At 49.3% G+C, this 243793-nt stretch overlaps 2 protein-coding genes across 10 annotated transcripts; one reads left to right on the top strand and one right to left on the bottom strand.

The window, feature by feature from the left end:
- Positions 1-11266: 11266 nt before the first annotated feature.
- On the top strand, positions 11267-71499 carry ZRANB1 (zinc finger RANBP2-type containing 1). Of its 2 annotated transcripts, none has more exons than XM_026494356.4 (10): positions 11267-11651; positions 35307-36157; positions 54512-54699; positions 58495-58648; positions 61178-61249; positions 61783-61981; positions 65316-65436; positions 66650-66779; positions 66879-67108; positions 68300-71499. In XM_026494356.4, exons 2-10 carry the CDS (start codon positions 35344-35346, stop codon positions 68516-68518), a joined length of 2127 nt encoding a protein of 708 aa, XP_026350141.1. In that variant the 5' UTR covers positions 11267-11651; positions 35307-35343; the 3' UTR covers positions 68519-71499. The 2 variants fall into 2 exon arrangements, with proteins under 2 accessions (XP_026350141.1, XP_026350140.1); XM_026494355.4 differs by lacking the exon at positions 11267-11651 and adding an exon at positions 33873-34094.
- A 285-nt stretch (positions 71500-71784) lies between these two features.
- Positions 71785-229787, bottom strand: CTBP2 (C-terminal binding protein 2). Of its 8 annotated transcripts, none has more exons than XM_026494358.4 (11): positions 229030-229118; positions 180494-180595; positions 120459-120618; positions 84736-84890; positions 84283-84427; positions 79865-80071; positions 76700-76914; positions 76111-76241; positions 75432-75559; positions 74866-74983; positions 71785-73156 (listed from the first exon to the last, which is right to left on the bottom strand). In XM_026494358.4, exons 3-11 carry the CDS (start codon positions 120514-120516, stop codon positions 72976-72978), a joined length of 1338 nt encoding a protein of 445 aa, XP_026350143.1. In that variant the 5' UTR covers positions 120517-120618; positions 180494-180595; positions 229030-229118; the 3' UTR covers positions 71785-72975. The 8 variants fall into 8 exon arrangements, with proteins under 8 accessions (XP_026350143.1, XP_044238179.1, XP_044238180.1 ...); XM_044382244.3 differs by lacking the exon at positions 229030-229118 and adding an exon at positions 228554-228658; XM_044382245.3 differs by lacking the exon at positions 229030-229118 and adding an exon at positions 220450-221158.
- Positions 229788-243793: the final 14006 nt, after the last annotated feature.

Raw genomic sequence — 243793 nt, 5'->3', positions numbered from 1 at the left:
TCCAAATGGACATCTTACCTTTTCTTCTTTTTTTTCCTTCTCTTTTTCCTATTAAAACTAATCTTCAGCAAAGAAAGCTCGTTTCTCTTGTTGACCCAGGCCACAGTCCAGCGTCTGCTCCCGCGAGTTTATACAGTATGTGAGGCTTTCTGATGGACAGTGAATGTATTTTTTTTTAAGCGGTCTATGTCTCAGCTCTTTTTTTTTTTTTTTAAAGATCTTATCCATTTTTTTGAGAGAGAGAGAGAGAGAGCATAAGCAGGGGGAGCAGCAGAGGGAGAGGGAGAAGCAGGCTCATAGCGGAGGAGCCTGGGATCATGACAGGAGCTGAAGGCAGACGCTTAACCCTCTGAGCCACCCAGGCATCCCTCTTTTCTTTTTTTTTTTAAAGATTTATTTATTTGACAGAGAGAGACAGCCAGTGAGAGAGGGAACACAAGCAGGGGGAGTGGGAGAGGAAGAAGCAGGCTCCTAGCGGAGGAGCCTGATGTGGGGCTCGATCCCATAACGCCGGGATCACGCCTTGAGCCGAAGGCAGAGGCTTAACGACTGCGCCACCCAGGAGCCCCTCTTTTTTTTTTTAATCTTTTTTTTCTTTTTTAATTTTTTAAAGGCTTGATTTATTTATTTGAGAGAGAGGGAGCACAGAGGGAGAGTGAGAGGGAGAAGTAGATTCTCCGCTGAGCAGAGAGCCTGTTGTGGGACTTGATCCCAGGACCCTGAGATCATGAACTGAGCCCAAGGCAGACGCTTAACCGACTGAGCCCCCCAGGTGCCCGGTTTCTCAGGTCTTGGGCAAGAGTATGCCTTCCGCTGGAAGATTCATTTTCTTTCTTTCTCACTGTGACAGAGGTTGTCTCTCAACATAGCAACACAAGAAAAACGTCCCGCTTCAGTTAAAATAACCGTGGGCCAGGGGCGCCTGGGTGGCTCAGTCGGTTAAGAGTCTGCCTTCAGTTCAGGTCATGATCTCCAGGTCCTGGGATGGAGCCTCACATCAGGCTCCCTGCTCAGCGGGGAGTCTGTGTCTCCCTCTCTCTCTGTGGCTCCCCCTGCTTGTGCTTGCCCTCTCTCTCTGTCAAATAAATAAAATCTTAAAAAAAACCAAAAACAAAAACAATGACCATGGGCTATTCTGTTATTAGTTATCTGTCGTGCAGGCCAATCTGGTGATTAAAGTGCTAATATTTTCTTCCTGGGGGGGTTTTCCCTTCTGATTAGCGAAGCTTTCAGGAATATTATGTTAACACAAAGCTATATGTCATTTATGAATCTCTCTGCTCTTTTAAAATATAGGTATCTCTGAGTTAGAGCTGGCTTCTTCACATAATTCTTTCCTACGTAATAACATAAAAGATTCTTCATCTCTAATCCTGATTTCAGTGATGGAAATCCTGCAGACAGACTCAAAGCTATACCACAAGACAAAATCATAAAAGGAAAGTCTCGTATATCCACCAGCTGTGGAAATACAGTTTAATTGTTTAACATATGAGGATGACTGGGGGCGCCTGGGTGGCACGGTGGTTAAGCGTCTGCCTTCGGCTCAGGGCGTGATCCCGGCGTTACGGGATCGAGCCCCACATCGGGCTCCTCTGCTGTGAGCCTGCTTCTTCCCCTCCCACTCCCCCTGCTTGTGTTCCCTCTCTCGCTGGCTGTCTCTATCTCTGTCAAATAAATAAATAAAAATCTTAAATAAACAAACAAACAACATATGAGGATGACTGGCATTAAATTCAGCTGAGGCTCCAACAAATCTTACCTCTTGTGATAAATCATTTCAGTCCGAAGAGACGCTGTTAGAGAGAGAAACTTTAAGGACTTAAACTTTTTCCTATCGCTTTAGGAAGCCTTTTTCTGATGAGTCTCCATCATTTCACTGGAATGTGTCTGTACGACCTCTGACATTCATCTTTCCGGAGTTTCAGCTCTAGAATAATGGATTCATGTAATTCTTTTTTATGGCATAAAACCATGCCGAAGTAGCAAAGGGAAAATTCAGAGGGTCTCAAAATACATTGTCTTTGGGTGGAAAAAGTCTTTGCTTAGGCAAATGGATGCAAAATAGCGATAGTTGTAGCCTCCAAGTAAAGCTCAGGAAATAGGCGTTTTTTTTTTTTTTTTTAAGATATTATCTATTTATTTGGGGCGGGGGAAGGGAGCAAGCAGGAGAGAGGGAGAATCCGAAGCAGACTCCGCACTGACGCAGGGCTCAGTCCCACAATCGCTTGTGAGATCATGACCTGAGCTGAAACCAAGTGTCAGATGACTGAGCCACCCAGGCGCCCCAGGAAATACCCATTCTTTTGCATGTGTTCTGCTGTAGTGTCTGTTGGCTGGACAGGTTTTATTTGTCCCTCCAGACCCACTTGCTCTGTGCCGCTGGGCAGACTGGCCTGTGAGGGCTGTGGCCAGTGGGAGGCCTTATCCAGAGACTGGAGGGAAGAGAGAGGCACCAGGATGTTTACTCTGGCTGCTTCCTGCTGGGTCTCAGGTTGACGGAGGCTCTGTTACCCTAGGAAGGCTCCTGCCAGGTGGCCCTCCCTCCGAATGTTCCCTCCCCAGGATTTGGTAGTGGCTCCTGATGACTGTCTGCTCGGGGCTGTTTTGCAATCCTCGTTAGTTTTCTTCAACCTCACCCACACATTTGTAAAGAATTTCAATTTTCCCATTGGAGCGTGCTGTTTCTGCCTGGGACATTGATGTGCAAGTCTTCTAATGACAACCTCTAAGCATGGGGACAATGGTTATTTTGCCTGTGATTGTTTTGAGAAAACGTTTTCAACATGAATAAGATTTAAAGCAAGGCTCTGGACAATTTAAGTTTTTCCTGCTGTTGTTTCTTTTTTTTTTTTTTAATTTATTTATTTGAGAGAGCACAAGAAGGGGGAGTGGCAGGCAAAGGGAGAGGGAAAGCAGGCTCCCCACAGAGCAGGGGGAGTCCGATGCAGGACTCCATCCCAGAACCCCAGGATCATGACCTGAGCTGAGGGCGGTTGCTTAACTGAGCCACCCAGGCGCCCTGCTGTTTGTTTTTTTTTTTACCACTAGAGTTGTAAATTGTTTACATTTTCACACAAATGTAAAGAGGAAGGATGTAGTTCTGCAAGGTAGTTGTACAATTCAGTGAGGTCTCAAGGCGGGTTGCTGACATCCTGCTTGAGCTCCCAGACACTGGTACGTGGTGGTCGTACCACTGTGGTCCAGGGCAGACGCATGTAGTAGTGAGAGGGCCCTGAGAGTCTGCACCTTCTTTCCCAGACCCACCTACCCTGCAGGGCACGTGGACTCCAGCTAACTCCCTTATCTTCTTCTTACCCCATTACTCTCCTGCCTGCTCACCCTAACATTTCAAGGGGACTCGAGCAGGGCTCCTGAAACAAAGTGCTCTGAAGCTGATGCTAAGCACCCGTCCTAAAAGGCTGGGTGAGAAACTCACTCAGTTTGAGCACATTCTTTTTTCAAGTTTATCACTGAATGAGTTTGGTTTCAGGTTGGGTGCTTATGCTATTTCTCGTTTTTCCCACAACTTAGGGGAAGACTAAGGGGAAGAGGGAAGACTCTTATTTCACAAATACAGTGAGGCCAGTCATCTGTCATCTGTCTGGTAAATTCTATTTGCAAGGACTGCTTCTTGAAAGAAGTAATCTCAAAATTAGAGAAGGCACTGATATTTAGTTTTAATCCACACAGTTTATGAAATCTTTGGTAAGCTATGTGTTTTCTGGGGCCCACCTAGGTCGATGAAAAAGTTTGGGGCAGGGTTCCTGGGTTATAACTTCTGGGGCCTGTGTTCTAATTCCTAAAAAGGGAGTCTCATAACCTCTCTGTTCCTTGGCTTTCCCCTCAGTCACTGGAAATAACAGCTACCTGAGAACACTAGTAAAGATAGAATAAGATAATGGGGGGCGCCTGGGTAGCGCAGTCGTTAAGCATCTGCCTTTGGCTAAGGGCGTGATCCCGGCGTTCCGGGATCGAGTCCCACATCGGGCTCCTCCGCTGAGAGCCTGCTTCTTCCTCTCCCACTCCTCTGCTGTGTTCCCTCTCTCGCTGGCTGTCCCTCTGTCAAATAAATAAATAAAATCTTAAAAAAAAAAAAGAATAAGATAATGGATGGTAAAGTGCTTTGAAAATTTAAATATCCTAAGAGTGCCTGGGTGGCTCAGGTCGTTGAGCGTCCCACTCTTGATTTCAGCTCAGGTCATGATCTCAGGGTCCTGAGATTGAGTCCAGCGTCAGGCCCTTCCCTCAGCAGGGAGCCGGCTGGAGATTCTCTCTCTCCCTCTGCCCCTCCCCTCTCTTGTGTGTGCGCTCCCTCTCTCACACGTGTGCGCTCCCTCTCTCTCGCAAATTAATAAATCTTTTTAAAAAGAAAATTTAAATAACCTAAAGATGCAAGTCATTATCATTGCCTGAAAAATTATAAAACATAGCCTAAACCAGTGGTTTTTAACCTTTTTTGGATCATGAATGCCTTTGGAAAATTGCTGAAAGCTATAGGCCCTCCCTCTGGAACTGCATAAACCATTCAGAGGATTTTCTCATGCAATTTCAAGGCATCCATGGATCTTCTGAAGCCCACTACATTCTTGACAAATTTCATAAAAGCTTTTTATTAAAGATTACAAAATGTAAAAGTGAATGTGTTAGATATAATTTTCATCTGCATTCACTTATAAGGCTTGACATTTAAAATTTTGTACAAGATACTGCATAGATATATAAATTACAAACCAAAAAACAAACAAAAAAAAGAATCAAAAGGAAATACCAAACTATTTTGAGTTCTTGAACGAAACTTCAATGCATTAGGTTTTGGAACTAGAATGATGATGGTTGGAAATATCCTGAAGTATAAAAGCAAGAAAGCGAATTTAATTCATTCAATAAATATTTCTCAAGCACCTATATGTGCCAAGGATCATTGTCAGTATTTAGGATTTAACAGTGACTCAAGCAGTCAAAATATCTATATATACTTATTAAGTAAGCTCTAAGCCCAATGTGGGGCTCAAACTCATGACCCTGAGATCAAGAGTCATGTGCTCCAGCCAGGTGCCCCAAACACTCAAAATATCTCACATACAGAGATGATACTTTCTCTTCATTGTGGAAGCTGTTCAACCTCCAGGTAACTAACCTATGAATACCAGCCAGGGATTCCCTTAGTTAGAGATTCATGTTTTATTCCTCATGTGGAACAACTGAATAATTTTTGTATTGGTCCTAAAACTACATTTCTGTCTGATCAGCCCCTTTTTAACTTGTAGCTTGCGTATTGTAAATTTATAGCTACTATAAACACTCTACATTGAAGATAAGCAGATATTGTGAACTTTGTGTTTTCCTCCTAGCCATGAAGCTACGATACAGATTATTCTCTTTGGTCCACAGTTTGAATTTACATATTGTTTTTGAAGCCAATGACACCATTTGCTTGAATCATCCCTATTCATTTAAGAAATACTTGAATGATACCATGAATGCTTTCAAATATTTTGAAATATTTTTAGACTGTGGTCTCTGAAATGATTGGAAGGAGTGGAATGAAAAATGTGGCATTCCTAACTTTTTAGATAATTTATCACTTTAGTGTTTGGCAAAGTGGCAAAATATTTTCAATTCTATGAGCATTGTATAATAAGACATGTGAGAAAGTATTCGATTCTAGATCAGTATGTTAATTTCTGCTGTGTGTGTGTGTGTGTGTGTGTGTGTGTGTGTGTTAGGGGCGGTGGTGGAAGGGTTAACCTATCAGCATTGAATAGGAAGAGGTTTGCTTGTAAAAGCTATAAACTGGGTGAAAATACTTCAAAAGGGGTTAGAGTTAAAGCACATTTGAGGTTGACCAGATATCAGTCCTACTTGTCACTTTTTCAGAGTTTCCTCAGTGGGACCCATCTTGTCCCTCATCTTCCCCACTATGTCCTGCTTCCTCTTTTCTCCTTTCTGAGCTAATCATATCTACCTGCAAAACACAGCCTTTCCTTTGCATTTGTACTTTCCGAGGGAATGGCATGGCTTGCCTATTCTGTGTCATATATTGGAACATAAGTAATCTGATTATTTTATACGGAGTTAGCCTTTCTGTCCTGCGAAATGAAGAAAATTCAACCTTCCCTAACTAGATGCAGGTCTCAACCTTTTTTAAAAATGTCACGTCCATTTCAGAATAATTTCTTAAATGCATAAAATAAGCGAGATAACTCTATTACAATTTAATTAGTTTCCTTATTGTCAAATGTTAAAAAAAAAGCTGTAATATGAAGCTCTTTTAAAATAACACATTAAATAAGAAGCTAGCGGCAGGTCTAATGGCCACCATGGTTTCACAGTTGTGATGGGAATAAAGTGTATTTTGAGCTATCTGCAATTGTAATGTGTTCTAAGAAATCTGTGATTTCTGTTGGTGCCAAAGCCACAGGTTTGTTAATGTCACTGTGGTTTGTTGACTTACATTGATAATTAATGTAACTTCTTCATTTCAGTTAAACGTTAGTGGAAGTAAAGATGTCTTTTTTCCCTTCTGTAGTCACAGACCCCTACAGGGTATGGGGACCCCAGGTGAAGAACTGCTCCCTGCCGCCCCTGACTGTTAGCCCCTTGGTGCAGAGACCAGCACACAGCATGGTGCCTGACATGGCTTGATTCCTTAATACATGTTATCTGAATTAAGTGAAACACAAAACGGGGAAATCAACATTGTCCAATACTTATGATTGTTGCTAGGACTTTTGGCCTCTAATTTCATTGACTCTCTGATTAACTGCTGGAGCAACCCCGGATTTCTCAGATGAGGGCATGGGGACTCAGGGTAGCTACGCAGCAGAGCTGAATTTAAACTCTGGTCTGTTTGACTCCAAAGTTCACATTCTTTCCACCCTCACATTGTTGCCTCTTACAAAACTTTTCTAGGTCCAGAGAAAAATACAGGGGAAGTCTTTTCAGATATTTGATGTCTCCAGACTTCTTGAAAAGACCCAATAAATCTTCAATTCTCTCATAACTCAGTGAGTCTAACTACAAGGATACCTAGTTGAAGGGTTATGAAAATTTCTTTATCTAGATGTAGGGTGATCTTGTTTCTATGAGCCTAAATTCTTACCCATGGAGACGAGACTATCCCAGCCTGGCCAGGACTTGGTTAAATCAAATGGGCGGTATCCTGTTTGATACCTTACACACGTTTGGCCCTTTCATGAGAGATATTATCCCAGGTAGGTTTGTAGTTGGTGTCCAGGATGGTTACAGGATAATCCTATAATCCTTATTCCACAAAAGTGTCATTTATTGCATAAGAATGGATCAGGCAACACTATTATATTGCATTTTCTGCTGTAAAGAAATTTTTTTTTTTTTTTTACTGAGGAATCATGTTGATCACGTATAGTAAGTGGAAAATACTTTGCAGTTTATGCAACAGACATTTTCTGCAACATGGCTGAGAATTTGTTCTTGTAACAATCGAAATTTCTAGCATTTCTTTTGAGGAAGCTCACCAGTTTAATAAGACCAGCTTCATACTTCACAGAAGCACAGATGCCCAACAGACCCGAAGCAAGCCGGACCTGTTGTCCTTTCCTTCAGCACAGTCCCTTTCATTTTCCATGTTTGGAGATGTCATCCCCCCTAGGTGGCCTCTGAGGTCTGGGCTCCCTGTTCTGGGTCTGACTCTGGGCTTCTCAACCTTGTTGGAGAACGTGGTTCCTTGTTACTCTTCTTGCTCCACTCCTCTTGGTTTGCTTCCTCACCACCTTTGTCCCGACATCCTTCAGTTCTCCAGCTTCCCAGCCCAGCCCTGAGCAGGTGACCTGTGCCTGCTGCCCGCAGGAGAAAGGGTATGGAGTCTGCTCTATCACCTGTCTCCGATCAGAATCTCCTTGCACCACTATTTTTTCACGTCTTCCTTTCCTTTTGTTTCTGAGAAAGAAAGGGCCCTTCCGCTTGCCAAAACAAAGCACTGAGTTTTGGGTTACTTCCCTACTGGATTTGAATCACTTTCTTCCTTCTTCACCTTCTCTCCTCTGTTTACAAAAGTACACAGATACGCTCATTCTTTAAAAAAATATGTAAAAGAAAACAAAACCTGGGGCGCCTGGGTGGCTCAGTCGTTAAGTGTCTGCCTTCTGCTCAGGGCGTGATTCCGGCGTTCTGGGATCGAGCCCTGCATCAGGCTCCTCCGCTGGGAGCCTGCTTCTTCCTCTCCCACTCCCCCTGCTTGTGTCCCCTCTCTCGCTGACTGTCTCTGTCAAATAAATAAATAAATAAATAAATAAATAAATTAAATAAATCTTTTAAAAAAAAGAACAAAACCTTTCCCTTATTCTTGTTACTCCCTGTGTCTATTATTACATCTCCTGCCTTCTTTACATTGGCAAACGTCTCAGACCAGTAGCCTATAATCACTGCTTCAATACCCACACATGCCCTCAGCTTTTGAAATCTGGCTTCTTTCTCCACCATCCCACTGCGAATGGTTCTCTAGAACCAGTCGCTAAGCCTTTTGTTTGTCAAACCCGGTGACCCTTTCTCTGTTCTAATTCTGCAGTCTCTAGAATCAGACATTGTTTATTACCATGTTCTTGAGGCTTACTACCACTCTGGCTTTGAGAACACTTTTTTTTTTTTTTAATCTCTTGTCTTTCTGACCAGTCTTTGCTCCGCCTTCAGAATTCTTGTTTCCTATTCCTGTGACTTCAGTGGTCACTTCTACATAGATAAGTCCCTGATGTTTATCTCCAGCTCCAGCCTATCACATTTCACACCAGCATTTCCCCTGCTTGCTACACATTTCCTCCTGATCTGGACATACCTGATCTCCTTTTCTCTAGTTCCTCTCCCATGTTTCACACTGTTAAGCATCCCACTATCAGCGAGTGTTCTCAGACTTTTGTTTTGTTTTTGTTTTGTTTTTTTTTTTGCTCCAGATTCAGACACTGGCAAACCCTGACCCTTCTCCTACGCCTCATTTCATGTCTGTCCCTCTTTTCCATTCCAACAGCTACTTTGGTTTTGGGTTCTTGTCCCTTAATTAGTTTCTCTCTCCCTGTTTCTAGTTCTACCCTAGTTTGTCCCACAGACATTCCAGGTTATATAGCTCCAGTACCGGCACTTTTCCTGCTCAAAACTTTTCCACAGCTTTGAACTAGTAAAGGAATTAAGTACAGATGCATCATTTGGCATTCAAGAACTTCGCAATAAGTAAAATGGAAATTTTGTTTTCTACAGGTTATGCGGGAAACACCCAAAAGCCAAAACAAACTGTCAACCCAACTAGACTGTCCCTACACTTTAGTACAAGAGTTCTAAGAAAAAGAACTTTATTATTTTTTTAAGTAGTGCATGCTTTCTTCCAACTTTAACATAGAATCATTTTTGGATTTGCTCTTCCTCTCAATTACAAGGTAATTTTCATTTGAATTTACTTAGCATTCCACCTCATATTATAATTACGGTTATTTTTGTCTTGCTCTCTTTCCTATGCTGTAGTCCCTCAAACACAGAATGTGTCTTACTCATCTTTGTGTACTTCTTGTTCCCTGGCACCCAGTGCTTACTTTACGTTTGCGAACTTGAGTAGGAGAGTTCATGAGCTTTACCCCCACCAATATCCCCTTAACAAAATCAACTACAACTCAAACTAAACAAAAACACTGAATTCTGCTGTTCTTATTGACTCCTAGGTGAGCTGGTTTGCAGCTGAGGCTCAGGAAGGGGAAGCTGGAAGTACTCAGAAGCTCTTAAAATACTTTCAGAGTGAAATGTTGGTTGAACCATTTGTTCGTACATGGTAATACGGTGTATAATTTAATCGACAGTTGTGTTAATGGTATGTTTGAGAATATGTGTTGTTTTGTAGGCATGCAAATGACTGTTGCAGTCTAAACTCAACTCACTGACAAGTCTTTGACCAAATAATGGGAAGATGGGGATTATTGAAAAATCTGTCACAGGAATGGCTGTGAGGATAAAATGTACCAACATTATGAAAGGTCGTTGGTGAGGGGTAACTCTACAAGGTATTCTCTCTCTCTCTCTTTTTTTTTTTTTTTATAAGATATTATTCTTAAGTGGCCATAGTATGGCTGTACATATCTTTAACTTTTTTGAGAATAACACCATGAATAGTTTTACTAAATGAAGTCTCCCAGTTTCACAAATTAAACTCCATAATCCTTCCCGTTGAAGCTGAGGTGTCCAATACAACTGCTAATGCCCATGGCAGTGCTATAGTTCTTCAACAGATAAAGAGGTCTATACTTTTTAAAGAGTTGCTGCACTTTATGGTTCTCCAAATTCCTGAAATACAATTTTGAAGTATGAAAAACTCAAGGCGAAGTCCTACTAAGAAAAACAAAGCTCTCCAGCTGGAAAAATTTGACACACGGTCTTTTAGCAAAAGGCTAAATGACTTAACTATTTGGCTATATTTAAAGTAAAAGAAGAAATATACAAAATACATCACCATAGAACGTATTCTGTTAAGGCTTAGGCTCTGGGAATTCTCCTGGCAGTACTTTTTCCAGGGGTGTAATTTATCCTCTGCCTTAAATTTACAACTTACAGAAATGGTAATCATCTCCATGCTACAGAAAAGGCAACCGGAAGAGAGCTAGGAGATAGTAGAAGAGAGCGGAAAGCAAAGTCTCCATGGCTTAGATTTTTAAAAATTTTTGAGATAGAATGGGCATAGAACTCTACGGCTTCATCATGCATATTTGTACGTATGTAACATATATATTACAAACGTACACATACACACAAGAAATGGATAGCCTTCCTCGAAGGCAGGGTTTACGTAAAAAATAGACATTGTAAAAAATAGATCTATAAAACCCTAAACATTGATCTTCCCCGATGTCTTATTAACAGTTTGTATTAGAGCGAGGCAGAATCTGTCACTGAGTAACCTGGGGACCTGAGACCCAGGGGTGGGCTTGGAAGTCGGGCGAATCGTTGGCACAGGCAGGTGAATAGGAGCCGGCCGGCCGAAGGGCCGCCCCGGGCGCGCCGCCTGCGTCTCCCTGCCCCGCGTACGTCGCGCCGCCCCGTCGCCTCTTGGCGTACCCTACACGGCGCCCAGGGACCGCAGCTCAGCAGGCCGCAGCCTCACAATCGGGGCCGAGCGCCGGCATGACGTCACCTCTCCGCGGCCCGCCTCCTGCGCCCGGAAAGAGGCGGTGGCCCATTGGCTGCGCCGCTGGCGGCCTCCGGGCCAATGACAGGGCAGCGAGCGGCGGGGTCCGCCTTGACGTTGTGCTGCTCGCCGTGGGGTTTATTTGGCTCCGGGGCCCCTAGCCGACGCCATTAGGAGCCGCAGCGCCCGAGGCCGACCCCCCCACCACTTTCCCCCCTCGCTCCCTCAAGCGCCCCGCGCCTCCGCGCCTGCTCTCCGCCCCTCTGCCCCCTCCCCCCGCCCCCCGTAGCGAGGAGCCGCGCGCGGGCCCGCGGAGACCATGTCCTGACTGAGGGGAGAGGGCGGAGGCGGCAGCAGCGGGACGGGCGGCGGCACTGAGGGAGGCGGAGAGGGGCCGGGCTCGGCTCGTCGCCGCGGTCTGCTCGGGGAGTCGCCGCCGCCGCCGCCGCCGCCGGGCCTTGAGCATCGGACGGGGAGGAGGAGGAGCAGGAGCTGGAGGAGTCGCCGCCGCCAGGTAACCGGGCCTCGGGAGGGCGCTCCACTGCAGGCCTCTCGCGGCCCCCTCTGCGGCCTGCTTTGCCCCTCGCTCCCTGGCGGCGCCGAGGCCGCGGGTCTCCGGGGCCGCCCGCCCGCGCCTCCTGGGGCGGCGTCGCGGGCGAGGGGAGGCGACGCGAGGCGAGGGGGCCCGGTCGGCCGCCGCCGCCGCCGCGCTCCCATCTTGGGCTTTCTTCGTGCGGGGACAGGCCCGGGGCTGTGGGAGGGTGGGTCCGCCGCGCTTGTTTACAGACCGTCGATCAGCCGCGGCTGGACGCGCTGCCTGCCCTGCCACCTCTCTTCCGCCAGATTCCCCCCTCCCGGCCCCCAACTTCTTTTCCTGCTATCTACGGGCGGGTGCGTGGGGCTTCTCTCCTACTCTGCAATAGGCCGTAGTTCTTGGTTCCATCTCCACAAGTTGGTGCTGGTCTCCAAACTTGTATTTCGGCCCTTTGACCGCTTCCTCTCCGCCTCCCAAGGTGGCCTCCGGTTGGTGCCATTTCTACGAAAATAGAGGTGGGGGCGACTGGGCTGGGCTGGGGAGGAGGAGCTGGAACTAGGGGAAGGATTGTCTACCCTTCGCTCGCAGTAACGATTGTTCAGTGCAAGTATCTTGTTATTTTCTCCGCAGTGGTTTGGTATGGGTATTTCACAGACAAAAGGACTGTAATGAATACTTGCGTTAAGCACAAGGGACAGGCAGTTTGGGTTCACCCTGGAAGTTTGAACCGGCCCATTATCTTTGAGATACACTGGTGTTTTGAAACTCTCTAGCTCAGAATTTTGAGTTTCTTTCGATTGAGTCTCCTTTTCCATTAACTGCATAGATTATTAGGTTAAGCGCCATCCTCTCTACTCAGTATTTTCGTTTATTTGCTCACGGTATGATTTATGGTATTGTCAATAAGTTTAACGTAAGAGAATATTGTTTTAGGAATACAGTTGAGAAACCCTTAAGTCTTGGAAACCTTATGTGATGAGTGGTTCTCTCTGTGGTCTCTTTTTTAAGTTGATTTTATCACTTGTGTGACCTCAAGGGTACCCCTGTTTTGATCAAACATGGATGACTCAGTGTACAAATCACATGCCAGGGGAAACCATAAAGAATTTTGATCTTGGTTTGTGCCAAGGGTCTTGGAAAAGTCACATAAACTGTGTGAAAAATAAAGCTGTATCTCATCTCCTAGTTATTATTAATTAAATGAGGTAATTCTAAAGAAGTTTAGAACCTTGCTCCCTCTTGATTTTTGGATCTTAAGATATGCATTCACTTACTTATCCTAAAATTTCATGATATTGGTTTTATTGGGCTATTAGGGAAACTAAGAGGACAGTACTGACACATTTTTATCTTTGAGGAGGATAGTTGAATGTCATGAGGGATTTTTATTTTGATGTTTCAACACCTTTTATTAATGCTTCAGAGCATTTAGACACTCATTTACTCTTGAAATGTGCCTGGGTTAGTGTGATGAACTCATTCTTGGTTGTGTATTTTCAATTTACCGCCTCAGTCCGCTTCTGTACACTGATAAGGGTTAGGGCATATCACATTTAAGGGCTGAGGGTTAACACAGTTCTAGAACTCACGATCCAGTTGTACAGTATTTGAGGTGAATTGCCTCCTATGTGTAATTGATACAGCGAGGGCTGTTCAGTGTGCTTTATACTTATATTGCTTTTATAATAAGTGGAAACTTTAAATGGAAGTTGAAAAAGTAGAGCACTTAGATTTTTATTTAACTTGGTTAAGTTTTGTTATTTGAGCGTTGCTGCTGCCTCCCTTCTCCTCCAGTACTGGGCTTTGAACACATTTTCTCCCAGTGATATGCAGTCTCATTTGGAATATTTGTGCTTGCTTATGCTTTGGGTAAATAATATCTTGAACATTTTAACACTCTCATCCCCTCACATCACAACATAAAAACTTCCAGAACACTCATTACATGCAAAGTAAGGTTTAAGCTTCTTGGTGTGGTGTTCAAGTTTCTTTGTAACCTGGCCCTGATCCACTTCAGTCTTAAGTCTTTCTTATTCCTTCCCTTTGTGGATTCTTAGTTCTAGCCAAACTAACTTGTTTGTTGCTGCTGTGAAGTCTCTCCTCTTGGCCTTTCTCTGTGCCTTTTTTACTGTTTGAAACCCTCTTCCGCTGTATTCATGGATACTCTCTTTAGTTCGGGCCTGGTTGAGTCCTGTCTCTTGAGAAGCCTTTCTGACTACAACCTCAAGGGATCTATTCACTTCTCTTTTTGTGTGGGACTCTCCTTTTTTTTTTCTTAGCATATGGTAGGCTGGATTTCAGTATATCTTTTTTTGTTTTGTTTTGTTTTTTTTTTTTAGATTTTATTTATTTATTCGACAGAGATAGAGACAGCCAGCGAGAGAGGGAACACAGCAGGGGAGTGGGAGAGGAAGAAGCAGGCTCATAGCGGAGGAGCCTGATGTGGGACTCGATCCCATAACGCTGGGATCACGCCCTGAGCCGAAGGCAGACGCTTAACCGCTGTGCCACCCAGGCGCTCCTCTTTTTTTGTTTTTATTCTGCTTCCCAGTTAGGTTTTAAGACCTCTGAGAAATGGGTATGAATTCTTCTTTCTGTGAAGACCATATATTCAACACTGAAATATGGAAACATGGTCTGAAAGAGTACTTTTGGTTATCCACGTGTTCTAGGGTATGCTGTTTGTAGTCTTCTAAGTAGTGGGGTTTCTGGGATTTTGATGATTTATGAGATAAAATATTTGAAGTTATGTCTGTCTCTTAAATTTTTTTTGTCATTATGTTTATTTCTATTATTAGTGTGGTTTTCTTCCTGTAGAGAGTGCTCAGCGATTTGGTAATGATCATGTATTATTCAAATAAAAATAAGTACTGCAGTTCTGTAGTTTACTTCAGATTTGAGTCTTGTGCCATTACTTTGGTTTGAGTTTGGCACCAGTGACACTAAGGGAGGTCATTCCAAATTTGTATACAGGTAACATTTAGCATCATGAGAAGGAGAAAATAATCTGTAGTCTCAGTTTGCATTCTTAACCTCAGATTTTGGCAGCGTGTGTCATTGATCATGAGGCAGATGAGACACAGGAGAATGTGTGATTCACTGCTACCTGTCAACGCTGTTGGAAGAAAACACAAACAAGCCGGTCCATAGTATTTTTGTATACCAAGGATAACGTGTAATTATATAGTACATGGGTGGGTGCTGATGAAGTCGGAAAATAGGTGTATATGTTTCTGTTGTGTGAGTGAGTAGGAGGCTTGGTATTTTATAGATACACAGTCTCTTAGCAGTAAACAATCATGATTAATCCATTGTATGTATGTGGAAACTTGTCCTCTTCTTCCAGTTAATCAAAATAGTTTTTCCTTGTAATTGATTTTTTTTTAAGAAAGTAGTTTACATAAAAACTGTTCTTTAAGCTTCAGAAACCTTTTTAGCATAACCCAAGGTGAAATTAGTCTGTTAACGAACTTTCCAAACATATTAAGCATTTTTACTTAGGCTATTTGCATTTGTAAAAGGCACTTCCATGGAACTGATACCGGTAATTTTACCACTTGAGAAATCTAGATCAGTAAGCATTCGTTGCTTTCTGGGAGTGTGGTATTTTGTTTAAGATGAAATTTTTGACAAGAGTCATCAGTTTGAATTTTAAAATGGATGTTGGTCAGTAAATTGAATATAAAGTTGATAATTTTTCAGCTGCCTAGTTAATTTAACTTTTCAGTAATGAAAAAACTAATTTATTTTTATAGTTCTTATATTGAGGGCAGGCTGTCTCACTCTCTCCCTAACCAACACAACATAATTTTGGTTTTTCACCATTTGGTAAGTCAGAATTTTATGTGGTCTTGAATTCACATAAATAAACAAATACTTGAATGTATAAAGCTTGTGGGAATCAGTTGCATATCTTTCCATTTTTTTCTTAAAGTAACGGTTTCAATGAAGTTTATTTTATATACCATGAAATTCACTCTTTTTTTTTTTTAAGATTTTATTTATTTGAGAGAGAGAGTGTGTGTGGGGGGGGAGGGGGGAGGGACAGAAGGGGAGAGAGAAGCAGGCGCCCAGCTGAGCAGGGAACCCCACGTGGGGCTTGGTCCCAGGACCCTGGGATCATGACCTGAGCCAAAGGTAGGCACTTAACCAACTGAGTCACCCAGGTGCCCCGAAATTCACCCTTTTAAAGAAATATATAATTCATTGGTTTTTAGTGTATTCACAAAGTTGTGTAGCCATCACCACTATCCAGAACATTTCATCACCCCAAAAACTACCCATCAGCCAGTCATTCCCTCTTTTGCCCCATTTCCTGGGAACTAATCTTTCTGTCTCTATGGGTTTTGCCTATTCTGTACATTTCATTTAAGTGGAAGCATACAAGATGACATCTTTTGTGTCTGGCTTCATTCACTTACCATAATGTTTTCAAGGTTTATGTTGTAACTAATGTGTATTGGTACTTTTTATGGCTGAATAATTAATATTGTATGGATATACCACATTTTGTTTATGTTTATCCATTCATTGATGGACATTTAGGTTGTTTCTACTTTTTTGGCTGTTATGAAGTATGCTGCTATGAATAACTGTACAAGTGTTTGGGTGGACATAAGTTTTCATTTCTCTTGGGTATATACCTGGGAATAGAATTGCTGGGTCATATGATAACTCTGTTAAGTTGCTGCAATATACTTTAGTTGGAATTCTGAAGGGAGGTCATCATTTCTGTGATTTTTAACAAAAACACTTATAGATCCTTTGCTTTTTTTGGTCCAGGTGGGTAATATGTTATAAATTTTTGTTATAAAAACTCGTTTTTTGGTGTTTAGTGAAAAAAAGTTTGTTTTCACACGGGAACTACAGTAATTTGCAGAAAAATTTTTGGCTAATTTTTTTTGGAATGATATCCAAAAAATGCTATCAGTTCAGTAAATACCAGTAGAATATTTCATTGCTTTTTATTGCCTAAATGATGAGTAAGTGACTGTTGCAGAGCAGACACTGTTTATAGAGACACAAAGGTGAATTTTTCACAGGCAATCATTGGAAGCCATAATTCACAAAACTAAGTACTGTGAAGTGGTAAAAACGTGACTGAATTAGCACAGGTTAGGTTTGGGTCAGGAAGGGCTTTACAGAGATGGGAACATTTAAGCTGGTCCTCGCAGAAGTAATAGGTTTCTGAAACTGGATAAGATGGGGGGTGGGAAGGGGCAAGCATCCTGTGCAGAAGCAAACCTGTGTGTGAGGGCATGGAGATGTGAAAATTGCATGTCCTGTTTAAGGACGAGCGGAGGCTTCAGGGTAGCTAAAGCATGTGGATGAGGTTGGAAAGGCACTCCTATCCAGTCCTTGCCTCACTTTTCCCGGAGCTAGTCTTGTGGGTATGGAAGTTAGAAAGGTGGAGTGATCCTCTTCAGTATAGATCACCTTCACAGATAGGAAGAGAGAATTCTGTCTCTCCACTCCATCTGTCTGTCTCTTTTTGTGTGTATGGTAGGATATGTGGGGGATGTTTATTAAGCTGAAAATCCGAAGGCATTGTTTTTATAGAAATGCATCTAGCAGATTAATTTTTGGGCACCTACTGTGTGTTCTCTAGTTGCTTAGGATTTTCAAAAAGTAGATTATATAAAACACTGTTACAAAGGCTACTGAAATTAAAACATTTAGTAACGATCTATTCACTGTTCAAAAAAGCAACTGTACTGGATGTTGAGATACCCAGGTGAACAAGATTTGTATTTACATTCCTGTATGGAGAGGCAATCTAGGAGCAAACAAGGAAAAAAAACCCAGATAGTGATAAGTGCCATGCAGAGAATGCAAGCAGGGTGATGCGGTGGATGTGACTGAGTGGTCAGGGAAAATCTTTCTGTGGAGGTGGTGTTTAAACCTAGATCTCAGTGACGACAGCTGGCCATATGAAAATCTGGGAATAGAGCATTCTAGGCAGAAGAGATTTCAAATACAAAACTCTTAATGTGGGGCGCCTGGGTGGCACAGCGGTTAAGCGTCTGCCTTCGGCTCAGGGCGTGATCCCGGCGTTCTGGGATCGAGCCCCACATCAGGCTCCTCCCCTATGAGCCTGCTTCTTCCTCTCCCACTCCCCCTGCCTGTGTTCCCTCTCTCGCTGGCTGTCTCTATCTCTGTCAAATAAATAAATAAAATCTTAAAAAAAAACAACAAAAAAAACAAAACTCTTAATGTGAGATCGAGCTTGCTGGTAAAGGGGAACAGAATGAACTCCATTTTTATGTAGAGATTTTCAAGAAAGGCTGGTAAATTTTAATTTTATTCTGAGTGGATTGGGAAGCCATTAGAGGATTTTAAATCCTTGTGTTGTGATCTCGTTTACATTTCTAAAGAGTCCATCTGGCTTCTATGTCAGGATGGTGGGTAGAGCAGAAAGCAGCAAGAGTAGTGGGGAGGTTTTGCAGTAATCCACGGGAGAGTTGATGGTAGCTGGGACTAGGGGTGTGGCAGGGGGTTCTGGAGGAAAATCAAAATTTTGGGATTTGTTTTGGAGGTAGTGTCAGTGCTTTGTGATAGCTAGAGGCAGTGACTATAGTCAGCCTGTCTTGTCACCTAATATTCATATTTTATTCTAGGGAAATGTTTTTGTAATCCTGGAAGGCTGTGGTACACTAATGAGAAAAAAACGGAGTCAGAATTTGGGGTTTACTTACTAAAGCTTTGTGACCTTGGGCAAGTCATTTTACTTTTCCTGGAGACCTGGATTCCTTTTCATTAAAATGAATATACTTGTACCTCAGGGAGATTCTAGGGTACCTTAGGGGATAATACTTGAGGGTTCTTAAGATTAAGGGAAATAACGTAAGTGTTCTGTGGCCTAAAGCTCCATACATAATTTAAGGTGGTGTTATTTCAAGCTGGCAATTGTTGGTAATATTAATTATGGGTTATGGATCTTGAGGTACTGGTTTTATTTAGTACCTACTTAAAGACAGGTGTGGCGTTATCATCATAATTTTTTTCAATGAAGACCCTTGGGTTTTAATCATTTGGCCAATATCCGAGATTCAGTAAGAGGTGGAGAGGGACTTGAATTTGCCTCTAAGAAGTGCAGTACATTTTTCTGTATATGGGAGAAATGAGTGTAAATATCAAGATCTCCCCATAGTAGATAAAGCAGATTTCACCTTAACACTTTGGTGAAAGGCACTAGTAAATCACTAAAGGAAAATATTGTAGGATATTCTTGAAGTGCATGTGTGTTTGTATTTCTGTGACTGAGCAGATATGTAAAGACCTGTCCAAAAGGGCCTTTGATACCCTGTTCAGGATTTTTAACTTCAGTAGGACGCTCCCGAAAATTTCAGAGCTGCAGAATGGCAGCATCAGATTTTTTCCTTTTCCTTCCTTTTTTTTCTTTTTTTAAGATTTTATTCATTTATTTTAGAGAGAGAGCGAGTGAGCACGCGAGGGAGTGCACGATTGCACAAGCCGGAGGAGAGGCAGAGAGAGAGAGAGAGAGAGAAGCAGGCTCCCCACTGAGCAGGGAGCCCAATGCGGGGTTTCCATCCCAGGACCCCGGGGTCTTGACCTGAGCTGAAGGCAGACGGTTAACTGACTGAGCCACCCAAGCGCCCCTCTTTTCCTTCTTTTGTGACCATTCTGGTAGAGATGTGGAGTAAGAAGGTAGGAAAACCAGTTAGAAAAATAGTTGAGGAAAGAAATGATGAGCTAGGGCTTGGTGATAGGGATGGAAAGAAGGGCTAATTCTTGAGAAAGGCTTTAGGGTATAGGGGGCAGATTTATGCTCTGATAAAAGGACTCTACTATACCTGTTTCATGGTTTTTGGAAAGTATTTTGTAAATGGTAAGATTTATTGTGTGATGTAGATATATATAAATAACAAATATATATTCTCCCCAGAATTGTTTGAAAATCAGTTGCAGACATGATACCCCCTTTTCCTTAAATATTCAGTGTATATTTCTTAAAAGGCAAGGGCTTTCTGCTATATAACCACAAAATAGTGATCAAAATCAGGAAATTAACATCGTATGATATTATTATGTAATTCTTTATAAGAGTCTGTAAATCTTTTTTTTTTAAGATGCAGGTTTTACTATTTATGTATTTTTATTTTTATTTATTTATTTATTTTTAAGATTTTATTTATTTATTCGACAGAGATAGAGACAGCCAGCGAGAGAGGGAACACAAGCAGGGGGAGTGGGAGAGGAAGAAGCAGGCTCATAGTGGAGGAACCTGATGTGGGGCTCGATTCCATAACGCCGGGATCACGCCCTGAGCCGAAGGCAGACGCTTAACCGTTGTGCCACCCAGGCGCCCCTATTTATGTATTTTTAAGTAGTATCTACACCTAACACGGGGCTCTAATTTACAACCCCAAGGTCAAGAGTTGCATGCTCTACCAACTGAGCCAGCCAGGTGCCCCAAGATTCTACAAATCTTACTCAAATTTGGCACTTACTCCATTAATGTTCTTTTTAAAGGCTAAAGAAAATTTTCGTATTATGTGTTGCAGTCTTTTGCCATTTTAAAAAAATTTTATTTATTTGTCAGAGACAGAGGGAGAGCGTGTGCGCACGAGCAGGGGAACTGCAGGCAGAGGGAGAAGTGGGCTCCCTGCTGAGCAAGGGAGCCCAACATGGGGCTCCATCCCAGGACCCTGGGATCATGATCTGAGCTGAAGGCAGATGCTTAACTGACTGAGCCACCCAGGTGCCCTCAAATGGTGATTTTCTAATCCAGTTATTCTTTTTGCATTTATGAGTTGGATTTTTACTGTAAGAAGGAGCTTTCTCTTCTTATTTACTTATTTGTGTGTTTATCAGTGTCTGTTAGACTTACAGATTTTTATTTTAGTCAGTGTTTTAAAATCTTTATTGTCAGGGCTCCTGAGTGGCTCAGTCTGTTGAGCGCCTGACCCTTGGTTTCAGCTCAGGTCATGATCTCAGGGTCCTGGGATCAAGCCCCTCACGTGGTTGGCTCCATGCTCAGCATAGAGTGTGCTTGAGATTCATTCCCCCTCCTTGCCCCTCCTCCTCTGCTCCTCTTCCCCTGCTTTTTCTCTCTTTCTCGCCTCTAAAATAAATAAATAAGTAAAATCTTAAAAAATAAAAAAATCTTTATTGCCATTGTTTATGGTGATGCTCAAGTTGATCCAGATTTGGTCCATGGGAGCTCTTCATACTAATTTCTTGTCTTTTTTTTTTTTTAATTTAAGATTTTAGGTGTGACTGTATTTCAAATTTGATTTTATTTTTTAGAGCAGCTTTAGGTTCAAACCAAAAGTTACTGTGGCCTTTTTAAAACTCTCCATCATTCTTTGAGAGTTGATTTTTTTTTTTAAAGAAAATGTTTCCTGTGTATTGTGACTAAAAAAAAATTAAGATTTTTAAAAATAGACTTTATTTTTAGAGCAGTTTAGGTTAATAGCAAAATTGAGCAGAAAGTATAGCGAGTTCTCCTATATCCCTTGCCCCAGCACATGCATAGCCTCCCCCAATATCAATCACAACAGAGTGGTACATTTGTTACAATTGATGAATCTGCCGTGACAAATCATTATCAACCAGACTCCACAGTTTACATTAAGGTTCACTCTTAGTGTTGTCATTCTGTGTGTGTCAAAATCCATAGAATGTACAGGTATCGACCTTTATAGTGTCATATAGAGTATTTTCACAACCGTAAAAATCCTGTCTGCTCTGCCTGTACATTCTTCTTCCCCACAGTCCCCAACAACCACTGATCTTTTTACTGTCTCCTCAGTTTTGCTTTTTCTAGAATATCGTGTAGTTGGAATCACAGTATTATATAGCCATTTCATATTGGCTTCCTTCACTTAATAATAGGCATTTAAGGTTCCTCTCTTTTTTTTGGCTTGATCCCTCACTCGTTTTTAGTGCTGGATAGTATTTCATTGTACCACAGTTAATCCATTCACTTCAGATCATGTGTCATACCTACCGAAGGACATCTTGGTTGCTTGCAAGTTTTGGCAATTATGAGTAACATCTGTATGCAGACTTTTGTGTGGACATAAGTTTTCAACTGCTTTGGGTAAATACCAAGGTGCACAATTGCTGGATTGTATGGTAAGAGCATGTATAGTTTTGTAAGAAACTGTCAAACACTCTTCCTAAGTGGCTATACCGTTTTGCATTCCCATCAGTAATGAATGAGAGGTCTTGTTGCCCTCAGTCCTCGCTAGCATTCGGTGTTGTCAGTGTTCTGGATTTGGGCATTCTAATAGGTGTGTAGTGGTATCTAATTGTTATTTTAATTTGCAATTTCCTGTTGACATAGGATGTTGAGCATTTTTTTCATGTGCTTATTGGCCATCTGTAGATCTTCCTTAGTGAGGTTTGTCTGTTTAGGTCTTTTGTCCATGTTTTAATTGGATTGTTTGTTATTGTTGAGTTTCAAGAATTCTTTGTATATTTTGGATAACAGTCCTGTAGCAGATAGGGCTTTTGCAAATATTTTCTCCTATTTTCTGGCTTATCTTTTCATTCCCTTGACGGTGTGTTTTGCAGAGTGGAAGTTTTTAATTGTAATAAATACTTGAGAACGTATTTCTTCCATGGTATTTTATCTAAAAAGTCATTGCCATAGCTAAGGTCATCTAGATATCCTCTTATTTTGTCTTCTAGGAATTTTATAGTTCTTCATTTTACATTTAGGTCTGTTATCCATTTTGAGTGATTTTTTGTGAAGAATGTGAGGTCTGTGTCTAGAGTAAATTCTTTGCATGTGGATGTCTAGTTGTTCCAGTGCCATTTTTTTTGAAAAGACATCTTTTCTCCATTGCGTTGCCTTTATGCCTTTGTCAGAGATCAGTTGACTATATTTGTAGGGCTGTTTCTGGGCTCTGTTCTCTCCCATTGACTTATTTTTCTGTTCTTTTGTCAATAACATACTGTCTTGATTACTGTAGCTTTCTAATAAGTTTTGAAGTTGGGGAATCCGTTCTCAGACTTTGTTTTTTTTCTTTAGTACTTTGTTAGCTATTCTGGAAATCATGCTTCTCCATATAAACTTATAATTGCTTTGTTGATACCCACAGAATAACTTGCGGGCATTTGGATTGGGATTGCATTGAATCTCTTGATGAAGTTGGGAAGAAGTGAGATTTTGACAGTTTTGAGTTTGCCCTTCCATGATAATGGAATAATCATTTATTTAGTTCCTCTTTGATTTCTTTCATCAGAGTTTTATAGTTTTTCTCATATAGGTCTTGTATATGTTTTGTTAGATTTATACCCAAGTATTTAAATTTTGGGGGTGCTAATGTAAATGGTGATAATGTTTTTTAATTTCAAATTCTATTTGTTCATTGTGTTATATGGGAATGCAGTTGACTTTTGTATATTAATCTTGTATCCTGCAATCTTGTTGTAGTCATTTATAAGCTCTAGGCGTCATTTTGTTGATTTTTTTGGGTTTTCTACATAGACAGTCCTATCATCTGTCAATAAAGACAATTTTATTTTTCTTCTCGGTTTGTGTACTTTTAATTTTCTCTTACAACATTAGCTAGAATTTCTAGTTTGATGTTAAAAGAAGTGGTGAGAGGGAACATTTTGCCTTATTACTGATCTTAGGAAAGTTTCTAGTTTTTCACCATTAAATATGATGTTAGCTGAAGGTTTTTAGTATATGCTCTTTAACATGTTCAGGAAGTTCCCCTGTATTTCTAGTTTGCTGCGAGTTTAACGCCTGCTTCATGAATGGGTGTTGGATTTTCTTCCTGCCTTTTCTGCATGTATTTGTGTGATCTTGTGGTTTTTCTTTTTTAGTGTGTTGATAGGGAGGATTACATTAATTGATTTTTTGAACATTGAACTAGCCTTACATATCTGGGATAAACCCCACTTGCTTGTGGTGTATAATTCTTTTTTATACATTGTTGGATTTGATTTGCTAATGTTTTGTTGAGGATTTTTGCATCTTTGTTCATGAGAGACATTGAAAAGACAGGCTTTTATCACTTTTTAACTTTTAGTTTCCTGAAGTGTGATATTCACCTGTACAAGTTTAAGATGAAATAAACTTTGGTTCATGTTTTGATAGATTTTCTCTGTTTTACGAACTGTACCTGCAGGTTATAGAAAGAAGCTTTATTTGTTAGTGTTCCAGATGTTTTAACATTGCTTCTCAGACACAAATGTTTTGTTTATTATTAGACTCAACAACCATAAAATTATTCTGTAAAATTGCTAAAGAAATTTGAAAATGCTTACTCTCAACAATTTTTCTACAGACAAGTAAACCGTTTGTAGACTATCACAGGCTCCTGGACCACCTTTTGAGTAGCAGTCTGAATATTATACAGCGTACTGCTTCTTGCTCCTTTCCTTTCCTTTCCTTTCCTTTCTTTTCTTTTCTTTTTTTTTTTAAAGATTTTATTTACTTATTGCAGAGAGAGAGCATGAGCATGAGGGGGGGAGGGACAGAGAGGGACTATTAAGCAGACTCCATGCTGAGCGCAGAGACAGATGGAAGGCAGACCCTGAGATCACAGCCTGAGCTGAAACCCAGAGTCCACTGCTTAACTGACTGTGCCACCCAGGTGCCCCTCCTGCTCTTTTTCTAGTAGTCTGAGCCTTAATTCTTAGTCTTGAACAGCATTTGTTACTTTCCTAATAGATATTAAAGTTTTTCATTATGAAAAGCTTCAAACACATACACACATACATATAGAGAGACTGGGAGAATGAATTCTCGTGTATCTGTCACCCAGATACTAATACATGGCCAGTCTTGTTTCATTTATGTTCCTCTTGCTTTCTTCCAGTGGAGTATTTTAAAGCAAATTCCAGATATTTTACAGCACTGTAAATATTTTCAGTAAGAGAAAAGGACTCTTTTATTAAAGAAAGGGATGAGGGAGGTGAGAAGCAGATGGAGAGACAGAGAACCTTAAGCAGGCTCCATGCCCAGTGCTGAGCCTGATTCAGGGCTCGATCTCACAAACCTGAGATTTTGACCTGATCCAAATTCAAGAGTTGGACAGTTAAACTAACTGAGCCACTCAGGTGCCCTGGAAAGGACTTTTTTTTTTTTTTTAAAGATTTTATTTATTTATTTGTGAGAGAGTTAGAGAAAGCACGAGAAGGAGGAGGGTCAGAGGGGGAAGCAGAGTGGGGAGCCCAATGTGGGACTCAATCCTGGGACTCCAGGATCGTGACCTGAGCTGAAGGCAGATGGTTAACCAACTGAGCCACCCAGGCATCCTGAAAAGGACTTTTTAAGAGCATAAGTACCATACTATTAATCACACTTTAAAATTTAAATAATTTCTTAATATCAGTTCAGTGTTCAAGTTAATTTTTAACATGTATTTAAGTTTTAATACACACCCCACACACAGGAATTTGCTGATTGCATCTCCATGGAATCAGTTCTGTCTATCCCCTATAATCTGTAAACTGGTAATTAGATCTGAAAGCTTGATCTTATTCATTATTCAGGTTTGATAACTATTATTTGGCGTAAGTAATTCATAGGTGGTATGGTATATGAATGTTTGATAGCTTTATTTTAAAAATAAGTTTTTGATATTGGTTACATCTATTAAGTGATCATTAACTTAACTTAATATTAGTATGTATTTTAAGAATTGGGCTTGCCTATCAGAACTTAGAACAAATGGAGCAGGGAGAAGTTAAGAAAATGTTTCATTATCTCTGGAGATAGAGTATTTGCAAAATAAATTCAATAAACAAGACTTTAAAGTGAGTCTGTATATAGAATATTGAGTCTCTTTGATAGTTACAGTTTAGTATATGGGGTGGAGATTCTTGAGATTATCTTTTTTTTTTTTTTTAAATTCAGATGAGAGAGTTGAGGCACTAAGATAAAATTGATTTACTTGCTATCTCACAGTCTTTGCTTTCCTTTAAAACAGGGCCATATATAGGTGCTGCAGTTCATACACATCTGTCATTTGGAGAGATTCTCCCTTTTTTGGTTGTCTAATTGAAAATGGAAGCCTTTTCTATAGTTTTAATTGACATACTGTGGTTTCTTTAGTAATCTGGATTAGTGTAGTAGTTTAAGGGAAGTCAGGCTGGTTTTTGTTAAGATTTATTTACTTGAGAGAGAGAGAGAACACTAGTGGGAGGGACAGGGAGAGAGAATCTCAAGCAGACTGTGGGACTTGATCTCATGGCCCTGAGATCATGACCTGAGCCGAAACCAAGAGTCAGACCCTTAACAGACTGTGCCACCAAGATGCCCCCAGGCTGGCTTTAATAATATTTTCTTTTATATTTTCTAATATATTTTATATTTTCTAATAACTTTCTCAGGGATTGCCTCCAAAAAAAAAAAAAAAAAAACCCTTAAGGTATTTTATAGTTGAGAATCATGGTGAGTATTCCCAAGTTATTTTTTTTTTCACTCAATTTTAGATGCTAAATTTAGTATATCTTGTTTTATAAATCTTTTTTTTCCCCCCAGGAGAGGGTGGTGGGAGAGGGGCAGAGGGAGAGAGAGAGAATCCCAAGCGGGGCTCAATCTCACAACCCTGAGATCGTGACCTGAGCTGAAATCAAGAGTCGGACACTTAACTGACTGAGCCACCCACGTGCCCCTTATAAATAATTTTTTAAGGTCTTGCTTATTGCTCAGCTTTTTCAAGATTTTGTAGCAGTTCTCAATCAAGATATGCTGTGGGAATATTCTGTGTAATTTTATTTATTTATTTAAAGATTTTATTTGAGAGAGAGTGAGCGAGAAAGAGCACACAAGCAGGGGCAGAGGGAGAGGGAGAAGCAGACTCCCTGCTGAGCGGGGATCCCAATGTGGGACTGGATCCCAGCACCCTGGGATCATGACCTGAGCCGAAGGCAGTTGCTTAACCGACTGAGCCACCCAGGCGCCCAATTCTGTGTGTTTTTAAAAAGCAAAAATATGAGCAAAATGTGTGTTAAGTTTTTCCAAGCTTTCTCATTTAAATATTATCTGTCATAGTCATCTAGGAAGGGACTGCTTAGTGAGAAACTCATTGCAGTTTATTAATAGCCCAGATTCTGGATAATGGGAATAAGTGACTATGGGCTGCAGTATAAATGTATATTTATTATATAATGTGTATAGTACCAACTTTGGAACCAGAATCCCTGGCTTTGCCACTTAGTAGCTTTGTAACTTTGGGCAAGTTTCTCAACTTCTCTGTTCCTGTTTCCAGTCTTTTAAAATTGGAGACAGTGGTACCTGTTTCATAGGGTTCTGAGGATTAAAGTAGTTAATGTGTATGCACAGTGTTTAGAATGTGTGTGGCATGCAGTAAATGCTGAAGTTTTAGCTGTTTCTTAGTTGGACAAGGCTGATCCCGACAAAATCGTGAGGTAGACAGAGTTGGCCTTAGGCAATCATCCATCTCTGACGATTGGGTAAGCAGTACCGTCAACCTGCTGCTGTCTTTGACATTCTTTTCCAGGTTGCCCTTTGCTAAACCTTTGCCTACTTGTTCTCCTTGTCCCTGCAATGTAAACCCTGATTACAAAATCCCCATCCTGTTTTCCTATTAGTCATTACACTAGGAATTATGAGAAAAATGATTGAATTGAATGACTTTACACTGTTAAATAACATTTGTGAATAACTTGGGTTTATAAAATAAGTTTTTTTCTTTTTAATTTGTTATTTTTAAGTAATCTCTACACCTACCGTGGGGCTTGAACTCACAACCCTGAGATCAAGAGTTACATGCTCTACTGACTGAGTCAGCCAGGCACCCCATATAAAATAAGTGTTGTAATTAAAATAACTTTAGTGGACTGGAAGTTAGCAAAATAACAAATTCGAGCAAAGTTGAAGTATTGGGAAAATGATATTTTTGGACAAGATGGTAGCTCTGAGTTGGTTTTGCTTTGGAATATTTCATCCATTTGGTTCCCTCTGCTTTTTACATCCCTCCCTCCCACTCTTTCTCTGTCTCTCTCAAAGATTTTATTTATCTGAGAGAGAGAGCACAAGCAGGAGGGAGGGGCAGAGGGAGAGAGAGCAGCATAGGCCCTGCTGAGTAGGGAGCCCCACAGGGGCTTGATCTGGAATCATGACCTGAGCATGACCTGAGCTGAAGGAAGACGCTTAACTGACTGAGCCACCCAGGTGCCCCTGTCTTTTTCTTTCTTTTACATAAGAACTCATTAATTATCTAAAAGTTCCAAGTTTGTACCCCTCTTTTCTCTAACACACAAATAACATCCATAGTGTTTGGTAAAAAGATGGCCTTTAGTTGGGCTTAGGTATAGTAATGACTCTTCGTTACTATGGATACTTTGTTAATTGGGATTGATCTGTTTAGTATGAACAGAGAATAGATAGAATAGTGAAAGAAATCAAATTCTGAATGAGGTAGCATCTTTGTAGTCCTTGCAAATGTTATTTTTTAAATGCTGGGTTTGATAATGCACTCTTGGAGCTAACCCACTTCCATACATGCTTATGAAAACTGTAGTCATGTTTCATCTTATTAGATGCCCTGAGCATTGTAGACCTTTGGTATCTTCCGTAGGTTGTTAAGTTATGTTTGTTTTGTTTGGGATTATAATAGGGGGTGCACGATTGACTTGTGAAGTCTCTGAAACTGTCCAAATGAACCATGCTGAAATGGGTAGTACGGTAGTTCAAGATATATGTATGTATATATATAGTATATATATGTATATGTATGTATATATGTATGTGTATAGGTGTGTGTGTGTATATATATATGTATATTACTCTTTTCTTGTTACGTCTAGGAACTGAAGACTGTAGAGGAACTAGGCAAGATTACAGATAAAGCCCTAGTATATACTTAAAGAGGTAGAATTCCTCTTGAACAGAATAGAGATTATGGGGTGCTTGGGTGGCTTAGTTAAGTGACTGCCTTTGGCTCAGGTTGTGATCTCTGGGTCCTGGGATCAAGCCCTACACTGGGCTCCCTGCTCAGTGGAGAGTCTGCTTCTCCCGTTGCCCCTCCCCCCTGCTCATGCTCGCGTGTGCACACGCGTGCTTGCTCACTCTCTCTCTCAAGTAAATAAATCTTAAAAAATAGGGAGTAAATGAGAAGAAAAATCATTACTATTGTTTTGTGCAAGATTTTTGACAGTGTAAATTTTTGTGTCTATAGATCTGTTCTATTTTTTTTTTTTTTAAAGATTTTATTTATTTGACAGAGAGAGACAGCCAGCAAGAGAGGGAACACAGCAGGGGGAGTGGGAGAGGAAGAAACAGGCTCCCAGCAGAGCAGGGAGGCCGATGCTGGGCTTGATCCCAGGACCCGGGATCATGACCTGAGCCGAAGGCAGACACTTAACGACTGAGCCACACAGGTGCTCCTATAGATCTGTCTTTTTTTTTTTTTTTTTTAAAGATTTTACTTATTTATGTGACAGAGACAGCCAGCGAGAGAGGGAACACAAGCAGGGGGAGTGGGAGAGGGAGAAGCAGGCTCCCAGCGGAGGAGCCCGATGTGGGACTCGATCCCGGAACACCGGGATCATGCCCTGAGCTGAAGGCAGACGCTTAACAACTGCGCTACCTAGGCGTCCCCCTATAGATCTGTTCTAATCAATGGATTGCTAAGTAGTTTGAAAGAAAAACTATTAGAATTGTAGCTTTTATTACAGTTCTTCCTGATTCTGCAGTGTTCACATATTAAGATGTAAACTTTATATTCTTTGTTATATTTCAGGGACTTAGGTTTGGTTGGAATGAAGTTAGATATACTAGCTGTATGGGTAATTGGCTCAGTTAATCAGGCACGCTGCTAGTAAGACCGTGGTCACCATGGCAGGTGTTATTTAATTTTGTTATTTTAACTGAATTTACTTTGCCCAGCTTGTCCACAAATTATTGGGAAGGCATCTTAGCAAGTATGTTTAATTTAAATCTATTTCTTAGATACAGATGACATAGGTAACTGTGATTTCTGTATAGGAGGAAGGGCAGCACATTTTTGAGATCTAATTTTTTTTTTAAGAGATTTTATTTATTTGACAGAGCAGAAGCAGGGGGAGCAGCAGAGGGAGAGGGGGAAGGAGGCTACCTACTGACCAGGACCCTGGGACCTGAGCCACACAGGCACCCCTTGAGTTCTGATTCTTGATTACTTTTTAAAAATTTTCATATAGATTTAGTACTTTCAGAGGGTATTTAATGATCTCAAACGTTTTTGTGACCTTTACAGGACACAAAGGACTTGAGTCCTTTACATTGCAGTACTTGAATGGTTAACCAGCTCATGAGTGCTTGAAATTGCTCTAAGCTCCACTCCTGTCTTTTTTTTGGTACACTCGATGTGGTCTGTGGGTTTTACTAAACATAGGGCTGGTCCACATTCCATGCCACTTGATGCCCTGAGCCACAGTTTTGTTTGGTTTGGTTTTTAATTATTTGAGAGAGAGCATGTGCATGCATGCTGAGCAAGCACGGGGATGGGGAGGGGCAGAGGGAGAGAGAGAGACAGTGAGAAAAATTTAAGCAGACTCCATGCTGCTCGTGGAGCCCGATGTGGGGCTTGATCCCACGACCCTTAGATCATGACCTGAGCCAAAACCAAGAGTCTGCCCCTTAATGGACTGTGCTACCTGGGAGCCCCTGAGCCACAGTTTTTGGAAGCTTGATTACCTCATTGAAAACTGAGGGGAGGGAATAATATAGGAAACACACACACACACACACACACACACACAAATCAATATTCTGGAAACTAGCCCCAACAGGAAATACAGTTAGTGCCAAGTGCCAGTAGAAGTGTGGTTGTTTGGAGTGTACTTGAAGTGAAAAAACTCATGAGAGATGAGACTTGAACTGAGCTTTAAAGAAGGAATGGGATTTGCTACAAGTTGAGCATGTGTATCTGTTTCGCTCTGTTTGTAAAGGTAATGCCTTCATGTATCATTTGGGCAGGGTGGGGGTGGTATGTGCATGAGGCTGGGGTATGTGAGGGAGTGAGTCTGTGAGATGGGTTGTATGTGCAACTACCGGAAGGAGTTGGGAGTTCATACTGTTGCGGAATTGTTTTGGAAAGAGTGCCTTGCTATTAGGATTTTTCTGGTAACAGCTGGGTGGATTTAGAAAGGGAAGGCGCTTAGAAGGCTATTAGAGTAGTTCTGACCTGAACTGAGAAGGCTTTTAGGCTTGATGGCAGTGGGAAGTGGGAAGAAAGGAACTGATTGGACAGAAACCACCAGAGAGACTCTGGTGGGTGGAAAGGTGGAATTCAGGAGGATTCTGTGTCTCTGTGCTTGGTGCAGAAGTCCTCATGGTGTCCTTAATGGATACAGGAGAAATCAGGGTTAAGAGTTTGCTGTGAGAGGAAGGGAAGAGGTTTAATGTAGGATGTGATAAGGTATTGGAGCCCTGAAATGAGGTCAGATTTATGGATAGAGGGTTCACTGTATCATCAATCTTCAGGATCTTGCTCAAGGCCAATAGTTTTTTCTGTTGACTGTTGTGAGGAAGGACAGTGATGTAGAATGATTTGGAGGAGAGAAGAGGGGAATGACTGTGGGATTTTTGGCTTAAGAGTTAAGTAGTACTTTTTTTTTTTTTTTTTTAGATTTTTTATTTATTTATTTGACAGAGATAGAGACAGCCAGCGAGAGAGGGAACACAAGCAGGGGGAGTGGGAGAGGAAGAAGCAGGCTCATAGCGGAGGAGCCTGATGTGCGGCTCGATCCCATAACGCCAGGATCACGCCCTGAGCCAAAGGCAGACGCTCAACCGCTGTGCCACCCAGGCGCCCCAGTAGTACTTTTTATATATCAATATTACAGTTCAGAATTACCATGTGATATTGTAACAGAACCTGAAAATTCAGCATGCTTGGAATAACCTAGTTTTAACTTTCATCTATATTCCCCTAAGATGCTTTCTGAGCATTTATACATTTCCATAGATTTGTTAATTACTATTTATATCAACAATTTATATTAATGAGTTAATATTTATATTACTGAATACAGCCTCATATTTAATAAAGCTAATACAAAACCATAAAGACTACTATTAGTCCTTTGTTTAGATGACTTACCATTTGAAACTAATTGGCCTTCGTTTAGATGACTTACCATTTGAAACTAACTTCCTAACTCCCTCCCTCCCTCCCTCCCTCCCTTCCTGAGAGCGTGCACAGCAGGGGGAGGGGGAGAGGGAGAAGCAAACTCCCCATTGAGCAGGGAAGCCTGACCTGGGGCTCTATCCCAGGACCCTGAGATCACAACCTGAGCCACAGGTAGACATTTAACCAACTGAGCCACCCAGGCGCCCTGCTTCTCTCTCTCTTAAGGAGTTTATACATGATGAGGATTATTTCACTTCTCCAGTTTTTTTCATAGGGTTTTAGTAGGTGGTTGGGAGAAGTTGTGGGGTAGCTGCAATTTTGAGGAATTGCCTTTAATAAAGATATGTTTCTTCTACAGTGTTTAGTAATGCTTCACAAATATGGTCTAATTAATTCATTATTAAGCATGACAATATAAAAAATGTTCAGTTACTAGCCTCTCTTTTCCCCTGATCATTAAACCATATACTCATAATACTTAGGCTTTTATTATTATTTTAAGTGGGAAGTATATAATCAAAAGCAGTTATCAGTTTAGGACTGATTGTTACACTTGGAGACATTATTTAGTCTGTCTGCAGGTAGAGCTTGATGCACAGATGGATTCATGGATTCTTTGGTCCACAGGATGGGAATTGTTGGTATTGCATTCGAACCAAGGAATATTTGAAGAGTAGAAGTTGTGTCTGGTTCTCCTTAAAGAGGATCCAGAATGCGTGGATTTTATTTTTGCTTTTTATTGTACTAATTAATTGAAGTATGATTCATTGGATAGAATTTGGAAGTCTTACATGTAAAAGACTTGTAAATTAAATTTACTTGGGTATATGACTATATGGTAACTTAAAAGATAGTAACAGTTTTATATCACTGTATAATATTCTCAGAGCTGGTTGCTATTAAAAATAATTTTATGTTTTTGGGGGGATTTTTGACATCTGGAAGAAGAAGTGTACTTAGTATTAATTTCATCTCGATAATGCAAAATCATATAGTTGAGCCAAAGTTATCTTTACTCTTCCATTCCATTTACTGATTACAGCAGGTACAAATGGCTCTCTCAGATAATCCTCTCCAGTGAGTTTTAGTTTTCATTTACTAAAAAACGGTATTTCTACAAAGTCTCACTTTCCCATAGAGTTGATACTGTATACATCATTATTTAATATAATGCACTTGCCTTAAAACTTTGGAGCATGGTTTTGGTATTGCTTAGTTACCTGGATTTTTGAAGAGGGAGGCTATTTATCAGGCATATATGACAATGACTCTATTTTTTATGGCAGTTTTTTGTTTGTTTTTGTCAGATGTGGACATTCAAACATGTTCTGCTGGCACATTAGTTCCATGAAGATTAGCTAAGATAATTTAAGGTCACAAGCTGTTTAGTTGAGCCTGTAAACGTATCGAAGTAAGACTGACAGAAGCAAGCATGAAATTTTGAATGTGAATATTTTAAATGAAATACTGAAATTACTTATAGTAGCCCTGGATATATATTCATTATGTCATTTGTTCTTGTCATGTAAGTTTCTCCTTGACCATGTTTTTTTCCAGTAGCACAAGCAACTTATTTATATTTCATTCCTGAGAAACTAAAGGAAGAAACTACCTAATGAATATGAAAATTGCCATTAAATTAGATTGTCCGTTTTATGGATGCTTATATGTATGATTATGGTTCTTTGCTCTTCAGCACACTTTTGGACTGGTGTTAGAGTGTGTGTAACCCGTGTGTACAAACTAAATTTCAAAATCTAAGTAATATAAATATAAATAACCTGGGTTAGGGAAAAAATACAGTTGCTGAAGGAGAAAAAGAGTTCAGGCTAAATATTTTGCTTTTTCTACTTACTTGGTTTATACCACCTTTCTCTCTTCGTAATAACAAGTAATATGGATAGGAACTGACTTAGCACTACTAAGTTAATATTAACGATACCATTATTGTACAGACACGCACGTTTAAGGCTTTAGAGAAAAATGTCTTTCCCATATCTGTTTGATCGACCAGCCCAATCAGTTAGCTAATTTTATTGCTAAATAGATTTAATTAAAGAATGAGTAGAATTAAAATAAGGGCTGGATTAAAATAAGGGCTTTTTTTTTTTTTTAAATAAATACTTCTGGATATAAAGTAGGTTTCAAGTGAAATTCAGTTTTGGTTTCCTTTACAGGACTAGCTATTCACAGTCAGACAGAACCACTTAGCACGCTTTGCCAGTGTCTCCTGAGGAAGTCAGAATCTGAGCCAGCATGAAGACTGAATCTTGTCTTTGGTCTGATTCATAAACCATACTTTTATTCTAACCATGTGCAAGGTGGAGGTTATAGCATGGAAACTAAAACCTTAGTAAGTGTGATTTTTATTTTAGCTAATAAATTATAGCCTTTCTTATAGTGGATTTATCCTCTTAACAGAGTTCACACTATAAATGGGGTGAGGACTTGGCAGACAGAGACACAATAATGCACATACAAAGTGAAAGAGTCAGCTTTTCAGGTCAGGAAAAATCCCTGAGAAAGGGAGGCAAAAGCTTCTGTTACTCTGCCAAGGATTTTTTACTCTTCTGGTTAAAAACAGGTGGCAGGATGATATTTAGTTGAGATGGACTATAAGAAAATGAAGAGTCTGGCTTTAGTGGTAGCCATTAAAAAAAGTAATTATTAAATTTGCTATGAAAGTTACTTCATAAATTAGTTGGCATTAAATCATGAAGTCTTCATTTTAGTGTAGTGTTAGTAATAAGCCCAGTGTAGAATCCTAGGAACCTTTTTAAATATTGAATATTTTGAGTATGAATATTCAAAATTCTATTGGCATGAGTATGTTAGTAGTTATCTTAGGGACATTCCATCGACTTTATTGTCTCAGTAGGTGATGTACAGTTTTTATTTTTTTTGTGCTCCAGACAGAACTAGATTTTGAGGGTGTAGGCTATCAAGGAACTTGATCTATATTTCACAGTGTTACTTTTCTGATTGTAAGGATTACTCTTCAACATTTTTCTTTTCTGCCTGTGCTTATTAAGAGCAGTGGATAAGTAGCACTTTTAAGCTGCTTTTTCTTCCTTAGCAAAAATGATAGAATTGACTTTGTTTGATCTTCTGAATTCTTCAGTGAATCAAACATAACGATACTGTGAATTTATGTTTTTCATAATTTGAGAATGGTTAATTTGGTTTGTGTTCTTTCCCTTCTCTTTGAATCTTAACTGCTGGTTACTTTTCTAAATTGATGTGATGACCTGGCTTAAATTAAACATTTCTTTTAGCAGCTTCTCTGTTTTAACTTGCTTCCCTCTTAGAACAAACCTCCCTTTACCTTCTCCTTATCTCTTTTGCATTCTAAAGTACAATTTCATTAAATCCCCGAGGTCTAAGATTTTTCTTTGGGAACTTATCTCTGGTGTCTCTAATGGAAATTGGAAAAAATAAGGATAGTTCATTGCTAAATCTTACAGGCTTCTTTTGAGAGATTTATATAAGTTGAAGGGTACTTTTGGGGCACAGAGGTGGAATTATGTAGTTATTGTTTTAATAACCATGTCTTAATTATTTATAGCGTCCTGCCTGACATAACTCACTTCAAGAAGAGCACAATGTCAGAACGTGGAATTAAGTGGGCTTGTGAATATTGTACCTATGAAAACTGGCCATCTGCGATCAAGTGTACTATGTGTCGCGCCCAGAGACCAAGTGGAACAATTATCACAGAAGATCCATTTAAAAGTGGTTCAAGTGATGTTGGTAGAGATTGGGATCCTTCCAGCACCGAAGGAGGAAGTAGTCCTTTGATATGTCCAGACTCTAGTGCAAGACCCAGGGTTAAGTCTTCGTATAGCATGGAAAATGCAAATAAATGGTCATGCCACATGTGCACCTATTTGAACTGGCCAAGAGCAATCAGATGTACCCAGTGCTTATCCCAACGTAGGACCAGGAGTCCCACAGAATCTCCTCAATCCTCAGGATCTGGTTCAAGACCAGTTGCTTTTTCTGTTGATCCTTGCGAGGAATACAATGATAGAAATAAACCCAACACAAGGACCCAGCATTGGACTTGTTCTGTTTGCACATATGAAAACTGGGCCAAGGCTAAAAAATGTGTTGTTTGCGATCATCCCAGACCTAATAATATTGAAGCAATAGAGTTGGCAGAGACTGAAGAGGCTTCCTCAATAATAAATGAGCAAGACCGAGCTCGGTGGAGGGGAAGCTGCAGCAGTGGGAATAGCCAAAGAAGATCGCCTCCCACTACGAAACGGGACTCTGAAATGAAAATGGATTTTCAGAGGATTGAATTGGCTGGTGCTGTTGGCAGTAAGGAGGAACTTGAAGTGGACTTTAAAAAACTAAAACAAATTAAAAACAGGATGAAAAAGACCGATTGGCTGTTCCTCAATGCTTGTGTGGGTAAGTTTCTGCATTTTTTGAATGGGATGGAAAAAGATATTAAAAATGACATGAAAGATAAAAGCAGGGTCAATATTATTTAGCATTTAGGTCATTCAGCACGGTAGCTGTGCTCCCACTATGCATGCATAAGAATCTCTGTATTTGTGATCTTGTTATAACTTTGTCCTAAATTGCCTCCATTTCATTGTGTGTCTTTCCATCACTAGGGAGAAAAACTTTTTAAGTTAAAGCAAAGTATTTTACAAATCAGTAGAAGAAAAATATACCTGGAGTTTAAAACTGCTACTCTATTTCTTGTAACAAGATGTGACCGAGGAGCACCAGCTGCTGCTTCAGAGTGTTTGTAAACAGTGTGAGCATCTTGTGATGATAGACGCTTTAGTCAGTTGTTAAAAATATCACAAAAATGTGACTCCAAGAAGTTGAACAAACATAATATTGACCTTGAAAATACTGATGTTAGTTTAACATGAATGTCATGTAGTTAATATTTGCAAATTTTATGAAACTGATTTGACGTAGCCAGCTGAATTCCACAGTTCAAATTATGATTTGTGTGTTTTGTGGTTTTAGTGCTTCCTAAAGAAATTCTGGATATTGGTCCCAGTTACTGGTTCAGACTGTCGAAGGGCCAAGACATGTTGTGAGAGCAAGGTTTTCTCTAGTTACCGACCTTGTGAATTAAATATTTGTGATGTGATTCACAAAAGCAGTTATTGGACTCCCTGTGCTTTTTTATTTCTTTTTGAGTAGGTTAGCTTTTTTAAGTTATTTGGATGGGGTGCTTACTTTGACATTGTTTTGTAAAGAAAATTTTTGTAAAGGATTATTTGGAATGACTACTCAAGTTAAATATTGTGTGGAACAATAGTTAAACCTTAAATATAGCTTAGCTGTATGTGTATGTTTTTTTCCCCCAGTATGAATTTCTTTTGTTTATCCTCCTGAATATAGCTCCAAGAACAGAAGACATAACTATATGAACTCATAAGTCCTAAGCGTAGATTTCAAGAAATCTGAGTTTTTTATTTTAGTTTTGTTCTGGCAAAAAGAATGTCCCAGAAGGTGAGTCCTTCTGAAGACCAAAACACAGTAGGCACTTAGTAACTCAGCTCCAGTTTTCTTCTGTCCTGAGGACTAGGGAGGGATGAGAGCACACGGAACCATTTTAGGCTATCTGTATTTTTCCATTTCATCCCATTGATTTTTTTTTCCCCCTCCAAATTGGGGTACCCTATATGGTATAATTCCCCCCCCCTTTTTTTAGGTGGTACAAAGGGTTTTATTTCTTTTACTGAGGCCAAAGTCGTCCTGTAACATAAAATTCACCATTTTGAAAGTGAACAAATCAGTGGCATTTAGTGCATTCACAGTGTTGTGCAACCACATCTGTCTGCTGCTAAAGCATTTTCATCACCCCAGAAGGAAACCCTGTACCATTAAGCAGTTATTCCACTCCTCTCATCTCCCAAGTCCCTGGCAATAACATCTGCTTTCTGTCTCTGGACTTACCTATTCTGGATATTCCATATAAATGGAATCTTATGTGACCTTTTGTATCTAGGTGTGATTGTCTTTAAATTACCTGGATGCCCTTTGGAAGCTCTTAAAATCATTTTTGCAGGTGGTAATGCACTATGCATACATTTAGTACAAGGTCATGTTCTGTAGTACACATAGTTTACAGATGGAAATGAAGTATGTTGCGACAATTATTAACCTCTGTTGGGGTCATAGAATCCTTTAGAAATCAGAGTTTGATAGTTTCTTCAAGTTAGTGGATCTTAGGATAAGAACTTCTACTTTGAAATATTTTCTCTTCTTGAAACACAAATTAGAGCAGTCAATATAACTCTATGTGGCTATTATTTCTTGCCTTTATGACTATTCTCATTTTGTTGCTGCCTTTTATTTCGTTCCACATATCCTTATTTCTTTTGGGTTAACCATCCTCATACCTCTTCGCATTTTGATGGCTGTGAGTTCATTATAAAGTTGGAACAAAAACTCATGCCATCAGGACCAATATTGTATTTGATCTTGTTTCATTTACCAGTTTCTTTGTCATTAAGTCCCTATTCCCATCCACTCCAGAGTTTCTAGGTTTTAAGGCTAAGTATTAATTGTATTTCGTTCTTAGTAATGCGCATTCTGTTTTCCCTATCAACAAATATTTTTGACTTCACCATACAATATGGTTCTGAACTATTGTACCAAAAATTATGATCATGTCTTTATTGGGTAGTCCTGTCCTGATTTGTAAACATCACTGAAATATGTGTAAAACTTTTTTTTTTGTTTACCTTGTGTTGGGTTAATTAACAGAAGCCCACATGTACTGAACGTTAATCTTTACTTCCCTTTTTCTATGTGCTTTATGTTTTTCAGATTTCATTAGATATGGTATATTATGGCTTGTCCATGTTAGGCATTTAAGATAATACTCTCTGTAGTCCCTTTGGTAGCACATATACTAAAAAAAATTATCTCCGAAGTATATACACTAAGTATAAAATATTTACTGCGTATAAAATTTATACTAAGTATAAAATGTGAGACTTAACCCCTTTGAAATTGGAAAAAGTCAACCTCTGGCCAGCTTTGTGGCTGATCAAAATAGGATCGAGGAGGATTCAGTTGTTCAGAAGGCAGAAGTAAACTGAAGTGCCAACAGTATTGAGTAAGTTTCTTTTTTACATGACTGTTGGGAATAAGTTTCACCTCAGTCATTATTATTATCTTATGTGGTGAGCGGACGTTGGGGACAGCGATGCCAAAACCTGACATCAGTGAAAGTGGAATCTGGGGGTAGGAACGGGGATGGTAAAGGCAGAGGTGTGAATTTAAATGTGCAGTTGTCTCTGGAATGTCTGTAGTTTGGTGCCAAGTGTTTTCTGAGAGGTCATGTTGGTACTAATCATAGACTGCCTTTCCTGCTGGGTAGGTAATGTCCCTAGAGAATGGGGCAGTACTACCTCACACACCATCTTAGTTCTGCTATTGTATTGAATTGGCTGACCTTTAGAAGAACATTATAGTTTGTGACCCAGGTTGATCCCTTGAAAAAGATACAGGGTCACATAAGAATCCCAAATTAAATCCATGGTATAACTTTGTGTATTCCTGTACCTTGAACTTGTGTATCCAGTTGTGTACACCACATTTTCCCTTGAATAGCTGATATTTCCAACTTCTTTCCAACTCAGCAAAGCTGAAACTGAACTGGTCTCTCCCTTAAAACCTATTCTTTCTTAGTCCCCTTCACCGTTGATGGCGAGTTTATCATTCCACCGGCTGTGCCCAGAGCCGCAGTCATACTTGATTCTCCTTTTTCTCTTTCTCCTTTTCTACTTCTCAGAAAATCTTACTGGCTCTACCTTTAAAATACATGCAGAATCTGACAACTTCTCACTACCCTGGTCCAAAACATGATCTCCTCCATTGTTCTCCACGTAGGGGCTACTCTTCTAAAACTGCTCAGAACTCTTCAGTGATTGCCTGTGTTACTCGGGATAAAAGCCGGAGTCCCTCAAAGACATTCTAGGCCCCCTCAGCTGTGTCCTGCACCTTCCCCCCCTGCCCCCCCCACATTCCCCCTCCCACCTGTCTATTGCTCTCAACTTCACTCATTCACTTTAGCCACTCTGGCCACCTTTCTTCTCTACAAATAAGCCTCAAGCCTTTGTACTCACTGTTCCCTCTGCCTGGATTGCTCATTTTCTGGATTGCGGGATTAGCTCATTTAGTTGCTGCTTTTCTCAATTGTTGCCTTCTCAGTGAGGCTTCCCTGACTATTATATCTACAATTTCAGCCCTGTCCTCATCCCCTTCCCCCGGTTTTAATTTTCTTTACAACACTTGTCACTTTCCACTTTATTATTTGTCTCTTTCTTCCTTAGAATTTAAGCTTCTTGAGGGCCAGGAATTTTGTTTCCTTCACAGCTATGCCCTAGTACTTAAAACAGTGTCTGATATATAGCAGGCATTTGTTAAATCATTCAGTGAATAAGCCCTTGTAGAAACTGGGATCTGGGCAAATAGACTTTTATGCCTCTTTTCTGAATTTCTAGATTTTTTACTTTCTTCCTGGCTTTCTGTATTTTTTACCTTACAAACTACCCCTGGGGTTTGACCCAGTGGGAGCCAACTTGAGTTCTCCCTATCAGGAAAAGATAGGATGTTGATACAGCAGAGTCTTCTTAGAAGAGGCAGGCCTCAGTTTATCACTAGGCAGTCTATGGATATGAACAATCTTAAGTCAGATTTCTTTCTTTCTTTTTTTTTTTTTTTTTAAAGATTTTATTTATGTATTTGACAGAGAGAGATAGCCAGCGAGAGAGGGAACACAGGCAGGGGGAGTGGGAGAGGAAGAAGCAGGCTCCCAGCAGAGGAGCCCGATGTGGGGCTCGATCCCAGGACTCTGGGATCACGCCCTGAGCCGAAGGCAGACGCTTAACGACTGCGCCACCCAGGCGCCCGTTAAGTCAGATTTACCTTAAATTTCTCTATCTTCCTGCCTTCACTGATGAATATTTGATAGTTTGATGAATATTGATATATAGATATAAAGAAAAAAATGATACATGATATAAAGAAAAAAATCATGTGTTTGCTATACCTGAAGTCTTAAAGCAAATAAAATTTTTATTTGAATACTTTATATTTGATTGTCATTGGATCTTTTGTTGCAGTTTGGCATTTTGTCTCATGTCTTTAACAACAGCTGCATCTTTCTTATGTTTAGTTTGTCCAGTGACCCTGCTAATGAAGATGGGAAGGATTTGAGATCCGGGGTCAGGGTGGTGTTGAAGGTGTAGGGGGGAAAGAATCCTATATAACAAGTACATGTTGAAACTGGATTTTTATGCTGAAAATATTCAGTTGCCCCATGGCAGTGGCAGTTATAGAAAATGTGTGCATCAGTAATATCTCCTCTTGCTCCTAGGCTTTGGGGTGACCTGAAGCACACACTTGTGTACCTTGTTGAGAATCACTGACTTATGGGCTAAATCTGAATCTCCTTATCATGAGGATTGTAGTCTGGGGTATTTCTGAGCAAAATTTTGATGTGTCTAAAAACTTACATGATTCTTTATTTTTTTTTCTTAAGATTTTATTTATTTATTTGAGAGAGAGAAACATAGATAGCAACAGAAAGCATGAACAGGGAGAAGCAGGCTCCCCGCTCAGCAGGGAGCCCGGTGTGGGCCTTGCAGGACCCCAGGATCATGACCTGAGCTAAAGGCAGATGCTTAACTGACTGAGCCACCCAGGCGTACTGTAACTTACATGATTCTTAAAATATAGAAAATGTTAGAATTGACTTTTTCTTTGAAGTTGTCTGCAAAGATCTGTTTGATTGACTATTTCCCCTTTTCTTGTAACTGTGTTGAAAATCAGTATTTGTGGCTGTTATTTTCTGCCCTGACACTGATTGTATTTTGGCCCCTTTCCTGTGTACCGTGTCCTACATAGCCACTCCAGAGTGTCAGATGCAACTGCAGAAAAACCTATGACATATGGTGCTAAACATGTCATAATGTGTTAGTTTGCTTTCACTAATATTCTTTTTTCATTGTATTTTTTAATTTTTAAACATTTTTTTACTTTTGTCATTTTAACAAAAAGCAAGGTATAGGCTTATTACCTTTAAAAATATTCAGTTTATTTTGGTATCATTATTAAGAATTATGGATATGGACGGTTTTTCTCAAAGAAGTAAACTGATAAGGTTGTGTTAGTGTTTTTCTGGAAAAATGTGTTGCAAAATGTAATGTTCTGTAGTAATTTTTTTTATGGTGACTTTATTATTTAGTTTAGAGATACGGTGTATCTGGTCACCGTATGAGTGTTGTATAATAATCCAAACAAAATTGTATTAACTTAACGGAAGAAAAAGTCCTGTACGATTAGTTTTTGAGAGATGGTAGTACTGTGAACTGGAATAATAAGGTGATGTATGCAAAGAAAAGTACCACATCAGAACAAAAGGAAATCCTTGCCATAAGATACAATGGTGATTTTATCTATTTATTAAGATGTCTTTGTGGCTGACTTTTTTTTTTTTTAAGATTTTATTTATTCGACAGAGATAGAGACAGCCAGCGAGAGAGGGAACACAAGCAGGGGGAGTGGGAGAGGAAGAAGCAGGCTCATAGCAGAAGAGCCTGATGTGGGGCTCGATCCCATAACGCCGGGATCACGCCCTGAGCCGAAGGCAGACGCTTAACCGCTGTGCCACCCAGGCGCCCCTGTGGCTGACTTTTTAACCTTAGAAGAAACTCAGGGCATATAAATTATTGTAAGGAAAGAAATGGAAGAGGCTTCTGTTTTCTAGCTTGGTGTTCTTCAGCTTTAAAAATTAATTTGCTGCACAGAGAGATACCTTACTGATGACTTACCTGAAGGCATAAAAACGTGAAGTATCTTGCAAAATATGCTATTAGGGAGAGGAGGTAGTGTCTAAAGTTGTATTTTTTAGTTGCCCACTACTGCTTCCTTTCACCCCCCAAGCCTTTTCTGATTTTACATGACTGACTGAAATAGTGTAACAGGCAGAATAATGCCTTCTGACCCCCCAAGACTAAGTTTAAATTCTAATCCCCAGAGTATATGAATATGCTACTTTAAATGGTAAAAAGGATCTTTTAGATGTCGTTGAATTAAGGACCCTCCAATGGAGAGATGACCTCCCGTTATCTGGTTGTGCCCAGCATAATCATAAGGGTCCTTATAAACGAGGGAGACAGGAGAACGTGTGTCACAGAAGGAACTATGACAGTGGAGCAGCAGAGGTCTTAGTGGTGCGGGGCTGTGAGCTGAGGAATGCTGGCAGCCTCTAAGCTGGAGAAGGCAAGGCTCCCTTAGACGCTCCCCAAGGAGCATACTTTGGTTTTGGTCCAGTGAGAGCCATGTGGAACTTCTGGTCTTGCCCAGATTTTAAGATAAAAAATTTGAATGGGTTTAAGCCACTAACTTTGTAGTAATTTGTTAGAGCAACGATAGGAAATTAATACAAACAGCATTTAAAAGAAAAATTACAGGGTCGCCTGGGTAGCACAGCCATTAAGCGTCTGCCTTCGGCTCAGGGCGTGATCCCGGCGTTCCGGGATCCAGTCCCACATCGGGCTCCTCTGCTGTGAGCCTGCTTCTTCCTCTCCCACTCCCCTGCTGTGTTCCCTCTCTCGCTGGCTGTCTGTCACATAAATAAATAAAATCTTTAAAAAAAAAATTACAAATAGCAAATCCAGGGTGTCATGTGTGCTTTTGATCTACTGGTTATAAATCACAGGTTTCCATAATCCTAGCTTGGGTTTAGTTAATTTGGTAGAATTGCTCACAGAACTCAGGAAAACCTTTTATTTACTAGATGACTAGTTGATTATAAAAGGCTAGAACTCAGGAACTAGATGGAAGTGATGCGGAGGGCAAGGGAAGGGGCTTTTTATGTCCTGTTGGCTGTTACTCTCCCAGCACCTCCACATGTTCGGCAGCCTGGAAGCTCTCCAGCTCCCATAGTTCAGGGATTTTTACGGAGAGTTAATTACACAGGTAGGAGAGTTAATTACACAGGTAAGATCGGATCAAATCATTGGCCACAGGCGATTAATTCACCTTCCAGCTCCTCTCCTCTCAAAGGAGGTGGGGGAGTGGGATGGGGCTGAAAGTTCCAACGCTCTAATACCAAGGTCTGTTCCATGGCAACCAGCCCCCATCCTTAGGGGTTTTCCGGAAATCACCTCATTGACATAAACTCAGAAGTGGAGAAAGGGACTTGTTTTATGAATAACAAAAGACATTCGGTTTTTCCTTTATCTCTCTGGAGCTATTTCAGGAACTGGGAACAAAACTAAATACAACAAAAGATGCCCGTAGGGATCTTACTTAGGAAATTACAGGGGTTTCAGCAATTATGTGCCAGGAACAGTAGATGAAGATCAAATATGTATTTTTTTTAAAGATTTTATTTATTTATTCGACAGAGATAGAGACAGCCAGCGAGAGAGGGAACACTCTTCTGCTTTAGAGCCCTTTTTCCCTTAATACTTTTGCTTTTATTCCCTTAATACAGGTAGAACCCGAAAAAAGATCTTGTGTCTTAATAGTCTTTGACACTTAAAACCATCACATTAAAAAAAAAAAGGCATAAAAAAATAAAAATGGTTTGTTAAAATATCCTATTGAAAGCTTTTAATAGAATCCAAAACACACGCGCAGATCTGTGGCGCTGCATCCATAAAAGGAAAGTAGCTGCTCTCGTGCCGGCAATGCCTTGTGCGTCCTTGGTTAACTCTCTGTGATACTCTTCTGGGGGCGTGTGTGTAGTTACCAAAATTGAGGTGTGTTTTCACTCCATACACATTCTGGCTTGTGGATCTCCTTCCTATCCAAGGTAGTTAATATTATAGGTAATGGAATTATTTTTAGCACTGTGAATGGAGTATCTCTTCTGATAGCTTTTGTCTTGTTTTTCTTCAAGTTTCTAAGATTTTCCACAAGACTTTTCCACAGGTTTCCACAAGATTTTCTCTTGTGATTGGAACTCTGGATATAAAATAAAATTTTATGTTATGATTTTTAAGAAAATTGCGATAATTCTCAGCCATGTCAAGGATTCTGATCAGTAGGGAACATGCACATGCTTTCTTTACCCTGGCCGGTTCATTCTGGCTTTGAAAGTGCTTCCTGACACCTGGGATGAGAAGTTTCCAGGAATTAATGTGTCTTTTAAGTCAAATGGATGGAAATGGCAGAAATAGAACCCCTGTGGCATACTTCTGGTTGCCTTTGGTCTGAGACGCAATTGCTGTCTTTTAGAAATGATTGAGTACATTGGCCTGCCAACTAATAATGTGCCGCCTTATGCTGAGAAAGGGAGTCCGTCAGGTGATTTTTGCGTCTGTGGTATTGACATTTGAATATGCATCATTGATTTAGGTAAAGGCTTTCATTTTTTAAAAGCATTATTTTAAATGAACACATTGAATTATGAAATCCGAAGGTGTTGCTTAAATATTAAATACAAAAAGATGTGTTTAGACTCCAGCGAACTTTACTACTTACCATAAAATAACTTAATTTAAAACATTTACTAAAGGAAACTATGCACATTAAAAAAATCAAGCAATAGAGAGGGAAGAGTTTATAAAGAAAAGCAATGGTTTTTCTTTTTTTCACCCCCAGTCCTGCTGTGCAGAGACAACTTTTTCCCGCATCAACCTTTTTTATTCTGAGAAATTTCAAAACCTGCAGAAAAGTTGCAAGTATATGCCTTTGACCTAGATTTTCCGGTTGTTAATACTTTGCCACATTTACTCTTGTCTGTTTTTCTTGACCATTTGAGAGAGGTAGTTGCAGATGTCGTGACATTTTGCCCCTAAATAGTTCAGCATGTATGTCTCAAAAACAAAGACATTTCCCTGCATAACTACATAATATGATTATCTAGAAAATTTAATATTCAAAGTCCATATTCATTTTCACTAATTGCTATTGCTCCAATCCCATTCAATCAAGGATTGTACATTTTATCTATTAGTGTTCTCTTGTTAGCCTCCTTGTATCTGAATAGTGCCTCAGGTTTTTGGTTTTCTTTTTTTATTTACTCTTCCATGAGATAAACATTTTCAAAAGAGCCCAGGCAATTTTTTCACAGAATGACATTCAGTTTGGAAATTATTAGATTAAATTAAAATACTTTATCTCTTTTGCGGGGGGGGGGGAATCCTACATAGGTGATATTGTTTGAAGCAGCACTTCTGATATGTCTGAATTGTGTCCTTGTATCATTTTTTCTCTTTTTAAAAAATTTAAGTGTAGTAAAATACATGTAACAAAATTTGCCATCTGAACCATTTTTAAAGAAAGATTTATTTATTTTAGAGAAAGCACAAGCAGGAGGGGCAGGGAGAGGGAGAGAGAATCTCAAGCAGACTCTCCACTAAGCATGGAGCCCAACATGGGGCTCAGTCTCAGGACCGTGAGATCACCACCTGAGCCAAAACCAAGAGTTGACACTTAACTGACTGTGCCACCCAGGTGCCCCGCCATCATAACCATTTTTAAGTGTACAGTTCAGTGGCATTAAGTACATTCATATTGTGCAGCCATCACCACCATCCGTCTCTGGAACTTTTTTCATTTTGCAAAACTAGCTCTGTATCCATGACCAAGCGATTCCATTTCCCCCTCCCCCAGCCCCTGGCAACCACCACTCTAGTTTCTGTCTCTGTGCATTTGGCTGCTTGTGGTCCCTCACATAAGTGGAATCATACGGTGTTTGTCCTTTTGTGACTGGCTTGTGTAATTTAGTGTAATGTCTTTAGAGTTCATTCATGTTGCAGCACATGTCAGAATTTGCTTCCTTTTTAAGGCTGAATAATATTGTATGTATATACCACACTTTGTTCATCTGTGGATGGGCACACCAGTCTTGTTTCATCAAGTGTAGACATTAGGTACCAAGAAGTCATTCTTGGAACAGTATATGAGAGTTTGTTTCATTTTTAAATAACCAAAGCAGAGCATGCTCATTGTAGAATATTTTAGATAAGAAAAGCTACGAAAAAATAATAATGCAAAGCATCCATGTCTAGAGAAAATCTGCCATGTTATTGTGTATTTTCAGTTTTTTTACATTTACTTATGTAATTGAAATTGTACTTTTTTTGTTGAACTTTATATTTTGAAGTAATTGAAATGTTTTCGTCTTTTTTTAAAGAGTGAATGTGTAATAGGACATTAAGTTGCTATACTTTAACTTGCCCCTTACTTAGCCTTTTGGGTCATTTGAACATTTTTTATTCTGGTAATGTTTTGCTGAGCAAAATTGTCAGCATTTCTATTTTCTTAGGTTCCCTGAGGTGGGATTACTTGATCAAATGATATGAACATATGCACGTTGGTAAAGGGCTGCCTGGAAGAACTGTGCGGATTGTATCCCATCAGCGGGGTCAGAATGACGTTGTGGCTGGATCTTTGCTGGGGTTTATTAGTAAGGGAGGTGTACTGTCTTGTTTAGTCATTTGTATTTTTCCCTGTGAATTGTTGGTTTATGTCTTCTGTCCATTTTCCTTTTATTTTTAGCAAGTTATATGAAATCTGAATGTAAATACTTACACTAAAAACTTGTACCAGTCACATTTGCTGCAGATTTTCTTCTCTCCCCCCCCCCCTTTTTTAAAGTGTGGTAAGAATTGTATTAATGACACTTTATCTTTGTTGTCTCACACAGTCTTTCAGATTGAACTAAGAATTAAAATATTTTTCTAAATTCCATTAGTATGATTTATTAAATAAATTATTTCCCCTTGGATTTGGGTGGTTCTATTATACATAAAATGATTCTACAGCATTTGTTTTGACGCTCTTTATTTTGATGTTTTTTACATCAGTATCATACTTTTGCTTAAATAATTATGGCTTTATTCTGTATTTGAAAATCTGATAAGGCAAATGTTCATCCTGTTCCACCCTCCGGTTGCTTTCCAAAATTGACTTAGTTTTTGCCTTTTCTTTGTTGGTCCATTTATTTTCACACTTAGATATTCATGGAGTGTTTTCCCAAGCATTGTGAAAGAAGTCATGACCCTCAGTGAGCTTGTGCTCTGGTAGAGGAAGATAAAATTCAGTAAGTCAGTATAACGTGATAAGTTTAGTAGAGGAAGGATAAGGCGCTAGAGGAGTGTGTACCCTGATCTCATTTGAAGATCTGGAGAGGGCTTTTGGGAGGTAGTGACATCTAAGCCAAAACCTTAAAGAGAGGAGGGAAGAATGTTTTGATCTGAGGGAATTGCATGTGTTAAGACCTCAGAGTTAAGAGAACAAACTGATGGAGTTAGCCTGGTTGATGTGTAGTGTGGGAGCTGCGGGGTAATGCTGTGGGGTGATGTTGTGGGGTAATGCTGGACCTTTCAAGGCCTGTGGACCTGGTTAAGGAGTTTAGCTCTTAACATACGGTAGTCGTAAACATTCGGAAGGAGACTGCCTTAATCAGATTTGTGGTTTAGAAAGATCACTCCAGTCATAGTATGGAGACTGGATTGGAAAGGAACAGCACTAGAGGCAAGCTGACCACTAAAAAGAGAACATTACAGTAATCTTAGTGAGGGAGAGTGCAGGCTTGACCTAGGATAGAGGCAGTGGAGATGGGGTGGGGGATGTATTTGAGAGAGACTTAAAAGTCAGGATTGACAAAACTTGGCAAAATTGATATGGGGGCTGAGGGGAGAGGAGTTAAGAAAGATGCCCAGGGTTTTGGTTTGGACACTTGGGTTGGATCACTTTTCCTAAACATACGAGATGTGAAGTTCAGTTTTAGACAGGACGTAGTGAGGCTGTCTAATGGGTTGTTGGATATATGGGCCTGAAACATTTTTGGAAAATCTGCCACTCTGCTTATATGGACACTTGTGTGGCCATGAGTGTGTACTGAAGCTGTGGAACTTTCTCTTGCAGTGGCAAATCACAGGAACTTTCTTGTTTTGTGCTTCTACCTGGGAACCTTATCAAGATGGACTAAGTAACTTTTTAACATCTCTTCCATTTTGATGATCTGTCTTAATTCTGTCAGTATCTTTGGCTAGAAGAAGAGTTACATGGACATACTATCAACGGTGTAATGTTATATGTCATAAGAGTTTTTCCCTTTAAAAACTCTTCCATGACTTGTAAAAGAGAGTGGGCTCGACTGTTCAGTAGTCCCTCCAGGCCTGCCTAAAATAGTATAATTCTAACAGTCTAAAATTTGGTTTCAGATTCAGCCAGGATAACTTGGTGTTATTGCAGGCGAAATTTTTACTTGCAGTCAGAAAACTTTTGGGACTTGATTTCAGTGGCGAATGTGGTTTTGACATATACTGTTTTATATAACTGGAACTCTAGGTTTTTAAGAACCTAATATCCCCTCACTTGACTCTTTGGGCAATATTTTCAGTGACCTTTGTAATTCAAACTCACGTTCATCTTCTTTAACTGTTAACACTGGCCCTCATCTCTGATCCCCTTCCCAAAGATAACTTTGAGACCTGTTCCTTTAAATCCTTCCGTGGTGCTTTCAGCAGTACTTCTTCCTGCATGGTGAGATCTTTTTTCTGAAGGTATCTATCGATTCAGGTATTTTTTCATGACTTTGGGAATTTATATTTCTACAGCAGTTGGGTTGTTAATAGTCTAATCAGAGATGTAAAGATGTAAGAGCTCCAAAGTATAGATTATATTTGGCATAGTTTGTCATGATTGATAATAGAATAGTTGAAGGCCTTAGTTAGAGATTATTTTGACTTTTCTATCACTGAATCTTTAAAGAGGATGTTTTCATAATGGAGTGAGTTTATTGACTGAATTTGAATAGAAGCTCATCTTGATACAGTATAAAGAATTTATTTCCAGTTTGTGATTTTCATCTCAGTTTTTGAAAAGGCTATTGTTCTATGGCACTATTCTAGGAATAGAAGTGGTACATTTTCACTTGCTGCCATTGGCTATTATGTGAATGATGCCTCTAGGAGGTGGTCTGGGCTGCTCACACTGTTCCTGGGATTGCCGCTGAGCTTTTGCCTACTTGAAGATCTACTTAAAAAATATTGAGGTCATTTTATTTAAAAAGCAGCTCATGTTTGAGTATTGAAGGAGTTAGCTCTGAATATGAATATCTAAGGCAAGTTCATGATCGAACTATAGCTAAATGGTTAGGAATATAAAGAAAAAGTATTACTGGGTGGTATAGGTTTTTTGTTTTTGTTTGTTTGTTTTTTTTAATAATGCAAAACCACTTACATGAATTAATCTCTGGGTAGAGGACAGCTATCCAGGCATTGTAGCCAGCGCATCTGCATCTTTCTACTGACCATGGTAAAGCACGTTGTGAACATTACCACTTAAAACTAACTTTTCTCTTTAAGGGCTCCTGAAATTGTGCCAGCTGACTCCAAGTCCACCCTGACCCCACAGCATAAACCATGCTGTGATGTCACAGCTACCATAGAACTCCAGGGTAGTGTTGAGCTGGCCCATGTGGGCTCAGGTAAGTCCTGGCTTTTTTTTTACCATTTGGCATTCTTTTCAAAGTTAGTTACCATTATGATTTTATGTCATAAAAGAAAATAAGGCAAAACTTTGAAAACTGTGCCATATATGGGGGAAAAAAATAAGTCTGTTTTCTAAACATCTATGAGCCAGCTCCATATTCTAACCAACGGAGTTCCATAGTAGCTGTGAAGTCCCCAGTGAGTTGTGACCTGTGGCTTCAAAATATGTTAAATTCCACTCCTGGCCCAGCTTCTAGAACAGTATGAACTTTAAAAAAAAAAACCTTATAGTTTTTAAGATGTAGTAACTTTCATTTACTCTTAGGTCTTAATGTTTTTAAAAGTATATTAACATTGTGCATTATCTGTAATTATGCACCCCTGCTTAGTTGGTTGTGTCTTTATTTCATTCAGTCAGTTTTGAATGTATGATGATACTGTAGGTTAGTTTCATAAAGTTAATCTTCTTAGAGTACCTTCAGCTGTCCTTTTAATTTGCCTCCATAGCACAGAAGAAGAAGGGACAGAACGTGTAATAGACGTTTGTTAAATTTTCAGAAAACAAATTAAAGATGCTTCAGTTACTCTCTTGGAGGCAGTGTGAGAGGTCAGTAACTAGGAAGCATGTATGTATCACATCTCTTCCATTGGAGCTGTTCTGATTTTTCCTGGTCATTGTTACATGAAGTGAGATTTTACCCCTTGTGTTTATTTTGCTGTCTTTTCCTACTTACCAGCTCTTTTCCCCTCTTCCTACTTTCCTTTATCCCCTGATATTAGAGGTGGTAAAAATGTTATGTGAAGAACTCAAAAGACATTTTGTAAGTTGTTTTGTGTATAATCTTATACTTTGTCCCCCTAAGTAGAAAACATTTGGTAGCTAAACCTTTACCTTATCTAAGTGTGGGCCAAATCCTTTTAAGTACCCTGCTTACAGTGAAAACCCATCTGTCATGAAACTGTGCAAACTTTAATCAATAGCTGTCTTTGAACATTGTGTCATAAAGATAGACTGAATATTCGGACAGGTTCAGTAACAGTCTCATGAAATTTGTAATAAATGTACTTGTCTTTGTAGCTGAAAAACTCTCTGCTAACTGAAACTAAGTTCTTAATTATTGTTAATGAAAAGAATGGAATCCTATAGTCCCAAAACATTAGATGATAAAATATTTTTCTTTAAAATATCACTTTGTGCCTATTCTTATGTTTGTGTTTTTCATGTTCTAGAAGATTTGGAGGATTTTATGCCATGAAGAATAGAGCACAAACTCTCTATTCTCTTCATCCTCATTTTCTGCCCTCCTGGCTTTACTCCATGCTGGGGAGTGGCAGCATACCCTGTCTGCAGTTCAATGCAGTTTGGGGTTGAGGGAAGTAATTGTTATGGTATTTTGGATTTAGACAAATAAAAATCCTGTTTTTGTGTATGTGTATCTTCTTTATTGAGATAGAATTCATATATTTTGCAGTTCACCATTTGAAGTTCTATTTATATTAAAAAAAAAGAAGAGGCTTAATTTGAAGGCAGACTGGGTGACATTGTAAGTCATAATTCCAAAGCACAGTCTGTCAACTTCCTTGTGCTATTTGGTCTGTACCCCCTCCTCCCCTTTGATTATGTTAGTTAGTTTTTAATTACAGAAATCCCTCACGAACGTGACAGAGGAAATGAATTCTTAAGCAAGAATTTCTAAGATGAGATTCTTCTAGATCAGCTGTATGGTGAGTTAGCTAAAATAGTGAAGACAGTGATTTAGAAGTTGGTTGGGAGTCATCTTTGTCTTTGGGAAACAAAAGAAGGTGTGTGCCTGCACGCATATGTGCGTGCCTAAATAGGTATACGGATATATATATGTTCTGTGCGGTTCTTCCTCTGTATCTTCTCAGGTTAATTGACCAGTCTTTTTGGTCTTTGGGTGGCTTTTCTTCTGTCATATAAAGAAATTTTATAAATACAGATTTTATAAATATATATTTTACAGCTTAAAAACTGTAAAAGGTGCAGTGATACTGAAGGCACCCAGAAATAGTGACAGCTTTGATAAGACTAACATGAAAAGTACTTGCCTTCTTACGAAAATACATATACACAGGGGCGCCTGGGTGGCACAGCGGTTAAGCGCCTGCCTTTGGCTCAGGGCGTGATCCCGGCATTCTGGGATCGAGCCCCATATCAGGCTCCTCTGCTGTGAGCCTGCTTCTTCCTCTCCCACTCCCCCTGCTTGTGTTCCCTCTCTCGCTGGCTGTCTCTATCTCTGTCAAATAAATAAATAAAATCTTAAAAAAAAAAAAAAGAAACATATACACAGAAGGAAACAGAGCAGGGCATATTTAGTTCTAGAGAGATGAACACATGAATTATTCATAAGTTACGAGCTTTCTTTGATTATTCTCATCTGTTCATTAAAACAAATTAAGCAGAAATTTGAGAGTTCTTTGTGTACTTGACTCTAACCATAGATTTGTTTTTATTTGTCTATTCTTAAGTCTTACCCTTTTGAGAATATTCCTGCCAACAGTATCACGTTTTAGCCCTGATGATTCTCCAGGGCACTCGGCCTCCTAAGGGTGTTTTAAAGCCCTTTCTGTATTGCGGGTGGGGGTGACAGCTGTACTTAGGCGTTTATATTGAAGAATGTATTTTTTTTTTTAAAGATTTTATTTATTTATTTGACAGAGATAGAGACAGCCAGTGAGAGAGGGAACACAAGCAGGGGGAGTGGGAGAGGAAGAAGCAGGCTCCTAGCGGAGGAGCCTGATGTGGGACTCGATCCCAGAGCAATGGGATCATGCCCTGAGCCGAAGGCAGACGCTTAACCGCTGTGCCACCCAGGCGCCCCTTTATTGAAGAATGTATTAATTATCCTATGTGGCCATGAAAATAAAAGTTCCTGTAAGAAGGTGTTCTCATTTGATATCATGGATTTCTTCACCTGAAAAATGTCTGTGTCAGTGACAGGATGTCTTTTTTGGGGGAGTGGGTCTAGATTTGCAGAAAGGATCTTTGACCACAGTCTGAAAACTTTTGAGGCTGGTCTTTTGTGGCCCACAGATGTGATGAGAAAGGACTGTCTTGAGTATAGGAATCATGTTTTTACTATCTGTGTTACTCACATTGCCTAGCACAGTGCTTTGCATGTCATGGGCATTCAGTGAACATGGGAATTAAATTATTTTAAAGTTTTGCTATTTTTAATAACTGGAAGAAAGTGTTGCATTGTACCAATCTGTTATACTCCAAGGACTAGACTTATTTCTCTAATTCCTAATTCAAGATGGCAATAAAAAAATGATTTTTTAAAAAATACACTAAGAATATTTTTAGCTAGTATTAGCGTTTTACCCAACAGATTTTTTTCCTGATGTAACTTAGGACACACTTAAAATTATTTGGTCCTACAGTCTTGGCGTGTGTGTGTGTGTGTGTGTGTGTGTGCGCGCGCGGCGCGTTTGTAACACTATTTACACTATTTGTGGTTAAATTTGAAGCTTACCTACACCTTTATATTTTGCCAAGGCTGTTTATTCATAGATGTGTGCTGTACTGCCTAGTAAATAGGATTACTGTCTTCACCTAATTTTAATTTGTATTAAGCTTAGTGACGTGGTTTAGTGGGAACAGAAAGTTCTTTATGAATTTGGAAGAAGTGATACTTGTTTTATCTCTCTACCCCCAACTGGTTTGTAATGTTTTCTTTTAGCATATTTTTTGTTCTAACTCATCTGGTTCAAGTTTTACTGTATTAATACTTAATGAGTGCAAGGAAGACTTGGCTTTGGAGGCTCTGAAATAAAAATGTTGCTAACTTTAACTTACATTGAAAATCATTTTACTTGCTCTGAATTGTTTCATAGCTAAACAGCAATATGGAAGGCTCAGCATTTGTTTTGATTCAGCTTAAAACATGCAGTTGTAAAGGGCAAGAGAGCCCAAAGCCAACAGGAAGCACATCCCCGTCTCCTTGGTTTCTGCAAAGTCAGGACCAGAACAGGAGTTTAGTGTCTTTTGTAAAGTCTAGTTTCTCAAACTAGGATTACTGATCTTTGATCCAATTAATATATTTTAATGATTCCTCTAAGCCTCAAGTATGGAGCCAGTGCTGATGTGAAGGTAAGTATCTAAAGGTAGTTCTAGTTCTGGAGAGAAATTAAAGGAAGAGGAATATATCAGTTTTCTTTAATATTCTTTAGGACATTTAAATGTTGTCCCAGGGTCCAGAAATCCTAGAGAAACACTTAAAAGGGTTTAGAGTGAATGCAACAGGTTTATGCTTTTTGAAGAATAGAAATAATCTCTTGTCTGTCCTGCTGCTTGTTCTAGGGGTTGTAGAAGGTGACTTAGCTGCCGTAGAGGCGTACAAGTCCTCAGGAGGGGACATCGCACGCCAGCTCTCTGCAGACGAAGTGCGCTTGCTGAACCGCCCTTCTGCCTTTGATGTTGGCTACACTCTCGTACATCTGGCTATACGTTTTCAGAGGCAGGATATGCTAGCAATACTGCTTACAGAGGTGAGTAGGGCATTTTGGTTAAATGTTTTATATGAAGGAAATGGGTTCATTAGTTTTCGTATTTGATGTAATGTTTTTCTGAACCGTTATTATATGTTTTAGATTTCTTTTACTTCCTTTATAGATTCACACTAAACTTGAGGCTTCAACAGTATATAATTCCTAAGGGTATACTGCTTTTAAAATAGGACATTTTGCCAAATATTTGAATAATCTGTTTGATTAAAAAAAACACTAGGATGTATCTTTCATTCATTCGTTCAACTAATATTTATTGAGTACCTACTGTGTGCTAGGTATGGTGCTAAAAAGGGATGTAATTGTGAAGACACTGGCTCTTCCTTCAGTGAGTATCCAGAAAAGTAGAGAAATAGGTAATTCTGTACAGTGTGTGTTCTCATAGATGTGAATGCCAGGTGCTGTGGGAGTACTTTGAAAAGTGTTTTGGCATACCTTACCTTATTATGCAGAGCAGGTAACATTGTAGTGGAGATCTGAAGAAGTAGGAGTTAGCCTCATAAGTGGGTGGAGGAGAGAAGGGAGTTGAGGAAACCATTTATTCAGAGGCCCTGGTGGTAGTGTTTGTGGTGAGTTCAGGAGCTTGCAGCTACTCAGCGTGACTGTGATGGTGATTGGGAACTGGTAAGGGAAGCGTTGTGAAGGATCTTCTAGGGCAGGGAACTGGAAGATTGTTCCTAGGGCAGTGAACAGCTGTGCAGAGTGTTAAGGAGAGGGGCAGGGGAGTGACCAGATCAGAGGTTCTTTGGGCTTCTGTGGATAGGAGAGGGGGAAGCTTCGGTATGATAGCACCGCGTGATGCTGGCAAGCGCTCTGCCCTGCCAGTACAGGGTGGCAATGGCAATGGAAGGAAGTGGGCCGGTTTGAGAGAGCTGGTGGGGATGGAGTCAAGATTAAGTGAATCGGCTGGCTATGGGGAGTCATGGAGAGAGAGGGATCAAGTTGGTTCTGAGCTCTCCAGCTTAGATAACTACACAGATGTCACAAAGGATGGCAGGTGAACGATTCAGGATGTGACCATATTATCCAGGTAATTCTTTTAATGATAAGAGAAATAGAGTAAAAGTGCAGGGAGTCAGATCAGTTGTAGATTCAAATTTTGTCAGTATACGTCTTCTGTGGTATGCATATTCAAATTTGCCAATATTGGGAACTATTATGTACAAAGCACTGGGAGGGATTAAGGAATATGAAGGTTACCTGAAAACATGATTGAAATGGCTAGGCATTGTTCGGTTTGGTAAGAGTCCAGTGATGCCAGAGCACCAAAAAAAGGAAGGGAAGGGCTTGAGTGATAGTCATGGTGAAAACAAAGGTGGGCTTACTGTGGGAAAAAGGGACTGTTTGAAAAGCAGCAGTGTGACTAGAAGAACCAGAGTTCTAGAACAGGGGATGGAACCAGTTAGAGGTAGTTTCTGTAGTATTTGAGGTCTGGCTCTATTTGCGTTGTGTATTGGTAGGGCCAGCGTGTGGAGCTGTAGTTGCTGGTGGTGGCGGGAGACAGGATAGAGATGGCAGCTGTGAATCAAGGTTCAAGTCCTTTGAGGGGTTCTTGAACTGCCCTCAGTCTGGTAGAGGGCTGTGAGAAAGTCGGAGGGACTGTCATAAGTCATTGACCTCCTAAGAACATCTGGGGACTAACAGTGGGAAGGCAGTAGAACCCCAGGGTACTTACTATTTACTGCCTAACAGATCACCTCCACTTAGCTTTAGACAACAAACAGTTGTTACCTTCATGCGGTTTCTGAGTGTAGGGAATGTAGGAGCTGGTCTGCTGAATGATTTTGGCCCAAGGCCTCAGGAGCTTACAGTCACATTTTCAGAGCTGCAGTGGTCAAAAGGCTTGACTGGGGTGAGAGGATCTGGTTCCAAGCACACTTGAATGACTGGTGGCAGGAGGCTTCAAATCCTGGTCACGTGGGTCCCTCCAGAGGGCAGGTTTCACCAGACCGAGTGATCCGAGAGACAAAGGGCACAAGAGACTGACTCAAATGGAAGCTTCAGGGTCTTCTAGATGGAACCTAATTTAATTTAGGAAGCGACATCACATCATTTTTCCGTATCCTCTGGAACACATAGACCAACCATGGTATATTGTGGGACAGGTGGGAGCAGGGTGGATTTCCAGGGAAAGAACAAAATTGGTTGTGGAATGTCATCTCAGTGGAGTGGACACTCCAGAGGACAGAATTGAAGGGGCCAGTAGGGAGATTGGACTAAGGGATGTGCCTGCAGAGAGAGCACAGAGCCAAGTACTTTGGGATGAGACCAGGAGAACGTTATATTTTGGGGGATGTGTATATCTGGGGCAGGGTTTTTAACTGGATTTTAGGTCATGGACTCTGTTGGTAGTCTGGTGGAACCTTATGGACTCCTTTTCATAATACTGTTTTTTACATGCCTAAAATAAAAGTAAGATTGCAGTGGAAATCAGTTATATTGAAATGATGATTTTTTCAGAATATTAGATTTGTGATATATAAGAGAATGCATTTTAAATACAGACAGGAGGTTAGTGAAAATGAAGTATTTAAATTTCTTTTTAAAAGATTTTATTTATTCATTTGAGACAGATACAGAGAGAGAGAGAGAGCATGGGCAGGGGGAGAGGGAGAAGCAGACTCCCTCCTGAGCTGGGAGCCCAACTTGGGGCTCCATCCCAGAGACTCGGAGATCATGACCTGAGCTGAAGGCAGACGTTTAACTATATGAGCCACCCAAGCGCCCCTGAAGGATTTAAATTTAATGAAAATTCCCATTCAGGTTCACAGGTCCTTCCCAAGTTCATGTGCCCTAAGTTAAGAATTACTAGGCTAAGGAGATGGTTGGGAGACATAAGGTTGAAGAGGCTAGAGACGAAGGGTAGGAAAGGCTGTTCAGGTTCGCGGCTGCGGTCTGTCATGACAGCAGAGAACAGAGCTGACTGCTTCACTCCAGCTTCACACCAGACTCATTTCCTCTCCTGCAGATACTCACCTTTCATTTCAGAATTCTTCCTATGCAGATATTTTGGGCTCCACAAAGGGAATATAACTTAAATGTAAAATAATAATTTTGCATCATTTGATGCTATCCAACATTAAAGAGAAAAGAAAAGTTTTAGCCATGCCCTTGCTTAGAAGTTCTCTGTCATAGCGCTCACGAGCTCCGTCACTGCTCACATTTCATTCCTGACAGGCTGGCTGTACTTCGAAGGTTCGTTGTCTGTTCTACACTTGGAGAAGCCAATGCTTTTTTTAAATATTCAGAGTTATAACAAATGGGGAGGGATTTGAAGTCAGTGGAAACTAACCCTTTAAAAATATCATGCTTTCTTTATTCCATGTCAGGGTACTCGAAGTATTCTTCACCCAGCAGGAGAAGAGTGTGTGTACTTTCCTCTTTCTCCCGGGAGCTGGAATTCCCTGTTTTTTAAGAATGCTTTTATTGCGGACATGATGCTTAGTCTTACTTAGGTGGTTTTCGTTCCTCCCTCCCTGTCCTAGGATGAACCTTGTGAACAGCACCATTTTACATAAGTTTTTATCTAAATCTTTATATATTTCCTTGGGATAAATTCCTAAGAAGTGAATTTCCTGAGTCAGAAGGTAAAGCATTTTTATGGCTATTTTCCTGGAAAGTTGTACTGAAACATACTTCCACTAGTGAGGAAATAATCCCTAATCTGTTTTAAAACTGAGTTACTGGGAAGGTTTGGTAATTTCTCTTAAATACTGTTGTTTTCTGCTTTTGTTAATGATAAATGAGATGCAGAGGAAAGTTTCTTTTGTATTTAAGGTGTCTCAACAAGCAGCAAAGTGTATTCCAGCAATGGTGTGTCCTGAACTGACAGAGCAGATCCGGCGAGAGATAGCTGCCTCTCTTCATCAGAGAAAGGGGGATTTTGCTTGCTATTTTCTAACTGACCTTGTAACATTTACGTTGCCAGCAGGTAACTCCAAATTTCAATGTGAAAAGAAATTTTCACTTTATTATATATATATTTTTAAATGTGTGAGTGAAATTGTTTCTGTTAGAAAGCAGATAACTTAGCTACAGTATGTGCATTTTAAATTATTTGACTACCCTATTTATTCTGGAAGTGACCAGTACAAGGGCTCCTCTTAAACCTATGCTTTGGCTCTGGTAAGATAACAGCTGATAATAACTGACTTCCGTGTGGGCCTTAGATGTTTTTAAAAAAATGTTTTACCCATTTATTTTTCTCTTCAGGTTTAGTTTATGATATTATCAGTGTACTTTTTTTTTTTTCTTTTTCATACCTATTTTAAAATCACGTAGGTATTGTTTATTGGTATTAGGAGATAGGATTAGAACTCTGGCTTTTGATGGGTGGAGTCAGATTATTTGAATCAAAGATACTGGCATTCTTTTGCAAGTGTCATTATGTTCTTCACTCATTTATATTAATTTCTATTATGTTTGTGAAGCAGCTTTTCATTTTTCAATTCAGTGACGATTAGAAATGTCTTCCAGGATGCTTTTTGTCACTTGGCACTGAGTAAACGCACCAAACACCAGAAGTTTCTAAAATAAAGCTTCCATCTTGGTTCTAAGTGTCTTGAGCTTTTATATTGACATGAACAGGGACATTTACAAATGGTAGGGAGATAATAAGTAAGCCTTTTTTTTTTTTTTTTTTAAGATTTAATTCTATTTTAGAGAGAGTGAGCGAGCACGAGCGGGGTGGGGTGGGGGAGCAGAGGGAGAGGGCCAAGCAGACCCCTGGCTGAGCTCTGAGCCCAACATGGGGCTTGATTTCATGGCCCTGAGCCACAATTAAGAGTTGGATGCTTAACCGAATGAGCTATCAGGTACCCCAATAACTAAGCCTTTTAAAATCAGACAAAATTCACTTGAAATGCACTCTCTGTACACTTAGCTTACTCTGGTGATGTTTAGATTTTTATTTTGACTTCAAAATAGCCTTTTTTTTTTTTTTTAATTTTAAGGGTAATGCTTTTTCCTGTAGACTGCTCCTTTAGTAAACTGAACAAAGCATGGAGAATTTGAGGAAGATGACAAAAACAGGGATCTGTGTACAATAATTAATGGTTCATTAACTTTTATAAGAAGATTCTAAAGTCTGAAAACAATAGGCCTGAGCGGAGGTTGAGAGTGTGGGGAGATAAGGGCAGATATATATTTGTATGTTGTTACTGTTTCATCAACTTGAGTATCAGATAGCGCTGTTTGGGTTTTCCTTTTATTTCTGTTTTACTGAGGGATAATTGTCCTGTAAAATTGTCAAATATTTCAAGTATCCATTTTGATTTCATATATGCATATATTATGAAAGGGTTTTCCTCATCTAGTTAATTAACATACCCATCGTCTCACATGTTTGGTTTATTTATCTGTTTTGGTGAGAACATGTAAGTTCTACCCTCCTAGCAAATTTCGGTTATATAATACAGTGTTATAAAATACAGTTACCATGGTTTTGACATTAGGTATTCAGCCTTTTTCATTTTATAGCTTGGAAGTTTTTGTACCCTTTTACCAATCTCTCTTTTCCTCACTTCCCCCAGCGCTTGGCAACCTCTTTCCTACCCTGTTTTTATGAGTCTGACTTTTTTTTCTCTAAGAGTCCACATGGAAGTGGTACCATGCAGTATTTGATTTGTCTTTGTCTGGCTAATTCCGTTTAGCCTAATGCCCTTGAGGTTTACCCATGTTGTTGCAAATGGCAGGATTTCTTTATTTCACCTGGCCGAATAACATTCCATTTTACATCCCCCCAATCTTTATTCATTCATCCATTGTTTATATCTTGGCTATTGTGGGAGTTCAGTACCTCTTCATTGTCCTATTTTCATCTCCTTTGGAGATATATGCAGATGTCGGATTGCTGGATCATGATGATACTTCTAACTTTTTGAGGAAACTCCATACTGTTCTCCATGGTGGCTCTACCAGTTTACATTCTACTGACTGTGCGCATCCTTGCCAACATTATTATCTCTTATCTTTTTGATAATAGTTGTATGTAATTATTGGTCCAAATATTCTTTTTATTACTTTTAGATAACAGTTTTGCTAATGAAGTATAGAAAGGGAATTATGTTACATTTACACACATCATGCATGTTTTGTTTTTGTTTTTTTACAAGAAGCCACTTGACAGCCTTCAGTGTCAAGGGAGTTTTTGGTTGCTTTTTTTTTTTTAAGATTTTTTTTTTATTAGAGAAGTGCAAGTGAGTGAGCACAAGTAGGAGAAGGTGGAAGAGGGGAGAATCTCAAGCAGACTCTGTGCTGAGCGCCCAGTGAGGAGCTTGATCTCACAGCCCTGGGGTCATGACCTGAGCCAAAGCCAAGAGTTGGACACTTAACCGACTGAGCCACCCAGGTGCCCTGGCAAGGGCATTATTTTAGAGGAAATCACTATTCGATGCTCGTATCAAATTTATTAAGTTATGAGACCTAAGAAAATCTCTTAAGTCTGTTTTTTGCTTTGTAGATATTGAAGACTTGCCTCCAACAGTCCAAGAAAAATTGTTTGATGAGGTGCTTGATAGAGATGTTCAGAAAGGTAAGTGGAATTAATGAATGTGATTTAATTCAATTTCCGTAAATTCTGCTTTGTAAGGCTTGGAGCAGTTCAGTGTATGGTTGACTTGTTTGATTTTTACTTTAATTGGAAATGTAAAGTCCTTAAGAGCAGTGTCACATTGTGCTGTTAAAAATGTTCATTCTGTTAATTATATCTCGATAAAACTGGAAAAAAAATTTAAGAATGCTTATTCACAGGTATTAACTGTGATGGAATAAAGGTATAAAAGTTTTTAAGCCTTGTGGTTTTCTGCTTCCTGTTCTAGAATGAGTATATTTCCATGTTAAACATTCATTGCAAATAGTAAAGAATTTAAAAGTTGAGAAAATTATTCTAGAGCCACAGATGTTTCAACTACCCAGAAAGTTTGTATTTCAATTGATCAGATTTATTTAGGTGTTTAGTAGTAAATGACACATAAACTTACCAACATCTAGAGAATGGATTCTTTCCTCCAATGAATAGTCTTAAATTGCATGAAAATGAACATGTTACTTAAATTCCTTACGTAGAGTTAGAAGAAGAATCTCCAATTATAAACTGGTCTTTGGAATTGGCTACGCGTTTGGACAGTCGACTGTATGCGCTTTGGAACCGGACTGCGGGAGACTGCTTACTTGATTCAGTGCTACAAGCTACCTGGGGCATTTATGACAAGGACTCGGTGCTTCGGAAAGCCCTGCATGACAGCCTGCATGACTGTTCACATTGGTGAGCTGGCATCCTTCCCTGTGTAAAGCCTGTGTGCTCTTGCTGAATCATTTCCTTAGAGTGTTGGGATACTTTTCGCCTGTTACTTTTTCTGTGGAAGTTAGGGGGGAAGCTTTGGTTTTGCACATTGAGACACTTTGAACATTTTGATGGGTTTTATACCTTTTTGCTTTTAAATAGAAACATTTGAAGTTAAATATTGATAAGGTCTTTGCTCATATTTTTAAGTGTTCTGATTTCGTATTTTTGTTGAAATTTGAAAGATTATTACGAGATTTTTTTTCTTCCTGAGACACATAGTCTTCAGACCACATTTTATTTTGCAAATTTTGAAATCCACAGTAAAGTCAAAAAAATATATATATCAATGCCCCAGACCCCAGTGTTTCCTTCCTTGGATTGCTGCCCAGCTGTTAACCTTTACCAACACACACTTCGTCTACATATGTAAGCACCTCCCTTTGCCAGTTGGTTTAAGTCACCAGGATGCCTCCCCCCCCCCCCCCCCCGGCCGGTCAATATCTCATCGTGCATCTTTGAAGAACGAGGATATCCTCTTACCTGAGTCCTCATTACCACATCTAAGAAAATCAGCAAGGACTCTGTTATTCAGTATACAGTCCATATCACATCTTCCAGCTCAGAAATGTCCTTTCTGTAGACAGGTTTCCCTGTTATCTGAAAGTAGAGCATTCCTGGGAAACCTTTTGTCAGCTGAAATGGCATAAAGCAAAGATGTAGTTACCATCTCGTAGAAGTGAAAATCCTCTTCAGATTTCTTTTTGGCTAGCAAAAACAGGTGCTAGTATAGGTCTTTCCTAAAGGTGAAGGGGTACGAAGCAAACTTTCAGATAGCAGGGAATATGGTATTTTTTTGGTTTTGTATATACATTATCTCAGTTATCATAAATGAGAAAAATTGAGGCTGAAAGAAGCTAAATTAATTAAAACGTGTTTTTTTCCTCTTACACCTAATTGAATGCTCACACAATAATGATAATGGCCTTACTCTAAAAAACTTTACTCCCCTAGTGCCTCTTTGTAATTTTTGAGCACTTGTGAATTTTGTTGTTAGTATTTAGATGTGAATTCCATTAGAATGTAAACTCCGTGAGAACAGAGGGTTTGTGTGGAAGATCTAGCGCCTCCCGTAGTCTGACACATGGCACAGAGTAAACGTTATTAAATGAAAGTACTCTCTAGAATTTGAAGGTGAAAGCAATTTAATCACTTTTTTGAGAGCTAAATTGTAGATCAAAGCATAATGCAAGAGAGGAAGAATTTGGAGGTCACTGAAAAAAATGAAAAAGCTCTCTAGAGGGCTGGCAAGCCTTGATGGTAACTTGACTGGATGTATGATACAGGCACACCGCGGAGATATTGTGGGTTCGGTTCCAGACCACTGGAATAAAGTAAATACTGTACTGAAGTGAGTCAAAGGAAACTTTGGTTTCTCAGTGCATATAAAAGTTTAGTCCGTAGTCAAGTGTGCAATAGTATTAGGTCTTAAAAAAAACATATATACCTTAATGTTAAAAATACTTCATTGCTGAGAGACCCTAACCATCATGTGAACTTTCAGTGAGTCGTAGTCTTTTTGCTGGTGGAGGGTCTTGCCTCAGCGTCAGTGGCTGCTGGGTGAGCGGGGGATGGTGGTGGTTTTAAAATAAGAGGACAGCAAAGTGAGCTGCACCGATGGCTCCGCACAAGTGACTCCTCTGTAGCATGCGATGCTGTCTGATGGCGTCCTACCCACAGTTAGAATTCCTTTCAGCTTTGGAGTCTGTCCTCCCAAACCCTACTGCTGCTTGTCAGCTAAGTTTATGCGATAGGCTCAATCCTTTGTTGTCATTTCAGCAGTCTTCACAGCATCTTCACCAGGATTAGATACCATTCCAAAAAACCACTCTCTGCTTGTCCATCCCAGGCAAGCCCTCATCTGTTCAAGTTGTGTCATGAGATCGCAGCGCTTCAGTCCCATCCTCATGCTCTGCTTCTCATTCTGGCTCTTGTTACTCCCACCGCAGCTGCGGTGACTTCCTCCACTCAGGTCTTGAATCCCTCCGGGTTGTCCATGAGGGTTGGAAACAACTTCTTCCAAACGCCTGTAAATGTTCTTTTGACCTCTTTCCATGGATTAGGATTGTTCGTAGTTGCATCGAGAATGGTGAATCCTTTCCTTTGCCCACACTCATCTGAGGAATCAATGTGTTTGGCAGCTGTAGGCTTGCTTGTTGAAATTACTCCTTGGTCATGGACTGCAGCATGGATATTGTGTTAGCAGGCATGAAACACTGGTTGTCCATCTCCGTCAGAACTCTGGGTGATGATCAGGTGCATTGTCGGTGAGCAGTCATAATTTGAAAGGAGTTTTTTACCTGAGGGGTAGGCATCAACAGTGGGTTTAAAATATTTAGCAAATTATACTAAAAATGGATACGTGGTCATCCAGGCTTTGTTATTCTTTTATAGAGCAGAGTATATTTAGCATAATTTTTAAGGGTCCTAGGATTTTTGGAATGGTCAGTGAGCATTGGCTTCAACTTAAAGTCACCAGCTGCATGAGCCCCTTAGCAAGAGAGTCAGCCTGTCCTTTGAAGCCAGGCACTGACTTCTCCTCTCTGTGGACAGTCCCAGATGGCAGCATCTTCCAGTAGAAGACTGTTCCATCTACACTGAAGATTGGTTGTTTGGTGTGGCCACCTGCATTCATGATCTTAGCTAGATCTTCTGGAGAACTTGTTGTGGCTTTTGTGTCACTTGCCGATTCACCTTGCACTGTGATGTCTGGAGACAGCTTCTTTCCTTAAACCTCATAGGCCAACCTCTGCTAGCTTCACACTTCTTTTTGATAGTTTCCCATCTCTCTGAGCCTTCATAGAATTGAAGAGATTAGGGCCTTGCTCTGGAAGTGGTTCTGATACTCTTGTGAACACATGGGCTGTTTCTAGTCTGTTGTTTATACAGTGACCAAATAGTGAATACTATACAGTAATGTAGAAATGTAGTGTCTTTGATTGTACCCAGCATCTCAGATGATTTTGAGTGTTTTTTTGGTTTTTGAACTTGTAAACCAATAGTAGACAATTGAAATTGATTGTTCTCATCACTAGTGTTTAAAGTTTTGGTGAAAACTTGCTGGGTGGTAAATGAAATTTTGTGCGAGAATGTGTTAAATGGTGTCTGCTAGCAGAAGGTATATAAATATAATGGAAATATAATGGAAATTGGGTAAAATTAATAAAATTGATCTCACATGAATTGCTTAAAGACTACATGAAGTAGATGATTGGAACCCTTACAGAGGCTTATTTTTACTCTCTTGCCTTTTCAGGTTTTATACACGTTGGAAAGATTGGGAATCATGGTATTCTCAGAGCTTCGGTTTACATTTTTCCTTGAGAGAAGAACAGTGGCAAGAAGACTGGGCCTTTATACTCTCTCTTGCTAGTCAGGTAAGAGTGCTTCGAGGCATGGTGCTTCTGTGAGAAAAGTAGGCTACGTGCTCTAAGTCCCTGGATTTACATCCGTAAACTATGTTGGAGGCATTGTGGCGTACGTGAGAGAGTGCTTGATTCGGCATCGGGTGACAGGTTCTGGCCGGGACTGCTGTCTGTCAGCTACAGGACCAGAGGCAAGTCCGCACCGCAGGACAGAGGCAGTAACATGTCTCTTATAAGTGATTAGAAATCGTCCCGATGAAAGTCGTACTGCGATGGTCCCACACGCTCACGTACTTGTTTCGTATTGCTCCTCATTTACATTGTCCACCTGCTGGTCAGCTCCTGTGCTGGGTCTGAGGGGCCCTGAGCCAAGATCACTGAGCTGGTGGGGGGCACTCCTGTGCTGGTGTGCCGCCGTCAGGCCCGGAGGGTGAAGCGGTGATCTTCGCGCGAGGCTCTGTCCATGTGATGTATGCCGCGGGGAAGGGGCCGTGGCCGACAGGTGGAAGGATTCCTTTAAAATTAGGCTGGGAATGAACTTTTAGAAAAATGAATCATGTAGAGTTGTTCCTCTTAGACTCTACCTTTCATATTAGTTTTATTCCATGAAGCACGTTCAGTAGACTGAACTGTAACGTTCAGATATACACACAACAAACCATTCCTTTTCTTTGCAGAAAACACCATTGTTTGTTTGAACCCTGTGAATGAAGTACCTCCGTCACAGTGGCTGTTTACACCTGCGACGTGTACTTCCTGAAAATGGGTTGTTGGAATCCTTATAGAGGGGTGGTAGACCTGTTCAGTATTCTTGCCATTTACGTTTGTATGAAATAACAGCTCATCTTTTTACTTGGGGAGGACCTCGTTGTAGGGTCGTACTCACAGTGATCTGACAAGGAGGCCGTGGGATGACTCCAGCAGCGCTTGCTATCGGAAGCTCTTGTTCCTGGGGTCACTGTTTAACTAAAGCCGTTGGGGTCTTGAGATTGGGTAGTGAAGGATACTTGTTTACGTAGACTTTGCAGATTTCTTTTATTATTTCATTGGATTTTGCCGTTTGAAGAATTTTATGTTTCTTTAGCCTGACTGTATTATTAATAAAATTTTTTTAAAAAAGCGTCGGTCTAGTGTATTGAAGGGCAGCATTGTGTTTTGCACAGTTTTCCAGGGTGACAATAAATGTTTTAAAGAGAAATTGCTTTCTTCCTTTTATTCCGTACAGCCTGGAGCAAGTTTGGAACAGACACACATTTTTGTACTTGCACATATTCTTAGACGACCAATTATAGTTTATGGAGTAAAATATTATAAAAGTTTCCGGGGAGAAACTTTAGGATATACTCGGTTTCAAGGTAAGTCATTATTCAAGAGTATTTTAGAAGTCTCTTGTTACCATGCAGCTTGCAGCCATATCCTGATAACCTCATGGGGATTTTCTTTCCTCCCTCCAGGTGTTTATTTGCCTTTGTTGTGGGAACAGAGTTTTTGTTGGAAAAGTCCCATCGCTCTGGGCTATACAAGGGGCCACTTCTCTGCTTTGGTTGCCATGGAGAACGACGGCTACGGCAACCGAGGTGCTGGTGCTAACCTGAACACCGATGACGATGTCACCATCACGTTTCTGCCTCTGGTTGACAGCGAGAGGAAGTTACTCCACGTGCACTTTCTTTCTGCTCAGGAGGTAAGAGGCACGGTGCTCCCGTGAACCACCTGAAATGGTAATGCTGCCTGGAACCCGGCCCGGGACGCCTTGCTGACGCGGCGTTCTCTGCCTCGCCAGCCACGCTGCTGCGTCTGGCCCCGGCACTCGTCTCTTCCTGTAGATATGCGTCTGCCAGGCCATGACACGTCCCTTTCCTGAGCTGCTCCTTAGGTCGTGGGGTGCAGATGGAGCAGTAACGGTCAGATGACAGTCCCTGCCCTGAGGCAGGGAGGGGTGCTGAGGAGAAAACCAGAAAGATGGGGGGGAGGGGGGCCCGGGGCTCATGATTGCAATCAGGCTGTGAGGGAAGGCGTCTGAGGTGATGATGCCTGAAACAAGCCCTGCAAGAGGAGGGAGTCTTGCAGAATATGGGGGAAGAGAGCTATAGGCAGAGGGTACCGCAGGGCCCCGGTGTGGTTTGTGGGGAAGGGGGTTGAGGCTCAGGGATGGCAAGGGGCGCAGCCTTTTAAATAAAGCCTTGGCTTTGACTCCGGGCAAGCAAGGAAGCCCGCGGCCAGTTTGTCCAGTAGAGGAACCCTGGCTGCTCCATGCGGAGACCAGAGACTAGGTGCCTGGAGCAGTGGCGGGAGCAGAAGGGCCATCCGGAGACCGTCCAGATGTAGGGGCGAGGGAGGTGTAGCCCAGGCAGGGCTGGTGAGGCTGTGCAGAAAGAACACTCAGAAAACCCATGTTCTTACAAAACGATTGGTCTTTTATTTAATATACGAGTAATCATTATAAAACTTTTATAATCAGGGCATTAATTAGTAGAACATAATTTTTATAACTTCATTCTGTAAATACTTCACTGAATAAACTTACCTTGTCGCGTGTTTGAAGCTGAGACTTTGTTTTTCTAGCCTTTTCTTTGCTAAGATCAGTTTATTAGGTAACATTTGTTTTTTCCTGTTCTTTCAAACAAATAACTCATTGGTAGGTGGTCCCCCCCGCCATGAGATTTTTCTGTGAATTGTCCCCTTGATGTTTTTCTGTTTAACCATAGGAATCTGGGTTTTATGCTAAAATTGATGAGAGGCTGAAACCACGTGAAAAGTTTGTTGCTTTGACCTTTTCATTAGTAATCTTGCCAGCTGTGTTTTCATTAAATTTTTTCTAGCAGGTCTCTGATCTGTGGTATTATTTCCCCTTTTCTTCACATTCCTCTAAAAGCTAGGTAATGAGGAACAGCAAGAGAAACTGCTCAGGGAGTGGCTGGACTGCTGTGTGACCGAAGGGGGGGTGCTGGTGGCCATGCAGAAAAGTTCTCGGCGGCGGAACCACCCCCTGGTCACACAGATGGTAGAGAAATGGCTTGACCGCTACCGACAGATCCGGCCTTGCACGTCCCTGTCGGATGGAGAGGAAGACGATGATGATGAAGATGAATGAAAAAACTCAAAAAGCAGAAGACCAGGGTATCAGCTCTGTGGCGACCCCAAAGCTAGTGTGGTGCATGCTGCAAGCAGAGCGCAAGGCATGGAAGGAACCTGATCTGGCAGGATCTGCCCGGAAGGGCTTTTCTAATCCACACCCGACGGAGATGATGTATCTGCTGTGTGAGGAGACCGAGAACTTTGTTTGGACTACAGTTTGTAAAAAAAGAAAAAAAACCCCTAATTTTATTAAGACAGAACTTTTTTCCTTTCGAATTGTAAATCTGTCTATAAATGTAACGCATGTGGTTGTGTAAGAAGTTGTGTAATAGGACAAGTACCAGCATCTTCATATTATTGAGAAGTTTTTTCCAGCACGGGCACCTCCAAAAGCACATGGCAGATGACTTTGTTCCTTTGAGATACTCTTTTTGAAGTAGAACCTGGCATTCTACTTCTATCTTAAAAGATCCACTTTACGTTGAGTCTCAGTAGAGCTCATTAGAGATTTGGAAACTTTTTGTACAGATTATCCACAGCAAAACATAAAAATAAAAACAAGCTTTTATTTTATTAATAATTTAGTTCCTGTCGTGCCCAATAAAATGAAGTCAAATCTTTAAGGAACAAACTGCAAGGAAAGTAAGAGTGAATTGCTTGAGTGAACTTCATACAGACGTCATTCCCTTGTTTTGGAAAGGGTTTTGGTTTCTATTACTTCGTCTTTTTTAAGCTTCTGATATGCCCCTTTTCAGTATTTAGCTATTTATTTGTTTGGTAAGAGTGCCCTTAAAATGAGGGTTCTTCTACCAGAGTCTGGGTGGCAGTCTCTTTGTGAGTCGTCATTCCCTGCATATAAGTTAGGAAAGAGCCTGGGGAACAGGCCCACTTGTAACTAAATGAATTGTGTGAAATTTGCGCACTTGATTCAGTTGACAATGTTATACTCCCAGATTGCCGCGCAGAGGGACTTTGGATTCTTCCTTTTATCATCAACTCTGCTTTAAGCAAATCGTGGTAGAAAGGCATGCCTTTGCTTGGGCTAATTGGGAATCAGTTAAGTATAGAACAAAGATTTAAAAACGCAGTAAGGTGGAAATGCATTGTATAATGAATTTCTCAGAGTACTCGTCTGAGAACTTTTGCATGTTGGTTAATTGTGGCCATTCTTATTTAAAAGTTAAAACTATAATCTTAGATAGAAGTCTTTTTATAAAAAGTATTATTTGACCACTTCAGGTATATGTTCAATACTGGGTAAAAATTTCAGACCTATCTCAGGAACACATGAAAGACTTAGTGTCCTGATAAGCACTTTGTAGACTATCGACGTGGCAAGCAATTTGGAACGCACCCCCTTACATACACACACACACACGCATGCACGCACACTGTTCCTTTGATGAAAAGGCTGTGAAAAACCTTTAAATACTTGCTTCTTGTTTTCTTCTAAGTTCTGTTTAGATGGTGTTTGAAATGTGCACAACCTCTGATTTGATGCTGGAATACTAAAAATAGAAAAACACCCGTGAGATGTCAGTTCCTTCTCCACTCTCGGAACAGTGCAGAGATAGTCCCAGGATGAAAGGATCACTAACACTTGCAGGAATCGTTTGCAATCTGGTTCCATATAAATGAATTTTGGTGTAGTAATGGTAAATGTTCCTGTTCTAAGTGGCTAGGTTTCCCTACAAATTGACTCTTTGGCTGGCTTTCATTTTAGTCCCTGATTAAGTTTTTAGAAGGCTGTTGTTCGGAGGACTAAGCATAGCATCTCTATAAAAACTTTTCTCCATACATAGGAAGAATTCTTTAGTGGGCACAGATCCTATTCTAGTTGCTGTTCAGCAGAACTACCTACCCTCCCATTTGATGAAGCCAAAGAAACGTTTGAGAGAAGCATCTAGTCACTATGGTCACGCTGCAGTCAATGCTGTCCAGAAATCATAGGCTCAGTAGTTAGCCTGTGTGTGGTGGTCTGCTGAGTGTTGTTTCCCCGGAGGTGCCTCTTTATTTATTTATTTATGATCAGTGATCCTGACCACACCTAGTTTAACGGGTACAGCATTCTTCCCTGTGGGAAAGGTAGAGCATTGCATTTCCTAAGCTCCAGACAGGGATGGGGCTTTAAATTTAAATGGTTTTCATAGCAGATTGGCTGCTAATGGCCAAAATGTTGGTGAATCAATCAATGCTATGTTAAGCTCTTGAACTATTAAACAGCCATAATTGTTGTCCCAAGATGATGGAGTACGCAGTCCTTTCTCAAAGAGGAGGTCTTGGTTGACTCTGGACAGTAATACCTTATCTGTATGGACTTGGTTCTTTTTTTAGGGAGACTACAGTGTGGTATTTTCTGTTCTAATTAAACAAAACCACGGATTTGAACTGGCCTTTTTGTTTTTGACTCTAGGCTCACCGTGTCCCAGCCTTCATCTGTGTTATGGGAACACTGCTTTCATTAGGCAGTTGTCATGCCCTCATTGACTGACAACATCCTGGTTATGACAAGGATGTTCAGTTCCCATTCCGTTTCCTGGAGTGATGGGTCAGTCAGTAACCATGGGCTCCATCTCTATCCATAGGAGGTTGTTTTTAATGTAATTTTTCTGGGAGAGTTGGGATGGGACCACCACCTTCAAATGGGTGAGGAAGGTGATGTTCGAAGACCCCATCACAGCCCCTCTCCCCCTTTTCTTCATGGGAAGGGGAGGAGAAAGGAGTGACAGGGAGTTGGGTACCTGGAATTGGACCTGATGGATGGATTTTGATACTTGCGGATATCACTAGTACTAAGGGGTTTAATGCTATTCAAGAAAGGAAAATCCTTTAAATCAACTTAAAGTTCTTAACATATGGAAATGGCTGTTAATTATTTTGCAACATTTCTTTGTAAATATCATTTAAAAGAATTTTGAGATTCATTTCCCTTGCATTAATGCTTGAGCCAGGTTATTTTGCTTTTGGGTAAATTAAAATCAAAACTCTCTAACTTGACCAATTTTGTTTCTTGAATCGACTTAGTTCCAACCGTTTCATCTTGAGGATGTCATGATTTGATAACGATGGACTTAATGGGCGGCTTTCTGATTCTCAGTGAAGCTATTACAGGTAATCGCCTTTATTTCTGAATCTGGTTATAGAATGGGCAGATGGAAAAGTGTTCATCTTTGAACCTGGGAGGAACACGAGTTGAAAACTGAGAATGTAGTTGCCTTAAAACATCTCAAGTAGAGAACTTTTACCTGGGTGAGATGTATTTGAATTTCAGAACTTAACAAATTTTTATTACTTTTTATTGAAAACTGCACTGAACGCTAAATGTCCACCTTTACAATAAACAGACACAGTAGCGGTAACTCACACTAAAACAAAACACTTCCGATAGCCATTATTTTTCTGTTTGGGACAGTTTTAAAGGATTTTTTTTTTGTCACAAAAACAGGAATGTACCTATACAAAGGCTCCAAATAGGCCATCTTTTAAACAAAAAGGCGATGATTCACAAAAGACTATGAATATAACATGTAACTAGTTGATACAAATCTAATAGGATTTGTTAAAATCAGTCACATCTAGTAACACCTGAAGTGTTCTTGTATAAAATATCACGTGAAGAAAAGAAGATTTATCAATGTCTAAAAAAGTGGGTTTGTTCATAGACAATCTGACAAGTTACCATAAAAAGTGTTTCCTGAGACATAAGGAAATGCAACATTATTTTTCTTGAACTCTTTTAGCTCAAGACTTTCCACTCAATAAAATAGCTGAGGATCTGAAACTGAGAAAATATATTTGAGTACAAACAGCTTGTGAAACTTAATACTTTTTCTTTTTTTTTTTCTTTTTTCTTTTTTTCCTTTTTTTGCATCATCAAGAGGGTATTACTGAATTCACAACCAACTTGCCCGCTCAGTACGCAGTTCAGGTGGGAGACTTCCGCACAGGAGCCCGTACGCTGCGGTGGTCGGTCACACACGGGCACAGTTTTCTCCCCCTTCTCTGTAGTAGTTTAATCTTCCTATCAGCAAAAGAGGTCACCAGCCCCCATGGACCGAAGTGACTAGAGTCACAGGAGGGGGATTTTCCTCTTAGTATTTTTTATTTGACGTTTGGAACTCCTGATGCAACATTCTAGAGCAAGGTGTTCAGGACCTGCTGTGCCCGAGGGGCTGATAAAGGAAAAGGATCTATTTACTCTTTGTGATGGGGTGCACAGATGAAGAACGTAACACACACAACAGAAGTTGGTCGTTAACAAATCGCGTCCTAGTCTTTGAGCGCTTCCGCAACCAGACGACAGCTTCAGCCTTCCCACGCCTCGGCTTCTCGCTCTCTTAACACTGCAACGTCAATGATGCATATGTCCGGAATCGGTTAAAAAGACGGTCAAAGTCCTTTTCTTAGTTCATCTGTTTTTCACTGTCTCTTGGTCCCAGGTTTATCTGAATGATGACCGTTCGTCATTCTCTGCTATTGCTCATTGGGGTGCTCTCTATTGTCCCCATGTTTTGTAGGCTGGTTGGGAGAGGGAGCTTGGGAAGGGTGTGCCACTGTGGGGAGGTTGTGAGTCACCGGGATGCCTCCGGGGATGATCCCTTCCATGGCTGCAGGAAGTCCGCCCGGAGCCACCCCCACGATGCCTGGCGGGTATCTGAGGAGCAGAGAGAGAAAGGGCCAGTAAGTCGGGAGCAGGGAGAAGCCGAGCTCTTGGCTCCTACTTCAGGCTGTTGTTTTAATACGTTTGTCACTGTGCCTCCAAAGCAAGGAGAAATCTACATGAAAAACTATTTAGTCCAGTCAAAACACTGTGCCACACTGGAGCTTTCACACAATAGGAACAGCCTGCATTACATCCACGGACACTGTACCACATTTGAGAAACATTTTGTACAAAAGAAGACTCCCCAAGTTGTCCGGTTGCCTTAGAATTCATTAGTTTAATGAATTAATTTAGTTTAAAAGCACTGATGCTTTTAATGATTAACCAACAGTGATACTAACTGTGGCTTCCTAGGCGAGCTAGCTATGCACTCTCGTGGCCTGAGATGGGACGCAGCAGCAGGGGAAGAGGTGAGCCGGTGAAGACTCCCCTTCCATCACAGGCTCACAAGCTGCTGTGTGTGCAAGGACACGTGGCATTAAGCCCCCCACAGACCATGCGGTTCTTACGCAGATGCGAGTCGGTGTATTGGAACATCCCCAGGATGAAGCAGCTTTAGGAGGCAGGTGCTTTATGATGAAAATACTCATTCTCGACATTCTCAAACCCTTGACCCATAGCTCCCCAACCTGCAGCCTGTCGCAACTATTCACTGGTTGGTCAGAAATGAAGGACTCTGGGACTTGGGTGAGCTACAGCCCCTCAAGCATAAGCTGTATTCCAAGGGGCCAGGGAGTCTTGGTCTGTCAAAGGGAAGAATTAAGATGTGGCCTTTAAAGGACGGGCTGCCAACAATAAGGAATAGGAACCTGGGGCAGAGACCGTTTCGAGTAATGATACTGAAATACTATTAGGTAAAAACGGGGGGACATTAATAGAACACGGCAAACCGAAACGTAAATAAAGCCACAAGACCCAGGAAGAAAACCGCCTAACTTGGTCGAGTCTGAGCCTTCACCTGTGGGTCTTACTACACTAACCATAGTTAAACAACGCCTCCCCCCGGCGGTGGCTCACCGCGGTGGCTCATCACGGGACGGCCAGCTGCAGCTAGAACCATTTTCGGTTATTACAGTTGGGAGCGCTGCTGGAGGCCAGGCCACCGTGATGCTTCCCACAGCGCACAGGCTAGGGCCCAGGGGAGAATGATCTGGCCCCGGAAGTGCATACTGCCAGGGATTGTTACAGTAAGCAAGACAAAGGAATTAAAGGCTGCAGCTTTATAAAGCAGGACATTGATTTCCCTGTGAGCCCAGCCAGGGGAAGAGAACCCTGGGAAACTCACCAGTGAAACCCTGCTCCCTTCCAGGGCCTATGAAGGCTCTGGGCCAGAAGATTCCAATTAGAGAACAAATTCACCAACAAGCCCTTTACCCTGAAAATCTTCCCGGTACCTTCTCAGCCAGAAGCCCTCTGCTTTTGAAGCGGCTTGGAATGCAGGGTGATTCCTCAGTGTTCAGACCTTCGGGGAATGCACTCCCAGTTCCCACTCCTTTTATAAATAGGAACCCCAATTCTAGGCTGTATCGCGAGAGTTGTGTTTGCTCCACAAAAACGGCATCAGAAAAAGTGCGAGGACTGCACAGACTTGGCGCAGGGAGCGCTCTGGGGTGGTTTACGCCTCTCTCCTTCCCTCTCCCCCTCTCTGGGGGGGGGGCGGGCAGCGCTCCAGCCTAGGCCGGTGCCATTCCGCTCCTCACCTGTATGTGGCGCCGTTGAGCTCCGGATGGATTGCTTGCTGATCTATTACTGACCAGGGAGCTGTTGTGACAAAGAATTCCTTGTTCACACAGTTTCTTAAGCTTTCGGGGATGCGACCTGGAGTATGAGGATTAAAATTAATCAGATGTATTTTTAAGGTCACACTGAGTTAGCACCAGTAGCTGCTGCTGGGGGAACCCCCTAGTGCTCGAACTATGGAAATCTGAGTGTAAAGGCTCTTAGCTTAGAATGAGAGGGCTGGCCCTTTCATTTTCAGAAAAGGTGCAATTTTGCAGGGCCCGTGGTCTGAGCTCTTCACTCCGCCCCCCCAGACCCCAGCTCCCTCCGCAGTTTGAACGCTTAACGCTGGCTGATGAAAAGGATCCGTTTCTTCTGAAATTGAGTTCAAGGCTTGGATGAACTGGGTCCAGCTCCTTCCGGTTTTAATCAACTTGATCCCTAACAACTCTGCTCTCAGTACCAGTCCCAGGGGCAGCTGAGCCGCGGGTCTCCGGCCGCCCTTCCCGCCGGCGGTGGCGGGAAGCGCTGCAGAGGGAGGGCTCACCTGTGATGGCCCGGCGGATCTCGGTGGCAGCTGCCTCCCTCATCTCTAGTGAGGCTTGCTCACTATACCAAGCTGTGTGGGGCGTACAAATGAGATTCGGTGCATCTTTCAAAGGACCCTGAGCAAAGCTAGATAAATGCACAAAAACACAGCAAATGAGAAGAGCTGAGGATCGCTCCCTACCCTACTCACCAAGAGAGCTCGTGGCCAGTTTATGTGTGCAGAGGAACAGTGTCGGAGGTTTCCCAAAGGCTGGGGATTTAAGAACATACTGATCAAAACTTCTAATGTGAGCGTCAGGAGGGATCAGGGACTGGGAAGGAAGGAGGAAGGCTCTCCGGAGGACGGGCAGGGCTTTCGTCTAGGCAGAACCCGCAGTCCAGCGGACAGAGGAAGCCTGCTCCTCCCCAGACCAACACACCATTCTCCTTCCTTTCCGACGCTTTCGGACTTCCCTCGTGGGCCCCTGGCCCTTTTACGCTCCAAGTACAGCACAGCCCTTAGAACAGAGGCTGTAAGGTGGTCTCTCGTTTCCTCCCCAGAAGCCACTTTCCTGGGACAGCGCCCCACGGTCACAGTGTGGGGGCGGTCAGGTGGAGAAGCAGCCCCGGCCCCGCGAGTTCCAGGTGTGAGGCCGGGAGCCCGGGTACCAGCCATGTCAGCAGCCCCACAGACCCACCTGAAAGGCTCCGATTCGTGCACGTCGAGGGCTGCCCCTCGTATCCTGCCTTCCTTGAGGGCTTGGGCTAAGGCTTTCTCATCCACCAGCCCGCCGCGGGCCGCGTTCACTAGGAATGCCCCTTGCCTCATCTGCGGGAGGAAGAAGAGCCGTCAGATACTGCCACACTGGACGGCGCCAGCCACGGACCGAGGAGTTCGGCCGGTCCGGCTGTTGACGACATGCGTGTATGGCAGGTCGGGGGGGGGGGGTGGTGGTGGCAGCGACAGCTGGTGGCAGCTGGGTCGGTTTCTGCAGATCCTGAGAGAGGGCCATAAGGCGGGCAGGCCGGAGTTGGGACCTGTCACCTGCCTGTTGCTTCTCGGAGGCCAAACCTGATTAAGACAGGTCCCTGCTGGGTCCTGGGCCAGCCTGTCTGCCCCAGCTTGACGTGGCCCATCCCGTGCTGGGGCCTCACCTGGCCCCTCACTGATGTCCTGGGGGACGGTCTTCCCTTTCGTGTGCGTGTCCACGGACCACTTCCCGTCCCTCCCTTTTGTTTGGATGCAAGTTTCCAGGCAGGGGCTGAGAGTTATCTGTGTCCAGTTACCTGCTTTATAGTAAAGTCATTGATGAGGTGGTGGTTATGCTCGTTGAGATTACAGTGCAAGGAGACACAGTCGCTCTGATACAGTAAGTCCTGCAGGGTGTAGACCCTCTGCACGCCGAGGGACCGTTCGATCCCATCCTGCAAGTAGGGGTCATAAAATATGACGCTGAATCCAAAGGCCTTGGCTCGGACAGCAGCCGCCTGCCCCGTGCGACCTGTGCGGAGAGAGAGCGTCCAGGTGAGCGGGCTCGGCGCCCCAGACGCCACACCTTGTGTGGGCCCTCGCTGTCCCCGCCGGCAGTGGGACCAACAGGAGGCTGCCGGAGGCGCCGCGTGCCCAAGCTTGGTGATGCTCTTGGCCAGCACGTCTCCTTAGCTTCCTGGGGCTGAAGTGCGGCCAAGCTTCCTGGGGGAGGAGTGCGGGGCCTTGTCTGCATTGTGGGGTATGGGGTGTGGGTGTGTGTGTATGTGTCAAAGTTCTTACGATGGACATTTTGAAACAACATAGCTAGAAAGAATACCATGTGCTCCTCCCCCAGTTCCAGCCATCACCATAGCCTCCCATTCATATTTCTCTCTCCCCTAGGTTTCTGGGTACACAACAGGCTTCTTAACCCCAGCTTCCTCTCTTGAGACAGCGAGGGCAGTAAGAGAATGTTTTCTTGCCAATTAGCACGGGGTTTGCTCATGGAAGGGGCACAGGGATCAAAACGGACCCTGCCGAGCGGCCTGAGCACAGACTGGTACGGAGGACTCACTTTGATGGGGCGGTGGAGCCATGGATGGGTCAGGCTAATTCTCGGGTGTGCAGGCTGGTCCTGACCTGGGGGAGTCCCAGGCCCCTCTCTAGCGGCTTAGTCACCCATACCACCCAACAGGACACGAAGGCCTCCCTGACTCCCAAATGGTGGTCATTTGGACAAACCCACGGAACCCCATGGCCTGTGCCTCCTGCTTCCCAGAGCTGTTTTCGGCTTGAAAACAGTGGTGTGCGTGACGCTGGAATGGGCTCCCCTGGGAAGCATGCAGAATCCCTATCTGAAAACACTGCCCCGCGGTGCGGGGGAAGGAGCGGGAAACCGGGGAAGGTGTCTCTTCCCAAACAGGAAGCGCACAGGAGGGCAACTGGAGGTGGACTGCTCCCGCTGCTGCTGGGCTTCAGTCTATGGGCTTCAGTCTCGGGAGGCTAGCTGTCCCTCCTGGCCTCCCTCCCCAGTGTCATCACTTGGAGGCAGTGAACCAGGAACTGTAGCCACACCCCCCCCCAGCGGACAGGCAGGCATGACAAAGGTGACAAGGTGGAGGGAACAGTGCCAGCGGCCTGCAACACCCCTCTGCCATCCCTGCAGTATGGGACACGCCCCCATGCTCACAGCCCACACAGTAACGCCCCCTCTCGACTTCTGCTTCCTAACACACTTTGCCTCGAGACGGGGCTTCCCGGCCTGTGATTTTCCAGTGTCTGCTTTTCATATGTCCCCTAACCCTCGTCTCTGGCTTCTCCGTTAGCCGTGAGGTTTTCCTAAGTTTCTACAAGACCTAATGACTTAATTCTGTGACTGATTGGATCAAAAAAAAAACAAAAACAAAAAAACAAAAAAACAAAAAAACCACCCACTGCTGCCTTTGGCTGGCTTTCCCTTCCAATGTTCATACATGGTCCCAACTTGGTGGCTGTCCCCGAGCACCATCCCACCAGCAACCCGGGCTGGGGCCACGCTCAGGGCCGGGCCGCCCCGCACTCCAGGTGCTGCAGCTGCTTGTAGCGGAGCCTCAGGCAAGTGAATGTTTTCCGGAGGCACTGGGCAGCCTCCGACTACGCCTCTGCCCGTCGGAGCCCTGTCTCCACTTCTGGAAGGCTACACACAGACCTGAAAGGCAGCAAGGCGACCTTGCAATCAGAGAGCACGGGGAGCGGGGGCTGAGACGGTGCTGGCTTAGTCTCGAGTAAACGGGGCTCAAACCACAGGACTGGCCTCGGTAAACTGAAAGCATCTTCAAAGGATGGCAAAGGGCTCAGCCACTGCGGGGTGGAGAACGCGAACGACGTTCTAAGAACCATCTCAAGGACGACGGACTGTGCGGAGCAAAAGGAGGCCCAGCGGGCGCCAGCAGAGGGCGCTGTGGTGCTCACATAGGCACCCCCGTCCCTGTTGGCATTTGCGGCGGACACTCAAGAAAAAAAAGAAGGGCTCCTTTGTAAACAGAAGAATGCTTTCATGAGTGTGATCACCCCTAAACGTGGGTTCTTAAACTCACCCTGGGGAGTTAGAAAGATGTGCACTCCTCAAAGAAACCCAGCTCCCTCTACCTTGTTCAAGCTGGCACCCAGAGGCCACCCCAGGGGTCCTGACCCTTGGTTTTCTGGAAACAGAGCTCTGAACTAAGGGCTGAATGACAGCTTGGAGAGCCCTCTGGAAGCCAGGCCCAGCACTTACTACCCACCCCACATGCTTCCCGTGCCTTCTTTGAATCCTAAGAGGCAGCCATGTGTAGCATGCCCTTCCCAATGTATAGACTGGGACACCGAGGCTGAGAGGTCAGGGAATTTCTTCCAGGTCATGGAATGGCCAAGTGGTGGGGCTGAGATTCAGCAGTAAAAGCCCCCTGTGTGCAGCGTGGGGCCCACCTGAGCCCCTGTGTTGTCAGCACTACGTCATCGGGCTGCATCCCGGCACAGCTCCCTGCCCTTGGTAACCCGCCCAAGACACTCACAGGGCCACCAGCCGACTCCAGGAGGACCTTTCCCTGCCTCCACCCCCAGTGAGCTTTCTAAGCTGATGACCTGACCGTGCTACCTTCCTGCCTGAAATCCTTCAGGGACTCCCTGCTGCCACCCTGGCCTGGCATTGGAGGGTTTCCAGGGGCTGGGCCTGGCCCACGGCCCAGGTCTCCGCTTAGCCACCAGCCCCCATTTGAGCCCCAAACCCGCTGGCGTCTCCGCAAGGCACCCCCAGCAGCCCCTGCCGGGGGCAGTTAGCAGGCACACAGCCCCCTTGCTGCCGTGTGCTCCCTACCCAGCCCTGCAGACCCACCTCCAAGGGGGAATTCCCTCATCGGCCTCGCCCCCCACCCTGCCCCCTGGCTCTTCCTGGGGGGGGGGGAAGGGAGGGGTCCCTGCGCCAGCACTGGCGGGTGGGGGACGGGCTGGGCAGCTGCACGTACCGAAGCCGATGAGGCCCAACGTCTCCCCGCGGATGCGGGCTGCTCCCGAGGCCACCTCCCGGATCTGCTCGACGCTCTGGACCCGCGTGCCTTCCCGCAGCGCCTGGTACAGCCACGTGTTCCGCCGGTACAGGTTGAGGATGTGGCAGATGGTGGAGTCGGCCGTCTCTTCCACGGCCGCGGACGGGATGTTGCACACGGCGATGCCTGGAGAGGACAGGGCAGGCCCCGGGTGAGGACCCCCGACTCTGCAGGGGGAGCTCCGGGGCTCCCTGGCAGAGCTGGCCCTTCAGCCACGGACAGGGCGTGTGGCCCCGGGTAGGTCAGGCTCTCTGAGGCCTGCGTGTCACCTGGGGGACACTCAGCCTCAGCCCCCACATCCATCCCAGGCTTGCCGCACCTCCCCCCCAGGCTCCCACGGACCCCACGTCCTGCCCACCCTTTGCTTCTAGACCCCGTGTTTCTGGGAAGCAAGCTGTGGGCAGCTGGACGGGGTGAGCAGCCAAGAGCTGGAAACCTGCCCGTGTCCACCGTGGAACAGCAGGAAACCAGTGTGCAGAGCCCCTCCTGACCGGGTCGACCGGACTCCTTACCGTGCACCCTCCGGAGCTTCCTCCTGGGGCGGAGCTGGGGTCAAGAGACTGGCCTTTTGTTAACTGTATTTTAAGTCTCTTGTGATGAGCATGTTACTACTTGTTTTGAAAAAGGGCAAGATGGAAGAATTAGGAACCCACCCCCTCAACACGGGCCCGGGCGGGGCCGGGACGGAGCTGAAGCCTGAATTCAGCCCCATGCCTGTTCGGTGGGCCTTGCCCACAATCCTGCTCGGGCAGAAAGAACACGGCAGACGGCGGGCCTGCCCTGCTCTCAGAAAGAGCGTTTAGGGCTGGGGGCAGCTGGTGAGGGCGGGTCCGCAGGCTCTGCGGCCGAGGGGCTGCTCGAAGAACCACCCCACGTCCCAGGCAGGCACAGCTAGGCACTGGCCTTCCCTGGTAGGAGGGTGTCTGGGGGAAGAATGAGAATGTCTGCCAGACATGGGAGGAGGGGCGCAGGAACAGAGGGCCAGGGTGGGATGTGGCAGGGAACACGGACGCCTCACCAGGCATGGGGCCTGCGGAGGGGGCTTGGGAGCCAGGCTGGGGTCTGTCAGGCAAGCAGCTTTCTGAGGGACACAGATATCCAAGCAGCTTGTCAGACCAGCTCAGAAAACCACTTTTTAATCCCAGGTTGGGACCCAAGGAACACGGGGGCAGGGTCACCAAGAAGGCAGCCCTGCCCTCCTCGACCTTCTCAAGCCCGGCAGTGGGGACAAGAGCACCAGAGCCGCTGTGGCTCCACTGGATGGAAAACAGGACCACAGGACCCTCCGTGCTGAGCACCCCCTTTCTAGTAGCTGCGTGACCACCCCACGAGGGCTGCCCTGAGGTCCAGGGTCTCAGGGACCCCCTCAGGAGGATAGATAGCTCAGAGAGTAAAAGCCCCCATGAGCACATCACCCCCCCTGGTCCTAGCCACCTGCCAGGGGACCAAGGGTCTGACTGAGATCGAGGCTGCCGAACTTTCCACGTGCTGGAGGTCAGTTCTGCAGAACAGCCATAATGACTCCATGTGAAACAAGCAGGCCTGGATTGTGGGCTGAGCGAGAAGCCAGGGCTTTTCACAGTCTGGACAGACGGAGGCAGAAGCCAGGGGTCAAGGAAATCGCTGGGCATTTGTGATGCTTTCGTTCCTCTGAGGAACCTGATGTGTGCTGGCCAGAGCCCAGCAAGAGGGGCCGGCAGGGGAAGAGCGGAGTGTGGACCCCCTGCCACCGCCCAGCCAACCGCCTGGGCCCCGGGGCCAGCTGTGCCCTGGGAGCTGAGACTGGAGGGGACACGGGAGGAGGGGGTCCCCACGCGGGTCCGTGTGACACACAGCACTGCATCCACCCAACCCGGGGGGGCGCAGGGGCACACGCTCAGCCTGCGGCCCTGAAAGGAGGGGCTGCTGGCAGCACCGGGGACCGTCCTGCCCCAAGGGCAACGGCACCTTCCCCATAAAACCCCACAGCCTTGACTACTCTCCTGAGGTGGGACTCTTTCTAAACCATTCTTCTGGTCATGCCTGCATCAGCGCGATCCTCCAGAGGCCAAGATGAGAAGCTTCTAGCACCCATCTCACCCCAAGGCCCGAGCCCAGTGGCTGAGCTGCTGCTTCTGTCAATGGCTTCACTCTTTGCTGTCAACCTTTCTGAACTGGAAACCGGACAGAGGAGCTTGCTAGAAAGGCCCACGGGTGAGAGGCCTCCAGCAACCTCCCACCTCCGCCAGCTTCCTCCTGGCTCCCTGGTTCCTGGGGCGACAGTGCAGAGGCCGAACCCCTCTAAGGGCTCCAGAAGGGTGTCAGCGGTTTCCTGAGCCTCGCCCTGCTCTCCACTCCCAGCATCGACTCCAGCCCTCTGTCTCAGGGTCCCCACCGGCATCGTGCAAAGGCTCCCGTGAGCACTGGGAAAGGAGCATCCTCCCAGGAAGGCCACACTTCAGGCCCGGACACGAGCGCTACCTACAGCCATGTCCTCGTTTGCACGAGGTCTGGGCACAGAATGATCTGCGGAGTGCAATTTGGAGACAGGACAGAGGCCCATTTTCCTTCTCCAAATCCCACACGCGCCAGGATCAATGCAAACGCCACGGTTGACATCCTTTTCCGTTCCTCAAATTGGCAGCTGCCTGGCAAGGGCAGCCGTGCGGCTGGGGAAACGAGGTCCCCCTCCTGGCCCGGGCCAGCTGTGTGGGGGCATCTGCAAATGGAGGGATGGCGAGTTTCGCGTGGGAGACCTTCCCATCTCTGCCTGAAAAGAAGTGGCTGGTTCCCGTCAAGGAAACTCAACAGGAACACCTCACCGGAGCCCGGGGCTCCTGGGCTGCAAGGGGCGGACACACAGCAGAGATGGGAAGGCGGGTGCAGGGAAGCACATTTGAGGACCCCCCGCCCCGCCCGTGGGCTAAACTATATTCTCCGTCGCTGTTTGAACTTGGGATTTCAGCTCTACCAAGAGCACAAAGAACATTTGTTTTCAAACAAAAATATTCTTGTTGGTGCCCGAGAAAGATGGAACATTTGAGGTAACGCTAGACATGCTTCTGAGGACTCCTATCCACCCAAGTTTCTTTGTGGCAACCGAGGCAGGCTCAGGGGGACCCCGAGGCCAGAAGCGAGTGCTTGGGGCAGACACAGGAAGCCATTGCTTCCTCCAGACCCCGTAACGAGTCTGGATTCTGATGCCACCCACGCCTTTTCCTCTTGTACAGGGTCGATCTTCCAAGCCACGTGCCACACAGTCCCCCACTTCCAGGATGGGGAAGGGGAAAAAGGCAGCTGTTGGGGAATGACCACCTCCTGCCTCCTCCTCTGGGGTTTACCTGTGGGGCGACCCACCTGCCATATCAGAGCACCCTGGCGCTACCCTGAATCACCAGACTCAGCACCAGCCCTGCCACAGCCAGGCTCCCTCTGGCCGGCGCCTGCCCCCAGTTCAAGTGAGGGAGCTAAGCACTCGAAGAAACCGTGGACCTTCACTCCACCCTCCAGGCTAGGACCTTGGAGGAGGAAGCGGAGGCCAGAAGTGCCCGATGCTGCGGCACGTGTGCTGTAGGGAGGACGCCAGCTCAGCTCACCGCGCGAGGCCGCGCACGCATGCAGCCCGCGGGGTCCTGGGGGGTGGGGAGGGAGATGGACCACTGGCCCACCAGGGCCTCAGCATGCCCGAAGGTTGGGGACTGCAGAGGCTGGGGTTCCTAGGTACCTGCGAGCAGCCCTGGGGCTTCGGGGCGCCCCGTACCCAGCAGGCGGAGCACAGGCCCGCGCGCCCAGGAGCAGGTCTGGCACATCGCAAACCTGGACCGAGGACAGGGGGGCTTATTTAGAAGGATCTCGGGCCCTCATGAAGCGAGCAGGCCAGCCGAGGGTCGCTTGCTCTCGGTGCTCTGCGAACACTCCTCACACGTGGAGTCTAAGACAGGGGCCGGGGTGGGGGTGGGGGTCACAGAGCCACGTTCCTGCCTTTGGGTGTCCGTCTGCTGCCCCCTCCGACAAGGGCCGCAGTCCACGGTGTCAGTGCTGACCCGGGCAGGTTTCTGGGTGGGCAGCAGCCCTCGGGGGGAGGCTCCATGCCAGGACTGGAGGCCACTCCCCGAGCCCTGAGCTGTGCACCCAGCACCTGTGTTTCCAGCTGACGGGTCCTGACTGGTCAACACTGACCTGTGGCCTCTCACGGGTCCCCTCTGCAGGGACGGGCCCCTGGCTTCAGGTCCTTCCCCAGGGAGACAGCCTGGCTGGGGCCTCGGGGTGCAGCAGGCACAGTCCTCTGTGTATCTGGGGGGGCGCCCGGCAGAGGCACAGTCCTCTGTGTATCTGGCGCTCCGAACGGCCGCACTCACCGAGCTCGCCGGCAGCCTTGATGTCCACGTTGTCGTAGCCGCTGCCTATCCGCACGATCACTCTCAGGGCCTTGAACTTCTCCAGGTCCTCCCTGGTGAGGGTGATGGTGTGGTACATCATGGCGCCCACGGCTTCGTTTAGAACCTGGGACGGGGTGAGCACAGCAAGGCTGGAGCCCTCGCCCCCGTCACCCTCGCACCCGCCACAGAGGACGCGGCGTGGGCGCGATCGCTCCCCAGGCGAGTGGCCTGTGCTTGTGCTTCGGGCTCTGCTGGTGACTCTGGGTGACAGCGCAGGGGAGGGCACACAGGAGGTGGCATCCGGAGGGGTGGGGCGGGGTGTGAGAGGGCCCAGCCCGGGGAGGCCTGAGGGTGGAGACAGGAAGGAGCCCTCGCTGAACGGCAGCTGCTGCCACCTGACCCGGGCGACCCCGGCCTGGGGGTGGGGCCCACCTTCTCGTGGATCTCCTGAGTGGACTGTGCGTCACAGAAGGCCACGGTGGCCAGGTCCTTCAGGATGGGCATCTCCACGGTGCAGTCTCTGCCGTCAAGCAGCGCCACCAGGGGGCGGGGGTGCAGGGGGCCGTTCATGATCTGGGGGCGGATACCTGCGAGGACGGGAGGAGGATGTGGTAGGTGGGCACGGTGGTCTGTCCCACCCTGGGGGACAGTGCCCCCCTTACCCACATCCATCAGGTCTGCGGGACCCCAGAGCTCCCTCCCTACTCCCTGGGTGGGCCGCGAACCCACAAAGCCACTGGGGCTCCCCTGGGCTCAAAGACCACAGGCTCCTTTGGAGTCGCTGGGGAAGATTCTGGGACAAGCCAAGGAGACCCAGGGGAACATCCGTCTGCTGGGTCTGTCTGGGTGGAAGGGTGAGGGAGACCTGGGTCTCGTGAGCAAACTCAAGCGTAGCAAACGCGAAGCACCGTGGGGCTAACTCCATTGCCATGTGGAACTCGGGCCCAGGAATCTGTTCAAGACACACCTTCCTCGGGCACCTGCTGCCGGTACTGGCCAGGCCCACAGGGGGGCCCCTCCCCCGCCCCCTCCTGTGCCTCCTGCCCGACCCTGGCACCACTGCCCTTCCAAACAAACGGGAAGGTACAAAATGAAACCAGGGGGACAGGTCATGGCTCCCACACCCCATGGGAGCGTCCTGGAGAAACAGGCATCCTGGGCTCAGCTCAGGACCCTCTTCACCTGGCGCGTGTGTGTGTGTGTGTGTCCGTCCGTCCATCCGTCCGTCCCAGCAGCTCGCTGGGGACTTGGGAGAGCAAATAATCTCTCACAGGACCGCACAGCGAGCTCACTCCTCAGGTCCCAGGACCAGTCAGAGCGGTCCTGGGTCCTGACGCTGCCCAACAGAGACAGGACACTTGCCCCTACAGTTTGGGAGGGGGTGAAGGGAGCACAGGGCAAGGGAGTCCTCCCTCCACGCTGCCCAAGTGTTCCATGCGGACCAGTGCAGCTGCTTACGGAGGCTCGAGCCTCCAACAAACCGTTCCCTTCAAACGCATATGCTGGCAAGTCTTGGTGGCTCCAGAGGGACTGTGGCACCAAGATGGCCAGGGTGGGACAACTCCCATTTTCTCGACCAATCTGATGCGTAGTGTCCCAGGCTGCGAGTAGAAGCGAGAGGGCTGTCTGTGCACCTTATGCTCAGAGGTCAAGACGAACTCCGACAGTGGTCACACCAAGGCCGGGCTCAGTCGGTTTTGCTTCCTTCTTCCCGCACAGAATCTACTTGTCTTTGCCTCTGGTGGCCGCCTGGCTCACTGAGCATGACTGGGCTCCTGGAGCCCCTGCCAGCAGCATGGGACATTCTGGCCCAGTTGACCTTTGTGTGACCACAAGGCATCGGGTACAGGCTCCAGCCGACAACAGCAGGACCCATCTGCCCAGGCTGCACTCAGCCACGTGGCCTCCCGAAGGGCCGCCGGGGTGCCGGTGGGAGGCTCCCCACACGTGAGGCCCCTACGTGATCACCAGGGCTGGTCACACAGGGACGCGCTCGTGGAAGACGCTGAAAGAGAAATCCCCACCTGGAGCGATGTCTGGGTTCCCACTAGCACTGGACGTGGAGGCAGGGAGGGTGTCCCCGTGGTGCCCGCACGGCCTCTGCCCCGGGATGGCCCTCCCACGCCACCGTTCCCCAGCTCGGGACAATCTTCTCTTTGAACGAGAAGCAGAGAAAAGGCTTTTTGTCCTGGTCTCAGAATGGGCCCGGGTGCAGGTCTCCTCTCGGCAGCTCTCCCTCCAGCCTGAGCTGGGGCTCACGAGGGATCCGTCCCTCCCAGCCTGTGAGTGACAACAAAACCACTACTGAACCCAGAGCCTCGATCCCCAAAGCAGGGCAGCTAAATGAAGCCGAGCCTGCAACGTCTTCTGTACCAGGTGGGAAACCAGGGGCTCCCCCACCCCACGGCTGTTTGTTGGGGGGCTGGTGAGCTCTCTGCCAGTGTTCTTCTTGGCCTATTGGCAGGCAGGCTCCACAGGAGGTCAAGGTGGGTGGGTGCGAATGGAGGGGTTTCCCCAAACACCAAGGGTGCCATCTTGAGTCAGGACCCCTGGAGACCACCTTTGCCCCCTGACTCTGCAGGGGGAAGTGAGGGACAGTAATTCACATGGTGGCCTACAGCCTCTCATTTCATCCGCATCCCCTTTCACGGCGGAGGACCCCGAGGCCCAGGGTGGGAAGAGACCCCCGGAGTAAGCAGCTGAAAGGGGGGCAGCCCGCAGCTCGTGCCAGCCTGATGTGCACACAGGAAAGTTCCCACCTCTGCCCTTCCTTTCGGCCAAGGAAACGGTGAGACTTTGACCAAATCCCGAAGGGCCCGTCTTCTTCCACCAGATTCTGGTGCTGCTGTCCACCCTGCTGCCCAGCCCACGTCGGACTCTCAGGGGACCGATGGTCTCGGATTGCGGGAGCAGACTGACCCACCTGCCCCAGGCTACCCCTCCGACAGGGCGCAGAACATCCTGACCTGAGTCCAACGGTGCTGGGGAGAGTGTTAATCAGACAGTGTTCGCAGAGTTCATGATCATGGTGGGAAATCCAAGTTGTTAATTAAAAAGCAACCACAGAGGAAAATGACGGGCAGGCACAAGGCAGGCATCTAGAGCCATCCAAGACATCGGGAGAGGCTGAGGGGCCGCATCACAAGATGTCCATCCACAGCATCAGTGCAGGGATCCCGTTACCTGGGCAACAAGCTCCAGGTTGCCTAGCGATCGCCCCCCTCCCTGGCTTGGGTCGCCTCCTCTTTGGCGAAACCCACCCTTTGCCCTCGCTGAGGCTGCGCCTGCAGACTGCAGCTGAGGCTCGTCTGCGAGAGCCGGGGACTCCCAGATGACGCCCCGGGCTCAGATACGGGCTGCAAGGCCTATACGGGAAAGCAGGAAAGGGAGAGGTACAGGGGTTGTGCTGAGCGGGGACAGCTGCGTGGGTGGTGGGAGCGGGTGAGGTTCCCGTGTGTCCTGCACAAAGTATGGGGGGCCGCACGCACCCCAGTACGGAGGATGACTGAAAGCTCAGCCAAGGCGTCGCCAAGGTTCGCTTCTATTGTCAAAGGGACCGTGCCATGCGTGCTCCCTCAGTCCCAGCAGGCTCTCATCTACCTGCACACCAGAGAATCCGGCGGAATTCAAGCCACACCCCACCCAGCACCTGCTGTCCCTACAGCCTTACAGAAGTTGGGGCAGAGGTTCCCACAAGACCCCAGGAAACGCCAGCGAGGTGAAGTTGTAAACAGACTTTCCATCTTGCCTCACCTCAACCGACGCACCTCTCAGTGCTTCCGACAATTTGAGTAATTTTTAGTAGATTAGGATGCAGCTGACGTGCTACTGTAAAGAGCCTTTTAAGGGACTCTGGGAAATGGGTTACCCTGGCCGGGGCCGGCCCCAAGGCCTGGAGGGAGTGCCCCATTTCCTCTGCAGCCAGGAGAACTGGGGGGAGAAAGCCAGGTACGATGAATCTGTAACGAGAATGGACTAAAAACTGAAGTCTGTGACCAAAAGCTAGGGCAGCAATCACTAGACGCTGCTCAAACCCCAAGACTGACATTCAGAAGCCCACTGTGTTACTCTTATTTCCAGTTTATAGCCAGGGAGACAGAGCCAAGGGTGACCACAGACCGTACCAAAGAACAACAGGGAACGATGACAGCCTCCTCGTACAGTCCCAGGGACCCAACAAAGCCCAAGGAAACACCTGCTGATGAGGAGGGGCCGAGGTCCTGGTGGCCCCCTAGTCAAAACGACTGCTCCCTTTCTGTAATCTTGCCTTCTATTTCAGAACAATTCCAGCTGCCGTTGGACACAGCACACACACACACACACACACACACACACACACACACTCACACAAATCAGCATATTCCTTTTTAACAACTTGTCCAGCATTAACTCTGCAGGGCAACGCTGGCTCCCCTGGTGTCAATTACTTGCTGGTTTCAGGCTCGCCTCAGCACAAGCAGGGACGTGCTCATGATCAGGGACGCAGTGCCTCAGCTCGAGGCCGGCTCCGATGGCCCTCCTTGGGCCCGGTATTACTTACGGCTGGAGCTGCACGTAAGAAATTGTGCAATGAGACATTCAGTGGAAAACGAAGAGGACACCAGGCCGCGTTGCTGGAGTTCTGCTATGAGTGGCCGATGGTCCAGGGGAAGACAAGTCCATAGGCCCCATGGACTCAGAGAGAGGAAAGGGAGGTCCCCAGGGAGGACACCGGCAGCTCTCTGGTCAACCGGCCTCAATGTCACCTTCTCCAAATAGCACCAGATTTCTCAGGAGTGGCTTCTTCCCCGGGCGACACAGGCTGACAGGGCTCCAGCTGGCCTAACGGGATAGGCTTCCCTAAGCAGAGTGACCGAGGGGGAAACGGGCTGATCCCGTCACACGACGCGGCCCCGTGGTGTTTGAGAGACCCATTTTCTGGCTTTCCCGGACACCGTGTGAGGTTCAGCTGACAGGCTTCTTACAGAACTCTGCCTCGTTTTTGCAGATCTGAGTTGGTTTCTATTGCTTGTTAAGAACCAAACTGCCGGAGGCTTTCTTGATTTGGCTGTTTCAAGATTTCAGAAACGAAGCAGTTCTACCCCAAAGTAAAGTGGCCACAATAAACATGTTCGACCAGCAGGAGAGGCCTGTCCTGACAACTGACCAGATTCTGCCAAAGCATCCCTACACCGCAGCCCTTAAACACCTGTGCTGGGCTGGCCAGGATCACGGATGACAGTCACCAGCGACCACTCCATCTGCTCAGGTCACCCCCTGCTCACCTAGCAGGGACTAGCCAAGTGTGCTGGGATGACCGAGGGGGGAAAGGGCCTGCCAAGCAGCACGGATTCGCACCAAGATCTTCACTGCTGCTCCAGGCCTCGCAGGTGGAACCCAGCTGGGAGCCTCTGGGGCCTGAAGGCCGTTGCTGGGATTCTCTGGGCCGGCACCAGCTGTCCCGGCAGCTGACGCTGGAATAAGCACCTGGAAAGAACCGGGAGATCCAACGTAGGCCTTAGAAATCCGAGACAAAATGCACTGCCCTGCACGCTTAGCCAGAGGCCCCAGAGCCCATCGAATGGGGTCATCAGCTCCCAGAACTTGCAAGGTGGTCTGGAAGGCAGAAGGTAGCACATGGGGCTCCCAGCCTCACGGGCAGGTGTTTGAGGTGGGAGAGGACACACAGCCACAAAGTCCCAGAGGTCCGGAATGGCTGGGAAAGGACACTCAGGTCTGTTCTTGGGGCAGGGGGTGGGCGACATGGTCAGACCCTCCTGAAGTGGTCGCGGCTGGAGAGGCTGTAAGTGCAGACCTGAGTCTGGCCTTCCAGACCTACCTTCTGAACAAGCTCCAGCCAACCGCATGACAGTTGTTGTGGTCGAAACCCCGTAGCTGACAGTGTAGGACGGTTTTCACTACGTGGATAAAACCGTGTTTACAAGCATGGGAGACCTGTCTCTTCGACACAAGCTCCCCCAGGTGCGGTTCTGGAAATCCGTGCACTGGGGTAGATGCTGGACCCCACCCGGCACAGCCGCGTCTGCAAACTGAATGCCGAGTCTCGGATACAGTTTCATTTATGACCCGAGGTCAGCATCCGGTCCCCAGTTTGGCCCCAGTCATGAGTTTCGGCTCTAGATTGTGGAAATGCAAGCCTATGATTAGTCCCCTTATCAGACCCTAGATCTGATTCTGTGTCTGGCCTTCTAGAAATCGGGACCGCTAAGCCCAGCCAATATGGGCTGGTTTGTGCAGGGTTGCAGGAAGTGACTTTTTAATTGGGGGGCACCTGCATTTAAGAGGTAGGTCTGGAAAGCCAGCAAAGGCATGGTGACTGTCCCTGTGTCCGGAGGCCCGGGGACAGCATCCACGCCCACGGCAGCTACCCTTGCCTTTCACGACAAGGAACATGGGAGAAGACGAGGGTGAGCGGCTTCAAGGCCGCAACCGCAATAAAATGTGTGTTGCTAAGTGTGGCGCTATTTCCAGGTTTAAAAAACATGGTTACTGTTAGAAACCTCATCTTTGTGTCCATGTCACTGCCTGCCTTTTTGTCAGGCAAACGTGTGTTTCTCAGTGTCCCCATCCTGCACAGGCCGTGGGATGATTTTGAGAACACGGCGATGTGCAGATACGTGGCCCCCACCGCAAACAGAACCCGATCTTTTTTTTTTCAGATTGTCTCTTTTCGAGTCTCATCTTATCCCCGGACAGTTCTGCCAGGGGAGGCCTGCTTGGCTGGAAGGACGGTGGTGGCGGAGGAACGAACACTCATGATCTGAGGGCCGAAGACCAAGAGCAGTGTCTGGCTTCACATCCGCACGCAGCACGCGTCCTAGCTGACGCCTAAGTCAAGTCGGTTCCAGGGAACCAACAGCAGCTCCCAGCTCCCAGCCCACGTGGCGGCTTTCGTGGGCGGAGGCGACTCTCCGACGTGGACCCCCCAGAGCAGGGTCTGGCCTCACTTCTTTCCAAGTGCATACCTTCGACAGGCTCTGGCATGCAGGCCTGGTGCCGTTCTCGGGGCCCGCAGAGGAACGAGACGCCGCCGCTCCCCCCGGGAGCTCCAAAGGCACAGGGAGTCTGCCTAATGGAAGAAACAGCTTTTCCTCGGGCTGCTTCACGATCAGAACACAAAGTGAGCTTTAATCAGGGCCAACTGTGGAAGACAACTTTTCTAGCATAGAAGTTAAATCAGCACATCTCACAGTTCAGCTCAGGCTAGAATGGAGTCGCCGTTACGCGCCTTGGCGAGTCAGCACCAGAAGGAGAAAGTACAGCTGCCCGGCCCCAGGGATTCGCACACACGCGCACTCTTCCCTTCCCACACTCACGGCAGACATCACTAATGGATCTCAGCACTTTCAGCTTCCGAGTCCCGGTTGATCACGAGCCCCCGGCAAGGCTGGTTGGTATCTGCCTGCCACACTTGAGCGAGCCCAATCCCCTCTAGAAGCCGGAAAGGAAGGCGAAGGTCAGAAGGGAGATGGGAGACATAGGGAGGCCCCAGGGGAGGGAAGAAAAGGCCCACAACCCAGAATTAGATCTCAGTGTGCAGCTGGACCTCCCATGCCACCCCCTCCAGGCCCGTGACCAGGGGTCCCACGACCTCCTCCGTCACTCTAGGGCTGCTCTGCGGGGCTCCGTGGCGGGTGCCTTGGTTTGCGCCCACCTCCTTCACTGTGGAGGGCCTCAGCTGCGCCCGGCACTGTTCCGTGACCGCCCAGGGCCCCCTCCTAACATGACCTTGGTGCCCCCACAAGGTGGAGGGCACTTCCCCAGCCCCGGAAATGGGCTGGCTTCGGACTTTGCTCAGAGCCACATCATGTGGCAGAACCGATGCAACGTCGCTCCCACGGTGAGGCCATTGGGCTGTCCACGCTTGCGCTGGAGCCTCTGTGCACTCCGGTGTGAGGCACCTGGGAGGAAGGACCCCTGAGCAAAGCCCCTGGCGGCCCAGCTGATGGGGGTGGGGTGGGGGCCGCTGCAGACTGTCCTGCCGCGGCCGAGCTCAGAACTGTGAGCCAGAGGCCCCGGAGTCATCTGCTGTGCGGTGCAAGCAGACTGTTGTGCTCAGGAGGGCAAGGCCGGGTGTGAGTGTGTGTGTATATGTGTGTAAGTGTGGGTGCCTGCGACCCGACAAAGACAGCAGCACGGACGTGACCCACGCGGATGGTGCAGAAACTTGGAAGCTTGGCCCTAGGCCTTCCCAGGATGGAACAAGTCTGTTTTTTTAAGACCCAGACGACTTGTGCGGGGTCAGCGCCCCAAGCAGGGCTGAGCTGTGGGCATGTCAGTCACAGGATTCATAATCACAGGCGCCCCTGTGTGAAGACCAAGACACCTTTCTCCTCCCCCAGGGAAGGGCCAGGCCACCGGGCGTGGAGACCCTGGTGTGGCCTCTTGAAACAGCATTCCTATCTTCTCACTTTCTGGTGAGCCCCCAGCTCTTGGACTTCTCCCTCGGCACACCCCAGAACCCCCACCTGATGCTAAGCCTTATGGTCGGGGCCCTAGGAGCCTTGCGTCAGGTCGCTGCCCCTGCCTGGAAGGAAGCTGTTCAACCTTTCACTCCACGGGCACCGGGACCCTGGAGGGCGACAGGGTCCAGGCAGCACCCGGCGGGCGAGCAGCGGCCTGCAGGCGGAGCATGGGCCCTGCTGCCCTGAGCGCCAGTGTCACGGCGCCAAGGCCATGGAGGACCCTGCCAGGCAGAAAATTATTTAACTCAACCCTGAGCAAGGGTGAGCCCCAGGCCAGGTGCTGGAAAAACAGGAGTCAAGAACAAAAGAGAAGAACCTGGCTTAAAAATGGTACCGGGGAATAAAAAGGAGTGAAGTACTTTCTAAGATAAGAATGTGGCAATGGCCGTGCCATCCCGTGCGGAACCCCAGCCACTCCAGGCACCGGCCCAAGTCTCTCTAGGGATGAGTAGCACGGCCGGGAAGGAGGGGAGCTCAGCGCAGACCCGGTGCCCTGGGAGCACCAGCACCTCGGAAGCAGTCGGGTCCCTCGAGGCCGTGGTCTGCCACCGAGCTGTGAACACACGTAACCACTGCATCGCACATGTTAGCGGGTTGACTGGCACGGGCCTGGGTTCTCTCTCAATAAAGTGAGTGTGGGAAGACCCGGCCTCACCAGGCCCTCTGAGCACACTGGTGACCGCCACTAAGGGGACTCCTCACAGGGCTGGCTGTGTCCCACGGAGGGGCCGGGGTTTAAGCCACTCCTCACCTCTGATTTTAGTGTCTCTGAGTGAGTTGGCGGTTCAGTTGAGAGATGGCCCCAGGATAAGGAAATTCGCTTCTTAAATAAAACATGGGTCTTAACGAGTCGTGGCGCTCGCAGTGGGGTGGCTTCAGGCCACCTCCTCTGTGGCTCAGGTAACAGCTGGACGGAAAGCCGGCCAAGCAGGAGGCTCCCAGGCTCCTGGGCCATTGCCCCCTCCCCCCGCCAGGCTTGCCGGGGGATCGCCGTCAGCCCAGGGCACATGCGTGAGCTGACTTCCGGAACACAAGCAGGTGTCTACAAAGAAAAGGAGAACTCTGTACCTCCAGAAAGACAAGCATTGTGGCTGGTTTAACTGGTTCCTTAGAGCAACCCGGGGAAACTGGCCCAGCAGCCTGAACTATATAGTGTCCACACCACACCGGGGACAGAAACATAGAAAAGGGACAGAAAACTCTCCTTTTTCCAGCAGAGCTTCAAAACACAACCAAGAACCGTTGATCACTTGCTTGAAATCATTCCCGTGGACACTCACGCGCAGCCCCGGGCGGGGGGAGGGAGCTGTTCGGTAGCACAGATACCGCACTCAACGCACCCTCTCCAGAGCGGCTCCTGGCTTTGACGGTTTGTGCCCGTCACCCTACCAGTCCCCAGGGAGCCTCGTGCTTCCGGCGAATCCCTTTGCCCTGAAGAAGCTCCCGAAACAGGTGCTTTCCACTGGGGGTGGGCTGAACACCATCCACTTAGCGCCTCCTGACCGACGGGGCCGAAAGAAGCAGGAAGGAGGAGGAAGCGCTTCCCCCCAGGTCTCGGGGGAGGGACGGGCTCAGGGGACCGAGGTTCAACCTGCTCAGGGGCACAGGGACAAAACAGAAGACCAAGCAGGCCACTGCGGGACACATTTCCACAGCGAAGCAGCCAAGGATGCCAGGTTCTACTTCTGTTTGTGGTAAGACCGGACTCCTGTTCCGGGTTTCTCCGAAGGCCAGTCTCACGTGGGTGGTCCTGGAGCGCGGAGGGAGGGAGGATGGGATGGAGGGATGTGGTCTGCGCAGACACTAGGCTTGGGAACAGCCGACCCCCAGGCTCAAGGACCCACTGGCTCCCCATCTGGATGAGGTCACAATTCACCCCCTAACCATCCCAGCATGCCTTGGGCACTGGACAGAGCCACAGACCCTGGCCCCGGCCGCATCTAGTCTGATGACAGACAGGTGATCCCAGCTTAGGAGATGGGCAGGCCTTTAAGATCCCCCCTCCACCGCAACACTGGCCATTTGTCAATTACACGTGGTCCCCAAATCAAGAATCCTCATCTGGGACACAGCAGGGATGGACCCTTCCCTTTGGGGTCACTCTGGATTTTGTGGCCCCAGAGAGGCATGTCAGGGTGGTAAGTGTCATCCAACATGATCTTGTGGCACCAAAGGAAGAATAACCCCCTCCCCCTCTTGGGTACCTTCCAAGCTGGGACCTCACCAGGGTCCGTTCAAGTCCCTCTTTCTGCTGGTTGCCCCTCGAGCCTGAGAACCACGGAGACTAAAAGCAAGCATCCAAACAAGTCAGAACACCAGAGAACGGTGAGCAAGCTGCGAGTGCCTGGTCCCCATTCCTCAAGCCACTCTTGGGGACACGAGGTCATTCCACAAAGTGCCCTAAGACCCAACATACACCTGTGGGCCTGGCTGATAAGAAACCTGGTCCAGCTTGGCTCTTGACCTCTGCCCCTAAAAGCATCACCCTCTGGACTCCCCCGACACAGGCTTTCCGAGACCATCGTGACAGGAAGCAACCTATGTGTGACCTCCGGTACAGGTCACAGCCGCTCTGCACCCTGAGCCCACAGGCCTCTGGTGTCACGGACGTGCAGGCCTGGAAGGAGGGAGGAGCCCAGAGTGTGCTTCGGCCAGCTCAGGGCCACAGGGACAAGACCAAGGGCCAGGCCTGGCCAACACGGCTGTTCAGTGTGGTGGATCTCTCACAGCTGGTCACCACCAGCTGTGGACAGATGGGGGGGCAGGGGGGACAGACATGACACCGTAGTGTCCCTTCTAAACAGTAACTGGAGAGATGGTCAGGACAACAGGCCTCATCGATAGAGGACGGAGGAGAGAACAGTGAGGATTCTCCGCCCAGAGCTCCCTACCAACTATTTTTCCTAGAAAATACTCTGAGTGTGTAGGGTGTTTACCAGTTACCATATGTCTGTTTCCTTGGGCTTTCAATTAGCCTGGGGGGGGAGTGTGTTCCACATCCTTTGGCAGAAGCTCTGGGCAACCTAGGCGAGCCTGGAATAGCTTTCCAGAGCGGCCCCTCCGAACACCTCCTTGCTCACCTCCTGTTCCTGCGCTGAGGTTCATTTATCATTCAGCTCATTCGTGGTGTGGACAACACGCCGGCAACGTGCGAAACCATCCTTGCAAGTGGCGTGACCGACACGGAACGGTGAACGACCCGTGCGGCACTCTCAAGGCCACTGCTGCTCTCTAGGACGTGGGCTTTGCCACCACGAGAGCCACGTCCCAGACGGGAGAGCAGCTGCTGGGGTTCGTGTGCGTGCAAACACCAGCAGTCGCCCCAAAGGCTACAAGCCAGACGCGCAGAGTCCGTTCTCCACAACACGGCCTTTTTCCGAGCGGTCGGACATTGGAAACTGTGCCCTCTCGGCCCGAAGGACCCGGCCACCGGGATGTGGGGCTTGTGACACGGGCCTGGCTCCTGGGCTTTCTCTGTGCGTCCTGGGCCAGCCCTGGGGAGGGGCGAGGAGGGCAGGGGCGGCGCAGACCCTCCAGGACTCCCGGAAAAGGCCCTACCTGCCCGTGGCGTGGGGGGGTTTCCATGTGAGTACTTCTCAAGTTCTAAAAATGTGCCCATGGCAACAACAGAAGGGGATGTTTGAGACAAATAAAATGAAATAAAGATGAGAAAAGAAGGGATGGTTGCCAGAAGAGTCTGGCGGAGGCAAGCTTTGCACGCCCACTTGCCGGCCTGTGTGCCGTCAGCGTGTGTTCCTGGCTCACGTAGGGCCGACAGGACTCTGCAGGAACCCCAGCAGGCTGCAGTCAAGCCACCAACAGCGGGGCTCTCCTACCCCAACCGCTTCCCCCGGGAGCACTTACGGGGCCTCGCGCCCAGCAGGGGGCTGTGGCGCTGTCTAGGGGACTGAGGGCAAGAACAGTCTGGGATGCGGCAGGTCAGGGACAGGGATACAACAGGGCCAGGGAAGCCCTTGGAGAGGCGGGTCCCTGACCAGGCTGAGGACACCCCGCACTCTTTTTTGGTGCCTGGAAGGGCCTTCCCACCCGAAGGACAGGAAGCAGCAAGGCAGATAGATGCCCAAGTGACCCGTGAACGCACGACAGCCGTGAACAACGCTGCCCTGCGCACCGCGCGCCCCGGTGTTTCCTGCTTATGGACCCGGGGGCTGACTCCTCCCCGGACTCCTTCGGCGCCCCCTGAGGGGCAGACACCATCCTTCCTCCTGAAAGGCCCCGGAAAGAGCCTGGCAGACCCAGGCTCCTTCTTCTGACCATGCTGCCTGGGCCCCGTGCCCATAAAAACAAAATAGTGCCCTGTTTCTTAGCTACGACAGCCACCAAAGCTGGGATGGGAGAGGGAAGCAGCCCAAGGCTTTCAGCTAACTCCGTTTCTCATGTGGCCCTAAAACCAAAAAGAAAAGTGATTCTAAAGACCCTTTAACAGGCTTGCTATCCGGCAGGCCAGCGGCCAAGCGTGCTGCCCTCGGGCCCCAGAGTGGCCGGGAAGTGATTTTCCCAAGCACGACAGCTGGTGGGATAGCCCCTCCCCGTTCTTCTCCTCTCTAACTTTTTTTCTTAAAACGTAATGACTTCTAAAGTGTTCCAGGCTCAAAGCCCAGTTCACAGGGAAACACTAGAACCCATCACAAAGTCATATTTATTCCATCAAATAAAAAGCATCTAATAGAAAAATCCCCAGTGGGGAAGTTGGTTAGGTTGAGAGGTCAGCTTTGAGCACCGTACGTGGAGGGAGAGCGGCCAGGCCCACGCTGTGCGGCTGGCGACAGTGTCCACCTCTCCAGGCACGGCCCCCTTCAACTGAGGAGAATCGCCACTTCCCCTTGGACTTGGCAATGCCTGCCGTGGGGCCGGCCCGGGGAAGAGGCAGACAGCCTGGAGAGGAAATCAGAGGTCAGCCTCAGGAACAGCAGCACCCCCACCCGCCGCTGGCCCCAAACCCGCACACGCGAGCTTAGCAACTGCAACCGGGTGAGGCCCACTGAAAATTTTAAACTAACGTTTTATAAAAATTAGAAGACGACGCAGAGGAAGCAGTCATGAGTCACGGAGCTCCTGAATGGAGAGGGGCAGGCTGGGCCCCAGGGAAGGTGACACAAGAGCGCACACCACACACGCAGAGCCAGGTGGGCAAGGACAGCAGCAACACCTCGCAGCCACACGGGCTCCTCGGCCCCGTCGTGGGCACAGTGTGAATTAAGTGATCTCATTTCCCTCTTTACTTGGGTTGCTAGGAAGCCTGGGGAGACATGCCCACCTCCTTGGGCACAAGACTGCAGGGAAAGCTCTGTGTTCTGGCCTCCCACCCAGCTTCCTCTTTCCTCATATGCTTGTTTCCCCCTCTACTCAACGCTGTCCTTGTGCGTTAGAGCCATTCCCCAGAGCGAGGCTTAATCCTCTTAGGACCAAAGAACATTTATACTCTATCTCAGCACGCAGAAAAACTCATTTCCTTGGCTCTCCTGAAAGGCAGCAGGGTAGGAGGCAAGGGGCTTGGCTCTGCAGCAGAGCACCGGGCAGGGCACCGAGGCTGGCCGGGAGCAAAACCTGGGCCAGTGCATGGTGTGACAGGATCCTCAGGCCTCTGGAGACGAGTGGAGCCCAACACCCCAATGCCACTCTTGGGAAAGTGAGCCTTAGAGCACCACTCCTCTGGGACTCCTCTGGAATCACCCACTTTACCCCTTTCTTGCTGACACAGACCTCAGCTTCCAACTTGGGCTGCTTTCCCCTTCCCAGCTGGACACCACTGCTGATTTTCCCATGTGACCCTGAAGCCCTGTGCTCGGTGGTTCATCATGGTTGGTGGTTCAGCACAGTGACCCATCACAGGCTTGGAGTCCTGACAGTCTGGCTTCAAGTCCCAGCCCTGCTGTGTGACCTGGGGAAGAGTACTAACCTCTCTGAGCCTCAAGAGTGTTCATCTTAATAGGGAATTACCCAGAGCCTTCTCAGGAATTCATATGCTCCAGAATGGTGACAATCACGTGACTATTTACTGGGCTGATTCGGTCCTGGATTCTCTCAACGCTGGTGAACACCGCCCACCCTCCCCCCTCGCCCCGCCATCCTGTGGAAGTGATGTTTTCATATCATCAGTCCTGGGAGCACTCGCTCCCCCGGGCCCCACCAGCCCTTCAGGTGCCTGCCTTTGGGACCCAGAAGTCAGAGTTCCCGTCCTGAGCCGTCATTTCTTCGCACAAACTCCGCATACCAGGATCCTTCCTCCCACACCAATCTTGTTTAAACAACAAGTTGTTCCATTCACATTTGGCAAACCCTTCCTGGGATCAATTCTCAACTGCTCTCAGGAGAACATGTCCCCAGAGCCGCCCACCTTCCCAGTGGGGACGGGCGTTTACAGGTTTGATTTTATGCTCTCCTAACAATTTGGCAAAAAAGTTGTTTTATTCATACACTGCGTACCGCTATTTGGCTAAATTTAACTGCAGTGTACCTTCCTGTTCCTTGAGCAGTGGAGGGAGCAAGAAAAAGTGAACAGACTGTTTTTTTCCTTTACATGAAAAACAACTAGAAAGTTCTTTGTGTGAGCCAGCCTCAGAATGGGGAGAACCCCCAAGAGCATGTTTGTTTACACTAAGGTGCTATACTGCTAACGTGGGCTCATCGATTATGGACTATAAGCATGATTTCTGTTCCATAAATCTAAGAAACAAAAAACCCCCAAACTCCTAGGTACCAGCAAGGCTCCTCCTGTGAAACAGCTTTAGAATTCTTGCTTCATATAACCTTGGGGATAAGAAATTAGCTCCAAATGCCTGAAAATCATCTTTTATATATATATATATATATATATCCGCCCCCCAAATGTCTACCTTCTTTGGATAATTAGCTGCCAGATGCACTACATATAATACGTGGCTCCCCCACAGCCCTAGCCTGGGCCCCTCACCTAGCTCACTCCCCTAAAAGCAAAAGCACACAGGTGCTGGAGCCACCGGATATCCACATGCAGGAGAATGTAGCTAGACCCCTACCTCACACCCACGCGCAAATTGGACTCAAAATGGTTCAAACACCTAAATGTAAGAGCAAACATGGTCAAACTCTTCAGAAAGAAAACACAGGCATACATCTTCATGACCTTGGATTATGATACCAAAGTGCAAAGCAAGCAAAGGAAACAAGTACGTAAACTGAACTTCATCAAAATTAAAACTTGTGTTTCAAGGGCAATATCAAGAACGTGAGAAGACAGCCACAAAATGAAGAAAATATTTGCAAAGCACATATCTGATACCAAAAGCCAATGAAGACTTCTTGTCTGCTTCCTGGGCTCCACGGGTCCATGGAAGACCCAGGTCAAGCACTGAGGTCAGGGAAGCCAAATGGGAAGCTGGAGAACCACAGTGTAGGGCAAAGATCATGGAGGAGAGCAAAATGGCTGAGAAACATGTGAGAAGATGTTCGACATCACTACTCATCAGGGAAATGCACACCAACATCACCACGAGACATCAGCTCACAGCTGCCAGAACAGCTGTCCTCAAGAAGACAGGAGACAGCAGGTGCTGGCGAGGATGTGGTAAAAAGAAAACCATGTTTACTGTTAATGGGAATGCCAATTGGTCCAATGACTGTGGAAAACAGTTCTGGACGTTCTTGAGAAAAACAAAATAGATCTATCACAGGTCCAGCCCTTCCACTTCCGGGGATATATTCGAAGGAAATGAAAACAGGATCTCAACAGATATGTGCGCTCTCGTGTTCATCAAAGCATTATTCCCAACAGCCAAGATATGGGAACAACCCAAATGCCCATCAACAGATGACTGGATAAAAAAGGAGAAGTACACACACAATACAATATTATTCAGCCACAAGGAAGGAAGATATTCTCCCATTTGCAACAACACGGGTGGGGCCCTGAACACATCACGCTATGCCAGAGAGGTCAGTCAGAGAAAGACAAGAACGCACGATATCACTTGTATGTGGAATGTAAAAAGGGTAAACCTGTAAAAACCAGAGTGAACTGGTTGTTACCAAGGAATGACCCGGGGTGGGGGGGGGGATGCACAAGTGTGACAGTCTCACGATGCAAAGTCGCAGCAATTGTAACGCAGAGACCCAACGTACAACGAATACAGACAAGGATGTTGTATGATTACGTGACACACTAAACGCCACTACGCCCGTGACCGTGCTGCCACACGCACATCTAGCAAAGTCACGTGCTGTACGCCTTAAACTTACACAACGTTACACGTCAAATATCACGCAGTTAAAGAGCAAAGGTCAGGTGGGAAAGGAGCGTGGTGAAGGGCTCAATCGGCTTCCCTTTTTCTTGGGCAGATAATCCTGCCCATACTCACCCACACTGTGGAGTCAGCTCGGCCCCCTGTGCCCCTAACTCTGTACATCTTCCAGAAAAATCTGGCCCACGCTGTGTGGTCAGGACTGCTGCCTCTTTCAAAGATTTTGGAGAGGCAGTCATCCCTGGAGGAGACTAAGGGTGGGAGGAGATACAAAATCACAAACTGTTCTTTGGAAGCCAAAGCTGAGCCTGCCAGGTCACTCCTTGAAGGCAGGGGCTGTGCGAGTGGGCGAGGCCCCGCTCTTTCTAAAGCAGGAAGACAGAATGCCCGTCTAGAGAGAGGGCACAACCAACCTGTTCCGGGAAACTTCGGGCCTGCTCAGGCCACACAAAAGAGGGTCTGGAGACAGGAGCTTGGGCAGAGGCGGCCGGTCCCAGAGTAGAATAGGCTCCACTCTCTCCCAGGAGAACATGAATCGATTGCTTTAAACTAACTCCGCAGGAAAGCACAGCCAGGACGAGCCTCCTTAGCCACCCTCTCTGTGTCCCGCGTGTTAGGCAGAAACCCCGTGTGACCCTGCAGCGGCCCCCCAAGAGGGCCGAGAGCCCACTTCAACCAAGGGGTGGGGGCTTCCTGGCCCGGGTAGCAGAGGGCTGGAGCTCAAACCCAAGTTCCCAGACCATGCTCCTTGGACGATCACAGACACATACACCCCTGCAGAGGGGGTCTGAGCCATCGATGCAGGGGTGGAGGGTGCACTGTATAAGAAGTTGACAGAAATTCCCAGATACCCAGTTTTGTGAAAGGCCCGTTAAGCTTTAATCGGACTCAGGCCTGGCAGAGCGGCCCTCACCCCCCAACACAGGCAGCAGCAGGCTCTTCCCCAGTCCGCCCGACCACAGCCCAGCCGGACGCTGTCCTCCACGGACAGAAGCACCAAGTGCACACCCAAAAGATCACAGGAGGCTACTCTGAGAGGCAGAGAGCTGGGGGACGGGCCTGGCCTCTGAGCTCTGCAGTGCCCCCCAACCCAGAGCACTGCATCCGGTCGCAGAAGTGACCAGGAGATGATGACGATGCGTAAAGCACCATTTCCGAAGCAGGCCCAGGCTCTGGCCAAGGCCACGCAGGTTTAATGACCTCAACACTCAAGTGACTTCTTCTTATGCTTGCTGCATCTGCACACGCCCACGAGGCAGGGTCAATTCCTACCTTCCTTTGACAGACATGGAAGTGGAAACAGAGAAGCCAACACGGTCCCCAAAAGATACACAGCGTCCATTCAACTACCTTATGCTGGCGGAAGTCCTACTCCCTGGTGTGCAGGAGTTTTCCAGAAGCCCAGTGAGAACGGAGAAATTCAGACTCTGCCCAGTAAAAACTGCTACAAGAGCAAAGGGTGATACCAAGTTCAGGCTCTGCACTCAGTCTGGTAAGGAGGAAATGACCAAGGTTCAAATTCTCCTGGGCACTGACAGGTAGAAGGGGATCGCTCCCACTCTGGGAAAATAGCAGTCACCAGCGAAGGCCAGGAACGACAGGTCAGTCCAGTGACCTCCAACAGAGGGTGGGAATCATGGGGGCCCTACGAGGGCGGGGAACGGCTCCACCTGGGGCCTTGAATGCAGAGGGCAGGAGCAGGTGACCGCTGAGGGGCCACCCTGAATTTGGAAAAAAATGAACCAGAGCCACATCTGACTCCAAACACGTGCACAGGGGCCAGCCTGAAAGACGGATCAAGTGCTTGCCAGTTTTATGGGCGCGGAACACATGGCAGGGGTTCTACTGGCTTGGAAAGGCTGAGCCGTCAGCACCTCTGAAGTGCACGGCTGCTCCCCAAGCTGGACGTGTCCGGGAGGCGACTGTGGGGAAGAGGGTCCTGGCCAGAGAGAAGAGTTTTGGCTGAGTGGCCTCAGACAAGTCCCCTTCCTGCTCCATGGGGCTGGAAATTTCTTAGCCATGGAGGTAAAAAAAAAAAAAAAAATCACTCTGCAGGGAAAAAAAAAAAAAAAAGCCTGGGAGATGCCCAGGGAGTCACAAAGTGGCAGCCAGGATGGTAAGAGCTCTTGTAGGCCGGGCCTCGCGCACACAGGTCTTTCCTCCCCCGTGCCACCTGGGGCCATGTCCTTGCTCTTGGCCTGTCCACGATGTCTGCAGTCTGATGGCTGCTCCAGAGTTGGTGCTCGGCCCTCAGCTCTTCCCTCCAGTGCACACCATGTCCTTAGACAGGCATTCCCAACAGCACCAGGCTCCCCAAAGGCCCCCGTGTGTGTCCCCTGTGAAACAGGGCACCACCCCCACCCCTGACACTACCCCAGGCTGCAGAGCACCCAAAGACCAGGCCTGGGTCTTACACACTTGTGAGCGTCAAACGTCTGACCTGGGGCCCGGCACACGGCTGAAGAATCAACGAGCCAGAGCCAAGCTCCCAGGCGGCCTTAATCGGTCCATGCTCTGTGTTCAGGAGCGTAGGGGATGCCCTACTTGCCCTCCACCTCTCTTCAGTCAAACAGCAAGATCTTGCCAAAGTAAGGCTCTCTAGCCGAAGGGCTGATGTCATCACCCTGCTGCCCTGCAGGGCCAGCTCAGGGTCACGGTCCCCAGATCCCCATCCCACCCCTCCCAGGCTGGCTCTACTTCCGGGTAGGGGATGGGTGTGATCGGCTGGCTCTGGGTGCCTCTGGGGCTTGGTGGTGGCCTCCCTCCCGCCTGACAGTTTGAGAGTCCTTACCCTCAAGCCCGTGCATCGCCCCTCCGTCTTCCTCCCAGCACTGGCCTCACATGCAGAGGGTCCCTCCAAGAAAGCCAAGGACAGGGAAGAAATCCCCAGGTGTGCACGCACCCAATCCTCCATTCTGATTCCGAGACTGGAGTTTTCTCCCGCGGGGCCTTCCTACCCAGGAGGCCAGGCACCCACACTGTGTGTTGGCACTGCATCAAACGCTGACACACGCATGACCAGCTCTGATGACCAGGAACACGGTGCCAACCACCCGTCTCCCCACAGCCCCAGCACCAACGGACCTTGGATGCGTCCTGAAAGGTCCTCAGGCAGCGGCCCAGCTACTGGATGGGGGTCACAACACTTAATAAATCCGAATGCATCCAGAAAAATGCCTGGAAGGAAACAGACCCCCGGACAGAGCAGACCAGACTGCAGCTCTCATTTGAAACTGTGAGCGCGGGTGCGCTCTCGGCGAGCCCTCTGCGGGCGGTGCGCTCTGCTGTCTTAGGGGAAGATGCAAACACGACCGTGGCTGCAGAGCCGCTGTTCACAGGATGCGCCCCGCTGCACGGTCACAGACAGGCTCCATTACACGTGATGTGCGGGAGGGGGCGACGCTGGGTTGCAGCCACGGCTGGAAGGTTCTGCAGCTTGTGCCACGGTCAACCAGGTCAGTGTGTAAGCGACAGCAGATCCACCAGATGCCAACTCTCACCCAGGTCTGATCAGGTCTGATGTGCAGCTAATCCCCCATCACGTGGGGCTGGCGGGCTGCACGCGTGGCCCTCCTCATCTGGCCACCCTGAACTGCCTGGTCCATGGACTGGCACACAGCCTACTTTTGCACCCACAAAGCCAACCAAGGGAAGCAGGTAGTTCATGGAGTAAGAAAAGCACACAGGTGTTAGAACAGCCAAAGAACGTCAAAGTAAAACCACGCACTTAACACCAAACACACAACCCACTGGAAACCTACAGACTGCCTCTCCAAAGAGAGAGAAGAGAGCTGCCTTCCCTGACCCTCCAGAGCAGAGGGAAACCTGAGTCAGGTGAAGACCAAAACGAAGATTTAGTCACCCTGGCTGTGCCACCAATGACCGCGGTGGCCAGAGCTGGGTTTGAAGACGGCCATCCCCTGGCTCAGCCCGGCAGCACAGGCTAGCTGCGGCTGCCCCGTGGGAGCTTTGGGTTTCCAGACTTCAGGGCTGGGGTGCTTCCCTTAAGCATAAATGCTACCCTCTCGGGGGCAAAGCGACTGCCCGGAGCTTGGTGCTAGGAGCCAATAGATCCAAATCTGGCTGTGGATGCTATGAAGGCTGCCCCCCAAAATGCCAGTCCTACAGGCTGGAAGCTCCGGGGGAAGCCAAATTCCTACCCCCAGGTCCCTGACACACCGCTTTCGGGGGAGGGTCATAATGACACACTGAATGTAGCAGAAGGATCGAGGAAGAGAACGACCACTACGGGACAGATCATCCGACAGAGAAATTTATTTGCTGGCAGACTTCCGACTGCAGGCTTCCTTGGCACTGGCTGGCTGCCATGCAAATGAAACAAAAATCAATATCCTTTGGTCTGCAAAACAGTGTGTTAACAATCATACTCCAAGCAACTTAAATAATATCCCTCAACCCCGTACCCAAATAACGGGGAATGTTTCTGCTAGAAGGCCGTGCAAGATAAACAGAGGAAAGCAGAAAATAACGCAATTTTACAGGTCCTCCTTCAGCAAAACCTTTCCAGGACTTCAATGAGGAGATAATCTTTCTGTGATTATGACCAAACCCTCCCGTTGCTTAGCAACACATAATTAAGGAATATGTTTTCAGATCCGCTTTGCAAGCCCGGCCATTATCAGATGAAATTACTGGAGCAACAAATGTCATCGCCATGCAAATTAGTTGGTTGCAAAGAAGGAATGTTTGCGAGGGAGAAGGTGCACACGCTCTCCGCGTGCCCATCTGAATTTCTCCCGCCGCACACTGATGAGCGGGAGAAGGAAAACAAAAGTCAAAGACATTGTATGATCAAACTTAAAAAAAGCCACACTAGCCATTTCAGCCTGCTGGTAGCCACGAGCTCACTAGCCCCACAAACGTGATAGAAGAACTAATACAGCCCCTCAGGGTTTTAAGCTCAGGCTCCCCCAGCTGACAAGGGGGTATTTTCAAAAAGGTACGTCTTATTTCTCACGCCAGTCCCTCCACCCGAGAATTCGATTGATTCAGAAAAAAATTTCATTTGAAAGGGATTCAGTTTTCTAAATTGGGGCGGCAAGAAGGAATAGAGGAAAAAAAACACTGACGAACAGCTTGAATTGTCAGTAAAGATTCTACAGTGAAAACACAAAGTAAGTTTTGTTCAGAGAACGTCCACCTGGAATTTCACCCACAATACCCAAGGAAACACACGTAATAAATTATACTTGTCTACTGTTCTGAAGCGAACCACCTAGGACGGTTCTCTCTTTCTCCAACTTGAAAATGGATCGTTCCCTACAAGGAAACAGAATTCCCACCTGTATTTCCCAAAATGAGACTACGTCTGCCTTTGAAACCAGGAGTTCTAAGGGATTTCGTCATCCTGCTTTGTTTAACACACAAGCCTGGAAGCACACCCGGATTTAGCCCTACGGTGGCCCCCTCCTCGGATACTGGGCACAGACCCTTCAGAAGTGCGTTTCCATGCTACGACACACTTCTAATGGCAAGCGAGTGATGCACAATTTGTGGGGGGGCACTGGAAAAATACCCCCACCTTCTCCAGAGCCACCAAAGGTGAACTGGAGAAAACAAGACCCTCAGTGAGCTGACGGTTTCATTCTGTTCTGAATGATTTCTGGGTTTCCCCCAGAAACACATTTGTGTTGCATAAAGGGAGAGTCACTTATCAGCTGGAGCCGAACCAGAGAAAGGGAAGGCCATGCTGCTGTCCCAGCAGGTCAGCCTGAACGGCGAATCTGTCTCCCCCAGGAGAACCCGTATCAGTTGGCTAGCTGGCCGCGTGGGAGCGCGTGCACGCATCAGGGCGTGGGTCTGGGCTCTCCAGGCACGGCAAGAGAGCAACGAAAGTGTGAAGACCCACTGTCCTGTGCTCAAAGCTCTGCCCGCACCGTCCCCTCAATGTCCCAAGCGAGGAAGGGCAGGGAAGGGTCATTACTTGTTTCTGGAGCAAGCATGGTGGACACGATGATGGGGGCCCCCGTCCGCCGGGCCACCTTCTGGTAGGGCAGTTGAGGCGTGTGGAGGCTCTGGCTGGCCGGCGGCAGTGTGGACGGCTCCGCGGGGACACTGGGCTTCCGCAAGAGCTGCGGGCTGCCGTGGGGACTGGGCAGGGGCGACGCGGCCACGCTGCGCTCCCGCTTCAGCAGCTCCATGGGCACTGTGTATGCTGTGGAGTAGGCCGTTCTGGGGCCCGGGTGAAGGGGGGTGGTGGGGCCCGGGTGAGTTAAGGCCACCCCGGCCTGTGGGGGGTACGTGGGGCCCAGCCGTGCTGTCAGGGCGCAGGGGGTGGGAGAGCTGTACCCAGAGTTGGAGGGGAAGTGGGGGGCTTGGGCGCCCACCCCAGGGGCAGAGTAGGTGGCCGCCGTCTCTAGGAGGTGCTGGGATGGTGCGCTGGAGGGGCGGCGAGCCAGGTCTCCCGCGTGGAGGGATGCCGCCTGCAGGGGCCCCACGGGCTGGGGCTGCAAGGCCGAGGCACCCAGTGAAGACAAGTCACCGTGGAGCTCGCTGCGATGGCTGAAGCTGCTGGAGCGCACCCGGGGCGAGGGGCCCCCCCGGCCCTGCCTGCGCAGCTGCATCTCAGTCCTGCAGGTGCCAGCCAGGCGGCTCAGCACGCGGGCCTGGCCCAGGTTGGGCGCGACGCACTTGATGTCTGCATCTTCCATGGTGGCCAGGACGGCTGGAGAGTCGAAGCCCTGCTGCAGTAGGGCCACCAGCGTGGCCTCCGCCACCCCCTCAGCCCGCAGGAGGGCCAGGAACTCAGGCAGCGTGCTCCTCCTGCCCCCGAGCCCCTGGAAAGAGGACAGGTCCGCCTCGTAATTCTCATCAGCCATCCTAGAGGAGACACTGCCCCGGGCAGGCCCGTAGCCGCGGTTCAAGGCTCCAGGGGCCACCCCCGTGCCGCCGTCAGAGACGCTGGCTGCGGTGGGGTCCACCACCAGGCAGGTGGGGGCTGCCGGCCTGGCAGGGGCAGAATCCACGGGCCTCTCACCCACGTCGTTGTAGAGCTGGCTGGCAGGGTAGGCGGGGGCCTCCGTGGCGTACCTGCCCTCGGCCAGCTCCCCTGCGCACCGCATGGGTGATGGGGCCCGGCTCTGCGTCCGCTGCCCCTGAGCCATCCCTTTAGCTGCGGGATCCCGGTACAGGTGCCCGGTCTCCTGCAGCGCAGGGACCCGGCCTGGCACCTGATCCCACGACATCCTGCTGCCCGGCACGCCGTAACCAGGCAGCGAGCGGCCGAGTCCCGGGTCGCGGGGGTGGCGGGCCTCCTTGGGCGCCCCAGCGGCTCCCGCCGCGTCCCCGTAGTAATCCCGCGGCAGCAGGCCACCTCGGCCAGACATCAGCGCCTGTCTGCTGTCGTAAAAGGTGAAGTCGGCGAGCGGGCTCTTCCTTCCAGCCACAGAGTTGAGGAAGGCCTCCCGGTAGAGGTAGGGCTCGGCGGCGCCCTGCGGCTCGTACCACAGTCCCGGGGCGCCACCGTCCGCCACGGAGCTGCTCCTCGCGGGAGCCTCGGCCACCTCCCAGGGGCCCTCGTACCAGCCGGCCGCATCCCAGCTCTGGGAACGGCCAATATGGACCGGGCGGCTGGGGACCGGCATCGGGCAGGAGGCACGGCGGCCGAGTCCAGGGAGGACGCCGGTCTCTATAAATCTTCAGTTACACACATCACAACAGACCCGCTGCGTTCTAGACGGCAGGAAAGACCAACAGGGGGTTTTCTATTTCAAAGGATGGCCTGAATTATTAATCCTCCGAAACATTAGTAGACAAAACACAACACTCACGGTCACTTCGCCTCACTCCCCAACGGCCGCACCAGTCCCAGAAAGGAGGCTGTGCCAGGCTTGCCGGCCCCCCTTCCTCCTGGGGGGTGAGCTCACATGGACCTCGGCTCTCTCAGCGTGGGGATTAGGAGCTAAATAAAACCCCTAAAGCTTTTGTTCCATGTGACATCTCGTTAGATGGAGGAACACGGCTGAGGGCTCCAGCCAGGCCTCCCGACCTGCAACTGGCAATTACTTTCACACTGACGCTCTGGCTTATCTCCTGGTCCTCACCAGGGTACTTTTGGGATGAGCACTGCCTCCCCCTCCTGTCGATGCCTCCCCCCACCCCTGCCCACAATCGCCTAAAAGTGACAGAAGGAAAATAGGAAAAGACCGCTTTAATGTCAATTCAATCTTAACCCACCCTGATGAAACGTTAATCCATTGCACACGGCTAAGAACAAATTAAATGTGAACAGGCAGGCGGGATACAAAGGAGTGGGGGGGAATCACGCACAATTCTAGAACACGAGGTACCCTGAGAAATGGGCCAGGTCTGCAGCCCCGTGCTCCGCCAATATTGAAATCTGGCTCCGACTCTGGTTACCCATCAAATGAGTTACATCGCTCAAGTCCAAATGGATTCTTTACTTTATTATCGTAAAACACAGATCCCTTCATGCTGCCAGGGATAAACAGACAAAAAAAAAAAACACCTCTGTGTGTAATCTAGAATTTGCCATTTTAAGACTGCCACGGAGGTCACTGACTAAACCCCGACATCACGGAGCAAAACCGGGAAGCGGCTGCAACCGAGGCGGCCTCGTTCCCGCAGGCTGGGGCTGGCCTACATTTTGCAGACGGTTTTCCAGTATTCCTATGGACTAAGATTTTTACATCCCTCACTAGGGGCTTTGGGTGCAGTAGCGCAAACAACAGCAATTATTGAATTTAGATAAAGGAACACCCCAACTAGGAGCACTGAAACATTTCCTAATAAACACCGAAGGGTCCGAGAGAAGCAACACTGCAAAGCTTCAGGTTCTGCTCCCCCAAGCCTGGGGGTCCCGAGGCGCAGAACTCACCACAAGAACAAAAGCGCGCGACTGTGGTGTCCAGTGAGAACATTTACAACTGGGATCACGCACCCATCTGCAGCCGTGAAACCGAAGAGTGGTGTCTTCACCCACAATCTCTCTCGGTGTCAGATTCAATTAGAACCTTTCACTTAAAAATCCCAGTTGTTAAAAAAAAATTTTTTTTTTTTGCATGAGTACTGAAAATTGACAGTGAGAGAGTAAAGTAGGTACAAATCCCTTTCCAGGAACTGCAGGGACATGGTAATGCAAGACGGTGTCGGGGGCAGCGCCCCCCCCCCCCGATGAACACACACACTGAACTCTGGGACAGGCTCTGTTTAAACACTCCCCCAAAGCTGGAGCCCTCTGGCCACCCACCGACTGTTGAGGAACTGGTGGGGATGCAGCCCAGGACCCCAGGCTGTGACCCCAACACCACGGCCCCCATTTCTGACCCCAAAATACCAACAAAGCTCGAATTATCTGGAAAAATTCCCTGGCAGGCGGAGAGGAGACCCAAATCCTCCTCCAATCCCCTCCATGTCCTGGGATGCATGGGAAGAAAAAAAAAAATTAACAAGCCACACTGCCAAACGTTGGGTTTCCACGTAGAAAAGAAGGCTGCTGGCGCCAATTTCTGGAATTCCTCTGTTGGCACAACTGCCACCACGGGCTGAAAGGCCTGGCTGGGCAGGGGACGGAGGAAACAGGCCTGGCCACACCGAGACAGCATTTACACGTCTCACCAGCAGCCGGAGGATGTGTTCACTTAGAAGATCCATCAGAACGGACAGGAGGACGTTACAGAACCCCAAACCAAATGGAAACAGCGCTATCTGGTTACAGCAGATCACTTCCCGGCGCGGCTGGGCTGGCGCACTTCGTGCACATTGTCCCCTCCTCCGGGCGCCGCTCAGCTCTTCCTCCCCTCTGCAAAGGAGAGGGCCGGGGAGGATGGGGCGTCTCCCTGGGGACCCTTCTCAGAAGGAGCACAGGAGACAGGCTGGCACGGACACAGCCTGTGGGTCAGGTGAGACACACCTCAGCCAGAGAAAAGACACTGACCAATGGATATTCTCCGGAAGCCTCCACCCGTATCTAACTCATCACCTCTTCCCCTTCCAGTCTTGGGTTTTTGGGCCAGAGGGGACCTTTTAGGCCTCTCTGTGGGGATTGCACCCCATTGTCACCTCCTCCTCCATCACTGGCTAGAGAACGTGGCTGGCTGGGCAGGACGGACAACCGCAGTCCTTATCCTCCAGAAGGGACCAGAAACCAGGCATCTTTGGTATCTTGTTTTTCTTACAGTTTCCTTATTAGAGGATGTCCGCATCTGTGTGAATGTCTATACCAGGCGGGCCCCGTTCTAGGTGCTCTGCCCATAAGCGACTCTATAAGCAGGTATGATTATGTCCCATCCCAGATGCTGGAGATGGAGCCTGGGTGCCCAGCCCAGGGCCATAGCGTGTGGGACGCAGGTCAAACTCCAAAGCTAATGCTCCACTTTCCAGAATCCCTGCACTGACCCTGGGTAGCTCTGCTCTGGTGCTGGGAAAGGAAACCTCTTTAACACAGTAATCCTATTATTTGCTTAAGATTTTCCCAAACTCCCAAGTTTTGACGAGGTCACCTATAAAATTAAGTACTTGAGTATTGGAAAGTAACTCCTGAACTTGGACTCTGCCAGCCCTCAAAGTGGGGTGCACGGTGCTGCTGCTGGAGCCGGGGACCCCCCGCTGATAGCTGATGATGGAAACTGCCTGAGGCCTCAGATTGGCCCATCCAGCCATTTCCCTTTCTTCCCATCTTGTAATAAAGAAAACATAACATCGCGTGGCTCTAGGGCTCAGGGGCCCCCCACTCACAATGCAGACACACCCCCTCAGAGGCGGGTGCGTGGGCTCCGAGAGCTGCCTTCGCGGAATCTCTCTGTAGTGGGGAAGCTCTGGGGACTCACCTGGCTTACGCACATCAAGTTCACGGTTCAAGTTCACCAATGGAAACAGTACGGTCTAGAAGAACGTGTACCCAATGGCTCCTAGGAAACCATGAATGGGTTTCTGAGAAGGAACGGAAGGTGTAATGCCAGAGGTGGGCAGCAGTCGGGGGAGAAGCTGCAGGGTGGGCGCTACCTGCTGCACCGGAAAGAGGTGGCCCGGGTCTCCCTTCCATCACCCAACCCATTCTGCTTGGAAGCCACCCAAACTCACGCAGCCCCGGCTCCCCAAGCCGCCAAATATTATGACAGATGTTTTCCTGTGTTAGGTAAAAACACCTGTAACTGGACTCACACTTTCCTAAACACTCTGGCAGATTTTTTTTTTCTTAAAGCACACTGCAGTCTTTTAGAGAGAGCCGCTTTTCTGAAAAATCTCATGTTGACTAAATAAAGCAAGATGGGACCAATTTCTGAAAGAGCAACGAGTCTCACAGACTTAACTCTTTACTCGTGTAAAGAGTTTCACTACAGGAAATTGCATCGAGTAAAAAAACCATCTTCTGAAAATTGAGAGACACACAAGCCAAATTCCCTTGCCAACAAAATGAACCCAAGTGAGAGCTGACCATATGGAATAACCTGGATAGCAACCCCCAGGGCCATAAGCAGCACCCTCCCCGAGCCAATTGTTCACTTCCCAGTGCAACATGATGCAGACCAGAAAATGCTGAGAGAGGATCTAGAAGGTTCCAGAAGAGCAGGGAAGAAAATCAAGGAGGGGACAGACAACCTGCCAGCCAGCCCTTCCACGGAGCAGTCTTTGGGCAAGCCACGCACAAGCATTTCATGTTCCAACCACGACGGTGACCTAGGATACTGCTTGAAAAGAACGGGAAACAGAAGGCTAGACTGTGCTCTGGGGTCTACGCCTCACGTTCGTTCGTAAATGAATTCCGTATACATCAAGCGCGGGGTGGAGTTGGCCAATCTAAAGTCTGGACTCACATGAAGGGCACTGGGTCTGACTGCCGGTCCCTTGACAGCTGTGCTGTTTCCGGCCTGCCCAGTGGCCAAAGCTCGCTCCTTCTCGGGAGGCGGCCAGGCCCAGCTCTGGAGCATTTCTGGCCGGACTTCAATGTCTCAGTCCTCCTCTATCTAGTCCTCGAGGCCACGAGGCCACTGCAGCTCCGCGAGCTAAGGTGGAAATGAGAGCCCCTGAGATGTTTCCTGTGCCCGCTGGACCCCGGGATGGAGCCCGGCAGCACCCGCACCTCGGCCTTCCACAGTCGGCATCTCCCGGGGGACACTGCGGAGGTTAGTGGGTTACGCGCTGTTTTCCGGCAGAAACAGTGCCAAAAATAGGCCTAGGACATCCTGCTTCCTACTTTTCAATGTGTACAAGCTGTGTTGGTTGGTTGTTTCTGTCAAGTGTTTCAGAATTTATGTTTAAAAACAGCTTCCTGCCTTTAAAGTTTTCTGTCCTTCTGTTCCCCCGGTGCCCCGATCAAAAGAACTTACTTGGCGCATCTAAATCGAGGGGGTGGGGGACCCACGTGCGCGGGTAAAACAGCAGACAGGACGCTGTAGCGGGGCTGTAAGGCAGCCTGCATCTACGTTTTCACGAATGCAAAGAGAACATCAGAATGTCCCGACGTCGTTTCAGTCATCAAAGGAACAACAGCACCGACTATCCCGGGATACACGATGCATGCCCCCCATTTCTTAGGAGAAAGACGGAGGCTTCAGATCATCAGCGCACCCCAGACCCGAAACGGAGCCTTGTAACCAAACCAACCCTTCCAAGATCAGCGGTCCTCAAAACAGTCCCAGGCAGCACATAACTCAAGATTTAGCGATTTTAGAAAGTGAAAACAAAGGCTTGCATGCTGCTCCTGACTTGGTTTCGTAACTAGATTATAAACACCATGACACCTGTGTTATGAAAATTAGCTTTGATTCCCACTCGCGATGGGGCAAAAAGTCCATTCCTCTTTTAGGGTGTGTTTTGGGGTGGGGGGAAGCGTGCGCTGGAACCCCAGGCTGCTATGCAGGCCTGGGCAAAAGCCACAGGACAAAAATCTACCAGGAAAAGCTGACAACTCCCCGCATAAGGTCTGTGCAGGCAGGTGCTAGACGAAAACCACCTCCTTCCCTCCTCTCTGTAAAAACCTCCAGTAACAGCAAAAATCCCGCAAAATCTCAGCATCTCGGGTAATCCCCAACCCACCCTGACATTGCCACCTCTCACTCCATTACACTGTGTGTTTTATGTCCCTTCCCCTGTAATGGGTTCAGAATATTTGCGATTTCCCTCCTCTCACCTTTGAGATGCCCTAATCATTTCCATTCATAAGGATCCAGCTCAAATAACCTTCCTCCAGGAAGCTACTTTCACTCACTCTTTGTTACTTTGTCCCTAAGTCCAAAGAAATCGACGCCCATTAAGGGGGAAACACCACCGAAATAATCCAGGGAATACAGCAATTGGCAGAGGCAGCCCATGGTTTCCTCACTTAAGGTGACAGAGCCCTGTCCCTCCCGACACGTCCTTTCCTCCATCACATGCTTATCTGTTCAGCACGTGGACTGTAAGGTGACCAGATGGGTGTGACGGCACAGGACTCAATGGGGACAGCCAGGCCCTGCCCTCAAGGCACGTACTTGGTGATGGGGAAAGGACAGGTGTACAGAGTCACCAGGAGGACCCTACCCATGACCACCCTGGCCTCTGAACCCACACCCACTCGGAAGCACGATGACCCGGGGCCCCACTATCCAACACTGCCTGGCAATAGTCCACACTGCCTCAGCCTGCCGTGCACCGTGTCAGCACGCGGGCCCCGGTGGCCGTCAGGAGACGGGCTGCCAAGACCTTCTGTGGGAGGTGAGAAGACTAACTCTCCACCCTGCTTCGAGAATCTGTTTCCCCTATTCCAGGGTCCAAATGGGAAGGACCCTCTTGGCACACACACCTCTCCAACCAGGGCATGGGAAAGGAGCCCAGTCGCTCCGATGACCAAGGGACATGGCAAGAGGGACAGGGAGGAGTGGAGATCACTCTGACCAGGTGCACGTGGATATGCAGAACGCGCCCCCTCCTCCCACGACCTCACGGCCTGGCTGGTGGAGCTGAACCCAACTCTTGCCTGGACCCAGCTGGGCCTCGGTTTGTTATAGCAAGAGCCCCATTAACGTTAGGACGTTCCTAAAACCATGGTTTGGTGCCCTGGGTATAAGTCAATCAGAAACAGGAGCCTCATTTCCGTGTAACCCTCATAGTTTCTGAAAAAGGAGTCACAGTGCGAAGAGCGGGCAGCCAAGTGTACCCTGGGGTTCTGGTTCCATAGTCACCCCAAGTACCTATAATTAGGTTGAGCTGTGTTGGGACCTACCCAAGCCCAGGAACATCCTCCACATTTGCGTGCAGGCCTCTGGCTCTGCGAAAGCCACGACTGCTCTACGCCCTCGGACCCACTCTGACGAAGGAGACTAGGCCTGGGTCCATTGGAACCCAGGCTTCTGTGAGGCGCTAACTGAGCCCGAAAGGAGACAGCCTTTCCTCAAAGGTGCTGTGACCAAATGAAATGCACATAAAGCCAAGTCAGGAGACACAAGTGGCCCTAGGGCACCCGGGAGGTTTGATCCCAAACACGGACAGAGACAGGGGGCTGCCAACCCGAGGCAGGGCAAGACCCACTGTGCTGGGGGAGAGGGCAGAAGCAGCAGCCACTGGCTAAACATGCCATACCCCCAAACCCCAGTGGGAAACGGGCGGCCCTGACACGCTGCTCGCAGAAACACGGGGAGTTAAAAGATCTGCCAACCGCAGCGAGAGCCCATTCAGTGAATCGGCAAGTGCAGAGAAAAGCTGACGTCTGCACGTTACAGGTGAGTAGCAATAGAGGAGAAAACACTTCACCTGATTCTCGCCTGCAGACACTGAGCCCCTGTGGGGCAAGTCTAGGAACCCAATCCCTAGCCGACAGACAGCGGGCACCCCAGGGGAGCAGCCATGACCAGACAAGGGAAAATGTGGATTCTTATCCCTTGCAAATAACTTCCATTAAGCTTCAACTTGGTCACACTCCCTCCCTGTACGGATCCTTTACATGGAGCACATTGTCGCAGAAGATTCGTTTATGCCTGGAGTTTAAAGTCATGTCTAGCTGACTATTGTATATTTACATAGCTAATGTAATTATCGCTAATCACATAATTACTGGAAATGTGCATAATTGCCTGAGCCAAACATATAATTATAATGTATAGCAACATTATGAATCCCCCTTTTAAAATCCACATTTTGGGGCTATTTAAGGATATTTATTAGAAACGACTGTGGACTACCTAGAGATGGCCAGCTTCAGCAGTTTCTGTGCAAAGTGCTGTGAAGTGCTTTCAAGACCAAAACAGGTAAAACAAAATAGCGTAAAAATAAAAGACAAATGACTCTGGCCTGGGTCTGTCGACTCCTCTCTACCTGTGGGGAAATACCGGCCAGTCATGCTCTATGGGCTCCTGGGGGTGTGAGCTGTGCAACGAAGGCTGCTGTGAAGAAAGATCCCCCAGTCATCCCCAGTGCCTCCATCACCTCAGCCATCTGGAAAACCTGGAGGCTCGGAGACATCTTTGCTTCTAGAACATTCCGGGACCACGAATAAACTTTCTCAGGGGAATGTTGTGCTGGGATGTACTCTCATGGTGACAGGCTCATCCCACTGAGAAGAGCAGACCACCACCAGAGCAAGGGCTTCTTTTACCTCATCCCTGCAACATTTTCTGACTCCTCTTGTCCTCCTTGGTGATGAAATTGACATAGAAAGATTCCCAGAATTTATAACTACTCATGTGTTCAACAGGTATCAGTTGGTCTCTATTTTCCCCACGTCCATTTAACCAGCCCATTCTCACCTCCTTTTACCTCCGTGCTCATGAAAACATCCTAGACGCAAGACACATCGCACAGGACTGTTTATTTAAAAGGAGGTTCACATCACTCATTTTTCTCCGGCAGAGGGAGAGTCCTCTCCTGAGTTATGTTCTAAAGGGGGCACTAATCACAGCTCAACTGACGCAGTCACCAAGACCATTTTTCCACATGTGTAAGCCGCTCCAACAAAATAAAGTAAAATGAAATACCTACTTTTTCCAAATTACATTCTCCATAGCCACAGGAAAGGATGGTGTTTAGTGATTTATTCTACCATAACCCACAATAAAATGTTCTAACAAAAAGTCATCAGCAAAGCCATTCTGGTATATTACCCTCCTACAAACCCAGAAAATGCTTTCCAGAAAATGCTTTTCTGGGCTACTTTTGCAATACTGAATGATAGTAAGCCCTCTTCTCTGACCAAAAGATATTTGGGGCAAATCACACCAGCTCTGCCACGATGTAGTTAACAGAGTGAAACTCTGACGGTGCAATTCGCGAATGCAATATATTATGCCAGCAAACTCAACAGAGTGGGAAACGAAGACCTAAATTACGCCCCAAAAAGAGGAGACGGCAGCCTGGCCCTGACCAGTGCCTGTTATCAGACCCTGCTCCATAATAATTCTTACACAATAGCACCCTAGGTCTGTTTGATATCAGGCATCAGAAAGAGCGGAGAACAAATTATAAATATCAAAATAGAGCGGTCGCTTTAAAAAGAAAAATTAAAATCTGGCTTTTAAGTCAGCTTGAAAGACCATTATTCCAACTGATTTGGATGAAGTCCCAAGGACTGGCTGGTGAGAAGCAAAGCTCTCCTCTGTCCTGTGCTTAAATCACGACAGACGCGTGGCAGGGGTGGGGGGAGGTGATGCGAAGGTGCAGCAGATTCTGCCCTCTACACCCTGCCTTCCCCTGACTGCAACTCAGAGCCACAAAGGGGAGAGTGGCTAGGAGTGGCCACAGCGGGCTGGGGTTCAGGAAGAGACCCTGATGTTTCTAGGAGGAAGAGGCTGGGCCTTGGAAGGCAGGTAGGAGTTCTGGAAGCAGCATCCATGCAGGGATGATATCGGATTGCGCCAGACTGGCTAGGCTGGAGCAAAAGTGTTCATTACACAGGGGAGGGGGAAGGAGTGGGACCCAGGAGGGCCTGTCTGGCATGAGATCCCACAGCCGGGGTTTGCGCACTGGGGTCTTCAGGTGGGTGGGAGGACAGAATTCTGCAGATTTGTTCCCAGAGCCAAGATGACAAAGCTCCTATGCGCCCAGAGCGTTACAATAGAGCAAGGCAGCTTTCATGCTTTTAATCATAAAAATCTAAAAATAATGAGCTACAGGAAGTCCGGGGCAGGGGGTGGGCATTGGCAGAGGGAAGGAGACAATAGTTTGCGGAGCTCCCTGGACTTTCTAGAAGGATGTTAAAGTTCAGCTTTACAGAACAGACACCGGGGGCAGTCCGAAGCCAGGGGTGCAGACGCACGAGACCTTCAGGAGGGAGAAAGAACCGAATCCACGGGACTGATCTGAGAGAAAGACCACATAAGGAAGAGCAGAGTGCCTGGGTTCCCGGGCACACAGACCAACTGCTCTGTGCCTCACTGGTGGCCACCTGTCCCAGCCCGAAAAAGATGCTCGGTCGGTGTCTGAACACGAGGGTCACCAACGAAGCTCCTTACAACAGCTGTTATACGGGACGGGACAGCAAGCCAATGTTTGGGATCGTGGATTACAAGTGACACCCGAGTGACTGAATTTCCCAAGTCTGTCCTGATGGCACCTACTGAGAAACTTTAAAAACTGTAGCTGCCACCAGCTCAGGAATGCCGTTCATGAAGCAGATACTGCAATTTTGGTGATGAGAAGTGGGTGGGAGGTTGGTGGGCCACGCTCAGGAGGGGGGGTCCGAAAGAGCAGTCAGTGGGTTTGCCCTTGCTGACAGCTCTAACAATACTGAGGGGAAGGCCACAGGCTCTCCAATCCCATTCTCGTCCCCGATGGGGTACGTCTAGATAAATCCTGGGATGGGGGTGGGGCGTGGAATCAGCACCCCAGGGATTCCACACGTGAGCCTTGGAGAGCTGATTCACTAAGTTTTCCCCGAACAGGGGCCCCAGTAGCCTAAAACGAAGCACCTTTCCATTGGAGATCAAAAATAAATTTAATAAATCCCCACACGATCGGATGAACCTAGAAGGGGGGACACGACCAACCAGTTGGCCTGGGCTCTTCAAAGAGCATCAGTGCTTCTGAAAGTCAAAAGGGCCAAGAAAAAACGTTTAGACGAAGGGGACCAAGGAGACATGACAACTAAATGTGTCCCTTGGTGAGTTTCCGCACAAACCAAGCAGCTGGAAACAGATGGGCGGGGACGATGAGAACAGGCGGTCTGTGTGAGAGAAGGGGTCTGTGTGAGAGAAGGCCGCAGTGAGGTTCAGACCCCTGGGCGGGGGCATCATGGTGCTGTGTTTACATCAGGAGAGGTGCTAAAAGGGGACACACACCACAGGTCCTTAAGAGTGAACTGCTGCATCTACAACTTTCTTTCCATCGTTCTGGAAAGTCCACACACACACACACACACACACACACACGCACGCACACCCCCCGCTATCTGTACATCTATAGGAAAGCACGGGACAGCACATGCTCTCAACTGGTGCATACAGTTGCAGGGAGTCTCAGCGTCCACTGTAGTCCATCGATCTTTCTGCAGGTTTCAAAATTTTGTCATGTTTATCAAGACCTTTAAATCCCAAACCCCCACACGGCAGCAGGAGCCCAGGGCTGTAGGGGGCCAGTGAGCACAGCTTTGCTCTGGGGTCTTGGGGCTCTTGCCGGGCACACAGTCACACACTACAACATGTCTTTGATGCCTCCACCGCGTGTGGCTGGAGCCACACCTGCTTCTTGGACAAACCGTTCCGTGTGGGCAGCTGTGGGCTGTGCAGTGTGCGAGCGCATGCGGGGCGGGGGTGGGGGAGCTGCGGAGCCCACCCTGCCTGGCGGGCTCCCCTCCGTGGCCCCTGTCACAGACCCTGCAGCCGAGTCACCGGTCACCAGGCCGGGCCGACCCAGTGGGCAGCGTGGCCGTGGCTGCCAGGATCGGTCAACCCGACGCCCGGGGCCGTGTGCTCTGGATTTCTTACTGCTCCCTAATTAGGAGGGGGTGGTGTTTAATCAACATCTCAGAGGTTTGTCCCCAGGTCTCCATTAGATTTTAATTATGTTTATTTTTCCTTTCATGAATAAAACACTTCCAGACATTTTCAAAGATACCAGGGATGTGAACACATAATGAGGGGTAGCACCGGGCTCTTCAGGAATATCTTGGAATTCATCACTGTAAATATCTTAATCGGAAACAGATAAAAGTCCGGAAACCTCAGAAAGTGAAAAAAGATGGCCCTGTTACAGTGTCCTCCCATCTGCAAGGGGACCTTAGGGTGTGCACAAGAAACAGACCGAGGGCCACTCCCTCCCCAGCTGTCCTCCTAGCCCCACCCCTCCCCCCGGAAGCCGGGCACCCCTGTACGCAGGTCAGGTCTGCTGACTACGCGGCCCAGGACCTGCGCAGGGGGGTGCTCAGGCCGGGGGTTTCTGGCTGCAGTGGGTTTCAGTCTGAACTGGGAGCCAGGCCCCCACGGGTCAGCAGTGAGTGGGGCGAGGGTTCCAGGGCGGGACTACGCACCTTTGGTTACAAACCGCCAATCACGCTGGCTCTTACCTTCACAAATTCTGTCCAATCGCTGTCGCTTGACTTTGTGCTTATCCACAAGGGCCATTCTTTATCGAACTTTGCAACTCTCTGATTCAAAAGGCAAAGCGGTCCTCTAAGAACTTAGGGGAACGCGCAGGAGTCTGTGGGCATTACGCCACTATGAACCCTGAAACAAGGAGAAAAGAATCCTTACTCTCTGGACACCCTGGGGGCAAGGACAACAGGTCATTCAGGACTTTACTGCCACTTCCTACAAGGGGACCTGTCGCCAGCGCTCGCTCTCCTCCCTCCAACACGGGAGACGGAGATTGTTCGAGTCCACTGTTCCCGTCTCCCGTCCTCGTCTCGGACAGGAAGGGAGCGGACGCACAAGACAATTGTTTGTTTCTGCAAGCAGTAAACGGCAGCATCTAAAGCTCTTGCTTTGAACTTCAGGGCTGTCCACACCAATTGCCGACAACCTGAACCGTTAATAATTTGTACTCCAACACTGGAGACCACGCTGCGGGGCCAGCGCTGAACACAGAGGGCCGGAGCCTCAAGCGGGGCAGACTCCGGACCAACCGGGACCATCAGGGGAGTAGGTCCCAGGCCCACTGGCACTGAGACAGGCACCCAGCCCAGGGCTTCGGAACAAGCTCTCTCAAGGCCTTCTACCAGGCAGTTTACAAAACTCCCCCCCCCCCAGAGCCGCTGCTCCGCGCACTTGTTCCTGACCCCACTGTGAGAGAACGGGGCAGGAAGCCACGCGCCACCTGACCACCTAGGCAAAGCGTGTCCAGGGCCATCTTCCCGGGCCTCCGCGGCATCTGGAGGGAGCCACAGATGGCATCGTGACGGCAGGGTCCAGGCTGCTGGCCTTGATACTGGGGAGCAGCGACCGGGTCCATGCCCGTCCAAGCGCACCCACAGCGTTTCAGGCAGAAACGAGGCAGAAGAGGGGTGGCTCCCAATCGGGTAGAGGGCTGCGGGACGCTCCAGAGGGAAAGCCACGTGCCACCTGAGGAACGGGGAGCTGCTGCCCAGCTCGTTTGTGGAGGCAGCTGTTGTGTTCTGGAAGGCTCTGACCCTCACTTTCTGCTCATTCTACGTACCACTCGAGGCCACAAGTCACTGTCTGCCCCCCACAATGTCCGGGCTTTTGACTCATTGCTGTGGTATTATTTTAACAACACGCACACGCACGAAAAAGTTGTCCTTAGTTACCCAGCAAATGAGGGGGGACAGGAGACAAAAGTGAGGCTCCAGGGTTAATAAGGAGGATTATGATGTATGGTCATCAATTATGTAAAACGCTGGGAGTTACTTTATCAAAGGTCAGAACACAGGTCTGACTAGGAGAAGCCAGACTTCCTGGTAGTTAATGGCTAATTTCCCAGCAATGAGGCACACCCCAAAGATTTATGGCAGTAATTACACGATTTTTTTTTTAAGAGCTAAGGAAAAAGCACGATTTCCAATCACATAAATAATTAATGCAACATTCCAGAGATACGAAGCCCTTTCCAAACCTGGGGAGTTCCCCAAACCTGAACTGGCCACAGCAGACTGGGGACATGAAGGTCATCCGAAAGCAAGCAGGTCAACACTTGGGAGGTCCCTGGTGCAGATGTGATGGACACATTACAGAAAAACTCTGGTTTTGCTTTTGCTGGGCTTTAGTAAAGACGACACCACAAAGGACCGAAGGGGTTCCTAACTTGAGCAAACTGGAGAAAAGAGTCCCAGACAGAGGGGCCGCAAGGCCTCTCCCTTGCACGCGAGCGCTGGCGCTCATGAGACGGCCACGGGGCGGCCCTGGGCCCCAGAGCTCGGCCCGGCAATTTCCATCTGCTTGGGTCCCGCGTTCTGATCATTGAGCGGCAGCGTGGCCCCTCTCCTCCACGCTGGCGTGAAGTCAGAACCTCGTGTTAGCCGAGGGGTGAGAGAATTAATTAGTTAATATTTGTGAAGTGCCTCAGAGATGAAAAATGACAGCATTATCATCCTCGGCAAGCTGGCTTTCACACCCTCCTCCTCCAATTCCCCAAGTGAGGCTTAATCATTCTTTTTGCTTTCCTTTGAATTTTAATTTGTATAATTAGATGGCATCCTGAAAAATTGATAAGCAGAATCTCGATTATGCAATCAGAGGAACGATCAGGCATCGGCTTACACCAATAGTCTGCGTCCTATTATTTAAAGAAAATGAAGTAAAAGGGCAATGGACTCCCATGTCTGGGTATTTCTGGGGGCTGGGGGTGTGTGTGTGTGTGTAGCGGGGTGGGGGTCTCTAGCTGGCCCCTCCGTGCCTGGCCCCTCCGTGGGGCCCCCCTGGCTGTGGCACCCGCCCACACGGACAGTGAATTCGGGCTCACCAGGCCACCAGGCGGAGTCCGGTCAGGACCTCGTGGCAGCGACCGCTCACTCTCGGAGCCTCGTCCCCTTCTCCTCAGTATCTCTTCTGAAGCAAGAATGTATGAAATGTGACATTTTCCTCCTTGGCTCTCCCAGGGAGCAAGCTATTTATGAGGACTTAATTAGCATACCCCTCTTCTTGATGACAGGGACAGGCCCTCCTCAGAGCGGAGCCGCGAGCTTCGTTCTCGCGGGGATGGCCAGCACCCCGCGTCCTCCACGCCGGCCCCGGGCTCCCCGGGCAGGGCCCGCTCCAAAAGCCACCCTCTGCCTTTACCTCGTATCAGTCTCCACTCACAAATCTGGCCCTTTTCTGCCCCCAAATTGATTCCCACTATCATCAGTTGACACCATCTCATCCGTGTTTAACAAATCGAGGTACACATAGCAAAGGGGAGGGTCCCACTGTCCCTCTTTGGCGCAAACTGTACGACTTGGAACCACGGTCGTGGTGGTGTCGCAGACGGGAGCAGAGTTCTAGGACCTACTTGCGTAATGACCGAGGGGAAGCAGGCTCTTTGTTTGTAGAAAAAAGAAAAAAGGTGGGGGGTATTTTTTATGTTCCCTGCCCGTGGGAGCCGGCCGTGGACACCGCTCCCTCCGGCTGAGGCTGGGGGGTGACCTCGGTGGAACTCAAGAAGCGTCAGGACAGTCAGGTCTTCTTAGGAGGATCACCGATGCCAAGCCTCACGGAAAAAAGCCCACTGTCTTCTCGGAAAGGGAGATCCTAAAATTGCAGGGCAAACCCCTGAAGGGCCTACCCAGCCTTTTATTTGCTTGAGATGAGGGGTGATCCAGGGCTGAAAGGCTTGGGATCAGGGACTCTGGGTCATTTCAGAAGGAGAAAGACGCCTGCCTGCGAAAGATACTGAGATTCTCGTCACCACCAAAAAGCAGCTGCAACGGTGGGAGATGCATTCGCGTGGGTTTCCAAGAGACACTGGAGGTTTAAAAGCAGCAGCAAACAGGGAGAACACTACATTTTAGGACCCCTTGCTTGTATATCAAACACAAAACAAACACCCGAAAGTGGGTACAAGAGCAATGGCTCGTTCCCCTCGTTCAACGAGGTCTAAAATCTGGGTGGGCGGATTTTACTAACTATGACCATTAACAGCCCCCTGCTGGGACCAAGCCTCCACAACACACAGAAACCCCGAGTCCTTGCTCATTTACATTCATAAACTCACAAGTTTTAAAGATGCCCTCAGTTTCTTTATTCTAACACCTAGTCTTCATAAACATCAGGCCGATGATAAGAAGTTACACCAAGTAACTGATGTCTCTCCAAATGAAAATTCTTCTAAAACCATGGCGATCGCTTCAGTTCTTTTTAAGGAAATCTACTTAACCATTATGTTAATAAGGAGAGACCAAGGTGTACGATCTGCTGACGAACTGGTATGTCACAATCAAGCAAGTGCTGCCAAATCCTGAGGGAACCCTTCCCGTCCTCAATATGTCGCACTGTTATGCCCGCAAGGGGGCTAGAGCCACCGTCTGAGAGGTTGAGATGATCCGATGCAAGGAGGAAAGGCCCCCACGGCCCCCAGCAGTGTGGGTACAACAGCTCCCACCTTTCCGAGCTGGGATCCCTAAGGGGGTGATGGCACCACTACAAGGCTCTAGTGATGTCCACAGGCTTGTTCACCAACCTGTGAGGGACCCAGCAGGGCAGCAGGCCAGGCACCTGCTGGCCTGCGCAAGGACCCTGCGGGTGGTGTGGCATCCAGCATATGGGAAAGGCCAGCATATTTAACAAGGGCCTTGACAATGCTGGCCCACCGAGGCCAACTGCCCAGAAAAACACTGCCTCTTCACTGAGACCCAGTAGAGTCACTGGTCTTCAGGCTACCACAAAAGGACCCATTCCAGCACTTTCAGAAGCCAAACAGGAACAAGAGATTCCTTTCTTGGGGAGACAGCTGGGTAGAATCCTTAGAACAGGGGATCTGGGTTTTGTCTGGTAAACTCTTATCTGAAGAAATATTCTACAGGGGTCAGGGATCAACAGGAAACACACTGGCTTAGCCTTCGGTAAATGGTTGACACACTACAATTAACAAAATTATTAAAGCTGCATTTTAAGGAAGAAAAGGGAAGTTTCGGGGGAAGATCAATTGTGGGAAGTAAGCTTACTGAAGTCAATTTTGCAAATGTCTCAAAGCTACTACTATGGCTCTTTATTTCTTCAGTAGTTTCGGGGTATATTTAGGGTCTTCTTCTGAAAGGGGAAACCCCCGGTTCAGACATCAGGTAGCATATCATAAGGTGTAGAGGTGACACCCCACCCCACAGCCCCCACCCCAGGCCCCAGACACAGGTAAGCGGCAGGACCCGTCCAGAAGAAATAAAGCTTCACTCTGGTTCCTGGAGCCAGACCTGTACACCATTTGGTAAGGCTGCTCACCTTTCCCCAGGGAACTCTGGGCAGTCCAACCCAAGGGTGACAAGGTCACACCCTGGTCACATGTCCTCCATCAAGTCCATGGGCCCCACCCTCTGATCAGACAGTGCAAGGCCAGCCTCAAGTGCCATTAGCACAGGCCCACCCCACTTTTCCAGTACCCAGGGGCCAGGCGAGCTTCAGAAAGATGCATTTGGATCTTTAAGAAGCAAGAGAGTGCTGGGGCGCCTGGGTGGCTCAGCCGTTAGCCGTTAAGTGTCTGCCTTCGGCTCAGGTCATGATCCCAGGGTCCTGGGTTCGAGCCCTGCATTGGGCTCCCTGCTCAGCGGGAAGCCTGCTTCTCCCTCTCACACTCCCCTTGCTTGTGTTCCCTCTCTCACTGTCTCTGTCAAATAAATAAATAAATAAACCTAAAAAAGAAAAAAAAAAAAAAAGCAGCAGCAAGAGAGCACTTACACCCTGTTATGGTGGGCCCCCAGATCAATCATTAACATTTCTGCACCAGGACACAGGAGGAACACGGTTGCCCAACTGGATGAACATACAGGATACAAAATTACCCTCAACGATTCAGGCCAAGTCAAAAATCTGCTGCCAAATGGGTCACCAAAGAATTAAAGGTTCCAGAACTTTCTACAGTTTGGATGTGAGGCTAAGGAATTGTGGGCCTGAAATTTAAGGTTTTCCGTCTGGGCCCCCCAGCAAAATATTCTCTGGGGCTCTGAGGGAAGGAGAGAGATGAAGAGTGAAGGGCCTGTAAGGTCACAAACTAAGAAAGCAAGTCTTCTAGCACGAGGAAGTCCAGGGCCCGGGCGTGAGTCTGGTGAGGCTGGGGGCTGCCACCAGGAAGGAGCAAACGTCGAAGCCACACTTGTGCTGAGACCAGCTCCTCGGCCAACAGTGCCGAGCGAGTCCTTCTGCTTGGTTTACAATTGCTAGCACATGAAAATACCCTTTCCGGGCGTTAAATGCAAAACTCAAGAATTCTCAATATTTTCTCTTGCTAACAACGATCACCAAGAACGGAGGACTTGAACAGCACCAATTCGTGATTTTCCTAATTGGTTGTTTTGTGTCATAATGAAAATTAAGTGTTGGTTTTCCCATGCTGAAGGAAATGAGGCTCTCCCATGTTCAGAATTTTCACACATTTTTAAAGCACTTCTAAGTACGCTTCAAAAATTAATATATTCATTTTTATAATAAAATGGTCTTTGGAAACAAAAGCAAACAGAACAGAAAAGGTAAAGGCAAATAAACAAATTTTCATGTAAATTAAGAAATGCAAAACACCAGCTTTTATTCCCATGGTGTTCAGACTGAGGAACCATGGGAACACAGATGGATTTCTCCTTCCCCAGTCTTCTGACCCTTCCCTCCTTTGGCATGACAATTTTGATCTGGAGCTGAGAAGTTTGCCTGGTCAGGGTGAAGGAAGGAGCAGCCTCACGTCCATCGTGACCGGATAACTCCCCTTCTGTCACATACTGAATATAAGAAATTACTGTAGAATGTTTGCATCTGAGCAAATAAAAGTGAACACCATACAGAGGAAGCACCCAGAACGTCAGAAAGTTCTCACGAAAGGGCTGCGGAGGGGCCATGGGATGGTGAGGCTTCTGGGGTAGCCACTCCAGTGCCCCAAAAGTCACGTGAAGGTGACGTGTGCAGCCTGTGATAAGATGGTACGCCCGTGTGCATTTGCTGTGGTCCAGTGCAGAGCACAAGCACCGGTAACTAACGGCCACTAAGGGCCTGGACTTGGAGGCCAACCAAGGCAGGAGCCACCAGGGGACAGCTATCTGAGAGTGTAAGCTAACACTGTGCAAAACTTTAAAACAGCCTATGGAGGGGTGCCAGGCGGGCTTAGTTGGAGAAGAATGTGACTCTTGATCGTGGGGTTGGGAGTTCGAACCCTAGACTGGGTGTAGAGATTACCTGAAAATAAATAAACTTTATCTTTTTATTTTTTTTTAAGATTTTATTTATTTATTTGAGAGAGAGTGCACACTAGAGAGAAAGCAAGCATGAGTAGGGGGAGACGAAGCAGCAGGCTCCCCGCTGAGCAGGGAGCCCAATGCAGGGCTCGATCCCAGGACCGTGGGATCAGGACCTGAGCCAAAGGCAGGTGCTCAACCAACCGAGCCACCCAGGCGCCCCAATAAACAAACTTTTAAAATCGTCTATGGACTGGAGAGTGGAGTGGGGGAGGATTAGGTGGGCAGTAAAGATTTAATACTTTCAAGGCAGTTTGGATTATTTGCTTGTTCTGACATATATGAACTGCATTTGTATTTAAATGTCTAATAAGGACACTTTTATAGGAATTAGTTGGAAAATAAATTGCAAGATCTTGAATTTCAAAAAAATCTTAATGTGAGATGTTGAAGACCTCTGCCTCCTAATTTCTTGCCACTGGGAGGCCATGAATCTTTGGCCGCGCTCTTGGAGCATCTGCCTTCCTCAGGGGACACAACTGTTTTGCTGTCCCTCTGAAGATTTCAGCCTGCTTGTCCCGACACCACGCAGTGCGGAATCCATGTGTGAGGGGACGCTCTCTGCAGTCTTGGCTCATTTGCAAACCTAATGGGAAACCACCAGCGTGGGGCGGAACTTCTGGTCTAACCCTTCCCAGGAGCAGGCCTGGCGCCCAGCGATGGGGCCCTTTGGCCGGCAGAGGGCACTGCACGCCCGGCATGGCCTTCCCAGGCCCCAGAGCCCCGCTAAACTGGGACTCACCTTGTTCATTTCAATCCCAACTTGGACTCTACCAAGAACCAAGAACCTGGAGAAAATGAAAGCAGATACCTCCAGAAGGAAAGGTCTGAGCTGATTTCAGGATTCCACACTGCACCTTCCCTCCATCTCCGGATGCAAAAAGAACTGATACCTCCAATCACCCTTAAAACCACAGATGTTTTTAGATTTAGGATCATGACCAGCTGGGGGAAAGGGAACCCAGGCAGCCCCCCCCCCCCCCAATAATCTATGGCCTGGACTGGCAGCTGAGGTTTGCCCCTTCAGAGCCGAGTGAGCCAGTGAGGTGGGTCACGGAGCAGAGGCTCCCTGATCCAGGAAGGGCACGGCCACCCTGAAGGATGATTTTCCATTATGCCCATGCTTCTTGTTTAAAGAAGTGAGGAATGAGCCATAGTGATGAGCCATAGTGATGAAAAATGAAAACAACTTGGCAGGGATGTAGTTTCTAAGGAGAGGAAAGAAGAGGTGGAAACTGAGCAAAGGTGAATCAGGGTTTCCACCATGAGGCTTGGCACCACGTACACCTGGGTAATTGGTAATTGTGCGATTCTCCTTGACCCCCAGCATCAGTGTGCTGCGAAACACAGATGACCTCAGAATATACAACCTTTCGGAAGACACTGAGAGAGGGAGGTGAAAAAAGTGAATTTTTCCAACCACATTTGAGAATGAATTCTGACCAGGAGGCAGTGGCCTGGGGGCAGAGCCTTCTCCCTGGACCCCTTAAATGACCACAGCAGAGGGAGAGCTGACCTCCCCAGTTCTTCTCTGACCACCATGTTCTAAGAAGCCAACACATGGATGCAGGAAATCAGCCCCCTTCTCCACACCCGTGAGCACCCAATGGTTCAGGTTGGAGAGAGGGGGGCTGGTTTCATCCAGCGACGCTGAAGTAGGGGTGACACACATGCCTCACCCTATCTCCACAGCTCCGTAAGACCGGCATCCTCTCCCAGCACCATTTCAAAGCCAGCATTGCCATAGCAACAGGATGCCGCAGCACAGCGGACTCTTGGCCTGACTTGGCAGGCCAGGTCTTTGAAGAACCCCACACTGAGACACTGGGGTGTCCCACCTGACCCCCAACTCAGCCTTCTTCAGGGAGCATCCTAGGAGTCTCTCTGCTCTTTGCTCTCTGCATCTGACACAAGCCCTTCCGCATCACGTTCCAAAACACGCTGATTGGGAGCAGGGTCCTGTATTGCCCACTTTGGGGCAGACGACCCAGCATGGTGGGTGGGCCCCCTGATGGCCCAGGAGAAACAGAGAGGCTGCCAGGCACGGCCCACCGGGTCTGAGGCTGGCAGGAGAGGGGATTCGAGTTGGTCTGTTGGAGATAAAGTTATCAACCTGAACGATGGCTGGCTGGGTCCCTTTGTCCGCTTTCAAAAAGCTGGTGTCTGGAAAGGCAATCTCTAAGAAACAGCTTGATGTCTAAGAAACAGCTAGAAGAATTCCCTCCGAACCTGCCCACATGCCTGGAAGAGCAAGGGGATCCAGCCTCCCAAGTTTAGGGCCAGATGGGTTACAGTAGCCAGTCGAGGACCAAACCAGATACCCTCCAGAGCAATCCTGCAGCTCGGCCCGGCCCGGCGAGAAAGTGCCCAGTGCCACGGAAGGCCCCGTCACACAACTCAGCTTATGGCTGCTCACGGCGGAGGGGCCCACACCTCAGGGCCCCAGAAGCAGGCACGTCCTGGGACAGGAGTGTTCCTAGTGCCTGGGGGTGGCCTACCCTTTATTTTATTTTATTTTATTTTTTTTAAAGATTTTATTTATTTATTTGACAGAGATAGAGACAGCTAGCGAGAGAGGGAACACAAGCAGGGGGAGTACCCACCCTTTATTTTAAATGAGGTGTCGCTTACACAAAGGCAGAAATCAGGAAAGTCAACTCAGACCTCAGGAACAGAGTAACGAGTTCGTTTTCTGACGAGGGCTTTTCCACATTTGGATCTTTACACACACCCAAAGCCCATCGTCCCGTTTCTCTCCAAGAGAAGCTACGGGGTGTATGTGGAGGCATCCGCAGACTCCCACGGCACCCCGTCTCAGGCACCGGGGTTAAGGAAACCGACATCCCCAACTCCAGAAGGTCTTGTGACTGAAAAGCTATTCTTCCCAGACCTTATCTTTTCAACCTGAGTCACGAGAAGGAAAATCTTCATCTTAGATGTCACGATTTAACAAAATGAAATAAAACCGTTGGCCGCTATTCATTTTGTTTGACACGGTTTTAATATGGAGGATGGGGGGGGGGGTGGGCACTGGAAACCCAGGGGGGAGGGGGTGGGCTTTGCATCCATGACTGCAACCAAAGAAGGGCGCTGGCAGGCAGTCAGATGGCGGGAGAAGCGGTGACACTTCTATGTCACAGATTCCTCTTTGCTGATCAAATTCGAGAAGAGAGCCACTAAAGAGCTCCTTTTGTTTTTCTGTAGTAGGGTGTTCCTGGAGTATCTCCCCGGTATTACAGGGGGCCTCCAGTTCTGTTCTGTTCTGTTCTCCAAGTCTTTGGTGGGTAAACAATACAATTTTTACATTTATTGTAGCTCAGAATGTTCTGAACTATGGCTAAAATATCCCTTGGTGTAGAGGTTGCTTGAATAGAGTGAGGAGGTGGCAACGTTCCCTGTGAGAATGTTCCGGAGGTGTGAATCCTTGTCCTAATGAACTGGGTTCTTCACCGACAGGGCCAACACGGGAGGGTTCACGTGAATACAATCACCTGTTTAGATAATTACAGCTCAAGTGTGCTGATGCCCAAAGATCCTAATTTTACATGAAATCCTATTAAAGAACTCTTGACAAGGTGATCACCATTAAAAAATCTGTTTTGAGCTGATTTATGGGGGTGCTGTATACTTTGGAGCTCCAGCCAAAGACCAGAGGAAGAGAGGCTCGGAGAAGGTGGGATACCTGGATGTCACGTTTAAGTCCCCAGACAGACAAAATGTGCAAATGGCACAAGATGTCATTCTAGGGGAAGAAGCTTCCTCCATGCCCGTCCTTGTGGCCCAAACTGCGTATTTATGGTCCTATTGTCTGTATTGGAACACCCCAAAGGTTAACATTTTCAGCTAACTGCCAACAGTCACATCAAGTGTAAGTGCCTTGTTCTATGGATTGAATTATGCCCCCCTCCAACGACAAAAATGACATTCAAGCCAGAAGTCCCAGGACTTCGGAACGTGGCCTTATTTGGGGTTACAGTCTTTACAGAGGTAATCAAGTTAAACTAAGGTCAGTATGGTGGGCCCTAGTCCAAGAGGACTGGAGTGCTTCTAAGAAAGGGAAATTTGGACACAGGGACCGCATGTGTGGACACAGGGAGATGACCATCTATAAGCCAAGATGAGAGGCCTGGAAGAGGTCCTTCCTTCCCAGCCCGCAGAAGAAACCAACCCTGCTGACTTCCTGCTCTCAGACTTCTGCTCTCCAGAGCTGGGTGACAACGCACTTGTGTTGTCTAAGCCATCTGGTCGGTGGTACTCGGTTATGGTGGCCCTAGCACACTAATCCACGCCTATGGAGGAGGGCTGGGTACGGCTGCCCTAAGAAAGCCTCTAGGATCTTGCACCAGTGATAGTCAGGACCACCTTGGCGGGGGTCCCGGCTATGCAATTTGTCAAGAATCCTGGTTCGTTCACAACACCAATGCCAACTCAACCTGAGTCCAGTCCTGTGCCCGAAAACTCAACAAATGCAGACATGCCCAGGTGCGAGGCCCCAGCGGCCGCTATGCCGGGGAATCAGAATGGGCCAGGCTGGTGAAGGAAGGGTCTGCCAGCCCACCCCCCCAACTCCCGCAGCACACGAGCAGTCGTCTCCTCTGAAAGAGACCCGTGTTTTCAGGGAGACACAAGGAGAAAAATGCCCTAACCTTCCCTTTAAACTCTGTTCTGCTCCCCAAACCTGAGAATGCACTGCTTCGAACACATTACTGTCACTGATACAGTTCAACAGAAGAGATAAAAAGAAAAAAAACAACGATACCCTTGTACTGCTTTGGCACCCGATTTGCGTTACCCACAGGACAGGGAATGCTCACAGAAAGCCACCAGAGCGCTCAGTCCTCAGCTGCCCAGGCTGACATGAAGTCTGTGATCTACTTGCTTCTGTGAACCCCGGGTACACGACACTCTCCTCGCATCCGCAGTGCCCACAGCCTGGAGAACAGAAAGCCGGCGGAGACGTTCCCTTACCCAGACGCTTAAAGTACGTTTCCCGACTCTGTTCGGCACGCACACAGAGTTAACGGGGGCACCCCAGGGTCTCCACTCGGACTCATGCTCACCCATAAATCTGGGGATATTAAAAAGATCTATCGGGGGCCGGGCCCCACATTAAGAATGCAGCCTTCCAGGCCACCCTCGGCATGGCAATTCACTGGATCAACAGGCCCTCTTGCTTTCCTATTCTCAGAAGTGGTTCTTGAACTGCAGCTCCTATTAAAGTTGAGCTCCCCTAATCAGAGGAAAAAGAATGCAGGTAACATGAAAGGCTGTCTGTAGAGTTTCAGAGCATACGCACAGCTCATTCCTGCAACGTGAACGACAGATGGGAGCTCTGAGATATCAGCAAGCCCCACCCAGAGCCCAAAGGGCAGAAAAGGCACGGAGTGGAGCCGTGGTGCATACACACACATACACACACACACGCTTGCGTGGGCCCTGACGTTTTCTTGGAACCATGGCATTTCTGGAACATTCTGAGGCTTGAGAAGTTACCAAATCCAAACTGCTGCCTGCACGGATGAAGAGCATGAGACTCAGTGACTCTGGGTCACTCCCAGCCCCTGTTTCTGCTCATCCCCTGGGGTCCCCATGACACTTCCCACCCAACAACTGTGCAGGTGCAAAAATCTGGAAGCCCAGGAGCCAGCTTGGGCCACACAAGCCAGGCTGAAAATGCATGTGACAGTTACATCTCATTTAACTATACCCACAGGCCCTAAACCACAACTAACAACCCCCCACCCACCCGGCCAAGGTGGAGTTCTCCAGACCCAAGAGGGAATGCCCACATAAGTAGGCCAAGAAGTGAGCAAAACAAAGACAGTCTGGTTTGTAAACTCATTAGGAAAACAAAGTCCTGGTACCAGCACACCCAGCCTTCGGAGCGCGGAGCTCCCACAGCACAGTCTTGAATGGCTGGGGGGTTTGTTACTTTAGTACCCGCGAACGCTCACAGAGCCCTTAATGTGTGACAGCCACTGTTCTAGGTGCTTTCGGGCGTAGAGTCGCCCAACGCACATGTAAGCAGCCCGCCAGCAAGTTCCACTCTGCTTGAATTCAAAAAGTAATTTTATAGCCCGTGCCACAAACACACCCAGTACCACCTCAGTTGCCTAACTTGCTCTGGGTGACTTTGGCCAAGTCCCCAACATCCCAGGTGATCACAGAACAGAGGTGTACCCCCAGCCCAGATGCTCTCAGAACAGTGAGACCACAGGAAGCCCAGACCAGGGCCCAAGGGTCAGGGACTATGGCTCAAGACTCACTCTCCAGTAACTTGCTAGTCTCTCTCCCTCTCTCTTTTTAAGATTTATTTATTTTAGAGAGCGCGCAAGCGAGGGGAGGGGAAGAGGGAGAGAGAATCTCAAGCAGGCTCTCCCACTGAGCATGAAGCCCAATGCAAGGCTTGATCTGAGGACCCCGCCATCACAACCTGAGCTAAAATCAAGAGTTGGACCCTTAACAGACTGAGCCACCCAGGTGCCCCAGGAACTTGCCAGCCTCCTAGTCATGCTTGCTGTGTGAGTTTCAGGTAAAGGCTGAAATACCAACACTGTCTTCCAGCCTCCAGAACAGATACCGTGTCTGCTCGAGTGGTGGTCTGCTCCCTTGGACTAGGGATGTCAGCCACAGACACTTTCATGGGTTTAGGACCTCTGACATGATCCCTCCCAACCCCTGCCATGGACAGTGACTTGTCCAGGTCACACAGGCTGCCATGATGTCACCTACTAGGGACCCACCTCCCGGTCACAACCGTGGCTCTCAGCATTTGATGAGCTCCAGTCATGGCACACATGCACGTGCAATACCTAGAGGTTCTGGAAGGTTCTCGCTCACAGGGACATGGTGGGTCGTTTGGTGCATTCCTGGATTGTGAGTCTCCATTGGACCGTTCTCCAAGCCACGGCTTCCTTCAGTTCCCGGGGCACCGGGTGCTTCCGGCTGCATATCTGCCCAGCACTGCGGGACCTGGGTGGGCTCAGCTCCCTGGGCCAGGTCCAAGAGGCAGAACAGAAAGTGGCAGAAAGAGCAGGCGGGGTGATCTTATTTTCAGAGCGGAACTCAGGATGGGGTGAGCAGAATTTGAGAAACAGAACTTGGGAAAATAGCTTCACTAAAATGCGATGAGGTCAGCGAGTAGAGAGCGCCCTAATGACACTTATAAGAAAAAACATCTGTCGGTGTCGAAAGGTCGGCAGGAAGTGAGTGGGATTTACGCGGGCCTGATTGGCCAGACCAGTGCTCCTAGAAAGAGAGACACACATGGCTCGACTTAGCCCAGAGAAACAACAAAAAACCCCTTTCAATTGTCCTCTGACCAGCCCCCACCGCCCTCTAAACAAGAGGCCAAACTCCGAGCTATGAAATCCGTCTAGGACCCGGGCTGGCAATTAGCTCTTTGTTCATTCACTGATCAGCCACCGAGGCTAAAATATTCCTGAATGAGCAGCCTTGGGCAGAATGATGTTCTTGTGTGTCCGTGTCGCCTCTCCCAACCACAAAATCTCCAGTTTTACTTTTTGGTTGAAAAACAACGCGGGTCCCTTGAATAGCTAACGTTTCAATAAATCCATCATTACAAAAACCAAAACAAGAGGTTTCTTTGGAAAAACAGGAAGTCCCGGTCCAGAACACGGCTTAAAATAGAGCCAAGTTCATTTGTTGACAAAACCTCCAGCCTCCTAAGCCTGCTGGCCTGATTTGTCCATGATCCAACTTACCTTTTAATCCCTCTTCGAGGAGCCCATCCTGTCCCTCAGGCGACAGGCTGGCCTGGTCTTTGTTATTGCCCTGACACAGGTCACAGAGCTGGAGCCCAGCCTGGCCGCCCGCTTCCTGTCCACAAGCCCCGAGGACAGGCTCAGGAGAAGCCAGCTCGGCCACCGCAGGAGTCAGGCCTGCTGCTTTTCATAAACTGGGGGCCCGTTTCAGGCTTCTCTTTGGAATCCCGTACAACGTGGAGGCCTTCTCGAATGCGTGTTGCTTGTTCCTTACGGACAGAGCTTTACAGACATCGTGCCTGTTGAGCCAAACGAAACTCTGGGCTATTACCTGAACTTAACCCCTGGGCAGCAGGAGGCAGGGTGGCTGGCTTCATCCTCACCGGAAAGAATGAGCCTCTTTCTCAACACCAGGAGGGAAGGAGGCCAGGAATTTACCGTTTCCATTCTTCCCAGAGGTATCCAACTTTCGAGAATTACAGGCGCAAAGAAACTCCCAAAGACATGATACAGAAAGTTCTTCCCTGGGCAGATAAGGCTACCCGCGCACTTGAAACTGCATTTGTACACACAACACGTGTCCACAAGGCGCCTCCGGTACACACCACCCCGTTCGCCCGTCCCTGCCCCCGAAGGCCAGCCCCACCCTCTCCCCACTAATTTCTGCTTTCCTTACAAACCACCGAGCACGAGGATGGACATGTTAGCACAGCGTGAGCGTGTAGCCTAATTACCCCCTTGTTAAAACGTGAAACCACACAATGTGTACAGGAAGATCGGACAATCTAGTCATACCACTGCTTACAGACACCGTGGTCACCAAACTCCACTTCCCCAGGTCTGGCGGTCTTCTAGGACCCTTACAATGTTTCTTCACCACCAGGGAGGACAGAAGGAGGTTCATGTGGTCTGGCTGCTCAGTCAGTGGTGTGTGCGACTCCTGATCGCAGGGTTGTGAGTTAGAGCCCCACACTGGGGTATAGAGAGAGATATCACACACACACAACTGTGTGCCACATTAAGTAACTTCTCTATGCAGTTGCTGACCCGAAGGGGAATTAAAAAATAAAAAGTCCAGGCCTAAGTAGAAATGCTAAAGTTGTTTCAGGATCCTGCTGGGTTTTGGTTTGTTAAGAAGAAAATCAGCCGTTGTTACGTGCAGAGTAAGGGGCGTGCATTCTCACTGAAGAAGTGAGAATTTAAACTTCAGTTTCAGCTTTGTGGACAACTGTAGTAAAAAATGAGAAGAAATATAATACGTAACTTCAAAAGATAATAGGATTTGGGGCGCCTGGGTGGCTCAGTTAAGCGTCCGACTGTTGATTTCAGCTCAGGTCATGACCTCAGGGTCGTGGGATCGGGCTCTGCACTGTCTGCTTGGGGTACTCTCTCCGTGCTCCCGCTGCCCCTCCCTCTGCTCATGCTCTCTCAAAATAAATAAAATCTTTAAAAAACAGACAAGCAAAAAAACCCAACAGGATTTAGATGAAATTTTGTTTGCACCGAATACTTGCCACCTCTGACCCACCCTGCTTATGCAGCCATTCTGGACTGCAAGCCTTCCAGGTGACTGTCCACGAGCGTATTTTCCATCATTTCTACCGCGGCCCTCAGGAGCAAGGTTCCGAGGGCACCAGCGCTGGAGTGAGCCCTGCCTACCATCCGCAGGGACTGCCAGGGGTCAGAGAAGGTGGTGTCGGCCTCTGTCTGGGCTCATCGGGAGCCCGTGTGGGTCTGGCTTTGCTGCAGGTGAAACGGGGTTTGGGACAGACAGGGGCTTACCCAGGCCCTCACGGGTGAACTCCCGGGCTGGCACCCCCGTGATTGTGCTCTGCTGCCCCAGCCCTGCGTGCCTGGTCAGGAGGCCAAAGGCACAGAGGTCTCGTCCACACAATCCTCGAGCCGTGGTGTGCTGGCCGCTGCAAACCACTTTTCCAAGTCATCCTTCTGCGGAGGGAGCGATCTGGAGGGTCTGAGCATATGTGGCAGCACGCGGCCACTTATTTTTAAGGCATCGTGTGCTATGTTTATACTCCCCCGAAACACTGCCAAGGGAGTCCACGAAGAAAAACAAGTCCGCGGCAGCCGCTCCCGCTACGCGGACCTCCCGCTTGTACGAAACGGACTGTCCCCGCACACTGTTTGCTACCTGGACTCCGAGGCAGAGGTTGTAAACTAAGTCACCGGAAATGATTCGAGTACTTGGTTTTAAAAAAAAGGTCGCGAGTGGCTTTTAACTGGAGATGCCATTTCCTTACTCCCCACCCAGCCGTGTGCGTGCGTGTGCCTGTGTGTGTATCACAGCTCACGGGCAACCCTGTTCTTAGCAAGCAACCACCTCGAAACTCTGCTGGGGAAGAACTGGCCATGCTTACGCCCTGGAAGGGAAAGATCTGGAGCTGATCCTGGCCTGTGATTATGTGCAGGGCAGTCATGCAGAAGGAGGATTGAGCGTATCCTGTGTGGGCAGAACCATGACTGAGGAGGGCAGGAAGCCAAAAGGAGATTGCGGATGGATAAAGAAGTTTCTCACAGTCAAGAAAAGCCTGACCCCCGGTGTGAACCAGGCCCCCTGGAGAGGAGCTCCCAACCCCAACCTAGGACTTGGGAGTGTCGTCCTGGCCTACGGCCCCGTCAGAAGACTCTCTCACAGGCAGGGGTGCCAAGGTGAAAGGGGTGGGGAAGGACGTGCAGTCGCCCATCTATAGATGCTTTTTCCCATTCTAGAATCTTCCAGCCTGTCCAGGGGGTGTGTCCGAGGGGATCCGCACTCAGCCCCTATTCGACCCAGGTTCCCCATGGCCCTTATAATCCTGAACTCTCACGGGATTCCTGCGGAGGCGAACAGCCATGGTATGTATCATTTTATTTTCACTCAAAACATCCTTCCTGGGACCATCCCAACAAGCTGAGCATACTATTTTCAACTAAGGCCCTGGCATTGTCTAGGAATGTTTTCAGGACTAAGCAAATTGCTAAAGCAAACATCTTATTTTTGTCTGCTAGGCCAGCCAAGCACTGCAACATTTCCCGACAGGACTTCCAGGGGAACGGCCCCCTCTGGTGGACCCGCGGCACCAGACACGCGGTCCAGGGAAAAGGCTCTCGCTCTGGACACCGGGGTGGGGGGCACCCACACACACGGTCCCTGGGGGTGGTTTCTGCTTCAGGAAGGAATGCAAGTGGGGTGGGGGGATTCCCTCTCCTCCCCGCTGCCAGCTCCAAGGCACAGCCACTGTTTGAAACCAACCACCAATTGTCTTCAGCTCTGCTGGAGAGGACACACCCAGTCCTTACTGGAGGGACCTAGGACTTGGCCACCAGGTGACAGTGCACAGGACAGCACAGAGCCTTGAAGAGCAAAGCAGGGGAGCCCCAAACCCCCAGGCGGGGGGAGCAGAGGCAGGCCCACCTGGGTTCCTGCACACATCACTGCCAGGTCTCCGGCCCAGGGGGGCCATGACAACAGACCAGTGGTCGCATCACGGTGGGGCGGGGGGCAGCAGCCGCAGTGGCGATGCTCAGGGAAGAGTCCCAGGCCCCATCCTCAGCCTCTGTGTGCAATCCCTCATTCCCCCCAAAAGTCCTAGAGAACAAGTATGGTATTACTATCATTTAAAATGACGAAGCTGAGGCCCAGAGCAAAGCAAAACCTGCTCGAGGTGACACAGCGGGCGGTATGTGTGGACCCTGGTCCCGGTCAGTCACTGGCATCTGGGACAGCAGCCCCACTGATGCACATTTTGGTGAGCAGTTTTCAAAGGGCCAGACCAGGGGCACAGAACCAAGGGAATTTGCAACAGTGTCTGCAAAGGAAAACAGGGGTCGGGGAGGGGAGCAGCTGAGGCCTGGAGTCTACACCCCTCACCTCTAGATAATGAGAAAGGCCACCCTGAACAAGAAGGGGGGGTGCACCGGAGTGGCTTATAAAGGTCACAAATTGTTGAATTTTCTTTTAGGGATGATAATGCCCTTATTGCTGGATTTCTAAATGGAGTCCTTATCTTTTAGGAATATAAACTGAAGTGTTTACCAACGCAGTGAAATGACGGCTAAGGATGTGCGTTAGGACAGCCTGGTGGGATGTGCGGGGGTGCACACGCAGCAAGAGTGGCCATCGGCTGCTGAGTGCCCGAGCTGGCTGACAGGGACGTGGGCGTTCAGTACGCAATTTTCTCTGCTTTTGTAGATTTTAAAATTTCTATGCTTTTTTTTTTTTAAGTTTCCCTTCTGTAAAATGGGGATGGTGTCCTCTACTTTGCTGAGCTGCCATGGGCATTACAGACAGCGGGCCGGCTCCCCACACATAGTGGGGCTGCAGATGCTGTTAGTGACGGGCAGCCCTGAGCACCCTGCAGCTTCCTGATGAGGCCTGGAGGGAGGCGGCATGAGCACAGCGCTGCTCAGCTGTTGGTCCCGGGGTCCTACTCAGAGGGCAGGGGCCCAAAGGTGGCCTCCCACGGCAGCATGGGGTCCACCACACTGGCATCGCACAAACCCACGGTGGCTGAAGCAAGAAAGAACAATGAGCAAATTATCACATCATCCTTCTCCTTACAAAGAGATCTGGAAAGCTAATTACGCGTTTCTCCAAGCACATCTTCATTTCCGATGTGGAACCAGTGTGCTGGAGAGCTCTAGTGGGAGCGACGGCATACTCAGAAAACTCAGATAATTGGTTAATCCGGAAGCCACAAGCCTGCGCAGCACATACACACATCGCGACGCCCTTCACGTGCCGATGGGGAGTGAGCGTCTGCTCCCAGCCTGGCTTTGGCCACAGGAGGAAGCAGCGAGACAGGACACGGGCCATGCCTGCCAGCACCACCCAAACCCGCCAATTCCCTCGCAGGCCTTCAGAGACTCCTCTCTCGTGGCGGCAAAACTACCACGCTCCCCCCAATGTCCACAAAACCAGGGTGAAATTCTAGGCCTCTGGCTCCCTGCCAAGAGTCACCAATTAATTGCCACATAAAATTGCTGATTCCTACCAAATGAAGTTCTACGATTTATCAACTCACGGATGGCGCAGACTCAACAGTGGTGGGAGTCCATCACCCGAGTTACTGCTGTGTTCAGTATCGGAGACGGCTTTACTGGGAATGGAAGTTTCGCAGATTCGCTCATGGAGCAGAAACTTCCAAAGTAAACCAAGGCCTCAAGCAAACACACAGCTCCCTCGCGGCTGTCACACCGGTTCTCAAGGCCACACACTGTCTGGAGGACAAAGTTTCCCTAAACCCCGCCTGGGGCGGGGCCCCTGGATGTGCACCTGCAGCAGAGTCACCCTCCGCCCAGGCCACTGCACCACTGCACTGCACACCCCAAACTTCAGCGCCCGTTGTAATTTAATCATCCAACTCCGCCTTCCTGTAGGAACCCAGTGATTAAAAAAATCACTGCCGATTGCTTTTTTATTTTCATCCAGGGCAATGAATTTATAAATAGCTTGTATGGCACAGCAATTAGATGGAGCCCAACTCTGTGAAAGCCACATGTTATCGACAAGGGGCAGGCACTGCCATGCTTTCAAGGACAGAAGACACCTGTGTGCTAACGGTAGCCTTTGCCTGCAAGGCTGGGGGTGCCCACCACTCTGTGGGCTGCTTTGGTCTTCCTCACCCTCATCCTGTGCTGTTGGGGACAGTGGTGAGCTGGTGATTTTCTACTTTGAATTGGGCAGGCACAAACAGGTGAGTTTCCTTCCAGTCTACCCATCAGGGAAACAGGCAAGCAGTTCTTCCAAGCTCCCCAAATTCAGGCTTCTGGGGAAAAACCAACTTTGGGGGCATGCTTGGGAGAGGAGTTCCCCCCATGCTCAAAGTAAGCACTGGAGAGTCACCGATTCTTCTTCAAAGGGTGGGAGCTCAGGGACACCTGGGTGGCTCCGTTGGTTGAGTGTCCGACTTTTGGTTTCGGCTCAGGTCATGATGAGGGTGGTGGGATCGAGCCCTGCAACGCACTCAGCAGGGAATCTGATTAAGATTCTCTCTCTCCCACTGCCTCTGTCCCACCCTCCACCACGCACGCTTATGCAAGCGCACGTGTGCACGTGCTCTCTCTCCCAAATAAAATCTTAAAAAAAAAAAAAAAAGGTGGGAGTTCTAACCCTCAAGAGAGGAGCACCCCAACTTAAATGGATAACTTGAAACAAAAATCAGAAGTCAGTGTCTTGAAAACCAGAGAGGGTATTAGTATATCCAGCTGGCTGATTTTCCTCATTTCCGGCCGCTCCAATTTGTCTTTTGTCACTGTGGACCCCTCCCCGCCCCAGGAGTGAGGAAGTGGGGGTGCAGCCTGAGGTCTATGGTCAAGGTCACAGGAAGACAGAAAAAGAATGAAACCTTTCTGGTTTGGTTACTCAGCTCAAAGCCAGTTTTGTTCCCTTCTTCTTTCCTAGCCAAGTTCTGCATATTTAGGGTTTGAGTTTCCCCGAGTGTCCCTACCTCACTGGTTTTTACTACTTAATGAGCAGAGCCTATTCTCCAGTGACTATCTGAAATACCGCCGCCAGGTAAGCACTATGGCTTCATGGACAACATGAAAGCAGCCTGATCTGGCAAGGAAATGTCCGGCACCAGCATACACAGCCTGCTGTCCCCGCTGCCAGGACGGGAACCCGCCCTCCACGTAAGCTGTGGGTCGCACAGAAGGCAGCTTCACAGAACACCCAGAGATCTCACCAACGCAGCTGCTGGGGGGTAAATTAGGCTCCTGTTAACACAAACAAAATTCACATGGAAAGCCACTCTCCCTGCCATGACCTATGATCTGGAATGTTCTTCGACTCAGGGATCTGACCCTTCCAGAAAGGCCAAGCCAGCATCAGAACCCAAATGGAAGTCCTGCGACTGTGGGACTCTGCCTGAGCTCAAAACCCAACAGGGGTTGCCAACCCCGTTGGCATGACAACTCACGGCACTGTACATCGAGTTTATACATTTCTCTGTGGTGATAAGAACACTTTTTTTTTTTTTTGAAGTTTTTTAACAACCCAGGGGAGGATCATCAGTTTAATTCAACTTATGTCTGGCTATTAAGTAACTCCAGCAAAAGACAGGAGAGGAACCACGGCCACGAGGCCACTGGTGTCACCAGCTGTTCTCCCTACCGCCCCTGGGGGCCGGGAGACTTGGGGCAGGGCAGCAGGAGTGGTGTGGATCCAGTTAAAAGACGCTAGACCAGGGAAACGGCCAATCCACATCCCTGAGCAGCCAGCCCCCCTCACCCCGGGATTTTCTTCTGTGGGTCTCTGAGCTGGGAACGAAGCGGGAGCCCCAGAGAGAGTGGGAAGTCCCGTCAGAGGAGGAGTCGACAGCACCCACACCCGCTGCATCTGGCCCGCCCCGGCGGAAACGGAATCCTACCAAGGCCTAAGACTAAATTAATATTCGTCAGCCTCCATTTGAAGACACTGATGTTTGTTTCCCTCTTCTAGGTATTTGGACCAGCCTGGCTTATTACAGAACTTTGTCCAAAAAAGGGGGGGGTGTTCCATCATCCACCTGGCTGAGCAGTTAGCTACCCCTCTAGTGTGCGACGGGCCAAAACCTGAACCCCGGCAGGGTGAGAAGTAATGCTCTGGAGGCGAGCAGAGCTACGGACAGAGGACGGACCCACAGCAGGACCCGCAGGGCGGTCTAAGGACCCTAGGGTCAGAATGTTCCGCCTTCTCCCTTGTTAGCTGCACTTCCGGTGCTGGGGGTGTCAGGAGATGAATGGGGTGGGGAGGCAGGACTCCCTGCCTTTGGGGTGCCGTTTTAACAGGGGAGGCGACGTGGAACGGCGCTCGAAAGTGGCCGAGAAATGCAGACAACCTTGGCAGCACCTCTTCCATCTGTCTGTCCATCCCGCGACGCAAGGTCTGAGTGCCGTGTGAGCACTGGGAGAACAGAGCACAAAGGCAGAGTTTAAAATCCTAGCTCTGCCACTTCACTGGAGAGCCGTGTGACCTGTCACCTCAGCTCTCCACACCTTGTTCCTTATCCAGAAAAGGAGCTAGTGGGATTTTTAAAATATAAGAGGAAGGGTCCCGCACGCGGTAGCCCTTGGTAATGGCTCACATACACACCTCAGGGGGACCCAGGAGACTGCACAACTCCCAGAGGAGGTGGTCGGTGTGTGCCTGGGGAGAGCATCTGGGGTGGAGAAGCAGACACCTGCCTCTACAGTCTTGTCAGCTCCCACGGAAAGGTCTGCAGTGAACTGAACACAAGCAAGGCTGCTGATTCCCGAAGTCCCCAGACCCAGGGCCATGGTGAGGCCACACCAAGGTCTGAGGGAGACAGCCTCACGCCCTAGGCTCGCCAACTCACTAGGGGGCTGGCAAGAGTCTTGCCATTCTTCGCTTACGAAGCCCACAAAAAATGGCTTCCACGTAACCCATAACCTGGTTTCATCAAGAGAAAACCATCCGACAAACCACAATAGAGGGACTGCTCCACAACATACGTGAATGTATGCCTTAGAACTGTCAAAGCCAAGAAAGGCTCAAGGAGACAGGAGGACTACATGTAATGTGGTATCTGGAGGGAATCCGGGGACAGGGGAAAAACAAAAAAAAAAAAAGACATCAGGTGATCTGGATAAGGTGGACCTCAGTTAACATATCAATATTGGTTCACTGATCGCAACAAATGTACCACGTTAATGTAAGATGTTAGTAATAGGGAACCTGGGTGTCGGATAAATGGGAACGCTAAGCTACTTTCTCAGCTTACCTGTATATCTAAAAGTGTTCTAAAAAATAACATTTAAAAAGAAGAACTGCTTCTGTAAGTGCCATTTCTCCAACTTCCTGCCACTTCCACACTCAGGCCATTGTAGCTACCAGACATGGCATACGTGTCCTAAAACACGGCTGCTTCAGGCAGGGGCGTCAGCTTGCGTTCCCTGGCCTGGGGCCCCGGGGCCCCAGGGTCCCAGCTCTGCAGCGACCAAGGGCAGGGTCAGCCCCAGGGAGCCACTGAGCTCCAGAGCCCACAAAGTCAGGCCCCCAAACTCCTTGGAGGGCGTCACTGCCCACTTCCTCAGGAGGCATCACTCCAGCAACACCGGCGGACACCTGCTACTGAGAATAACCAGGTGTATCTCACCTGGGCTGGTGTGTCCGACAGGAAACAGGAAAATGACAGTCTCAAGGTCAGTCCGGTCACTTGGCAGCAGCTCCCATCACCCCAACTGCAGGGGTCTGGGCTGCTTTACGGCAGAGGCAGGATTCTGCCCTAAGGACGTTCCCGGTGTGAGGAAGACCTATCTGTCCTGTCCACAAATGTCCGCTGAGCCCCTGCTGCACACAGACGAGCACCACAGAAGGACTGTCGCCAAACTCAGGAACCTGAAATTTCATCCGCCTTAAAAGGACACAAGTTATGTACAGAGGGAATAACAGAAGCCAAAGGAAAAGTTACTTTGTACTTTTATGAACCTGCTGCCTATGTACCTCAAAATAGTAAGCTGTAAAAATCTAAGATAGAAAGAAAATGTTATTTATGCTTTGGATAACTAAGGTTTAGTGACTGATGAAAAAGCAGAGTATTTCCTCCCTAAAAGACAGGCTACAAGTTTCGATGGCGCAGGAAGCACAGTAAGCAGCAAGCATGGGAAGGATCAGGAATTCATCTGCAGACAGCACTGAGGATGCCCGGTATGGGGGGGCGGGGGGGGGGGGGAGGACTGGCTCCAAGAGCTCCAATGCCCCGGTAGAGACAACTGTCCGGGTTCCCCAGATTGGCTGCTGGCACACAGAGGCTGAGCCGGACTGGCAGCAGCTGCCAGAGAGGGGTTTTTGAGCCCCTGCTCTTGGGCCCCGAGTGCCCAGGCCCTGCAGAAGAGGAAGTGGGGGACTAGGAGGGTTTAGAAGGTGCTTACTGCACTACCAACTCCCTCGCAACTCGGAGGCCAGGCTCACTTGGCCCAGCAAGGGAGGACCAGGGCCTGGGCTTCTCTAATGGGGCTGCTTGGCCATCTCTGTGATGCCCAGGCCCTCTTCAGCAAACACACCAGACCCGTCTCCCTCTGCACGAGGCTTATGTTCTCCTGTGGACTCCACGGCTTGACCTTAGAAGACTCCTTTCATCTCTCTGATCCCCCGGAGCTCCTGATCAGGGAGACAAGCCCCCAGAATGAAATGCAGGGATGGCCACGAAGGGCCCTGGGCAGAGCAGGTGCCTGCCATCCTCCCAACAAACAGCCCCAGGGCCGGGCGCTCCCAGCCTGACGGTGCCGTGACCACCCACCGGCTCCCCAGCCACCGAGGCCCTTCTGCCAACAACACCCACACTGTGTGGCAGCAACAGCGCGGTTCTGGGAGGTTTTAAACTCCCAAATCAGAATCGGGTCAGTCTAATCTATAAAACATCCTGAACAATGAGTTTCGCCCAGCACGCACTTGCTCAAAGTTTCCATTTAGACAATTCTATTTTCCAGCACGAAATTCCTAAGCCGGGACATGGTCACTTCTGTTTGTTTTGCTATTTAATCAGGAAATGGGAGACTCCGCAGACCAAACCCCCTTTTCGATGGAGGTTCTCAGAAGAGAATCTCTTGTCATTTGCCTGCTCCTGACACCCCGAAGTTGAATATAAACCAGAGGCGGAGTGTCTCCTTTATTACAGAGCGGGGACACCACAGCTGAAGGACTTGAATACAGAAAGATGAGAAGTTGGGGCGCCTGGGTGGCGCAGTCGTTGAGCGTCTGCCTTTGGCTCAGGGCGTGATCCTGGATCCCTGGGATCGAGCCCCACATCAGGCTCCTCTGCTGGGAGTCTGCTTCTTCCTCTCCCACTCCCCCTGCTTGTGTTCCCTCTCTTGCTGGCTGTCTCTCTCTCTGTCAAATAAATAAATAAAATCTTAAAAAAAAAAAAAAAAAAAAAGAAAGATGAAAAGTTATCCTAAATAAAACTATGTGGACTTCAGTTGATAATAATGTGTCAACATTGATTCGTTAATTATAACAAATATATCAATGGAGGATATAAATGATAGGGAAAACCAGGTGCAGGGCATATGGGAATCTTTGTATTATCTTTTCCATTTTTCTTTCAATCTCAACCTGTCCTAAAATGTAAATATTATATTGAAAAAAATTTAAATCCTAGGGGAAAAGTGACCCACTGTCCCCAATGCTGCATTCGTATAAAGAAGAGATCCCCTGTTGGCGGCAAGTACCTGCCCCCGCCCCTTGCCCTATGTGTTCGAGCAATCTTCCGTCAGCATCCAGATGCTTCTGTGGGCCTGTGACTGCAAAGCCCCTCCGGCCCCAGGCCAGCACCCACCTCCGCTGAGGGGTGGACAGGCAGGGCAGTGGCGGTCAGGCTCACAGAGCCCAGGGGAGGGGCCGGGGGTGGGGGTGGGGTTCCATAAACCCGCAGGCTTGCCGAAGGAGGCCAGTCCTTGGCACCAGACTAGAGGGCCAACCCAGGCTTCGGGGGATGAATGGAAAAACGAGGATATAAATGCAGAACGCCACCGACGGAGGAAGTGGTAAAGGCCGCTAACAAATCGCTCGTTTGTGCAGTGAGCCTGAGCTGATGTGGGACAGGAAATTAATCCAACATGCCGAGGCCTCGCAGTCCGATTCTTGGAACCAGGCAGGGGGGAAGCCACCCCAAAGTGAAGTAAGACCAGAAACACGGCAGTAAAAACTCACGAGACTCAAATTAAAACAGAGCTAATGGCCAGGACTGCCGGCCAGGGAGCCCGAGCACGGCCCCATCAGCCAGGTTTTAAAGAGCTCTTTAGAGAAGCAAGGCTCAGTAGAGCCATGAGGAAAATAACGGCAAAATAAAATCCGTGACAGATTAGACGATAAATCCCCGCAACCAGAGCAAACAGTCCAATATTTTCCCAATAACTTTTCCTTCAATAACAGAACGATCAGCAAAAATCTACTTCGCAGATACCCAGAAACGGAAGCCCCGCTGCCAAATGCTTCCAAAACAGACAGACACCACACCTTTGCAAAGATGTCTACCAAATGCTGTGTCTTCCGAACACAGACAGCGAGCGGCAAGCGGAGTCTGGCAATATTTACAGAGGAGGACCGGCCGGAACAGTGGGCTGCATGCGGATGCGGGAGTCAGCACATCTGGTGGAGACAAGGCGTCAGGACAGGCACCTCCCCTCCACACTCTGAGGGTGGCCGGCCGGGGGCCGGGACGTCCACAGGACGCACAGCCTCCCCAGGGCCTGGGTGCTGAGTGCTCGTGGCCAGATACCCAATCCCAGAACAGAACCCAGGGGCGGCCCTATCTGTCCTGCAAGAAAGGGCAACCAGCCGGTGGGGGGAGGGGGGTGGATGTCAGAAGCAAAGTAAGATGTCAATTTCTGGGTCCCCCGCACACCAGCCTTCTACTTCCACTGCTCGTGGTATGTCGGGAGAGCAGCCCCCCAATACCACCCCCCTCCAGCTGCCAAAGGGAGCTGCTGGTGTCCCAAGTGATGGTCTGGACGTCTCTGGAGGGGACACAACGGAGCAGACACGGGGTAGCAGGTGTCTCTCCCCACCTGGCCTTCCAGGGCCTGAAAACCCCCATCGATAAAAAAAAACAGTCTCAGAGATTCGGTAGATCCCCCTGGATATGCGCTTCGGGGTTAATTATCTCACAAGCAAGGCCCCAAATCATTAACAAAAACATTGATTACGGTTTCGCCAATCATTACTTAAGCCACTACTTAAACTGTCGGAGGCAATAAATAGAGATATGACAGAACGGTAAGCGGCTGAGATTCCACCTCCAGAGCCCAAGAACACAGCCCTGGCAGCTGCAGACGGGCTGGGCCAGCCTCACGCACAAACTCTGCCCCAGAAACCAGGCTGAGGACTCCGTTCTGGTTTTGCGATTCCAGCGGCCACCGTGTAATCTCCCGAGAAGATTTTCTTCCTAATCTCTATGTTGGCGGGGCCCACAAAGAAGCTCAAAGGCATTTGATGTCTTCAACGGCGCCCACATTTCTTTCAAATGGGCCCTTTACATAAAATGGACCTATGAATGGGACCAGGAACTGTATTTTATGCAGCAAACAATTTTCCGTGGCAAATCACCGGTCTCGATCCACACACTGGATCTGCGATATTATGGCTTAGACATGTTTTCCTAGAAGAAAAATAAAAATCAAGTTTCTTTTAGAATATAGGTTCATTAGGGTTTGTCCTACACAAGGGCGAAGCCTCTGGGCTTGAGGCTGTGGCACAGGGTCCACAGGTGGTGGTGACAAGTAGGGGAACCGAGACAACTCTGGGCAGCCAGGGCCAGGCGCTGGGCTGGAGGCTGTGCTCACACCCCCACAGTTTGTGGAAACAGCCTCCGAGAGCTTTCAGGGACCTGCCCAAGGGATCGGGATTGCAGCCAGAGGCTCCTGGACCTGAATCCTCAAACTTGTCCAACACCCCAGGATGCTGAGGACGCTGCGATACACTTGAGGCTTTCTCAGTGTTGGCACTGTGGACATTTGGAGGGGAATTCTTTACTGTCGGGGGCTGTTCATATGTTCGTATGTTTCATAACATCCCTGGCCTCCACCCACCAGATGCCAGCAGCATGCCTCACCCGAATATAACAACAAAAAATGTCTCTAGGCATTGCACAGCTGGGTCGGGGTTGGGGGGGTGCAAAACCCTGGGTGAAGAGCTGCCGGGTGACCTTGGCACCAGTCCTTCTCACCAGGGCACAGAACAGTGGTTAGCAAGCAACGCGGAGACCGATGCCTGAAGTACAGTTCATGTAGGACTTCTCTGTGTGGCCAGAAGGACACACTTCCCCACCAAGCAGAAGTCCAGTCTAGTCCTTCCAGTCAGGACCTCTCAGGACAAGGTGGGATGAGCCCCCTGGCTCTAAGACCCTCCCTTGGACCGTGGATGTGCAAGGCCCCACCAACCACAGACCCTTGGCACAGGATTGGTGGGGATGCAGGGCCAGCATGGCACCTGGCTAGAAATAAGGGAACTTGTCCTAATTATCACTGTTTTTAGGCTAAAGAAAATTTTGGCCCAGTGATTGTTTGTCCTTAAAAAGCATTACATAAAAATCCACACGTGTATTTTTAATGTCAATGGTCTAGGGACATCTACTCTTTGCCAAACTTTTTGGTGAGGCAATGATCTTTCTTTCCAACAGTTACTTGAAAACAACTTCAGCACTGTTCACACAGTCCATGAAACCCTGCCTTGCCCCAGACTGAGGAAAAGGACATCATGATTCTGGAGGCGGTAAGCATCAGCCTGTGTCACTCGCTACACAGGACGGTGGGCAAGGAGCTGGGGCTGGTGTCTGGGGTATGGTCTTGGGGCTGTGTCCACTATGTGGGCCAATGAGTCTCGATTCACAGTGGCCAGCTGGTCTCAACTCCTCCCTTCCGCTCTTCACCTCCCCCCAAAAGGGAGCTAGGAAGGTAACAGCTACCCCCAACATTTCCCTTCACGATGGCTCACTACAAATCTTAAGGAAAAGGGCCATTTGGCCAACAGTTTAAAACCATATACTTCACGATTCAGATGGTTTTCTATCTCTGGAAAAACGCATACCTGAGGCCTCAGTTGTCTCATCTAGAAAACAACCAGGGGCTTCCAGAAGCTTCCTTCCAACCTCGCGTGTTGTGACCTAAGCCTGAGTGCCACGTCATAATTCTGAATTTTAGAGAAATACATCAGCAGCTAGAGGGACAAGCTTAAGGCACCATTTTTACTTTCCGGACAATTTCTTGAGATAATACTCTGTATAACTCAGACCCTAGTCAAAAGTTGCTTTTCCTGGCTGGGGGTGGGGGTTGCGGTTTTAGGCTGTAACAGTCACAAGCCAAAGTACCCCACACCACAAACACACTACACACCAGCAGTGCCGGGTGGTTCCACCAGAAATACGGTGCTCACCATGAGGAATGCGATGGAACCACCTGAGGGGACAAGGGGTTCCATACAAACACTCAGCCACAGAGACGATCGGGGGTCTTGCTACCAATGACCCAGCAAGTGGCCCTCTGGACCCCCATGCGGCAGGACCGAGTGCACACTGTGAAACACACGGCAGGTGCTCCTTCCCGTCCTCCCCGGATTTTCCGTTCCTCGAAGCAGCCCTGCGCGGGACAGCCCACCGCCCCGGCCCTTCCTAAGTGTTAACCGGCTCATGCCTCCGTCAGCCGGGCAGTGCCCTAACTGGGAGGGAGGTCAGAGCCCCACAATCAGCGTTGCCCAAACTGGAGAGGCCTCTCAGCCGGGGACGGCCCAAGGGGACGAAGTCCCAAGTGCTCATCGACGGGGGAAGGGACAAATAAACTTTAGTATATTCAGACAACGGAATATTACACAGCAGTAGGAAACACTGAACTACCGTTCACACACGACACAGACGAATCCCACACGAGGTAAGACACAAAGGGTACCAACGGCAGGATTCCACTGTAAGTGAAAAACAGGCAAAGGTCATCTAAGGTAAGTCCAAATAGTACCTTTGAGGAGAGCGATGTAGGGCGGGAGGCTCCTCCAAGGAGACTTCGGAGCTTGCCCTAGTGGGGGTTCAAGAGTGTATTTGCTGTGTAAACTCTTCGAGCTACACTCTTAAGATCTGTGCACTGTTCTGTTTGTATATTCTATTTTCATTAAAATTTTAAAGGATGGATAAAGCAGCCCAAGCCTCACCACTCATTCCAGAGACTCCCTCCTTCCCCAAGATAACTTCCTTCCTGTTGTCCTTCCAAGCTCCAGATCCACCGTCATCTGGCCCACCTCTGGGCCACTTCCCACCTCCCCAGCCCAGACCAAAACGAACCCAAGCATGTGCGTCCTCGACTCCAACAGGACATGTCCGCTCATGAGGGCCCATAGTATTGCATGGCCTCTGGGGAACGGACTCTTGGATTCCAGCCAAGATCCCCTTGAAGTGAGTCCTTAGCAAAGCCTTCCCACCTGGGGCCAGCTCTGCACCACAAGTGGCTTAACCCAGCCGGAGAGTCAGCCTCTCTTCCCGGTCTGGAAGGTCTGGAAGGCTCAGTCCGAGCAAGACTGGCACCCCTCTGCTCCTTTTCCTGGGAACTCGCCACACAGCCCTTCCTTGCTCCCCCCCCCCACCCTCCTTCCAGCTCCCTCTCCCCTTCGGCAGAAGAAACACAGGGATCCGAGAGGCAGAGCCAGTCCGCAGGGCACAAGCTCACTTCTAGAAGCCCTCCCACCCACTGGACCGGACGTAAAAGACACATTTGGCACAAAGGAGCCTCACAAAACCGAAAGCCAGCCAGGTCGGCCCTGCCTCGAGCCAGCGAGAGAGAAAGAGCAACGGAGCTGTAGCAGGGGTTATGGTTCTGCACACACGCTGGCCAGAGGCAGCTCATTTCTCAGGAACGGCCTGCGGATTTCCAGATTTCTTCCCAGGAGAGTTAGAACGTCCAGAAAGGTTTCTTCCTTCCCAGACCCTCTCTTCATCCTTTCCCCTTTAAATTGCCACTTCGGCCAAGAATCATCGGTCTTGCTGCTTCCTGCTGCTCCATTAATTACAATAACAAGAAATAACCCTGCGGTGATGTCATCCAAACTTCTACTTCCTGTAGCGAGCCAACAGGTCAGCCCCACGGCCCAGGCCGGCTGCGTCACGCCTCCATTTTGGAAAGAAAAAAAAAAACAAAAACAAACCCCACCACCCAGGGCTGCTGCACTCCCTGAAAGCTTTTATGTTTACAGAGGCACTCACCCCAAAGGTTTTATAAGTTAAATAAAAATAAAGTGCGTGTCAGGCACTGCTACCACCAAAATGTGGCTATTGTAAGGGGAGAACAAGCCATCGATTGTGTAAAAGCTGTCAATGTAGGTTCATATGCATCAAGAAAAGCCACATTTTCAAGACGCCCGTAATGAGATGGAGGGCACAAAGCACACCCAGTGTTTCCAGCATGTGCAAAAGCCGTGTCGAGGTGGAATTTGTCGTTTCTGCCCTCTGCGGGGATACTGAGGCACGCGTGGGTGCCATGCAGACACGTGGGAAAGGAGAGCGACAGAAGTGGAGATGGGGCAGGAAGCTCCCCCTGCCGGGGGCTCTGAGCTCCAGGGGACTGCAGGACAGTTCCTTGTCTCCTTCACAAGACCTGGCCACCAACACTGATAGGCACTCTGAACTTTTAAAAGGGATCGAAGAACAAGGTTGTGCAAGTGACACGCTGTGGCAAGTCCTGTGCTTGGGATTTGCGACAAAGGGCTCTCTGGGGGACCAACGGGAGCCCCTTTGGAAGGAAGGGGACCCAGATTAGCTGCAGACATCCCAGTCTTCCACTCCTCTGCACTGCGTCCAGCCCCGGTCACCCCTACGGCACTTAGTCTCAGTGGGGCCACCATGCAGAGTCTCACCCCTGGGACCCAGCTTTTCTCGGGTGACTATTTAAAGGGCCAAGTCTGAATCTGGACACAGGGGCCAGCCTGGGGCGGACGTGTTGTTGCAAGAGGAACGGCCACCCTGACGTCATATGTTCCCCAGCCCACGGGGGATGTGACATGCTCAGACCTCAGCACAACTCCCGCAAGAAAAGAAACAGAAGCTTCCTCACAGGAGGCCACGTGTGGGCTTGGGTAGTAAGATCAGTCGAGGGAGCTCCTAGGAATTCTTTCTTACTGTAATGATGGCTGGGCCCAAACACTGCCCAAGACTGATTGATAAATAGATAGATAGATAGATAGATAGATACATAGATCAATCAATCTATTTATTTTTGGTCCCTGGTCCGCCAGAGGCCAGGTCTTATTATCAATTATCTATCTATCTATTTATCTATTTATTTATTTTTGGTCCCTGGTCCGCCAGAGGCCAGGTCTTATTATCAATTATCTATCTATCTATCTATCTATCTATCTATCTATCTATCTATTTTTGGTCCCTGGTCCGCCAGAGGCCGGGTCTTATTATCAATTATTGGCAGCTGAACCCTGTTGTGCTCCCCAGGACACCCCATCACCCAGAACTACATGTTCCGCAGCCACGTTAAGACTTTTCCACGTCTGCAGCTCTATTAACCCTGTCCTGGCCAGGTCCTGACAAGCTCTAGCAGGGTCAATTCCAAGTTCCCGGAAAGTGCTGCGGAGGCAGGAAGGCAGGGATGGGCAGAGGCAGCCCGTTTTTTACTGGGGGCACTCCCGGAGTCAGGCAGTGTTAGTTCATGCGGGAGGACCCACGAGCACTTCTTTAGATACCCTGGGGGACCAGGTGTCTCCCCCACAACTTAATTTGACCCCTCCCAACGAGAGCGCTCCTTCTTTCGCGAACTGTGTTTTCCTGCCATGGATCATAGCCAGAATATTCCTTCTAGGCCACTCAACAAACTGGGGGGAAAGCATCGCGCGCTCTAGCCCTTGGTGAGTCTGAGTCTCTCCGCCTTCCACAGCGGGGTTTCCTGGGTCACCTGGTCCCTGGCGGGTGGAGGATAGGACACGCCGCACCTCCCACAGTGGCCGCCGAGTCTGAGGTCAGCGGTCACTCTCCAGCAGTACATGGCACCCCTCCCACATACGGAAGGAGCCGTGCTGGAGAATATTCTTCACTGATTAACTCATCTGCCTGCCGGACCTCCTTCCAAATTTGGGGTGCAGCCATTCAGTCTCATGGACACGGTGCCCTTCAGACCGTCCTTCTACGCATGAGGACAAACAAACAGTGGGCTGGTTTCAGTAAGATCTGAAGAAACAATGGGGAAAGACCATTTTGAAACAGCCCATTATATTTAGAAAATTAAATCAAGTCCTGGCTCCAAATAGAAGGGCGGCCCTCATACTAGCATGCCATTAATTATTAATTCTCCTGTAATGTCCCAATAAGAACCAAATGGCCTATTCCCAGAGGAAAACTTGTTCTCATGACAAAAGAAGACCAAAATATTTATAATGGTTGTTAATTTGAATAGAATCAGTTCCAAAATTAGGACAACTATTTCAATGGTGAGTTTATTGACAAGGCATTTTCTCAGATGGAAAGCAGGGAGACGGATTTAGAAACCACAGGCCTTTCTCCCGTGATGGAAACCACTTCCAGTATGAAGCACTCCGTGGAGAAGTACTTACCTACATTCCTTCCCTTCGATTTAGAAAGTTTGGGGCAGAATTTTAAAATTCCTATAACCGCGTTAAATGCTTCTGATACTGCACCTGAGCGTTTGAGTGATTGTGTCAAATAAAATGTTCTTCCAAGTTAACTCTGCTGTATATTTATGCGTTTAATATCACAGCTTACTGCAAAGCGCACAAATCATTTTAACAGAGTGTAAATTTAACTACCATGAAGGCATTTTATACTCTGCTTAACTTCTCTAAGGGGCCCGTATTTTTTGGAGCAGATAAATCAAGCTTCTACACAGCTCTACTTAAGGGAACAGCAGTCAAACTTCTAGAGAAACCGCTCCCCCCGCCCCCGCCAGGCTCCTTGGCTTCCGAGAGACACACACCCATGTACAGTCTCAACCAAGAGGTCCACTTCTGCCGCCTGCCTCCCCCTCTCTAAGCGAGGACGGGCAAGCCAACAGCACATCTGGGCCGGGGCAGGAGTGGGTAAGTGATGGGCCCTCTCCCTGCCCCTGTCCTCTCTGCAAGGACAGGGACTGACCACTGTGGACTTGAGACTATTGCTAACACCACGGGGGCTGACATCTGCGCTATCTTGACTGTCCTCATTAGAAACACGATCTCCTATGGATGTTTCCTAAAATGAACTCCGTGCTCCAATGCCAAAAAGGTCTCCAGATGCACACAAGAAATAAAAAAGTGGGAAAAAGAAGAAACCCATGCCCACAGCAGCTGAAGTCATAAATTATTTACTGAATTGAGGGAACCCTAGCCATGGGCCATCTGGAAGGGCCAGACTTGGGTCTCACGCTGAGCCCCAAAGGTCGACACGGGTGGGGGAGGGAGCTCCCCTGGCCAGAGAGAAGCCAAAAGCAATGGCCTCCAGATTCGTGGACATGGGAACACCCTTTTATGTTCAGACTATGCAATCGCAAATGTATCCCACCCACAAATAAATACTCAACACTGCCCACGCCCAAGTCCATACCAGACGTGGTATATAAGGGAAAGATACACAAAATCACGTACAGGATGACTCAGGGAAAAGAAAAGGAGATTGGGCCAGGAAGGAAGCAAATGCTCATGAGAGAGCCACGTCCAAAAGGCACAAGACAGAGCAGCCAGCCCAAAGAGGGACCTGCTGGCCAAATATGAAGCAATCTGGGCATCGATGTGCGTAATGATAGTAACAAGATCTAACCCATGGAAAGAAATAAGGGCCCAGGAGTCTTCATCAAGACTCATATGTAATATGCAAAGGGGGAGGGGAAGCTTCTTGTTAACAGTGGGAAACACACGAGTAAATGTATGTGGCAGAAATGACGGAGTTGGGGAATTACCAACTGGCAACCATCATAATAACTGATTGAGGTGAGAGTTATCAGTGGATGTCAGGACCAGTGGCGGAGAAGTTTGAAGATCAACAGCACATTTACGTGGTTTCAAGCACCTCCCCGTGGTACTCTTGTTAATTACAGGGGGGCAAACAGAGACACTGGCAGAACCAAGCGAGTCAAGTTCACGTTACTGGCAACGAGAGAAACTGGCATCACCCCGGGCCTCCCAACAGGAAGCACAGAGGACACATGCCCACTTCTGAGTAACTCCTGCCAAGGGGACGTCACTTGAATCTCATCAGGAGAAAACCTGAAGCAAACCCAAACGGAGGGCTCTGTCTACAACCTGACTGGTCTGTTCTCCCGAGAACATCACCACCATGGAACAAGGGCAGGCGAGGAGTGGCTCCAGAGTAAAGGGGAGCAAGGAAGCGTGGCAATAAAACCTCCTTTTGCAATAAAAGAGGTTATTGGGACAACTGGAAAAATCTACAGGAGGTCTAACAATGAGAATATGGTCATCCATGTGAATTTCCCGATTCAGACACCTGTCCTGATGTTTAGGAAAAACTTCTTTATCTTTAACTACTTCTCTGTTACATATTTGCAAATCATTCTCAGAGGGTTTAGGAAAACAAAAACAAAAACAAAAACCACTACAGTGCCGCTGTGTCTGTGAGAGAACACAGATGTGGAAAAGTATCATTCGGGGTATCGGGGGAAGGGTAAGAAATTCTTGGACACCCATTCTTACCACTTTTCTGTAAGCCTCAAATGACATCAAATAAAAAGTTTAGATCTATGTTTCCCCCACGGGACCTAAATTACTGCGACGTGGTTTTATTGCTCTCAAACTAGTACAAAAACTCACAGCATGTCTGGGGCTTTAGGTGGAAAGACGGCAGGTCAGAGAGAGTAAGGACCCCCCCAGTTTTGGTGGTGAGCTAAGTCAAAGCCAGGAAAAGCCTCCCCTTCTGCCATCTGCAGACTGGGGTCCAGTGGCCCCAAATGAACTGTCGTGTCTGAGAAAGGCCTGAAGCGATCACCCAGAAAAGGCTGTCCATCTCCTTGGCCCATCCCTCACCCAGACTGAGGAACAGGTGAACCCCGGGCCACATCTCTGGCATGACGGTGGCTCGTGAGGCGCTGGAGTGCGGGCTGGACAGACAGCGTGCACGTGGAGGAGGTGCACGAATTCACCAACCCCCCGCTCAAACACCTCACCTGGGCGTTTCTACAGGGCCCCAGTGAATGCCGGAACCAGCCCAGGTCCCAAAGCTGAGGAGGTCCGCTCCCCTGTTGGCCCAGGGGCCAAACCTGGCCCCTGCATGGCCTAGAGGGCTGCCTCCCTCCCTCCCCGGGGCAGCAGCTCACAGGCCCCGGGGCAATCATACCTTTTAAAAATCCCAAGACCCTCAGAGGCAACTGACATCCCACTCCCTACCCCCACCACCATTTAAATGCAGCCCGACTGGTCTTTCTCTGGAGAAGACAGAAAACTGTCTGTAGGTTCCCCCCAAAAAACGTTTTCTGTAACTAGCCTCAACTTTCCATTATTCGATTGATCCTTATAACAATTTAATGTACCTCTTGCCTCAGGTAACATTTTTAGCTAATTCTGCCTCTCCCCTTGCGACCAGATTGCGGTGGCTAGGCAAGGCAATTCTGGGGCACTCTACCATAATTCACCAGTTTTCAAAAGGACAAGGCCAGCCGGTTTCAGCATTACCTTCTACTCTTCAGATTCTCGCTGCTAGAAAGTCTGGCTCAAAGCTACTTCTCCAAGGACAGGGCTTCCAGAAAGTCAGATCTAAGACAGGGTGCTGTCTGCCTGGGACACGGGGGAGGGAACGTCCCTCTGCTGGTGGCCACCCCACCAGCCTGTAAAGACGTACCAGAGGGCAGGCGCCCCTCTGTCATCTCTGCATCCCACCACTTGAAGCTGAACACGGTCAGATGGAGGTTGGCTGAAGGTAGCACTAAATATGGCTAGTCTATTACCTTACCCTGAAACTGAAGGTCTCCGTCCGACACCAAATCCGTAGATGTTAAGACCACGGAGTTAGCACACATTCCCAACATACTCCCCCAAACAGAAGACAGCAGAGCCGAATCGCTCAGAAAAAGCTCGCAACGTACTTCGGAATCAAACAAGTCTCCCCAACGTGCCAGCGGGAAGAACATTAAGCCGCACCACGAAGCCTCGGGCCCCGTACCAGGGAGGCCACCAGGGTGGACGCCAGGCCGGGCAGCTGGCCTCAAGCTCTGACCCTTGAGTGAGGGCCCAACTCTCCGAGGCTCAGTTTCCCCATGTGCGGAAGATGACATCACTTTACCAAGCCCACCCTGACCAAACCGCTTAGGTGGACAGAAGACGACAGGGCACTCAAGGTCCTCTGCCCCGTACCCTGCACTGACCAAGGAGCCCAGCCACACCAGCGGTGCCTTCTGAGCACATCCATTCTCTGCGGGTCCCCCAGCCCAGGGTGCTGGGGCCAGAGGCACAGGGCACCGCAGGGGAGGCCAGTCAGCCATCCTTCTATTTGGAGCCCACGGCCGCCACGAGGAAAGGGGACTCATGAGTAGGAGCCTGGCAGAGAGGGAGGCGTTCTGGAGGCCACTGCCCGCCCCAGGAGGGCCACCCCCTTGGTGGAGTTCCTCATGTCCTGTTGGCACTCCCCCCACAGCGCCTCCTCTTGGGGAAGGGAGGCTGCTGGGGGTGCTGCCTGCGGCCACTTCCCCAGCCCCAAGGCCCCCACAAGTTCAGTCTCCAGGTTCTTGACAGGGGCTCCAGCCCATGCAGAATTTCCCCAGCCACTGAGGTTCTCAGAAGTGCCTACAACTCTCTCCCTGCCATCCTTTGTCCTCCAGCAGAGGGTGGGCCTGGCGAACACAGGGCAGGTCCTGGTCCCACCCAAAAAGCAGCCCCATCATGCCCTCTCCCACTCGTCGCCCCCTCCCTTCCTTGCCTTGTTGAGAGACCAGGGCTCCTTCCCGCCAAGGTGCCTCGTGATCCCGAGAAACATTTCCCCACGGCTGCCCTCGGAGCACCCCACAGGTGCTGACTTCACCTGTTACTGCCCGTGCTTGACACACAAGCCTGGAGAGTTCTGCCTTGGCCACGTCAGCAAATCTTTGCCAAAGTGCACTTCCCTTGAACATTCCCCCGGCTCTATGCAAACAAAGCCCTCTCCTTAGCAACAGCTCACTGGGCAAAATGCAAAGATGACCCAGCCTGGAGCTGCTCCAGCATCCTGGGTCTCTGCTCAGGAACCCCCCCCCCACCCCGGACCACAGCAGCAATTACCTGCTCGCACCCCATCCCCACTGCCCAGACTGAGACACCAATTCATCAGGAGGAAACGAGGCGGACTGCAAACAGCTGCTGAGCTCCAAGATAAAGTTTTATTTTAGTGGCTAAGGGGGAAAGTGGAGAAAAGGCGCCAACATTTTTACTAACAGCATAATTATATCAGGGAAAGCTCCTTCCTCTAGATTCCCGTGCTGCCCCGACCGCAGTTTCAGCTGCTGGAAAGATGGTAGACAAAGTCATTACAGCCGGAGCTCGGCTCTTCCCATACACGCCTGCCTCTCTTTAATGACAATGACAGAGGCGATGGGGACATATGGCGAGGGGGGCTACCCCTGTGTGCACCAGCAGTGACAGGAAAGTGCTCGGTGGAGGATTTAGCCCTTTCCAAGATCCCATTAACCGGAGACCATTCCCATCTTGGCGTCCAGGCAGATCTGGTAGCTTTGCCTCTGAAACCCGGGGCCAAGAGCCTCCGGAGTATTCTGGGGGCGCACGACTGCTGAGCAGGAAGCCTCGTGCAAGTCCCCCCCTGGCGGCTTCAAAGCAGCCGCCTCCCAAACAGCACAGATCTGCTCGGCCAATGGCACAGTAGTAACATAGGAAGGTCTACAGCGTGGGTCCCCGCAACGGTCTCCTGGTTTCCCGTCTTGCCCCTTTCTGAGCCGTTTTCCAGACACACCTAGGGCTGGGCTGGGCTGTTTCCCTAAAACTTAAATCGGATCATGTCACATGGCCCTTGAATCTCTCCAAACGGCTCCTATTGCCTTGATGGTTAAAATCAGGATGCGGTATGATGGCCGAGGGCTAACAGCCCACTGTTCTCCCCCCTCCTGAAGCCACAGCCTCGGTAGTTGTTGGCTCTGGGGGCTGTGCAGTAGCTCCCCAGCTGGCCGGCTCTGCTCCGTGCCAGAGACCCGCTCTCAAAAACCCCCACCCCAGTCAACACACTCCCAACCTGACACACATCTCCCAAGAAAACAATCCATCAGGGGTGTCTCATCCTATGGAATGGAAGCCCAGTGACAACTTGTCCACTGTAACCACAGAGCCCAGAACAGTCCCTGGCATGCACGTGTGTACGTGGTGCGTGCGTGCACATATGTACACACACACACACACACACACACACACCTGAATAAAAATGATGGAGTCTGATGAGAGCGAGGGTGGGCTCAGCCCTAACACCTCAACCCTGAGAAGGTGGCCCGGGCAGTCCCTTGTTGAGGACAGAAGCATCTGTGAGGACCAGTGGGCCCTTCCAACACGGGTAAAAAGAAAGAAGAAACCCCTAGCTACGGAACGTCCACTCATGACAGGGGCTGTCCTGCAGGCCCATAAAGCCTCATTTTGTCTGCTAACGGATCCCAAGCCAACTAGTATTGTAATTCTATCAGTCCATCACCGGACACCTCTCATCCCCTCTTTTTCTTTTCTTCTGGAGTCTTTCTGTTTGATTAACCAGGGAGAGCCTGCGTCTAGGCGTGTGCCAGACAACTCAGAGGTGTTTGAGTACAGGGGATCTTAGAATGCTTCGGTGCGGACTCTCGCATCTTGCAGCAACCCTTTAGGCTAGATCAGGCGGCCCGTGGGGTCGTTCTCTAGGACACAGGTGGTCTGACTCACGGTTGGGCAAGTCATGTTATTTTTTTTTATATTCTTTAAGGTTTAAAAAGAACCAAATGCTTCCTGTCTCCCCACTCAGTTCTGCCCTCTAGAACCCGCCTCCCTTCTTTGATAAGACAGTGCTCTGACGGCCATGTTTTTCCTCTCCACTCAACAGCCCCAGGTCCCCCAAAGGCCTTCCCCAACCCCTCTATCTCAACTTGGCTTTTGGGAGCTCTTCAGAGGTGAGGGTGCAGCTGACCTCTGGCTCTGGAATCAGACCCCGGCACTCCAGGCCACAGAGCCTGCTGAGAACGTACCTCCTATTCACCTTCCGCCCTTCTGCCTAAGGGGACTAAAGCCACCGGAAGTCCTGTCCAAACATGTGTGTCAAAGATGCGGCCAAGTCTGTCAAGAAGCTCACAGGACGGTACAGCAGTCACTTAGTGGGAGTAACAAAAGAACCAAGAGAAATGGAATAGGAAAAAAATGGTGAGAGGCAGGGTTGCTGTTGTTGGTTACCAAAAAAGGGGGGGGATAAGGAAAGGGGGAGGGAGGGCTTGCACACGTGAGCAGTGGCAGATTAAAAACCAGGACCCACAAGGAAGAGTTAAAATACGCCCACCATGTATCTGTCCCACTCATCAAAGGACCGGCAGCACTGGTGCAGGCGTGTCTGGTAACCTGCAGGCCGGTTCGGGCCCTGCTTTGCTAGTGAGCGCTCGCCACTCAATCACGGCTACATAAGCCAACCGATCAACACGGTAAGGAGCCCAAATCACCGGGATAACCTCAGGACTCTGCTGCCCATTCCCTTCTCAACTGCACAGGATGAGGCAAAAGCATCTTTTGAAAAAGGTCTCTCAGGGCGCCTGGGCGGCGCAGTCGTTAAGCGTCTGCCTTCGGCTCAGGGCGTGATCCCGGCGTTATGGGATCGAGCCCCACGTCAGGCTCCTCCACTGGGAGCCTGCTTCTTCCTCTCCCACTCCCCCTGCTTGTGTTCCCTCTCCCGCTGGCTGTCTCTCTGTCAAATAAATAAAATCTTTAAAAAAAAAAAAAAGTCTCTTTCCAAGAAATTACGGTTTCTGAATGCTAGAAATCAGAGAGTCCTTTGTCAGGCCCAACTATGGTGAGTTTCTTGACAATACACACAAAATTAGGAAGCTGGTAGCACCCTTCATAATTCCCACTTCTCACTGCTTACGTGTAAGCCCATCTACCTTCAAGAGAGGCCCCAAACAAGGAGCCCCGGTTGGAAGGGAGGTATATACCAGACTGCGCTCCCAACCTACCCTAGAGGTCAGTGGTCAGCTCCACCAGGCAAAATGATCAAGATGGGATAAAATATCAAAGAAGCCATTTTAATTTCATAGCCTAATAAATATGCCTTTGACTCTAGGCTGGAATTAGACGGTCTGGTTGCTGGTATGTAAAGGTGGTAGTGGGGCCAAGAAAGTGGTGTTCTAATACCTTCCCCGAACATTCAATGGAATGCAAATAAGAGCTCCCACGAAGCATGTTTATCCTGGAAGCCTCAAAGAAGCAGAGACCCACACAGAATATTTCTGAGCCTGATAATATGACACACAACTTTTTTTTAAAACTTTAACAATATTTGCTCGACAACAAACTTAAGAACCAGAATAAAAATTGCCTTTTTTTTTTTTTTTTTAAACCAGAGCATTGAAAAGGAAAACAGTACAAATGGGATTTTTGTTTTTAAGCACTGGGAGTTTCTGACAAATCAGAGGTTGAATCAAAAAATTTTAACTCAGGATACCAAAAATGCCAATAGAATGGGTGAAATTATTCCGTCAAGGCTGACCACTGTTGAGGAGGGTGAACTGGAGGCACAGTGACCTGACCCAGGGAGGGCCCAGGTCTAGCAGGGAGTTAGTCAACGACAGTTTTGTCCATCCGGAGCCTGTCATCCACCAACAGACTTCCTGACACCATTCTGGCTGCTGCTTGTGGGCTTCCCTCTTCCGAATCTATGCAAAGTGTGCACACCAGGCCCAGAGGGAGCAGATGGAAACTGTATCCCCAAGAACCTCAGGAGAGAGGAACATGGAAGCACACGGCTCAAAGCAGCTTGGAGCCTGGCATGGCAGCCTCCCAGACTGACCTGCACAGAGTCCTAGGTCCCCCTGACATACAGCAGGTACTTCATAAATGCCTTGACAAGAGAAGAAACCACGACCTGCAGGCTGGCTGCTCAGGGGAACCCCATACCAGGTGAGATCAAATCAAGGGAGAATTATCCTGGCCTGTCGGTCCACTTTTCACGAGCCCCCCCCCCCCAATCAGCTCCCCGTGAACACTTCCGGCTGAGTTCCACTTCTGCACTTGCTCTGCTGGGGGACACCTGGGGGCACGGCAGGCTCGTTAATGAACTCGTCCTGGGGGGCAGCTCCCATGCAACAGGCCTTGCTACAGACAACATCTGCTGGTGTAGGCAGGGGGAGGGGAGAGGGGCAGGAACACACAGAACACAATCTTCCCTTAAAAACAGAAACTTATCAAAGGCACGTATTGGAGGGATAGGATATGGATGAATGATATATTAGGGGCAGCTAAATGCAGAGAATATGTACCATGAACTGAATGACAGGCTTAAAGCATTACAATCCACGCATGTGATTACAAACACGGAGCAGATGAGGACAGATACTGGCGGTGACAAAAGCCAGGAAGATGTGAATAACAACAGATGCAACCAACATACGTAGGAGGTTGGGTCTCCAGGTGCTGGTTTACCCAATTTGCAAGCACTAACTCACTGCATCCTTAAGGAGCCTACGAAATAGGAGCGCTGTCCCTGTTTTTAAGGAGAAAACAGGCACAGAGAGGATCAGCCATTTCCCCAAGGCCACACAGCTACCGAATGGCCCCCGGATGCTAGCATACACTGTCCCGCCACGAAAGATAATTTAAAAAGGGGTGGAGATGGGGCCAACCTACAAAAACCTAAAACCTAGCAGGTACGCAGACCCCACCAGCAAAATCTTACATCTGCACACATGACCTAAGACAAAAGGCAATACTGAATTAGAGATCTGTCGTATCAAATGGGGCTACAAGCACGGCAGGATTCTTTTTTGGTCAGCCATCACAAATCCTCTGTATGTTCACACGTGCTTGCATATTCTAAGAAATACAAGGAGAAAGAACACGAACAGCATCTCGAGAGTCAGGGAGGTAGGACAGTCGGTTCTGCCTTTATAAATCTTGCATTGGACTTCCCCCTCTTCCCCAGGCATATGATCCTTCTGGAAACAGAAGACCAGCACTTTTTTCCCTATTTAAAAACAAACAAAAAACCCAAACCATACATTCATTACAGAACACTGGGATGGGGCATGGGGAAAAGAAAAAAAAAAGTCACCCAAATTACCAATTAAAGATAACCACTATGAAATATTCATCAGATTTCCCATGAGTATTTTCTATGGTTTTAATTTGTAAATGTACATTCAATATTAAATCTTTCCACTCTGAGACAAGCCTTCTATTTATGTTATTTCAAACTGTGAAGGCATCGTTTTTAAAGGAATGAGCTATTTTCCCACTGTTGGATGCTCGAGGTATCTTTTATGCCATTAAATAACACCACGATAAAGTATCTTGAGGGAGTAAAGCTTTTTTTGGCACCAGGTGGGGAAGGGAGATTACTAGGTCAAAGGGCACGTGTGCTATTTTGGAAGGGCCGACGCTGGCTTCCATGTCTGAAGATTCTGACAACCTCTGACACTATCTTATTAACCTTCCTCCCATGGAGACACGCACACACGCGTGCGCGCGCGGCAGTCTCCGTCTACTGGGATCGGTTCTAAAGCAGAGTCAGGCCCCTGGACAGCCCGGACTGGAGCAGAGGTGGTGCTCTCGCCAGTGGCAGGTGCCAGCCTCTGGATGATCACAGTGGAACAGACTGCCGCTTTTCCTACCAGTACTGGATGCAAGCGGTGGCCTGCGTTTGAGCCAGGCCACGTAAAAAACCCCCACCTTTACACGAGAGTGCCCTCGGTGAGATGCTCACGCCAGGGGCATTGGTGGCAGCCCCGGGATCACAGTCCACCTTCCGGAGAGACAGGTAGCCGTTTAAAGGCAGCACACAGCCCAGCCCGGCCGGCCTGACCACGGGGCCGTGCAGGAATGGCAGCCAGGGTAGGTGACCCCGGCACTCCCGGGCCTGAGTATCTCAGTGGCTCTGCGCCTGGCTTTCCCTCAGCCCCACCTGCAGGTGGATGGCCTGCTGGGACCAGAGCCACCCCCTTGCCTGCCTTCTCAGAAAGCGCCTGTGTACTTCTAATTGGGTTCAAAGCACCCTAGGGTTTTGGAAAGACAGGTCTTCGCTGCACTGCACCTGTCCTGTGATCTGGGGCGTGGGGACAGCGCACCCACAGGAAGCCTGGGGCCCACAAGGCAAACACAAGGCAGGCTCAGAATCACCGTGCTCCCCAGACAGGCGCGAGTCCGACCCGCCCCTCCTCACCCCGCCTGCCACACCCCCTCCGAGGGCCCGTCAGCCACCCTCCCGTATATGGGCCAACCACTTTAGGAGGTCCTATTTTAGGCAGATTTTCCACATTAGAAAGCAAATTGCTTAAAATCATTGTGAGATACACCTCCCACTCTTGACACTTTGTTTAATTCGAAGTCAAATAGCAAAGCAGGAGAGTGGGCTGTTCAGCACATTTATAGATTTATAAATGGCCTTCCTGACCGGCACCCAGGCTGCCCTGCCCCCTCCCTTCCTCCAGCCACAACTGGGTAGGAATTCACTGACCTAATAGCACCAGACAGATAATTCCTTGCCTGGGGGGAAAGACTGGCAAAGCCCATGGCATCTGCCATTTCCAATCTATGTTTTGAGATGGTGAACAGGGGCTTGTGCCAGGAAGCTGGGGTGGGGGGCGGGGAACACGACGAGACGAGGCACGGGAGGCACCCCTCCCTCTCCATGAAAACTTTACAATACGCCTACGGCCGGCATGGAGGCACGGCTTTGCATCGCAAAGTCCGGGCCTCTGATTCAACTAAATCATCTCGAAGGCTGCACTGGAGAAAATAATTGAATTAAAGAGTTGCCGTAACTCATTCAAGTGAGAGAACAGCCATCCAGTGGGAAGCCGAGACAGTGCTGTTAAACCGCCGTCTTCTTGAGATAGCGAGAGACAGAGAGAGAGAAAAGGCAATATAATGTGGTTCAAAGGACAGATGGGACTTTCCTAATTGTCCCCAGATTCCTAGCAGCAGGGGTGGTAACTAAATGGTTTCAATTAAAAGTTAAAGAAACAGGGAAAAGCAGGCGGTAAGTTATGCCTCGTGCCGATAAGACTCGGTTGGCGGAGACGGAGAAGGCTGCTTTGTCCCGATTTCAGACGGCCCAGCCTCAACGGCACATGAGCAGTGACGCCATCCCAACATGCCACCCTGACAAGGTGACAAATAAATCTGTCAGATGCACAGTCCTGCACACCCGTGTGAGTCCAACGGAGCCGAGCGTGAGGCAGGAGCCCACCTCTCCGCGCCAGGCCCCTTTGGTCTGCCGAAGCCGCCGCCTGCACGCCGGGCCCCACCTCTCCGGATGGGTGTGAACAGCGAGCGTGTGCAGGCACAGGTGCGAGGCGCGGGGCATGCGTTTGCGAGAAGGCGGCACACTCGCTGCGGGCAGGACGGCGAGGGCAGTTCAGTGCCGCTCCAGGCTGAGTCCACGAGGCTCGAGCACAACACGACGGAGTAAACATCCACCCAGGGGACACCGTCCACCCCAGGCACATTCCGTGACGTCGGGACACACTGTTGGTGGTCACACGGGGGCAGGGAGGGCGGGCGGACAGAGGCCAGGGGTGCTGCAAAGACCCTACAATGCACAGGACAGTCTCACAGAGAGGAACGGTCTGGTCTAAAGCACCAACGGGGCCAGGCTGAGACACTCCCTTAAGGGAATCCTGAATTGAAGCACCTGAAATTCAAAGGAATAAGAAAGCTAAGAAATAACCTGGGGTCAAGTACACACAAGTTAATCTGTCACCTACCAGGGGACAGAAGAGACTTCACAGCTGTGAAAGGGACAGTTGGAGTCAAAACAATGGAGTCAACTAAGTGCATCAAGTGAGCAGAGCAGATGAACATGAGTGAGCACACCCCCCCCACCGCCGCCCCCGAGGAGGACCTCGGTAAGCACAGTGTTCGTGGCCAGGAGACAATCTGACCCAGTCCGGCCCACAGCCCAGTGCAGCTGACACAGGCGCTGAGGCTCCGGGAGATCGTCTGGCGACCTGAGGAGGGGAGCAGCCTGGGTGGGCATTTTGGGGGGGGGGGTGTCTGCACACACTCGGTCCGCATTACATTTCCCAGCCGTGCCCCCCACGGCTCTGTACCAGCTGCACACCTACCAACGGATTTCAGAGTAAGTACCAAACTGCTTCGTGTAAGAAGGGCCCTAACTGACAAAGGCAAAGGGAGGGATGGAGGGTCCCAGAAAGCCAAGTTCAATGGGTAAGACCCTAAAACCAGCAACCAGCATCCACCAGTCCCGTGTCGCAACTCTCAGGACGCAGTCTTGTCCGGGCCCAATGGTCACTAACCAGGTGGGGGGGAGCAGGAATCCTTGCACCCCCCTGGAAATTACAAGTCAGTCTTGTCAGGTCCTCACGGTGTCTCTTCCTGGAAGCCCTTTGAACAGCATGCCCAGAGGTGAACGGAACAGAGAAAGGAGGTGGGAGTCACTTCTTTCCTCCCCCTTGTAAATACTTGTGACTTTGTTCTTTGTCCCCATTGTAAAAACAAAAACCCCACACCATGGTTATCACAACAAATCCGGAAATAAGTAAGAACATTTGAATATTCCTTAATTACACAGCACACTATTAATTAACTTTTCATCACTACAGTTAATATTTCCTGCTCATTTTTTTTTTTCTGAGAGTAGGTTAAAGAAGAAAAGACAGTGAACCCAGACCTGAATCTGCTCTATTGGGGGGGGGGTGCGGGGAGCCCAGAGTTATGAAGAGCAGAAAAGCAAATGCAAAATGCAAAATAAAACAATACAGTAATGATGATAAAATTTCCTGTGTGATTGGAGACCGAAGCCTCAGGAATCCAATAGTGACTGATCAATACTGTTTACTTCCCAACTCAGAAGCAGGGACAACAGATCCCACGCCCAAGCCCATAAGCCAAATAAAGAGCAAAGAAAAAAAAATTATTAGCCAATAGATTGAGGCATGTGGTTGTTTACAGAGCTCGATGTGGAGAGACCCTTCTACTCGGTCAAGTTATCAGGCAGAGTTCTGCCTGACAAATCCTCTCATCTGAGACAGTCATATACATTAAGGTTTAAAAAAAGAAAGGAAGCTAACCCAGGTAAGAAATACAAAAGTCTATGTAGCAGGAAATATCTCCAAGAGACTTGTTTGGTGAAATTAACTAGTGGTTTAATAGGGGGGAAAGCCTGATATACAAGAGTGCCCCAATTTCTTCAGAGAAATTAACATTTCAATCCTGTTTTTATCTAGAAGTCATTAAACTGTGCAACATGAATTATAGGAACTACAGCAGCGAATTAACTCTATTCATCAACTAAGTCCAAACACTTTAGAGTGCATCTGTAATGAAAAAATAGCTCTACATTTCTGCCTCTTCTCATTAAAGTAAACCGGTTTTCTCTCTCTCAGTATATAAAACTGTCTTCTCTTCATATAATTTATATTACCATAAGCCAGCTCACATTCTAAACTATTACACGCCTCCAATTAATTTTTGCAGCTTTTGCCTGAAAATTTAATGAGATAGTAGTGTGTGAACCTGCTGACTCCAGATTATGTGTGCTCCCAATATTAATGTTGGCATAATAAAATAATCTGCTCCATACTTGATGAGAGCGCCCCTCCTTGCCCCCGTGGTAAAGGTAACGTGTAAACCAGGGCTAGTCGTTTTCCTCTTTTAAATCCAATTACAAAATTTACTAGTCTCGAATTAAAATGTCCCCACTCATCAACCTGGGGGAAAGGAGAAGCCAGCAGCGCCGTGTAATTATCCCCCAGCTCCATTTCTATAAACATTTCAGCCAACGGTGAAGACGGATGGCTGTTTGTCTAAGACCTTGGCTCTCTACCATGGAGGCTAAAAAGAGGCTGCACTTGTCAAAGCTGATCCCGAGAGGCAGTGAGGGCAAGCACCCAGATGAGGACGGGGGTCCAAGGAATCCCTCACCCAGTCCAGCTGCAGGCGCCCCTGGGGCAGGCATGCCATAAGTGGGGTCCAAACCCCCGCGTGTGCCTGTGCGCCGATATACGTGCACCTGAGTGTTCAAGTTCAGCCAGAGACGGATTAAGTCGGACACGCGGACAACTCAAGGACGGACTCCACGGCAGGTCCTTTGTAGGGATTAAGGGTCTAGGTGCAAACAACAAGGAAAAGAGGCCAAAAACGATAGCGCAGTGGCAGCAGTCAATAACCACCATCCAAAGGGGTCTTAAATTGCACCGAGACGGTCTCAGCCATTGTCACTGAACGGAAGGGAAGACACATTCCGCTCTGGGAACCGGCCACAGAAGCTTGGGCATATTGCTCCAAAAGCAAAGCCTGATCCTTACCTACACTAGTAAGGACGCTTCCACACACCATCACTGGTGGCTGAGAATTAGCAGTGACAGGAGAATACACAGCACTGAGCAGAGCGCCTGGATAGGGCTGGCCCTTAACACATCATTCAGTTGGAATCTTTGTGTTTAACAGCCCGTAGGAAAGCCGGGAAGTGAGTAGGGCAGGAGAAGGGGCTAGAAGAGCCTCCCGTTCAGCCTCTCCCCTGACTTGGCCCCCACCCCAGCTGTGCCTTCCCAGTGCTGGTGAGACAGCTGGGGGGGTCTGCCCCTGCTGAACGGAGACACAGACAGACTCTGAGGTTTGAGCCGTCCCGCTGGCGCCGGTCCAGCCTGGGGGCCTCGCTACTGATGCGTCCAAGGGGCTTGTCCTTGTCTGGGGCCAACCCCGCAGGTGGGCTTAGTCAGTGGGGGAATGGAACACCGAACCCCCACCCCCACCCCACAAAACTCAACCAGTTCACCTGACTGTGAGCATTTAGCCGAGTGGGACACACCGTCTTAGAGATGGTTGGTTTGTACACAAACTTGGGGACATACAGAGATTACGGAACGGCTATCAAATCAACAGCTTATCAGGAACATCCAGTATCAAGCCTTTTCATACCCAGTGTCTGCGGTGTCTGGGGAGGCCGTGATGGTGCAGAACGTGCTAGGTGTGCAGATCAACCCTGGACCCAGGTTCAAATCCCACATCTGCTCCTCCAAGTCCCAAGAGAAGTCAACTAAACCTCCATTATCCGTTAAAATCCTAAGAATAAATAAGGATAGACCCCCTGCAACCCTGGCAGAACCAGCCGCACACACGGGACCAGATGCGGCCATGTGCTTGGGAGGGATGGGCACGGGCAGGAGAGGAAGCTCCTCGGGCGTCCTCTTCAGTTGTCATTACTCTCCAAATAGTCACTTTCAACTCTGCTTTCCATAGCAAGGGAAAGCCGTGACGTAAGCCATAAGCCCCGACACTTGGGCTCACTGAAGAAAAAACCTGCCTCCCCCAACTCAACCTCCTCCAGGCAGCACAGGAAGGTACAGCTTCTCACTCTCCAACACGGAAAGCTGGGACTTTCTGGCTCCACAAACAACCAACAGGTTTGTATAAAAAAAAATGGGCCCTCGAGTTACCAAAACCACTGCCCGAGGGGAGGCAAAACCAGAGAAGGCAGCATCACCTAGGAGGGCAGAGGGCTCTGAGGACTGCCCGGGCTCAAGGTCACTTGCTCTGAACTGATCACTCCAGCCAGTCTGGTCTAGGCTGGATGTGGGTTATGGGGGCCCGAGACTGGGGCCCACCATCCTGGATTCTTCCCAGAACCAGTGCCAGGGCACTCTGGCCAGAGACACCCTCAAAACAGGATTCTACAGGGGCTCAGGCCTAGTTCCAAGGCACCAAGAACCACCCCCCCCACCACCACCAAATTCCACACCGCCAAGGCCCTGGGGAAGACACAGAATGTCTCAGCAAGGTCACATACACACCGTGAAAACCTTCTCCCATGTTGAGGAACGGAAGCTATTAACTGTATTACTGGCAAGCACAGATGTTGTCTATATCTAAAAATTCCCAAATAGATCAATTAGCATATTATAAAGAATTTACTTTCATTCTCCCTTGGCAGATCGTAAAAGCCCAAACACAAGACTCAGTTTCAAACTGACAAGTGCATATAGCAGAAGATGCTGTTAAATGCAGACACCAGGAAAAGTAAATGGTATTTATAATGATTAGCCACCTAATTAATTCTAAGAGTAGAATGTCAAAAGCTATAAATCCATTTCTCTGATAACCGAAGCTCGACATCAAACAAGTCACTTCTGTGCTGAGAAGGGCAGCCCTAACATCTTCCCGACATTTGCATCCAGCAACAGGCTGTCTCGTGGGTGTCCCAGGGAAGGTACTCAGAATCTACGTGGAAAAGCAACAGAAATACACTCGCACGCACGCACGCACGCACACAGAAGTAGCAGCAATAGATGCTGAAATGAAAACAGCTTCAATGCTACAAGTATTAACAGACTCCTAGGCATGTGTTCATCCCCTCCTGTGGCAAGTAGCTCAGTTTAGAGGGAGAAATTCTCAGGCTCCTGCCCCTGTGAAGAAATCTGGGGGCCTTTGTGTTTCTTCAACGTGGCCAGGGAGGGTGTAGGTGGTAGAGAACTCTCAGACACACCGAAGTGTAACAACGCGATCATCCTCTGAAACTCTGTACCTTTTCCTGACTTGTGCCTTTAGAAACTGCCTTCTGGGGGGAAAAGAGGGGGAGGGAGAAATGTACAGAGTAAGAGCAAGAATAATATGGAACCAAAATTGATAATAGATGCAGAGTTGTCCTTCTTCCCATACTTCCTGAATTTTCTTCCTAGATTGCAAATCAAAATCTGCATTTAAATAGAATATTTTTAATGTAGAAAAGAGGAAGCCCTAGGGTACCGAGGTACTGCGTTCAATATCTACGGGCCTAACATTGCATTTCAAATGAGATGCGGCATTTTGAAATTTACTGAATATATTACATATTCCAAATTGTCTTGTTATTACCACTATTTTTACTCAGTTCTCCTATCCTAATAGGTGTGTTTCTTTTATGACCAGGACTGTTAATAAAAGTAATGCGATATTACATCATGCTATCAATGGAATCTTGAGAAAAGGTTATAACGATCCAAGGATCGCATAAGCCCCTGGCTCTGATAATTCCAGCCATTATTCAGTGTGAAATTCAAACAGTCTGAATTCATTAACATTGGTTGCTACAAATCTGCATTTTCAGACTTTGCCATAAAACGCAGGAGTCCAAACCCGGTGACCTGAATCGAAGAGCCTTTCGCGGGAAGTGGCCCTGCTCACCGGCCTCGTCCCACACAGCTCGGGGTGCTGGCCCTCTCCCCGGCTGACCCACCACTGGCCTCACACTTCATGTTCTGTTACACTTAACCTTCAGGCAAATCGCAGAGACCTCGGGCCACTGACAGGACAGTCCTGCTCCCAGTGAAAGACCACACTGCCAAACGGGTCTCCGAGTTGCCGGGCACATCAGGGCACAGAACATTGACTCCAACACCTCCCCTCCCTGTGGCTCAGACCGGCTCACCCTTACAAAAATAAGTGCTCAAATCTAATGTGCATGTGTGAGAAAGACTCCGGGGAACCCCACACCCTTCATCCCTTGATGAAGAAATGTCACTGCGAGGTTGACAGGAGGGGGATATTCCTCACTTCCAAAGCCCCAAGAGGAAACCACAACAGAGCTGTCGGGAGCAAGAAGTCTAGCATTCTAGCCACCTTTCATCTCAATGTTCATGTAACCTTGACCGCAGGTGTGTGTTCTCCCGCTGTGGGCAGGTCACCAGGGCCATCCCCCAAGCCGACAGCATGGCTAGCTCACTTACAGAAGCTGCTAATAGTAAGGATAACAGCAGTCATCCCTAGGAAGCCCTCACCATGGAACCGTACCTGGCTAAGCCCTCCTCAATGAGAGTTTCACTGAACACCCCAACTCTGAGATTAAGCACAACTATTCGCCCTAGGCTCCAATCTGCCCAAGGTCAACGCCATCAGGGGTGGCCCAGGTGGCGTGCACTGCAGGCATTTCCTGGCCCCGCCCTCAGGACCCTTCCCCCCACCCATCACCAGGGCCTCAGCCAGGTCTTTGCCTCTGCAACTGGACTCTTTACCTTTCCCGTGCAAACATGCAGAAGATGTGCCAAAGCCATCGGGCTGCTGGAGGGAGCAGCTGCTGGGATGCAATTCCACGCTGAAGAGCTGGGTTGCTTCCTCGCCAAGTCGAACGCTGCATCAATCTGCTCTGTTTAAACACACAGGCAGAAGGCTTTCCGGCCTTAACCAGGCCTCTGCGGTGCTGCCACTTAAGCCCGTGGGAGATCAGAGTACAAATCAATATGAGTCCTCCTTCCTAGAGGAAGTTGCAACCCTACCTCGCGGTTTAGAGGTCATCTTCTGCTGTAATTAGGAAGTAGCAGGGAGTTTCGACTGAATTATGAAAAGCCGGGGCTCTCAAAGTTAAGGTTTTCAACAAATGTGGGGCTGGGGCTTGTCAGCTCCACATGCAGGAAATGCCAGCTTCCAAGTCTCCTAAGGCAGGCGGAGCAGGCGGCCACCACGCTGGGTCCATGAAGGAATTTGATACACAGGCCATCTGTCCTCCAGTCCCGAGGGCCCTGGGGCCACGAGGCTCTGGGAGCCGGTCAGGCCTTCTTGCTGTCCTCACAGTCCCGGCTCAGATGTGGTCACGGCAGCTGGATCCGTGAGGCCTCTTGCCCACGAGGCTACCGCAAGACACCATGAATTCAAACTCGCCACCCTACCGGCATGGAGGGGAGGCGAAGTGCGCCTTTGCCTTCCCGACTCCCGAAAGCTCAGGAACACACAGACCTCCCCGTAGGCAGGTAGTGTACCATGCTGGTTTGCCTTCTGTCTGCAGAAAACACTCCCAAGCTAATGCAGAGAATCAACCCTGCCTTCCAGACAGATGCTTCCAGGACAGGCTCTCCCGCATGGGCCCAGCCATTCCACTCCTCCCTGGCCCCACCACAGCCTGGGATCCACTCATTCAAGAAACAGTCCTGTGGAATCTAGCATATGTGGACTATGTACAGAAAAATGAAGGAGATGATGATAGGAGCAGTGGGCATGGCTTCTACCTCAGGAAGCTTGCGGTGATCACTCTAGAAGGTTCCATGTAATTAAAGCACTGCTCCTTAATCTTTATTATCCAATTTCACCTGATAGAGTCTGAAGGCATGGCATCAGAGACTAAAATCCCAGGGAGAATCTGCACTAACAAGGACTAAAAGGGCTCACAGCAGATCACAGGCCACCTCCTGCATTCAGGGAACCCATGCGAGGACCCAGCAAAGCCAGTCCCAGTAGATATTTAGAGATGCAGAGGAGGCCAAAAGGCCAAGGGCAGCTTGATGGAGTCTAGACCTCCCAGTTCCTAGGTCCCGAAACGTGGTAGCAGCCGTGTGCTTTCAGTCCGCCAAGGTGGCTCCGACTGGAGGGACCCACCCTGAAATGCCACGCCCTTGTCCCAAGCTGCCCCAGGAAAAGGGAGCAAAAGCACCAGCCATCTGAACGGCCTCACCCCGTGCCCGATGGAAACCGATAGCCCGTGCTGCCCTGCTCCAGCTGAATTTTTCAAGGAGTTGCAGGTTACACCCTGTCCAGGCCAACAAAGGTTTCCTTTGAGTTAAACAATGTATAGCTGAACCGGAAGAGGGAAGGCGGCCACAGAAAAGGTGTTGGGTTACAAGGCACAGGAACCAGATCGCTTTACCACCCAGACTCGTTTTCTGCAAATCTCCCCTATGAAAAGGCAGCACAACACAGTCCAGTAAATCAAGGCCCACTCCAAACGGATCCGATTAGGAGCCGGCATGGGGATACCAGATCCTGTCCGCCTGGAGAAAGATCGGGGTTGGGGGACTGGGGTCCTTTGTGGGAGCCACTGTTAGTGTGCATTTATGAAGAAATGGAAATCAAACACCGGGCTCAGGTGCTTGGGAACTGCTCCTCACGCATGGCTCGTGTTTTTATCCCTACACGTTAACTTTTCTCCCTCAACGGGGGAAAAAGTTCTAGGTTTTTGCCATATATAATTAATTTTAACAGCCATCTCCAACGTACCCCACTGGCTGGTGCCGGTTCTTTTAAACAGTACGCTGCTGAGAAATTGATTTGTTGGCTCCCCGTGCCTAAAGAACCCACATAATGAAATATGTATAAATGTCACTGGTCGGGCTGCTTCTGAGGGTAAGTCCAGGAAGGTGCTCATTTCACCCCCCTGCACAGGAGTCCACTCATGGCGCAGATCGTCATGTCCTTCTCATGTGCCCCACACAAAAACCAATGAATTACACTGCATTTTCTTCTAAAACCTCCTCTTTATCCTTAACTGGTACAAGTCTAGGGGAATTATCTTAATTGCTACGTGGAAAGAATGAATTGCAAATGCACTCGGTTAACCAGGACGACTTTATTTTTAACAGCATGGGGCCAGGTGGGAGTGGCCGAGTTTGCCAAAAATAAAGGAATTGATCTATGGATCAATCAATCTATGGAGCAAATGTGTTCTGCTGGGAACTAGCTGGGAGCCCCAGGCAAACAGGACTGGGGAAACCCTTCCACCTGGGGACAACTGGATTCTCGACCATTTCCCAAAGCCTCACTTCAGAAAATGCTTAAATCAGGATCCAGAAACTGGATGATGAAAGACTCGGAAAATACCAGGGCTCTCTCCGTGTCACACGGGCTGTACGGGGAGCGTTTCTTTAGTGTTTGCAGCAGAGGGAGCGGAGGCTAAATTTAAAGTAATGCCAGATTACACTTGAACCTGGGGAAGTGGCGTGTGTCCCTCCATAAAAACCTCGATGGGGGCACAACAGGAATTACAACCCAGACCAGGTTCAAAAGTTACTGGTCTAATGCATTCTAGAAGTCATAGCAACAGTGGCAACACACAAGCCCTATGCAAAAATACTCACATGAAAAAAAAACACCTTTTCCTCTCCTGTTAAACCGCCCTCGGCACGCCTGATTAGAGGTCCCAACGTTTTCATATGAGAAAGTTCACTTCCTCACCCACTCACACATCAACATACATAATCCTTATTATGAAATTTACTGTAAACAAAGTATCATTTCCTTCCACCAGCAGGGCCCTAACCATCACCTTCCTCCGCTCCTCCCTATTCCCAGAACACCCACGCCTCAAGCCCTGGGGAAAGGACAAGGATCTGTGCACTGCTAATCTCTGGTTGTCCCAGAATGTGGGCTGCTGTTCCCCAGTCCACTGGGGGGACCAGGGGTAGGACAGCCTCTGTCTGGGGCTTGTCTGGACATCCGTCATGGCCGGCCTTGCAGCTTTCTCCGCGCACACATGGCCACACCCTCGGGGGCAAGCAGCCGTCCCCGGTCAGCCCCCACTTCACACGGACCAAGTGTGAGGGGAGGGACAGACTCATTGCACACCTGAGAACAGGAACGTACCAGAGAGCCGTGGACCCCAGGAGTCATCACCAGCTACAAAGGGGTCCTGGAATGATGCCGCTGTAGTGTTTCAGCACAAGGGGAAGCCTGAGCGTGGGCTACGCGGTGTCCCCAGCTCTGTTCTCGCACAGGACCCGCGTGCTGGCGAAGAGATCTGACCATCAGGTTCCTCACTTTAATAAAATGGGGATCTCGGAAAGGGAGGTGGGCCACACACCCACGTTTCCCAGCAGGACACATGGATGGTGTGCCCCACAATGTCACAGTGGAGAGGCCCTGCAGGGAGCCATCGGTCCCCAGCCAGGCCCTCCAGCCGCAGCACAGTTTGGCAGGGACCCACCCTGGCCGGGAACCCCAGGGAGTCCAGACGGGCTTGCTTGTGCTGGACCCACAGATGACAGAGTGAAAATTAAGACCCTCTGTTTCATTCTGCGCCTGCGCCTCCCTGGCTGGTTGACGGGCTGTGATTAGAACCAGCAGTCTTGAGGAGTGGGAGGTGGGCGACAGTATCGACAGCAGAAAACACACCCACCTCGGCAAGTTGGGAGGCTGGACCCCTGTGGCATGGACAAGTAGAAGCGCTTGTTCAAGGGGGCTTGGCTGGATGATCTCTGCACTTCTGCGCAGAAGCCGTGGTAGGATTTTGAGATTCTTGGGAGGAAGGAACCCGGGTGAATCAACACCTCCCATGTGAGCTTGGATCCGAGGCTCAGGAAATAAATCCAAACAAGACCCAAGCACCCAGAGCCCAGCTGGGGGGCCTCCTCTCCTCTCCGCAGAGCTGGCTGAAGCCCCACCGGCATCTTCTACCCCGCATCTAGCCTCCTGGCTGTTTCTCCTCTAGAGAGGTCCCCTACAGATAGAAGGCCCTGCGAATCTTTCTCTGGTTTGCGGTTTCCGATGGTGGCAGTCTTGCCTCTGGCCGAAAAACCGAGCAGCACCACACGTCCACCCTGCAGGCCAAGAGCTCAGGAGGACGCTGGAGGCCGCGGTGCCAGGACCCACACACCCACCCCACGGTGCAGCTACTGGTTTCTAGAGTACGGCACTACTTCCCTTCTGTTTTTCGGGAAAGAAATCAGTCTCGGCAGAAATAGGGCAGAGGCCCCAACAACCAGGCAGAGGGCCTCACGGAATCCTGCTGGCCCACTGCAGCCACATCGCAGATGGCCAGCACAGCCTGCTGCCCACGGCAGGCCCGGGGGAGGCTCTCCCCACCCACCAGGCACAGCCGTCACCGGTGCCCTGGGGACCCCCGCTTGCCACCATTCCTGGGGGGCTTGTGAGGCCGACTGAGCTTGCAGATCATTACTACGATCTGCCAGAATAACACTGTGCACAAGCTTCTCTGCGCGCAAGCCCCTGGATAGGCTGCCACGTCCTTGCCAAACCACAGCCACCGCTACCCCGCCATCATTTTACAGAATAGAGGCAGAGAGCTCGGATTTGCATTTTCATGTATTTGTAGACATTTAACAAAAATCACTTCTTCCCTACCACTTCGGTTGTGATCACAAGGTAATGGGTGGGGGGGGGGGGGTGTCATGCTGCTGCAAGTGTTAACGCTTAGTAACAAAACAGTTCCAGAACAACAGTGACCCGTCTGAACTGACGGGGAACGAATCCTGGTTCCAGGAGACATCAGCGAACCGGAGGGTATCTGGGGTTTTCATTTTAACAGTTAACAACACACGGAACGAAGGGCAAAACTACAAAAAAAAAAAAAAAAAAAAAAAAAAAAAAGGCAAGATGTAAACTTCGTATGTCATGATTCATTCATGATGACAAAATGAGTCTCTTTGCAGGAAGAAAACTGAAACGTTTCACTTGAAATTTATTTTTAAAAGGCTGTAAACCAACATAATGAAGTCTAGAATAACAGGCACACAGCGCTCTTGAATGAGGACGTCTTCAAAAATACGAAGGTCAGAAAGGCGTACCAACGGTTGCGGAGCCTCAGAGTTGGCCATTCTGAGGCTGTGGCTTTTCATGAGTTTTGTGCAAAACATCTACTTCCTTCTCCTCTGCCCACATTAAACAAGATTTGTCTAGACCAGAGACCTCAGCAGGTGAGTTACTGGGTTCAAACCAACACGCGGTCCTTCCTCGGGCTGCGGTGCCAGCTGTCCCTCTTATGCCACGGTGTATCGACCACAGGTTGGGCTGCCTGGGCGGCTGCCAAAAACGGGCACAGTGCCGAGCCACAGACACGAGCTCCAAGAGCGAACACATGCCTCTAGGGACGTGTGGGAACTCCATCCACATTGTACTTGCGACGGTGGTCGGGGCAAAGGTAAACTCCCCAGCAGGATGCCGGGCACGGGGGGCACCAGGCCAACAGGGTTTGGTTGTGGAGAGAGCATCCTCCCGGCACGATGGCCGTGCTCCAACGATGGTTGACTCCAGCGTGGTCCCGAACACCTTGAGCTCCTCTAAGGTGCTATCGAAAACTGCTTCCCCAAATTACGCCCCAAACACAGAAGTGGAAACGAGCATCCCAGGCCAGTGTCTGAGCATGCTCGGTTCTCAGGGAAAATTGTCATCAGGAGCCATGTTGCAACCGCATTCTGATACAGATGCATTTTTGCAACATGAACGTTCTTCTCTCTGAGATCAAAACCATCGATAACAGGAACCTGCCGTGGTTCAATAATCAGGTTGAGTCAAATGAAAACGCTGTTACTCAACCATTTTTGATATATATTCTTTTAAAAAAAAAAAGCCCATTTCATCTTTTACTATGAATTTCCACATTCCTATCTTTAGAGGAAATAGTTTTCCAACCCTGTGGTATCTATAAAACGTATCAAGAGTTACTCTCCAGTTTTGGCTATCCAACAGAGATGTTCCCCCAGCCAGCAGGGGAGCCTCATGCACCTTTCAGTGAAGGACCTGACACAAGGCACCAGCAGCGTTTGGACAAGGCACTGGATGCCTGTGGGAGGGAGTCCACCGGATTTCCATCACCAACCCAGTACTGAAACCAACACCCCACCAACCCCAGGCCCACAAAGATTCTGTAACAACACCTCTGCCTGAGGATCCTGGATTAGACTCTAGCACACAGAGTCTTAAAGAAAAGTTTCTTTTAGAAGAAGAATGGGTGAAAGAAAAGAGTTAACGTTGGCCTTGGAAGGCAAAACTGAAGGTCTATGGCTGAGAGAGGTCATCATGACTTACTAATAAAATACACCCATCTCCCCCAAAGAATGTTCAATATTTCAGTCTCTCGCCTTCCCCAATGCTAAGATTCTTCGAATTGTTCCAAGAACATGGAGTCTCCTCTGATAAGAAATCCTCTGAACTACACACTCTGCTGTGGCCTTTGGTCGGGCAAGCCCTCCGGGCTCACTCCCTGGAGAAGCTTCCATACTACGACACCCAATTTAATCTTAAAAAAGGCAGGCAATCTTGGGGACCATCGCAGCCCAACTACTGAATTCACACATAAGACGACCTCCAAATGCCGGGAAGAGGCCCAGGTCCAGGTAAGTTTTCCATCAGGATCTCCCACTGACTCTACCCCATGGGGAGAGAGGGGGACACACAGCGAGACCCCTCCCTGGGCCACAACCCTCTGCTGGCTAGGTTCAGGCTGTGCTTGCGCTCGGCCTCCCACCCACAGGAGCTCCCAGAGGAACACTGCAGTGCAGATCTCCAGCGGAGCCCAGCTCCGAGGAGGCCGGATCCCAGCCCACAGGGGCGCACCTGCCCAATCTCCGAACCCGAGGCTAGATGCTATCCAACACGCTGGGCAACACGCCAGGGGTTTGACAGAAAGGACACTGAGAAAATTCGCTCTCACACTCTTTGTCTTGCTTTTAAATGATGCTGTTAGCTCAAGGAGAAAACATTTTTTTTCCAGCAGGGTAAACATCAATCACTTCTGAGAAGTTGCCATTTTGAGACTTTGAGTTAAGATGCAGGTTTCGTGAAAAATGGCAAGGAGCGTGTTGTGACTAGACTCCGGACCTCCAAACCCCGCTCTGGGTAAAGGATGGAACTACATCGATCGAGGTTTTCTCTGCCACACTCCGAGGGAGTGCAGGCAAAATTGAACGCTCTCCTCCGCGCACACCCACATCCCAGTCAACTCCACCAGAAAAAATCATTTCGTGCTCAAGACATCCTAGAGGTTGGTAGCTCTAAAAATGTAAGCTCATCAGAGATGTGCCTTCATCAGCAAGCTGTTTCCTTTCTAAAGACGTCCGTCTACCCTTTCACTCGAGCGTCTTTGGGGTGGCATGAGACTATTCCCCTAATTCATTTTTATTCTTTGTAATGAATACGTCGAGAAGTCCTACACGGCTTCCATTCTGCCTTGAGTTTCCTAGTAGTATAATTTCCGTTGACTTATCTCTGTAGCAGCAGCGACAGCAGAAACAATCACTTTACACTGAACTATATTGCTTCAGAGTTAATTACATGTATTTTGCTTTTGATAAATGAAAATACCAGATGCAATTAATTGAAAGACAATCAATAGGATCCTGCTATTAGACATCCCAATGAAACATCCAGAGCCTGCTGGCAATCCATAGTCATCAACTAATTGAAAACGCATTCCAGAGGGGTTTAAAAAAACCTGAGCTTTTACCTGGAGATATTTTACAGTAACTCACCAATATAAATCTGTCCACAAACTATAGTTCACACGATGGGCTGCCCGTCTTTTTAAGGGACTCCAGCTTCATTGGTTCGAAACCATTTAAGGCGATGAAAGTCTGAAAGTACAATGAATTGGGTCAGTGGAGCTGAAGCGGTGATTTTTTTTTCTCTGTTGTTTACATCTAGCCATTCCTTAATTGCATTTTTCCAATGCCTTCGATTCTAAGCTACCAGAGGATATTAAATGGTTTCATTAAAAATACTATTTGTCTTGCTTTAGTCGCACACCAGATCAAACAGTAGAGCACCAGAACAAATGAACCCTTTCCATCTATTTTGACACGAAGCCAAGTGTGCAAGACCAGAAGGTGATATTGTGTCATCACCGTGAAAATGTCATTTACATCTCTTTACATCTCCAAGTAGCGAGCAAAGGGACAACAAAATCAATACCTTCAAGCAAAAAGTATTACCAACTGTTTGAGAAATATGGAAGTATAAAGTGCAATTCATAAACCCATGGTTTATAAGTGCTATTAGCATAAATGCTGACAACTGTTAGTCCACTGTAACTCTGATTAACGGTTGCAGTTGTCCATTAATAGAAGGCATTTTAACTTACTACTGAAATTGATTACTCAGTTAAGAATTCAATCCTAATGTTCAATAAAATTGCACTTTCTTGGCAAATGCAATATGAAATGAGGTGATGCATTAAACAGCACTCACATTTATTTTACTATACAAGGGACGAAGAGGAAATCTGCTGCGGTGGTATCACTTATCTGAACCACTTCCTATGCACACAGAGTCGTCAGAGGGGCAGGTGGGGAAGGTACCCCCGGGGCGGACAGAGCAGGCAAGCAAGCATCCGGGCAAGCGTGTCCAAGCGCCTTTTCGGTGACTTTCCCATGAAGAACAGACAGGATTGCAACACCGCAATTGTCATGCAACCAGGCTGTCCATGTTTCAAGGTAGTATTTCTCAAGGCCCGTGAGAAAGGAGAGGTATGCGTCCCGGAAATAACTGTTGCAGCCAACCCTGACCATTCCCAGGCCCATCTTACAATCAATCAGGATTCAGATGGTTGATTAATATTTCAAAAGGGGGATGAAATTACGGAAACCAGCTTCCCAGCTACACTCTACTTTCCAAACCATTCCAATCTTAGGAAGCTAAAGTTTCCTAATACACTTTTCCCTCCTTTTAATTTTTTTTTTTAAAGTAGGCTCCACACCCAGTGTGGAGTCCAATGAGGGGCCTCAATTCACGACCCTTAGATCAAGACCTGAGCCTGAGATCAAGAGTCGGACACTCAACTGACTGAAACACCCGGGTGCCTCACATTCTCCTCCTTTAAAACAACGGGGTCATTTCTTGGGATCCAATCCTGTGGCATAACCTGCCCAATTACACAGCAAGTCGGAGAAAGGAACCACTGGGCCTCCCAGGTCCATGCAGTCCCCCGTTCAAAAGAAGACCGTACTTGTGTTTTCTATTCAGTGTACTGAAACACAGCATCGGGGCACTGATGTCGGCCAGCTCCCACACCACGACTAGAACCGAGTCAAGGGCAGGCACGGCTCTGAAGAACTACTTAGATACAGGTGACCTCTACGGTCAGGGTTATCATATCCAAGGTCAAAAAGTAATTCCACTCCCACACCACCTTATGCCCCCACTTTCCAACTCAAGGAGGGGTGGGGAGGAGGGGACAGACACGCCAGCCTTAATTTATTAAGTGCTGGGAAGGGGAGAAGTGCCGAGCATCTCACGACACAATTACGTTTCATGTTTAATAACTAAGCATTTACTCTATCTAGGAACCATCCTGGAATTTTCAGGAGGCAAGAGCTTGCCTAACAAACTCTTGTTCACCCTTCAAAACCCATCTCATAGCAATCACCTTCCTGCCCCAGCTGCCAGGCTGTTACATACCCTGACCACTTCCAAGTCTCTTCGGTTTAAATGTCTTGATCGCAACTGATTCATTTCTAGATTTCTCCAGGTGTGGAACAGAGTCGAAAATCAAATATTTAACTGCACAATGGAATCAATCTCCTTGGTCTAGCACTGCTCGTCCTAGTAGGTCACAGGCTTCCTTTTTCTTTGTTTCCAGGGCTTTGCACAACAGACACTCGAATGTTGATGGATACATATATATGTAAACGATGCATTTCCAAAAACACAAGGAAATTACATGTACATCTGACCCTCAGGCGACACGAGTGTGAAGTGTGCAGGTCCACTTATATGTGGATTTTTTTTGATGGAGTACAGTCCTGTAAACGTATTTTCTCTGATGATTTTCTTAACGATTTTTTTCCTAGCTTGCTTTATTTTAAGAATACAGCCTATAATGCAAATAACATACAAAATGTGTCAATCGACTGTTTAGGTTGTGATTAAGACTTCTAGTCAACCACTGGTTACTGGGAATTAAGTTTTGGGCGAGTCCAAAGTTCTATGTGGATTTCTGACTGCATGGGGGGGGGTCGGCACCCCTAAACCTCATGTTGTTCAAGGGTCGACTGTATAATAGGAAGAGGTCCCTTTTGGAAAGGAGGGAGGGAAGGAAAAGTTACTGGGGAAGGAAAATTGAGCAGAGTGTGTAAAGTTACTTCTCATATTTAAACAGAGGTTAAAGAGAAAATATACCAACACGTTCACATTTACCTAATCTTGGTGGGCACAGAGTCTTCCTTTGAGATAATGCTTCACAGTGAAACTAATTCGACAGGGAACAGACAACTCGGCTGTTTAGAAGGCTTCATGGAGGAGGTGACAAATTCAGGAGAGCCTGTAGACCGCCCAAGCCAACGGATTACGTAGCAGATTAAGAACGCAAAAAGGCTTGGAAGACTGCCAGGATCTTGGAAGCCAGTGCCCACTGTTACTTGAAGGTGGTAAGAAGTACTTTTAAAAACTAGAGCCGCAGAAAGGCTACAAATCCACAAGCCCTCGTTGCCGCAGATACCCGAGGGCAGCCCACGTGCAGGAGGGCTGCGCAGACCCGCCAGGATCTAAGAACTTCCAGGAGCACGCAACAAGGCACGGAAATGACTTCGCTGATTACAATCGCCACCGCGCCTACACAAGCCACCTCAGGAGCCAGAGCGGGCTGTCCCCCCAAGTGACTCAGGCACAGCGGGCGAATGCCAGGCAGCTCCTGTGTCTGGCCAGGGAGAAAGGCTCCTCTTTTGGGCCTGCACCATCAACCTGGGTGAAGCTATTAAACAGCACTTGGCAAACGTGTTCCGCCCATATTTTGGGGTAATGAGGGGTGTGGACATGGGCATTCAGCCCACACCAGGGGAAACAGCAGCACCCAGACCCTGGCGGAATCTGGGCCAGGCCAGGTCCTGGGGCTTTCTACGTACAGGAAACAGACAATTCAGGACAGCTGCCTAGAAGGATCGTCTCCTCTGGATTTCTAGTTCCTTCTCACATGAAGTCGGGCAGATGAAAGCTACTGTTCGGTATACAGTTAGTAAGACTACTTTTCTGAAATGGAAGGAGAGAAGCGCCTGGGAAATCTGTGAAGGGCCAGGGCAAGGTCAGGCGGGGGCCGAGAGGCGCGGGTCCTGGCTCATTCCAGGAGGACCCATCCTGCCTGAACTTCGACCCTCTTTCCCAGTGGCTCCGGGGCCCTGCATGGCACTAAAGGCCCTCCAGCAGTGAGGAGAGGGTACATGGGCAGCCAGCTGGGGCTCTCCCACAGTCCCAGCTGTGGCAACGTCATTTAAGGAACAAAACGCCCACTGACCTGCACCTGCTCTGTGTGAGTTCTCCTCATGCTACTTCTTGCATCTCAGGCTTTGACGTGCCAGCTCCCGACACCACTTGGGGCCTGCCTGAACCCCGCCTGGATTCTCTGCTCTGGTTCACATTTGGCTCATCTAGGCTGTAGGCCCATCCTACTGTCCTGCGATGTCCTGCGGTGGGGGCTGCTTTACCTGCTGGTTCTAGGTGGCGCCCTTCCCCCCTCCCCCACCCTTATCGACATCATCTCCAGGCTGACCAGTACAGCTCGGCTTGGGCGAGTCTTAGGAGAAGGGAAAGGACCCTCGAGTGACAGATGTGGATGGAGCAGGCGGCCCAGGTTCCTGGAGAGCACCAGCCTTATCTGGAACTGGCTCACGGCATCTGCAGCCTCCTCTCGGATCCAGGGAACCCCATCGACATTTACCACTTAAACAGAAAACCTGAAAGCAGTCTGCAAAATCATCCCTTAGGTAATCGTGAATTTACTGCAATGAAGGACCCCTGGGAAGGGACAAGGGGAAGAGCACAAAGCACTAGCAGGGCAGGAGAACGCCAGGCTCCGTGGGTGAGGATGACCAACCCACTCCCTAGAACTCTGCCCTGTCTGAGACGAAGACTGCACCTGCTTCACAGGGGACAGGGCCCTTGCAAAGAGACAAGGAAGCCCGGCCCAGGGCCTGCAGACATCAAGTACTGCGAAAATGTGAGTCGTCATCCGATTCGGCACTCGGCTCCAGGACAAGGTCATCGTCATTAGCATCTTCTAAAAACCAAACCCACCTGCCCACATCACGAGATAATGGTTCCTATTTGGCACAAGAATATAATACTCTTAACTGGGTCATTGAGACCAACATGCCCCCATCCCACCTGCCCCTCACCTCACTGAGTCCTGTGGCAAAGCTGTGCTCGGCAAAGAAACAAGACACCGGGTGAGGAAGCACCCAGAACCCCAGCCTTCCCTCTTGTCAATGTTCCCTTGGCACAGACACCGCCAACTAGTGCTCTTAGGACGGCGCCCACCGTTAGGACATTGACAACAGAGCCGTGCTAACATGACAGGTCATGCTAACATGACTCCAGGAACTGCCCACCTCTCCACAGCTGCGAGGCCCCACCTCGTGGCACCCTGCTGTCCCTCTGTGCTTCCCGGCAGGGCAGCCCAGCCCGCCAAGGCTGACTTGCCCATGGGGCTGCTGAAAGAGGGGCCCACAGAAACAAAAGTCAAACCAAAGCTCCAGAGAAGGCTCACCCCACCTCTCAAGGGCCTCGGATGGGGTCCCCAGGGAGCCCACTGTGACCTGAAGGTCTGTGGGTCCACCCCCAGGCAAGACCTGTTGCACTCTATTCTCCCTTCCTGCTGTAAACCTAGGCCCCTGTCACTGTTGGGGGGGGGGGCATCAGTCTGAAAGGGCAGTGACCCTTAGTGATGGGACTACAAGAAGGACATGAGGGCACGGAAAGGGGGTGCCAGGGGCTTTCCCTGATATCCACAGCGGGTCCTCTTAACCGTCTCAAGTTCAAAGGCGACAGACAGGGAAAAGCCTCAGGCAGACGTGGAACCTGAAAGTTCATGGAAAAACCAAATGCCCGCCTCATGAAAAGGACCTGTCCATGTCACAAGTCCGTCCGGCCAGGTGGACGGGCACAGGCCCACGGAGGCCACTTGCAACAGCACCAGAAGAGCGTTTCACAGGATGCCCGAGCACCCTGGGCCCCTGTTTCAGAACGACAAGGGCAGGGCACTCGGTTCTCTGTGTCCATACCCTGTCCTCCTTACTAGCCCCCGCTTCACACCCTGGTCACCTCGGCTGGTCTCTCACTGGGAGGGGGAGACCGTCCACCGCCAGTTGTGACCCTCACTCTTCAGGGTCTCTCTGAGGATGTGTGGGGCAAAGCAAAGCACCCCGCAGGACTAGTGAGATGGCACCAGGGCTCCGCCAGCAGACTGGGCAGAGGAGCAAGGTGGGGGCAGGAAGGGCCAGCAGGGGGTGGCGGTGGTGGCAGTGCAGCCTTCTGCCTCGCAGCACGCTGGGCCAGGGTGGGATCTGCCCTGCACTCTGGATGCCAGGCCAACAGTGCCATACATAAGCCCCAGTGGCCCAGGATGGTGCCCCCACCCCTCTGCCTGCCCAGACTTAATTGTTAACTCACCCCAGAAAGGCCCAGCCCATCCGGCATGGCGCAGTACAGAATTCTGCTTTAGCTGCTACGTGGGGGAAAAAGCAAGCAAAGGACAATGTCCACCAGAGAGCAAAATGTTCCCTACACGTCAGACAGGACAGAGTGAACACGGTAGGATCTGAGGTGCCGTCACCCCAGAGCAGCCAGGTTATTCCTCCCCAGGACTCAATTCAACTTACTATTGCCTAATAATAAGTAAACCATATTAATTAGCTTTGAAACAATTAGCCTTTATTCAGGGGAAGAAAAAAACCAAACCCAACAACCCTGCAAGCTAATTCTTTCCAGGTCCCTATACAGCCCACGTTGCCATCGAGACACTTAAGGTCAAATCAACACTTCATTATAATCCCCCGATGTCCAAGAGCTTCAACTTCAATAAAAAACATGCCCTCCAGGCAGAAACTTTACATACACAGTCTTTGTGGCGAATGTTTATGGAAATTTTGTAATATTAAATATGTTCAGCTGGTTTTAAGTTTTAAGAACGTCAAGGCCCAACAGCCAAGACTTCAGAACTCTTGTCTTCAACTAGAAGGGCGGCCATGGAAAACTGTAAGGGGAGTCTTGGAACTCTGCCATTTTTTTAAGGAAAACAAAATAGGATATTTTCTCAGTGTTGTCTCAGATGTAGTCAATTAATTTGTCCCTTTCTCTGCTCTGTTTTCAGCTTTTATATTCTGTGCCCCACAGAGCCTGCAAATTTGAGACAGGCTAGGTGACCAGGAGAGCGTAGGTGCTGCAGAAATGCTCCGTCCCGAGCAGCTATTCCACTGGGGAAATAAACGAGGACACGAGGATGCCAGGCTGGGGGGCAGCGGCGGTTCGGAGACAACTGTAATGACCATGGAAAGCCAACTGATAAATGGGGGCTGCTGATCAGGCCGGGCACAGGCCAAGGTTTTCGGGGGGGAAAGGAGTAGATCCATAAGCATCAACCCCCCCACACACACACACAATGACGTCACTTTGTGAATTCAAGCTGTGTTCCCACACCCCAAACTGCCCAGCTGGCCAGGGAGGGAAGGCAGCTGGCCTAAGCCGTCGGACCCTCGGCTCATAGAAGCCTGTGCGAAAAGTCAGACAGGCCATGAAGCTGCCTTGTTAACTCTGAAAAGACTAGAGGAGTGGAAGGAATCCCTGCCAGGGGGCCAGGACCCCCTTCCAATCAGTCTGGCTCCCAAGGAAGCCCGGCCACGGAGGCCTCTGCTGAATGTACCAAGACCCAGTTTCCAGCAAGGGAGGAATGCGGATAATCCCACACTGCAAGTCAGAGACACCTATAGGTGGCTTCTCACGGTTCCAAGTAGTAACTGAAGAGGAAACCTAAAGGCTGAGGCACATACCCCTCTGTGTAGGGCGGCCTGGAACCCTCCCGGAGTGCAGAGACGGGCTCCCTGAGGACGGAGCCCAGCTGGTGGAACCACTAACCCATCAGGGCATCTGGAAAGCAGGCCCTGGCCTGGGTTTTCTCCCTGGTAGAGTGGCAGACTCCAAAGAGGAGGAGGCGGCATCTGAGCTCCTTTCCTCCAGGCACCCCATCTAAACCCCCAAGTGACAAAGGGCACAGGGTCTGATGGGAAGTGGAGGGCTCTCCTAGTGCTTGGTACCACGGCAACACCAAACCTACAGGCTGACGGCCTTTAAAATAAAATCCACTGATGAGAAAGCAGAATGTTGAAGCAACGACGAGACAGACAACCCCACACACTGGTGGGAATAGGAGGGCTCCTCTTCTGAGAAGTTAGATTTCATCCTTCACCCCATTCTACCCCTCGGCAGGGATCAGAGGAGGGAACGGCATTTACATAAAAATAAGAAACCATCTAAGATGCCCCCCAATAGCAAGATAACTATCTTTCCTGATAAACAGCTATATACCTGTATTTCCTGTACCTATGTATCGTGATGACACCTGTATCAACAGATTATATAGTTTAAAAATAATGAAAAAATACTTAACATAGGAAAAAATACTTATAGGTTAAGTGGAAAAAAATATGAAATACATAGAATAATCCAATTGTCATTTAAAAGTATTCTTTAAATGGTTTTCATTTTTTTTGGTATATACTTACACATAAGAGAAATTACATCCAAAGTGTTATTTCTCTACGCTAAGATTAAAGGTGATTTTTAAAACGTAAGTCTTTCAGATCATGAAAATCATTTAATTTTCTGCATACTCTCCTATATTCTCCATTTCCTACAATCGGAAAATGCACAGGGAAGATGCCGTGGGCTCTTCTGTCAGGAGGGAGGGAGCCGAAGCCGGGAATACAGAATGAGAGTCGCCTGCCCATGGCAGCAACTCCCTAGGTGGGTTTTAAAGCAGGTAAGGTATCTCCCACATCCTCATGCAAGTTCAGTCTCTAACAGGGTGTCCCTCCTGGGGATGCTGAGGCCTAAGTCCGAATTCCAGTGGCCAAGCAACCTGGGAGAATCCATGGGGGGGGGGGGGAGCACACAGTGGGAGTCCCTGGGCTCTGATGGGGAGCTTGCCACCCATGCATGCCCGGGCCACCGGAGAACGACGCATCACTAGGGGTGAGAACAGGGCTGGGTTCTCAGAGGCTCGGCCAAGTTCTTGGCCACAGCTCAGACCGCGGAAGAAGGAGCACAGAGAAGCACTTGAGGATTGAGAGCGGGGTCCTCAAGCCCTGAAGAATGACTTACACGAAGAGTGATCAGCTTTCAGTAGCAACACGACTGATCAACGGGCTCCACGTGGAAGACTGAGCCAGGCAGTGAAGCTGGGTAAAATTCGCGCAGACAGCTAACAGCCCCCTCAGACCCCTGCTCTCCCCCACACCGCGCCCTCACCCCCACCCCTTTATGCACCACAGAAGCCCATCGCCGCTGTGCCTGTTTTGTAACTGATTTAGCTGGTCAGCGCCATGCCAGCAGGGACACGACCCGATTTTTATGCTGGAGAACTCAGACACCAGCCCACAGTTAAGAGCCTTAGAAGGAGGCTGTGTGTGGTCCCGGACAAGCAGGTCACCCTCTCATCCTCAGAATGCCTCCCTCCGGAGGAGCCCAGGAGGTGACCAGCAGCACCTCGCGTGGGAGGATTCCGGCGATACTGCGGGTAACGTGCTCAGAGCCGGGCTCAGGGCACACGGGAAACCCTGTCATTTATCAAATACTTTCTTTACTGACACGACTGGGTAAATTCAAGAATCCTAGAAAGGAAAAAAAAAAAAAAAGGCCGTAGGAAATTGGGTTCTGATTTTATTTCAAAGCAAATTTATTCAAACCCAAACCTCGAGGTTCAGGGAGGATTTAAGCATAAAATGAAGTAACATCACTGCCATCAAATGGAGCAGCTGTGGTACCTGCCACAGAGGAAAGACTGAACTTTCTAAAATCCATTTACAAGGCCGGGTGTTGGACAGAGAACAGCATATAGGGAAACTCCGCAAATGCAAACATGAGCGAGGCCCCAAACGTCTAACTGAGGATTAATGCACGGGTCCAGAAGGTACTTCCTTCAGCGGCAACAAGTTTTATTTTCAAGAATAAATCAGAGTCAGAGGAGATCTTCTCGAAGGAAAACCGAGACCCAGATCACCTGGCCCACCAGAGACAAAGGCAGAATGGAGCCTGGCTTGGTCCTTTCCACTCCCCACCCCAACACGCCCTCGGAACACCTGGCAGTTGTGGAAAGCCCCGAAACAGACGGGACAGGCTCTTCACCTGTGACCCCGGCTCAGACCACCCAGTCGCACGATCCCTGATACAGATGCCAGTCCCTCTTAACCCAGAGGAATCCAGGACCAGGAAAGAAAATCCAAACACCAGCCCAGGCCGGGAACCCCTCCTCCAGTTGCGTGACCCCATCCCAAGCACCAGGTGGGGTTTTTTGTTTTGTTTTTTTTCAGTGCAGGTGCCTCCCAGGCACCGGATCAAGCAGCATCCAAGCAGCGTCACCTACAACCAGCAGCGAGGCTGGCCCAACAGTCTTATCCAGGAAAAGGAACAAAGGAGCCCCGAAGGAGCACGTAAATATTACCTGTCGATTCATATACAGCAGGTAAATAACCCTGGGAATCCTGAACTCCCTTCCACACACACCTAATTACTCAGTTGCGTTTCATTAATTTTGAAAGTACAGACAACCTTTTAGCACGGATGGTCACGGGGGCAGTAATCCCTCAGTGCTGTCCTCCCTTACAAGATGAACGTGTAAATACATACACATTCATACACACATACACACACACACACACACACACACACACACACACACCTATGTGTACCACGCAGCGCACCTGTGCTTCCTGAAGGGACGGCAGCTCAAACGTGTCCCTCTGAAATCAGGTTCCCAGGACATGCGCGTTTACAGTTGTCATGAAAGCACGCCAAAGTCACCCAGGGTCTCCACACAGACCCCTGAAGCCCCATGGACGCTGCCTTCCCCTCCTTCGTGCAGCAAGCCTGAGCCCCACGTGTCGCTACTATCACCACGTGACTGCTAGGAACACAAAACCTCAAAATTCCATGATCCCTTATCCCAAGTTCGGTGTCTTCACACCCTGCAGTCAACGAGCACGACGCGAAAGCACACATCACAGATGAACAAAACTCCCAAGGGGAAGGCAGCTCTTCCTGCTGGTTTCTCAAACCAGCCGAGCCAACATGGCAGAAGCCACTCGCGCGTCCCCGCATGGCCAGTCACGCAGACAGGGGGTGAGCAAAGGGGAGGCCCGTGATGCCCAGCTCTCCTGACATCGAGCAACTGGGCAGGGGCAGGGGGGAGCTTCAGAACTCAGGTCCCCACAGTGGGTTTCTTCTTACCCACTTCTGCCTAAGATTGGGTCAGAAATCTTTGGGACGGAATATTCCTCATCAGAAAAAGGGAACAAACCAGGGATACACGAAACAACTTAAATGAAATCTCAAAGGGAATCACGCTGTGAAAAAATTCAATCCCCTAAGGCCACGTAGCCACGTATTCTGACTCCACGTATGTTAACATCCTTACGTGACAAAATCAGATGAGAAAACAGATTCGTGGTTCTCAGGGGGAGGGACTAGGAAGAGGGCAGGACACTCCAAGCCTCGAACATTCCCTGAGCCAGCCAGGTCTTGGCCACCTGAAGGGGGTGTGGCTGTCAGTGGACAACAGGGGAGATCCTGGGGCCGTGGAACTGTTCTGCATCTTGACCACAGTGGGCCACGCGGGAACCGACCCTTTGTGGTGCCACTGCACAGAAGTAAACACCCCCCCCCCCAAACCAACACGTAAATGCTGGGGAAATCTGAAGGCTATCTGGGGACGCATCAATATCAATTTCCTGGTTGTGTTCACTGTTACTATTGTTTTGCAAGATGTTACCATTGGGGAAGACTAGATAGGGTATGATTACAACTACATGGGATTTGAGGATTACTTCAAAATAGTCTAATTACAAAAATAACCACCAGGTTTATTCTGTTTTGTTTTTTTTGGTTTAGTTGAGCTCATGTTGACCATAGATAGGGTAACTCCTTTCTTTTGTGGATTGCTGTGTTTACAAGAAGGAGCCACGAGGAGCCAAACCCTATGAATACGATTTACACACTACCGGGGGCCGTGAGCCCAGCCTCCTTTCTCAAGAGCCAGAGCTCCCAGCTCCTGAACCCTGACCTTCTCCAGGGCAGTCGGCAAAGATGCTTGCTATGTAAGTTCCTTCCTGGGACCAGGCACAACTGACCGGTTTCTCTCTCCCAGCTGCTGTGGACACCGGGGGCTCCCCAGGTCACATGTGACAGAGGGCGCCCTCCCTGGCTGAGCAGCCCTGGGAAGAACAGTAGAGAAAAATCAGCCCCTGGAGCTGGTCTGTGCCGGGTGAGTGGGTACCCTGGCGGGGAACTAAATCCAGGCCTCCCTGACCCAGCCTGGCTAAATCGAAACCACAGGCAACAGGCTGGAACAGGCCAAGACCGTCCCTGGCTGATATACACGGTTGTACACTGGGCTGGCCACTTTCCAACACCCAGCTCGCTCAAAGAAAGTTCTGGAGCTGAAGTGTCCCAGCAGGTCACCGGGGTCAGGGGAGCCACCTGCCTGCGTGGACCCACAGCGACATTCCTGCTTTTCCAAGCAGGCTTCTGGGACAAAACTTAATCACACTGTATCAACCTAAAGGTCTTTTGTGGCATTCTGTCTGTCCTCCCAGATCCCCCGCCGCCTCCCTTTTAAGGAGAGCTGGCATACTCACTCCTCATGCTCGCCGGTAACTCCCTGCTGATTCAAAGAACCCAAGGAAGAAAATTACAGGAGTGTCTCCGCTGTTTCTGCCTTTATTGTCTTCAGGGCTGCACTTTTTTCGATTCTTTCAATGGGAGTTTATCTTTAATGTCTCCCGGAGACAGTAACAAAAACATCTCCCTCTCCCCAAAATGTGCCATTAGATATAGTGTACGGCTGAGAAGGATTTCAATAATAGTGCTATTTTTTTCCTGCTTCTAGAAACCCTTAAATAGCCACTTACTCAAAAAGCTGAATGTTTTCAAATCTCCCAACACTGCCCAGCTTCAAAGGGGCTGAAGAAATAACCAGTAAGTCTTCCACAGAAATAAAAATTACATTCTACATAAATTAAATATATAATTTGATTAAACGTGTTTATGCCTTTGTGATGACATTTAAAATAGAAGCAATCATTTTCGTTCTTAAAAGAAAAACTCCTTCAAATATAATTCGAAGCTGTCAAACCTACCTTCTGCTACAGATCTTTTAAATGTCACATACCTTCAAAAGGGGATGGCAGTTTCCTTTTAAATATGCAATTCCAAGCAGCGCTTCGGAATCAAGCACGTATTAAAACACACCGCTGGCATTTATCCTGATTAAGTACAGCCTTCGTGCCCCCGTTCCTGATGGACTTGCTCAGGAGCGTGGCACCCGGCCTGTCCCTCCGTCCCTCCCCATACTACCCCAGCACGGTTAGTGCCCCCGTGGCTGGCTGCAAACCACAGGGCCCAGCACCAAGTCACGCCCCTAATGCCTTAAGGGGGCAAAGATATCTTCCTGTGATTCCTACAGTTTTCCTCCCGGATACCTTGCTGAACTCTGTGTAACCCAATTTTGACATGGCATCAACGGCCCAATTGTAAGACAGTGTTAAATCAGACGCAAAGAAAACTCCGCACTCATTCTCCTAAGTCAATGACCTACATATTCAATTGCTTATTCTCCAACTCAGTAGCAAACACCGTGCTATATTTAAACATAGAGCACAGATACAGCTTTCTTCTGAAACGTTAGTGATACAGACTGGCGTTCCACTCCAGCCCTCCCCTCCTCAGGTTAAAGAATGTAAACCTTGTCAACGTCAACCGGGGAACTCTGAAGGGAGCAAGTGTGGTCCGTGTCTCCGTTATTTTAGTAAGGTAGCAAGTGTCATTTCTGTAAAAAGCCAATGTGAGCAGCATCTTCTCCACGGGAACATAAGCAAAACGAAGCCTGGTTCGCCCCTGCCTCCCGAGTACCTGGCAAACAGCAAGTGCTCAGAAAGAAAACGGACAAGGACTTCAAGTCCGCTAAGCATGGGTAACAAGCATGTCGCATACCAAGTGTCCAAAGGGGATGCAAGCGCTCCCTGACTGCTGAACCCCGACACCCCAATAGTCTTGCAGCCACAGCAGGGATGACAGCAAAAGGAGCAGGGAGCTCTCAGAGTCTGTCCTAAGACTTTGGGAGATTTCACTGCCAATCTCTTGGTAACTCATCCAAATATGAGGAGGCGTGGGCAAGTCAGCCCCCCACGACCAACGCTGCAAGAGGGTCCTAAGAACATCTGAAGAAGCGTCAAGGCAGAGGGTCTGAAAGCCAAACAGAACACCGAACAGGAGAGAGCCCAGCCCAACACCTCAACAGGTGTCTCCTTCCTGGGAAAGGAAAGCTGATGGGGGCTGGGGTGCGGTAAGCAAGAGGCCAGGGGAGCCTTCCAAACAGACTGCAGTGCAGTGGGCAGTCTGGGAGAGGACCAGGGTGACTGCAACACTCCTGACAACCACAGCCCAAATCGGGGCTGTAGTTTGGAATCCCTCCTGTGGGTACCTTCTTGCCTTGTCCAACCGTGTGACCCTGGGCAAGTCACCTTGCCGCTCGGAAAGCATCTTCTCACAGGTACGGGAGAGGAGTGCCACCCAGACGCACCAAGACGCTCTGACTCAAGTTCTAATTCCATTTAAAACAGGCGATCGTGAATATTAAAGTGTTCTCGAGTCATTCTGAAGCGCCCAGCGCTTGACAGAAATCAAGAGTGTGGAAGGGGAAGTTACTGCAAAGGGGATTTCTCCTTCTCTTTGGACGCAGGTAAAGTTCTGTTCACTGGGCAGCAAACTCCGGCCCCACAGCACAGACAAGAAGGGTTAAGAAACACCACCCATGGGGCCAGACCCCACAACCTGACCCGTGGTGTCAACGGGGAAGCTAGAACACACGGGTGGACTGAAACACTCAGTGGGGCCGTCATTCAGTAAAATGATTTTGTTCCTTTTGGCCACACTGGCCCTTCTGCGCGGTTCCTGCACCCCAGCCTCCTCCTCAGACGAAGCCTTCCCAGTTAACACCACTCGCCCTCCTGTCTCCCCACGCCTCGCCCACAGAAATGATCAGCCCAGTTCCCCCCAGTCAACTCCCTGGGGCTCCACCATTGCTTTATATGAGACTTGCAGTCAAGCTTTCCTTCCTATCACCTCCCCCCACCACCAGTACATACACAGCTATGCAGACTTATTTCCATATATACAGTAACATATACATTCAAAAAAGCTGGTGTAGACTCCTGATGGTCAAAACCAACAGCCCTTTCTCAGCTGCCATCTAGCTTCCCATCTGGTAGACCCCACCCCCCCACCACATACACCCCCCCCATGCACTCGGATACTGCACCAATGGAGAAGCAGGTACTATTAAGAGAGGCGGACTTAGGGGCGCCTGGGTGGCACAGCGGTTAAGCGTCTGCCTTCGGCTCAGGGCGTGATCCCGGCGTTATGGGATTGAGCCCCACATCAGGCTCTTCCACTATGAGCCTGCTTCTTCCTCTCCCACTCCCCCTGCTTGTGTTCCCTCTCTCGCTGGCTGTCTCTATCTCTGTCGAATAAATAAATAAAATCTTTAAAAAAAAAAAAAAAAAAAAGAGAGGCGGACTTGAAGATAAATGAAACCCGACCTTGTCTTCAAGGAGTTCCAACGGGGAACAAGAACGGAATGCCGGTGCTGGAGAAGCAGGCATGGAAGGAGAGACTGCCCCTCTGCCTGAACTCCCTTTCAGATGCTCCCAAGTCAATCTCCTCCGGCCGATCTCCCCCGGGAGCTCCACGTGCACCTCACACCCACCCATCTGCATGTCCCACCTGCCCCGCAAACTCAGCTCGCCCCCCTCATCGTCGTCCTACCACTTGGGAGTTCCTTCTTCCGGCCAGGCTAGCCTCTACATTTGTCCACCTCTACGTCTGACAGATGGGCGAGTAACCCCAATGTTACCCTATACACCAGTTCCGGGGCAGAAAGTAAAACTCCTGACCGTCCTCTCTAAAACACCTACCCGATGCCCAGCAGATTCGGTATCTTTTTTTGGAAGCGAGAATGACCTAGTCCAGTTCAGCTGGTCGGTATCAACTGGCCTCGTCCTTGAAGTATTTTAAATTCCATTCCAAATCAAATGACCACTTTAGAACTAGGGCTCCTCACAGAACAGCCCCCTCTAAATTGTCCCTCAGCATGCTTCTGACTTTCTCCGGTGGACCCAGGTATAAGCAGCGGTTTGACACGTGCTACCAGACCGTGGTTAATGGTAACTTTTTATCCCCTGTACACCACTCCCTGTAACGGAGCATTTCTCTGTGATCAGCTCAAGGGCACACGGTGTCTCCCTAAACTCAGAGAGAGCTGTTCACGGCCAACTGTCCTGAAATTTATGGTTGCTGTATTTGCATTTTTTTTTTTTAATCAACTCTGGCCCTTCCCCAATCTCATCCCCTCTTACAGCAGCCTATTTCCTTGAATCCTCAAAGTAGTTTCTCGAAAGAGGTAGGATATAAATAAGCAAATGGAATCCACTCAAGGACACATCAGTAGCCCTATAAACCAGGTCTTCAAATGTACTGGCCCCAGGAAAAACTTGGAGAAGCTTCCCCGGGGCCAGTGAAGCCAGCACACCCAGATTGCTGGGTTTTTGCAGGGCTCAGCTCACAAGGTAGCAGATCTGCACGGAGGGGTCCCAAACACCCCCTTAACCAGTATCTTCACACTGAAAAAGACTAGAAATGCACGTGCTACTATGTGACTTATCAGTGGGCTCCAGAAATCAACTGCTGACAGTCAGAAATGCAAATAGGAAGGCACAGATGTGAAGAACCAGGAACTAGAAGACCTTGACCCTCACGCTTCATTGAAGAGCCCAGTATCTGGCAGGGAGGGGAGACCACAGAGCAAGGGAGAGCCGTGAGAGGGGCTATCAATGACTGTTCTGAGTATCCAGGGAAAGCCAAGACAAGCAGGCCCCCGCTAAATAAAGAGGGCATGCCCACTTGTTCAGAGCGAGTGAACTCCCCAGGCCGCTCCCAGCGGAGCAAACGGTACAGACTCTGCATCGTCTTGTTCGTGGAGGGGCCAAGGGAGAGGAGGATGCCCCCTACCCACCTCACCACCCCCAGCAGAATGCCAACCTTCTGTTAAATGGTTTAAAAAACAGCTCCGTTTCCCTACGTGATGGGTAGCACTATAAAATTTCCTAACTGCTTTAGAAAACTAAACAATATACCTATTCTATGACCAGTAATTCCATTTCTAGGAATTTACCCAAGAGAAATGAAAATGAAGGTCCATAAAAAGACAAGCGCAAGAATGATCCCTGGCAGCTTTACTCAGAACAGCCTAAAGCTGGAAAGAGCCCAAGCGGCCACCCACAGGCAAATGGGTAAACAGTGTGGCAGATTCCTACGATGGAACCCTACACAGCCACGAAGAAGGAACAGGGGACCGACCCAGGCTAAAACATTCAAGTAGCTCAAAAACATCATGTTGAATTAGCAAAGGCTTTTGCAGAAAGGCACGTAATGGACACGAATGCATTACTCATACGCATCTGGGTATGTCCTACAGTACTGGTTTCACGAACACGCAAAATTAATCATGCGGGGTTGGGGCTGCCTGAGGTGAGGAGACAGACAGGAGTGGGGACTGCCTGGAAAGGGCCAGGAGGGAAATTTCTGGGGCAATGCCGTGTTCTAGATCTTGAAATGCACAGGTGTGTGCATTTGCCAACGAAGTGACTGGTACCCTTCGCATCTATGCATTTCCTTGTACCGCACGCCCCCACCCCCCGAACACCTCCCCTAAGTTTCACCAAAAACAAAACAAAGAGGAACCACCAGCAAGTCCAGGTCAGGTGATGAGAGGCACGCTGAGGGACTCCGGGGTAAAGGTGAGCAGAATCCGGAAAGGTAGCCAAGAAGCGCCGCCAAGTGAAAGACGGGCTGATGGGCAGAGGGCAGGAGGGCGCGTTAGCACCCGGGTGGGAACGGGCACGTGTGTTCACTGCAGAACCGCGTCCACGTGGGGAGACTTTCACCCGTGTCAAGCCATGAAGTCCTGGGTCGTCTGGAATGAGGCCCGCAGGACCCTGAGAGACAGGGGCCATTTCCCCACCAAGAGCGGGAATCCAGGCAGCCCGGGTAGGACGTCCACCCTAAATCCAAGTGTGGGAACAGCCTGCAACCAAGGAACATCCACTCTGCCCACGCACAGACTTCTGAATCCAAGGAGGCGAGGCCGGGGCTTGCTTAGGACCGTGTGCTCATGCGGGCTGAGAAAACAGGAGGTCCCGGACCAGGAAAAGAGCCACTGTCCCAACACAGCGTCAAGGGGGCACGCCTGCACTGTGTGAGTGCTGGTGTCTCGAGGGAGGCAAGGGGAACCCCAAGAGCAGTCAGCAGGGTTTTGCCTCCCCCCCCCAAGCCTTTTCAGGGGCAGCACAGGGGGGCACGAATAGCCCCACAAAGCCATTTGGGGCCCATTTGGAAACACGTAAATGCCGCAAGGCGGTAACACAGCTATTGTTGAGAAGAGCCACGTCCTATCAAAGTTGAGATTCCTCATCTCAAGGTGTGTCCCCAGCACAGGTCACACGTGAGCTGGACGTAACCAGCCTCTTGTATCACTCAAGAGGCTTTTAAAGGATTAATTGTAGAAAATGCACACAAGTTGGGGGGGGCAGTTAGAGCACGGGGACCCTCTGAAAGCCCACCCGTTCCACTTTCATTCTGCACTCTTCACCCAGATGGCGGGCAAAGGACAATACAAGCCCACGTGAGAGGCATGAACAGTGAGGCAAGGGTAACAGAACCGAATCCTAGTGCTCAGACCTGGGCTGCGCCTGGAATCACCGAGCACAGGCATTTTAAGAGTCAGGCAAACTGCACCGGGAGAGGAAGAATGGCTTGCTGCCCAAACTAGAAGAAATTCCTGGGCAGGGACGCCTGGGTGGCACAGCGGTTAAGCGTCTGCCTTCAGCTCAGGGCGTGATCCCGGCGTTCTGGGATCGAGCCCCACATCAGGCTCCTCTGCTATGAGCCTGCTTCTTCCTCTCCCACTCCCCTTGCTTGTGTTCCCTCTCTCGCTGGCTGTCTCTGTCTCTGTCAAATAAATAAATAAAATCTTTAAAAAAAAAAAAAGAAAAGAAATTCCTGGGCACTGTCCCTTTTACCTTTTAAAGTTCGATGCGTGTTTTAAGAGTTTGGGTCCTCCAAAAACAAGGCCAGACAAGATGAGCTATGCAAGAGGCTTCTGGGGGAACATGAAAAGGGAGCCAGAGGGAGAATCAGGTCCAGACTCCTGCAGAGGAAGTCAGGGAAGGAAGGAGTCCAGGCGGGACAATCTCTACCTGTCGTGCAGTTCAAGGCCAGAGGGGAATGCTCAGGCACTCGGCCCAGTCTTACAGGAAAGGCCTGGGAAGCGGGGGTGGCTCAGTCGGTTGGGTGTCCAGCTGGTCATTTCAGCTCAAGTCATGATCTCAGGGTTGTGAGACCGAGGCCTGTGTTGGGCTTCACATTCAGCAGGGAGTCTGCTTGAGATTCTCTTGCTCTTCCTCTCCCTCTGCACTTCCCCTACCCCCACCCCACCATCTCAGATAAATAAATCTTAAAAAAAAAAAAAAAAAAAAAAAGGCAGAAAGGCAGGCAGGCAGGCCTGGCATCCCTGCCATGTTCAGGCCCCAGCTGGGGGCAGCCCGTGGGAGCCGAAGCTCCGTGAGTGCCGAGCTGGATACCAGATACAGAACACAGCAGTTGGGGCCACCAGTGGATTCCATTCCCAGAAGCAGAAGATATCAGAGAGGCACCTTTTCATGGCCACCACCCCATACCATGTCCCCGCTACAGTTTCATCACCTAGACTTCATTCTGGACTTCTCCCAGCACTGACAATCCACTCTCAGGGCCACCTGGCTGCACCCCAAAGCACTGGGGTGGACAGCATTTGGCAGGTGTGAGGCAGGGAGCCTTGCAAGGATGCCCACCCTCAGGGACTCACAGCCTAGAGGGTACACCCCCCATCCCAGCGGCAAACAAGATGGGGGTGGGAGACAAACTCTCCAGGACGAAGCACATAAATGGACATGAGGTGGCTGGTGATCGGGAGAAGGGACCACCTTCTCATCGAGGCAGAGTGTGACGCAGGGTTGGCCTGGATGAACATCAAGGTAATTTCCCCAACTAGGGTATTAGTTACATTCACGCTGCTTCCACAAACCCAGAACTGAGTATCCACTCAACACAGCACAAGCTTATTTCTGGAGCCCGGACAACACAAAGACCAGTGTTCCTGACCATGGGCAACTCTTCACAGGGAGATTCAGGGACCCAGGATGCCAGGTCATCTTCTGCTGGACAGTCAAGGGTGAAAAAAGAAAAAGTGGGTAAAGCACACTTGTTTCTGAACTACTTCTGCCGGGAAGGGACACCTATTCCAATCAGGACTCCACTGGCAGGAAGAGTCCTGGGGCTTCGGGGAGATGCCCCGGTGGGGGCCAGGCAGCCAGTCCAGCATTCAGTCCCCACCAGGGACTGCAGTGGACAGCTGGTCATCTCCACCACACGCACCTGCCACCTCGGCCTCAGGACAGGCTTATTTTGGAAGCAATACAGGCCTCTGGTTCTCTGCGCACAAGAATCCAAGGTTATAGGACCATGGGACCAAACCTGAAAAGGGGTGCCAACCCTAGAAACGCATCTCTTCGATTTTCCTGGGGCCACGCCACCAGGGCCTTGAAGAGGAAGTCTGGTCGCAGCTCGACTTCCACTGATCGACTTACAAAGTTTAAGTTTTACTGGAAAAGGCCCAACCCTAACACTTTCAAGTCTGCAAAATGCTTCCATGTCCATCAGGTCTAAGATACCATCAAACCTGATACCCAGCATTATTTCATAAGCCACTAGGAAAGAAGAAAGAACACTGTCCATTCAACTAAGGCATGCAATCAATTTCGTGAGTGCTCAATCCCGGAAGGGTGAAAACGGTGAACAGCAAGGAAGTAACGGTGTTTCTGTGTTTCTGCTGAAGTCTCTCAACAACCCAGGAAGAAGCACAGAGCTCACCATGTCACAGACTGGGGGCCCCAGCACCCACGTTGCGTTGGGTGACTTGCCAGAGCTTACCCAGCTTGGGGGAGGGGGGGCTGTTTCCAACCAGCCTGACTCAGCACCCGCACCTGTGTTGAGACCCAGCCGGTCTGCCAACTCTCACAGACCAAGCCTCCCTCCAGTATCCTGACATCCATACAGGCTCCGCTTCAAATGGCAAATCAAGCACCTTGGATAGAATATTCTTACAAACTCATTTGAATTAAAAAAAACACTCCACTAAAATATGGATTTTCATCTGCATAACACTTTACCAACAAATTCTGCAACATTTGAGTGAGAACAGATGATGTACTGAAACATCAAAAACACGAATCCGATTTGGTAAACAGTTGAGCACTATTTTCACATCATCCTAATGAATTTAGTTTCAATAAACGCAAATCAGCAAACACTCTGAAAATTCTAACGGTATGGCACTAAATGATGCTTTGAATGACAGCCCCAGAAAGTGAAGTCTTTCCAGCAGGTGACAGATACCACGAGAGAAAAATCAAAACGGAGGACTCCATTCAAAAGGTCCACTTACAGCTGGCGGGTCTGAACTTGGCCCTGGGCACGCTGCCCATGGATATACAGCTCCCCGGACTGTGAGTGAAGCCAGTGCAGGAGCTCTAGACCCCTGGATCCCGCTCAGACTGCTCAATCTGACAGCAGGTGTCTGGCACGTGCAAATATGTGTACAGCAGGTGGGTCAGCCATCACAGAAGACGCCGCACAGATTTCTGGTCAAATTCTTGCCCGGGGCAGGCTCCGGCCTCTCGATCCATCTCGGCAGGGCCCCCAGCATCAAGTGCAGGAAGTGTCTGAGGATACGGATGGGATATAGGCCCAGACGGGCCCAGACTCCCCCAGGGCCCCACTCAGCTGTCCACCCGCCCTCCACGCTATGTCTGAATCCTGTGGTCCCCCTGAAAGTGGTACCCAGGTGAAATCTCAGCAGTGACTTCTCTAGCACTACTCAAGAGAGCAGTGAGCAGGAGACAGGGAAGCGCACGGACACACACGGAGCTCTCTCTCCCGAGAGGCGTCTGCATACTCTTCCTCTGAGCCCCTCGTCTTCGCCATCTGAACACAGGGTTGGTAAGCTGTGCTTAGAACACATCTGAACACAACTGTCAACTATAAACCACTATAAAAAAGACTGGTCTCTTGGGGGCGCCTGGGGGGCTCTATCAGTTAAGCATCTGCCTTCGGCTCAGGTCATGATCCCAGGGCCCTGGGACTGAATCCCATGTAGGGCTCCCTGCTCAGCGGGAAGCCTGCTCCTCCCTCTGCCTGCCGCTCCCCTAGCTTGTGCTCTGTCAAATAAATAAAACCTTAAAAACAGGTCTTTTGAAATGACATTTTACCTTGGACAATTAAATTCAGAGTCATTTTTACAAAAAAAAGAACCCCAAAGTCTAATAGCTTCCTTAAAAAACAAGTGTAGCCGTCTCTCCAGACTGTGAGCTCTGCGTGGACAAGGAAGTGGCCCCTTCTGACTGTATTCCTCCTGGAGCCTCACGTGTGGGAATGAACGCAGGATTAACTGAATTCTGAGCGCCTGGCAGATACTTCCTGGCCGAGGCCCCAAGGCTACAGGAGTTTGCATTTTGTTTTTTTTCTTTTGCACAGACAATGAAGTTTGGTTCCAAAAAGAAAGGCACATAAAAAGCATTTAGGACTTCACTGGTAGGATTTTAAGCAGAAACAAGATCAGATTTTAAAAGCAGGTCAGCAGCAGGAACAAATACAAGTATTGGAAAGCCACAAGCACGTTATTTTCCACTCGCTGTGCGTCCAAGGATCAAGGCAGCCCCCAACGGCCAGACCCACGCAGCTGGAACTCTTAAATCCATCACCCATTCTAGTCCAGCAGCGCCTCCGTCAAGTCACTGTTAGGACCCCCATCCCGAGAACAAGGAGGTGCAGGCTCTGAGGCTCAGGCCACAGTCCACGGCAGCCAGAGCAGATATTCAAACCGAGTTCAACTCCGGTGCACCCAGTGGAAGGAAGACCACTCATGACCTGCCCCGCAAAGGCCGAGGGGACAGGAGGAATGCAGTGACATGGGATCAGGCTTCAAGACGGACCCCCACGGAGAGTTCAGGATCCTCGGCTTCCTGCCACCCCACCCCCTTCACCCAGGTGGCCAGAGCGGGTATCACAATGGTTCCAGCTCTGAGCTCAGGGTCCATCCAGGAACCCCAGGCAGGGACTGGGGAAGCTGCGAGATCCTGGGATTCTAATGGTCCAGCACCTACTGGAGATGTCTCAGTGAGGGGGTAGCCAGCCAAGTTCCCAAGGGAGAGGAAAGATCACAAAAGACTCAGCTAGGAAATCTGTGCTACCCGCCACAGCAGCCCCAGATACCCAGCTGGGGAAGGTGCAGCTCCCAGCGCGCTCAGATCCTGCCTCTGCACCCACAAGCACTCAGGGAAGGGAATCAGCCAACAGGGCCGGATGAGTGGGCTTCGTCCCATCCCAGCCTCCGGGCTTTCCCGCATTCCCCACCCCCCACAACCTGGAAGCCAAGTCAGGCATAACCCTTCCCCCACCCCAGCTGAAGCCTCTCAGCCCAGCCTGCTGGCCGTGGCCCCTGCCCCACCACGCTAACCCCCAACGGCTTCATCCCAACACCACCCAGTCGCCCAGGATATTGGGATTGTTAGAATCTCAAAATCCTTTCCCTTTCAAAGGGGGAGGCAGCTAGATCGCATCCCACAGGGGCCATGGGGCGCCACCACCCACTCAGCCCAGCTAGAAGAGCCTCTTCTTGGTCCAGGAAGCACACTGTTACTGTGTGTTCACTTCCTCCTCCATGGGGGCACCAGCACCCCCTCATTCACCCGACCCCAGGGCCTTCACCAAATCCCAATGACTTGCAAGCAAGACAATTCCTGGCAACTCCTCAGAGCTTCCCCTGTTCCCCCTCCAGCACCCACCCCACACCCTTCGCTGACTCTCCCTCCTGTCCGGGAGGGTCGACAGAACACATCTCCCTACCCCCACCCCCAACCCCGACGACAAGGAACCCCACACAGCTCTGAACAATATTAGGTCCTAGGCTCCTGCGAGAACTGTCGAAAGTTGGCTTCTTTTCCTATAAAAAATGCACACATAAACCCCATCCCCTTGACTAGAGCCATTTCTGGGGCTCACACTCACCCCCAGGCACAGAGCCCTGAGAGGTACACAGGCCGGAGCCCTGCCTCCAGCTTTGTTCCCTAGGCAACAGCCCACTTTCCTTCCCACTGACCACTGACCGAGGCAGGAAGATCTGGACACTCCCGAAGTTACTTCCCAAGAGGCAGGAGACACAGCTTTCCTTTCTTATAAGCAGGAGGGGCCCTGAGGCAGATGGGATCCCAGCAGCCAGGGCTCCCCCACGCCCCCTCACGTGCTCACAGGCACCTGTCCTGCAAGCCTGAGCCCACTTTCACTCCAGGAGAGCCTCACAGAGGCAATGGCACAGCCCAAAGACCCTCACCTGTTGACAGCAAACTGGCTGGTCACTCTGGCTTAGGACACTCAGTGGGAAGTGGCTCTGGGTCGGCCGGTGTCTGCAGGACTGGCGTACCTGTCACGTTGGGTACCCGTGTGAGGAGCTGTGCTCCCGGGAAGCCTCTCTCGGCCCGGCCCCCAGTCTCTGGGCCCATGCCTTCTGGCCCACGGGCAGAAAGCAGCAAGTGGCCCAAGCTGAGGGGCAGATAGGCTGGGCCGTGGCTCGCTCTCTGACTGCCCATTAGAATCATCTGGGAGCTTTTAAAATTACCCAAGGCAGGTCCCACCCCAAGACCATTGACTCAGAACCTCTGAGGGTGGGGCTGGGCTCAGACATTTGTTCAAAGCTTCCAGGTGATGTCAGGTCCAAACAGGGATGAGAAAGATGGGGCTGGAGGGGGCCAGGTAGAGGGCAGGGCAGCCTCCAGGGTAGACAGGCTGGAGGGAACTCAGGCAGCCCCTCCTCACCGCCACCCGCAACTCACAGCCCACAGCCCACTTCCTTCAAGACGCCTTCCCTGACCTCAGTGTATGAGGACGGGCGCCTGGGTCCCAGTGCCGGACCACCACGCCCCTCCCCTGCCTGGCTCCCCAGCCTGCTTACTGTCCTCCGGCTGTGAAGTCTGCTTCTTGAGCGCGGGACCATGTCAGGCTGCCACCCCCAGACCCGGCACAGCATCGGCCACACTTTGTGCCATCCCCACCCCCCAACAGCTCAGTAGCCCTGAAATGAGGAAAGGTCCACCACCCCTCCCCGCATGCCCAGAGAAGAGGCAACAAAGGAAGGCGAACCCCACTCCACGGAGCCCATGCTCAGGAATTACCCTTCTCAGCAACTTCCAAGCCTCCCTACTCAGGTGTGATTTATTCCTGAAACTACCCCCCGCAGAGATCTCCCTGTACTCACACCGCGCACCTGCCATATGCCCGGGGCTGTGGAACTCGGACCCCACGGTCTATTACCAGGCACTGTCCAAAACACAGACTAGGACTTCCTCCAAAATAGCTCCACTCGGCCACACACATCTAGGGACAGACAGACACAACACGTTCTCCCCAAAGGCTAACAGGATGTCTCCCCAGAGGTGCTGCCTGTGGCCTTGAAAGAGGCCAGAGCGATTTCCAATGGGCTCAGGGCAGGCAGAGGTTGGGGGCCGGGGCGGCGTCAGGAGGGGCCAGGTCACCAAACTCTCCCCACCCAAATCTTCAGCAGTGACCTCACCTCCAGGATATGAGATGTTTATTTTTTACAAGTCTCATGTTCCTGCTTACCTAAAAAATCTAAATTCCCCATCTAGGCCTTCACATACCAATGGTGCCCAAGTCGCAATTCACTAAAACAGTGGAAGCACCAACAATTTCAGGGAAGGAGTCCAAAAACAAAAAGGGACAGGGAAATCAAGGTGAGAGAAGAAGAAAGGTGTAGGAGGAAAAGCTCCAGCTTGATCAGAGCGGGTTCCGTGTTTTACAAAGGTCTAGGATGCGGGCCTACAGGGATGGCGGTCCCCCTTCTGGGCGCAGCCGCGGTGACCAAACCCAGAGCAGGGCCTCAGGAACCCCTGGCCCTCAACATCCAGCCCCCTGTCCCCACTGTCTCCGTCCCCCACCAGGCAGCCAGCAGCCGGTTCCCTTCAAGGATGGTGAACAGCACACACGATATCAAGGGTCAGACTTTATCTTTTAAATGCACAGTGTGCCTGAGCCAAAAACAAAACAAAAAGGCTTTCCAAGATGCTTTCCAAATTCCAGAAACACACTGGACTGGAAAAACGGAGCCCCGTTTCCTCTTATTTTTAATCTAACATTGGCTAGGTTTATAATAAAAGAGAATTACCTATTTATTTGCTTACCTTACTTGGAAAGACAATAAATTGGAAAGGCTTCATAAATCTCACAGGGAAGTCCTTTAAACAAGGACTGTCAGCAAAAATCTGTAAATAACCTTCTGCCAGTCCCCAGCAATCACCTCCACACACATTCTTTTTCCTTCCTGCCTTTGTACTAATCTTCTAGCAAACAAATCCAATCAAGCCTCAAAAACGTTTTTATTCTTATCGAGGTAAGGCTCAGAAAACACCCAGGAATCACACCGGGCTGTTGACGAAGGTGGCCCTGTAAGAATCCACTGCAGAGAAGGCCCCAGGGGACAGGCTGAGGGATACCTCTGCACCCCTAAACGCAGCCACACTGCCCCCCCCATGTACCAAACCCTGGTAAATCAGCATTAATCTGAAGCACACCATCGGCCAAGCCCCTAACAGACACCTAATGACACAAGATCGTGCTCAGGCTGAGGACAAGTCGTCATGAGACGGCCCACCTGGGGGTAGGCTGATGTCAACAATGGCCGTGTTTGCCTCCGGCCCTTAGAACCCCAGTGTGGCTGGAGCTGCCCGACCCAGGCGGCCGCTGGTCAAGTTCTCCCATCCCTGTCCTGCCGGGAGTAGAAGGAAGCAAGCTCGCACTCACAGCGGACCAGGCCTTATCCAGGAGGCCCCGTTCCTCCCACGTTAGCATGACTCGCAAGGCAACTGGTGGATGGAGTTGATTAAACGACCTTCGGCAGCTCAGAGAGAGAGAAGATGGACAGTCTCACACTGAGGTTTCAAGGACTGTGCTAAAAATAAGTTTAAATAAGAGGCAGAAGGAGGCTCGTGGATAATCAAATGAGCAAGACTTGAAAGAGCTGCTGTAATCAATTTACATATCAGGGAAGGAAAATTACCATAACCGGAGGGAAAATTTCTCCAAGCCAAAAGGTTAAAAAAAAAATTAGACCAGCAAACCACGACCCAAACGTAAACGGAAATGTGTGTCTTCAGAAAGCCTCTCGAAGTGCCTGTCTGCCCGTCCGCTTCCAGGGCCTCGAAGCTTCACCGTGAGACCTCGATTCTTGGGTGTGAGATGCACGACTCAGGAAACCCAAACCCACTTGTGCACGTCCACGGACTCACTCGGACGGCTGGCTCTGCGGAGGAATGGGCTTTTGTCTCAGGTCCCACTGAGGTTTCCATGCGGCAGCTGTCACCAAAGAGCTGTGTGCCCACGAGCCACCAAGCTGCCCTGAGCCGAACACGCTGAAGTAAACCCAGCCCGTGAGAGGCACTTCGTGGTTATTATCACGGATGCACCAAACACAGTTATCACACTCCCAGAGCTCTAGAAAAAGCAGCTGTATTATTATTTACCTAACAAAGGAATGTATTTCTAGTATTCTTGAACACAGGCAAAGGCCTTTCTTAACTGGCTCCCTTTGAAATAGTCATTTGACAACACGCACACCTCAAGAATGTTCTTCTTTTCCAGCTGGGGCCGGGCATACAGTAATGGCAAGCTGCTCACCCCTCAGGCAAAGCAGAGTGGCTGCCCATTCCCTTCCCTCCAAGTCAGCGGAATGTCAGGATCCACCCAAGGGAGTGGCTTCTCACCTAGAATTTACCCTGTAGACACAGAAGTGGAGCCCGTGGACCGCCCTGGGACGGCCCTGGGCTGCCTGGCACCATGGTCCTACTGTGCTCCCAGCTGGGCACTGCGGCCCCGGGAAAAGATCGCCGTGGATGGCGCAGCCATGCTTACCGACACCCTTCAGGCCATAAAACACTTTTCTCTGTCATCTGTATGCATTCAGCTTGTCCCGTAAGAAACTCCAGCCTCTCAGCAGGTGTCTTCCCCCTGGCAAGGGTCGTGCAGGGACCTGGGGTCCCGTCATGGCAGTGTGTGCCCGGGGAACCTCACGGTAGCCAGGTCCTGCAGGCTCTCCTGCCTGGGATGACGCCGGCCTCTGACGCCCCCCAGGATATGGGATGCCAGCCTTCCTGCTACTAACCCCAGGCTCCAGTCTCCCAGCACTGAGAAGCCCCCAAAATCCTACGCATGTGTCTGTGCCTCCCTCCACTCACTGGATGGCAGCCCACAGACAACCACCCCCAAGAGGCCAAGGATGCTTAGACATGAATCTCAGGCCAGGACCAAGGTCAGGTTGAGTCGGAGCTTGCAGGTATCAAAGGGTTTCCCAACACACACACACACACACACACACACACACACACACACACACACACACGATGCACCAGGAGCCCCTCCGGCATGAGGACTGCTCTCACCCACCCTAAGTGCTGGCGCCCTAGTGGGGAAGAAAAGAGCCCGCACTGCAGACATTTTCAGCAGCAACCGGAAAATCAGTAAATGCAGCGATCCCTAGCTAGCAATTTAAAAAATTCCCAGACTAAAATTCCCCCCCAACTGAACGGAAATAGAATATTAAATGCTATGAAGAAAGCCAGGCAATTTGGGCCCCCATGCAGTGTGACGGGGGTGCGCTCTTGCACATCTGCTCCGCCTCATTAAATACCCCGCCCTCAGTGGGCCCCCGGCCCTACCTGGCACAGATGTACTGGGGTGGGATGCCGAGCAGGTAGGGTGGCTCACTGCTGGATCTGGCAGCCGCCGACCTTCCCAAACCACCCTGCTTGACCGCAGGAAGGTAGCTGGCCTGGCCGGCCTCTACCCACAGGAAGGCAAATGGGGACCTGAGTGCCCCCCACTGCCCCGTGCCCCCAGGAGTCGCAGAACACGGAACGGCCTCAGCACACAGTAAGTACACTGCCTGCTTGCTCCAAAGCCACTTCCCCCAAGGAGGAGAAAGGAGGAAGCCGCCAGTGACGTGCTGGTCACTCCTGATCCCTCTGGACCAGGAGCCAGCAGCGGGGGTGGACAGAGACGCACCTGTCTCCGGGCACCTTCCAAGAGGGGCTGGCAGGACACGGTGTGGAGGAGGGTGAGCAGCTGTTGTGTGCGTGTCCCCGGGCCCGGGGACAATGGCCTGAGAAGCACCCTGGCCTGGATGTATGGGTTTGGAACCTGCCCCGCTGGGGAGAGAAAAGGGGATCTTGGGGGGTTTCATGGGGCAGATAAGATTCCAACTCCAGGGACTGACTTTGGACCCACCTTGCCCGGCCTGGGCCAAATGCCTGAAGTCTCAGACATCCTTGGGATGGCGTGGGCAGCGGCCCCCCAGGCAAGTCTCCGTGCTGTGACTGGAGAGTCCCCGTGAGCCAAGTGAGACCCCTGCACATTACAGATGTCCTGGCACACGCCAGTGCCTCCCATGACACATTACCTACCTCACCAAACTTCCGAGGCTGGCCTTTCTACTAAAAAAAGGGGGGATTTCCTCCGTGGCCGACAGAGGCAAGACATTAACACAGGACAACCTTCCTGGGTGACGGTGATGGAACTGGTTCTGCAGCCACATGGTGTTTACGTATCTTTGGTCAAAACTTGCAGAAGGGCAGGCGGAAAGGGTGAATCTTACTGTATGTAAATTACACCTACGTGAAAGTTTCTCAAAGTCAATCCCCACGAAAGACCAAAACAAATAATAAAACAGACATCCTCCCCTGGGCAGTCAACCACAGTCCCAGAGCGGGGACCCCAGCCTCCAGCTCCCCCCAGGAATCACCTCTGTCCCAACCCCCACCCCCAGAAGGCTCTCCACATCGGCGGGAAGGACTCCGCTGCACACACACGGGCTGTGTCCCTGAAAGCCAGCTGCACTTCGGAACAGTCCTGTCAGGAAAGACACTTCTGTTGCCTCCAACAGGGAAAGGAGAAATGAGATGGCCCCTCAAGTATTGTGCTTTGACTGCTCTTACCCGAAAGTCTCCATCCCGGCCAGCCTTGGTCAGCCTCGTCATGATCAAGCCAGGAATGGACAGGCTCCGCCCAGCCCCTCCCCACTCCCTTCAGGAAGATCCCCAGTGGGGCTGGGTCTACTCTTGCTAAGGGCTGCCATTGTCATCCTGGGAATCCTGGGGAAGCGTGAGAAGTACGTTTAAGGGCCAAGCCAGTAGCCCTCTGAGAACCCCTGGAGGCCATACCTAGCCAAGTAAGTCCCCAAGTAGGCGTTTGGGCCCCAGGCATGCCCCAATGCAGAGAACCCAGGGACCCCCCACTGAAGGAGAAACAGAGTAGCGCTGGAGTTCACCCAAGGTCACAGAGCAAGCTCAGGGCAGAGCCAGGACAAGACCCGAGCCTTCCCTCGCTGGTCCCTTTGTTGAAGAGGATCACCACCACCCCTGTCCCTGAAGATGACCCATGTGGGGGGCAGACGATAAAATGACAATGACAAAATAGCCTTCAGCCGTATCTTGGCACCTGAGCTTCTCTGTGGGGGAACATCACAGCGTCATGTCCAGGAGCCCAGAATGAAACAGACACTCAAGCTCTGGTGGAAAAGGAGCTGGGTGAAGAGGATGACGACCCACCCTGCAGCCCGAGCACTTGAGCAGCCCCCCAACGAGTGACCCACCATGCACGCAGCCCAAGTACTTGACTCACTGTCCCCCTCTCCATCCACCACCCGTCAGGCACCTGGGCCTGTTAGTCTGAGCGCCAAACACCCTTCTGACAGCTCCTCCACCCCCCACGTTGCCCACCGAGTCCGCAGCGAGTCCAGTCCCCCAGGCACCATGACCATCGCTCTAAAATGCCATGTCTTGGGGCGGCCTGGGTGGCTCAGTCGGTGAAGCATCTGCCTTCAGCTCAGGTCATGATCCTGGGGTTTTGGGATCGAGCCGGCATCGGGCTCTCTGCTCAGCAGGGAGTCTGCTTCTCCCTCTCGCTCTCCCTCTGTTCTCTCTCTCTTGCAAATAAATAAATAAAATCTTCAAAAAAAAAAAAAAGCCATCTCTGGCCATGGCGATCTGAACTCAGGGCCTCCCCACAACCCTCTGGGCCCTCTCTTTGCCTCTTCAGACCCAGAGTCCTTCCCACTCCCACACCTCATTCTCTCCACTCCAACGTTAACTACTACCACCTACCGTAATAACAGTAATGCCCACATTGGAGAGCTTCCTCAAGGCGCACGACAAGGGCTTTTCATACATGAAGTCACTTTACCCTCACAGATTCCCTGAGCACCCACCACCCCACTGTGAAGACACTCAGGCACAAGGAAGTGGGGTCACTTCCAAAGGACTTCACCAGGGGGCAGGTGTCCTGGGACCCGAAGCGCACATCTGGAGGTTATGTTCTTAAGTTCCACATGGCCCGGCTTTGGTCATAGGAGAGCACCACAAATGTCTTTCAATTCTTCCAGCAGGTCAGCATCCCTGACCCCTCAGCCCGCGAATGACCTACAGTCCACCCATGCCCTGGAGAAGCCCCTGCACCCATTCCAGCCCTTGTAAGGTCACCGCTATGTTGCCAAACCTCAGGATAAACACTCCTGGCTCTCACCTGGAGGCTGGCACACAGTAGGAGCTCTATTTGCTGAAGAAGCAGATTTTTGTTCAACAGGCCATTTTCAGAAAAAGCAAATTCATCTCAGTGTCACTGCATAAATTTCCACAAATCAATCCACATGGAGTTACTTTATCATAGAGTGTAAAAATTTTAAACCCTATGCATAAAATATGATACATCTATTTTTATTTGATCTACAAAATTATAAAGCTTTCCTAAATCTTTTAAAGGTGGTTTTTCCGGTAATGCATAACTGCTTAATTGGGAAGTGTACAAAACATAATTACACCGCCTAACACTACAATATTGCTTATGGGAATATCTCCGTTCATGCACTCTGCTTTATTTTGTATTTAATCTCTATTAAGATGTCTATATGAAAACAGATAGGTACGCTAGTCTTCATAAACACCATAAATCATAAAGTCATTTCTTTGCTAACCCAAGTCCAAAAGCAGCCCCCAAGGAAACTGCTAGGACCCAAAGGCTTCCACTTCTTGTACTTAAACAGAATTGTGACTCCGGACATCTATCCCTGTGCCACTTGACCAGGTAATGGTTAGGGTAATGGCTGGAATTTCTCTCACAGTAAATGTCTCTGCAATTCAAAAGGAATCCCAAACTTCCCCCAGAAGGCAGTTCCCCAAACCAGAAAGGGCAAAAGAGCTCAAGACCACAGTTAACCACCTCAGATCAAGGTGTTAGAAGCCCCTTAAATCGCTCATCTGAAGACACCATAGATGCCCACCCCCTTCACGTTCACCTGGAACCTAGCATCCAGAACTCATACCGAAGGTTCCAGACCCTTCAGACTGGGTGGACTTCCCCACACGCCCGCCCTGCCTTCAAATTTGTACACACCCCCTCATCCTTAGAATTGGGTTATCTGAGGGGCGCCTGGGTGGCTCAGTCAGTTCAGCGTCTGCCTTGGGCTCAGGTCATAACCTCAGGGTCCTGGGATGGAGCCCCAGTGTCAGGCTCCCAGCTCAGTGGGGAGTCTGCTTGTCCCTCTCCCTCTGCTCCTCCTCCCGCTCATGCATAGGCGGGCATGTGCGTGGTGCTCTCTCTCAAATAAAATCTTAAAAAAAAAAAAAAAAAAAAAAAAAGAACTGGGTATCTGAATACAAAGCCACTCTTTAGACAGCTTGGTCCTGGTAGAGAAGAGGCAGGTCAGAACCAGCTCCATCATTTTTTTTTTTTAAGATTTTATTTATTTATTTGACAGAGATAGAGACAGCCAGCGAGAGAGGGAACACAAGCAGGGGGAGTGGGAGAGGAAGAAGCAGGCTCATAGCGGAGGAGCCCGACATGGGGCTCGATCCCATAACGCCGGGATCACGCCCTGAGCCGAAGGCAGACGCTCAACCGCTGTGCCACCCAGGCGCCCCCAGCTCCATCATTTATGAACTGTGAGCCCAACCACGTGGCTTGTGAGACCCCTCTGCGGATTCCACAAGTGGGAGGTAACCAGCCTCCTCACGCCCTCCTATCAGGGCCGGGACTAAAGCACAGGATAAGGTCGTGCAGGACAAAGTCCCTGCAACAGAATGAAGGTAAGCTGTCGTCTCCATGGAAAGGTAAGCTATCAGGCTCGGTGAAGCCTACTAACTAACAAATCCACTGACCAAGATAAAAAGGATCTGCCACAAACTGTGTTCACTTCCATTTCTAAAACAGAAGGTGCTGTCCCCAAATCTGTGTTTGGCAACACAGGGAAACGACGCCATCGGCTCCCAAGAGCTCCTGGAGGTTGACTTGTTCGCTTGCAAACGAGGTGGACGTGCCTGGTGTTGAGCTCGTTCACGCTCACATGGGCCAGTGTGCACGTGGCTGACCACGCTGCTGCCCCCATCCTGACTTGTGTACCCAGATTTCCAAAGTGTGCTTCCCCGAAGTGACACACCTTGTACTAAAATGTAACCTGTAAAACCAATTTTTCCCCTTGCCAGGGTGCTGTGACACTCAGCGCGCCCCCCCCCCCTCCATCAGTGGACACTGCTGACTGGTCAGAAGAGAGTTCCATGCCAAGCTCATCTGAGTGTGGAACCCCTCCACTGCGAACAGTTACACACGGAATTTCCCTCCTGTCCCTAGGAAAGCCTGGCGCTGTTCTAGGGGGTGGAGAATCCCTCTTAAACCAAAAAAAAAAAAAAAATCAGACTAGGTCGGGCAGAAATCCATATTTCCGTTTCCAAATCTATTCATTCAGATTTTGAGGGGGAGGGGGCTCTGCAAGACATATAAAATCTTTCAATCATTTGTCGTGCCAAATGTTCAACAACTAAACTCAAGTGTATGGATGGGTGCTGGGGAGTGGTTTGTTGTTCGAGAAAGATAGTCTGCATGCATTTGGCAGGTGCTGGGCTGGCGGCATTAAGAACCACCGGGAGGAGTTTGCTAAAAATACAGCTCTTCTAGCCCCACCTGGCACATCTCCCAAGGTTATGCTGGGTGGACCTCCAGGAGACTGACTCCTGGCCAGGGGGTGCCTCGGAGAAGCCCTGCTCCAGAGGCCACCCTCTCAAACCACCTGGGCACAGACCCTCCCTGGGGACTGCAGGAATCGCTCATGTGAAAACCACCAAGCCCACAGCCAGCTCCTTACCGCTAAACGCACGGGCTGAATCCACGGGCTCCACTCCTGGGGTGGGGCTGGGCTGAGGGGTGCTGGCACTTTCGCTGACCCAGCAGGGCACAAAGGACCCTTTTGTGATCCTGGAAGGCCTCTAATTCCAACTTGATGTCTTAGAGGGATGTAGCAAGCCACGTAGGGCGTTGCTTGAAAAAGGCAGAGGCAGAAGGGAACTCAGTCCCCCTGACTTTACCACCCACCACAGCGCCGGGTACTACGACCCATGGTTCCCACTCCTCTTCAGACGACCACCACCACCACCACCACCACCACTAATAACAATGATGATAAACAACAACCAGTGAGCCTCTGAGCCCTTCCCTCGTGTATCAGCCTGTAGTTACCGGACACCACTCCCGGGGATCTGCAAATGTGGAAATAGGACATTTTGGCCCCTGACCCCTGAGATGCCCTCACATTCCAGCACCGGCTGCCTCCCAAGGGCATTTTCATGGACCATCTTGCTTTCCAAGGGCGACTTTTTCAATGGCATGAATTGAGCCGAAAGAAAACTGCTGGTCTGTGAAATGACCAGCCCACCCTGAAGGCAACAAACTGTCCCTTCCACGGACCCCAGTAGGACATCTTCCCAGAATACAGTCCCCCCAGGCCCCGCCTCACCGTTTCACACTCACGGGACCCGACTACTAGAACCGTAGCCCCACACGAAATGCAGAGCGGCAGCCCTGCCCAGGGCGGTCACGTGCGCACCCACAGGGTGCCTGGCCCTAGTGGGCACCCAGCCAGTCCCCGTGAGTGGATGACTGCCCTGGGAGGAGATGAGCCTCCTACGTACCATCCTATGTCCAGGGCCAGGGTCAGGGTCAGGAACTGGCCACGCAGCTGGACCTGGGCCAGCCACCAGAGCTGCTAGTGACCAGGTGCCCACCACGTGCCAGGAAGGCGACCCCAACAAGCCACTCTCCGGGACAGGCACCAACCCTCCTGCTGCCTGCTCGGGCCCTGCAGATCGGAGGGGAGCATGTGAGGGCAAATGCTGGCAGGGAAGGGGGTGACGTAGTGCCTTCACCTACACAAATTCCCCAAGGAATGTGGCCCGTCAGGCCCGCCCGCACTGTGCTTCTTCAGCTCTGCGGGGAAGGTGTGGGGCGCTCCGTGGCTGGGGCTCAGTTCAGCACGGGGCTGCCTCTCCAGCGGACTCCACCCGGCCAGGGCAGCTGGAGCAGCGGGCCGAGCCCCCGTGCGGGCCGTCCTCAGGCAGAGGTAGGCAGCACCCAACGCTATTCTTTCTTCCTTCTCTGGTAAGGGAAAGTAGCTCTTAAAGAGAAAGTAAACATTTTACTGGGCATTTCTCAGAGTGACCTAATACAGACTAACATTCCAGTCTAAAAACAATCTGAACGGATTTCGGGTCATCACTTTGGCCCCAGGAATCACCGAGAAGATGGGTTGCTCCTAACCTAACCAGCCACCACCCCTATATCCCTGTTGTTTTTTTTTAACAGCACCAGGATCTGGATCTCCCACCCTCAAACACTATTCACTACACACCCTTCACCCGGCACTTCACCAAGCTCCATCAAATTCACCCGTCCTTTGTGTGCAGAGGATAAAACCTCCCATCCCTTGTGGGACCGTTCCCCTAGAACACGACCCGCCACCTGTGACTAGCAAGCCCCACCTCAAAGCCCAGGGAGCCTTCTCTCCTGTCCTCCAACAGCCAAGGGGTACCCCTCTTTCCACTGCCGAGGTCACTGTGGCAGTGTGAGGGACACACAAGGAAACCTGCTCCGATGGGTACATGGCACCTTGGGCACAAGAGGCTGATTTATTTGTCTACGTTTTGTATTTTTAAAAATTTAACAAATACCTATGATGTGTCAGGCCCGTTGCAAGCAGTTTATAATTCTGACCCTCATTTTAGATTCAGAAACGGAAGTCTTCTCCAAGGCCTCAGTAAATCCCAAATGCAGCCTAGCAGCTTTCCCTGCCCCCTTTGCCACACACTTTCTTGAACCGTCTGTCCCATCTGACGCCTCTTCCCCAGCTGGTCAGTCCGTATTTATCTTGTTGCCTCTTCTAAGGTCTTGAAGACAGGGGCGGCTCTCCTTGGGCCCAGCATCAGTCTGGGAAGGACAACATTCACCTTTCTGTGGGACCTTGCCCCTCCCTCACCGAAGTGAACAGGCAGAGAACACAGGTCACCCGGGACTCCCAAGTGGGCTGCCGGGATGGCCCAGGACAAAGCTTCTGGATCTGACCCTGGAGCCTGCCATGCCAAGTGATCACCAGCTTGTAAAACTCCCCGCTACAGGCAAGGCCAAAAAGTGGTCCCTGCACTGACCCCCTCCTTCCCCACTAACAAGAGAACCAGACCCGACTCCCACCAGTCCCTCTCCCTCTGCACCCCCAGCCTGCAGGCCGCTGCCCCAAATGATGAAAAGAATCACAAACCAAACCAAACCCAACTTTTTAATCTCTCTTGTGGAGAAACATTTTCAAGAACTAGAGTTATGCTTGCAAAGTGTGTTTCAAGTGGTTTTGCTGAGCTGGGGGGTGGACAGCTTCGAAGCTCTCAGGCCCATGTGGCACACACACAGTAAGCACACAGCCCAAGCAGCGGCCAGTCACGAGCCTCTCCCTTTGTGCCCCTGGGACACAGGGGACTCCAATAAGGCAGGCTCACAATTATCACAAAGAAAACTCAAATCATGTGGGGCTGCTTCCTTTGCCCACGACTCGGAGCACATCTGGCCAGTATAAGAAGGAAAAAAAATTACCCACGGTTCAAAGTCCTCCTTAAATACTCAGGAAGACATCATTACAGATAGAATTCCAACTTTAATTCTGAAATCTCCTGGCTTTTGTCAGTTGAAGCCACATTCTTAATCCCAGGCTTAGTTGAGAAATGAGAAGAAAGGATGTGTGTTTAAAAAAAAAGAAAGAAAGAAAGAAAGAAAGATCCTCAGCCCTGACTGAAAAGCAACGAGCATCTTGGAAGAGCAAGAGAATAAACAGAACTCTGCACAGGGGCCAAGGCGGAGAAAAATCGGGTCTTAGGAAACCTGCTGGGCTCACCACGGCACCAACACGGGCATGCGCGACACTAATCAGATGGCGCTTGTGTCCCGCTGGAGGGACTTGGATGCCAAGCTCAGGCGCCTTTCTGCAGAGCCAGGGAACCCTGAAAGGTGGAACAGGACAGGGACACATACCTTCTATGCCACAAACCCGAAGGCCGGTTCTGAGACCACCCTTGACCCCCGGCTCCCGTCAAGAACCTGCAAGCTGGGGCCAGCCAGCAAAAGCTGACATAGCTACAAGGGACATCGGAGTGTCGTCTAGGCGGAGATGCCTTAAGCCCCAGCCCCGTTCGCTCTCCAGGCAGTGCGGCCCAAAGCAGCTTCTCCCTTCTCCTGTCCCACCAAGGTGGCCGACCGAGCCCCACCGAAGCCCACCACCACCCACCACACACCACCCTCTTCAGTGGGGAGTGAAGCAGAATGGAGACCTGTCTGAAAAGTGCACGGGGGACTTAAAATAGAAAGAATACAAACATCTCTAAGCTAGAGCTGAGCCAGCACATTGGGGTTAAGGTGATGATCAAGAGACACCCCCCTCCTGGCCTTTCCACTCAGGCCTCCAGACCAGGCAGAACCCAACAACTGAGTGACCCGGGGCGTCTGCGGAGTCCGCAGACCACCCCCAGCCCCACGGAGCGGGGTGGGGTGGGGTGGGGTGGGGGGAGCTTGGAGCGCCAGCAAAGATGTCAGGCATTTCCCAAGCACACGCGTGTTTGCAGGCACACACGTGTTCACGAAAGGGAAAGCAGCACGGCAGGGCAGGAAGGTAATCTTGTCAGTAAAGGAAAGCCTGTTTTTCAGGAAAATCTCCACCTTGTGGGGACCTTACCCTAAAGGAAGCCAAGGTCAGTGAGAGCTCTCACGTCACCTGCTCTGGGTGCCTTTCAGGTGAGTTAATCACCCAAGCAGGCTCCTCTCCAGATTTCAGGACACACCCAACTTTGTGCCATTCCCTTTCAATTCTCTGATAGACTCTTTGAAAAGAAAGCTGCTCCTTTTGTTCAGGAGTATGATTTCAAATTCCTTTCTAAGGCCAACACAAACGCAGGGCAGCAGCCCAAAGGAGGTTTACCCAGCGGAATCAAGTTTCTGGCCGGTTTTTACAGGAATGGTGCAAACAGACTATTCCAATTAGATGAAATCCTCCCCATCTTCCCCGTCTCTTCTCCCAGATTCCCCCATGTTGAACACAGGAAACAGCTCCTATCGTAAGAGATGCATCAAGAATCCCGTTGGAAAGGGAACAGCAGCCAGAGCGAAGGAAGGGAGCATCCCACCCACCATCCCCAGCCCCTCCTCAAGAAAGGGGCACATACCAGGAAGAAAGGCGGCTGGTTTTGAAAAACACTGAGATCACTAACCTAGACCACAAACTTGGAAATTTGAGTCTGATAAAATACCTGGCCACCAAATCCAACTTTACCACCAAAAAACCCTAAGCACTGTGAAAGCTATCCACATAATCCCGGTGCGTGCGTGCGTGCCTGCGTGTTGGGAGGGGGTGGGGTGGTTGCATCAGACACCCTGATGGAAGCAAAGGAGAAAACGAGATTGAGAGCACAGAAGGGGTCTAATGTGGCTATCATGGCAAAGCCGTCCCCAACTGTACCCAAGTCCCAATCAAAAGCCCAAAGTCTCAATCAATTACAGAGAAACCAACTCAAGATGGACTGAGAACTAATTAAGCTTCCGGCTCCCTTGGTTACTTACTTAACCTTCCTGACCCCTGATTTCTTCGCTGGTAAAACACCACCACTTCTACCTGGGAGAGGATCCGAGGGTCAATGAGGGAACGTGGCTGGAGCAGCAGCACTGTGCCTGGCTACTGAGGTCCTTCGGGATGTCTGCTCTCTGCCTGGACAGTAAGTCTGCGATCCAGAGGGGCAGAACTCTCCCCATGCATCCAAGGGGCTCCTGACTGCTTATTAACCCAAAAAGTGTAGGGAATTTAAAACAGGCCTTGTCCAGGAAACTATCTAGAAATTCCTCCCTGGCATTAGATTGTGAGATCCTAACAAGAGATCATTAATCAAAGACGGAAATTAAAACAAGCCAGACATCTCATAGCCCCCATGTGATCTAGAAGTCAACCCGGGCCTGAGAAAGAGGATTGTTTCTGAGAAGCCCATTTGAATCCTGGGGAGAATATGCCAGAATCTGCTCTCAGGGTGACAGGAGAGGTTCCCAACGCAGGAGGAGTTCCTCCTTTGCCAAGGAATCCTGCTGGAACCCCACTGCCAACTGCCTGGTTCGAATCCCAACTCTGCCATTTGGGGCAGGAGGTGACGGGCAAGTCACCCAAGTGCCTCCTGTGCCTGACATCACCCCACCTTACTGTGAAGATCAAATGCAACATACACCAAGTGTGGGAGTGACAAAGATACTAAGTAAATGCTCAATAAATGGTATTGTTTCCTTAACAAAAATTAAGAGTACTGCTTAAAAGGCCTGGGTGGACTTGAGTTTCAAATTAAGTCAGCCAGGATGGGAAGCATCAAACACACAGAAATTCTTCCAGCAAGTAGAGGACGGATGCAAAGTGTTAAAGCCCCAGACCATCCTGTCTCTACACTCACTGGTCCAGGCCGCCAGCGTCAGAGAGGAGCCGCAGTGTGACAAGCGGAGTAAGGTCACTTGTCCTGGATGTAGATTCTGGGAAGGCCTGGCTAGCCCTCGCAGCTTCTGGCAGCAACGAGGACGGCGCTACCGCTAGCACGAGTACAACACCCAGACTGGAAGGTTGCAAGAGCGCAGCGGCCCCACACCGCCCAGGGGACGGGATGCCAAGGCGGCAGTCGTGAGGATGCGGCCATTCACCGTTTCTGCGTCTCGGCCGCCATCGCGAATCAGCGGACCTCCCTGTTCCCTTGGGGTGGGGGATGGCAGACAGGAACCAGGCGACCCCAGGCTGGGGGGGGTCGCTGGAGCCTGCGATCACTGGGGGGTGGGGTGGCTCAGGCACAGTCCAGCCAGGTACCTGGTACAGCTCCGGGCCTTGGGCGCAGGTTCGGGAGCCACCTCGGGGTCCTGCGTCGTCTCGTGGCTCCTCTCCCGTCCCGCCCCGGGACCAAGAGGGGTGCGGACGTCCCTGCGGGTGTGGGCGGCGTCTGGCCGGACCCCCGCCGCCCGGGTAGGACCCCGCACAAAGGCCTGTGGGAGGAAGGAGGAAGTGGGCACAGGGGGGCAGGGGCCATTTCTATCACCTCTAGAGGACTTCCCCACCGCGAGAAACGGCAGCTATTTACAAGTGAAAGGGCCAGCGCCAGGGGAGGGGCGCTTCCGGCGGTGTCAAGTGGGGGAGCGGGGTGAGGGGGGCACAGGTACGCGAGCCCCGGAGGGGGAGGGGCGGAGCCGCCAGGTACGCGGGTGTGCGGGGGGCAGAGCCCCAGGTGCGCGGGCCCGGAGGCGGGGGGAGGGCGTGAGCCGGCAGGTCCGCGGGCCCCAGAGGTCAGGGGTCCCGACACCCCGGAACGGCAGACGCCCGCAGGCCGGATCTTCCAGCAGGGCGGAGCACCCCGGCAGTCCCGGTGCGCGCGGGGAAACGCGGCCAGACCCCGCCCCCTCCAGGTAGAGCGCGGCCAGGTGCGGCGGCCAGGCTTCTCCCAGGCCCAGCTTTGCCCTCCCCGCATCAGAAGGTCAAGCAGGAGACCGGAAGTCGCCCTGTGGTCAGTCTGGGCGGAACGTGGGGGTTCCCGGGGCCCCCACACCCCCAGCGCGCTACGGAAATCAGAGGCGAACACCAGCCTCTCTAGGAGTTGGGGGTTGGTGATTCACTATTTCTGTGTCGGGCAAAATAGCAATCGCTCTGTTTACCTAGCCCGCAGGAGCTTCGTGAAGATTAATGACTGCGAAATGGTTTTAAGATCAAAAGCATTCTGAGATTTTACTTGTAGGCACTTATATGTGCATATTGATATCTGTACAGAAAAATACACTCTTTATTCATTGCCCTCCTGGAGTGACTTCTAGCCCATAACCAGAAATCGCTGAGAAAAAGGAATAAGGTACATCTCTTGAGTGTTCCTGGGTAGAAGAAATATCATTCCCACTTGGCATCCACGCTGGGCCTCCTGCTCCATCTAGTCCCTGAAGGGCAGATGGCGCAGTCCGCCCGCGTTGCAGACCACAGTTCAACGTCTGGAGAAGGGATGGGAAAAACTTGAAAAATATTTGTCACCCCCTCTGGGAAGAAAATGCAGTGTTTCTCCCCAACCCCACCCAGTTCATTAGGCAAGTGTCCCCAAGTAAGGGCTGCCCTGGTGGTCTCCGGTGTTTGGAAAGCTTTGTCCCACCTATCCACACCGCACGCAGCAGTCAGCCAAGCTCAGCCAGTGCTAGGAGCCCATGCAACCATCTGGCCTGGCAGCCTCTCCAGCAAAGCTTCCCTGGTGTCACCAGGACTCTGTCCCTCCCAGCAAAGCGAGCCCATGTGACCAAGTGAGGCTGTTCCCCTCCAGGCGGAATATTCCCAGTCCCCTCAACCATTCTGGGACAGGATGTCAAGAGCTCTCGAGAGCCCTCCCCCTGCTCACTGCTGGCTCGGCCTGGGAGCTGCAACTTATTGCAGGCTCTCCACCATCCAAAAGAGCATGTGGGCACTGTGCCCCCACCCCCTCCCTAGGCCCACCTGGGCCTGAACACGCAGAGGATAGACTGTGACTTTGTGCCTCCAGGCCTACCGCACCGAAGACATCCATCAGCAAAAGAATAAAGTCCCAGACAGAGCTCATTCAGCAGGAAAGGCGCACAAACCCTTTCGCGGCCTCACACCCCCTACAGCAAAAGAATTTCACCTGCAGTTCCTCTGGCCCCCTCCCGCACACCTGGGGCAGGTACAGGGCAAGCACTCCAAGCTGATTTGGCCATTTACACCTAGCTACTGGCTCTCTGCTAAGCCTCAACATTATGTAGGCTTTTTAAATTGCCATACTGGAGGGAAAAAAATCCCATTAGGCCGGAGGAGTTGACCTCCGCGGTCTTGGTCTACAGTTCCTTCCAAAGAAACTTCCTGGGACTCCTTGACTCCATAATGAAGTTTTTGTTTGTCCTGGGCTTGGACAGATTGCTGGAGGCCAGATTTCAGGCCTGGCTGGAGCGCAGCAGTGAGTTTACAACCCCTTGGCTAGCCCCGGCGCTGCAGAAAGACCCGCTCACCACCTATGTTACACATCTTTTAAAAAGGCCCTTCCAGTCCCTGCCATTACGTAGGCTGGGATGAGAGACAGAAATATTGCCACCATTTCCAATCAATCTTCAAGCCAGTAACAGTGTCTTTCAAGTTGTAATTAAGGGCTTATTTTACTGCAAAAAGCACTTTCCTGCTGATCAATAGATTGTTTTTGAAGGGAGTTAAAGCAACAACACAAAGGTGTGTGTATATATATATATATAACATATATAATTTTTTTTTTTGCATTTTACACTTGGGAAAGATTTTTAAGAACCAAATGGATGAAAAGTACGGCCCTCCCCCACCTTCACCACCACCACCCCCCGACTTTTTTGGACTCCCAGAAAACCACCACCAAAGACCAGCCCACCAAGTTCAGACAACAACAGCTACTGGGGATTAACACCCTCTAAATACCACCGGGAAAAATGAAGGCTCTGTTATTATCCAGGACAGAAGTCACAATTCCCCATTAAATCAAAAGCATCACTTGCCCCATGCATAAGAACCCAACCATTTTACCAGAATTTTTGTGAACACTAAGCCAACTTTTGGCAGCCATCTGTTAAATTTAGTTACAGAAACAGTTAAATCAGATCATCTCTGAAACCTTCACTCAAGGAGGGATAGGCTTGATACCGATGGAAAGGTCAACTGGCCCTCAGGTTCTAAACCAAGTGTCCCTCGATAAACCCAAAACCGGGATCAGCCCCCAACAGTAGTCAATGTCTATACCGATTCTGCTTAGGGTAGAGGGGCGAAAGAGAAAGGACACAGTGATGGCTGCCACTTGAACGACAGAGTTGGCTCTTCTCTCGAACTTCAGCTCCCACATGGAAGCAGGAGGGCTTTGTGATGGGGAGAAAGATGCATACAGAGGAGTGTTTTCAAGAAGGGCCGCAGCCATACAGCCAAACACGAAAAACCCAACAAATACTCACTTTAGCTGTACTTTCCCCCAACATTACAAACATTAAAAACTACTTCAACATGAGGAGTAATAAAAATAAACACAACAGCTTCCTGCGACTTAAAATGCCTCAATTTCTGGTAAGGGTTGAGTAGGATTTCTTAAAAGTTGCGTTTGGAGGGGCAGAGGGCGGGGGGAGTCTGCTTTTTACGCTTTTCTTTGAAGAACCCTTCTCTCTGCTTTTAGAATCTTTACTCAAAAAAGCAGATTACTGAGAAGAGCACACAAAGGTCCCTAGCAGTCCAAAAGAGACCACCTTCTAAGAAAACTCTGGAAAGGGAGTAGACCAGTGGCCCCCATTGCCATGCCAGGCAAAGGCAGATGAATGCGCCTCTGGTTCCCATCCCGTCTGCAGCTCCTGAAGTTTCTGTGTTCTCCAGCAGTTGGAAGAATGAAGGCCAAACTGCCCCTTGGCTCCCATTGTCAACATTCCACACAAACAATGGCCTGGCTCTCTCCCTATTGTACATTCTGTATTCATTTGTGAATCCCCCCCCTTTTTTTTTGCACATTGTGCAAAGTCCTTCTTTTCACCGGGGAAGTCCTGAATGCCCAAGTGCAGCCATAAATTCAGGCTTTAAACATCGATAATGAGAGCTAAAAGCAAACTGCAGATTCGGCCCCATTATTAATTTGTATCATTTGAGTCCCATTGATGGCTTTTGGGTACCATCCATTAAATCATGATCAAAAGAAACACTGAACACCTTGAAAATGGTTCTGAAGTTTTTAGCAATGATTAAGTATAATTTTCCAAATCCAGAGATAGGGCTTAAAAAAAAAAACCAAAAAGCCTTTCATACGTCTTTGATACATATTCCATCAAACACAGACTTGAAGAAAAAATTAACTTCTCAAGCTCATCCGTGGGGAGAAGCCTTGCGTTTCCCCTCCTTCCCCGTGTGCCCTAACTTTACTGCAGCAGTGTCAACGAGGACATGCTCACCAGCTGTAAGGGAGGAAACTGATAGCTGCCCAGGCAATGCGGCCTTAGAGTGTATCCGTTCCAGAATTTCCATGTGCCTACTAAAAGTTTTTCAGTAGTCCACACAAGCATTCCTTAGCTAGCGATTCACGGGGAGATCTTGGAGGAAAAGGCACCCCGACAATTCACTATACCAAGTCACTTCTGCTAAAGTACTTCTCTTCAAAGGGTCGGGCAAACTGCACTCCCATTTTTTAATTACCAGAAAACTGTGTTCCAGCCTCTGTGATGGAACTATCAGCAAGCCAGTGGAAATATCACCTGAGTCATGCCCTGCCCAACAGATAAATTTCCTCTCCTGACCATGTACTTTATGAATATGTGTCTGTGGCCTGTATCAGGGACATGGGACACTCAGCCTGCTGCTTGTCACTGATAGAAAGATTATTCACAGAGGGACCCAGGCTGTCCTCACATACATTATGATGACAGCCCTTCTATATTGAAATGACAGTGGTAAAAAAAAAAATGACAACAGGGATGGCCATTCCACTTAAAATTTGTTCCATTTAGGGAAAGCGTTAAATGCAGAGGGTGTAACTTTGCATTCAAAAGTGATTCACTCACGAAGGAAAAGGACTTTTGGTAAATGGCAATCTGGTGCGAGATCTCAAAGAAGGGGTGTGCCTGAGATGCAGGCCCTTTTTGTTTTTAATCCGCGAATCTCAAGGATTTCAAGTGGTGTGAGCCATCCTGAGCTCCCTTTGCTTTAGTATTTAAACAGTTCCCAACAATATCCTTTTCAACCCCTGGGCACAGCTCGTTCAGTACTGATTTTATACACTCATCATTTACTGACCTTGTAGCCGGCTACTCTGAACACTGCAAGGGTTGCACGTTGATTTTGTAGTTTTGTTGGTTTGCTGTCGTGGCTGTGTTTCCCCTCTCTCTTTAAAACACTCTCCAGACTTACAGATACGATTTCTTTGGGGGTTTTAAAAGTCAAGAGTAAAGTTATCGATTATTCCCTGAAAGGATAACTGATTGGCTAGTTAATGATTATACAGATAGCAAGTTTTCCTGTTTCGTCTTGTGGACATGACCAGCTTCACAATGCCAAGGAAAGCAAACCCGACCCCGCAGGGACAGGGACAGGTGTGCCCTGAGTCTTAAAAGGCCAAAATATCTCACGAAGTATGTCACTGGTGTATTTTTACAATGCTAGTAGTGTTTGTTTTTAAGTAGCCAAACTTTTTTTACTTTCTTAACCTTAAGAAGACACACTGCAAATATTTCTTCTTTGAGTTGATGACTAAGTCCCAGAAGAAGTTGCAACTTGTGCCTAGCAAAGAAATACATTTTAGGGACAAAGACGTTTTTTTAGAAAACTCACAGTTAAGAAAAGGTAATTCACCCTGCCCCTCCCCCAGGAGAACACCCTCTCAAGGGCCAGTTTCAAAAGATCCCAAGTGAAGTCATAAATAACACAGGGCTTGGAGCTCAAACTGCAGAGCCATACCACCCTCCACTCAGCCTTATTAAGGTACAATTAGAAAGGGGGGAGACAACATGGCCACCCCCAAGCCTTATCTTCCCAAACAGGAAGAAGGATTAAACCAAAAAGCACCTTGTCGGGTTCAAAACAAGCTCTAAAGACAAGATTTTAAAATTCCCTCTGATCACTGCTTTCTACAGGGACAAACTGGGGTCCCCTACCCCTGGGGCACAGAAAAACCAATCAGTGCCATAAATTCCTTTTGCCTTCAACCCTCACTCCCTTGTACTGGGGGCAGAGTGGGGGGAGGGGGTGACCCGACAACAACACTTACACTAAACCCCTCAACGCTCTACAGAAATATGCTGGCTTATTTCCTTTGTTTGGTCCTGTTATACTTGATCAAGTGTGAACGATTAAACTGGCTTCATTAAAGACAAGTGCATTCACGGCTAACATACAACTTCAATGGCAACTGTAAGCATATTTTGCAAGAAGGAGGGCCTGCTTTTTGCTTGAAACCTACCATCTCATTAACTTTTCTTTTGGGGGCAATAAAAAGGGCACCAGGGGTTTTTTTACAGGAGAGTGTCACGGCAGTTCAGAGATCTGATGGCAGACAAAAGGATTTTTAGTGTTTCAACTCTAGGATATAGTCCCTGTTACTTAAAAAAAAAGAGAAAGAAAGAGAAAGAAAGAAAGAAAAATTGTTTCAATATTAAAGCTGCTCTGACTTAAAGTGCTTAATTAGCATTTTGAATATCATTTTATAATTGCTTTAAGAAGTACTCTTTGAAACCAAATGATTATAAAAACAAGATCCTTTAAAGTACCATTACTTCAAAATGTAAAGGATTTATTTAAAATTTTTTTCAAAACACTGGAATTCTCCGAAGTACGTGAAAACGAACTAGTTCTACTGTGAGAGCCCTAGAGGCAGAACGGCAGTCTAAGTAAGGTACTGAACACGAGGTAATTTTAAAACTGTCTTTGAACCCAAGCACCTAGTAGAGAATCTTCTTTGAAAGAGTAGTAGGAGAGTTTAATATATTTCGCCAAAGTCGGGAGGCAGAGTCACTTTGTAAACTAACCAAAACATACGTCCCCTCCAAATTATCCATGTCAGATAAAAATATACCAGTCTCTAGAATATCCAGCAGAATTGCAAATAAGGCACTTAGCATTCTAAATTCCCAATGCATATTTATAGAATACAATTCTCTTGTCTACCCTTCAAGCCACTCACATCTGACTCTCTAAGAACTTAACCTGATCTCCAATCTTTAAAGAAAAAAGGTGGGAAAAAATCCAGAAAGATCTGTTTACCCTGGATAGGGCAAGTGAGCCCGGCATGACGACGTAGGCCACTGCCAGCAGCCTCCACCGCAAGGACGCAGAGCGAGCGGGGATTTCTACGAAAAATTCCTCCTTTCCCCTGTAAAATACTAAACATGGGGTCCCCTGGAGCCAACTGCTGCTTGGGGCTGCCTCCGGAAAAAGTACTCGGGGTCGGGAGGGGGGGCCACCCCACACGCTCGCGCGCACACGCACACTCAGGGTCCGTGACCATCCGCCGCGGCCGACAGCGAGCCACGGAGGGTGTGTGTGCGCGTGTGTGTCTCGCCGCGGCCGGCGGTGACCGCGCCGAGCTCCAGGGCCCGCGGCCTCCGAGCACCAGGACGCTGCGTGGGCTGCGGGCAAGCAGCTACGCCGCGGGGCCTCCCGCCCGAGAAAGGCCCCGGGCGCCCCGACTCCCGCGCGCCTCTGCCCAACTTGCCCCGGAGCGCTGGGCAGAGCGGGAGGGAGAGAAAGAAAGGCGCTTCCCCTCGGCCTCGCGGGTCAGTCCTGCGCCGCGGAGGACGAGGAGGAAGAGGCGACCGTGGCGGCACGGCTGTCGCTGCGCCGCGCCGGGTCCCCGCCGCCCGGGGCGCGCCCTCGCCAGCCCCTCCTGCGAAACTTTTTCTTTTTGGTTCGCCCCACCCGAAAAGTGCAGCCCGGGAAGGGGAGGCGGGCAGACCGGGTTCGCGGCGGCGGCGGCGGCGGCAGGCGAGGAGGAAGTGGTGCCCGCGGGAGCGCGGACGGGCAGAGGAAATGCCCGGCCCGCTCGGCCCCCGCCCGCGCCCGCCGCCCGGCCAGCCCTGGGCCCCCGCCCCGCTGCGACTTTGGCGGGCCAAGCCCGGCGCGGCAGTGGTGGCGGCGGCGGCAGATGTGGCCCGGCTGCCCGGAGGAGCCAACAATGCGGGGCCGGCAAAACAAAAGGGTTCCACTTCGCCTCCTCTCCCTTCTTTCACTTGCGCTCCCGGGGCGCCGCGCGGGATCCCCGACCAGCAGGGGCCGCTCCCCTGGGGGCCCTGAGCCGCGCGCGCCCCGGTTTCCCCGCGGACCCCCGCTCTCCCCCCGCCCCGCAAGCCTAAGGCCCCGCGCGCTCGGACTCCCGGTCCCGGGGGATCCGGCCGTATTGTCCCCGCGGCGCGCCGCGCGCTCGGCCTGGGTCGCGGGCAGCCCCCGCGCGCGCACCCACCGGCCTCGGGGAGCAGGAGCCGGGGGCGCCTAGGAAACCGTCGCCGAGACGCCACCGCCGCCGCTGCCCTCCGGACGCCGCTGCGCTCGGAATTTCTTTTTTCTTTTTTTTCTTTTTTTTTTTTTTTTTGCCAATCCTGATGGGAAGGAAGGTGACCGCCTACTTCGCATTCATCAACTCTCATCACAACAACAAAAATCCTGGCAGAAACGGCAGCCGGCGGGCGCGATCGGCGGCGGGGGGCGGCAGGCAGGGACCTCCAGGCCGGCTCCCACCCCCGGGCGCCGAGCGGGGACACGGGGGCGCAGACCAAAGATGTCCTCGGATGCCGGCTCCGTGTCCTTCGCCCTCCTCCTCCCCCCCCCCCCCCCCCCCGCGAGTGGCGCAGTGAGGCGCGGGCGCGGCGCCCCCCGCCCGCGGCCGCAGGTGAGGCGGGGGCGGCAGCGGCCCCAGCCCTCCCCCGGGGCCCCTCTTACCTCGTCCCGGGCCGCCGGCGTCCACGGCGAAGGGCGCCCACCCGGGAGGCGGTGGCGGCGGCGGCGGCTCCCGCCCCTCCCACCCCACCCGGCGGCGGTGGCGGTGGCGGCGGCTGTGCGGCCCCCCCTCAGCGCGGCATGGCTCCCGGCTCGGTCCCTCGCTCCTCGGGCCGCCGCCGGCTTCTCTGGGCCGCTCCCGGGCCACCTTAAAATGACACACGCACACAGGGACACACACACAAAAACTTAATCTCTCCAGCTCCCCGCCCCTCCCCCTCCCGCCGTTCCCTCCCCTCCCCTCCCCTCCCCTCCCAGTCTCTCCCCTCCCCTCCCCACCCTACCCCTCCCCTTCCCTTCCTCCTCCTCCCCTCGCCGCCGAGCCTCTTCCTACTTCCCCACCCACCCCACCCCCTTCCTCCGCCCACCCGGCTCCCGATCCTCCCCACCCCAGTCCCAGCCCCGCGCCCGCTCGCCGGGAGGGGGCTGCGCTGGGGGTCCCCGGCCCGCGCTCGCCCCGCGCGGCGCTCACCCCCAAGAGGATGCTAATTCCAACTTGGATCGGGGGAGGGAGCGTCCTGGATGCCTTGCGCCTCCCGGCTATTTGCTCTTCTTTATTTGTTTTCTCCTCCGGGGAAGGAGGCGGAAAACGGAGAGAAAGGGAAAGGGAAAGAAGCGGCGCCGGCCGCGTCGCCCGGTGCCCGCCGGCTGCGCAGGAGCGAGGCGGGAGGCGAGGTGAGGGTCGCCGCTCGCTCACTCCTCGCTCCCTTTTTTTTTTTTTTTTTTTTTTTTTTTTTGGGTAAAGGCGGGGTCTCTCTTTGCAAACCAATGACACAACCCCACATGGGCCGGCCTCGCCCCCTACAGATACTCCTCACTACAAATCGGCTCTCTCGGGGGATTAGTGGCTCCGCGAAAGTGCACACAGGCGCGGCTGGCGGGCGAGGGGGCCGGGCGCGGCGGGCACTCCCCGGCCCGGCCCCGCCCGGGAGGCCCTCGCGAAGCACTGGGGCCTCCGCGGCGGGGGCGGGGGTCCCGCTACCACAGCCGGGAGTCCGGCCCTCCCTTCGCTCCCCTTCCTCCTCCGCCCCTTCCACGTGGGGCCCCGGGCGGCCGGCCACGTGGGGGGACGCGAGCCCAGGCCGGCCTGGGCGCAGCGCCCCGGGGTGGCCCTGGCCCCATCGGGCCCCCGCCTGGCCCGCGGCGCAGACCTGCCCCCTTCCCGGCCCCGCGGCTCCCAACTTCCTCCTGGGCCCCGCGCCGGCTGCTTCTGCCTTCTCAGGCCCGCGGGGTCAGGCGCGGGCCGGCCACAGGGGGCACTTGCGCTCCCCAAATCCGGATCCGGGAGACGGTGCCCGCGCCTTGCTGGAGAGGCGGCGATGGCTGTGGGTGCGCGGGAGGGGCCCTGTGTGCTGGAACTTGCAGCGGTTGTGTTCCCTACAAGAAGCAAAACATTTTTTACACATTAAAAAAAAAAAATGTTCCTTCCTGTTGCCTGGATCTCGCCGGGGCTATTTTTAAAGCCTAGCTTTGGGTGGGAGCTCCCGGCCTGCGGGACGGAGACAAGCGGCGGCCTGGAGGGCCCGAGAGTAGGGGTCCTGGGCTTGCGCGGCTCCCCGACGCCGCGAGGTTAGAGTCTGGACACCGAAGCTGGAGATCAGGCCGCGCGCCGGCCGCACCTAGATTAAATTCAATGCCCGTGACCTGCGGCGTTGGAGCCCGGTTTGCGAAGGGAGCTGAGGATTGGGAAGGCTCCTCCCCCGGCGCCCCAGAGCCCCTCGAACTCCTCTCACTTCCCTGAGGTCGCCGCGCGCGGGCCAAGAGCCCCCGCGGAGGCTGAACCGAGCCCCCAGTGTCGATGTTTTAAAACTATATTGAGATGTTCCGAACTGGATTGAGATGCCGAGCAGGAAAGGCATGAGGAGGGGTGTGCGGTCGGGCCTTTGCAGGCCGCAGGCATGGCCATTCTGGGAGCCCAGACGCTCGGTTTGGTCTCGGGCGTCCCGGCAGGGCACCCCACCCCAGCGAGCGGAGGAAACCTCAGGTGGGGCCTGGAGGCCAGAGGAAGGGCCGCGGAGCCCTGCCTGCAACCCGAAGAGAGCTGCTCTAGGCCTGTCCGTCTGTTAACATTTTTAAAACTCCTGCTCCGGCCGCGGCAGGGGAGAGGTGCTCGCTGCTGGTCTGCTCAAGTGCCCCCAGATGTGGCAAGCGCGGCCGGCCAAGGGGCGGGGGGCTGGACTCCTGATGGTTGTTTCATCCTCTCCCTTAAAACTCGATGGAAGACCTCCCACAGTGATGGCCACGCGGGGGCCCCGGCATTTCACACCCGCTGGCTCAGTAACTAAGATGTCCGTCGCGTTCGTCCCTCGGCCTGAATAGGCCCGGCCAGCCCGGCTACCTGGCTCTTGGGTCTGTGCTGTAGCCGGAAAAACTCCCAGACGTGCCCTCCCAGTTGTCTCCACCTTCTGGCGACCCCAAATCGTCACAAACATCGTCAGGGCCCTCCTCCCCTCAGCGGTGTTGCCTGAAGGTCATGGGGCCTAGGATCGTTCTGGGCGATCGACCCGCCCACCCCCAGGCCTCTAGCAGGTGATTTTGTTTCTTAGGCATACACTATAAATGACCGTAACTGAAGATTTTCTGCTTCCTTCTTTCACAGATGATCATTGGTTGTGAGTGGCCCTCTCTTCTCACCCAGAAACCACAAAAACTCAGCTGGTTTTTCCCATCACTTGTTCGTTTTCTTGTCTAACAGGAATGAGATTAATTTAGGAATTGGACCTCACTCTTCTTATTTGGAGAGTGTTTAAAAAGAAGGCATCCTCAGAGCCAAAAATTATTTTTCACTTCAATTTGACACCCTGTATTTTAAAATATTAAACCCATTTACCCCCCGCATGTGAATCATTTCAAACTCCCAATTGTTTTCCAATGTTCCAAAAACATGAACCAAAAATCCAGCCCAATTCCAAAATAGGCAAAGACTTGAACAGACATTTCTTTTTTTAGGTGTCAGAGAGAGAGCGCACATGCGGGGGGAGCAGCTGGCTCCCCCCTGAGCAAGGAGCCTGGATGGGGGGCTCAATCCCAGGACCCTGGGATCATGACCTAAGCTGAAGGCGGACGCTTAACCCACTGAGCCACCCAGGCAACCCTTGAATAGACATTACTTGAAGATATACAAACAACCAATGAGCACACGAGAAGATACTCAGCATCACCAATCACTGGGGAAATGTTAATCAAAACCACAGTATATACCACCCGATGTCCATAGGGATGGCTATTACAAACCCTAATAACAAGTGTCAGTAAAGATGTGGAGAAATGAGCAAACATAGGCACTGCTGGTAGGAATGTAAATCGGTGCACCCACTGTGGAAAACAGTGTGGTAATTTCTCAAAAAGTAATGTAGATTTACTATATGATCCAGTGGTTCCAATTTTAGGTGTTTACCCAAAAGAATGAAAAGCAATTCTCAAAAAAAAAAAAAATTGAACACCAGTGTTCACAGAACAATTCACAATAGCCAAAAGGTGGTAATAACCCAAATGTCCATAAAAGAATGAATGGATAAACAAAATATGATTATATATGTGAAATGGAATATTATTCAGCCTTCAAAAGGAATGAAGTTCTGACACGTCCTGTCATGGGCATGAACCTCGAGGACATTATTCTAAGGGAAATAAGCCAGATACAAAAGGACAAATATTACATTATGTCACTTAAATGAGCTATCTGGAATAGGCAAATCACGGAGACAGGAGAATAGAGATCACCAGGCGCTGGGGGAGGGAGAAAGGGGAGTTATTGTATAATGGGCACAGAGTTTCTGTTTGGAGTGCTGAAAAAGTTCTGGAAACGGATGATGGCAGTGGGTTGTGAAACATTGTGAATGTGCGTAATGCCACAGAACTATACACTTAAAAAAGGACAAAATGATAAATTTTATGTTATGTACATTATACCGCAATATTTTTTAAATGTTGGAAACTAGCTTTTATCTTACAAACCTCTTGCTTTATTTTTATTACTAGATATAAAGGTATTTTTCAATAAGAAAAATTAAGAAAAAGAGAAAATATTTTAAAGTACATTTTAGTTAACTTACAGAATAAATGCCTTTTACAATTTTTCTCTCTCTATGTGATCATTATAGAATATCATCCTGAAACATTGATTTTTCAGTACTTTCCATGATCTCTTCCCATCTCATCCTGTTTAATCTCCAAGTTCAACTTCTGCTGTTCTGACAGGGATTTTGACAGACACAAAAAAGAAAAGCCATAAAAACAATAGTAGAACAAATGTTTCTTCATGGCTTACTAGGGGGCCTGGCACTGGGCTAAACCACTGACATGCATCCTTAATCCTCATAGCCGACCCCTAAGAGAGACACTAGTATTATTCCCATTTTACAGATGAAGGAAACAGCTTCAAAGACTTACTGACTTCCCCAAGGTCACACTGCTGGGGAGCGAGGACGTAGGCTTGGACCCCTGCCTGCCCTATTTTGACCACTCTTCTCCCCTATTTCAAGAAGGGCTTCTATTTACGTACACATTCATCAGCAGACTCAGAAAACGCAGTTCGTTACTTTCGTTTTTGTTTTTTAAGTTATTTTACTTATTTGTCAGAGACAGAGAGAGAGCACAAGCAGAGGGAGAGGCAGGCAGCTCAGGCAGAGGGAGAAGCAGACTCCCCACTGACCAAGGGGCCCGATATGGGACTTGATCCCAGGCCCCTGGGATCATGACTTGAGCCGAAGGTAGACGCTTAACCCACTGAGCCACCCGGGTGTCCCCGTTACTTTTGAGACATACCTTTAACATCTGATTTGAGAGGTTTTGTTTGTTTTGTTTACTAATGTGACTGCAATCTAATCTTTAAAAAAGATTAAAAAAAAAACAAAAAAAGGAAAGCCCAAGAATTAACTGCGCTGTCAGACACGGGTTACAAAATAAAAAGACAAAGATGGGTGAATTTTAAGGCCCCTGAGAATCAGTTTCAGAACAACAACAAAAAACTACTTTCTAGAAAGTAGAAAATAAAATTTGGTTACTGAGAATAAGGCTTCCACATAGTACTGTCATATTGAGGAAGAAGAATTAATATAGGGAGATCAAAAGTTTACATCTAACACTTTATTTTTTTCCTTGCAGAAGAGCGGGAATCACTTTTTCCTGGTGATCTGAGTTAAAGAAAAAACCCCATCACTGGGAATGCTTCATTTGTTCAGGTGATCCCATTAACCAAGCTTCCAAAGTGGGAGGAGTTTGAAATGTACACACTTCCGGGCGGGGGTGTAGAGAAGAAGCTTTTTCTTTATTCTGGGGAACTCAACTCATCTGCCTAGGGCCCTCCATTCCCACTTGATGTTGCCAATGGAAGGTCACTTCGTGTCTTCTGGTTTGATTCTGTTTCTTCTGGGTTAACCAGCTCTTTGGGTTCATGGGTCTCTTTTGATGCACAAGGTTCAAACTCCTTAACAACGTGATTTCTCCCCGGTTCCGGAAGTCTCTCCTCCTTTCTGGGTACTTGAATCTGGGATTCAGATAGGGAGTGTTTTCCAACCCTAAGGCTCTGGGGGAGGGGTCCTAGCTCTCTAGATGAGGGATCTGGCCCAGGGGAGCCCCAGGAGTGCAGTGTGGGGGCTGGTATAAGTGGTATAGCTCTCAGCACAGACAGGGCAGGAGCATTATTCCTGGGGCCATAACCATTCCCCTCCTGATGTAGGCCTGGCACAGCTGCTCCTCTGAGAAGCTGCCAATACCCTCCACAGCATACTCTCCAACCCCTCCCACAGGCCACCTTCCCCCGTGGATACACAGGACTTCTTCACTTTCTGGTGCTTTCTGCGTCCTCCAAGAAGCCATGGGTTCCATCCTACCACAGGCCATCAGTCCGGTCACTTCCTTCGGCCACACCCCCCCAACACACACACACACACACACACACACACACACACACACACACACACAGAGACAAGGAGTCTGGGGGAGGCAGCAAGAGCTGGTTCAGATTCTCCCTTAACCCATGGGAGTTTCTGGATCTCTGCTCTGCACTCCTTCGAAAGAAACTAAAGTTCATCTCTCTTGAAGAACTAATGGTTTGCTTTTTTTTTTTTTAAGATTTTATTTATTTGAGGGAGAGAGAGCGAGCGAGCACGAGCTGTGGGGAGGGCCAGAGGGAGGGGGAGAAGCAGACTCCCCCTGAGCAGGGAGCCTGACTTGGGACTCCATCCCAGGACCCTGAGATCATGACCTGAGCCGAAGGCAGACGCTTCACCGACAGAGCCACCCAGGCGCCCCTAATGGTTTGCTTTGAACAGATGATTGAAACAGTGTGGATTCCTTGCTGCCTTGGTTCATAGGAAGCTCGAAGTCAAAATGTAATGCTCAAGGGCGCCAAGCCGCCCATTGTCATGTTCCAGGAACTATCTCCCTTCCTCCGTGAAAAAGGATTCTGAACTTGCTGTGGGAGAGGGGTGTTGTTTGAAGAGGCATCTTAAATATCTTCATATAATTTTATATCTGGAAAACAATTGTTCTGATAATTATGGGCAATAAAGCTGAATAAAATCTTGCTTGGTGATGATACACAGATAACACAGGAAGTGCTTCCTGCACTTGAGAAAATGGGACTGAGAAACGGAAGGAGTTTCTGATTTTTATTTTGACTTGCTGATTATTAACCGGAGGGTTGTATACCTGTTTTTACTATAACCCCCTAAAGTACTTTTTTGGAAGTTGGGAAATTATTAATAAATACTACAACCCCCCCAACCATATTGACATCCCTGGTTTAGGGCAAAGGACTTTTTTTTTTAGGAGTGGAATGACCATTATCACATTTCATAACCATGAACTTACGTGATGGTTCGATGTGTTGTGTAGGGCCTGGACCATGGGAGGTGCTTGGTTAAGTATTTCATGGATGGATGGATGGACGGATGGACAAATGACTCGGTGAATGTATTTCAAGACATCTGAGCTTTGCAAAAGTCATATGCAAACTGACAAGAGAATCAAGTGATTTTAACTGGACATATTAGTATTAGAGGGGTAGGATTTGAGGTTATCTTTAAAGATTTTATATCTTCATTTTATTATTATGTTTTAAGATTTATTTATTTACTTGAGAGAGAGAGCAGGGTGGGGGGGGCAAGTGTCAGAGAGGAGCAGAGGGAGAGGGAGAGAGAAACCCAAGCCACTCTGTTCACAGCGCGGAGCCCAACACAGGGCTCTATCTCATGACCCTGAGATCACAACCCTGAGATCGTGACCTGAGCCAAAACCAGAAGGCAGTCGCTCAACTGACTGCACCGCCCCGGAGCCCCGTGTTATATTATTTTTATAAGTTAAAGAGCGAAGGGGCAAAGAGAAGTGATGTGTGCAAATAGTTCAGAAAAAACAATACATACATAAGGCAAATGTAGTAAAATGTTAAAAACTAGTGAATTAGGGTGATGGATACATGAGAGTTCTAACAAGTTACCTGTAAATTTAGAAATTATTTCAAAATACAAAGTTTTTAAAGAAGTAGTGAAAGAAACGAAATGCATAGCCCCAGTGTGAAGTGTGTGGTTGGTAAGGCACTTCTCCCGTTCAGCGGCCTTGGAACAGGAAAGCCAATTCCTTCCCCGCTTTGTGCCTCCCTCGGAGCTGCTTTGATGTCTCTGGAACCGGGGGCCTATAAAAGGCCCCTGGGACAGGCCCGCTGCTGGAGCTTTCCCTCTGCCCTCCTCACAGACCTCCAACTGACGTCCTTATTTCTCAGTTCCCTATCTCGCTCCTGTTTCATTTCCAGGAACCAACGGTTGTAGGAAAAAAAAAAAGATAGTGGCCCTAGATAATAGTGGGTCCTTTTATTGTAACTGTTTTGTGCAATAAAATGGACTAGTTGTGTGCACTTGAGTGTTTCAAGGGTCTGTGCCGGGAGAGTGGCTGGGGATCGGACTTCACCGCACCGTCACTCACCCAGCTTCGCTATTCAGGACCCGGCTCACTTCAGAAGCACAATTATCTGAAGCTCTCAGTTGCTGTCCTGAATGGAGGTGGGAATTTTGCCACACTATTTTGTAACATAGCTGTGCTCTTTGTGGCTATAATATAATCACGTTGCGATTCATAATTAATCTAATCACCGAGTACATATTGCGTTACAGATGTTGTGGCCCCTTTTCAACTGTGCATTCACACTCCACGCTCCTGCCCGATGGGTGAGGGGTACAGATCAGGGTGGGCGAAGCTCTCCATTTCAGGATTTAATTGGTATTTGGGTTTAAGCCCATCACTTCCCCCCCCCATCACTTTTATTTTTTAATTACACACACAGACATACACACACGCATGCACATACACACACATACACACACACTCTGCCTGAAGTCTTTGAAAAAACAGTGTCTCTAGTCCTAGGAAAACAAAAACAGGCGTGCGGATCCGCAGAAATGAGTGAATCTGTAGCACAACATACGGAGGAAATAAACAAACATATTGAGCTACTCCTATTTAACAAACACTGAAGGAGGGTCTGCTCCGGGCCCGGCCTGGGCTGGGCCTTTGGTACAAAGATCCACCTGAGCTCGTTGCTCCCTCCAAGGATAGAGGATCGCAGGGATGCTGCGTTGGTCCAGGTATCATCTCATCTAATCCCCACCTTCCTTCGAGGTGGGGATTAAACCCCACTGCCATCAACGACAAAGGTGAAGCTCCCGGAGGATTAGGTCAAATCCGTGGGCCGCGGCCCGCACAGTGACACGAGCCCCCCACATGGAAGGGCCCCATGCTTGGTTCCATGCTCTGCACTTGCCATCTTGAAATTCTTTGTAATTTTGAACAAGGGGCTTTGCACCTTCATTTTGCATGGGGCGCCACAAAGTACGTGGCCACTACTGATTTAGTGTCTAGCCTGGGGTCCCTCAGCCGGCAAGTGGCCGACCGAACTTGCAGGTGGTTCTTCTTTTTAACGACTTATTTATTTATTTATTTGAGAGAGAGAGAGAGAGCATGAACAGGAGGGGCAGAGGAAGAGAGACTCTCAAGCAGACTGCTTGCTGAGTGTAGAACCAGAAGGTTCCATCTCACGACTCTGAGATCACAACCCTGAGATCACGACCTGAGCCAAAACCAAGAGTCCGAGGCTTAACGGACCGCGCCCCCCAGGCACCCCCACAGGGTGGTTCTCAAACCCTCAGAGTTCATTGCATTTCAACCACCTTGGGAAACTAATTTAAATACTAGAAAAAATAGGCCCAGTTCCCGCGCAGGAGACTCAGCGTGGGAAAGCCTAGAATCCTCTATTAGTGGCGCACGTATCAAACTGAAGCCAACATGAGTCTAAAAAGTCCCCCGGCCTCGTGATGTCACGTGTCCAGCGTTGACCCTCCCCTTAGAACGTTAATTTTCCTACAGCAGGGCAGGCCCATGACACCCAGACCTTCAGACGTGTGAGCAGCTGTGATTAACACCGGAGTCATGCAGCCACTGACGTTGACTCAGCCCGCGTAGCTGGGCCCACGGTGGGGCCATGGTGGGGCCACTGCTGGGAATGGCCAAGGAGGGCCAGGGAGTGGGATGGCCAGCCTCCTGGAAATACTGCGCACAGGGGAAAGGAGTTCTGTCGTCAAAGGAAATTATTTAGCTCCAACTAGAGTTGGTTTTAGGGTCTAAATCTCTCGATGTAGCCGCAGTTCCATCACCTGCAAAATGCTCTAATGATGGAGCTGACTTCAGTGGGAGTCTGTCCTCCCCGGGGACTCTGTACTTAAAAAGAATCATTCATCCGTTTTTTCCCCTGAAAATCTACAAATAAGGGCCACGTTCATCAGGTCGGCTAGTCAGGGGAGCCCACGCTTGCCTGTCGCCACCATTCACGGCGCGCTCACTGGTCCCAGAAGAGCGTCCGGATTCGCGCAGCTAGGGAAGCCCTTGCATTTCAGATGAGGGAGCCGAGGCTCCAAGGTTGGGGCACTGGCCAAGGCCTCCCAGCAGACAAGCTGTGGGGCCCGGCTGACACGGCAGGGCTGGGGAGCCTCCCAGGTTCTCCCTGGCTCTGCTGGCCGGCCTGCCTGGCGCTCGCTGGGATGTGGGAAGGTGATTACACCCCGGGGGGGCCTGCGTCTCCCTGGAGACTTGCCCTCACACTTAATTTGTGCCAGGAAGAAACGAAGCGGTGGTCTGCTCATTTCTCTCCCCCACTCCAACTTTTCATTTCGAGACTGTTCGAATCTAGAGAACAGTTGATTTAATAGTACAGTGTAGACCCACGGGCCCCCCACCTGTTGGAATCAATTGTTCACATTTTGTCACATGTGCTTAGCTTTCTCCTCTCTGTAGTCATAGATACTATTTTCTTGAACCGTGTGAGAGTAAGTCACAGACATCCCGACGCTTCCCCTAAATACTTGAGCGTGTAAGTCCTAAAGAAGAAAGATCTTCTGCTACAGAATCCTAATATCTTATCACACCTATGAAAATTAACAATACCTTTTAACGCCAGAGCTCTCAATTCAGTGCTGTTCCATCTGCGGTCAGCACACCGGGGCCAACCCGCAGGCCTTTTTTTTTTTTTTATAACAAGTCTACAGCGAGCTAAGTCACAAAATTGAGAGCAGGCTTTTAGAAACGTACATAGCAATTTGACAGGGCAATTTTAGATCTGTTCAGTTTAATAAAGGATCTGAGCTTACATTTTATATATTTTTAATTTTATTTTTCAAAAAATTCACTTTTATTACATTTTACAAAAGCATCAGTCTGAGTCACGCCAGAAAAACCACCACCAAAAACTCGTCCATCACCACAGAGAGTTTGGGAAGCACTAATTCTCAGAACATTTTCAAATTTCCCCAATTGTCTCAAAATGTCTTTTGTAAATTTTGTTTGGGGTTTTTTTTTTTTTTTTTTTTTTTTGGATCCAGGATCCCCTTGAGGTTCACACACTGTGTCTGGTTGGGAGGACATGTGCAGGCTTTTTGAGCAGACATTGGGCCATCTTCCTGCTTCTCTTTGGAACTTGAGGCTCTGCCCAGATTAGAGCCAGAAACTTCGGTTTTGGGGGGCCTGGAACAGGGAGGGTCCACAGCTCTCTGGGGCCTGGAGAAATTACTGCTCATAAAGCTATAAACACAGAAGCCCCACAATCTGACGAATCTGTATTTTGATGACAGCAAGAAATGATACGCCACGTCTCGGACATTTTGGCAGAGTTCGAGGGGGGGAGGCAGAGAAACCCGTATTTATGTGAAATCTCAGCCCAACAAGAAATTTGTGCTGTTCTGCTGTCAGAGATGATAGTCAGGAAACCATACAACGCGGTGATGCAGCGCTCGGGGGCTGGCCGGACTCCTTTGCGCGGGGATTGAAAGTCGTCAGGTTGGCTCAAGGTAGCTCTCAGCCAGCAAGTGGTAGAGCTAGTGGATTTAGGGAGACCTCGACTACGAGGCAACATGAATTCACTAAATTTATTCCCACCGAAGAGGACCGTTTGATGTGATTGATATAAGCAAAGATACGAATAACCACCATTTCTGATTGCCTGTGTAAAAGCATTCACATGGGGCCTGGCCCCCAGCGGGCACTTAGAGCCGATGCCCCTGGGCTCCCCACCCCAGGCCGGCTTCCTGGCGGCAATCTGAGCAGTTAGAAGGATGCTGTGCTGGTTTGACACTCTGTAGCTGCCATCTTGACATGACGAATAATTTTTCAACAAGGGATCCTGCATTTTCGTTTTGCACTGGGCCCTGCAAATTCTGTAGCCAGACCCACACCCCTTCCCCCAAATCTTTTAGTCCCGCCTCTGATTTTAATAGCAGGTGAGTGCACGTGAGACGTAAGCTCAGCCTTCCCCCATCCTGACAGCACATACCCCGTGCACAGCCCACATTCTGCCCCGAATCATATTCACCTGCACTTAGATATTGCCCCGAAGTTCAGGGGAGATAAAGTGTGAGTGGGGGGCGGAGGGGATTCCCACAAGCAGTTGCCATCAGGGGGACAAGAGCCAATGAGTAAATGCTCTGGGCCCTGCTCTTTGGATAAATAGTTCTGAAATGGGTACTGTACACTTTGCAGAGTTCCCGGGATCATCGAGCCCCTGATGCCCATTTCCCCTCCCGACACCCTCATTCCTGTTTCCGGGGATCACTTCCCAAATAAACTCCCTTCCTCAAGACCTTGTGTGAGGTGCTGCTTCTGGGGAACCCACGCCAAGACAGTTTCTGTGGCAAGGGCTTCATAACTGTGTGTTCGTGAATCCGCGAGCACTTGGCTCATAAGATTATTGACAGGATGCAATGAGATAAATTATGGAAACATCTGGTTCAGAGCCTGGCACATAATAGGAGCTCAGTGAGGGGTAGATGCTGTTGGTATAATTCCTATCTTACCCGTCCAGTTTCTCCTTCAGCGGAAATCTACAGGAAATGTGAGATCAACAGGGATGGACCACAAATTAGGTGGCTTGAAACAACTGGAATTTGTTCTACTGAGTTCTGGAGGCCAGAAGTCTGAAATCAGGGTGTCGGCAGGGCTGTGCTCTCTCTGAAGGTTCCTTCCTTGCCTCTTTCCGCTTCGGGTAATTGCTGGCCGTCCTCGGTGTCCCCGGTAGATGCATGGCCCCAATCTCTGCGTCTGTCTCCCTGGGTGTTTGTATCTGCCTCTGTTTTCTCTTTTCATAAGGACACTGCCAGTCATTGGGCCTGGGCCCGCCCCAATCCGGATGACCTCATCTTAACTTGGTTATATCCACAAAGACCCTATTTCCAAGTAAGACTGTCTTCATAGGTACCAGGGGTTAGGACTTAACATGGCAGTCGAGGGGACGCACCTCTCCCCATCACAGATGGAGAGGGGACTTTATTTAAAATAGATGCTTAACACTCGGGTGCAGGGCTTGATCTTCCTTGCGTAACTGGCGGAATAAGGCAGCTCAGGCCCAAGGATAATCTGTTCCTCTGAGACCAGTTCACGTGTCACCTAAATGGCATTTTCACTTTCATGTCACTGTGGGCAAGCCAGACTTTCTGGGCAGATTGCAGCCATGTCTTGACATGGCCTTTTGTAGGTGGGCCGAGAGTTTAAACTTCTGATGCGGGCCGTAAGCCCAACTGGGCTTTTCCCACGTAGCTATTTATCAGTAGCCACAGACGTTAATGATTAATACACCTGAAGTACTTGCTAAGCGCCTTATTGATGCCAGGGTCCCGTCTCAGGCTCTAGAGAGGTGGAGAACTGGGCGCAAGCCCTGCCTCGAAGAGCTCCTGATGTGCGCCCTCACTGGGGACAAGAGCTCACAGATTCATGGCATGAGTCGCCCTGAGTGCCTACCGCATGCGCGGTAGGAACTCAGTGCCGAGATTTTTTGCTTTCTCTAATCTGCAGTCCAAATGGCCTGCCCAGGGAATTGTTCCCAGGCAAAACACAGACACCGGAGCCACAGCTGAGAATCGCCGTGGCTCAGTGAGACCGGAAGCCTGATTCTTTCCTTCTCTCTGCCTTTCTTCTAACCATGTGGTTTTGGGTAGATCGGGCCCCTTCTCGGGGTCTCCTTCTCCTCCCTGGTAAAAATGAGCAAATGAAATGAGATGATCATGCAGGGCTCGTCAACTCTTAGATCATTATAGTCGAGCGAGTCTGCCTAGACATTTATTAAGTGCTTACTGTGTGCCAGGAGCAGGGCTAAGTCCTTGCCATGCATTACTTCATTTACTCTTCACGACAACTGTGTGAGGTGTGGATTCAATTATTCCCATTTCACAGATTGAGAAACTGAGGCACGGAATGAGTGAGTCCATTTCCATAGGTCATAGAGAATTGACCATTAGAGCCGGGGTTTCACCTCGAGCGGTCTGACCGCAGCCCTGGGCCCTTGACAAGTGCGCTGGACCATCTCCCTGCTGGCTGTGGCATTGAGAGGCCCCTTAGACGAGCAGCAGCCCTCCAGGGGAGTGTGGGGAGGGAAGGCTTTGTGAGTCTTGAGCTGGCAGAGAGCAGCAGCAAATTCTTTGCCCACTTTCCTTTTGTTCTTTCCCACATGTAACGGCAGTATGCTGTTCAACGGAGAGCATATGTCACTGTGTCCACCCTTCAGCGGAATGTCTTTCTCTGGCGCTTGTTTCTACCCAATGGACACCACACACCTCCTTCCTGGTAAATTCCCCTCTCTGTGCTAGTTGCTAGGAAGCTCATATCCCAAATCTGAACCAATTCTAGCAACTAGAGAGAATCTTAGAGGAGATATTTTATATACTCTCACTACCCCTCGCTTTGTGTCTTTTATGGGTTCTTTTTTATTTTTCTCAAGATTTTATTTATCTATTTGTCAGGGAGAGAGAGAGCACACACAAGCAGGGGGAGCGGCAGACAGAGGGAGAAGCAGGCTCCCCGCTGAGCAAGGGGCCCGATGTAGAGCTCGATCCCAGGACCCTGAGATCATGACCAGAGCCAAAGGCAGACGCTTAACTGGCTTCCCTCATTTGTATGTTCTTATTTTCCTTTTATTCTGGTGTGCCAGATGTCTTCCGTTTGCCCTCCCGATCCACTCTGCACCCTTCACTACCCTGCTCTCTGCCTTGGGAGGCTGACCCATATACATTGCTCCGACGTTCACCTGCCCACTGGCTTCTGGTCGGGTTTGGCCAATGGGGAGCCACAGTCAACCAGAGGAAGGGAGGAAAGCGAGGTCAGCATACTTATTCCCCTAGACTCCCCTCCTTCCTCCTACCAACACCCGAGATTGTCATGGCCTGACTCTGCCTTT

This window comes from Ursus arctos, unplaced genomic scaffold (assembly GCF_023065955.2).
Source record: "Ursus arctos isolate Adak ecotype North America unplaced genomic scaffold, UrsArc2.0 scaffold_7, whole genome shotgun sequence".
NCBI lineage: Eukaryota > Metazoa > Chordata > Mammalia > Carnivora > Ursidae > Ursus > Ursus arctos.
This window is presented reverse-complemented; position numbering and strand designations above follow the sequence as displayed.

What these genes read in the sequence shown, in the direction of transcription:
- CTBP2 (XM_026494360.4), bottom strand. Translation starts at nt 108,612, where the DNA reads ATGCCGGTCCCCAGCCGCCCGGTCCATATTGGCCGTTCCCAGAGCTGG. An exon ending in CATGCTTGCTCCAGAAACAA is followed by an intron (nt 84,891 to 106,952) that starts GTAATGACCCTT and finishes CCGTCCTCGCAG; the next exon opens with GTATCCGCCCCCAGATCATG. An exon ending in CTCAGGAGATCCACGAGAAG is followed by an intron (nt 84,428 to 84,735) that starts GTGGGCCCCACC and finishes ACCCCGTCCCAG; the next exon opens with GTTCTAAACGAAGCCGTGGG.
- ZRANB1 (XM_026494355.4), top strand. Translation starts at nt 34,054, where the DNA reads ATGTGCAAGGTGGAGGTTATAGCATGGAAACTAAAACCTTA. An exon ending in CTGCATGACTGTTCACATTG is followed by an intron (nt 61,982 to 65,315) that starts GTGAGCTGGCAT and finishes TTGCCTTTTCAG; the next exon opens with GTTTTATACACGTTGGAAAG. An exon ending in ACTTTCTTTCTGCTCAGGAG is followed by an intron (nt 67,109 to 68,299) that starts GTAAGAGGCACG and finishes TTCCTCTAAAAG; the next exon opens with CTAGGTAATGAGGAACAGCA.